General features: G+C 47.5%; 6 protein-coding genes and 3 long non-coding RNA genes across 16 annotated transcripts in view; 7 read left to right on the plus strand and 2 right to left on the minus strand.

Annotated features, from left to right (window-relative positions):
- Window positions 1–2,794, plus strand: part of LOC135368153 (zinc finger protein 239-like) — a 19,401-nt gene extending 16,607 nt beyond the window's left edge. For all 5 annotated transcript variants that reach the window (XM_064601272.1, XM_064601271.1, XM_064601273.1 and 2 more), the window contains one exon: window positions 1,678–2,794. In XM_064601272.1, the coding sequence (XP_064457342.1) occupies window positions 1,678–2,579 (902 nt within the window). In that variant the 3' untranslated portion in view covers window positions 2,580–2,794. The remainder of the gene's footprint in view (window positions 1–1,677) is intronic.
- Window positions 2,795–6,664: 3,870 nt separating this feature from the next.
- LOC135368155 (zinc finger CCCH-type with G patch domain-containing protein-like) lies at window positions 6,665–29,444 on the plus strand. Of its 2 annotated transcripts, none has more exons than XR_010414702.1 (11): window positions 6,665–7,214; window positions 7,325–7,427; window positions 10,539–10,630; window positions 12,381–12,626; window positions 14,106–14,615; window positions 17,456–17,499; window positions 23,584–23,648; window positions 23,724–23,909; window positions 24,636–24,730; window positions 26,853–27,004; window positions 27,544–27,626. XR_010414702.1 is itself a non-coding variant. In XM_064601279.1 (11 exons), exons 1-11 carry the CDS (start codon window positions 7,158–7,160, stop codon window positions 29,403–29,405), a joined length of 1,620 nt encoding a protein of 539 aa, XP_064457349.1. In that variant the 5' UTR covers window positions 6,665–7,157; the 3' UTR covers window positions 29,406–29,444. The 2 variants fall into 2 exon arrangements, 1 of the variants encoding a protein (XP_064457349.1); XM_064601279.1 differs by lacking the exon at window positions 26,853–27,004 and adding an exon at window positions 29,267–29,444.
- Window positions 29,445–56,824: 27,380 nt separating this feature from the next.
- Window positions 56,825–80,244, minus strand: LOC135369331 (uncharacterized). The gene is made up of 6 exons (XM_064602927.1): window positions 80,212–80,244; window positions 78,551–78,670; window positions 73,823–73,911; window positions 61,688–61,767; window positions 58,271–58,328; window positions 56,825–58,143 (listed from the first exon to the last, which is right to left on the minus strand). Exons 2-6 carry the CDS (start codon window positions 78,603–78,605, stop codon window positions 58,087–58,089), a joined length of 339 nt encoding a protein of 112 aa, XP_064458997.1. The 5' UTR covers window positions 78,606–78,670; window positions 80,212–80,244; the 3' UTR covers window positions 56,825–58,086.
- Window positions 80,245–103,326: 23,082 nt separating this feature from the next.
- On the plus strand, window positions 103,327–104,786 carry LOC135369404 (hemicentin-2-like). Its single transcript, XM_064602997.1, has 4 exons — window positions 103,327–103,377; window positions 104,091–104,213; window positions 104,274–104,445; window positions 104,512–104,786. Exons 1-4 carry the CDS (start codon window positions 103,327–103,329, stop codon window positions 104,784–104,786), a joined length of 621 nt encoding a protein of 206 aa, XP_064459067.1.
- Window positions 104,787–108,219: 3,433 nt separating this feature from the next.
- LOC135368160 (uncharacterized) lies at window positions 108,220–108,866 on the plus strand. The gene is made up of 4 exons (XR_010414708.1): window positions 108,220–108,278; window positions 108,425–108,497; window positions 108,564–108,708; window positions 108,798–108,866. It is a non-coding gene; the product is annotated as an uncharacterized LOC135368160 (long non-coding RNA).
- Window positions 108,867–111,715: 2,849 nt separating this feature from the next.
- LOC135369405 (hemicentin-2-like) lies at window positions 111,716–122,771 on the plus strand. The gene is made up of 3 exons (XM_064602998.1): window positions 111,716–111,866; window positions 118,893–119,162; window positions 122,467–122,771. Exons 1-3 carry the CDS (start codon window positions 111,716–111,718, stop codon window positions 122,769–122,771), a joined length of 726 nt encoding a protein of 241 aa, XP_064459068.1.
- Window positions 122,772–124,422: 1,651 nt separating this feature from the next.
- On the plus strand, window positions 124,423–236,414 carry LOC135368157 (hemicentin-1-like). Its single transcript, XM_064601280.1, has 45 exons — window positions 124,423–124,560; window positions 124,624–124,823; window positions 124,890–124,971; window positions 127,346–127,627; window positions 142,980–143,264; window positions 148,046–148,333; window positions 151,357–151,559; window positions 152,098–152,221; window positions 153,574–153,706; window positions 154,894–155,027; window positions 156,574–156,725; window positions 156,785–156,917; window positions 158,862–159,134; window positions 161,365–161,498; window positions 162,411–162,564; window positions 162,640–162,930; window positions 164,516–164,692; window positions 164,784–164,897; window positions 170,336–170,626; window positions 172,314–172,468; window positions 172,551–172,674; window positions 175,391–175,645; window positions 176,554–176,832; window positions 178,334–178,642; window positions 181,120–181,395; window positions 183,503–183,763; window positions 185,035–185,286; window positions 185,342–185,485; window positions 191,174–191,299; window positions 191,980–192,127; window positions 192,229–192,356; window positions 193,380–193,573; window positions 194,704–194,920; window positions 198,777–198,914; window positions 198,977–199,164; window positions 200,567–200,918; window positions 204,071–204,232; window positions 219,454–219,615; window positions 220,769–220,939; window positions 222,740–222,910; window positions 225,268–225,438; window positions 228,676–228,789; window positions 230,093–230,212; window positions 231,485–231,614; window positions 235,513–236,414. Exons 1-45 carry the CDS (start codon window positions 124,455–124,457, stop codon window positions 235,877–235,879), a joined length of 8,670 nt encoding a protein of 2,889 aa, XP_064457350.1. The 5' UTR covers window positions 124,423–124,454; the 3' UTR covers window positions 235,880–236,414.
- LOC135368159 (uncharacterized) lies at window positions 141,597–142,360 on the plus strand. Its single transcript, XR_010414707.1, has 2 exons — window positions 141,597–141,708; window positions 142,180–142,360. It is a non-coding gene; the product is annotated as an uncharacterized LOC135368159 (long non-coding RNA).
- LOC135368158 (uncharacterized) lies at window positions 158,736–178,547 on the minus strand. Of its 3 annotated transcripts, XR_010414704.1 has the most exons (4): window positions 178,264–178,538; window positions 171,873–171,963; window positions 162,616–162,888; window positions 158,736–159,288 (listed from the first exon to the last, which is right to left on the minus strand). It is a non-coding gene; the product is annotated as an uncharacterized LOC135368158 (long non-coding RNA). The 3 variants fall into 3 exon arrangements; XR_010414705.1 differs by lacking the exons at window positions 158,736–159,288; window positions 162,616–162,888 and adding an exon at window positions 164,964–167,140 and having other exon boundaries at window positions 178,264–178,534; XR_010414703.1 differs by lacking the exons at window positions 158,736–159,288; window positions 162,616–162,888 and having other exon boundaries at window positions 171,770–171,963; window positions 178,264–178,547.
- Window positions 236,415–240,090: the final 3,676 nt, after the last annotated feature.

Below are 240,090 nucleotides of genomic sequence, written 5' to 3' on the forward strand. Positions count from 1 at the left end.
GCTGTGTTGTTCGTAAGTGACAGTAGTCTGAAAATAACCAGTGGTCCTCCCCTCTTTGGCTGAAAAAAAAGCAAAACAATAAATGAATAAAAAGGCAGGGGACACTGATTGCCTGCTCCGTATGCTCGAGTCGGAAGTCACAGAAAAACAGGTGCGTACAACGCACTTCACGCACGCTTTGAACTCCCTTCCACAAAAGTCTTTCGAACAAACGGTGTCGATCCATCGATTTTCAATCAAACGGCTTTCGACCAAGTAGCGTTCGATCAAACAGCGTTCGACCAAACGGCGTTCGACCAAATTTGCGGGCACCCTTTAATATGTAATGAAAAGTTCATATATAGAGATACTCTGGTACAATGACATTCTGATGTAATGATTGAATTTTGTGTTCCCGTCGTGTTCCCCTGCATGTTCCTCGGCATGCTGGAGTAAAATCAGGATGTTCAGCTTGCAGGAAAGAGCTGGATTCCATGCATGCTGAGACGTACAAAAAATAGTGCAGTTTCGAAAATCTGGTCTACCTCACAAAATCTGGCAGGCTGGGTAATGCACAGTAGGATGCTACGTTACTGAACATGACAAGCAGAATATGGGAAAAAAGCCGTATTAAACAGCCTTTTCAGCTTTGCAATATTAACTCAAACATATAGAACACACCATAAATGATGTTTCTAAGTACCATGTCTACTTGCGTAATTAATAGAACTTTTTGTCCCAAAACATTGCATGACATCAGGGATTTTGGAACTGAACTACGGTTTTGTCCCAAGATATTTGTGATATCCCTGCTCCGGAATCAATGTGCATGTTCTTCCATCGCTTGAATCGCGATCTTTGTGAGGTCATCTTCTGAAGGAAGAAACGACAACTTTATTTTAATGGAGATTGGGGAGTTTCGTTGCCAAGTGTGATACTGTACCCCATTGCTGGGGGTAATGTGGTGAAATGAAATAATGAGTCACCTCACGGTTTTTGTCACACCAGATACTACAGTATAAAAAAAACGTTTAGAAGTGCTTCTAGGAGCTTACGGCAGTGTTATGTCCTTAGCGTCCTTCGGAAGAAAATGCAGTTATACAGAATGGAAATTCAGTTACCCACGATGCCAGAAGATGTCGTGCCCCATGCGCTTGTGAGTTGTCTAGTGGAGACACTTCACACTGGTGGTCAAATGTGTGTACTTTCTTTATTCCAACATATTTTGTACACTAGGGCCCAGGTCTTGACCTTGTACATCACAAGTGTTATTATTATATTCTAAGTTGGCACACTCCCAACGTGATGTGACGTGGCATGTGAAAGCCGTCGTATAGGCTGAAATTTCAACTAAACATTGTGATTTGCCAACATGCAGGAGCTTCTCACAGATCAGCTGGGAAGTGATGCATTCAATGTTTCCCCTGCAGTACTATCGGCAAGTTGAACAGCTGGGTCCAGGTCTTGAGCATGACCGACCCATTCCACATGACACTAACCAACGCAAAGTCCCCAAGCCAGATGTATTGTGAACAAAATGGTCAAGGACTGCACAGTTTCAAACTTTCGAAAATTAATGTGCTTCCTGTATGGCATCACGTTTTTGTGCAACAGAGTGTGTTAATTACGCAAGCAAATGTGGCAGCTCCGTTGATCTGAGTGTAGTGCTAACGTACAGATTTGGTATCTTTTCCGCAGAGTTCAGGCCGAGCACGCACCAGCTGCTTCACAAGCAGGCACGCACGGGCGAGAAGACATACAAGTGTGATGTCTGCACTGCTGACTTCAGTCACATCAGGAACCTGCAACGCCACAAGAAGATACACACGGGCGAGAAGCCACACAAGTGCGACCTCTGTCCTGCAGAGTTCATCCGCAGCACGAACCTGCGGGTTCATAAGCGGACACACATGGGAGAGAAGCCTTACAAATGCGACCTCTGCACGGCAGCATTTGGCCGAATCTCGAACCTGCGACGTCACAAGTGGACACACGTGGCTGAGAAGCCGCACAAGTGCGACGTCTGCCTTGCGGAGTTCAGCCGCAGCACTGACCTGCAGCACCACCAGCTGACACACACGGGGGAGAAGCCATACAAGTGTGACGTCTGTCCTGCAGAGTTCTGTCACAGCAGAAACCTGCAGCACCACAAGAAGATACACACGGGCGAGAAACCGCACAAGTGCGACCTCTGTCCTGCAGAGTTCGTCCGCAGCACAAACCTGCAGGCTCATAAGCGAACCCACACGGGCGAGAGGCCGTACAAGTGCGACATCTGCCCCGCGGAGTTCAGCCAGAGGACGAACCTGCGGTGTCACAGGATGAGACACACGGGCGAGAAGCCGTACGAGTGCGATCTCTGTCCCGCAGAGTTCAGCAGCAGCGCCGACCTGCGGCGTCACAAGCAGACGCACACGGGCGAGAAGCCGTACAAGTGCGACCGCTGTCCCGCCAGGTTCGGCCAGAAGACGAAGCTGCGGTACCACAGGTGGACACACACCGGCGAGAAGCCGTACAAGTGCAGTACCTGTCCCGCAGAGTTCAGCCACAGCACGAACCTGCGGCGTCACGAGCAGACGCACTCGAGTAAGAAGCCGTAGGTTGCAACCTGTCTGTCCTGCATGGTTCAGCCGTATCACAAGCCTGCAGCAGCCATAAGCAGACATGCACAGAAAAAAAATTAAAGAATACAAGTGCGTGCTCTGCAGTGCCGTTCTCGTCCACCATGCTTGTGGACGTTCCACCGTGTTGTCCAACGTCAAACTCGGCATCACATCACGTCATGGCTGTTTGTTGAATAACAAAATCAGTATCATGTCAGGACCCATCATTCAACATTATACATCACATCCTGTGCGCACCATCACATCATTGTGAATGGCGTGATGGTGAATGATGCCCGTGATGGCCGGCACGAGTGAATTTGTTGACCTGTGCTCGGTATTGGGAAGGCAAAGACAAACACAAAAAGGATGCTACTACACGGTCACTGAACTGCCCGCCAACATCTCCTTTAATAAGGAATGTGTGCTGGTATTGTTCCCTCCTCCCCTTTTTTCCTGTAATGACCAATGCTTACCATGTAGTTTTATTCGTAGCACCTCACTAACCAAGAAAAAAGTAAACAACTAAATTAAATGAAGCGACAAAAGAAAATATAATGAAAAAGAGATGTTTCCATTTGGTTAAGGGTTTCGACAAGCAGAAGGTACGTATCCTTCAGAAGGAGAAAACAAAAAAGATCAAAAGTGGGATGAAACAAGTGCCTGTCGTTCGTGGAAATGTTGACTTTGGTTGCGAGTTTGATGCCTGTGTCCGGGTCTTGTTTTTGTGTTGTCTGTTTTTCGTCTTTTTCCCAGTCTCAGGTTTTCGTCACGGATCTTAGCCACCAGCTCGCTTGCTTTTTAACCATTTTAGTTGTTTTTGTGTTTGGCCTTGTCTATCTACCCAGCATCCAGCGTTTTACAGAATTTAGGCCGAGGTGTACGTGAGTGTATACCATTGTGAAACTTGTCAGCTATGCCTGACCAAAGTGTCTGGACCATGTGGGTTTGAATAGAAACATCCACACTAATTGGTGGTATGATTATAGAGTCTGTAGCGCCGTACCGGTCAACATCGTATGCCTGCGTAATTGTTTATATGGGATAAGGTATAAGATGGATATGGGATAATTAAGTATATCCTCATTCAGAAACATAGAGGGGTATTCAAACCCACACTACTAAGTTCCCAGTAGAGCATACCAAGTGGCATGTGGAGTGGAGCGACGTAAGGAGGAAGACGGGGAAGTCTGCCCGTCAAAACCGACGGCAAGTTTCACCTGCCGAGAAAGGGGTGGGAGAGGGGGAGGAAGGAAAGTGAAAAAAAGAAAGAGAAGAGAAAGGGAAAAATGAGGAGGGAGGGAGGGCTAGGGATCAAGGTTGGGGTTTGGGAGCTGGTCCTAGAAAATCTGGGGGCCAGGGGCGGCTCTGGGGATCCTGGCATGTCCTGCAGGGTTAGGCTGTAGAAGTCTGGAGGGTGACGACGGCAGCTACAGGTGAGTGTCCAGACCAGTAGACCCGAGGAACTGCAGCACCTCTCTCTCTGTATAACTCTGCGCTGGTGTCGGGGTCCCGTGGGGTAGATCGGGTTAACCAGGCTGTGGTCGGTGATGCCAGCGCTGGTCAGGTTCTGGAAAAGAAGTTCTCTAAGAGAAGAGAGAAGCAGTCTCTCTGCAGCGGGTAATTAGGTGTCCGACTGTCTCCTGGACCAGTGATTTCCCCAGAAATTCATTGCTGGGGGAGGGGTGCTGAGCTTTCAAAGGGGGGGGGGGGGTATGCTTGGTGAAGGTTTTCTTAGACACTGAAAGAATCGTGGGAAATCCCTGTAGGGAAATCCCTGTACCAAGACTCGGCAAGTTCGGCAGCGTGGGTCGCCGACCTGGTCGAGCGTGAAACTGTACTCTTGAGTGCGGGCACACGATGTTCGTAGCCTCAGCAGCAGTCATGCCTTGTCCCTGGATAGGCCGGCTGTGATGCAGGGCTGGGGTACCGTCCACCGTGGGATTGTCAGATTGGAAACTACACATGTGGAGGGCGATGATCATCTTAGCCTGGCTGGTGGTGGGTTGGGCCTGGTGGATCAGGGCCTTGGTGGTGGCCTGCTTGCTCAGCGTGTCCTCCATCTCGTTGCCGGGGATGCCTTTTGAAGGATGGGATCCACTGCAGCACGATGCGGCGGCCGGACGCCACGAGGAGCTGCAGCTTCGGGTGTGCTCTGTAAGAGAGAGTGCAGCATTAGTAACTGCCAGTGATTTTTTTTAAATTCCACGTTAGCGCCACGATGCAAGTGTGGCTATGAGTGGCGTACAGACGTGGACAGATGGAGAGAGGACAGCAGGAACGAATGGTGAGAAGACTACCAACGGCTACTTCGATCGGTCACTGCGAATTAACTAGAGCTCGGAATGGTACAATTCCCTCCACAGATTTTCATCAGGCCAGATGAACTCTGGCGTCGAAACTTCTCCGAGATATCGCCAATATGTTTCACATGACTCATTGTCATCACGTTGTCTTAGAAAACGCACTAAAACCACGTAAATAGTGCACAGGCGATGCCCGATATCTGCCACGGCAACCGAAGAGAAAAAACGACCTCGCAACGACGCTTCAAGTTCCAACTTCCAACTAACGCGCTCTCTCTGCTCCCTCTCGCGGCCCGCCGTTAGAATTTGAATTGAAAGCCTCCCGCCGCACCGGAGCGCCCTCATAATTATTGCATCTGCTTTGGGTCAGCCCGTGCAATTACCTCTTTGTTTTTAGTTCTTCTAATTATTTGGCGGAGTGTGTCATCTTTGGATTGTGTCTTTTGGCAGTTTGCTGGTACATTTTATGACATTTGCCATTAGATGAGATTATGAGCACGAATTGAAGTTACAGCATATATTTTATCGAAGACGTAAACGGATAAAAAAACCAGAAATATAGATCATACGCGTGCTAAAATACATCAAAATAATGGCTAAAAAAGCAAAAAAAAAAAAAAAAAAAAAACAGAAGGGTATATGGCAAGAGTGGACTCTTCTTCCCCTAACGGACCTCAAAGGGGGAAGCTGCCCAGCTTGGAATCTAAAGTGGTTCAATTGACCATTGTGGGAACAAAATGGTACCTGTGAGGCTCCCACTGTAAGTTCTGGAACCATTTGAGGCCAGAGTGGTACCACTGATTTCACCAATGTGGAACCAGCCACCCCACTTGCGAATCCAGCTGGGAGCTGGGACCACCAAGATTCAACTGGAACCATTCCGGAACCATCCACATTCAAATGGAACCTGTCCAGATTCAAATGGAACCATTCTGGAACCAGTCCAGATTTTTGCCTGGGGATATAAATAAGGCAAACTATGAGCGGGAGACCATGGAAGACGACCAAAGGCTACTTTGATCTGTCACTGTGAAGTAACTACAACTCACAATGTTGCGACTAAATGCATTTAATTGCAATAAATGCAGTTTAATGCAATCAATCTACCCTATTCAGGAAATATGTGAAAGATTGGGCAACGCATGAGCAGATTGCGAGTTTCACTTTCAAGTGTCAAAAGTGTGTCTGCGGCATCTTATTCCTTTGGGCAAGTTTTGCTGCATTTTGTTCATTGTTTTCTCTTTATTATTATTTCTTTTTTTTTTTTTTTTGCGTCAAAGCGTGTGTTTTTCGTTCTGAAGCGTGTAGCCGCAAGGAACTACATACGTATACGAAGCAAGGAAATTTCCTTTCTATGTTCCAGCCTCAGAATATAAGTTCTCTCAAGGAAACGCTGCCCAAATTTTCGTCTTTGTCCTTTTGAAAGATGACAGCAAGGTAAGGTCTATGTTGTTGTCTTGTTCGTCCTTTTACTCCAGGTTCAGGTTCAGGCTCGCTTCATCCCTTTTGTAGCAGGGCAGGTATCCTAATATATAGGGCACCACAAGCGAGAGACTAGACAAAAAAATGTCTAGAAGGGGGGGGTTGAACGACGGGGTCGTTCGGGAGATGTCGCTGGTTTTCGGGTTTCCTTTGTTCGTTGGTTGATTCTGATGTGCTTGACTTGGCTGCCGGCGAAGGCATGGGCTTCAGGTCTTCATGCTTTCGCTTTCGTCATGGTTTCGGTTCCAAGTTTTATTCCGATAGTGGCGCTGAAGTAGCGCGGAAGGGGTGAGATATAGACTCCTCGATTACCACTTGATTTGTAACATTGAAGGTTAATTTCGTAGAATAAGTTTTAAAATGTGATTTTTTTCAGTAAGTTTGCCTTGTAATATACGAGAATCTTGCCATGAACTTCTACGGATGGCGTTTTTTTTTTACGTTTCTTGACCTTTTTTGTCTAGAAGCCGCGGCATTGTAACTAAACTACACCCCTACCCCGCCTTCCTACCTCATTTCTAAAATATTTGGGAGTCTGCTCTGACTCTGCTCTACTCTACAACTCTACACTCTCGATAGTCCGAAAAGCTACCGCGATACTATCGGGAGTTGGACAACTGATAGTCGAGAACCACCAAGAACTATCGAACTTCGAAGTATGTCTTGATTGGTGTCGGACTTATGCTCTTCTCAAAATCATGACAACTGTTCGTGGTGCTGGCAGCTGTACACTGTTTGAACTGATGCTTTATTCCCGTTGTGACCTGAACACATCTGATTAGTGAAAATGGCGTCGGAAGAAAGGGCTGCACTTGAAGAATCGCTGGTGCAGTATGAGCAGCAAGTAAGCGATTGTTGTGTTGTTGGCAAACATGCTGAGTGTACGATGTCGGGAAGTGGAGAATGTCGCTAATCTGATGATACAGGAAATACAGATTCTACCATTTGTTCCAGCTGCTGGCGGTTCAGCTGGCACTTCAGGGTGCAGGAGAGGATCAAGCTGGCGATTTGGTGGAGCTCCAACGCAATCTTGAAGAAGTTATAGCCCTGACGAAAGGTCTGATGTTAGCATTTGTGTCTTTCGTACGTGCTACTGCTGATGCCCGAGCATGATGGTAATGTGCAAAAAGAAGCTGTTCAGGGTGTTATCCTATAAAAGTCTACCTGAACCTGCATGCCATGCTCGCCTGTTACTGAATGCAGGTGTAACATACACAGGTGTTGTCTACATATAAAGTTCACGAGGACATTCCGTCACGGCAAGTTTCGAAGTGATAGAGCGTCTAAGCGCAAAGGTGACACGAAACGTGCGATTTCTGCAGTCAAAACAACCAAGGTGGCCAGTAGCGTAACCAGAGAAGTATTTTGGGAGGGGCTCTATGGAAAAATTGCACGGGGAGGAATATTTCCCTCACGTTTCCCTCTCCCAAATGCACTAGCAAAGGTCAGTTTTGTTTCTCGACTGCTAGTTACAACATCCGTAATTTAGTTTTTCATATTGCTGATTTCGCTAGCAAAACGTGGCATTACACAGAAGCAAAATGAAAACCACAACAAACTTATGAGCAACCACATTTCTATCTGCGATAAGTTGCCATCCGGGGAGCAGTGTCTCAGCCGTCCTCACACCAGGTGTATCCCATTTTAAACCCTTAAAAAATAACCTTTCAAAACTAAACGCGTAAGCAGCCACTGTTAAGAATAAATCTTCCAGAATATACGCTTAAAAATCGACGCACAAAAATAATTGCTCAACCATCCCCGTTTAAGTAAAAACGCTAAGGAATTCCAGGTTAAGAGTATGTCGTTAAAAATAAATGGTTTCGGAATCCCCCAAAATCCACCACACTGTTGCTACAGTCACGTGGTATGGCCGCGAGTGAAGCAGACAGTCCGCTTCGAAAAATAGTCAGAATAGTCCACTTTGAATTTAATTTGACTCCTACAATGAGGATACTTCGTATGCAAAACAAGCGTGCTTCACTTGAACGTCAGTGTGAAGCGAAATCAGGACATGCGCACGAACGAACGAGCGCTCAGCACTGCCACACTTTCCGTCGATGCCTTATCAAGCGAAATAGCACGAGACATGCATATAATGCGTAGCCTTTCTACGCTAGAAAGGAAAACATAGCAATAATGCACACACAGAAAAAATTATGCAGCCATGACAGACCACTAGGTAGTGGGTGAGTGCTAACAAAGGCAAAAACCCCCAATATAAGCTACGTCTTACTGCTATCCTCTGCGTAGGGATACATATCTGTCACTCCGCTGTCGTTTTGGACTACAGGATGTATTTTAAAACAGTTTATTTTTAAAGATATATTTTGCAACAATATATTTTTCATGGTGGATTCTTGAGCGGTTGTTTTTTGGGCGGGGATTTTTGCAAGCTTGATTTCTTATCAGGGAATTTGACGCGGTTTATTGTAAAACAATGTATTTTGAAAGAGTTTTTCTTAAAGGATTTATTCTTAAAGATTTATTAGTGTTACCCCCCCCCCCCCCCCCCCCCCCCTTTCACACCACCACCATCTTGATTGCTTTGACTACAGGACTACAGGAATCTCATTTATCGCTTTATAGCTTTGAGCTGCGGCGCTCAGTCGCTTCAAAATTAATCAGAATTGAATCTTAAATGTAGACAACAGGATGTTCCACCTGCATTGAGTAATTTGAGACTTCGAGACTTTTATGGGGTAGCACCCTGTACGTGAAATGTTGTGACAGCAGTTCTTCTTTGGTTCAATAGAACAGTAGTTAATTCAGTCAGAGCTGTTATGATGTAACTGTAATAATGACGCCCTCCTCACCCCCAGTCTTTGCAGCATACATATTTTTTGCATTTTGCAACGTTTTCGTACTTTCAGATCCTCAGGTGTACAATTATTTGAATATGCTATATGCCTTGTACAGTATATAGCCTGCCCGTAACAAGGAAGCAACTAAAAAGTGGAAAGGTTTCGATTAGGGATGTACCAGCCGAGCCCTAGGCAGGCAGGCTTGATTGGTCAGTGGATGTTTTTTTTTTGTATGTTTGTTTACATTGCTTTTGGCTGAAAGAGTTCAGGCAGCAACACTTACCTTACAAGTTTAGAAGTAGCACAGTTTTGCTTCCGACTGTTTCTTAGTTTTGCGGAACCAATTCAGACTCGAGAATTGATGTATTTCCCGCAGTCGATGAACAACATGTTAAATAAATTACGTTTAAGAAGAATTATATGGGTACGTTTTCTCCTGAAAGTGAGATATTAGTACTGAATTTGTTTTTCATTAAGCAAATATATCATAGTATTCTGCTTCAAAGTACTTTTCAGTACAAGTATTTTTTCCCCTGGCTTTTTCAACTGTTCTTTTTTTTTTTTTTTTTTTTTGTTTAAGAAAGGATTAAAATATTCGAGATTCGTAACATTCATGGATTCACAGAACCTTCCTTGGATTCCGATTCAGAAAATTCTGGATTCGTTTGATCTCTAGTTTTGACGTGTTTTACATTTTGCACAACTGAACCTGGCTGATTCCTCATAAACGTACTCCCTAGATAAACGTAAAAAAACACAGTTCTTTACATGTATGTGAATCTGCATTGAAAGTTTCACAGTGAAAGAGGGTATCTGAAGCAGAGTAAGGTAACCGCCTTAGGCCCAGTGCTTGCATAGGCCCCGCGCACAGAGCCCTTAACCAGGGATTACTTTTTTTTTTTAAAGAAAATTTTAAATGAAAAATTGAAAAATGAAAAATTTAAATGAAACAGGCCCCGCATACCCCTAGCACCGGCCCTGGCTTTATGTGAGTTACCCAAAGCATTCCGAGGGAAATTTCTAGTCAGTTTTAAAAGGAACTGCTCTCAGTGGCTTACGTAGGTGACATATCCTTGAGGAAACACCACAAAGCATGCTGTTGAAACGAGCCACAGTGCAGCTGTCAGTATCGGAACCATTAGGATTCCTGTGTCTGGAGTTGCACTCTGAATTTTCGAAAAAGAACAACCATGTCTCTCAGTTTTCCGACAAGCTCGCATCTCTCTACGTAGTTTTATTGTAGAACTATTTTGTGCGTAGTCCCGTATAATAGTTTTTTCTGCTTGGTCAAACATCTTATTCCGGATATTAACCTTTAGGTGGCCTTTTGTCCACAATTTGAAGCCCTTTCTTTTTCTTTGCAGCGAGTTTACACACATCATCACCGTCATCATCTACCTCGGCTACCGAGAGCCCTACGACAAATGACATCGACACTGAATTTGCCAAGTTTCAGGTAGGATGTGGGACGTAGAACGAGTCGAAGTGATTTGGAGAACTCAACTGTGAACTGTTCACTTTCGCACGTTTGCCGAGACATTATTTTACAACGTGAACGAGACGTGCATGTAAGTGCATGACTCCCACCGACCCTTGAAACCGTTCAGTACCCTAGAATTTGAAACTGCTGTGCTCAAGGTCTGGGAAACTCTGGATTTTTTTTTTTTAGTCCTTGAAAACCCTCGATTTTGCATAGTCTTCTTACTCTCGTGGCACTGCTCGTACAAATGCTGCTTGTCCAGAGCCAAAACTGCAGTTTCGAAACCACTGGAGTTAGTAGCACTCGTTGCATTAGGAACCAGCAGCGGAAGGCAGGAGTGCAAGAAGTGTACGACTCCCTGCATTGTATTCATCCGCCTTCCTTTCTAGCCTATGATCTTTAAAGTAGCACAGAAGTCATTTTTAACACCCTGTTTTCTTCCTGTAAAATTGTCAGTAGTATCAGTAAGTCAGTAAAATAGGTCAGTAAGAGGTAAGCAGGTCAGTAAGATGCACCATGAGAAGTGATTCACACCACAGAGTCATAATTATCGCAGAAACTGAATTTAAAGTACGCCGCAAAAAAGCGACCGTGCGCAACGGTGGTGAAGAGCGGTACCAGCCTGCGATCTGCCTGCGAGCTCGCGCTTACGCTACAGGGGCCACGCTCGCGGGTTGGTCCGGAGGAATGCCGTCTGCTACTCCGCTGTCGTCTGCTACTCGGCTGTTGGGGGTTCTGAAAAAGCCTTGCTCCTGGCTCAGTCATTATTTGGCCGCTCCTTCTATCCCCAATTCTCTGGGGGAACTGGCAAAACTGGTTTACGGAGGCAAAAGGACAGGGCGCTGACCTCCCACTGACCAGCGAATCAAAACGAGTTCCCCCTGTAACGTCGTCTGTGACATGGCATCATACCTTCTCCTCGTTGTTACACCCCGGAGTGGCGAGTTAAGGGAGAACGTGCGGAGCCATGTTTATGTGACTTTTTTTTTTTTCTGGGAAACAAATTGCACATATGAAGACCTTTCGCGCTATTCGGTAAAATGACACACACACCTTCATGAGACGTCTTAATCTGAAATTTTTTTGGATGGCCCTCTGTACTCCTTTAATGTTCAGGAATCATCAGTCACGTTTGTGAACGAGTCACTATTGCGTGATCCCTTTTTATATTCTCATACGTAGTGCCTTTATCTTATAACTATTTTTGCACAACATTGAAGGCCTTGCGCCTTGTTTTCCATTCCAGGCGAAATGACGGCTGAGCTCTGTAAGTTTCTTGAATTCCCTGAATTTTCGTTTCAGAATTCAGCTGAAACAACGCGATGCCCCTGCGGAAAATTGCACCTCACGCAATATCGTAGCATTTGAGATAAGCAAGAAAATTGAGCACACGTCCAGTCTTGATTTTGTCGTAACGTGAAAGGGAGACTCCCAACTTTGGCACGTGTCACGGGGGAGGGAGACCAAGATCGAGGTGGTCGATGGACGCTGACGAGATACGTTACAATACAACGAGGAAGTTTCGTCTGAAATTCGTAGTTTGGTTGTTTGCAGGAGCAGAAACCGGAAGCCGCTGATAGTGACAGCCCTGAAACTTAATTACGTACGATTGAATGCAAATTTAATTGATGTAATTTGCGCGGTGACCGCGCATCATAAGGAAGCATGTCACGGCATTTTCTAACTCTTGACTTTAGAGGGTGCATACCGCTTCTCTTTCGTGCAGGATGAAATCTCGCAACTTACAACAACAGAAGGCACAGCGCACGTAAATGAAGCCTCAGGAGAGGAAGGTGATCCAGCAGCAGATGATAGCCATTCGAGAGAACTATCGCAGCTGATAGAACAACTTGAAGGGTCCCAAGTACGTGTGCCCTTCTCCAGAGATTGGGCTCACACGGACTACCACAATGCGGTCGTTCTATCAGTAGACTCTGATAGCATCCGAGGCATCGACAACATAAGTGTCACAGTAAGTATTTGTTTCAGGCCCTCTAATACCATTCTCATGCCCAAATGCTTTTCAGGAGATAGCTATATAAGGCCAACCACGGTCAGAAGTGTATAATATGTCTAGGGCCTCCGGTTTTTGGGCTGCGGCAAATCCAAAATTCTGCGGCGCCGACTTGTAAATTCCGCGATTTTCTGCGGCAAGGAGTTAATGACTGCTTGAAACGGGAAACACTTTATTTTCTCGGATAATGTGAGAACAAAAACGTGTTATATAAACTTACAGATTGATAGAACTGTTGTGGCTCAGCATTACATGTTATCTTGTGTTCTTCTCTGACAGTGTATGGCATCTGTCGCCTACAATTGTTTTGTACCTGCTGAAAGATCTTTCAACATCTGCAGAGTTTAGAATTCAACCTGCAGAATTCAACCTGTCAATTACCAGTCAAAGTGTCACACGTATGTTGGAGCAGTTGGGAGCGTGCAAAGCACGCACTCTTATCAGACGTTCTTTTACGTGAGCGCTCACTACTTCTCCTCTACTCCAGTTGATTCCGCAAAATTTTATGCCAAACGAAGAATTCCACGAAACTTCGCGGAATCGTGGAAAACCCAGGGCCTTAAATAGTATATTTGTCCGTGGCAGAGACATCAGGTGCTGTGCAGAGTGTGTGCAAGAGGAGAAGGTGTGGAAAGAGCAGGGAAATGGCAGAAAGAAGGAAGGGGGGCAGACTTCAATGTCACCCGCTTACATGTCAAAACATGTCAAACGAGCAACATGGATGACAGGCCTAGTTGGTACGAAGTCATAGCCGAGCTTTCCGAATGACTGAGGGACGCTAACAGAATGAGGACACGGCGCAGACACGGACGAGCACGAACTTCCAGCTGAATATTTACTAGAAATTGGAAAAAATTTGGAAACCACAAGTGCCTAGTCACCACGTTCACGAAGGAAAGCCAGTTCTTCCTCCGATAACGCTATTGACGGGGTGCTCAGACATGAGGGGCCCAATCTACTGATTTCTTCAGCCTCGATAATTTGTCTGGTGCGTGCGTCACAATGCCTCCGTACTGTACAGCTATCAGGCAGCGTAGGTTGGCATCTGCACCTGCTATACGTCGATGAGCCAGTCCCCCTTTCTTGTTGTTAACATTGCTTCGTTACTATATATACGTACCTATATACATCTTACCACATGTGAGAGGAATTCTACCTGTGTGAGAAAACATAAATGATGTTTTCTTTGCGCTCTGCATATTTGTTCCTGCAGTTCTTTTTGCACCTCATGGTTTTGCACCTCATTTGTGCCTCATGGTTATTCATTGTGTTGCACATACACAGCACCTTAAGTTTCTTTTTTCATCTTAATTATTGGAAATTGTATTAATGAAGGTATACCACACGTGTTTCAGAGATGGGTTTGCGGATGCGACCGTCCCTTTAAATATGTTTTGGCACAGCACCCAATGATCAACCGAACTCTTTTCGTTGCAGGTGATGTTCACTCACCCGCAGTCCGCAGCCATGAAGCCCTGTTCTTTTTTTCTCGAAGGTCATTGCAAGTTTAGCGCCGAACAGTGCCGCTTCTCTCACGGCTATCCCGTGCACTTATCCGACCTCCGCGAGTACTTCGAACCGGACTTTGCGACCCTCCGCCAGGGCTCCCTGTGTCTCGTGAAAAACGCGTCCGATGGCCTGTGGCAGCAGGCGGCCGTAGTCGAGTGGGATAGCGGCAGTGAAGCCTGCGAAGCGGCAAACCTCGTGGTTCGAATGAGTCATTCCGGAAAGACTGCTCGCGTGAAGTTGCAAGACGCGATCCCTCTGCCCGACCAAGGCGGGGCGTCGGATTCGGAAACAGACGACGACTGTGACGATGGGGACGTGACAAATAGTTGTGGTGTGGTGGCGAACGACGACGAAGACGACAATGATGTTCCTCTGGTGATATGGGTGCCTGCTGAGAATGCGGGGCAGCCACTTGGATCGTGGGAAAAGCACACGAGGGTGAGTGCTTCCGGATCCCTTTGTTTATGGCCCATTCGTGCCTCCATACAGTGTAACTAGGGCCTGACTTTTTCGGGTTTTATTTTTGGCCAAATTCGGGGGGTAAATATCGGGTGATATTTTTCATTCGAAAATTCGGGTGTATTCGGGTTAAATCCCGTTATGGCATATTCTGTCGTCAGGAATTCGGGTGCATTCGGGTGATTTTTTTTTTGTTTAATAAAAATTTGTCTTAACATGGAACTAATGTTTAGCAATGTTATCAAACTTTATTTTAATGCACACTTATGAGTGTGCCACGCGACCCGGATGTTTTCGGGTAGATTCGGGTTAAACCCGAATTTTGCAGATTTTGTTCGGGGGGTAAATATCGGGCGGATACGGGTTTAACCCTAAAAAGTCAGGCCCTAAGTGTAACTAACAGGCAAAGATGGGAAAAGTCTATAACTCGAGAGAAGGTGCCTCAAGGATTCTACACGCAAAATTTCGACCCCGTTTACGAACGCTGTACATTTCTGTCAATTTTTGAAGATGTGCCGAGCCTCCGCAAGTTTTGATGATGCGAGGAGTGGGTGATGTAATCGTATGTCCGCAAATTGCAATGATGTCATGTTCTGGAGAGAGTACCCGTCTCCTGGCAACGACGCCAGCGTCTGGGGAGGCTCACGTGGTGGGGAAGTCACCTGACGCTGATCGAAAGAGGGGAAAACGGGGGACATGTCTCTTCCCTCCTTTGGTTTTTTCTTGAAGGTCGGAGTGGTTGAAGGGTATGTCACGTAGGGCTCCGCTAATGGACTGCAATAAGTGAGCCCTCCAGAAAATGCGAAGAGCAACAACGTTGCCAGAGGAGAGCTGGGTGCTCTGTCGGAGCCTAACATGACGTCACAGTTCTAAAAGATAAAAATTAATTTTCTTTAGCTTTGGCGTCACATAGAGCCAAAATATTTTGCAGGAATATAAAGTGAGACAAGGAGATTTCAGTAACGTAACTTTGGTAGGATGCTGAAGACACAAGATTTAGTCCGTAGTGGCGCTTGACGCATCATGTCCGAAGATTAGTGCTTCGTTGCACATTGTTCACCTCCGAAACATGAACTGTGTAAAAATGTGTCACCTAGTTCGAGAGAGATCACACCATCATGCCCAGTCCACTACCTAATACCATATTTATTCGCGCAGTTGACACACAATTGTTGTTGCCACTTTTTTGTTCCCTGCATATTTCATGCACCCCGACTTTAGCAGCACTGCCATCATGTGTTGGACAGTGACAACCACCATAGCATGGTGTTGGTGTTCCTCGAGTGATTAAAGGGATCATGAAAGGATATTTGACAAGCCCACGATCATTTTTAATTTGTTCCCCTGTACTAAAGCATTCACTCTGTGAAATATGAAGTTGAAAATGGTTCAAATAGCGAAAATATTCTACATTGACCATAGGCGTGAACAGCAGCTTCTACGGCCCGCCTCCGAGGCGAACTGGCCATGACATCATACACAGAACATGTTGCCGATTCGCGGACTGGCTTTTGCGAACAAACCGCAAAATTTTCAAACAAGCTTGCATACTTCGTCATGAAATATGTTTTTATTTGACTCGAAGACAAGATTGTAACTAAACGTTGACACAGAATCCTAAGAGAAATGTAATATAGCCGTTGACTGTCATCATGGTTACCGGAGCACGTTTTCCTCTTTGAACTTCTTCTTCGTCAGAAGAACATACCTTTGTCGGTGACATTTTACGAGCTGCTGCATACTGAACGATCCATAAACTCTGTGTGTGTCGCGTAATCTCTTCCTCAATCCATTGCTGATAATTCTCCTTTCGCCACATTTCGAGTGATTTCGACGGCAAATATACGACACCGTTGTTGTCCAAATCGAAACCATGCACCCACGTGGTCCAGTGGGTTGTGTCCTCCTCGTCATTTACAGTTGGCCGAGAGGATGGGATGCCGATGACGTAAACCCACTTCGAAGGCATATATCCAGCGGTCACGCCCCCGCTATTTTTGTCCGATAACTGCGCCCCCGTTGTACTGAATACGGTTAAAAGTCGATGTGTGTAAGATAGTGAGGGATCATGAGTACGGTTTCCTGCAGAGTACCCGGAATTCTCAAAAATCATTTCATGGTTCCTTTAATGCATCCCCTCCATGGCTCCGTTGTGCTAAAAAGCTGATTAGTTGTACAAACAGATGCAGTAAGTTCTTGTACACTGTGATATAGAGTCATATCTCAGTTAAGCAGACACTTCTTTAGTCGTCCTTTATCTTTCGGATAACGAATTCCCAGATAAGAAAATCGAGCGAACTTCCAGGGAAACCTTGAAGTTTAAGAGGCCTCTTTATGGCTCCCGAAGAAAGGAAACAAGGAAGAGATCGCCCCCGATATCCGCAAATGGGGCTGCTTGAACGTAGTAGCCATCTTTGACACGTGTGACACAAGCTTTCTCACTGTCGTGGCAGCAGCTACATCTGGAGATGCTTTCCGGCACCCTGAACGCTCTCACTTCGCATTTCCCGATACGTGAATCAGAATGACATAGGTTCTGGATCACTGGTGTCCGTACTTGCTGTCCGGATACGGATAACAAATCCTGGATAACCAAGACAAAAACTGACGGTAGCGGGGTCATTCGCTGTAATGTTGTCCAGATAATAAGTTCTACGGACGTCTGAATTTCAATAAGCGTAGCGTGACTGTGTTATATTATATTGTTCTCACAGATCATGGACAATAGACACAACGGACAATATTTATAGACAGTAGACACAATTTATGGTCTCGCATATTATATGACGTTGTTCTTACTTTTGCCTTTGCCTTTTCAGGGTATTGCGTCGAAACTCATGGAGAAAATGGGCTATGTCTGGGGGTATGTTCATAATTTGGTTCAGATTTTGGTTATTCTGTACTCAACTTCTTCACAAGCTCTGTCCTGCCTTGACGTAGGTGCAACCATGCACTGCCACAGGGGTGTTCGCTCTCAAGTGCCTTGCCCAGCACGCGGGGACGATCCAAGCCGGTTCTTGCATGTGTTGGTGTCAAACTTGTGAGCTCTCAGTGGGGGTAGCAGGGAGATTGGAGCCGGAATAAATGGTGGGGCAGTGCGTCCTGTCCGTGCATTGTAGTGCTCATCAGCTGCTTGGATTGGCGCGTTGAACCAAGATGCTCAGTACAGCTGAACCTCGCTAATTCGATCTCGCTTAATTCGAAATTCTGGTTAATTGGAAGGGTTGCTGTGGTCCCGTCTTTGCGCGTTGCAATCTGACCACATAGTTTGAAAAAAACTGGCCTGTTATCCCTCTTAGGTTTTTCTCGCCCCAGCTCCATGGGGCGAAAAAGCAGCGGACGGCGTCGGGAGGTCATGCTGTGATGTCACTGTTGCCAGGGTATAAGGTGAAAGCTTAGTGAAAACAGTTGCCCCAAAAAGTGCATTTAATGTCACAAATTTTGCAACTAAATCCAACAACTGTCTGAAAAGATGCGCCCAGTAACGTACCGAAAGACGTATTCACTACTGCGAAAGGAAAACCTGTTTCTTTGTATCTTGGCGGAGAACGCCTCACGTTCTAGCGATGCAGATGGGGAAACAGCGAGCAGACGACAGCCTCCGGTTGCAAGAAGAGGACGATGACGATGGTTCACGAGAGCAGACGATCACGTGCAGACGATCTGGCGTATATTCGTAGCGGAAAAGCACTTTGATTGGTTCATCTGCAGTTGACGCTTCCGGAATCGCGGACGCTGGGCGAAAATATCTGGCATGGGCAGATCGACGGCGGACGCTCACATTTTTTACGCTCCCGCGCACGGCGTCTGACGCTGAGCAAAGTTCGAAGCTTTTTCGCTCCATTCGCTCCATGGAGGTTGCCCTTTATGCGAACGTGTTTTGGCTTCCTTTATTTCGTGCTTTTGTTGAGATCCACTTCGAAGTTCACTCCTTGTCCGCAGTGATGGCCAGTAGTTAACTACATGTAGTTAAACTACTAGTTAAACTACCTGATTGTAGTTAAAAAGTAGTTATCAACTACTTGCAGAAATGCAGTGGCAACTACTAGTTAAACTACTATTTTAAGTAGTTAACTACAGTAGTTAGGTTACTGAAGGTGCCAACTACTACCGATTTTGCCGCAAGCTTTACGGCACGATTGTGCTTCCCACTTTTGTCTTGAGCTACTTGTTTGATGAGAACGGAGGTGCAGGGCAATTGTGTCGTGCATGTGTACTAATTCTTCACTTTTAATTAGAGGTGTGCGAATATTGAAATTTTCGAATACGAATATCTACAAAATTGTCCTCCGAATATCACGTCATAGGTTAACGGCTTCTAAGAGTTAATTAAGTTAATTAAGCCCCGAAAACAAGCATCGTCACAGTTGTGTTCTGCTGATCCTTAGAAAAATGTCCCAAGTGCTAATGAGGAATATGTATTAATATATTGGCTTAGCATAGGGCATACATGCTTATATGCGCATGTACAGTAAAATTGTATTGTGTGCGCCAACACCATGGCCTTAGCGGCCATTCTTGGGCACTAATAAAAATTATTATTATTATTATTAAAATTATTTTTTACAATGAAACAGTGTGCTGTTCTCATGAGGCAAGCTGAAAACCTCAAGAAAAAATGTTCATTTCAAAAATCTTTCATGAACTGTGAGCACCTGTCTTGGCATTGTAAAGTGCTGGTGAAACAGACAGAATGGAAGTAAAGAGCAATGACATGTTCAGAGTGTGGGATGATTTAGTGATGAGCACCTCAGAAGGAAAATGATGGCGGCAAGTGGTCTCTTCTTGCATTGACAATGCCTTCCGCATTTGTCGTGAAGGCGAAAACTGCACGGTTTCACTGCCCTCACGCCTGACGTCACGCGGGAGACCATCGTTACTGATGGTAATGCATAGTTTGGAACGGCCTCATGCATTATAGCGCAGTAAAACTGCGATCCTCGACGATGTTGTATGGCTGTATCACGCGTGATTGTTTCCGCGACGTTCGTGTTCAGCGCTCCTTTAATTTCACGGCGGAAACCTGCGCGCGGGCCTCAAACTTTGTCGCGCCGACGGCGACACGCTTGAGTCGCGAGCAAAATCGCTCCATGAAGGTCGGGCTTAAGGCTATATATGCGTTTTGCTATCATCTGTAACAACAGTTAGCGCAGTTTCAAATGACTGCAGCGTTACTGTCGTCCTAGCTGGCGCTTTCATACGGTCGTAGAGCGCCGGAGTTGGAGATACTATATATATGTCGAAATATCAACACGTCCCACTCCTCGATTATCGCCGTCATCGCACGCGACCATGATTCTGTCATATATCGCTGGCAACCACAAATCGAAACCGAAGAAGACGCATTCGAAACGCAGGCTTTGGCTGTGCATGCAATTGGACGCTGAACAGCGGTGTCCAGCTCAACGTCAACAAAATTTCGATATTTAACCGTAATGTTCAGCGTTCACTAGCAATCCACTAAAGCCGCGACAGTGCTGACGATGTATGAAACGTACCGCGGTCTCGGGTTTCGCTGGGGCGGACTCTAAAATGGCGACTGCACACAACTGCATACTAGTTTCGGTTTCGGTTACCGAACGTACAGCGACGCATTCACAAACGAGCGTACCTCGGAAGCTCCGCGCGTAGCTTTGCAGCTGTTCTACTATGCATGCTCGTCGCCGCAACGTATAAATTCCAGTGTGCAGCCCGAAACAGCTTCGGAATAAGCTGCTGTGATATGCGAAAAAAAAAATCGAATATTCGAACTTTTACGAATATTCGAAACCTTCGAATATCAAATTTTCGAATACGATACGAATCGAATATCGTAAATATTCGATTCGTATTCGAATATTCGCACACCTCTACTTTTAATGCTCGTCTAGTGAAGCCTCATATGCTGTGAAATAATTCTGCAACTTAGTTTATCGCGTAGGCACAGAAAGAATCCCGCCGCAAGGTTTGTATTTGACGATCGTCGCAATGGGTTGAGCCATAAGTTTATTATTGCTTGTCATTCACATTTAGGTGTCCAAGAACACTACAAGGGATTGGTGTTGGTGGACAACGTTAAGTAGTTATAGATGTAGTTAAACTACATTGCAGTAGTTAAAAAAGTAGTTTTAACTACTCCCCTGAAAAGTAGTTGAACTACTAGTTAAACTACTCAATCACAAAGTAGTTAGTAGTTATAGTTAAACTACTGTAGAAGTAGTTAGTGGCCATCACTGCTTGTCCGTGGGCTGTGGAGGCAGCCCGTGAGTGAAGTACAAGATGCTGACGATGAAAGAAAAAGTGGCGGTCATCGCAGCTGCGAGATCTGCAATGTGCCGTAAGCTCCGAGAAGGGCCCTGCGTCTTTCGAAGAGTACGCCAGGATGGAAGACGCAGGACAGACCAGAGCCGCAAGTCTCACGGGGGACATAGTTCTGAACACGGCTCGCGCAAACAAACAGAGTGACGACGGCACCAGCGATAAATCTGCACGTGCGCCATCGTTTTCGGGAGTTTGCTAACCCAACGGCGCACGTGCGTATCGATACGATGGACTACGCGGCCCATCTTGAATGAGCGGTGACGAGCGATGTCATTTTCGGTAAGCGGCAGACGAGGATGAGTGAGTTCTTCGTCAAATAAATATATTTTCCTTGCGCAGTATCTTCTCATTGCACCTTTATACAGCGTTTATGTTTTTGTAGCTTTCCTTCGAGCTGGTTGCGCAGCTTCTGTTAAGCAGATGTGGACGTTCTGGACGTTTCATTCAACTTTTATCTGGCGTAAAAGTTTTGAGGGCATATTTGAATCACACTTCCTGCCCCAGTGTCAGGTTTTGTGGTCAGTCTTAGCAGTAAATACGGAAGCGGAGTAAGTATGATGGATTACATTATCTGGTGCAGGATGCATTTGGCACATTTGAAAAGACAAGCTCTGCCTTATCTGCGGGAAGTTAATCGTAGCCAACAATGTAGGAGAGTCAAGCGTGTGAATAAAATCACATATCCGATATCCCACAAAAAAAGGGTGGAAAGAAAGCGTGCGTGATGTCATAAAATCTACATCACTAAATATATACGTACTGAGCATCTTTGTTCAACGTGTCAATATCTGCAGCTCACGAGCACGTACTGCAACACAGACAGGCGACACACTCTGCCCCAATCGCACTGCCGAGCGTGATACATTCAGCAGCTTCCCCACTGTGAGGTTGCTAACCCAACATGAAGGTGTGCAAGAACAGGCTTGAATCGGCTTGAATCGGCTTGAATCCTTCTCGCACGGCAGTCGAGGTGCTTGGGAGCGAGCACCTCCTTCACATACGATCGTCACACTGACATCGTAGTGGGGCAGAGTCTGTGGGGCAGGGGCACTTCAGTACAGAATAGCCCAAATTTTACGTCTAATGTTCTAGTGCAGTGTTTCTCAACTATGGTTCTGCGAGCCTTGTCCCGAGGTTCCGCTAATAGGACACTGTTCAGCGCCCACGAGTGCAACTTGTCTGCCTACCGAGGCTTGCTGCGAGACGGCCTTGTTGTCAGACTGTGTTCAATGTTTGATCGTTGGCATTGGACTTGACATTGAGATTGCGGGGCCAGGTTGAGGTCGTTGCAAAGAGTAGAGCAAGCAGCTGTCGTCTTCATCACTTGCTTCAACGTGCAACAGAACCGACTGACTCCTCCGCACCACACTTTTGCTCTTCGCTTGTGCATCGAAAGCATTAGAAGCACTTGGAATGTCTGAGCTACTTGGGGAGCTACTCACCTGCGTATACCAGCTTGAGATTTAGAATATCACTGGTGACCCACAATGCTTTATGGAATTTTTGTGAAACAGTTGAACGAATCTGGCAAACTTTGAGCGTCCTCTCGCGATGAAACAGTTAAATAAATTATAATTAAACAAATAAATAATCAGCTATGCGGAACAAAAATTTACTGCTTGCGCGATATCTACTTCGCCTCACCTACTTCTACACAGTTGCCCCAGTGTACGAGGGTTCCTTACGGTAGCTGGCATGACTGTGGGTTCTCTCGAGTAACATCAGTTGAGAATGCGACCTACTAGATTATAATGACAATATCATAGGCCCTATATATCATATGACCCTATATGACAATATCATATGACCCTATCCCAGTGCCGCATTTGGAAGCTAGCGGTGGCATACTGATCAGCCTAGTTATTGCTTCCTCAATTTCTGCAGTACTTTGTACTTCAGCTTACCTTAGTATTTTTGTACAAGCGGTGAATGCCTCACGGGAGATGCTTCTTTCTAAAGTCGATTATCATCATAATTCTACGCGTTTCCGTAAGAGCTGTTGCTGTCGTCTGCTACAGTGGTTGCACGTCCGCTTCTACGCGTTCAAAATTCAAATTTCCATTGTCCAATCATGATGCAGGTCTCGCAGGCCGACGAGTAGCGCCACTAGTGGATCGTGCAGACAGGCTCCTCATGGGGATTATGACATGGTCTGGTATTATGAGCTGTCGTCTGCTACGGTGGTTGTACGTCCGCTTCTGCGCGTACAGAATTCAAATTTCCATTGTCCAATCACGTGCAGAGCTCGCAGGTCGATGAGTAGCGCCCCTAGTGGATCGTGCGGACGGGCTCCTCATGGGGATTATGACATGGTCTGGCATTATGAGCTGTTGCTGTCGTCTGCTACGGTGGTTGTACGTCCGCTTCTGCGCGTACAGAATTCAAATTTCCGTTGTCCAATCACGATGCAGATCTCGCAGGTCGATCAGTAGCGCCCCTAGTGGATCGTGCGGACGGGCTCCTCATAGGGATTATGACACGGTCTGGCATTATGACAATGCTGATTGTGACATGGTCGTTATAATCTAGTAGATCGTGGTTGAGAACCGCTGTTCTAGGGTATGCCTATTTTCTCCGCATAGCTGTAGGACATTTGGCCACTGTTTGCCACTGTTTTCAAGTACTGCAGCCGCGGCTTCTTTTCCAGGCAGGGTCTAGGAATCCGAGGCAACGGTCGCACCGAACCTGTCGAGGCGGTGGTTCTTCCACAAGGTTTGAATAATGTGACAATGTAATGGCTGTACAGCACCCAGTCTTATGGTTGAAACAATGGACTTTTGCCTGCAGGCAAATCACTGGACAAATGCATGGAACTGAGAGAGAAGAACATGACGCAAGACTCCGTAAAAATACAGAGAAAAATGCTGCGACAAAAGGAAAAAGCTGAGGCCAAACTAGAAGCAGGTTACCAAAAGGCCGTTGCAGAAAAATCAGTCTTCGACTTTCTCAATGACCAGATCTTCACCAAGAAACGTAAATCATTTAGTTTACATGCCGTTAATAGGCACCTCAGATAACACTAGAGGAAATAAATAAAATAAATGCAGTAACCTCTGCCACACGGGCATGAAAAATGACATTAAGTGTTAAATGAGTTAGGTTTTGATGTCATTCACGCGGCGCCCCACTGACAGTTTTAGTAGTGTCTGCCCTAATGCCATTTTTTGCTTTCTGAGTTTGCCACTACTCATTCGCTCGTGAAATGCCTGTTGTTAGTGCAAAGTAACAGTTTCAAACATCAAACATCATTTAATGAAGCAGTTCCCAAGTTAGAAATTTTCATTCACAACAGCAGAAGAACCTGAGGTGCCGCAGTATTGCTTGTTTTGGATCCGGCACTGGTTGGCAAGCACTTCAGTGTACCAGATTGATTAGAACTGCTCCACATGAAGACTCACTCAATATTATGTATAGTATTATGTGCATTGTTGACGTATTGAACTTGGTTTCATTTTTTAAAGTAGCATGATTTATATTTGACTTAGTCAGTGGGCGTTGACACCATGGTGTTCAATGTGGTTTAGAAAATGACATGTAGCGCTAGCTTTGTCGTTCGAGACTTGAATTCCATTAGACGATAACGTAATTTTTTGGGCCCGTGTGTCTCGGGTTATAAATACAGTGCTGTCTCACTCTCTATCTATACAACAACTTTCTTTTTAAGGTAATATAGTGCCTTATTGATGTTGCAATTAACAGATGGCAAGGTCCACGACAAACCAGACTCCAAATGTAAAAGTCGTCCCGGAGGTCAAGATCTAAAGGACAAGTCTGACAAAGGCCTTAGTGTGGAGGTATGAAGTACAGATCTCATATGTTAAAACAGTTTGTCTCTACACAGGGGGGTGGGTAAAGTTTAGAAGGGCCACGTGACAAAGTGCCTGCCCTCACATAAGTCAGTACAATAACGGGGTCAGTTGCTGACTAGTAATTTTTACTGAAAAAATTCAAACTTCAGAATTTTTCGGACAAAAACTGTTGGCACCGTTAACTCCCTCGTAGACCCAATGCATTTCCGCGTCCAATACTTTGGACAGTTCCATGGAAGATGTGCTTGATTATTCATACTCATCTTTCTTCAAACCTGCATGGCTTTTGGGATTTACTGCCCCCTGAGCACCAGAAACACACTTCAAGAATGTACTTTTGACACCCGGTACTTCGTACTGCTTTTACAACACAAAGGGCGTTTTCGGTTTCCAACGTAATGCATATGTAGAAGTGAAGTGCGCACATGTGGAAAGGCCGAGCTTGCTTGCATGCGACTAAAAATGAATGCTCCGCTTCAGATGTATTGCAAGAACTTCAACTTGCGCTTTCAATATGCGCGTGTTCAACTATCAGTTTCTTTGAGTATCGGAAATATTGGAATGTCAACCTTAACTTGATGCAAGGATGTCGGCCGTTTGGTTTACACATGGTTTGCAAAAATCAGCATTGCCCCAAGTGATAGACGCACCATATAGCGAGCGGTGACGTTTGGTGCGGTGGCAGGGTCGAGCTTCCCCGCACGACAGTCTTACCGCAGCCCACCACGGCATGTGCCCACATGTATCAGCTTTGTATAACCTTGCTACTTTGTTTAAATGCTGTAACGAGAAAACTGTTTCCTAGCTATGAATGTAAATCTTTGTAAACAATGAGACATGGCAGAGGCAGACCACAGTACTCAACAACACGGATACGTAAGCCCGAGAAGATCAGGTTCGGTTCCTGGTGTCGGCACCTCTTTTCCCCGAGTTATTTGATTTCGTAAACCTTTGGTTGTGTTTTCAGGAGCATTATCTTCTGAGAAATTCAAACGAGAGAAAGAAAAAAAAAATCCTGTCATGGTCCCTTCAAGGGAGCATTGCATGCACATCTTTGTCCCTGAGAAAATAATAATAATAATAATAATAATATCCAGTCACCGAGGAACATTGATGTTTCGCCGAGACGCACTGTTAACGCAGACCCAAGGGAGTGTCACTTCCCTGCGCCAGGCTGACGAGTCCCAAGTAGGACGAAACAGCTGTCCTTGGCTGGGAGCATGGAGGTAAGAAACTAAGGAGAGGGCTATAAGATCGGAGGGCCGTGGGACCCCTCTAGCGGTCGCTCCTGGCAATACCACGCCCATCTAGTTGCCCGGTCACGTGATCCCCACATGTTTTGGCGTTATGGCGGTCTGCTTGGAGGATTGGAAGTTTAGCAAACCTCATCTTCAGCAAACGTCTTACCTTCAAGGAGTCCATTCGCACAATACTTTGAAGGTTATGGGTTGTTTCAACATTTGCCGCGTGATAAATCACAACAAAAGTTGAGCAAAACAGAAGAGAAGCCAGGCAATGTCACGATGACATACGTACGTCTTCTAGCGATTTGTGATCCATTGCTTCCACACTGAGATGATCTATCTTGTGTTTCAACGGGTGTGATAACTTCTAAGATGTTATGAAAGCGGAAACAAGTTATTCGGCCGCAGCTCGTCTCTGTATTCAGGTAAGATACGCTGCGGACATGGAGGACGCCATGTTTTATGACGTCTTGCCGTGACGTTTATGGGTCACGTGTGTGGGCAACTAACCACAATGCCATGCGCGGGTCACAGCACGCTCGCTTGCATTGGGAGAGGCGCTTAGGGCATCTCCTTAGTTTCTTACCTCCATGGCTGGGAGTGCATGATCAAATTGTAAACGCGAGAAAGAGCACGGGAAAAACGTGGGCAGCGGCCTTGGGAACAGTTTTCGCGTTCTTCATATAGAAAATTTCCCGTAAACAAGTGCAAACATGGACGGAACACACGATGAAACACAGGTTGTTCCAGTGGCTATGAGCAGTGCTGCAGTGGTCGGTCTGGGGACTCATTTTGCCCTCTTCTTTGCCGTGTACTTAAATCCCCGCATAGGGGCATACTGTATTTAGCATCCCTTTTGGAAGGTATCATGCCGTGCCCAAGCAACTTATTCCCTGCCACCAAGCTGCCGACATCCTCGGCCGGGCTCGATCCCGCAAGCTCGGAGTCGGTAGGCATACACGCTACCAGTTGATCCACTGAGGCCAGTCAGCGAGTCAGTGATGGCGTGAATGAGGCGAGTAAAGTGCTTCAACAGGCCTTATATCTTGTGCTCGTGACTGTTTTCAACCTAAATGCGTCTGTGCAGCTTACTCTGTTCAGTTACTATGTTCAGTCATCTTGGGCATCTCAGCCTGCCCTTCATGAAAGAGAAAGTGAAACATCTCCGCGAGAAATCTTGTTGCCTTCTTGTTTGTCTGTTTTCTTTGGCCATGGTGGGTTGCGCTGGCAAACAGTGTGCCGAATGGTAGCATGCGTAAGATGTCTTTGATCTGAAAACTGTGTGCAACGCCAGGATCTGCTGAGAGAATGAGTGAAGTCAGTGTCACATTGTGACACAGCGAGAGCCAAAGGGTGCACTGTGGGCGTAGCCCATACAGTGGGGTGCACTGTGGAAGTTTTCAGCAGCAGATGAGAGCTCAGGACTGGTTACCCTGCTATGTGACGCTGAGCGGGCTATGTCACAGAAATAGATCGAATTGTAATTGTTGGCAACTGAAACTCTTTGTCAGTGTGCAGTGGTAACCGTGCATCCTGCTTTTCTATCCTGTGCAGTCATTGCAAGTGACGGAAGGAATTCGAAAGGCAGAGAGAGAGATTTCTCGTCTGAACCAGTCCCTGCTGAGGAACAAGGACAAGTAAGTTTAATTCATTCATAGTTGTACTGTGTATGAGCAGACTCACTCATTTTTCAAGTTGGTAGCGATCGGGGGTCGACCAGGGCTGGTGTCTGTGTTATTGGGGCTCATGGACAACTGGCTCAGGACAGAAACAAACATTGTACTGGTTCTCTGTTAGCTGATCTGTAATAGGCTATTGATGCATCGAGCACTGCATGGACTTACCTGAAAGCCCAGGCCAGGCTGTGGGCCGGGTAATGTGTTATTTTGGTGGGATGGGTGTGGCTTAGGTCGCTAGATCGACAGGGTCAGATTGGACATGTGCTACAGCATTGTTACGAGGGGTGTTCAAGTCAAACCGGGACTTTCTGTCTCCCGAGTGAACAGATGGCTCGCGCTACTTCTTTTTCGTCATTTTCACACGCGACAGGCCTCCGCGTTCACCACGTGGTGGTCCAAAGTTTGTGCAAAGTAGAAGACACGTGCTGGACAAGATGGCCGACAACGAGGTGAGCGCGCACATCGAACAGCGAATTGTCATGAAGTTTCTCGTGAATGAAGGCGTAAAGTCATCTGAAATTCACAGAAGACTTCAGGCTCAGTATGGCCACGATACACTTAGCCGCAGCAAAGCGTTTGAATGGTGCAAACAGTTCCGAGACGGCCGTACATCAGTGCAGGACGATCCCGGCCGGGGCGGCTCAGAGCCCAGAGTTCCTGAGAACATCCAACCTGTGGAGCGCCTGATCCTCAAGGGCCGACGAATAATATGTTTCAAACTGGTTCGAAAGACGGACCTTTCTGTGGGAACGTTGAACACTATCATTCATGAACCCCTCCAGTTTTGGAAAGTTGGGTCCCAAGGCAGACGAGCTCCTGCATAGGAGTCGCCGATTGTGACATTCTCGGCATAATCTAGGTACTGTAGTAGGTTGAAATAAGGATTAGTGTGTTTACTGACATCACCTATGAGGAGGCATAATTGAGAGCATGCACAGAAAGAATCCAAAATGGTGTCAAATTGTGCCATTGCTTGTATTGCTGTTACTGGGCGACTGTGGATGGCATGATGTTCATGAGAAACATTTGTGTACCAGAAAGCAAAAACACATTTAACGTAACATTTTCGTCATTCTGGTTGCTTCCTCCAAATGCAATAACTGCGGAGTTGGATAGTGTCCATTCTGTCCTAGCTCACCGCTACCCCAGGCATCTAGTCATCCATATTGTCACGAAGCGAAATGGGCCGGCGAGTCGTCAAATAAACATGAAACGGTTTATTAGACTACTTCGTAGCAAAACACAAGAGTGATAGCTCTCTGAGCACAACTGAGTCCAAAGAATGAATGAATCCTCCAGCCTGGAGCGCACAAGCATTTAAGCGTCGCGCCGAAAAGTCTAGAAACAGCACGTGCAGCAGGCGATGTGTCTGGAAGCTTCTTTCTTCTTCTTCAACATGCACCGGGATGAGATGTACCGTTTCGTGCCTGCCCTGGAAGTTTCTCGAAGATGATTCGTGGCAATATGCAACTCATGCCCCTAGTTGCCCACGAAATTTCGGTCGTGAACAGAGAGATGATGTCTGCAGACGGAATGTAATGGTACATATATTGGAGTACATCAGCACATCTGGCATGTTTTCTTTTTCTTCTTTTCAGAGACAGAGTCATGCACAGCAGAGTGAAGCAGAAGATAGAAGAGCAGCACAAGCTAATAAATCAACTCAAGTCGAGGGAACGTCACATTCATGCAGAGCAACAACACCGAAAGGGAAACGATAAATTAAGAATATTTTAGGTACAAACTTTCGAGGTTCTATTAAATGCCTGCGCTTCACACACAGCTATTGCTGACTTTTTTAAATCCCTCACCTGGATACCACGGGTTCAGATCTCATTTCATGCTGGCGGCCCGGTTGTGCCGACGCACAAGATGCAAGAGGCTGGCTTTTGAGAATACGGGATGAGGGTTGTGCGCATGGCATGCAGTATCAGTTGGTACATACAAAATGAGAATCTGGGCAGGCATTCAGTTATTCAAACTGCACTGGTTTATAGCAATAGCATAAGCAAGCAGAGCTGTACTATGTGTAGGATACCGAGTTTTCACAGTTTTCATTTTGGAAAATTCGGAGGATGTTTATCCGAGTTTTCAACCATTCAGAAATTCTGAGTTTCTCAGAGAAATAGAACGTCTGAAGAATAAACGGAGCCGATTTCGGAGCATTTCGAAGTAGTAATCATCGCATAGACAATGCCAGGAAAGAAGTGCAAGAGTGACCGTGACCACACGATATAGCGCACAAATGTTTTACTACCGAGAGCTATTGAAGTACAAGCAAGCGTATTCGAACAAATCGTGAATGCGCCCAGGTTCAAAATGAGTAGTAGTAGCTGTGACGAACACAGAACTGTTCTGTGCCAAACTAGCCTAGTACCCGTGGTCAAGTAGAGTCACTAGGGTCGAGGTACATACAACAGATGGGACAAGTGTGTGTACTAGTATCCTCCTTTTGTGCCATTTATGCATCCAGCGACCCTGAAGGAGGCTACCACTTCTGACCCTTTTTTTGGGGGGGTTGTCGATCAGTTTGAAGCCGAAACGTAGGTGTGGAAGAAGGGGGGGAAAAGGAAAGAGGAAAAAAAAAGGAAACTGAGAAAACCCACAAGGCCGCCACGTGGGCATTGGAAAAATTGGAGTTTATCGGATAAATCTGATTTTTTGCGGAGTAACACATCGGAGGGAGTTTCTTGGAGTTTGTCGAATAAATCTGAAAAGTCGGAAGTCTAGCTATGCGATATATTGTTTCCATTTACAATTAACAATAATACAAAATGTCTTCGTACTGTTCGAGAAATCCCTATTGGCATATGGTTCTTTTTGATTGGCTAGCAAATCTGTCATAACCTTATGCCATAAAAAGAAGGGTACAAACATGATGAAAGTTAACAAAAAAAAAAAGAAAACTGCAAATGCGTGGCATGCCATCACGGAAACATCACTATCGAGGTTTGGCCTGGATACAAGTGGGAAAAGAGTGCACAGAGTTCAACAGCATGACACATGACAGTGTAACAGATTCCAATGCGCAATAACAGTTGGAGAAAGAATTCTTCAGACAATTAGAACTATTCAATAAATTGAGTGTGCCTGTTACTACAAGACCCCATGCTGGGACGTGGTAAGGTAGTCCAAAGGGTTGATATGTGTGTGCTCCTTTTAATAGACTAACATGATGTGCACGCATGTGTACACTTTGTGTGAAGAAAAAGAAGAGTATGTCTTGCAGAGAAATACATCTGTTTTGTTTACACATCATCTTCTAGATCCGAATTGCATTCCCTATACAGATTATCCAGACTAAAGCTGGACTTCCTTTTCGTCTGTCTATCCGCCGCGAAGATGCGGTCGAGCCCCTGCCTTGATCTTGTCCTGACACATTTCTTGACGTGCTTGCAACCATTCCAGATGGTGGATTGAAAGGCTTCCTCCAGGATGCCAAAAGGTTCAGGGGAAGACATGATGCGCACGCATATGTACACTTTGTGTGAAGAAAAAGAAGAGACTATGTCTTGCAGAGAAATACATCTGTTTTGTTTACACATCATCTTCTAGATCCGAATTGCATTCCCTATACAGATAATCCAGACCAAAACTGGATTTCTTTTTCGTTGGTTATCCGCCGCTAAGATGCGGTCAATCCCCTGCTTTCATCTTGTCCTGACACATTTCTTGATGTTCTTGCAACCCTTCCAGACGGTGGATTGAAAGGCTTCCTCCAGGATGCCGAAAAGGTTCAGGGGAAGACGTGACGCGCACGCATGTGTACACTTTGTGTGAAGAAAAAGAAGAGACTATGTCTTGCAGAGAAATACATCTGTTTTGTTTACACATCATCCTCTAGATCCGAATTGCATTCCCTATACAGATAATCCAGACTAAAGCTGGATTTCTTTTTCGTTGGTCTATCCGCCACTAAGATGCGGTCGAGCCCCTGCCTTCATCTTGTCCTGACACATTTCTTGACGTGCTTGCAACCGTTCCAGACGGTGGATTGAAAGGCTTCCTCCAGGCTGTCTAAAAGGTTCAGGGGAAGACGTGACGCGCACGCATGTGCACACTTTGTGTGAAGAAAAAGAAGAGACTATGTCTTGCAGAGAAATACATCTGTTTTGTTTACACATCATCCTCTAGATCTGAATTGCATTCCCTATACAGATAATCCAGACTAAAGCTGGATTTCTTTTTCGTTGGTCTATCCGCCACTAAGATGCGGTCGAGCCCCTGCCTTCATCTTGTCCTGACACATTTCTTGACGTGCTTGCAACCGTTCCAGACGGTGGATTGAAAGGCTTCCTCCAGGCTGCCTAAAAGGTTCAGGGGAAGACGTGACGCGCACGCATGTGCACACTTTGTGTGAAGAAAAAGAAGAGACTATGTCTTGCAGAGAAATACATCTGTTTTGTTTACACATCATCCTCTAGATCCGAATTGCATTCCCTATACAGATAATCCAGACTAAAGCTGGATTTCTTTTTCGTTGGTCTATCCGCCGCTAAGATGCGGTCGAGCCCCTGCCTTCATCTTGTCCTGACACATTTCTTGACGTGCTTGCAACCGTTCCAGACGGTGGATTGAAAGGCTTCCTCCAGGATGCCTAAAAGGTTCAGGGGAAGACGTGACGCGCACGCATGTGCACACTTTGTGTGAAGAAAAAGAAGAGACTATGTCTTGCAGAGAAATACATCTGTTTTGTTTACACATCATCCTCTAGATCCGAATTGCATTCCCTATACAGATAATCCAGACTAAAGCTGGATTTCTTTTTCGTTGGTCTATCCGCCGCTAAGATGCGGTCGAGCCCCTGCCTTCATCTTGTCCTGACACATTTCTTGACGTGCTTGCAACCGTTCCAGACGGTGGATTGAAAGGCTTCCTCCAGGATGCCGAAAAGGTTCAGGGGAAGACATGACGCGCACGCATGTGTACACTTTGTGTGAAGAAAAAGAGAGACTATGTCTTGCAGAGAAATGCATCTATTTTGTTCACAGACCGTCCTCTATAGATATGAACTGCGTTCTCAATACAGATTATCCAGACTAAAGCTGGACTTCTTTTTCGTTGGTTATCCGCCGCTAAGATGCGGTCGAGCCCCTGCCTTCATCTTGTCCTGACACATTTCTTGACGTGCTTGCAACCGTTCCAGACGGTGGATTGAAAGGCTTCCTCCAGGATGCCGAAAAGGTTCAGGGGAAGACGTGACGCGCACGCATGTGTACTCTTTGTGTGAAGAAAAAGAAGAGACTATGTCTTGCAGAGAAGTGCATCTATTTTGTTTACACATCATCTTCTAGATCCGAATTGCATTCCCTATACAGATAATCCAGACTAAAGCTGGATTTCTTTTTCGTTGGTTATCCGCCGCTAAGATGCGGTCGAGCCCCTGCCTTCATCTTGTCCTGACACATTTCTTGACGTGCTTGCAACCGTTCCAGACGGTGGATTGAAAGGCTTCCTCCAGGATGCCGAAAAGGTTCAGGGGAAGACGTGACGCGCACGCATGTGTACTCTTTGTGTGAAGAAAAAGAAGAGGCCGAGTCTTGCAGAGAAATGCATCTGTTTTGTTTACACATCATCCTCTAGATCCAAATAGCGTTCCCTATACAGATTATCCAGACTAAAGCTGGACTTCTTTTTCGTCTGTCTATCCGCCGCTAAGATGCGGTCGAGCCTCTGCCTTCATCTTGTCCTGACACATTTCTTGACGTGCTTGCAACCATTCCAGACAGGCGATTGAAAGGCTTCCTCCAGGATGCCGAAAAGGTTCAGGGGAAGACATGACGCGCACGCATATGTACGCTTTGTGTGAAGAAAAAGAATAGACTAAGTCTTGCAGAGAAATGCATCTGTTTTGTTTACACATCATCCTCAAGATCGAGACTGCGTTCCCTATACAGATTATCCAGACTAAAGCTGGACTTCTTTTTCGTCTGTCTATCTGCCGCTAAGATGCGGTCGAGCCTCTGCCTTCATCTTGTCCTGACGCATTTCTTGACGTGCTTGCAACCATTCCAGACGGTGGATTGAAAGGCTTCCTCCAGGATGCCGAAAAGGTTCAGGGGAAGACATGACACGCACGTATTTGTACACTTTGTGTGAAGAAAAAGAAGAGGCCGAGTCTTGCAGAGAAATGCATCTGTTTTGTTTACACATCATCCTCTTGATCCAAATAGCGTTCCCTATACAGATTATCCAGACTAAAGCTGGACTTCCTTTTCGTCTGTCTCGCCGCTAAGATGCGGTCGAGCCTCCCCCTTCATCTTGTCCTGACACATTTCTTGACGTGCTTGCAACCATTCCAGACGGTGGATTGAAAGGCTTCCTCCAGGATGCCGAAAAGGTTCAGGGGAAGACATGACACGCACGCATGTGTACACTTTGTGTGAAGAAAAAGAAGAGGCCGAGTCTTGCAGAGAAATGCATCTGTTTTGTTTACACATCATCCTCTTGATCCAAATAGCGTTCCCTATACAGATTATCCAGACTAAAGCTGGACTTCCTTTTCGTCTGTCTCGCCGCTAAGATGCGGTCGAGCCTCCCCCTTCATCTTGTCCTGACACATTTCTTGACGTGCTTGCAACCATTCCAGACGGTGGATTGAAAGGCTTCCTCCAGGATGCCGAAAAGGTTCAGGGGAAGACATGACACGCACGCATGTGTACACTTTGTGTGAAGAAAAAGAAGAGGCCGAGTCTTGCAGAGAAATGCATCTGTTTTGTTTACACATCATCCTCTTGATCCAAATAGCGTTCCCTATACAGATTATCCAGACTAAAGCTGGACTTCCTTTTCGTCTGTCTCGCCGCTAAGATGCGGTCGAGCCTCCCCCTTCATCTTGTCCTGACACATTTCTTGACGTGCTTGCAACCATTCCAGACGGTGGATTGAAAGGCTTCCTCCAGGATGCCGAAAAGGTTCAGGGGAAGACATGACACGCACGCATGTGTACACTTTGTGTGAAGAAAAAGAAGAGGCCGAGTCTTGCAGAGAAATGCATCTGTTTTGTTTACACATCATCCTCTTGATCCAAATAGCGTTCCCTATACAGATTATCCAGACTAAAGCTGGACTTCCTTTTCGTCTGTCTCGCCGCTAAGATGCGGTCGAGCCTCCCCCTTCATCTTGTCCTGACACATTTCTTGACGTGCTTGCAACCATTCCAGACGGTGGATTGAAAGGCTTCCTCCAGGATGCCGAAAAGGTTCAGGGGAAGACATGACACGCACGCATGTGTACACTTTGTGTGAAGAAAAAGAAGAGGCCGAGTCTTGCAGAGAAATGCATCTGTTTTGTTTACACATCATCCTCTTGATCCAAATAGCGTTCCCTATACAGATTATCCAGACTAAAGCTGGACTTCCTTTTCGTCTGTCTCGCCGCTAAGATGCGGTCGAGCCTCCCCCTTCATCTTGTCCTGACACATTTCTTGACGTGCTTGCAACCATTCCAGACGGTGGATTGAAAGGCTTCCTCCAGGATGCCGAAAAGGTTCAGGGGAAGACATGACACGCACGCATGTGTACACTTTGTGTGAAGAAAAAGAAGAGGCCGAGTCTTGCAGAGAAATGCATCTGTTTTGTTTACACATCATCCTCTTGATCCAAATAGCGTTCCCTATACAGATTATCCAGACTAAAGCTGGACTTCCTTTTCGTCTGTCTCGCCGCTAAGATGCGGTCGAGCCTCCCCCTTCATCTTGTCCTGACACATTTCTTGACGTGCTTGCAACCATTCCAGACGGTGGATTGAAAGGCTTCCTCCAGGATGCCGAAAAGGTTCAGGGGAAGACATGACACGCACGTATTTGTACACTTTGTGTGAAGAAAAAGAAGAGGCCGAGTCTTGCAGAGAAATGCATCTGTTTTGTTTACACATCATCCTCTTGATCCAAATAGCGTTCCCTATACAGATTATCCAGACTAAAGCTGGACTTCCTTTTCGTCTGTCTCGCCGCTAAGATGCGGTCGAGCCTCCCCCTTCATCTTGTCCTGACACATTTCTTGACGTGCTTGCAACCATTCCAGACGGTGGATTGAAAGGCTTCCTCCAGGATGCCGAAAAGGTTCAGGGGAAGACATGACACGCACGCATGTGTACACTTTGTGTGAAGAAAAAGAAGAGGCCGAGTCTTGCAGAGAAATGCATCTGTTTTGTTTACACATCATCCTCTTGATCCAAATAGCGTTCCCTATACAGATTATCCAGACTAAAGCTGGACTTCCTTTTCGTCTGTCTCGCCGCTAAGATGCGGTCGAGCCTCCCCCTTCATCTTGTCCTGACACATTTCTTGACGTGCTTGCAACCATTCCAGACGGTGGATTGAAAGGCTTCCTCCAGGATGCCGAAAAGGTTCAGGGGAAGACATGACACGCACGCATGTGTACACTTTGTGTGAAGAAAAAGAAGAGGCCGAGTCTTGCAGAGAAATGCATCTGTTTTGTTTACACATCATCCTCTTGATCCAAATAGCGTTCCCTATACAGATTATCCAGACTAAAGCTGGACTTCCTTTTCGTCTGTCTCGCCGCTAAGATGCGGTCGAGCCTCCCCCTTCATCTTGTCCTGACACATTTCTTGACGTGCTTGCAACCATTCCAGACGGTGGATTGAAAGGCTTCCTCCAGGATGCCGAAAAGGTTCAGGGGAAGACATGACACGCACGCATGTGTACACTTTGTGTGAAGAAAAAGAAGAGGCCGAGTCTTGCAGAGAAATGCATCTGTTTTGTTTACACATCATCCTCTTGATCCAAATAGCGTTCCCTATACAGATTATCCAGACTAAAGCTGGACTTCCTTTTCGTCTGTCTCGCCGCTAAGATGCGGTCGAGCCTCCCCCTTCATCTTGTCCTGACACATTTCTTGACGTGCTTGCAACCATTCCAGACGGTGGATTGAAAGGCTTCCTCCAGGATGCCGAAAAGGTTCAGGGGAAGACATGACACGCACGCATGTGTACACTTTGTGTGAAGAAAAAGAAGAGGCCGAGTCTTGCAGAGAAATGCATCTGTTTTGTTTACACATCATCCTCTTGATCCAAATAGCGTTCCCTATACAGATTATCCAGACTAAAGCTGGACTTCCTTTTCGTCTGTCTCGCCGCTAAGATGCGGTCGAGCCTCCCCCTTCATCTTGTCCTGACACATTTCTTGACGTGCTTGCAACCATTCCAGACGGTGGATTGAAAGGCTTCCTCCAGGATGCCGAAAAGGTTCAGGGGAAGACATGACACGCACGCATGTGTACACTTTGTGTGAAGAAAAAGAAGAGGCCGAGTCTTGCAGAGAAATGCATCTGTTTTGTTTACACATCATCCTCTTGATCCAAATAGCGTTCCCTATACAGATTATCCAGACTAAAGCTGGACTTCCTTTTCGTCTGTCTCGCCGCTAAGATGCGGTCGAGCCTCCCCCTTCATCTTGTCCTGACACATTTCTTGACGTGCTTGCAACCATTCCAGACGGTGGATTGAAAGGCTTCCTCCAGGATGCCGAAAAGGTTCAGGGGAAGACATGACACGCACGCATGTGTACACTTTGTGTGAAGAAAAAGAAGAGGCCGAGTCTTGCAGAGAAATGCATCTGTTTTGTTTACACATCATCCTCTTGATCCAAATAGCGTTCCCTATACAGATTATCCAGACTAAAGCTGGACTTCCTTTTCGTCTGTCTCGCCGCTAAGATGCGGTCGAGCCTCCCCCTTCATCTTGTCCTGACACATTTCTTGACGTGCTTGCAACCATTCCAGACGGTGGATTGAAAGGCTTCCTCCAGGATGCCGAAAAGGTTCAGGGGAAGACATGACACGCACGCATGTGTACACTTTGTGTGAAGAAAAAGAAGAGGCCGAGTCTTGCAGAGAAATGCATCTGTTTTGTTTACACATCATCCTCTTGATCCAAATAGCGTTCCCTATACAGATTATCCAGACTAAAGCTGGACTTCCTTTTCGTCTGTCTCGCCGCTAAGATGCGGTCGAGCCTCCCCCTTCATCTTGTCCTGACACATTTCTTGACGTGCTTGCAACCATTCCAGACGGTGGATTGAAAGGCTTCCTCCAGGATGCCGAAAAGGTTCAGGGGAAGACATGACACACACGTATTTGTACACTTTGTGTGAAGAAAAAGAAGAGGCCGAGTCTTGCAGAGAAATGCATCTGTTTTGTTTACACATCATCCTCTTGATCCAAATAGCGTTCCCTATACAGATTATCCAGACTAAAGCTGGACTTCCTTTTCGTCTGTCTCGCCGCTAAGATGCGGTCGAGCCTCCCCCTTCATCTTGTCCTGACACATTTCTTGACGTGCTTGCAACCATTCCAGACGGTGGATTGAAAGGCTTCCTCCAGGATGCCGAAAAGGTTCAGGGGAAGACATGACACGCACGCATGTGTACACTTTGTGTGAAGAAAAAGAAGAGGCCGAGTCTTGCAGAGAAATGCATCTGTTTTGTTTACACATCATCCTCTTGATCCAAATAGCGTTCCCTATACAGATTATCCAGACTAAAGCTGGACTTCCTTTTCGTCTGTCTCGCCGCTAAGATGCGGTCGAGCCTCCCCCTTCATCTTGTCCTGACACATTTCTTGACGTGCTTGCAACCATTCCAGACGGTGGATTGAAAGGCTTCCTCCAGGATGCCGAAAAGGTTCAGGGGAAGACATGACACGCACGCATGTGTACACTTTGTGTGAAGAAAAAGAAGAGGCCGAGTCTTGCAGAGAAATGCATCTGTTTTGTTTACACATCATCCTCTTGATCCAAATAGCGTTCCCTATACAGATTATCCAGACTAAAGCTGGACTTCCTTTTCGTCTGTCTCGCCGCTAAGATGCGGTCGAGCCTCCCCCTTCATCTTGTCCTGACACATTTCTTGACGTGCTTGCAACCATTCCAGACGGTGGATTGAAAGGCTTCCTCCAGGATGCCGAAAAGGTTCAGGGGAAGACATGACACGCACGCATGTGTACACTTTGTGTGAAGAAAAAGAAGAGGCCGAGTCTTGCAGAGAAATGCATCTGTTTTGTTTACACATCATCCTCTTGATCCAAATAGCGTTCCCTATACAGATTATCCAGACTAAAGCTGGACTTCCTTTTCGTCTGTCTCGCCGCTAAGATGCGGTCGAGCCTCCCCCTTCATCTTGTCCTGACACATTTCTTGACGTGCTTGCAACCATTCCAGACGGTGGATTGAAAGGCTTCCTCCAGGATGCCGAAAAGGTTCAGGGGAAGACATGACACGCACGCATGTGTACACTTTGTGTGAAGAAAAAGAAGAGGCCGAGTCTTGCAGAGAAATGCATCTGTTTTGTTTACACATCATCCTCTTGATCCAAATAGCGTTCCCTATACAGATTATCCAGACTAAAGCTGGACTTCTTTTTCGTCTGTCTATCCGCCGGTAAGATGCGGTCGAGCCTCTGCCTTCATCTTGTCCTGACACATTTCTTGACGTGCTTGCAACCATTCCAGACAGTCGATTGAAAGGCTTCCTCCAGGATGCCGAAAAGGTTCAGGGGAAGACATGACGCTCACGCATATGTACGCTTTGTGTGAAGAAAAAGAATAGACTAAGTCTTGCAGAGAAATGCATCTGTTTTGTTTACACATCATCCTCTTGATCCAAATAGCGTTCCCTATACAGATTATCCAGACTAAAGCTGGACTTCTTTTTCGTCTGTCTATCCGCCGCTAAGATGCGGTTGAGCCTCTCCTTTCATCTTGTCCTGACACATTTCTTGACGTGCTTGCAACCATTCCAGACGGTGGATTGAAAGGCTTCCTCCAGGATGCCGAAAAGGTTCAGGGGAAGACATGACACGCACGCATGTGTACGCTTTGTGTGAAGAAAAAGAAGAGGCCGAGTCTTGCAGAGAAATGCATCTGTTTTGTTTACACATCATCCTGTAGATCCAGACGGTGGATTGGAAAAGGAAAGGCCGTAGACAGGCTTCCACCAGGATGCCGCGAATAAATTTGCAAAGTTCTTCGGTTTTGTCTCTTCCCACTTACGAGAAATGTAGGAGAATAAGCCACACATGACGTTTTTCATCTATTGGTCAGAATGATGACTTGAGCGCAGTGCGCACCCACTTAATTAAGTGCTTTCAAATAAAAACGTGTGAAGAAACAAGAGTAAAACCGAAACTAAGAAGCGGCGCGGCGCGGCGCACATACGTGAGACGGATACCCGGCGACGGTGGATGCTCGTGGCAGTTCTCTGCTGTGGTGTGGAGCAGTCGTGCGGTCTGGCACTCTGTGGCCGCAGTGGATACCTGTGGGAAACGTTAAGTGTCGCAGCGACGATTATGATTGTGAGTGGCTAGGCAGTGTGTGTTTGCCACTGGTTTTCGTAGTGATGTGCGGTTACGCCTTTTCCCCGATGACAAGCGGTGTTTGTATGCTGTTTATGTAGTCTTTGCTTCGTGCATGTTTATTGCGATTAGGCATGAGCGCCCCCGGTATTTCTACTTGTTCTGGTTTACATGCTTTGCATTGCGATTAGGCCTAAGCGCTCTTCTTCAGCCTTTTCCCTGATGAGCACTGTTTTGTATGCGCTGTCGCATGGTTAGAGTTGTTTAGCAGTGTCTTGTTGCAATTTTTACCCGCCGCTTGTAGTTTGCTGTTTTTTCTGTGTTCCATACAAACCGCCATGAGCTCGAACAATGTGATTACGCCTAAGTGTCCATATGCCTAGCTCTGTGTTCGTCTTAAGGCTTTTCTCTGATGAGCAGTGTTTTGTATTTGCTATCGCATGTTTGGACTTTTTTAGCAGTGTCTTTCTTATAGCATTTTTTACCTGTCGCTAGTATTCTGTCGTTCTTTCTGTCTTCCACGCAATCCGACATGAGGGGATGGTGGCGCCACCTGGTGTGATACCTTGCAACTAGGTTGTCCCCTGTCGTCGATGTCTGCAACCAGCAGTTGCCGGCAACGAGAAAATAGCCGTCGTTGATTAGCCGCCCGTTCCAGAGCGATTGTTTTTCTAGCTGGCATTGCTGAATTTAAAATAAATTGTTTCTCTCCACTCTATTTCTATATGCTTTTTTCTTTTTTACTACCAGGACTATTCAGAAACATGAAGAGCACCCTGGACACTTGTTAGATGCTCCCATGACTCACTGGATGATCCTAATTACTTTAGGGAGTCTAATTAGCTCTAATTGCTAATTTAATGGTGTCCAGATGCTTCGTGTGTTTCTATATACTCGTGGTCAGTACCTACTACTGACGTGATGATCTGCTAACTGCAAACTGATATGTTAACTGCAAGTGCAAACTGTGCCTGTACTTGCGTGAACCAGAATTCCGGGAGTTTGACCTGGATGGCAGAGATGTCAGCAGGTGCTTGTTGAATTAGCCATATTGTTTTAGAGTTGACAGAAAGAGAAGGGGAAACCAGGTCACCAATATGTCGTTGCGTCACAAGTAAAGGCATGTAGAACACGGAAGCAGTTGCATGTGTGTAAAAACAATCTATTCACTTCTTTCTCCTGTGGACGTCCGAAACCGATCCCAAGGTCCAAATCCGGAAATCCATATCCGTCGGATATCACTGGGAGCTTCATACATGGACGTCCCAGGATCTGTATCTATAGGATGTCCGGTCGCGGCTGTTTCAAGAATTGCCCGAGTTAGATCCCTGTCGGGATGTTACACGGATCATTTATTGCGGGAGAGAGATAAACGGGGGGCGATGTAGCGCTGCAAAGTTTGACTTTCGATGTACCAGCTGAATGTCTCTAACCAAAACAAGTAAGAAACACAGACGTTGCCTTGATAGCAAGTTAATACAATGAGCAATTTCTCACTACGTTGTTGTATGCGTGCGTAATCGAATTAAGCTTAGACAACTCACCCATCATTTTGACTCACAGGCGAGAAGGTATCTGGAATATGGGGATGCTCGCGAGACAAGTAGTATATAGTATCTGTTTTCTCTTTGGAAGGAAATGGCACTGCCTTTCGAAGTGAGCTTCTGGGTCTGGGTGGTCCCAGAGTGGTCCGTCGTGGCTTTTATATATCGTTTATATATCGTTTATCGTTTTATATATCGTCATGGCATGTATGAGAAACAGAAGAGCAACAGAAATTAAAAGGTGCAGAGGTGGGGATTAAAACAAAATGGCAGGCAGAAAAATGGTGATTTCTATGAAAACTGAGGTTAAATGTATTCTCGTCTACGGATGTTTGTATATCCACACAACGTGTGCATGTACATAAGTAAGCCCGTGCAATGTCCAGACATCTCCGTGTAACATCCTGTGAAGACAAACGACGGATATATGTGGGAAGTCTGAATCGTGGCCACTCGGAGATGTGGGGGACGTCCGTCGGAAAAATATCTGCATCCCAGGGAGATCCGAATTTCCGTGAAAGGTTATCCACAGGAACACCCTGGGGGGAGGCCTGCTGACCTGTATTTACAGCTTTTCAGCCGCAGGGCGCTGCAAGGGAAAGAAGGAAGCGAGGGGAAGGGAAGAGAAAACGGGAGCGCAGTGTTTTTTGAGAAGGAGAAAGGAGAGAGTAAAGATAAAGAAAAACTTTGTGCATCGGCACTGCGATCGCACTTGGCGAGTCGCAACAGCGGAAAAGCCACGCGGCCTCAACTTTGGTTTCCTCCCACCACCGGTCGGCACAGCGGGCTTGGATATGCCTTAACAACATTACAAATTTGCACATCGCCCAGTAGCGCGGCACTAAGCCTCCAACAGCCCAACTCGGAACGAAGGCCTGTAAACCCTGTGAGTGAAAGACGTGTACCTTCATGATCAGACAAATCTCCTGACGGAAGAACATCACAAGTACCGATGCAATCAGCAAGACAAGGGGAACCACAGACGACTATGTGACGTCATGTGTTTTCAGTAGTGCATTTGACATCCCCAGCAACCACCAGGTTTGAAAAACTCAAGTATTCAACCTCAGTGCGTCAATGAGAGTCACTCACTCTCAAGTACCCTGAAGAAATCTGCACTCCCTCGCGACGCACAGGGGCATACTAACTATTTGCACGTGTACTCGATAGATCTAAGTCACAGTAACTACGCCGGCATCACAATCTCTGTCAAACCATTTTACCACGCCGTGGCAAGATAGAGATAACAGAACACTGTAGCTCTCAACCTATGAGGTGAACCACGACTAGAGAAAGCACGTACGTTATGATTTGCCTCCAAACCCCGAACAGCTTTTGTTCGAAGAAAGCGAGTCTCCTGTAGGAAGAAAATATCATAGAATGCACAGAAGCCATTGTAACACAGCAAACTGCTTTGTACTATGGGAGAAACCCCTACAGTTGAACGTCCCAGTGTAAATAGCCATCGCTAGTATGAGCAATAACAAATCCATCGCATATCTACTCTTGCTGAATCCTCTCAGGGGTAACCACAGCAGCTGGTGCCTCTGATTCAATATCAACGTAAGAGCGAGCTTCATCCTCATTCTTGCTTGACAGGGACACATCACTCGGGAACGAGAGATCCATTACCTTCTCTTAGCAGCTGCATTGCTGCTTTCGACAACATCACAACTGGCTGTCATGGCGATCGTGACCATCTTCACGGGAGTTACTCGGCAACAGCACGGAAGCCAGAACACGCATCTCAGACACTACCTCGGGAGTGAGCTAATCTACACCTCTATGAGCACCCTGAACAGGCTCCGCCTCCCCAGCTGAAGCTACATCAGGCGAAACCTGACCAATAGGCACAGCTTTGTCACAGGCGGACCCGCCCGTGACTGGTAGTTCACCCTCAGGTTTCCTTGCGCGAGAAGAACCCTAATCAGTGGTCACCGAGCCATTCGGAATGGCTACCACACATGATGCCCAGGTCATCACGGAGCAGGAAGTGTGCGGATAGTCCCCACCGCAAACGTGCGTGTTACTTCATTATGCCAGTGAAGAAGCATACGATATTTTTAATATGCTCTCCAATACCGAGTCAGACGATGACACTGCTGTTGCTTGCCTGAAGCAACACTTGCCCCAAAGAAGAATGTTATGTACGAATGCCAAGTGTTCCGCCTTGCATGGCAAAACCCAGGAGAAACACTGGACCAGTTCCACGTCAGACTCTGAAAGCTCAGTACAACGTGTGAATTCACAGACGTAGACAAGGAGCTCCTCTCTCAGGTTATAGAGGGCACCACATCATAGAGACTACGTCGCACAGCACTACGAGAGACTGACGTCACGCTCGATAAACTTTTAATGATGGCCACAACCTTGAGAATGCTGAAGTCCAAGCCTCCAGCACAGAGAATCCAGCACAGACTCACTCAGTGCAGAAGATAGAAACAAAGAAAGGAACGCACAGGACTCGTCCGAAGAATAAAGGACGAGGCCAAAGAAAAACTGAAAGGTGTACAGCATGTGGAGGGAGCTGGCCCCACCTGAATGGCAAAATGACATGCCCATTATGGGGGGTGACATGCCTCAAGTGTCACAAGAGAAACCACTTCGCTAAGTGGTGCTGAAGCACAACAGAGGGCACAGCAGCGATACGGTCTCTCACTACGTCGTCGAAACCTGAGTCCTCTCTCCGACAAGCAAGTTCGGAGGAGCCTGTGTTCCACGTACAGGGTGTCACAAACTCCGAGTAATCACAGTAATAGTGAACAAAACGCCCGTGGACATTTTCTTGAACACTGGGTCACTGGGTAACGTCGTAGGACAGCAGACCTGGAGATAGCACTTCCAAGAAACGCTGGAAGAAACAAGCACACGATTGGTTCTGTATGGACATGTGGCAGACAGTGGATGACGACGACAACGCGCCTCGGCTGCCGCGCGCTACTGCGCCTGGCAGCAAGTTCTACCGGCACCGTCTTAGCGTGAGGTCATGTCCATCTGCCGGCTGGGACATTCCATCATCGCTGGTCGGGACGCGTGTAGAGGGATTCCACCTCCTGTACATTTGGTGACCCGAACAACCAACACCATGTTTGGCGTAATTTGACAATTCACCATCTTAAATTTTTCGGCAAACCAGCAGCGAACCACCTTCTAGCAGGCAAGTCGCACCGGGACCATTGTTCCACCGGGGACTCGCAGGGAGACCACAGTAAGCTGAGTTTCCGGCCTCCACCTGCTTCACGATGGTCCTCCCCAGCACTTCTCTGGCGACAAACAGAATCCACGCTTACGTACCGGTCGCGGTACTGTCACCCACTCAGCAACGCACTCGCACAGCAACAATCAGCTCTCAGCAACGATCACTCAACGCACTTACTCAGCAACAAACAACGCAGCAACGATCACTCAATGCCACACGACAATCACTCAACGCCACACAACGCACTCAGCGCCGCCCAACACAATCAGCAACCACTCAAGCATCCAAGGAGTCAAGCACTCAGCATCCACATCTCATCACTGGAACCCGCCCGGATTGCTGCTGTATCAACAACCACAATCAGAAGCCGTGTGTCCAGTGGTCCACCATCCATGAGTCGTCCTCATTCTCCTCGTGGTATCGACGCGGACCTCAACCGCATGCACCTCTCCGTGTCTGAGGGGGAGTGATGTGGCGGCCCGTGGACGACGACGACGACGCACCTCTGCTGCCGCACGCTACTGCGCCTGGCAGCCAGTTCAACCAGCACCGTCCTAGCGTGAGTTCATGTCCATCTGCCCGCTGGGACATTCCATTATCGCCGGTCAGGACACACATAGCTGGACGCCACCTCCTCTACAGACTGAAGCAAGAAATCTCTGTCATGGGAACATTGACAGCGACATTGAAGACTCAAGGAAAGTCTGTACGAGCACCAATATTCGTAGTAAAAGGGCCACAAGCATCATTGCTGAGTTACCAAACAGCCTCGGAGCTCAACCTCATCAACATCGTACAGTCGCTGGGCCAGGAAACATCGGTAGATGCTAGAAGAGAGTTTCTGAAGTTGTTAGAAGGACTTGGAAAACTAAAGAATTTTCAAGTTAAGTTGGCAATATCAAGTGACGTCAAGCCGGTCGCACAACAACATCGCAGAATTCCTTTCAGAATGAGGAAAGCATTGGAGGCTGAGCTGACACGCTTAAAAGACATGGACATCATTGAGCGCGTCACAGGGCCTACCCCTTGGGTCTCTCCGTTTGTTGTGGTTCCCAAACCACACACAGAAGGAGCGCTAAGAATGTGTATTGATATGCGAGAAGCTAACAGGGCTATCGCTCGAGAGAGGCACGTGATCAGGGCCGGTGCTAGGGGTGTGCGGGGCCTGAGGCAAAGGCACATCGCGGGGCCTGTTTCACACGATTAAGTGCATACTTGGTATTTTAAAAAAAAGTAATCCCTGGTTGAGGGCTTCGTGCGTGGGGCCTATGCAAGCCGGGGGCCTAAGGCGGTCGCCTTACTCGCCCCCCTTATCGTCATCCATGCACGTGATGCCCACGGTTGAAGACATCATCAATACACTGAATGGCGCAGCATTCTCGAAGTGGACCTGAACGAAGGATATCATCAGCTAGAACTAGAGGAGTCGTCACGGAGAATAAAGACTTTCTCTACCCACTGCGGTCTAAGAAGATACAAGAGGCTCTTGTTTGGAGTCAATGCAGCAGCTGAGATATTTCAGGACAGCGTCAGCCAAGTTATACCGGATGAAAACGGAATCATCCACATCAGTGATGATATTCTGGTATCCGATCGATCTGTAGAAGAGCATGATCGAAGATTGCGTTTGGTCCTAAAGAACCTTGAAGAAGCAGGACTCGCACTAAACTTGAAAAAATGTGTGTTGGGCTCTCAGAGTGTGAAATTCTTCGGCCATGTCTTTTCTGCCCAGGGAGTCACCATTGACCCGGGAAAAGTGAGAGCAGTCGCAGAGATGACTTCTCTAAGAAATGCAGCTGAAGTAAAGGGCTTGCTGGGGATGGTGAACTGTTGCAGTCAGTTTATCCCCCGGTTAGCAGAAATTGTTGAGCCCCTGAGGGGACTTACACACACGAGTTCTCATGAGTTGAAGAGCAAGAAAATGCCCTCGAAAGGCTCCGACAAGAGATGTCTCACGCTCCGACACTGGCGTACTTCGATGACAGAAAGAATATGTACGTCATCACAGACGCTGGACCAGAGGGCTGGCATTCTGGTCCAGGAAACCAAGGACAAAAGGGATCACAGCATCTGGGCGTACCACAGCAGACCGCTGACGCCAACAGAAAAGAGGTATCCACAAATTGGCAAAGAAATGCTAGAAAGAAATGTCGATGGTCGAACGTTTTCGTGTCTACTGGGCGGGACGAAGATTCACAGTCAAAACCGACCATCTACCTCTGGTGTCAATACTCAAGAATCCAAGCGCCAAGCTATCAGCAGGGCTGGAACGCCTTAGCCTCAGGCTACAACAGTATGTCTTTGACATAGAACATATCCCAGGTAAAACGAACCCGGCAGATACTTGTCGAGACATTCACCTTCAACGAAAGAGGGAGCCCCTCGAAGGAAGCTGTTGCCGCCGCAGAGTATGACCGTAGTAATAGTATGTACCGAAGGCTCTGACGCTGCAAGACGTTGAAAAGGCATACAAAGATGATGAACAAATGGACTTTCTGATGCTGATTGCAGCTGTCCGAACACGTGACAAGAAGGCTTGCAGACATCTGTGGAAGCACAGAAAGTTAAAGCCTTTCAACCAGATAAAAGAAGAACTAACAGTAGCAGAGAGCAACTTGGTCTTGCGAGGACCACGCTTGGTAGTTCCCGAAAAGGCGCAGATGGAGGTTGCACAGTTAGCCCGTCGGGGACACCAGGGCATGGTGAAGACCAAGAAGCTAATTAGAGAGAAGGTGTGGTTTCCTGGGATCAATAAGATTGTAGAAGCTGTGGTCAGAAGCTGTTACTCTGTACTTACATCACTATGCCTTTCGTAGTCTACAGACGGGATGGGCTGGCTGGCTGTATTTCCTTCCATTGAAGGACTTGTTCTTTGCCTAAGAATATGTTTCATGCAAGAATTTGTGTTTTATGAGGTATTCAATGCTGAGCACCCTGTAAATCTGAACAGTTAGCGTTAACAACAACCATGCAAAAATACTATTTAATAATCATATTCTGTAAGATTATTCTCCACATCGTATTTATTTCTGATAACTGTTTATTGTTTAACACGTTTATTGTTCAACCAGGTTTCCAATACTATACAATATCTTGGAATGCTGACAGGAGGAACAGGAACCAACCCAAGCGCGAATATCAGCGTTCATCTTGGGCCATATGAAGCAGGATCCAATAAGGTGCTGTGTGCCTCGTGCTCCTGGATGCGGGAGTCCGTGGTGAAGGTAAAAAACCGCTCGACGGTAAGGCTGAGGGACATAGGGCCTGGGAGGAACTGTGGTTGTGTGACAGCAAATGCGGAGGTCTGAGCCGGAAAACGGGAGGGTCTTCAAGATGAAGGGAGGTGGGCGATCGGCGTAAGGCTTCAAGGTCGGGATCGCTGAGCTGAGCACGCGCTAGAGCTTCAGAAGAGAGGGGTTCGACTGCAGCAATGCGACTAAGGGCGTCGGCAGGGCAGTTCGCCGATGCGGAGACATGCTCAACGCGAGTAGTGAACTCTGCTAGGAAAGCTAAATGCCGAATCTCTCGAGGGGAGTACTTGCTGCTGGCCGAGCGAAATGCGTATGTTAAGGGCTTGTGATCGGTGAGTATGGTGAATTCTCTGCCGTCCAAAAAGTAGCGGAAATGCTTCACGGAGAGGTACGCAGCGGTGTAGATGAGCGAACCATGGTGTTGAGCGGCCGGGCGTTGCGATGAGTTACCCGCGGTAGATTGACGTCGACGCTTAGCGATTCTTCGGAAGAACGGTGCACCGGACCTTCAGTGATGGCTTCGAATGCGGTCTTGCGGAAATTTGGGATGGTACTAGGCCGAATTGCGCCGAACATGATGTTCGTTGTTCGGGTCACCAAATGTAGAGGAGGTGGTCTTCCTCTACATGAGTCCTGACCGGCGATGATGGAATGTCCCAGTGGGCAGATGGTTGTAGCCTCACGCTAGGACTGTGCCGGTTGAACTGGCTGGCAGGCGCAGTGGCACGCGCCAGCGGAGCCCACGGGCCGACACATCACTGCGCCTGCCAGCCAGTTCTAACGGCACGGTCCTAACGTGAGGCCACGACCATCTGCCCGCTGGGACATTCCATCACTGCCAGTCAGGACTCATGTAGAGGGACACCACCTCCTCTACACTTTCAATTCCTCAGAATGAAAAGGTATGGTCAATTCCCACTCCTGGATTGCCTTGGCAACCTCGCTCCATTCTTTAATTCCACCTATAAAAGAATTAGGACCCGTAACCGTACTAGCTAGCCCAGCAGTGCTATTGAGGAGATTGACATTACCCAGCACGGAAAAAGCACAAAGACAAGGTTATTTCGCCCTCCTCCTTTCCTCCTCCTCCTCTTCATTGGCATAATCATTACAGGAGTTTTCCACTAATGTGACTGGTGCAAGTGATGTGGGGTTGCGGGCCTCACACCAGTGAAGCCAAAATCTCCATTTTGCCTTCGAGTAAGAAGATTGACGCGTTGGCGTGGTGAGAACCCCGAATGAAAAGATCGGTCACCTCCTTCAAGGAATTTGCGTCGGTTATGTGATCGTCAACGACGATGAGTGTAGCACGGGACGTGCCGCACTCTCGTGGTAGCTCCTTGGTAAATTTTATAGATTTCCCAAATTCGTCCTGCATGCTCAGCGAAGCATATTTCGGAATGCAGAATATTTGGATCGGTGGCTTGTCCACCAAGTCGTTCAAGTTCCTCAGCATGTTTGCAACAAACGTCGATTTACCACACATGGAGGGACCACTTAAAAATACAACGAAAAAGATGGCAGAAACGAAAAAATTCGGGGGAACACATGGAACGTGTGTACACTTGACGCAAAGAAAAAGAAGAGGCTGAGCCTCGTAGAGAAATGCATCTCTTTTATTTACACGTCGTCCTCTAGATCAGAGCTGTGTTCCCAATATAGATTATCCAGGCTAAAGTTGGACTTCTTTTTCGTCAGTCTGTCCGCTGCTAAGATGCGGTCGAGCATGTTCATCTTGTCCTGGCACATTTCTTGACGTGCTTGCAACCATTCCAGGCAGTGGACTTGAAAGGCTTCCTTCACGATACCGCGAATAAATTTGTGAAGTTCTTTGTTTTTTGTCTTTTCCTGGTGATGATAAGAAACGCAGGAAAATAAGCCATACATGACGTTTTCCACGTATTGGTCAGCGCGAGCGCAGTGCGCGCTACCTTTATAGAGCGTTTTCAAATAAACATTCGCAAAGAAATGAGAGCGAAACTGAAACGGAGAAGCAACCCATTGCAGCTAGGAGCGCACTCAGAGAAAGAAGAGAGCGAAACCGAAACGGGGAATGCCCAAAGGGGGGTGACCGCTCATATGCCAACCGCGGTGCTGCAGAGGGCGCTAGGAGCGCGCATGTGTAGCGCCCATAGAGCGGCGCTTGCATCACTCGCCTGCTGGCTCTCGTGGTGAGGACGTGCGGTTGGTCACTCCCCCGTCGCCGCGCCCAGTCAGTTGAGGCTTGGCTGTCGACAGGAGTGAACGCTTCATCGCCGTGGGGGAAGGTTAGTGATTTGCCGTAGCGGTTTTTCCCAGTGTTTGTGCATTTTTTACTGTGCTCGTGTTAAGCCTTTTCTCTGTGCTGTCGCCTGTTTAGCATTTGCCGTAGCAGTTAGGCCTTTTCTCAGCAGGACCGGACCACTGACTTCTACGCCGTTGAGTTTTGCAGCGTTGTGTGACTTAAGCCTTTTCTTCATGTTGTCGCATGTTTAGCGGTGTGTGCCTAGCATTTTCTGGTTGTCATCTTGGGTTAGCCGTTGTGCGGTTAGGCCTAATAGATCTCCTTAAGCTTTTTCTCCATGCTGTCGCATGTTTAGCATTTGCCGTAGGGGTTAGGCCTTTTCCCCGCTGTTTTGTGTGCGCTCTCGCATGTTTCGACTTGTTTAGCAGAGTTCCAAGTTTTACCCGCCACTAGCATTTTGTTGTTCTCTGTCTCTCTTGTATAAAGCCATGACGGTGGTGCCATCTGGTGTGATGGCTTGCAACTAGGTGGCCACCTGTCATCAATCTCTGGAACTACCGGTCGTCAACAAGCAACATGGTGGTCATGGTCACTCGGGCGTTCCGGAGCGGTTTCTTCGACACTGCATCATTGATTTTGTAATAAATTGTTTCCCTCCACTCTATTTCTATCTATTTTTCTTTTTTGTGACAACAATTTGCCCGCAACACACAGTGTGGTCTGGACACGAGTTAGATGTTCCCCAATTAGTGTGGTGACCCCCTGGAGGGTGCTGATTACTATGGGGGTCCTAATTAGCTCTAATTGCTAATTTAATTGTGTCCAGACCAGCTTGTGTTGTGGGCAACTCGTGGTCAGTGCTTACTACTGACAGCCCCATCCTCACTGCCAGGAACCTGCAGGAAGGTCCCGACCCAGATCGTCCCCCGAAAGGCCCCCGCATCTTCCCGACAACGTTCAGCGGCAACGTTGACCGTTGTCGACGACGGACGACCGGTGAGATGGGTCCCACAGTCGATGGGGTCATGCAAGTCCGACCTTAGTGGGATGCCATTCCCTCTCGGATCCCTTCCCGTTCCGTTCAGGGGACTAACGATGACCGACAGAAACCCAGTAAACCCACCCTTGCCACTCTTGGTGGAAGAACAAAGGACTCTCTGCCCCATTCGTGCCGTACCAGAACTCCACCGGAGCACCCACCAGAGAGGCACCCTCCACCATTCCTGGGTCGAAGCAACACATTCTCCGAGCTTAGATGTGTCTTCTGCATTGGACACGCTGAGGCGGCTGCGCCCAGACCTCCAGCAGGAGGACACCCCTCCACCCTCACATTAGCACAAACCAGGGACGCCTCCGGATGACGTCGTAACAGAGATGGACGATGAGGACTTGTGACAACATTGTGGTGCAGGCAGTAGGGTGGGGCTGCTGACACAGTCTTGGCAGAGCGCGTGCCAAACACCTAGGGCGCTTGGGGTCATACTTGACGCTTTAAAAGCGGGCACGCGAGAAACGCAGACCTTATCCCTTTTCTGCTGAGGAGCAGATGCGATGCTCCACTGGTTCTGGTAATAAACCTGTTATTGTTCTACTTCAGTTGTTCTCATTCAGCAGATTGCTGTGTTGCGTTTCACCTCGTTTCTGAGCGGACGGGCCGACGCCCCTAAAGTGGGAACTCTGGTTTCCACAGAACGTGGGCAAGGATGGGGACAACTTGCTGGAAGGGTACAAGTTGCTCAGACACGCCGTCTTCCGCGATGTACGTTCAATGTGGTGTACCGTGTGTCGAGATTTCAGCGGATGTTAAAGAACCATCAGGTGGGCAAAATTAATCTATAGACCTGGCCACTGTGGCGTCGATCACGATCACCGTTTTCTCGCGACGTAACCACCCAAATTATCATTATCATTTTATTTTTCGAGCAAGTTCCACTTTCCGCCTGCACCGGTACAGGTTCAGAACATTTTTACGGAACACGCGTGCGGCGTATTTTTTCTCTGGTGCGACACCCTAGCGGCTGCTGGAAGCGGGTGAGTTCACTGTTTCGGAGGGGTGGAAGTGTGCGCTGTTAGCGACACACAGCGGTAGCTTGCAATTCCCAGCCACATTAAAGCGACACCGGCACTACAAGTGTGTGTCACTAATAGCGCACCCTTACACCCCTCCGAAACAGTGAACTCACCTGCTTCCGGCAGCCACCAGGGTGTCGCACCGAAGAAAAGTACGTCGGTCGCGTGTTCCCTCAACGCTTATCGCAACCTGTATGACAGATACAAGTCTCATCGGAAGTAATGATTCAAGGCACCTCGCAGTTGGCACATGCTGGAGAAGGACACTTCCTAAACTGCTTTCGGTTGTTCGAGCACGTTGCTGGCACATTTTTATCGTTCGAGACGAGGAGAAGACTCTGCCGACACTATCATTGCGCGATAGATGAGCCAACTATCATCAGCGCAGACGTGTGATCGAAAGTGGGCCGAGACAGCGCGCTCATTTTCTTGTTATTTTGGTTGCGTCACTGATCCTCCTCCATTTCGGAGCCAACCAAATCTTCCTCACCTCCTGGCATAGAAATCATGGGGAGAGAGGCTAGAAGAAAAGCTGGGAGAGAGAGTTAAGGGGGAGAGCACGGGAGTTGTACGGAGGAGAGACCCTCTCCCAATGTCCAAGTCCGGGGGTCGCCATGATCGATATTCTGGATTCGGCCGGATTCTACCACAGCCTTTCCACGTTTGAAGACCAGGTGCGTTCGGCGCAATGGTATCCAATCCAATGAGAGTATCTTCCGCTTCCGCTTGGCTCTGTGTGCCATGCCGTGTGCGAAGAAGTGTGTGTGTTTTGTCTGCAATCACCTGTGCGCTTGGATTCCTTAGGGAACGAGTATCGTACGGTTTAAACCTTGTGCTGCGACATGAAACAACGACGCACGGACCTCGTACGAAACACCGTTCGTAACGCGCTAGGCCTACCGTATCGATCATGGCGGCTCCCATGTTGAGATGCCCCCCTTCGCCGGCATGGTTTCTAGTTATTATGAGAGTTCTATGCCTCGTGGTGAGAAAATCTGACTTGGGGCTTGAAGCCGAAAAGCCGAGCTCAAATTTGACTATGTAGCCCGCGTTAAATTTCTTCTCGTCTTTTCTCACCACACTAATTTATTACCGAGAGAAAAAAAGAAATTTCAGATACCGGGGACGGAGCACTGCACGGCTTGGGCTTACCCGAAAACCGCTGGGGTAGGCCGGGTACACCTTTCTTTTTGTGGGCGTGGGCTGGGCTCGGGTTTGACCGTTATGGGCCCGGGCTGGGCCTATATCGAGCTTGAGGCTGTGTTACCCCTCTGTTAGTTAGCCACGGTCACATTTTACACCCTGATACACTGGGCCAGGTCCGGTAGCCTATAAATTTATTGGGCCGGGCTTGGCCCGAAAAACTTAGAATCCTTCGAGCTTGGGCCGGGCCCGGGCTAGATATGCAGTCGTCGAGTCGGGCCTGGGGCGGGTAAATCAAAGGAAGGCCAGGCTCGGGCCGGGCCTGGGCCTAAAAATGCGGCCAATGCAGTGCTCTAATGGTGCCATGCTCGCCGCCTGGCGTCGCAGTAGGCCTGAACGGCTTTTGTTTACCTTTCTGGAGCGGGCGCATGGCTTTTCCGGCCAGTCGCAACACCTTTAACACGTCACCATCACCTCAAGCGCAGTGGCCTCGCGTCCTTCGAATCTTGCTTCGATCCTTCGGAGGTACTCGAGCACATCCTTCTCCATTGCCCTCACTACAAACTCTCCAGATCCTTCTTTTTTTTCCTTACTTTTCCTTTTCTGTCTTTCTTCTCCTTTTTTGCTTTATTTTGAGTTTCTTTCTTTTTTGGAACAGCAAGCCGGCATTAGCCTGGCTGACATTTTCATTTTTCTTTCTTTTCGTTCTATTAAACATATCCCCCCTTCTAAATCAGCCAGAGCCATTTATAGGGAGAGTTTGGCTATTCTCTGATCTTTTGCCGCCTCATATGGGTTGAGCATATTTTGGCGTCAGAGTCGTCGTTGCGCCGCCCAAAAAGTCTAAATCCAAGCAGAATCCGCTCGTTATTATTCGTGGTGCGCACCATCTTGGTGCTGTCCATAGTCGCACTGAATGTAATATACAGGAATAACTGGCTTATGACCCACAGCCGTCTGTGATAAGGGGGCTTTGTTGCCAAACCGAGAGGGTTCAAAGGACGATGTACGCATATCTGTCTGCCCTCCTTGCATCGTGAACAACGATCAGCATCAATATGGCGTCGGTGACCGGCTGTCGACGGGACAACAATACAGCACGGCGAGGGAGGTCGCTTAGCCGTGACGTCGCATGACGGGCTTCAAGTTAGGGTCCCCCTCGTGGCCAAAACTCGCCCTATAAACGACTCTGTAAATCAGCCAGTCTCTCGCCCTCTCACTATGTCAAAATTGATTGGACTATTGCCAAATCCAGCCCACCAACGCTCTGCCTTGAAATCACTTTTAATGTTTTTAGATACCGCATGACTGCGTTCCACACTGTGAGGCGATCCATTCTTCAATTTTACCACATTACCGCCAGCAATGGGGTAAGGTATCGCCACTTGCGATGAAACTCCTCACTCATCATGGTTCAAATAGTGTTGTTGTTGAGGTGATGACGCCCGATGCAGAGGTACGTGTTTGCGCGTGTCGTGGTGGGGACAAAATCTGACGCCGTTGAGTAAATTTATTGTCGAGAATGACATTGCATAGTGTTTCTTTTTTGCGACACGGTTTTCATATTTTGCATAGTACATGCATATGGTTCCCAGGTTATTCCCGCCGCCCTTGACTTGATGGCCCTGCTTCAATTTATTTTACTACGTCACCTCCTCCTCGTTTTTCCAGAGAGGGAGTTCCGGGATACTCTTACCATCCGCCGTCTCCTCTTGTCATGTATACGATACGACCGAATAACAGTCAAACTACGTCATTCTTTCGCGTGGGATTTTCGATTCTGTGGTCAGCGAATCGGGAGGAATGAAACGACGCTGTAGTTTCGAAATAGACAAACATAGTTTCGAAATAGACAAACAGATGCGACCGTACCTTTAAAAGGGCACCAAAGTTCGAAAAGATTCTTCATCCGGAATGAAAGATAGGCGTTACCTTGACACCAACACAAAAGGAACGGGACTCATCGATTGCATGACTTACGATAGAGAGAAACTGCAACCTACGCTTACCCTCCCCTTCTGAAGAAGGCCGCGACAGTGCGGAGCGGCCTCCCATTGGTATCCTCGAACGATTTGCCCAACCATCGCAGGAGATCGTTGGAGGTGACCAATCCGACTCCTCTGCGCATTGTCACGCTACTTGAAAAGGAGAGGGAGAGTGAAAGCGCTGTTTCTCGCTCGATCATAAATCGCGAACGGCGTAACGGGTGAATCCTGTTCCTTTTGAGTTGGCTGTCAGGGTAACGCTATCTTTCATTCCACAAGGAAAGATATCTGCACGTTCGTGCCCCTTTAAAGTGTCACTGCGAACCAAATCTGACGCCTTCAGAACCCTGGCTGATTTATGCTGTAACAATCTCACGGTGCTACAACACCAAATATCCCCTGGATGTACGAGTAACGCCCTAACGCCTGTCATCGGATTCCTACGTCCGATGGATATCCCTCAGATATCCAACGCGGTTGAAGACACAATATCCGCATAACGGCCATTATGGATGTCCCTGGGAATGCAAAAATACAGCAGGATGTAGTTCGCGCACCACCATCGATCGGCAGCAAGCAAGATTTCTCAAACAGTTACGACAAATTTGGTTACTCATCTGTGCTAGCGCCATTGAGTAAGAGCTGTCATTATTGTCCCATAATGGGTTCGCACAAAAGTATCTGTAGATTTGAGAATTCCTGCGAAAATATTAGATGTATTGAACACCACCTGTCATGTAAGTTCAGTCACACAGGGCAACAGAATAAATCGGAACCTAAACTGTCTTAGACTCGTGTTAGAATCATGGTGACTATTAATTATACTTATTTTGCCAACAAGCCATGCTAAATATAATTGTAAAATTATTACAGGGATATTTTTGATTCAATTCCCCTACACTCTTTCCAAATGTATTTCCACGTTGTACGTAATGGCCTTGTGTGCACTTGAGGTACTCATATAAATAAACAACTAAATAAATAAATAAATGGCTTTCACATAAACGCCCAGAACAACTAGAATAGCAATGTCCATACAACATCCCTCTATCGTCCGTTCATTTTCTCTGTAAATACCCGTCGGACACTTGCAGACTCCTAGTTTCTCTCAATTGGACCACTACCCCAACAACACAAGGCAGTCCTAGATATCTGATGTGTGTCCGAAATTGGATATTTTTATATCCTGTGGATAATGCGTTTCGGACATACATCATGCTGCCTGCCTGGCTGCCTGCCCTGCTGACTGCCTTGTGTTAGGGTGTATTCTCTCAAAATATTGTTACAAGGTTCCGATCCCTTCACCATCGTCAGTTCTATCCCGAAGAAGTCGAAGTGTCCACGCCCTTCCCCTCGGACCTCCTCCTCGTAACACTACCCCCCCCCCCCCCGCCCTCCTTCCTCTCGAGATTGACCAGGATGTTCCGACGAGAGTTGATGTGTGTCTGTGGAAGCCAAGTGTCCGCGATACGGGGCTAGGCGGTCAACGTGAACGACAATAGGCCGGGAACGTCCAGAACGCCTTACGCGGTACACAACGTCGTTCAGACGCTTGGTTATGACGTAGGGTCCATACCAGGGCAGCTGAGGCTTTGGCGAAAGTTCGCGTTTTCGGACTGGGTTGTAGAGCCACATCGACTGGCCTTCCGAGAAACCTGTATCTGACGCTCTCAGGTCGTAACGAGTTTCCATGCGTGTGAATGCCTGTTGTAGTTGCGCTCTCGCGAAGTTATGCACCGTTTCCAAGCGGGAGCGCAGGCTCTGGAGGTAGGTGGGAACGTCAATTTCAGCATCCGGCTTTGAACCAAGTGCTAAGTCATTGGGGAGGCGCAAGTTCCTCCCGGTGAGCATCATGGCTGGAGTTTTCCGTGTGGCTTCATGCGGCGCTGTTCGGTAGGATAAAAGGAAAAGAGGGATGAGTCCGTGCCAGTTTCGTTGATTATAGGAAACGAAAAGGCTCATATGTTGCGGGATTGTGCGGTTGAATTTTTCGACCATTCCGTCCGACTGTGGATGTAGCGGTGTCGTGCGTGTCTTGGCTATATGCCGAGATGTTTGCACATTTCCTGGAACAATATTAATTGCTTCCCTGTGGGACGTCCAAGTGTCACAAAATTATGATGTTTAGTTACCAGAAGAATGACGTCATAATGTGCGCCCCTATCAGGCAACATTTTTCGTCAAATGGGGATTTCCGTCCCGTCACCGCTGCTGTTGGCAGTCTTTTATCGTTGAGCTCGATCATGCCGCATATTTGGCGCACCCACCAGATAGCATCACACTTGCTCTGTTTACAAGTGTGACGTTATCCGGTGAGTGCTCTAATATACGGCATGATCGAACTCACTGATACGCCATGTCGACCTTCACGTGAGTTCGTAGCAGGGCCCGACATCACGGCTTATCAGATGGGCGCGATCGTGAGTTTCGAAGGCCCGAAACGCCGAGCTTATGGAGCGGAGACAACAAAGGTACACAGGCTGTCGCTAGGTGTCACGGCCACAGCTCGTGATGATGTCACCTGCTCTTCGAGAATCCGAAACTATGAGTTTCGTTGAAGCTCCGGAAATTTGTCGCAGCATGTAATGTCCAGTTGTGGCGTTTATAATTTTGCGTCCCGAGTCTTTGAAGTTTCTTATATGAAATTAAATAAATGTCTTTTTAGTCTGTAATGGCGCCGCTTGGACAGTCATGTTGCCAGCAGAGTGCATGTGGAGCCTGCATCGTCCAACGGAAGATCGGGACCCTGAAAAACACCATCAGTGTTGCATCAGATTTGATATCTGAAATAAAAACACATTATTGGCTGCATGCAGTACAGAGTGCATACAACGTCTAGTGGGAATCTTACGTATAATGGAAACACGCATCACCTTATTTATTTTCTCGTCTAATTCCCTGAAGAATTCAATTTGGCTTGCTGACCTTTCTCTGAAATGAAACATTGCACAGTCGTTGTTGAAGGCGTATTTTGTGTTGAGCTGTGCAATCTTTTAGGACTGCAATTTGAATATAAATCAAATGCATGACCGCCATTAAGTTTTTAACCCTAAATTATAGCCCCTATAGCCTAAATTGTAGCCCTAAATAGCCAGGGAATGATCAAAGAAATGAAACTTTGTTGTTGAATATAAACGATAAGTACCAACGGCGCCTGTGTTATGTAGGATGCACCTCCAAAGGGAGTCTGGCCATTAGGAGGAGCCTAAAAAAGAGGCTCGACCTGTCAATCAAATTGAGCTTTTTTCATTGGCTGCTGTTTTCTATGCGGGCCGCCATGACACCAAAATTTTCCCGAAAATGGCGGCGTAGCTTGTAACGGCGAAGCGAGGATTTCATGACCAATTTTTTTCACAAATTACGTCAATTTTATTCCGCAAGTGTACATTCTGTTGCAATTATCTTGCAACTCACCTTTAAATTATACGCTCCAGTGTCAATGTTTACATGAAAGTAACATATTTCGTCGTCCTTGTTAGGCCTAGTAACGACAGCAACCACAGGCAAATAGCAAGAAAAACGCCACGATTTGCCGAAAATTTGAATTTTATGACATACTTTTATTCATGTACACACCTTTGCCCAAGCTTGATTCAATCATGTTATGTTTCATAGTTAAATTACGTATAATACCGGCAGTCTGTTCCAATTAGTGGTTCTACCAGCCATTCAGTTCTGCTAGCATATATGCTTCTGCTAAACGGTGTTCTGCTACTTCTGCCCTTCTGCTATTCTGTTTCTTCCCGACATGCCCCTCTCCATCCAGATGGCGCCGTTAAAAGTGGACACAAAATCCATTATAGCTGGTCGTCAGGGAATATCCTTTCAATCCAATCCAGTTTCCCGAAAATGTCTGCACCCAGTGAATAGAGGTAATGTATAGCTTGGATAGCCTGGGATTAATAGCGAACTGTATGCTGCCTCATGATTGGCCAGAGAGCTCAAAAAGTGGGTGGAGCTCCAAGTATAGGCAGGTCCCATTAATGGCTAGACTCCTTTTTGTCATACACGGCTCTAGGACGCACTGTATCTGACCCCCATACAAGTCAAACAAGCTGTTTTCACTTATATCCGTGGACACCAAACGTGGTGCCATTTCCACGGCCGTTCAGAAGTGCCTGGCAAGTGGCAACTCATTCGTATTTGAAATTACATAAATAATAAGTACCAAAGCTCTAAACTATAAAAGCAGCACTTCGCCGCAGAGCACGCTCTTAACTCCCCCCCCCCCCCCCCCACCCCAAATGACATCGTTGTGACTCCTGATTTGTTCATAAATGGGAGGCGTACGCAGTTACGTTAATTGCCACCAGGAGCCGTAGACTACGCGTTTTCCACCAAATCATGACTGAGTGGCCTTCACCGTGCTATGTGGCGAAGTTCTGTTTCGTGTATGTGCTACTACGTAGGAAGTGTTCTAACGCAACCTGCCTCGTGTCAAATAGTGAAGTCATGAACACAGACAGCGTAACAGTCCTCAGAAGCAACTTCCACTGCATTGATTATGAAGGCCCTGAACGAGACTACACTCTTAAAAATGAACTTCACCGCATAGCACGCTCCTAGCGAACCATCATCTCGAATGATATCGTTATCTGCACTGATTTGTTGAAAACGAGAGGCGTACGCCTTTTTGTGACACTTATGCTGTTCATAATTGTCACAGAAAAGGCGTACGCCCCCCGTTTTCAACAAATCAGGGCAGATAACGATATCATTCGAGATGGTGGTTCGCTAGGAACGTGCTATGCGGTGAAGTTCATTTTTAAGAGTGTATTGCTAACATGATTTTCACGCGTGTCCCATCTAAACCCCAACGTGAGATTTTACATGCGGGGATTTCCGCATCGGTAATTTTCGTATTTTCTTCGTCGTCTGCATCTTCCCAGCTGAGCTGATCAAGGCCGTAGGGTCTAGAACGCAATTTTTTAAGGCACAAACAGGTAGCGCTCTTCGTCACATAAATCCTTTTGAGCAAGCCTACCTTCAGAATCGTATCGTTTTATCTTCCGATTGGAAGGAAAGTTGATATATAAAAAGGTGCGCGCCCCCCTTCTCAGCCTTATCGGCAGACAGAGCGATATCATCGGTATCACCGGCATCGATAGATGCCGGCATTGGGCTGTGCCAATTTGGGATGTGGACCCTGTGGAGTATTCTGGGCGGGCACACCAGATATATTTTCCCGAAAAACGTCACCACCCTGTAGATTCTTAGATACAGAATTTCGGTATACCCCCTACGTTATACAGTCAAACTCCTTTATAGCGAACACCTTTATAACGAAAATACCACTACAGCAAATTTTTTTGCGGCCCCGCTGGAGCCCTAGAGGTCCAATAATGGACATCCTTTTTAACGAAAATACCTTTACTGCAATTTTTTTTTGCTGTCCCCTGTGTTTCGTTGTAAAGGAGTTTGACTGTACCTGTATTCGTGCGCGTCGTCTTCTGCATTCTCAAACTAACTGCTTTAATTTCATCGGCTATTATTGGTAGAAACGTGCTTAATTACGGTACAGGTATAATAATAATAAAAAGAAAAAAAGGAAACACGTTAATATCGCGAGTTTCGTTTATGGTGTTCGCTCGAAACACAAAACTTCACTGCACAGCACGTTCCTAGCCAACCATCATCCCGAATGACAAAGTTCTTTCCCTTGATTTGCTGAAAAAAAAAAGGGGGGGGGGGTGGTTACGTCATTTTTTGTGGTATCATACAGTTCATAATTGCCACAAAAATGGCGTACGCCCCCCCCCCCCGCCCGCCCGTTTTCAGCAAATCAGTACAAAGAACCATGTCACCGGGATGATCGCTGGCTAGGGGCGTGCTATGTGGTGAACTCCATTTCTAAGAGTGTTACCCATCACCTAGCACCCAGTAGCGTCACTAGGGTAGGCACCCCTCCCAACAATGAATCTCCTTTCGATACCAGTTTTTTCCCCCTAAACCAGGAGATTTAATGATTCGATGTTAGGGGTTCATTTCAGCATACAACCATCCCGTCTTGGTGATGTGATAATCCCGCCGCGAATATTCGTGAAGTTTGACAGCTTGTCCGAGGATCTTCCGCTATAAGCACAAAATATCTCCACTCCAGGTAACACGTCAGCTGGGTTTATGAGATAATGGTGTGCCCCCAAGTCGAGCATTCGTGCGATATTCCCTTTTCATTCTTTACTGTCTTACTTACACGTATACTGCTGCTTCTTTCACTCGAGACAACGCCACCGTAGTGCTGAATTATTATGCTGAATTACTGAACTGAGTCGTTACATAACGTTCCATACCTTTGAAGTCGAATGGGCACGGTTGGGAAAAGCTTGCTGAGCCTTTCGATGGCTTGACTTCTGGCACTTCTTGCCGTCACCTGCAATATATTGCATATGTTCACGTAATATTAGGCGACACTGTTTCCCCGAACTATACGCCGAAATATATGTGCGAGATACGGCAATGGATCTATCCCTGTTCACGAACAAATGACGTCAGATGGTACACCAGCGCTGCCAACTTGGTAAACTGGAACTACCGTAGCAAACAATCAAAAAGTCACAAGAGAGCCATTTAAATGTGGCTTCTCATATTGTGAGAGTTTTTTTTTTTGCAATTCTTTACATATTATTGGTTGTATGACCTTGCTCTGCTCCATTCTACCGGTAGCAACTTTTCGGTAGCCCTTTCTAAAGATGGCTACCAGCCTCTTCCATCTTCTGGAGCCTGAAGGGCACGAGTTTCCCTGGGAGTGGACGTGGTGTCTATATACAAAGCAAGCGTGAACTAAGTCTTGTTAACAAACCAAATTCCGCACAGGATTACGCCATTGACTTTCAGACGATGGAACTCTTGGGATGAAGCCTTCTTTTCTTTCCGCGGTGAAGTAGGAACGCGAATGAAGACACGAAAGCGAAGAAAAACGTGACATCATTTGTGTGTACCACCAATACAAAGAAGCCATCCGTGAACATGAGAGAACTGGTGTTCTGATGCTGGAACAACATAGAAGGGACAAATACATACAAAGCCTCAAATTGCCTAAGAAATTAAGGATGAAACATGAAAGTCACTGAAAAGGTTAGCCAGATATAGGATTCGAACCCAGATCCTCTGGATTACCGCGGTAATCCAGAAGATGCGGGTTCGAGTCATACAGCTGGCTAACCTTTTCAGTGACTTTCATCTTTCACCATCCGTGACCTTCGTGAAGGAATATGACCTTGTGAAACGGCGGTGTTCTCCGTCCGCCCTGTTTCGGTTTCACTATGTCTACCAACGTCATGATGACGTCACGGGGACGTTTCTCCGGTAGAGGTCTATACCGTGTTGTCGAGTCCCCTCGAGTGTGGAGGTGTCGATTTGTCTTGGGAGTAGTCTCGTTTTCCAATGTGAGTTACGCCTAGACGTACAAAAATTTCGTTCAGAAGAGCTCCTGGAGCAGCTAGAAAGACTTACAGCGTGCTTACCGCCATATTCAATACATGGAATGCGCAACGCCCCTGTTTAGAAGCCACGCTCATGTCCTGTGTGTGACGGCGCATGCATTCTTCAGTATCTTCATAGTGAATAGGCAGGATGTTTCACCTAAAGTGATAAAAAAATTCTAACTGGCGACGTACGCGCCGGAGTATTGTGGGACTTTAAGCAATTACGTTCTGGAAACTTTTGTCGCCATTAAGAAGGCTTTGGACAATTTTCCATTGATTTTTTCGAGTGAACTTTGAAAATTGCCAAGCGAACCTCACTTTTTTACAGAAAAACGAGGTCCTCCACGGATAACTACAGACGCAAAAAACTATACAGAGTATCGCAACACACATAATTGAAAAAGAAAAAGAGTAAAAATTCGGCTTTAGCCCTGCCTGCTTGATTGTCGCAAAGAAGAGCGCACGGAAGGCGCGTGGAGAGGAGGAAGTGTTCCCGCCTCTTGCTTTTATCTTTCTTCCTCCAGCTTTGACCTTGATGCTGGTGACAACTGTCTTATCACAAAGAAAACTTTTCTGTTGCGATACTGCGCATAGTTTTTGTTGGGTCTGTCGTTGTCCGTGGAGGAATTTTTGTAAAAAAAAGTGAGGTTAGCTTGGTAATTTTCCCAGTTCAATTGGAAGAAAAAATTTTCCTTCATTAAAAATTGGCGAAAGCCTTCCTCAATAGTGGCAAAGTTTCAAGAAGGTAATTGTCGAAAGTCCGACAACCCAGTTATAATTTTATCACAATAATATAATTTATAATTAATAAGCTATATTTTTTAAGTTATAAGTTTTAAGTTATAACGTTTAAGTTGTAAGCTATAATTTTAAGTTATAGTTTTTAGTTAGCTTTTTTAAGTTATAACTTTTCGTCACTTTAGGTGAAAGATCAAAGAAAATATCTTCCCGGAACAGACCGCAAGCGGTGCAGCCCCGACGACCATGTTATCGGCCGCGCGTTCATAGACACTGCCCACCCAGCACTTTTAAAAATGAACTTCACCGCACGGGACGCTCCTAGCCAACTATCATCTCGAATGATATCGTTATCTGCCCTGATTTGTTGAAAACGGGAGGCGTACGCCTTTTTTGTGACACTAATGCATAATTGCCACAAAAAAAGGCGTACGCCTCCCGTTTTCAACAAATCAGGGCAGATAACGATATCATTCGAGATGATAGTTGGCTAGGAGCGTGCCATGCGGTGAAGCTCATTTTTAAGAGTGAGGGGCAGACCGCGTTATCAAGGGGCCCTTCTACAAATATGAAGGACCGGCTCCTTTTCGCCTCCCTCCACCGCGAAAGATCAATGCGCGGATTGACCAGGGCATATGTATTTGGACGGAGCATGTGTATAAACACCCTGTATTTGGACGGAGTGTGTACTGTCATCAAGCAAGATAACTACCTATGGAGGTAGCCGGACGGAGTACGAAAGGATTTCATATATGAATTGTATTGCCAACTGTAGGACGGGACAAGAATAGACCTTTCATATATGAATTGGCATCATCGGGAAAGGATTTCATTGATAGACTAGTGCGGTAGACTAGTAGTTCACTGCGGACGCTCCTGGTACAAAGGCGGCAGACAGTTATATTATAGGAAGCTAGAATGACTGGTGTGCTTATCGGCCTATCCAATGCATGGGAGCGCTTGGTCGCGGCCGTGGCACCCGGCCACGTGCGATTGTTTACGTGGATGCGCTGAAGCTCGCTGCGCGCCTTGCGGAAGGATTTTTGTGGGGATCCGAGGTACTCTTCTGTTTCGTACCACAAAGACCTTTCCGTGAAATGCAGAGGTTCGCACCGCGCCGGCCGAGAAACGGGGATGGTTTATTAAGGGCATGACGAACTCAGTGCAAGGTCGTTGCTTGCTGACCCAAGCAGCACAATGTACTGAAAGTCGAGTGCAATAGGGGTGGACGGTATGTGTCTTATCAATGTTCCTTAGTTTCAAGAGTCTGTTCAAGGTCTTCCACCTACCCGTCCACCCCTATTGCCCTCGACTTTCAGTACATTGTGCTGCTTGCTGAGGTTCTCTCTCACTATCTTGCAATTGATAATTTGTTGCTTTCAACAGTGATCGTAAGCGATGCAACAGTGGTCGGTCTGTGTGTATCCTAAAAGCGATAAAACCTCAGTGCAGGGGACACGAAAGACGAGCACGCACACGAAGCGCTGACTGACAAACACCTTTACCGCTAACAACACCGCTTTTAGAATGTACCACCAAACAGCCCGGTTTTTACCGCTTTTTAACGTACTGTGTATATCGCCGCATTCTCGCTCTGCCTTGAGGGATTTTTGCGATTCGGGGAACCCATCCAGTGGCATTGGCAATGCGTTGGACGTTCCCTCGCTGCATGTGCACAATCTATAAGCAACTTGTACAACTTGTACCCCGCCGAAAAGCTGATAGCGTCCTCAGCCGGAATCGAATCCACAACCTGGCGCCAAACATTTGAGGGTTTTAGTGAGGGAGCCTCCATAAATCACTTATTGTAAAGTACGCGTAGATTTGGTTAGACGAAGTACAATGGCTATCCCTTGGAATGTAACCGTGCTTGTTTTCTCGCATTCGGAATCGGGTATCGCATAAAGACCGCGTCCATGCACAAGTATGCCAGGATTGTATATCGAAGGTAAGGGAAGGGCCACTACAGGACCTCACAGCATGACCGAGACAGCACGGTTTCAATAGAGAAATCAGCAACAAATCGTTGGATTTGCTCATTATACACAGTTTTCAGAAACCATTTCTCTCAGTGATTCACAGGTTAGAACACAGGGTCGGACTCGTGCGCAGTGCAAGGATTATGACGCGTATTCTTTCGCGCTGTATTAGGCCCATAAGTGGCCGGGATAAGTGTAAAGGATAAGGGTAAACAGTTTTCGACAGTTTAATCGGGGGCTAGGTAAACCCTCGTCACTTCGGACGCTGACCGGCTGACAAACGTATAGGACCGCGCATTGCTTTCCACACGATAGCCTCATCAAATACCGCGATCATATGTACTACACCGCAATGTATTTGATGCGATATAAATTACGTCAAAGCAATACGACATTGGCGAGTTTTAGTATACCGTTGATAAAGTTATCGTCTCTATCGGAACCAATCGCACTCGTGCGTGACTCAGAATCTTATCCACTGATTGGTTCCGGTTGATACGGTGAGACGCTAGCCACGTTATCAACGATCTGTTAAACTCTCTTATCTCCGCTCGTTATCCCTTAACGATAAGCCATCCGACGTTTCGTTGCGTTTCTATTCATCCTGTTCTGAGCCCCTTATCTGGTGTTACGTACAAGTGGAAAGAACTTCGACGATAATGTGCCTGCTGTTCACACCTCACAGTCACATCATAACCACTGCTTGTTGCTCGCTATTTTCAAGAAATGAGACTCCATGTAAGTACCGAAGGAATTGTGTTTCGGGAACCCACTGATTAGTGAGTTTTAGCGGATAGTACCTTATCGCATTTACGTACGCAAGAGATAGCGTTGGTGGTTCTGTGCGCGCGCAAAACGTAAAGGGAGCTTCGCGCATTGCGCAGAACCACCACGTACGTACCCTTACCCCTTACGTACCCACCCCTTACGTACCCACCCCTTACGTACCCACCCCTTACGTACACAAAGGCGGCAAGGTACGATCCACTAAAACTATTTATATTGTTTTAGCCCGTGCAGCCTGTATGTGTGCATCTCGGGCTTTTTTTTTATGGTACACACCATCAGATCAGGCAATAACATTTCTTTATATATAACTATCTTGCCGAATGTCAGTATTCAATTGCAAGCAACGGAAGAGCGTCGCTAAAGTTGGAAGTAAGAACGACAAGATAAGATCTGCAATAAAATAAACGTTACAGCGTCCTCGTTCCCCCAAATATTCACCAGCTGGACGCGTGAAAGTGCGGATAGTCAGACAACAATACTGGTGTTCGAATTTCAGAAGAAAAATACAGCTTCGTTTGCAGCGGACACACAAAACTTTGCGAAGGGACGCTCTATGGGAATCCCCATACATTTCTCAACTCCCGTAGCGCCGCGGAAATTTGGTTGATCTCCGTGCAACTGCTTTTAAATGGAAGAGGATGCTTAGATCTAGTGCCTGATCGAAGCAGATTTTGCGTTTTAGACTCAGAAATTTTTATATCGTCGTCGAAAGGTTTGGGGAAAGCTATATTTCGAGATTCCGCTCGCTTACAAAATAGAGCCGCCCAAAATCGAAAATCTGGCTCGATCACGCACTAGCAAAACATATCAAGAACCAATACCAACAAAAAGATTTCATCTATGTTAAGCCGTTGACTCGGCGCACGAGTTTTTGTCGGGTATGGTCATCCGTGGAGTACGTCGCTTCAGAATGGCCAGCGCAGTGCTGCCATCTCTCATCGAGTGTGTCGTCACAAGCAACAGCAATTTGACCCTGGAAATGATATACCGCTGCACGTGGCCGGAAGACGACGAAACCGACGTTGACCATGACGCGGGAGCACGAGCACGGGCAGCGTAGCCCAGCCCCAAATTTTGTTTATTGTTTGTTCAACGATGCTCATTTTCTCGGGGGAACAGTAGATGAAACTTATTTGTCTTGGAATTCCCAGTCGCGGCCACAGAAATGTGGAAGGATCATGCTTGTAAAAAAAATAGTGGCGCTGGATAGGTTATACAGTGAAATCTTTTCTTTTACACTGGATGCCGGAAACCTGGCAGCGCTTTTAGCACTCATCCAGTAGGATGTCAACGGGAAGGGGGGTCTGTTGTTTCATGGGACAACTTTACAATAGTTATTTGAACCGCACTGGGTATCCCCTCGTCCCATGACGTGGTTAGGAGCGCGGATCAAGTGCGGTCCCCTAGACTCTAAGCATTTGGAATTTCGGGCGGCGGATGGAGCTGGTTGGGGCAGATTTCAGACACGTCCATATCGTTTAGTGTATGACGCTCGCCATGTATCATGATACCTGATAACGATGTCTTTCTGGAAGTGATAAAGATTAGTGATACTGACATTGCCGGGGTAACCCTGAATGCTGTATCAAAATAGGACCGTATACACTGTCTGCGTAGCATAAAAGGTCCTGGATACGTCCGAGCGATCTGCCTGCCTGTCTGGCGGCACAAGCTGCTCGTGCGGTGGTTCTAGACCCACTTCATAGGCAACTGTGCTGACATTTATCTTAACGTGTATGAGGAATGAAGAAAGAACAGCCTCGGATAGCACAGCTTCTGCCGAGATTCGAACCCCGGTCACCTCCCAGTCTTAACATGCCATGCCAGCATAAAAGGCCACCTCACATTCCAACACATAGTGACCCCCAGCACCAGGAGGGCCGCCGCAAATTTAGCAGAGTTCGCGGAGCGGCCCGGACTTGCTGGTTCTGCTGAAGCTATCTTCGAAAATTTGGACGGCTTTATTAGGAGGACATCTGCTCCTGAGCATAAAAAGGACGGTCTCGTATTGCCGGGGCGATTCCGAAACTTAGCCAAAACTAGTTTCACAAGCACTGTACACATACAACCGTCAAAGTTTCATTCGGAATAAACGAGTCGTTTTCGAGGAATTTGTCGAAACGTGCCGTAAGAGCAGACGACGAGAAGCTGCGCTTCTCTCATGCGTACGTCACGTATGACGTCAGCCTGCGGGTGCCTCGTCGTTGTCATGGTAATTGTAACTTGCAGAAGCACCTTGGGTTGAGTGTACAACGAGGAGTGTAATGGAAGCGCGCGTAATATATTTTTGGTCGGAGCTGTAACGCGACCGCGCGCAGATTTGAAATTGTGGATGGGGTTGTTCTGCGACTTTTAACTTGTATTTGAGGATTAACATAGTTGTTCTGAACCACCATGCTTGCCACTACTTAGAATGCGCGTTTTTCACCTGAGAACTGAAAGAAAATGTACAGGAGTTGCCGCGGTGCCGAGTAACTTGTGAAAGTCGTCTGCTGACGCCGATACACTAGCGCGCGCAAAAGCAGACGATTTCTGTATCCTATCACGGACTTACCCGCAGGGCGACGTGGCCGTTCTTATTGTTGCCAACACAGATCGCGGCATGCTCTGCAATCTTTATCAATTTAATTCGGCTATTTAATAACTGTGGCGTGTTTTGTCGGGTAAATTAGCAGTATTCCATTTTCAACAAAGGGCAATCGAATGGTACACTTTACGAAAGGGGCAGGGGGTACGAGACCGTACATTTAAAGTTATAAGAGTTCTCCCCCCCTCTCTCTTTTATAGGAAGAGTCTCCTCTGCTGGAACTACATTTGTTTGCCCCTTTGGTACGGGTACCAAAGGGGAAAACAAAAACAGGGTATATACACTATGTCACTGCTCTCCCCCTTTCCCGGCTTTTCGCGATGCAACTAGCTTTCTATTGAAGAATATGAAGACCAATACAGACAAATAACGCTGAAATTCTATTTCACAGTTGATATATAATCAGAAACGAATCAGCTGGACCAGAAAGCGTACCATGCTTTCTAGTCCAGCTGATTAACTGATATATTGACTGTGAGATAGAAACCTTTTTGCATCGCGAAAAGCCGGGCTTGGGGGAGAGCAGTGACACAGCGTATAAACCTTGTTCTGAAATCGTAATTAAAAACCAATGCTTCTACGATGAAGGTATAAAAGAGACAGAGTGTTCCACCAGTTTTTTTACCGCAGCAACATAGGGCGCTGACCGGGATCCACCAAAAAGATTCCAGCACTTCGCTTTTCGTTTTCAGCAGATGACCACGAGAGTACAATACAGTAAAACATAAGGTAAATGTGTTTATTACTTGTCTTGTGATTTCACTTGCTTTCCTGAAAGTTTTTTCGCCTGAAATGGTCATCTCACACCTTTCTCTTACAATCGTGTACAGTGAGCGTAAGCTCGCTTTCATGTAGCAAAATTACTGCCCATGAGCCGGTTAAACCGGGACCGAAAACAGTAACGGTTCTAATCCCTGTAAATGTTCCGACAGCTGACCGATTTTTTTCTTTTTTTTTTGTGTGTGTGGTATGATATACCTGAACCAAAACCATACCTGATATACCGCTATACCTGAACCGGTTCAAGCTGCTAATTTCGGTTCAGCGGAGCTAAACCCGAACCGGACCGAAAAAAATACCGGTACCGATCCCTGATTGAAACACTGCCTTACCACAATAGATAGTTTTAGCAGACCGTTGATAACGTGGCTTGCGTCGAACCGTATCCACCGGAACCAATCAGTGGATAAGATTCTGAGTCACGCACCACTGCGATTGGTTCCGATAGGCACGATAACCTTATCAACGGTATACTAAAACTCACTATTATTCCAAGGCGCGAACTCGTCGGTCCGTCGTAATCATATCTCCGAAGCGTGACATATCAGCAGGCCCACATTTTTTTCTCTCTCCCCCCCGTATCTGCCATTGATTGCTTCAATTTCGGCCATCGCGGGAATCCCCTGGCGCTCCCAGGTGCTCTTTGCACCAGAGGTCACGTGGCCGTGAGGGCACAAGAAGCGGCATCGAGCCGAGCCCTTGGTAGCCACCTGTCGGCAGGCCCGTCGTCATGACCCGGTTTCAGTTGCCATTCAGCCAGACTTGAGCGTAACGCGTTACTAGTAATTGCGTTACTTGTAACCAATTACCTTTTGAGTAATTTTTCGAGTAATCAGTTACTTTACTGTCATAGTAATTTTTCGAGTAATCAGTTACTTTACTGTCAAAGTAATTTTTCGAGTAATCAGTTACTTTACTGTCAAAGTAATTTTTCGAGTAATCAGTTACTTTACTGTCAAAGTAATTTTTCGAGTAATCAATTACTTTTCTGAGTAATCGATTACTAAGTAATTGGTTACTTTTCTTTTCCGGCAGAGATTATCTTATCTTTCAGATGTTCTGCCCCGAGTCAAGCCCCTGGTGCCATCAGCCTTTGTTGGGCTGTTCTACTATAGCAAGCGGAGGTCATTGTAATAACGCTCTGGAATTTCAGAGTCTCTCTCCCTAATCTCTTCCTACACCAGTGTGATGGTACTTGAAGCCTTGTAGGTTTAGTGAGTCATGGGGAAGTTCCACGCAATGCTCTTCCACAATCGGGTCAACGTCTCCTTGTCCTACGTGTTTTTGATTGTCTTGTTATTTCAGCTGATCCACTGTTGAACTTTTTTTTTTTTTCTGAGGCACACAAAGACGTTTATAATTTGCGTGAATGCAGAGTAACGACCGAAGTAACGCGTTACTTTTCTATCGTTACTCAATTACACTTGAAGTTGAGTAATTGGTAATGGTAATCAATTACTTTTTCCACAGAAGTAACGGTAATCAATTACATTTTTCGAGTAACGGGCACAAGTCTGCGTTCAGCACACCATATGTTACATTACGCTACTGATCCACCATATCAACACAAGGGATTACAAGCGATTCCTCTTTTCCTCTTGCTTTGTTGTCTTACCTGCGCCTTTTGTTGTTCGCCTTTGTTGTCTCCCTTCAGATCCGCGTATTGATCTTTCGCGGTGGAGGGAGGCGAAGAGGAGCCGGTCCTTCATATTTGGAGAAGGGCCCCTTGATAACGCGGTCCGCCCCCGGGTGGGCCGTGTCTCTGACTGGTACGACCGATAAAAAAGTCGACGGGGCAGTACCGCTTGTGGTGCTGTTCCGGGAAAGAATTTTTCTTTCGCCCTTTAGATTGCTTAATCACCTTGAGGATAGCGTCCGTGTGTTATGTGTTATTTGTGCGTGTTATTGGATCGACAGTTTCATTCAACAGAACCTCAGGAACACATCGAATGTCCCTACCGGTCCATTGTCCACGACGTGTCAAGCTCAGCAAAAGCGAAACGTGAAGGATTATTCTTCGTTCTCCCACTCAGTAAACGCCCAGGATGCATTGCGTGCGCAAGGATCATTGGGATTTTCCGAAATCGTCTATTCGCCATAAGTTCGTCAATTTTTTTCTCGCCGCTTCTTGACTGATCTCCGACCTATAGAGCGGACGACGTTACGTGTACCTCCACGTTGGCGTCTGATTGGGCGCTACAATTTTACAAATGACGTAACAATGGGAACTGTCCGCACAACTCCCTTAGAGGTCTGCCGAGGAAGCGCATTCCCCCAGGGCGTCAGTCGTGACGTTTCCCACCTCTGTAAGGCCGAGAATGGCGAGCCCATTCACCAGCTCCACACACACAATGGATAGAGGTATCTGGATGGCGGTACGTCTAGTTGCCCGTATCAAAAAAGAAAAAAAGAAGTGCGTTTTTGTATTAAATGGATCATGAAAGGATATTTGACAAGCCCACGATCATTCTTTATTTGTTCCCCTGTACTAAAGCATTGACTCTGTGAAATACGAAGTTGAAAATGGTTCAAATAGCGAATATATTATACATTTACCACGGGCGTGAACGGCAGCTGCTACGGCCCGCCTCCGAGGCAAACTGGCCGTGACGTCATACACAGAACATGTTGCCGATTCGTGGACGGGCTTTTGCGACCAAACTGCAAAATTTTCAAACAAGCTTGCATATTTCGTCATGAAATATATTTTAATTTGACTTGGGGACAAGATTGTAACTAACGGTTGACACGGAGAATCCTACGAGAAATGTAATATAGCCGTCGACTGTCAGCATAGTTACCGGGGCACGTTTTCCTCTTTGAACTTCTTCGTCAGAACATACCTTCGTCAGTGACATTTTACGAGCTGCTGCGTACCGAATGATCCATAAACGCTGTGTGTGTCACATAACCTCTTCCTTCATTGCTGACAATTTGCCTTTCGCCATATTTCGAGTGATTTCGACGGCAGATATACGACGTCGTTGTTGTCCGAACCGAAACCATGCACCCACGTGGTCCGGTAGGGTGTGTCCTCCTCGTCGTTCACAATTGGCTGAGAGGATCGGATGTCGCTGACGTAAGCCCACTAAGCGAAGACATATATCCGGCGGTCACGCCCCGCTATTTTTGTATGATAACTGCGCCCCCGTTGTACTCGATGTGCGTACACTCTTAAAAATGAACTTCACCGCATAGCACGCTCCTAGCCAACCATCATGTCGAATGATATCGTTATCAGCCCTGATTTGTTGAAAACGGGGGTCGTACGCCTTTTTTGTGACACTTATGCTGTTCATAATTGTCACAAAAAAGGCGTACGCCCCCCGTTTTCAACAAATCAGGGCTGATAACGATATCATTCGAGATGATGGTTGGCTAGGAGCGTGCTATGCGGTGAAGTTCATTTTTAAGAGTGTACGATAGTGAGGGATCATGAGAACGGTTTCCTGCAGAGTACCCGAAATTCTCAAAAATCATTTCATGGTACTTTTAATGCTGCACTCGTTACGAAGGAGAAGAATTGAAGAAGAGCTTATAAGAATTATGAAGCGTAGAAGAACCAGGGGGCTTAATTACTTCATCGTCGTTACGGTCGTTACAAGCTAAATAGTGGCGGGAAATTCAAAAAGGTGGGCACGTGACACATTGCGCGTGACGTGTACAACGGCCTTCACGTATCGCGCGAATAGCGCCGAGCACGTGTTTTATCACGTGCCCGCCTTTTCAAATTTCCCGCCCGCCTTTTTGAATTTCCCGCCACTCGTTAGCTTGTAACGACCGTAGCGACGACGAAGCGATTAAGCCCTTAGATTGGACACTCGTAACTCACCTACATTAAGAGTTGTTGTCCATGAGTGATTTCCAGCGTCACGGCATATGTGATGTAAAACACCGAGATTGAAACTCTCGGAATTTCGTTCTCGTATACGTGCGATTTTGTTTTTGACATTTTTTTTTTCCCGTTTCTTCCGTCCGACAGTCTCCGCATATACCCCTGGATGCACAATGCAGTATATAGTGTTTTCTCACGTTCCTATATTTTCGCAACGGCTGATAGCTGGAACCAAAATGGCTGAACGCGTCTCGCGTAAATAAAGCGCGCAACAACATCTCCGTATAGCTTACCGAATTTGATATAGTTCTGATTGCTGCAGATTCCACGAGACATTGTGAGTTATCCCCGGATACCGTGGCGTTGCTATCTTCGCCAGCCTCTGGAAGAAATGAAACAGGTCCGTGAAATGAAACTTCAGCTACAATTTCGGGATAAAAAAAAGAAAAGAAAAGAGAAAAAGGAAAACGAAAAGCGAAAAAGAAGAAGAAAAAGAAAAAAGTAGAAAGAAAGAAAAACACAGTTACGGATAATTCCTCTATGAAGAAGGCATCAGTTTATCTCTAATTCCTCTATGGTCGTTCTCGTGCAGCGTACCTGTTTTTCTTTTTAGTTCTTGTGTTGGCGCTGCGAATCAACTGTTGCTATGAACGGCGCGCAGATATGCACAGATGGAGAGAGGACGGCAGGAAAATGTGGTGGACAGGGGCTTAGTACGCGTGCTGGGCCGACTTCAGGGGGAACTGTGCAGACATTCGTCTGGAAGGACGTCGGAAAACACAGGGAAACCCTGGCCTACTTTGTAACCCCGCTTGTACATTAATTCTGTTGTAATATCGAGGAGTGAGGTCAATGCTAAACATATTCCCACTTGTCAAATCCAAGATAGCCAGTTCAAGCTGTACCAAAACCACTCAATATTCTATTTCACGTACGCACTATGTTTTCAGTGCTGTATTGCTCCTCGAGGTCACCACGACGTTCCCGTAACCGCGGTTCCCTCGCGAGACGCAGCGTGTCTCAGTGGTGTCCGTCATTGGCTAGGAGAGCGAAATCTGCACCGCCGCATTCGGCTTTGCTATACGTTGGAACGTGGTCACGTGACCCGGTTCCAAGGATAAGGAGAGACTCACGCGGATTATGCTCTTTGAATGGCATTGTTTCGTGTTAAAGGTACTGTAAAGCAGTAGAACAAGCGTGATATGCCGGTGATGTGACTAGAGACCAGTGATTTCCCCAGAAATTCACTACTGGGGGGGGGGGGGGGGTGCCGAGCTTTCAAGGAGGGGAGTCATGTTTGGTGAAGGTTCAACTTTTAGGGAATTTTTCTTAGACACGGAAAGAATCGTGGCACAACAGTGACATATCTGCACAGCTTTCCCGGTTTATTTCTACATGTTATTACTTTAGCACACAGTACATTAGAATAGAGATTCATTGTGAACGGCATTTCAACATTAAGATGCATAATCACACGACCGACAAAGATAAGAGACTACCATCTTGTCAACGAACACCTAGCAGTCAACGGTGAAAACCTTAGAATACCTCGCTTGGTTGAGTTGGGCTCTTGATGATGCACATTAAGTTTGCGTGCCCGCACGCATTTTTGCTCGTACATACGCGCAATATATGCATTGCACAGTCACTTTCAAATGATTTTGGACAAATGCACGGTACGATCATCTGCATGACTGTGGTCCTACAGCCCAAGTTTGGCAGCACAGGATGTAATTCGCTGCGCCGGACTCACTACCAGAAGGTGTTGGTGGCCGAGCTGGGTGGGGTCACCTGAGAAATTTCAGGGGGGTGTTGCAAAAATGCAGGGAGGGTGTACACCCCCACTCCCCTGAGGGGGGTGTAGGGAAATCCCTGCTAGAGACTTTGTTGCTTCTAACTTAAGCCAGTTCTGACTTACGCCAGTTTTTTTAAAGACACACAAGGACAGGCATTCAGATTTTCTCTCACGTCGCTGTCAGTCGCCACAAACAATCTATCAACCACATTGATAATGGTTATCACATCAGATTGAAAGCGACCGGAGGAGTAAAGGCTGGTTCACACTGCCACGTTCGCGCTTACGGGCTACGGGTTGCGCTTATACGTAGTAACCATCTCGTTGCCGGCTACCCCCCGTTCCTGCATCGTTCACATTACTACGTTTCTGAGCTCCGTTCCTCCAATGAGGAGTGGCCTCCTAGAGCGTCATCCTTCCGAAGAAAAGTGAAATAGAGCCACAGAGTAGCATGGCGTCCAGCACCCCGGTGCCGGCTGCTTTGGAAGACAATCAGACATTCCTTGACGATGTTCTTAACTGTTAATGTTCTTAACTTAACGCCATCGTCAACAGTGCAACTCGCTACGTCGGACAGATTCATTGAGTGAAGATATCACAGTCTGACAGACCCACTGCTATGCTATTTGTCATCCATGAGTTTTCTTTTTGTGTGGCATCCCTGTAGTCGCTTCTTTTGCTATTGTATAGCCAGGGAAACTTCTCAACTTGGAGAATAAGATCTTCTAAGACATCCAATGTTTGCGCCATCTTTGCAAGGAGACGCGCGAGACAAAACGCATGCGCGGCATCCGAACTTTGCTGCCATCCTATTGGCCGGTGCGCTTACGGTTACGGAGCTTGCGGGAGAAAAGTTGAAGTTGCCTCAACTCCTTGCGGAAACGATCTTGCGGGCGCCGTCTCTTCGTCGTCATGGCAACCCCCACTGTAAGCGCCCGTAACCCGTAGCCGCAAGCGTAAACGTAACAGTGTGAACCAGCCTTAAGGCGTACGCCCTTTTATGACAATTTGGACATTTAATAATTGCCACAAAAAGGCGTGCGGCCGCCTCTCTCAGTCAGAAACGATAACCGCATCATTCGAGGAAAGCTAGCTATGCGTTGGCGCAGAATATGACATCGTCTCCAGAACGTGACGTCATTGCAATCTGTGGGCTTACGGTTACGTCACTCGTTTGTTGTGTCATCGAAACTTGATGAGGCTCAGCAGATCTTCAAACATTGAATACACAGCGTTCGTAAACAGGATTGAAATTAGGCGTACAGAGTCCTTAAGGCACCTTCTTCTCACGGTCTAAATAAAATAAACGCTGTTCTCTGAGTCCGGAGTGGCATAAGGGATTAATTGTTAAGTAATTACTCACCCATAGTCGTGATCAACTTAAGAAGGAAAACAAAAGTAGTTAGCCAGCTCTCGAAATATTACTGCGCCGCAGATGGGATGACTGGACGCAGTGAGGTCACGCTCTCTCCCTGCGCCAAATAATGTAATCCATCATACTCACCCTGCTTCCGTGTCTGCTGTGAAGAATCGCGTGGTGGCGCTGCAGTATCTGTGCTGGAGCGCTATTTGCGTCTCCTTATCCCCAACGGCGGATGTAGTTGACGGACTAGATTTATTTTTCCTTCTTAAGTTGAGCACGACTATAGTAGTTCCATATTCTATTCAGGAAAATGTCCACTTATAAGACAATCCGCACGCAGAAACGGTATCTATATGCTACTCCCATCACTTTTTTGAAATCGGAAATCTGCAACTACACTCTTAGAAATGAACTTCACCACATAGCACGCTCTTATCCAACCATCATCCCGAATGACAACGTTCTCGCCCCTGATTTGTTGAAAACGGGAGGAGGAGCCTATTTTGTGCCCATTATGCACGGCACAAAATAGGCTCCTCCTCCCGTTTTCAGCAAATCAGGGGCGAGAACGTTGTCATTCGGGATGATGGTTGGATAAGAGCGTGCTATGTGGTGAAGTTCATTTTTAAGAGTGTACCAGTAATAGAGAGAAAAACACTGTGCGGGTAAAGTATGACGGTTCATAAAAACGCTCCAGCACTGGAATTGGATCCCATACCAGGCCTCCACAGCTCCCCGCATTTGCGGCAGTAGAAAAATAAAATCACGTCACAGTCACGTGGTATTACATCGTCAGGCATCATGACGGATGCCCATTGGCCAAAGGAGGATGCGCGCTCCGGGATTGGTTGATAAAGTTTCGAAATATCTGACAGCTCACTTTTCGCGGGCAGTCTGGGCAGTCGGCCAGCTCCAAGCAAGGTCGCTGCGTCTCCGCGGCTCGCCGATGTCGGTTGACCACAACGACCAAAGGAGGAAGTGTACGCGCGGGTTTGTTCGTGAGCTATAGTGACTCTGGCCATGTACTGTCTGATCTCCGATAAAGTGTCAACCTACGGACATTCTTGCCGGGTCGGAACTGGAATGTTTGGTGAGCTGACGCCTGAGGAACACTTTCGAGCGCTGTCGCATTTTCAAATACAGTGACTAAGAAGAGAGTGTTCGTAACGACAAAAGTATTTCCCGTGACTGTGTGACCTACGGTGCATCGCCAGAATGAGAAGAAGATGCTCATCTGTGAAACGCACGCACTCGTGGACTTCGCTCGCTTCCAGAAGTAGACTGTATGTGTGCTTTGCAAGTTCGAACTTGGTTTGTTGCTGTCTATTCAAGGAACGAAACGTCCTGTACGCACGGTGAATATATGAGTCAAACATTTGAGTTTATACGTTGCATCAATAAATATATATTTCGCCTATCAAAAATGTCTTGGTTATTTTGGAATAACGGGCGCCAGGTATGAAAACCAGTAGAAGTCAATGGCAGCCAGGGCCGGCCGAAAGCCGAGCCAAACTGAGAGGTTGCTGATTGGTTGGCTGCTAGGCATCACGACGCATTTTCATTGGTCGTATGTCCAGTGTTGCCTGAATTATCTCAAACTATGGGCTCTATGGGGAGCTGTGGGTGCCTGCCCATACCCCGCGTTGTCTCGTCAGAGACGAGACTGGCTGCACTGAGCATTTCTTTTTTAAAGATACACACGGACAGGCATTCAGATTTTCTCTTACATCGTTGTCAGTCGCCACAAAGAAATGCTCTTATTATACGTCAATGTGTTAAGCTGATATTACTGTAACCGCAGGAGAAGAACACAAAGCGCATATGTTAATATTCCGATCCGGTGGAGTAGAAGAGATGCCTTACCCTCACCAGTTGGTTGCCCTTCTGTTCTGACGAATTTTGTAGGACTACAGCCCATGGCGTCATGGCTGCGATGCCTTCCTTTATCCTGATTAGGCTCACCCAGGATCAGCAATGACAAACCTGAAGGCCCTAAATGAGGGTGGGAGAGAGAGAGGGGGGTAACCAGTGTAGAACATAAAACAGGGTCTTGTGGTACAAGGAATACCACACTGAAGATATCGCAGAACACTTTACTGGTATAGTAAGACCGGGTCAGGTATACAGTGAGTTTCACCTAAGGGGATAAAAAAAAATTCTAGCTGGCGACGTACTCGCAGATTGTGGTATTTTCGGCGAATTACTTTCTAGAAACTTTTGGCACCATTTACGAAGCCCTTGGGCAATTTCTAATCGGGGAAATTTATTTTTTCGATTGAACTTTGAAAATTGCCAAGCGAACCTTACTTCTCTTTTTGTTTTTTACAGACATATGAAGTCCTTCACGGATAACCACAGACCCGACAAAAACTATGCACAGTACCGTGACCGAAATAGCAAAAAAGAAAAAAAAAGTCGTGAAAATTATGCTTTAGCCCCGCCTTCTTGATTTTCGCAAAGAAGAGCGCGCCACATGTCCGTCTACACTCTTAAAAATGAACTTCACCGCATAGCACGCTCCTAGCCAACTATCATCTCGAATGATCTCGTTATCAGATTTGTTGAAAACGAGAGGCGTACGCCTTTTTTTGTGACAGTTATGAACAGCATAAGTGTCACAAAAAGGCGTACGCCTAAAAACCGAACATCACCTCATAGCACGCTTTGCGCCAACCACTGCCACGAATGATAGGGTTATCGCTTTTGATTCGAGGAGAGAGAGAGGCGTACGCCTTTTTGTGTCAATTATCAGGTATCCAAATTGCCACAAAAAGGCGTACTCCCCCCTCTCTCTTCGAATCAGAAGCGATAACCCTATCATTCGTGCCAATGGTTGGCGCAGAGCGTGCTATGCGGTGAAGTTCAGTTTTTAGAGTGTAGGAAGCAAGTGAGCTGGTGAAGATGATGCCTAATGTAAAAGCCCGAGACAGCACTCTTAGAAATGAACTTCACCGCATAGCACGCTCCTAGCCAACCATAGTCTCGAATGATATTGTTAGCATCACTGATTTGTTGAAAAGGGCAGGCATACGCCTTTTTTTGTGATACTTATGCTGTTCATAACTGTCACAAAAAAGGCGTACGCCTCCCGTTTTCAGCAAATCAGGGCAGATAACGATATCATTCGAGATGATGGTTGGCTAGGAGCGTGCTATGCGGTGAAGTTCATTTCTAAGAGTGTATAGAGAACACGAAGGGACAGACACAACACGAAGTCTAAAAAAATGTAATGTGGCAAATTGTGGTGTGTGTACTCAAAAAGGTAATGCGGCACGGCGAAGTACTGACAGGCGATTTTAGCTAACCGTGTCCCCAACAGTACAACACTGCACGGTCTAACAGACTGTATAGCGCGCCTTGTTGGCGACATTTATCCACGTGCATATAAACATCCCGCCTATCCAGCGGAAAGCTAACTTCCCCCACCCCTCCCCACCATGTATACACGCACGTAAAACCAGAGAAGCAACGATAAGTCTGAGCTGAGTGACAGCGGTCCAAACTCAGCGCGGAAAGGCACTCACCCAGTTCTTTGCAGCTCTTTCGGGAAACACCGATCAGAACACATCGGAGTCAAGCACGCCAATTGACTTTTTTTTTCTTTCCTCTTCACTCTACCGATGTCAAGTGTTCTACAGGCGGTGATGTCACGGCTGTAATGCGCCGTGATTGGCGCGATTGATCACAGTTGTTTCCAGCCGGCGTTTCCATGACATCAGATATACAGCGGACGAAGCAAGAGGCCCTCGAGGAACACGCATTCATTCATCAGACGATGTTAACGCAACACGACTCGAGCGAACAACACTGTGTCGCGGGCGTAGCGAGGGGGGGAGGAAAAACGGTAAATACGAATGAAAAGGGACTATCAAGCGGAGTGCTACAGCGCAGGATTGCTCCCAAGGGAGCTGCCCGTAACGTGACACGAAGTCAGTTCTAGACGAGCCCCAGTTTTGAGTCGTGCGTGCGATCTCACTTGCCCTCCGCTACACTATCATACGTGCGTCCTTGATATTTTGCGCACAACTGTGGCATACATGCGCGCTTCAGCAGGTGGTGACCGGCTTCGTATATGTATTTATTTCTTTATTTCGATACATCCCCAAGGGTGCGTAAGGACATTACGTGGGGGTGCGGAATGGGGGTCATGGTAACCTCTGTAAAGCGCGGTTCGGATGACGAAGTGCTCTCGCGTTTGGTAGTACACTCTTAAAAATGAACTTCACCGCATAGCACGCTCCTAGCCAACCATAATCTCGAATGATATCGTTATCTGCCCTGATTTGCTGAAAGCGGGAGGCGTACGCCTTTTTTGTGACAATTATGAACAGCATAAGTGTCACAAAAAAGGCGTACGCCTCCCGTTTTCAACAAATCAGGGCAGATAACGATATCATGCGAGATTATGGTTGGCTAGGAGCGTGCTATGCGGTGAAGTTCATTTTTAAGAGTGTACACTCTTAAAAATGAACTTTCCCACATAGCACGCTCCTAGCCAACCACCATCCCGAATGACAACGTTCTCGCCCCTGATTTGTTGAAACCGGGAGGAAGAGCCTATTTTGTGCCGTGCATAATGGCCACAAAATAGGCTCCGCCTCCCGTTTTCAACAAATCTAGGGCGAGAACGTTGTCATTCGGGGTGATGGTTGGCTAGGAGCGTGCTATGTGGTGAAGCTCATTTTTAAGAGTGTAGTCACGCCCGCTCGAACGTCTTGGCAATCGTTTGATGTGACCAGAGAAGCAGTTTGAACTGCACTTTTGAAACAGAACTTCACCGCATAGCACGCTCCTAGCCAACCCTCATCTCGAATGATATCGTTATCTGCCCTGATTTGTGTAAAACGGGAGGTGTACGCCTTTTTTTTTTGTGACACTTATGCTGTTCGTAATTGTCACAAAAAAAGGCGTACGCCTTCCGGTTTCAACAAATCAGGGACGATAACGATATCATTTGAGATTATGGTTTGCTCGGAGCGTGCTATGAGGTGAAGTATTGTTTTAAGAGTGTGGGGGTGCAGAGAATGGGCTCTCGACGACTGAAACATAGGTCTGTTCGTTTGGTCGTGGCTTGATCTGTGAAAAATACTTCTCAGATATATGTGGATTGCAGTTACGACGACATGATAATAAAAGTTGTTAAATTATAAGTACAATAAAGAAACACAATCACAGCTATTTGGAAAGTAATTTACAGCAAACTACATTCATTTCGACGTATAATTCCAACGCGTAACTTTCTTCGTGTTCTTTTTCTTGTGATGCTACATCTCATTTTGTGTCACACCCAAGCTCACATGACTTTTAATAGCTTCCTGATTACACGACTTGTCGCGGCATTCCATTTCTGGGAAGCGTGGCAGAACTTGCGACGAGATCCCTGACAAGCCCTACACTCTTAGAAATGAACTTCACCACATAGCACGCTCCTAGCCAACCATCACCCCGAATGACAATATTCTCGCCCCTGATTTGTTGAAAACGGGAGGAGGAGCCTATTTTCTTCCATTATGCACGGCACAAAATAGGCCCCCCCTCCCGTTTTCAACAAATCAGGGGCGAGAACGTTGTCATTCGGGGTGATGATTGGCTAGATGCGTGCTATGTGGTGAAGTTCATTTTTAAGAGTGTATGTGATCAGATCGCTATATGTTATCCAAAGAAATTCTTGCAGTAACTAATGACTGAGAATGTAGACGATTAATTACAATAATTTAGATTTACTTACGCGTGATTTAATTGGTTATACGCCAGAGGCCCGTGAGGGCGCTCTAAAAGTTGTAACTTGCTGTGCGATGGAAGTGTCTGGTTTCTTATATATTTTTACTCTACTTGTCCCCACACTTTCACAGAACACTGCCGGAAACTTGGAAGGTTCCTTTGCAAAGAACTTTGCACAGTAACTGTGAAGTTATTGCCCCCACGCACATTCCCCACTGTGGATTTCTGACGAAGCTTTGGAGTGATCTGTTTTCGCGGTGACTCAAGGCCACTCTCGTTCGGGAGCAGTGGGAAGGAAAGGGCGCTGTTAAGTTGTTGACATTCCCGCTGCTCGTTAATCCACGAACATCTGGGGGCTTAATCGCTTTCATAGCTCGCGAGCTAACGATTGGCGGGGCTCGCGTTAACATGGACACGTGACGCGCTTTTTTCGTTAACGGGACAAAGGCGTAATCTCCGGCTCGCGTAACGACCAACGGTGTCGTCTGCCTACCGAATATGTTCACGTGCTGTCAAGCTTCATCTTCTACGTGGCTCATGATCTAACGAAGCGTGAGGGATTCGTGAACTTGGGCACGTGGTCCCTACACCCCCCAGGGGGGTGTACACCCTCCCTGCATTTTTGCAACCCCCCCCCCCCCCCTGAAATTTCTCAGGTGACCCCACCCAGCTCGGCCAACAACACGTTCTGGTAGTGGGTCCGGCGTCACGAGTTACATCCTGTACTGTCAAACTTCGGTTGTAGGACCACAGTCATGCAGATGATCGTAGCATGGATTTGTCCAAAATCATTTGGAAGTGACTGTTCAATGCATATATTGCGCGCATATACGAGCAAAAATGCTAAAAATGGCACGCAAATTCAATGTGGATAATCAAGAACCATTTGCGCCCAACTCAATCAATCGAGGTATTCTGCTTCTTTCGTCTAAGGTTTTCACCGTTGGTTGCTAGGTATTCATTGAGCTTCGTGAGACAAGGTGCTAGTCTTTTTTCTTTGTCGGTCGTGTGATTAGGCACCTTAATGTTGAAATGCCGTTCATAATGAATTTGTATTCTAATGTACTCTGTTGTAACGTAATAACATGTACGAATAAAACGGGAAAGCTGTGCAGATATGTCACCATTGTGCCACGATCCTTTCCGTGTCTAGGAAAAATTCCGTAAGTGGAACCTTCACCAAGCATAAGCCCCCCCCCCCCCCCACCTCTTGAAAGCTCGACACCTCCCCAGCAGTGAATTTCTGGGGAAATCACTGTATATGACGCGCTCTTTTCGTTAACGTTACAGGGGCGTAATCTCTCGGTCCAATAACGATCGAACGTGATCGTTTGCTTTACGACTGGGTCTACCCACTCGCTAGAATGTTAAACATCTTCGTTTGGAGATTCGCGGAAACGGAATTTCTGCGGAAACGAACACGTATTGCTCCACGGCTGTGTAGAAAATGATATCCTTTTTGTTTCGTCGTATTTACACCAGTGGTTATATGAGGGCTGTGAGATATTCTCGACAAGCTGCAGATCAAGACGAGAAAAAAGACGAAGAAGTGACAACGACAAGCCATAGACAAGCCATGCGAGCTATCCAAGTAAAATGAAACAAACCCATGGTCGAAAACATTGCAGCCTCGTTGACGCTTGAAACAAAGGGTCAGAAAAAAAAAAACAAAAAAACTCCTGTGCTTGTGTGGGAAGCGTCTGTAACCTGACCTCGAACCGATGTGTCGCGGAAGGGAAAACTTGGTCGGACAAGCACTCAGGACTTGCCACACAAGAGGAGCACTTGGCTCCTCGGTTTAAAACTTGTATACCGGGTGTCCCCCCGAAATCCCCCGGCTGGATATTTCGTGAACAGGTGGTGCCATCAAAGAAATTTCTTTTTGTTGAAAATCGTTGCGACATCGGCCATGAACTGAGTAGTGTGCGGCTCATTTGCATACGCTCACTAATTAAATAAACATGCTAACTTTTAACTTTTACTTACGCTTACGGAAAACCTCTGTTTTACGCATCGGGACCTTCAGCGAAAAATATTCCAAGACAAAAAAGGTATCGACATTTAGTGATTTTTCCGAGTAATTAATTGGTTCCGGTTTACATATGTCTTGCGCGAAGCTGTGCACCATTGCGCTCGTTCGATCAGCTATCCGGTTCTCAATGTCGTGTTCATCCGCCTGCACTCTTAGAAATGAACTTCACCGCATAGCACTCTCATAGCCAACTATCATCTCGAATGATATCGTTATCTGCCCTGATTTGTTGAAAACGGGAGGTGTACGCCTTTCTTTGTGACACTTATGCTGTTCATAATTGTCACAAAAAAGGCGTACGCCTCCCGTTTTCAACAAATCAGGGCAGGTAACGATATCATTCGAGATGATAGTTGGCTAGGAGCGTGCTCTGCGGTGAAGTTCATTTTTAAGAGTGTGGTTCGTGCATGGGGCGACGGAAGATTACGCTCTTAAAAATGAACTTCACCGCATAGCACGCTCCTAGCCAACCATCATCCCGAATGACAGCGTTCTCGCCCCCGATTTGTTGAAAACGAGGGGCGGAGCCTATTTTGTGCCGTACATAATGGCACAAAATAGGCTCCGCCTCTGGTTTTCAGCAAATCGGGGTCGAGAACGCTGTCATTCGGGATAATGGTTGGCTAGGAGCGTGCTATGCGGTGAAGTTCATTTTTAAGAGTGCCGTGAATTAACCGAAGAAGAATGCGCCGCGAGCGCTGTGAACTAGTGGGGTATACGCCACTACACTCTTAAAAATGAACTTCACCACACAGCACGCTCCTACACTCTTAAAAATGAACTTCGCCACATAGCACGCTCTTAGCCAACCATAATCTCGAATGATATCGTTATCTGATTTGTTCAGAACGGGAGGCGTACGCCTTTTTTGTGACACTTATGCTGTTCATAATTGTCACAAAAATGCGTACGCCTCCCGTTTTCAACAAATCAGGGCAGATAACGATATCATTCGAGATTATGGTTGGCTAGGAGTGTGCTATGCGGAGAAGTTCATTTCTAAGAGTGTAGCCAACCATCATCCCGAATGACAGCGTTCTCGCCCCCGATTTGTTGAAAACGAGGGGCGGAGCCTATTTTGTGCCCTACATAGTGCGCCCCCCGCAATGTGTGCGTGGGGCGCTAGCCGCGGCGCTCACAAGGACGGCTGCGCTTCAACACGTTAAAAAAGACGCTGAAAGCATACTTGATAAAAGAGAGAGAGGACGCTGACAAGCTGGTGCATACTTGAAGAAGGAGGAACCAGAGACACGGAGGAGATTGGGACGGACACAACCGTCCCAATCTCCTCCGTGTCTCTGGTTCCTGCTTCTTCAATTAAAGCATACTTACTACACGTTCTCGTTTGACTGCTAGGTGAAAATTTGCGAAATCCACGATCTGGAGAACAGTGTGTCCTCGTTCGGGGATTGAGAGTCACTTGAGCTCTTATGCGGACTTCTTTTATGTCCCAACCATTTTGTTGTGAACTGGTTACCGCTATTACCATTACTGACACAAACCCGTATTGCTGCAACAGTAATATAAAGTGCAGATTGTTTGACTGTGTATGCGGCTGCTCTCAAGAATGGTTAGCCAACCACATGCATTCCATCCGTTATTTTATTACATCTCCTCCGTTTTGTGTCGTAGGTTTTCTCATGCAACCGGTCCAATACTGTTTCAGAAAATTTGATACAATTTGATACTTCTAAATTTTTGCAGTAAGTTGCTGTTGTTTCCAGCAAACGGTTTACGACTGTGTCGAGCTATAGACCGTTTACAGCAGCCAGTTGCTTCAGCCGCTAATAGATGGCGCCACACTAGCCCCGCCATTGCTTGCCTTCTGCGAGTGCCTGTGTGCCTTTGCCTATGTGAGTGCTTCCGAGCTTTTTCCACAGCTAGCCGCTGTGCTAGAGTTCTGTGCAAAATGTTGCAAAGCAGAGGGAAGACTTGTTCCGTGACTGAGTGTAGAAACTGTGACAGAGATCTGACCGTGTGGGACGAAGTAATCTGTCAAATTCACGAGCCGTTGCTACACAAAGACTGCCCGTCTCCGAGGCCTTTTGCAACCCAACGCATCCCACAAGGAGAGGAAAACAAGCTGATCCGACAACATTGGATATCGAATCTTCAGAGAAAGGATTTCAAACCGGAAAAGTCAGCGAGGTTGAGTAATGCAGCCCTCAGAGTGGCGCTGCATTTCTGTGTGAGCCCCAAACTCTCCTGTAGGCGTTGGCTGCTGCTTGTGAGAACAAACTTCCTCCATGGTAGCAGGGGTCACGTTCCTTGCAGTAGAACGGTTCCATGTACATGCCTCGTCAGCGCACGAAGCACTCGTGAGCCCCTCGTTTGTCGCTTCTACAACTTTGATGAGCAGTGCATAGATATGACTGTACCTGCTGCTCGAAACAGGTGCATGTCGCCGCCAAAGTGGGCCCGAAGCGAATCTCTGTACTATACGTCCTGCCCACTGTTTGTGTCGACTTGATGTCAGCCTTTAAAATGCATACACCATCGTTGCACTGGCACAGTATACTATACACCGACATGGCCACTGTCAAACACGTTCGTTCCTTCTGCAAACCCTCTGTTGTTCAGCGCACGCTTTCCGTCTCCCTCTATCTCGTTGATCATGTATGCAGCTGTATACATCTGAAATCAACAATAAACGTATGCTACTTCATAACGAAAACATAACAGCCCTTATATACATGCGTATCTTCCTCGGGGAATTGTACAGCAACTCTTGAGATAAAAAGGAAGAAATCACGTCCTTGCGATATTGCGTTGTGAACGTATCCATAACGTAACGTATGCGCAAAAAAGAAAAGAAAAGAAAAAGGCGAGGGAATGTGTAGTGACTAAAGCATAGTGGGGCCGGTCATGTGGGGCACACGGGGGCAGAAATATAAAAAAGTGCACTCACCTGACCGTTGAAGCTTCGGCAAAGCCTGGTCAGGCGCCCACAGCTCCCCATAGAGCCCATAGTTTGAGATAATTCAGGCAACACTGGACATACGACCAATAAAAATGCGTCGTGATGCCTAGCAGCCAACCAATCAGCAACCTCTCAGTTTGGCTCGGCTTTCGGCCGGCCCTGGCTGCCATTGACTTCTACTGGTTTTCATACATGGCGCCCGTTATTCCAAAATAACTAAGACATATTTGATAGGCGAAATGCATATTTATTGATGCAACGTATAAACTCAAATGCTTGACTCATATATTCACCGTGCGTACAGGACGTTTCGTTCCTTGAAGAGACAGCAACCAAACAAAGTTCGAACTTGCAAAGCACACATACAGTCTACTTCTGGAGGCGAGCGAAGTCCACGAGTGCGTGTGTTTCACAGATGAGCATCTTCTTCTCATTCTGGCGATGCACCGTAGGTCACACAGTCACGGGAAATACTTTTGTCGTTACGAACACTCTCTTCTTAGTCACTGTATTTGAAAATGCGACAGCGTTCGAAAGTGTTCCTCAGGCGTCAGCTCACCAAGCATTCCAGTTCCGACCCGGCAGGAATGTCCGCAGGTTGACACTTTATCGGAGATCAGTACATGGCCAGAGTCACTATAGCTCACGAACAAACCCGCGCGTACACTTCCTCTTTGGTCGTTGTGGTCAACCGACATCGGCGAGCCGCGGAGACGCAGCGACCTTGCTTGGAGCTGCCCGCCTGGCCGACTGCCCAGATTGCCCGCGAAAAGTGAGCTGTCAGATATTTCGAAACTTTATCAACCAATCCCGGAGCGCGCATCCTCCTTTGGCCAATAGGCATCCGTCATGATGCCCGACGATGTAATACCACGTTACTGTGACGTGATTTTATTTTTCTACTGCCGCAAATACGGGGAGCTGTGGAGGCCTGGCCTGGTGTCATCGGAATTCATTGCAAAAAGTTTAAAATCGGGAAAAGCGTCTCTGGGTTGCACCATCGTACCGTGCGCGCCTGGCAGCCGAAAGAGAAGGCAAGCAATGGCGCGCAAGGTCACGTTCGCTAAGATGGCAGCGTCCAGATAACTCTGCTGTAAACGGCCTATAGAACTGCAAATAGTTTGTTTGCACGTTTGCACAAAAATACTTGAGTTGGAGGTAGTTCCATCTGCCAAGGATCTATAGACAAGCTGCCGGATCTTACGACACAATCCAGTTCCGCGTCAGCTGCCTTCAGCATCTCGGTCTACACTGTTGTACTGCATCGTGTCCTCATGCGCTGTATTCCCGAAGAACTCACAGTCTAGTTCCGACAACGTCAAATTCAACAAGGCGAAACTTCCCAGCCTGCGGGCACCAGTAAGCTCAAGCGAGCGCAAGCAGGTGAACTCTCCCAGACTGTGAGAACAAATCGGCTTCAGCGAGCGCAAGCTGGCGAACTCCCCCTGACTGCGAGCACCAGTAAGCTCCACCGAGCGCAAGCATACTCAGACATCTTAGCGTTTGTGCGAAGTCACATTGAGAGCAGAGAGGATTGCCGGATCGCTCCCCGTCGCCTCCCTAATCGTGAGCCGGAGACCCGTCACTTCGACATCGAGATCTCGCGAAATCTTCCTTCGGCTTCTCGTTACTGGTGCAAGCAACATCAGTCCCGGGACTTCGTTGCCCCTTGCGTCAATGCTCCACCCACGCCATTGCCGACAGTCGGGCTGTTATTTCCCCACAGGATAAAGGAAGGCGACTTATGGAGCATCGATGCTGTTTACATTGCAGGAAGTACAATCACTTCGTCCATGATTGCAGATCCTCCCAGTTGCTTACCTGCTCCCGTTGCGGTGGCCTCCACTTGTCCCTCCCATGCGACATTCAGCGCAGCCGCTCGGCCGCTATGCAGCGCAGGATAGCCGTGCCACGGGGTCCGCGCGCGGAGCGCGTCCGGACCACACTACCACAAGATCACACTACCAAGATCAAGATCACACTACCACTTCATTGAATGTCTCCGTCACCACGGTCGCCGGCAGAAGAACAGCGACGCCCCACGTCCTTCTACAGACTGCCCGAGTATGGGCCCATGGACGCAGGACCTCTCGTATCGTTCGCATAATGTCCGACAGCGGAAGTCACAGCAGCTACATCCGCCGCGACGTGCCAAGAGCCCTCGGGTGTGCGGCACTCGGGTCCGAGGACATTTCCGTTTATTCCTTCGGGCGTAACACACTTCCGTCAAGGCTTCTATGTGATCACGTCACCTTGCGCTTAAGGAGTCAATACGGTGGCGCTATGATTTCGCTCGAAGCTTTTGCGGTGCGCGGCCTTCACTAGAACATGCCCGCCCTACTAGAGGGGTGGCTCACGACTTGAGGCAGCTTGGGCTGGACGCGGCTGATGCGCTACCTGACGGAGTTAAAAAAACATTGCAGAGGCCGCCATCCTCATCGGTTCATTCTTCTACTGGTGTCTCATATCCGGCGGCACTCGGCGATTGGACGCGGGACTACCCGCGGTGGGAATGTCTTTCGGCTGGACCCTCCACGACCCACATCCCCACTACTTGCCTACTGATCCATCGAATTCGCCAAATACCTCAACACTGCGCTGGCATACGTAACTGCCGAAAATCCTGAGAGAGGTCCAACCCACATGTGGAGATTGGAAACCATGGAAACGATCTGGCAATGGAACAGTTTTCATGGATGGAACAGTCGCTCGAACAGTTCGAGCGAGTGGTCACGAGGGTCGGGACACGTTAACAGGTCACTCTCCTTGTCAATGACGGCTGCCTCGGCACGCTCGCTGACAACCGAACAATCGCAAGAACTCGCCTACTTTCTCAGCTTCGTCGATTTCGTGACCATCCCGAAGTCCTGACTCAGTATCGAGAGTCTATTTCGAAATATTTCAGAGAGGGACACGCAGACCGAGTACCTGACTCGGACTCTGACCACTGAAGTCGGACCTTCACTATTCGACTCCCTGACAGGCGCCAGCTCATTCGCCCGGCACAGCGCCTGTTTCCGTTGGAAGTACATTACTTCAGCACCGCTGGGGCGGCAGTATGTTAAGGAAAGGAAAAGGAGGAAGAGGCTCGGACAAAGTTGGCTGCGCGCGTGATTTCAGTTCGATTTCTTCTTCTTCTTCATCTTTTTTTTTTTTTTTTTTTTTCTATCTTCGGGTTCCTGGATAATTAACCTTTCGTCGGCAAGCTCTTCGGCTCAGTATCGCTTTCTCCTCCTTTTCGTAACAATAAACATTACCGAAAGACTGAAGCATGGCGATAAATCAGCAAAGATAGTCGATATGGCACTGTCTAAGAAGGAGGACAGGCGCAATTGCGAACTCAATGTCAGAGCAACCTCTCTGTGCATCTCCTTCCAAGGCGTTGACCCCTGAGGTCTTCCGAATTGAAGGGCTCAGCCGCACTACATTCCAACGTGGAAATTTCAGGTGACTCACTATGTCCGTAGCTTCACCTGCTGTACATTCACCGCGGTATGAAGAGATCAAAGTTGTCGCAAGGCATGTCACCAAAATGCATGTGCGGAATGCCATTTTACGATGACCTCCACTTATTGCAGTGAAAAGCACAGCGTATTACAAAGGCTGCGACGGAGAATGTGGTGTCGTTTCGTCTATAGCTTAGTCAAAAAGTAATCGATTACCCGAAATTCTAATCAGATTACTTGAAAAATTACTTGCTCGGAAAACTAATCGATTACTCGCGAAATTACTCAAAAAGTAATTGATTACTACAATTACTTGTAAAGCCTTATGTACGAGGTTTCCTCCAACTCAACAATAAATATGAGATACCTTCCCCCCTTCCTGTTTTTTTTTCTTCTTGATGCTACAAGGACAGTGCACGAACGTAACACAAAATTGACACTGAAATTTAATTCGACAGTTGATATACTCATACCCGTGCAAAAAAAAAAGAAAAGAAAAAGCATTCTGGCGTGTAATGTCAATCGGGTCCCATTTCTTACCATAGTTCGGAATGACATTAATATATGCGCGTCTCCCACTAGCCGCGTAAGAGATGCGGTACTCGAAGAGCGCAACCGTGTTCAAAGAGATTGAAAGTACCCATAATAATCTACAAATTGAGAAAATTTGCTTTATTTCGTAATCGATGCTCTGTACTATGTCGGAAACTGTTGTAATCTCTCCTGTCAGGTGGCCGTCTACGCCAAAAGCAAATATGCAAAAAAGCAATAATTAAAAATGCGGGCAATTTGCAAAATAATGCTCGTTTTCGTGTAATTTATCAAATAATAGCGCGGTGCGCTGTAAAGAGTGGCTTTATGGATGGTCCAAGTTGCTCTTGCGCTCAGACAATGGGAGCGAGAGTAAGGCATTTCGTGTGCAAATGAGTTGTGGCTATCTCATTGCGCGGAAACTGTCATTCAGTCGAATGCCATTAAATGTCTCCGTATAGCACGACAAGAACGACACGCTTAACACATTACGCTCTTAATGTCATCTTTCGCGGCCGTGTTGCAGGGGAATCAGAGTGAACCAGCTAAACGAGAAACCGTCACGAAAAGAAGAAGAAGGAAAAAAGAAACGCATACCACCAGGAATGACCCCTCCTATTTACTATAGTGGGTGTATTTGTTACGCCTCCGGGTAAGCGAGTCTTTTTTTAGTTTTTTTATTTTTTAGTGAGGCGCAGTTACAATCCTGCGTGCAAGGCATCATCTAAGAACATCATTTGCCGTCCCCTTTTTTTCAAGTTCCCATCCGTTTCGCGACCCCCTGATGAATCTGTCACGGCGGTCATGAGGGATCGCGACCCACCAGTCGGGAAACATTGCGCCACGACAGACAGTTTGTCTCCGTAAAGGGGAGAGGGTAAACTTTGGAAAAACCACGTGACAAGTGTCTGTCCACTCACAAGGCAGCAATAAGGGGTATGTGTAGATTGGCCCGTAGATTCACAGAAGAAAACACTGGCGGGGTCTCAACATTGAAATGTTACCCTCTAGTTGGAGGATGCACCAATATGAGGTCACGCCACGGACAATAAGGGAGGGAGGAAAGCTGCGGAGCTGCGCTGCCCTGTTTGTACAGCGTGTCTTTTATTTTTATTTTATTTAATGATTATTAATCATAACGCAAGAAAATTGAACTTGAAATGAACTCCACCGCATAGCACGCTTCTAACCAACCCTTATTAGGTCACCGGAAATTTCGTGCGGAAATGACGTCATTGTCCTCGCTTCCGTGTCAAGCGTTTCACAGGTTCCGATAGGCAAGGTGCTTTGTGATGGCTGCGTGTTTAAAATTAGTTTCCCTCTCGCTTCAGAAGCAGTATGGGTGGCTGTTGTTCTGTTGTGAAAGGCTACGTATTCCCTTCTGAACTACAATGGCAGGTATATTGCTTTTTGCAGCCGTCAAACTCAGTGTTACATTACGTGCGTGATTTCCGTCTGTAAATTAGTTGATGTACATACACAGAAAAACACAGTCTATATTAGTCAGGTTCTGACAGTCACGCTTTACGGTTTTCTAAAGACGTTTCTAGAGCCAGACACATCCACACTCTTAAAAATGAACTTCACCTCATAGCACACTCCTAGCCAACCACTATCTCGAATGATATCGTTATCTGCCCTGATTTGTTGAAAACGGGAGGCGTACGCCTTTTCTGTGACACTTATGCCGTTCATAATTGTCACAGAAAAGGCGTACGCCTCCCGTTTTCAACGAATCAGGACAGATAACGATATCATTCGAGATAATGGTTGGCTAGGAGCGTGCTGTGCGGTGAAGTTCATTTTTAAGAGTGCACCTTCAGCATCGATAGCATTGCTCGTCTGCTACACTCTTAAAAATGAACTTCACCGCATAGCACGCTCCTAGCCAACCATTATCTCGAATGATATCGTTCTCTGGCCTGATTTGCTCAAAACGGGAGGCGTACGCCTTTTTTTGTGACACTTATGCTGTTCATAATTGTCACAAAAAAGGCGTACGCCTCCGGTTTTCAGCAAATCAGGGAAGATAGCGATATCATCCGAGATGATGGTTGGCTAGGAGCGTGCTATGCGGTGAAGTTCATTTTTAAGAGCGTAGTATAGACACGGAAGTCGACCCTTTTCCCATGATTCTTTGAAAGTACCTATCATCTATTATGAACAGTATACGTGTTACAGAAAGGCATACGCCTCCCTTTTTCAACAAATCAGGGCAGATAACGATATCATTCGAGATGATTGTTGACTAGGAGCGTGCTATGCGGTGAAGTTTATTTTTAAGAGTGCGCGGCAGGGGGTAGTTAACCAAACAATATAACGACACATAATTAATAAAAACGAGCTTTTCACCCTCGTACGACAGCAGGAGAGAGCGAGACAGTTTAGTCTAATTTTAGTCACCGAAGCACAATGTCGACTGCTTGATCACGCGCAGTCGCTATTGAATAACGGAGCGTGCGAGAAAGAAGCTGTACTCCCAGGCCGTCCTGATCGATACGACAGTGTGCATCATGCAAAACAGCACTAGCGTGCTTCGCTGGCACAAAAGGACGTCGATCCGTGAACAAATAAGGTTTTTTGCCGAGAAACGACATAGCACGCGAAACTGGTTCGATAGTTGTCGTCAATTTATATAGCCGTTGCAGAAATGTTCCTGTTGCGTGCCCAAGACCCCGGCTTTGCCACGGTAACCATATGCGGAATAACTATTTGCTACCGGCCATCGTACAAATTGTTCCGGCTGATTTGTGGAAGGAGACGACAAAGAAATGCTGCACGCGTTTGCTGAAAGGTGGATGACCTGAGGGGGGGGGGGGATATGTTTATTGAGAAAAAAAAAAAACAAGGAAAGGTTAGTCAGGCAAAGGCCGACTTGCTATTCCTTTCGTAAAGAGGAACGGAAAAGGAAAGGGGACGAAAAGATAGGAAGAAAACGAAAAAAGGAAAGAAGGCGGCAAGAAAGAAAACGAAAAAAAACGAAAGAAAGAAAGCGAAAAAAAAAGGAAGAAAACGAAATAGAGGAAAGAAAACGAAAAAATAGAGAGAAAATGAAAAAAAAGAAAGAAAAGAAAAAAAAGAAAGAAACGAAAAGAAAAAAAAGAAAGGAAGGAAGGAAAAGAAAGAAAGGAAGGAAGGAAAAGGAAGGAAAAGGAAGACCTGAGGGGAACCAAACTGGGGGGGGGGGATATATTTATTAGACGAAAAGAACAAAAAAACCCTGAAAAAACAGGGGAAAGGTCAGCTAAACCGGACGTCGGCTTGCTATTCCGGAAATAAATAAATAAAGAAATTTAAGAAATAAGAAATAAATAAAACGAAAAGAAAAGGAATTAGGAAATAAAGGATAAACTAACAAAGGATGAAAGAAGGATGAGGTAGATTAAAGACAAAGATGAGAGAGAGAAAAAAAAGATGACTAGCAAGCCAAACTCCTTTGTATATTTGTTTTCAGTGTGTTGTGCTAGATAGAGGCTGTTTGTTTTTATATATTCGTTACAGATTTTTTAAAAATAAAAAGTCTATTAGTGCAACCTGAATTTCGCTTTCACAGGTGTGCTATACGTCCCATGCGGACATCCTGTATGCACTAGGACAGCGCATGCAACGATCAGACGATAATTAGAAAAATCATTAATTAATTGATTTTGATTAGATGTTTTCTGGGAAACGCGAGATATCAGAATTGGAGCCAGCCATTATTCATATCCATCGTCTCTATTAAACACCCTGATGTCCTGATTTGTTCAAAACAGGGGGGAGGCGCCCATCTGGGACAGATTATCTTGTCCCAGATAGGCGCCTCCCCCCTGTTTTCAACAAATCAATATACAGATTGATATCATTCGGAATGATAGTTGGCTATAAGCGTGCTATGTGGTGAAGTCCTGTTTTGACAGTGTGGTCTGTTCACACGGTGCTTATAGAATAGCGTTCCCACGACGTAAATCTGGTAAAGCTGCTGACTTTCGTCCGTCGCTTGCAGCGCCGTTACGACCAGAAATGAGGACTTTAAGACATGGGAAATCAAAAAGTACGGAGGAATTGACGAATTATTTTTCTGAGCATGTTTTTATGGTTCTAATCCAAATATATGCTATCGCAAGAAAACTCCGTCTTTCGCTAACCTCTCCATATTTTTCTTTCATATCCAATCCAATCCAATCGGTTTTTCTTATGAATTGCTTGGACTTCCTGGTGAATTACTTTGCACCTTCATGTTCAAAATGCTCACGCGGTTTCTCGTCGACCGCGAGAGCAACGAAGAGCCACATAGTCAGCGTTGCGTGGTCGCGCAAAACGCAAAAGCCGAGTTTGCGTTATGGGAATGCGCAGATGACGATAACGCTATTTCTCCCAACCCTCTTGCGCCTGCGATTCCAGCAGACCCTAATATTCTGAGTCACGCACGATTGCAGTTGGTTCCGATAGGCACGATAACATAAACTTTCGGACGGCTTGCTGAAACTATACCTGTAGCCTTTTGCAATTCGACATGTATTCAGGTAACACTCAAGGGCCTCCTTTTACCGAAAAGTAATCTGAATTAGCATCCACCTAAGTCTTTTGTTGGGTCGCTCCTGTTCCATCTTATTTTTTATTCCATGAAACCAATGCCCAGCTTTTTGAGCGTTCATTTTATTGATTTTGTTAATTTGTGTTTTCTCATACAGGTCGTGGCCACAGCTCTCAGTGGTCTCCAGTGCTAATCTTGATAGTCAGAAGTCCTGCCGACTGTTTCGCAGGTTACTGTTATTGTCGTATGTCCATGTGAGTGTGATTGATTGATTCATTGGGATATCAAAAATATGGAGATGCGAGACACGACAAAGTCCGGCCAGGCTCATGAATGGAAAATAAAGTAGAAAACAACAACAACAACTACAACAACCTTACGATGAACAAGAGGCGAAGAAGAAGAAGAAGAAAAAAACACACACACAAAAACAAAACAAGACAAGCAAGGCCAACCTGAAAGAGTTCCACGGTTGTATAGACCAAGTACACCAATAACCCTCATCACACTGCACAATGTACGATGCACGCTGTGCAGGTGCGCGTAAATACATAGGTTTTGTTCAGACACACGTCTTTTTCCTGTGCTGCAGTGCATGGCTTATATAAAAAAAAAATATTGCATTAAAAATATTAATAAATTGTAATAATTAAATATTAAAATTAAACTAAATTAATCAAACATTTATTTATATTATCAAATTAAAATAATAATTAAATATAAAAATCATATATATGTTATTTTTACATTACTGCTTTTTCTTGTCCGTATATTTGAGCACTAATCGCGCGCAGGCTTTGTACTTTGTCCACGCGTTGCACGTGGGCGCGCTTTTATTATTACTTTGTGCAGTAAAAAAAAAAAGTTTTGGCGCAGGAGAAAAGAAATCGTTCCGAGACTGGGCGCCCTGGTTCGCACAGTAAGTGCCGGTGGCATTGACACCCACGGAAGCGCCCCATCCCGACGAAATTGGAGGCACTCCAGTTGGGGGACCGCTCCTATCAGGCACGCTGCTCTTATTGCATCTTATCGTTTTTCAATTTGAACTTCTCAGATTTCGCAAGGTTTTTTTTTTTCTTGTGCTAACTCTAAAGTGGTAGTGTATTACAAGGACCATCCGCGTGTTTTTGGCAAGCACAGAATGTGCCGTGTCAGCAGTTTAAGCTGTAGCCGTCCTTGAAGCTCGCATGACGATGCGTTGTCGGGTTGTCGCAGTTTTGATGGCTGTTGTGTTCCTGCGTGAATGTTATGAAGTGTTCAGTGAAATCGTAGAGCCCGAGGAACACGTGCCGGAAGGTGCAGCGTCCCTGGCGTTCGTGTTGGACGTTACGGGCTCGATGCACGACGACCTGATGCAAGTCATGGAGGGAACGGACAGGATTCTGGACGCAACGGTAGCCAGGAAAGGAATCCGGTTCTACAGCTACGTTCTGGTGCCCTTTCGCGATCCAGGTTTGAGCAGTACCTTTTAGAGTGGTTTGTGTAAACCTCGTTACTTTATGTGTTTATATAGGAAACAGTAGGTGGTCTCTAATGAGAAGGACGTCGATATATTCCACGTTGCGAAATTCCTGGTGTTCAAATTTTGGGCCTCAAAACGAATAAAATGCTCGAATCCTTCGCAAGTTGATGTGTCGTTGTCCAAAATCCGATATAACTGACTAACCTCCCAGCTTCACAGGTCTTCAATGTCCGTCAAAGTCATTTCAGCGAATGAAAGCCGCACATTAGCGCTGTTAGGTGGTGGTGGTGGTGATGGCGTGGTTAGATGGTGGGGTTAGACTTCACCGCATACCACGCACCTTGCCAACCGTCACCTCGAATGATATCGTTTTCTGCAGGGGGGCTTAATCGCCGTTCAGGCTAACGAAACGAGCAACTTTATCGATGCTCTGCTGTGGTCATAATCTGTGCTCCTCGTGAAGCTTCTTCTTTGTGGTTATTGTGCGCGTTGCGAGTCACATTATGAGAGCGATCTAATCTCCCGGATTCGGTACCACGTATTTTGTTCTTCCGTCTCTTTCTTTTGTGTATACAGTAGAGTAGCGCAGAATACAACACGGGCACAGAAGAGAACACACTAGAACTTCTTTCAGCACCTTTCAATGACGTACATAAAACACATTAGGCCACACGGGACCCACAGAAACACGGCTGTCACATTTCGTTCCACCGGAGGAACCCTATACCTCCTTTCTGGATTGGTGGATCGACTGTGCCGTCACGCACTCACCTCCCAGGTGGGAGGTACCCGGGTTCGAATCCCGGTGCCGGCTGTGCTGTCTGGCATCTTTCCTGCGTGTTCCTCAGACATTTTCAGACATATATGTCGGCACAGTTCCCTTAGAAGTCGGCCAAGGACGCACATTGCCCCCAGGGCGTCAGTCGTGACGTTGCCCGCCTCCGTAAGGCCGACAACGGCGAGACCTTTCACCACCACCACCTCCCAACTTTTTGTCTCCATCTGTCTCCACTATCCGTGTATTCACACGAGCGACATCCTCACGGAATATTCTAGTGGAAGAAAAAGCAAAAGCACTGCTTACAGAGACGAAGTTCCGCCCCTTGTTATGTGAGCATTCACACGGTGCGGAATATTGGGAGTGGCGTACTGTACATTTAGCAGACGACACTTAGCAGACGACACAGTCATCGTGTTTTTCTGTCGTCTGCTACGGAATATCTTGTGGCTGTGTAGCAGGATATTCGCCATGGTTAGCAGTGTACGTGAAGACACGACGTTGAGCACTCGCGCTCACGCGACAGCAGAAAGCTATGACGCTTTTCGCATCTTCCGCTTCTGGGGGAATGTCGCTCGTGTGAATACACGGTATCTCCCGTGTCAATCGGCAGGAACACTTTGACAAGCAGATGGTGTCTTAAAAATAAGGTACACACCCACACGGCCTGCAGTGGAGTGCTAACCATCCTTCCCTTTTGTTTTCAATATTAGGCCGGTTTCACGTCGGTTCAGGCAGGGAGGTCCCATCGACCTCCTGGATTTTTATTATTTTTTATATTTAGAAGTTAATCGTACATGACGATCAACAGCGGTAAAATGAATAATTTCTACCGAATAGTTTTCGTGCCAAAAAAAAAAAAAAGAAAGTAAAAGAAATCGAGAAAATTCAGCCCTAAATTCGTGTTTTTGCCGTGTTTGCACGCGTATATCTCCTGAGTTTTAAAATATATTGTAGTGAATTTTTTTTGCTTTAGTCATGGATGAGATGGATCATGGACGAGAACGATGTGATTGGGGATGATGGTTGGCTAGGAGCGTGCTATGCGGTGAAGATCTGTTTCAAGATTGTAAGAAGAGGTAATGGGACTGGCCTTGGGTATGCCATTGACTCCTGGCACGAGTGGGATGTCGTACACTCTTAAAAATGAACTTCACCGCATAGCACGCTCCTAGCCAACCATAATCTCGAATGATATCGTTATTTGACCTGATTTGTTGAAAACGGGAGGCGTACGCCTTTTTGTGACACTTATGCCGTTCATAATTGCTGGGCACGCGCAGTGCATTCGCGACGGCCGTCACGACTTACCCGATGGCCTGCCTACACTCTTAAAAATGAACTTCACCTCATAGCACGCGCCTAGCCAACCATCAGCTCGAATGATAGCGTTATCTTCTATGACTTACTGAAAACGGGAGGCGTACGCCTTTTTTGTGACAATTATGAACAGCATAAGTGTCACAAAATAGGCTCCGCCCCACGTTTTCAACAAATCAGGAACGAGAACGTTGTCATTCGGAATGTTGGTTGGCCAGGAGCGTGCTATGTGGTGAAACTCATTTTTAAGAGTGTAGTTGCTTGCGTTTTCAACAAAGGACGCGCGAGTCGCCGCGGGGTTGGCGCGTCTGGGAGGGCCGCAAATTTGCATTGGCGCAATATTCTTTCAACTTCTCTTGCTGAAAAAAAAAGAAAAAAAAAAGTGGTTCAATGTACAGCAGAGGTATTACGTATCTGAAGCGTCCAAGTTGCACGCTTTCGGAAAAGCTCACCGTTTCTCCAGGTTTGCCATTCAGTTTACAGACCCTTAAACTCACCATCATGATAACGTCCGTGTTTCTTGCTGCCATTGCTTTCAGGCATTCATTAAGGCCATCGAATGTGAAACTTGCGCAGTGCTACGACATCTCGTCTTTCTCGTAATAAATGATCCGTAAAACATCCTGTCCGTGCCGATTCGGACAATTCTTGAGACAGCCCCGACGGGACTACATGCCTCCATAGGTCGTTCTCTTGCTTGATGACAATACGGGACGTCCATCTATGACCTATTTCGACCTATTTCGCACGTTCCATGAGAAGGTGTACTGCAGTGTTATTCGGCGCACTTATCCAAATGTTAGCAAATACCATGCCAGTAACCAGAAATATCCCAGGTACATCCCACAAAGGTTGCACACGTCGCATATGTTCGCGACTTCTATCCGACGTTACCTGTACGTCCACAATGTGACTTCGAAAAGTGTCTTACTTTCTATATCCCTGGGACATCCGGTGGATGTAAAAAGAAAGGAGCAAGTTCGCGTTATTTTTCGGAGACATATAGGACACGTGACCCTTAGTGGCATGACGGAGACAAACGGGGAAAAATGTTTGGGTTTACTACTTTATTTAACAAGTAATCACATTATAAACGGTAGGTTGAGTTAAAAACACGATATTTGCCAGGATGTGGGGTCAGGAACATTCGCAGGTATACACTGACGTCGTTTGCAGACTTACAAGTTAACTGCAAAGACGTTGTCACGGTTGCAAACGCAATGCGCCACGCTACACTTGATGAGCTTACTTCCACAGTTTGTATTTCAGTATATGCTCGCTATGGCATCTCTTGAAATCCGCTACGCGGTGGAGGGCCCAAAAAGGGAGCCTGCGTCTCATATGGTGAAAGGCGGAAGCACATTTGTTAACGCGCGGTCTGCATTGGTCTTGGATTATGGCCGAAAGGTCGCTGGGTACCCCTCCCCAAGTGGGGTGTGCTGCCAGAAGTAGATTGCCTTTTTGTTTAATTAGTGTGTGTAACATCCATTTGCTAATAGCAATCAGTCACTACCAAACACAAAAATAATATCAATTTTAAAATATCCCCGGAACATCCAAACATCCAAAATCGTCTATGCGAGGTTCTGGGATGTAAAAACAGTAGGAACCTGGCGGTCGCATGGATGTGCTTTCTACGTAAACGGGCTCTCTGTGAAGCTCCCACTGATATCCTAACATCCAATTTGTGATATCGCCAGGATGTACCTGGGATGTATATTGTTTGCTGGGCACTGATTGAGAAGACAATATTATGTAGCAGCCTACCTGATACCTGACACCTGAAAAGCTGAATAGAGTCCCGAACATATCCCAAGTCAGACGTGTATGTGATATTCCAGATGAAGTCCCGTAGAGATACGCATAGGACATTCACACAGTGTTTAAAAAGGAACATTTCGTGATTCCGGACGTGAGCTTCGGATTACGAGGATATCCTCAGGACGATATGCGTTGTCTGCGGTGGCACTTTGCGCGGAACAAGGTGTGTGTCCGCGCTCGAGGGGTGTTCTTTTTTTGTGAACACCATAAAGTGCCTTCATGCGAGCGAAGTTCAATAAACCTCTACCAGAGAAACGTCATCATGACGTTGGTAGACAGACTGAAACCGAAACAAATCGGAAGGGGAGAGCTGGGTTCCACGAATGGACACTTGTTCGCTGCCTCCTATTTAGAGAAAAGTAGGACCGAAGGTCACGTCCATTTCAGGGACCATCGTAACCCCCTCGAGACCGCGGCTTTCCATGGCTTTCGGGCGCGACCCTGTTCGCCTCTAGCTTCGAGCGTAGTTCAATTCTACCACATTGGTGGCGCTGTCGAACACTATGACGTCATTTGTTTACGAACAGGGAGAGGTCTATTCTACGGATCATGTGATATCACGTGGACGCTATGATACAAGATAATTGTTTCGGACCCTCCTTCGTTTTAGTTGTCGGACCCACGACTCTAACGAGAGATCCGGAAGAATTTCGACGTGAGCTGCACCAGCTGGCGGTCCATGGAGGAGGAGATTGCCCAGAAATGTCCATATCAGCTGTGATGGAGGCTGTCAAGTTAAGCCTTCCTTCTTCCTACATCTACGTGTTCACGGATGCCAGCGCCAAGGACCACCACCTTCTCGATGAATTGCTGGACGTGATACAGAAGAGAAAGAGCAAGGTACATATTGTGCATAGTAGATCGTTTACGTCACTCCATATTCAGCGCGTCAGCTGCTGCTGCTGAAAATACGCGCTTAGAAATGAACTTCACCGCATAGCCAGCTCCTAGCCAACTATAATCTCGAATGATATCGTTATCTGCCCTGATTTGTTGAGAACGTGAGGCGTACGCCTTTTTTGTGCCAATTATGAACAGCATCAGTGTCACAAAAAGGGGCTACACTTCCCGTTTTCAAGAAATCAGGCCAGATAACGATATCAGCGTGCTCTGGGGTCAAGATCAATTTTAAGAGTGTACGAAAAATAGGACGCTCCACAGCCGATAAGCATTGCGAATGATATCGTTGTTTCTGCTCATTTGTTGAAAGTGGAACCGTGTGTCCTTTTGTGACACTTTGTATTTCCGTTAACAATATACTCACGCGGGCGACATCCCCCGGGAATATTCTAGAGGAGGAAAAAAAAAAAAAAAACTGCTCACGAGGGTGGAAGTTCTGTTTTTCGTTGAGCATTCAGGGCACCGGAATGTCAGGACTGACGTATATTGCTCACGTAGCAGACGACGTCTTCGGACCTCTCGTCTGCTACGGAATATCTTGCGTCTGAGCCACGGGATATTCCTGATGTTAAGGAGAGCATGAAAAGATGTGACATTGAGCGCGCTCACTCAAGGACAGCAGAAAGTTGCGACGTTTTGCGTGCCTTCTGCTAGAGCACTCTTTGGAATGTCGCTGACCTGAATACGCGTTAATTGTCAGAGAAAGCCTCGCGGTTACCTCCCTTCATATAAGTTAGGATCAAGGGTATCATTCTCTTCAATATCTGGCCCTGAGCGTGCTATGCAGTGAAGCCTCCCCGCTTGCTGTGTGAGCGGTTGTTGCCCCAACCTGTCCTGTTTGTGTATTTACACGAGTGACGTGCTCACGGAAGATTCTAGTGGGAGAAAAAGCAAAACCAGTGCTCGCGGAGCTGAAGTTCCGCAACGTGTTATGTTGAGCATTCACACAGCGCGGGAATAGCTGGGGTGGCGTAATGCGGACTTAACAGACGACGCTTAGTAGATAACATGACAGCAGATAACGTCCGAGTCTTCCCCCGTCGTCTGCTACGGAATACCTTCTGGCTGTGCCGCAGGATATTCCAGGAATTTAGCAGTGCACGTGAAGGTGCGACTCCCAGCGCTCGCGCTAGCGCGATACAGCAGAAAGCTAAGACGTTGTTCGCATCTTCCGCTGGATATATTCTGAAGAATGTCATTCGTACGAATACACGAACGTCGGAAGTCAGATAATAGGTTTGAAGTGAGCAAAGGAAAACATTTGTGGAGACCGAGACTTAGGGTACAAAAAGGGAAGTTACAAATAGACTAGAACGGACGCGACCGTACCTTTAAAGGGGCCCAGAAGTTCAAAGACTGCTCTTGACCGAATGAAAAACATCGTTACCTTGACATCTATACAAAAGGAACGGGAGTCATTCGTTGCTTCGTCCGTGATTTAGGAGCGAAAGATCCTGCAATGTAGGCTTTCCATCTCTCTCTCTCTCTCTCTCTCTCGCCTTTTCGAGACTGACGATCCGGATCACTCACTCATTGGGCTCTGCAAACGATTTGTCCAATCATCGCGGAAGATTGTTTGAGGAGACCAATCCGGAGGCCTCTCCGCATTGTCGTCCGTAGGGAATGGAGGGAAGGCGTACATTGCAGTTTCTTTCGCTCATAAATCACGAAGGACACAACGGGTGAAGCTCGTTCCCGTTTTTCTTTCTTTTGGTTGTCGACGCCGAGGTAACAGAAACTATTATTGCGCAAGGAGAAATCTTTGAACTCTAGTGCCCCTTTAGCCTTCCTTTTGCACTAGCTTAAATAGTTTAAGTTTTCCTTGATACTCGGTCTTGTCCACTTCTCGTACTTTTGTAGCCTATATCACATCGCTGTCGTCTGAACTGTCATCTTGCAACGTACATACACAGGCATGTATACATTTTGTATACATTTTCTTATTCGTTGTTTCAGGTTGTGTTCGTCATGACAGGCGATTGCGGTGACCCTACAGCCCCAGGCTACGTGGCATATAAAAAGATTGCTACGACCAGTTCCGGTCAGGTCTTCCATCTGAATAAGACAGACGTCGATGAGGTAGCAATCTACCAACACGGCTCTGTTCTATCTTTTAGGCCTCATTGCTGTCCTTCGCAGGTTCTAGACTTCGTCAGGGAGTCAATGCAGCCAAGCAAAGTGAACTTGGTGTCGCACGAGGCCTCTGAAGAAAGAAAAGTTGACCTCAAGCTCAACGTAGACAGCAGTCTGGACGAATTCACTGTATCTGTAGCAGGGGACAAACCGACGCTTTCGATAGTAGACCCGCATGGTAACACTGATCGCCATATACCGGCATATCTGACTGATTAAAAAAAATGTTGTTCTCTTCCCTTAGGGTATAGACTAGAGAGAGGTACAGATTTCAAGGTCATCCTTCACCTTGATAACGTGCTCGTAGCTAAGGTTAAAAGCCCCAAGCCGGGAGAGTGGACGCTTGACGTGGGTAGTGACGGAGAGTACACGGTGCGGTCTACTGGACTAAGCGAGGTCAACTTTGAGCACGGATTCTCCAACGGACCAGTAAAGTCACTGGCCGAGACGCATCATAGACCTCTAAAAGGTGACGCAAACACTCTTAAAAATGAACTTCACCGCATAGCACGCTCCTAGCCAACCATAATCTCGAATGATATTGTTATCTTCCCGGATTTGTTGAAAACTGGAGGCGCACGCCTTTTTTGTGACACTTATGCGGTTCATAATTGTCACAAAAAAGGCGTACGCCTACCGTTTTCAACAAATCCGGGCAGGTAACGATATCATTCGAGATGATGGTTGGCTAGGAGCGTGCTATGCGGTGAAGTTAATTTCTAAGAGTGAAGGACTACATTGAAGTAACCAATTTTTTTTGCAATAACGATTTTTGCGTTGCCAATTTGGAATGTAGCGGGATCGCTACTCCGCCATAGAAAAAAGTAGCGAATACGATAGCGGCGCTACGAGTAACGCCTCTATGTACAACACTTCTCACCTGTCATTGGCCGTTACGTGAAGAGGGCTCGAATAACATAAATATATGTTACGCACCCTCAACCAATGGTCGAGCTCTTGATCTTTCAATCTTCGTGATAAAGTAAATAAATCATGAAGAGTGCAGGGTCGAGTGCTCGAATGTTGATTCATATGATCTTCTCAGCACTTCATCGGTTCTGGATCTCTATCGGTTGGGGGCACATCTGTGTTCTTGACACTTTCTTCACGTGACGAACAATGACAGGGAGACACGAAGTAATCTACCTCGATTAGTCATTACGTGGAGAAGGCGTGAGGGTCAGAAACGAATGTCACGCGCCCTCAGAATAGAATAGAATAGAATAGAATAGAATAGAATAGAATAGAATAGAATAGAATAGAATAGAATAGAATAGAATAGAATAGAATAGAATAGAATAGAATAGAATAGAATAGAATAGAATAGAATAGAATAGAATAGAATAGAATAGAATAGAATAGAATAGAATAGAATAGAATAGAATAGAATAGAATAGAATAGAATAGAATAGAATAGAATAGAATAGAATAGAATAGAATAGAATAGAATAGAATAGAATAGAATAGAATAGAATAGAATAGAAATAGAAATAGAAATAGAAATAGAAAGTTAGAAGATGGAAACGTAGGTCGGCATTGGTGCGACCAGCTGGTGTTACAGGGAGACACAAAGTTATCGACCTCTATTACTTTGTGTCTCGCTTGTCATTGGTCGTCATATGTGAAAAAAGATGTGAATTACGTGAAGACGAAGTGTGGATATTAACACCTGCCGCTGTGTTCCCTGCTGTCAACAAAATGGGGGCGGGGACGATGTCATTCGGGACGACGGTGGTTGGATAGGAGCGTGCTATGCGGTGAAGCTCATCTTCTGTGAGGCCAATAACGGCGAGCCGATCCTACCATTCCCCCCGCCCCCTGCCCTTCATGTTTAAGTGTGTGTATCTGCTCCTCAACAGGACAATTTGTACGTCGGGTCACTTCTGTTCATGTGTTCACTTTGAAAAGGAGGGGAGATATTACCCACAGACGAAGGGAAAGAAAAATATTATTCACTACAATTTTTCCAAGTGACACCTCAAATTGAACGCAATATGCTCTCACGTTGAGTAGAGTCTCTAAATGGAGTATACCCCTTCACTCTTGTCACCCTTACTGAAATTGGTAACTATAATTGTTCCTGTAATTATTCCTCGAACATCATGGCAACTTCATCCATAGCTGTCTTGCTGACATCTCTGTTAGTGGCCCCCCAAGAGTGCAGTTTTTCGGATAAAACTTAAGCACTTTAAATTTCCGACTCTCGTATAGCTCACAGAGTTTTATTTCGAAAACAGAGAATACCAGTTATATCGAAGTATATATGTTATCTATAGTTATATCGTTGCTGTGTGTTTTGTTGCTGTTTTCGCCGCCCCTAATGTTGACCTACCGACTCCGCTGACTGTCCACCATCCATTTCAGCGTCGTTCATTGTCCCATCATCATGTCACGTCTCATTCCGACCAGGGGCTGATTAAAGGGTGGGGGGCGACCGCCCCACCCCATGAAACCAAGGCCGTCCTCGCCACGTCAAAATGCAAGGTTTTCACGACCCATGTCGTCCGGACTTTGTACACGTTTGGATCAGCGGAAAAATAGAGGTTCAATTGATTTTCTGCAACAGTGAAATTTGTCATCTTCAGTAGTCATTTTCTTTAAATTTATTTGAAGTAACTTCAATTCCTTGAATTCAGCTTCGAAATTTGGCAGGTCAACCCCACATCTTCTCGACAGAAATGAAAAATCGATGTGAAACTTCGTCAAACTGGCCATGGACATCGCTCGTAATGAAGTCCAAATGACATGATGCGTGAAACATACTGTAGTGAGACTATTTGGCAATATGCTCTGATTTATGCGTATGGTCTGACGAGAGCCTAACAAGAGAGCCTAACCGTTTGTCGTTTTTCTGTCCCCTACACTCTTAAAAATGAACTTCACCACATAGCACTCTCCTAGCCAGCCATCATCCCGAATGACAACGTTCTCGCCCCTGGTTTGTTGAAAACGGGAGGAGGAGCCTATTTTGTGCCGTGCATATGGCACAAAATAGGCTCCTCCTCCCGTTTTCAGCAAATCAGGGGCGAGAACGTTGTCATCCGGGATGATGGTTGGCCAGGAGCGTGCTATGTGATGAAGTTCATTTCTAAGAGTGTAGTCTCTGGTTTTTAAGTTATGGATCTATACCACCAGCTCGCTAGCTACCTCTCTATCCTCTCGTTATCGACTCCATTTGTGTTTGTCCACAAGAAACCGCTCCGTTGTACAGCTGCACGGTTTTTTTTTCGGGGTTCTCGGCATTGCATCGTGTCTTCCAGTCGGTCCTTTACATATTGCGGTGTGTAAGATCTACATCCAGATAGGGCAAACAATTTATACAGTTACGAACTGCGAATGATACCGTTATCTGGCCTGATTTGTTGAAAACGGGAGGCGAACGGGAAGGCACGACACACGCGGAAGTTACCACGTACCATGCAGTATACCTGCGCTGCTGTTGACGATGACGATGATGATGATGGAGAAAAGAATCCCAGGCAGCACAATGCACTAAAAGTCGAGTGCAATAGGGGTGGACGGGTAGGTGGAAGGCCTTGAACGCACTCATGAAGCTAAAGAACATTGATAAGACACATACCGTCCACCCCCATTGCACTCGACTTTCAGTACATTGTGCTGTTTGGGATGGAGGCAGAACATTGATTGTCGCCGCCTCCATACGGAAGTGTTAAATCCGCCCCTGATGCCGCCCACCGCGCTTCGGGGTAGCGGGCCGCACCTGATGTACGCGAACTTCCCCATTCATCATCATCAATTTATCTACTGTCGCGGAATGTCATTCATGGATGAACTTGACAAATCTGCTTGCATGTTATAGGAACACCAACGTACGTAGTTGTGAGCGCAAAAGACTACGGAAAGCCTAAGCAGTCGGTGTTCACCAATTTGGAATTACTGGACGTCCACGGGAACAAACTCAAAGCGATTCCATTGTATCCAGTTTCAAAGGGCATGAACCTTTACAACGCCAACTCTTTTGTGCCTCCTGACGACTTCTTCTACCTCAAGGTGTGAACGCTTTCATTCGCATTGTTTAAGGAAGTAGAGGAGCGAACGCATTGTCAAACCTGAACATCCCCATATCGCTCTTTTATCGATCAATCAATCAATCAACCTAAGCACACTTCAGTCTCATTGTGCTTTGCATTGTGTAGGTTGTCGGGGCAGACAATGAAGGATTTCCAGTTGAGCGAATAACTCCAACAGCTATCAAGCCTCAGTTGTTAGGTAAGTCGTTAAGGCGTATCTTCGATGCTGATTTCAGCTGATAACAAAATGCCTTTGTTTCTATAGATTTACCTGAGGTGACGACAGAGGCTCTCGTTGCTGCGAATACCGGAAATGACGTAATACTGGGGTGCCGCGTTCGCTCCCTTCTTCCTTTTACGGCGTACTGGCTCAAAGACGGCATGCCAGCGTCGGAACTACAAACATATATGTGAGTCTGCTATTCATTCACGGTTAATATTGCGTATATTTGGATTCAGTACATTTACTCTTTCATTGCTCCCTCTCGCACCTCCTGAGGCATTCGACGGAAGTTGTTCTTCGCTTGGCCAGGGTCTCCACAAAAGATCAAGGACTGTATGCTTGCAACGCTTCGAACGAAGCCGGCAGTAGAAGCTCCTTCACGTATTTAGAGATCGCTGGTAAGAAGAAGACACGCCATTGGGCCCGCAAAATACTGGAAGACAACTGGCATCCAGTCCCGCGTCGTAACTATAAGCTTCGTGTAACCGTAACTCGCTCCATTTTGCTGTGACTAGTTACATTAATTAGGATTTTTTTCCGCAGAAATAACTCCATCTCTTTTGGTTAAAGCAAATATAACTAAAGCTACTCTGGTATGACTCTACGCGTCAGTTCCCTGACGTCGTGCTTTGAGTACAGTTTCCGAACCAGGAATTGCACGAATTTTGTCGTCTTATACGCAGCCAGGATGACTTATAGCCTAACTAAGAAATCAAACAACGAGTTCGTGTTTTATGTAGCCTGCCTGAACTAATTTCCGTGGTTTACCCAGACTATCTCCCACTGTGCTGTTATGACCAAGTGGAGATCCTCTGCTTACTATACATGAACAGGCTAGGCTACACACAGAAAAATAACCGTTCTTCGAGAGTTCTTCGTAGTGCAAGAACCTTTTTCTGAACATTTCATATATTCGAGAACAACAGAACAGCTAAGGATATCCAGCTGTCCTCCTTTTGAAGAACCTTTTAAAGGTGAAAAATACGGACAAGCTGAAGAACTTTAAAAAGTTCTTTCTCGAACGGTTATTTTTATGTGTGTAGTACAGTACAACTGCAAAAACGAAGTTTCCGAGAGGAACATTTATTCGGATATTTTCCCTTAGAAGGTAACTGCAAAGTATCTAAGTTACATTAACGTGGTTACTGTGGCTGTCGCTAGTTACATTTTAAAAAGAGTGACTGCAACTATAACTCAATTACTATTTTTACAGCCTAATACCACCGTAAGTCGGACACACAAACGGTCTTTAATGTTGCGGTGTTAAGAGAAGGTCGTAGATGAAATACGACCTTAGACCATAGGAAAGTGCGAGACGCAGTGATGGAGATGCCTCGAAGCGTTCTGGTACAGCAAAAGTCGAGTTTCCGCGCAACAGTCGCAGGGCCCCGAGCGTGTGTGGTTACCAATTTGTGATGTGGAACGAGCGCTTTCCATCAGTTTGTGTCTTGGGCACCCTTGGGTGACTCAATAGACGATTTCAGAAATTGCATGGATGGCCCGCCAGAGAGCGCCGTGTTGCGAATGCCCCACTGCACCTTGGGATTTAGTTTTCATGAGTCAGACAGAAGAAGAAGAGATCAAACTGTTTCGGTTTTCCCTCCTTCCTTCCAGCAACAGGCAGGTATGGCCCGCCATAAGGCAGGCAAGCACGAATGCAAACCATTTCCCACGACGCATTGCGCGATGCGCGTGACTTGGGCGACGGAGGGCCCCCGTGCGGAGCACAAGGGCAATATCTGAAATCGCCTATTTAGAGGCGCGAGGCGAGATTGGACTGCTACGAGCCTAACCTGCTTCCGAGGAGACGGTGCATAGCGGACGTGATCTGCGTGTCCACATACGCAATGTGTTTCGTAGTCTACAAGCCCCGCGATCTCCAAAGGTAGCAAGTTCCAGTGACCGTCAACAACAGGTCTAAACGATATCTTTAGAGACAAGTCGAGCTTGCCTTAGGAATCGAAAAGCGGTCTTAGCGTGGAGATCAAATCGTGCCTCTCGGCTTGGGTGGCGATGAACATAGACGCAAAATTGAAGCTCGTTGGTGTGCACTTGACGTTCGCAACACGTCCCTGAGCTTGGGGAAAGCACGAAAGACAATACAAAACGTTTGGCTAGGGCTAGGCTAGGCCTAGCTCGCATCGGCTATGGTCGATTAGCAGGCTAGGAAGCCGCTGCGACAGCGCCCTCTCACGTTTAAATTTGATCAAACGCTGGTTCACTTCGTTTACTTGGGGCTTCGTTTTCTTGTGCCGCGCGCGACTTATGTGGATGCGAAGTAGACACCTGCTCAGCGCTTTGGCGCATCTTTTGCGCAAATGCAGCAAAAACACCGTCAACGGCGCAGGATGACGCAGCACTTCCATCACTGGCCAGGTGGTATCCGTGAAGGAGTTTTGGCGATTACTACTACAAACGAGATTTGCTTTGAAGCGCTTTTGATGTTTTGTTGAACGGCGAAGTTTTGTAAGTAGAGAGTGTAAGAATGTAGTGGTTCGAGGGTAGTAGTACGGGCTCTGCTGAGCATACGAGATAAAATGAGAAGCAAACTTCAAAAGCAATCAGAAAAACATGAGGCTTTGAAACAAAAAAAAGTTGACGGAACATTACATCCCGTAAAAACGTTTTATTTCGAATTAAATGCATATTACATAAATTTAATGCATAATGCAAACGTATTAAATGCATAAATCTGCGCCACACTGTTCATTGCGTTTGGTAACGTGGCTTTGACGGTCTCGAGGGAAAGCCGTAAACTATCTTGAGGAAAATCCTTTGCCCTCACATCTCACTTTCATCGCAAGGTCCATCTGGCTGACCGTCGACGCAGTAACGTGCGAACGGACAATATGAAGTGGAAGAGAGAGGGGGATCGGAATATAGTGTTGAAAAGAAACCAGAACGATAAACCAGGATGATGTTTTGTAGACTGGTAAGGCAGGCGCTGAACGGATTGGACATTATGTGGTATTCGGGTGTAAGAATAGCACGGTTGCGCTCTCGAGATCTGCACGATACACGATGTTTAAGGCAATCTTTATCTTTTATCAGACCACCCCGAAGACCCCCCCGTAGCAGTAGAGGTATCGGCTTACCCCGGCAGCACCGCAGTTCTTCCGTGTACCATCGGTCAAGTAGGTACAAGGACACGCCACGTGGTCTGGTACAGAACATTCCAGAACAGGACACAGAGGATGCAGTTGAGGGGATCCCGCATGAAGAGCAACGCGAACGCATCGCTCGTCATTCGCGACCTGCAGGAAGCAGACTCTGGGACGTACGAGTGCGTAGTTATAGATGGAGCACGCAGGGGCACTTCGCAGGTCTCGCACCTAAAGGTTTATCGTAAGTACGGTTTCGTGATTCTCTTTTCTTTGCATATGAGTCTCCGTACGAAGGGGCTGTAAAATGCTGGCATATATGCGAAAGGAAAAATAAAATAAAAAAGAATCGTTAGCGATTTAACGGTAAATGCGAGAGAAATGCGTTAGCATTAACCGCCTTTTCCGGTCCATATTTTGCTTCCGGGTGTCCACTTCCGGTGTAAACCTAACTTCCGGTTGCCCACTTCCAGTCTGAACCCGATTTCCGGTTGTCCACCTCCAGTCAAAGCTTGATTTCTGGTTTGGTACTTTCAATTACTATATGTACGTCCATTTAATTAACCTCAATTACTTTCAGTCATCCTGTAATTACCCTTTAATTACTTGAGGTAATCTTGAATTCCCTCGTCTTAATTTTACTAGCCTCAATTACTGTCAGTTCCCCTTTAATTGACGTTAATTACACGTAATTACATTTAATTACGCCAGGTATAACCTGCGGTTACCTCAGGTATTCTTTAATTTCATTTAATCTTTCTCTTAGTTACATATATCTTACCTTCATTACCTTTAAACTCAGCTTTCTTATTTTAATTGCCTCGAACGTCTCCCTAGTATTTTTCTTCATCAATATCAACATTACATAAGAGCGGGACGCACTTTTTTCTGTACCAGCTCGCGTGGAGTAGCGGTTTGGATGATCGCCTTTCACGTCGAGACTGGGAGGAGACACGGGTTCGAATCCTGTCACCAGGTGTGCTCTCTGAGGTTTTCCCTGGGTTTTCCGTCGGTCTTTCCTGACGAATATCGGCACACTTAGCCCTGAAGTCGGCCCAGGACGCATACTAATCCCCTGTCACCCTCCCTCCTGCTGTCCTCTGTCCACGCCTGTACACCGCGTACAGCAACAGTTGCTTCGCGGCGCTAACACGGAAAAACATTTTCTCTGCTAATTAGCACGAATGTGAAGTGTCACACAAAGTAGTACGCCGTCCAGTTCAACAAGTCAGGAGAGAAGATGTCATTCGGAATGGCCAGGAGCATGTCAAGTTCTGTTTTAGAAGTGCGCAGATCGACGAGCTGGGTGCCGTGTAAAAAGGAAAATAAAATGCGGGGGGTACAGCAACAAAAATGACAGACAAAAATGTATTTCAATATGTCTAGTGGTGTCACATGTCGGGAGCCCCATGACTGTACAGGCCGCTTTGTTGCAAGACACAACGAAGTAAATTCACCAAAACTGACCCACAGCGACTCCCTAGGCAAAGAAATGCTATGTGTGAGTAGTCATTTTAAAATGGAATTGAATACGAATAAATTAAGCGACTCGTTGAATAACCGTAATTAGATACATATACAACATATATTGGAATACAAACATGTACGATATATGTATGCCTAAGTATAGCGCTTACTCTTTTTTTCCCTACATGTGCCGGGGGAGGGGGGGTATATGTTTATTCACACAAAAAGGAGATGCCGGCCTTAATGTGCAGCTTCGGGACTATTCAAATATATTCGGTTTAGTAGAAGCATCAATTCGATTTGGAACTCGAACATTGAATTCCATATTTGAATCGGAAATGGAATAGGATATACGATTACTCGCTTTGGTGCTCAAAAATCCAAACGTTCATACAGTCCTCGTAAAAAATCAACGTCCGAAGTGAACCAGTCCACGCGTACCAAAAGTGAATTTTCCTCAGGGGACATTTTTTCCGGGGATATTTGTTCCAGGGAACATTTTTTCCGGGAACAATTTTTCCGGGGACATTTCTTCCGGGGACATTTCTTCCTGGACCCGCCGGTTTCTGATTGTCGCTAAAATGTAGTTCCTAAAGATCTTCTTTCATGGGGTAGACGCTCCAGGTAGAGACCATCGCATGCGAAATTCATAATTTTTATTTAATTGGCGAGAGTATGCAAATGAACGTTACACGGCATATCTTGTAGGCGGTGCATCACTAATAGCAACCCAAAAGAAATTATTTCGCCGGCATGAACCGTTTTCGAGTCATCCAGCCGGGAGATTTTAGTGAGGAGCACGGTGTAAGTCAAAAGCAGCAAGACGATACACAAGTCGAGCAGAGTGCGAAGCAAGGAAGAAACCACAGACACATTTGTCCCACAAAGCTGTGTTCCCTTCAAGGACCCCTCTTTTCTTAGGAGATTAGCCGTACATTCTTGTCGATCCGAACAAATGCAACAAGGTCACGCGTGTTGTTGGAACTACATGCCCCAGCGGTGTATTGCGCACTTCGTGAACAACGGTACTGGTTACGGCACCCATCGCCTCTAGCGCCATCTGGTGGCTGTCTAGACCCCGGCGCCATCTCGTGCCGAGAGTCGGCGAAACGGAGCGGCTGGTATCCCCTCTTAATTACTCTTACCTCTTCCTGTTAGTTACCTTGGACTACTTCAATTTCAAATCGTTTGCCTCAATTTACATTTACCCTCTTATATCCCCTTTGCATGTCCACTTATACCGCTCTCTCGGTGAGGCTTCACCATCCCACACACACGGACACACACACGTACATACAATTTTTTCCATTTTGACACTCCTAATGCTAACGCGTTAAAAAATCACGTATTGCATGTGCTGACGTATTGCGGCTGTCACCACCGTAGACGAGCGCGTCCATAGCGACAGTGCAGCAGTAGGAAATAATGTCTCTGTGCAAGGAGTCGGTGATCAGCACAGTCTTAGCAAGATTAGTACAGGCCCCGGTGTAAAGCAACGACTATATAGGTACCGTATTTCTTAGCACTATTACCGGCATGGAGCTTCCCTCCACAACGGGACAAAAGCCGCGGTGCATGATGGATAACGGTTGCCGCGTGGTCATGGATGTGAGCGGCGGCAACCGCATCTCGCCCATGGATGTGCCACATGCGTACGCAACCCGCGGCGTTCGTCGTGCGGCTCCATTCATATTTTATGGGCAGCCTCCAGCGTACTCGGAAAGAGCAAAACTGCGAAACGGATGTCAGAAAAGAGAACGATATCATTCTGAATGACGGTTAGCAGCACCTAACTCGTCGGGTGATGAACCCTTCATCCCTTCTGTCTACAGTGAACTATCGTAAGTAAGACTCCCGTTAATCTGACATGCTCGCTTTATGGCCATTTTTTATTGGGAACCGTTTTGCGGTCACGTAAATCCACTTCGTTAGTACGACAATTTGCTTATCGAGCAATGACCGATATCACGAGTAACGTGAAACACATGTATTATCCTCTCGTTATTATGACTGCGGCTCGTTATTATGACTACCCTCAGACTAGCCATAAGGAGAGGCTGCCATGTGCCTCAGGTCTAGGGCGACATGTGTTTAAGGAGTACACTCTAAATCTTTTCACACCTTTAAAGGTGTAACAACGTGCATGGCGCACGCCTTTTTAGGTGTAATTTTGGTAACATCATAATGGAGCACAGTTTCGCACAAATTTTCTTTACTCGAGTGTTGTCTGTCCTCCCAAAATTCAGTCTTGCAACATCTCAACATTGTTCAATGGTATTGTAGACACTTGCGCGTGCTCGATTATCGATAGCGATGCATATATGCATTAGCTCGTACCTACGATATCCAAGACATAATGAAAGCAAGATTTGCACTGACACTTGATCTTTAGTAATGCTTTCCAAATTTTGTAAAATATCATCCTGGAGATGCAATGTTACGCAACCAGGTTGAATGTTCATAGCGCACACCTTTAAAGGTGTGAAAAAGTTTACAGTGTATGACTCCCGATATCGTTGACCTCGGGATTACACATAGCGCTTGTAGAGCCGTCAAAGCAGGGACTGAAGCTGGAACGGAATCGAAAACCGCTTGGAACCCAATTTTTTTTAAAATAACGTTTCGGCGCGCAACAGATAACATGTTCATTTTTAGCCGCTTGCATTTTCTAGCTCATTTTGCGACATCCACGCAGCCTGCAGATAACCGCAGGTATTAAAACGGCGAATCCCGTAACCGTAACCGCTCTCAGAGTTCTGACACTGAAACCGTAATGCAACCGATATTCGTTTCCGTTTCAGTCCCTGCGTCAAAGCGCTGAAGGCAGCGACCACAGGCAGGTCACACAGTGTTGCTCGAGAGTGACATACTGGATCAGTCCGTAGGTCGCCCGATAACATTGAGGATGGGCTTCTTCATCGTAAGTTGTTTGAGCCCCCACATGCCATTCCGAAAGAGCCAAGCGAAGCATGTTATTCTTTGAGCAATATAGAAGGATATTTGTAACAGTTGCACAATTGATGGGGCTATTGCCCATTTAGAAAACTCGATTACTGATAATTGCGTCAACAACAACAACAACAATAAATGAAGAGGTGATGATGACATGGGATGTTTCCCCGTGGTAGCCACAGGACACTACCCCACTTCACAGTGGTTAATATGAGAGGAGGAATTATGGTGAGATTAAAGCGACGACAGGTCGGAGTTCTGTTTAGAGCTCTTCGAGGAGTCCAGTGGCCTGCAGGAAAGCAAAAAGGGAGCGAAGAGCCCGGCACTGATGCGCAGGAGAGCTCCATGGGCCAAGTACTTTGGACAGGCTGAATGGTCTATGGTCGAGGAGTTCAAGTTGGCGTCGAAGTACCCGGCGTTCACACGTGTACCGCTCACAGTCCTCGATGATATGGGGGATCGTAGCTGGGGTGCTGCAAACTAGGCACAGCGCCGTGTTACTGTAACCCAGCTTAACACGGAACACAGGGGTGAAGGCGACGTTGAGTCGTAGACGCCGCAGGAGTGTCGTAAAGCTGCGAGGGAAGCCACCTGGCATCCTAAATGATAAAGACGGGTCCACTGCATGGAGGAGCGACCATTGAGTGATGTCATGCAGCCATTGCTGGCGGGCCAAGGGTGACACCAACGCAGACAAGTAGGAGCGCCTATCCCCGTTGGAGAGGATAATGGGCACGGCTCTGGAGATACGGTGGGCCGCAGCAGCCGCCAAATCTGCCTCTTCGTTGCCCTGAATGCCGGTGTGGCCGGGTATCCACTGTAGGGTCACCCGGTGTCCCTGTTCGCCGAGAACCTTGAGTGCCGTCAGGATACCAACAACCACCGGGGCCAACGAGCCGCAGATGCCCATAGTTCCTACACATTGCAGGGCTGATTTTGAGTCAGTGTATATCACCCAGGAACGGGGAGGGTATTGACCACTGGAAGTGGACTTTTCGAAACATACAGCCAAGAACCGCATTGGGAGCTTCGCCGGAGCGTGTATCACGTTCGTGGCACTGAAAGACCCTGTAATATAGAGGCACTGGAGTACGAGGGATAGAATATACGTGGAGTCACTAAATAAGCTTCGCTTCAGAGTATCGACACTGCGTTCCAAGAGCGAGCGTGCACCATCCTGTTTCCGCGCCACTGTAGCCACGCGCACTTAACTTTAGGGCACGATGCCATATATCGTGCGCGGGTGAAGTGTTCCTTTCTCTTGGAAGCAGCTCATCAAGGTTGACAGTCTCGAGCTCACCTTGACATCCTCGGGACGTTCTCGTGGACACCACATGGATTATCGCACAACAATCATACACGCTTCTCTATCGCACAGGGAGCATTCTGTTATCCGTCTTTGACCCTCAACTCGGGATTGTACTAGAGTCACTTAATAAGCTTCGCTTCAGAGTATCGACACTGAGGTCCAAGGGAAAGTAGGAGCGCCATCTTGTTTCCACACCACAGCGGTATCTTCCCCATTTTAGGATCAAAGGCGGCTAACATAATGCTCCCTGTGGGATAGAGAAGCGTGTATGATTGTTGCGCGATAATCCATGTATTGTCAACCACACTCTAAATCTTTTCACACCTTTAAAGGTGTGATAACGTGCATGGCGCACGCCTTTTTAGGTGTAATTTTGGTAACATCATAATGGAGCACGGTTTCGCACAAATTTTCTTTACTCGAGTGTTGTCTGTCCTCCAAAAATTCAGTCTTGCAACAAATCAACATAGTTCAGCAGTATTGTAGACACTTGCGCGTGCTCGATTATCGATAGCGATGCATATATGCGTTAGCTCGCACCTACGATATCCAAGACATAATGAAAGCAAGATTTGCACTGATACTTGATCTTTAGTAATGCTTTTCAAATTTTGTAAAACATCACCCTGGAGATGCAATGTTACGCAACCAGGTTGAATGTGCATAGCACACACTTTTAAAGGTGTGAAAAAGTTTACAGTGCAGAGCGTCCCGAAGATGTCACGGTGAGCTCAAGGCCGTCAACTGCTGCTTGCAAACGAAATGAACATATCACCCGCGCACGACAGATGGCATCGTGCGCTAACGTGCGCATTGCGCGTGGGTTAGCTTGGCGCGAAAACAAGATGGCGCATGCTCGCTCTTGGAACTCAGTGTCGATACTCTGAAGCGTAGCTTATTTAGTGACTCTAGATTGTACCGGTGTCGGGCGGAAACAAGATCTGCTCTCCCTTGGACCTCAGTGTCGATACTCTGAAGCGAAGCTTATTTAGTGACTCTTAGTACACGGAGCGCGTTGGGTAGAGGCGCTACTGAATGCGCCCATAGTTTCAGAGCTGTTATTTTCATGATAAGAGTGCGAGGATGTGGAGAGCGTGTTGGTTGAGACTGAACGTGGTCGAGAACGCTTCCGTCTGTGTCGTCCTTGTCTCTGTGCGTCTCAATCATGTTGTTTTCATGGTTGTAAGATTAACGAGCCCACATTGCGTGACGATCAGGTAGAGTGATTGATAGATGTAGAAATAAAAAAGATGTATAAGCGTGTTGCTCAGTTGACTGGGTTGCTGAAAGCTCCAAGGTTTACGTTATTCTACTAATTTACTAACTAACTAACTGGTCAGTTGACGCGAACTCTCACCCATGTTTCTCTTCAAGTTGGTTGACACGCGAAACGGTTTGTACAATTCACGCAGTTAGAATGTATGGGGATGGATATAGGATTGCACCGAGAACTGTGTAAACTTATGATCGTTATGTCATCCCTCTTTGTAGAGGCTCTTGCGCCAAAAAACCCCAAATCAATCAATCAATCAATCTTTGTAGAGGCTCCGCGAGTGACTACTTCGGCAACGCGTGTCGCAGTCCTACGCGGTGCGAGTGCCACACTTCGTTGTGACGTCACCGGTATCCCAACTCCGGTTGTGGAATGGAGAAAACGCGGCGAGGACACGTTGCCGCCAAGCAGTGTTGCTGATGGCCAGTTGGGCACCCTGTTGTTTCCTCGAGTCGAAGAAAACCACGGAGGAGAATACATGTGCGTGGCTTCCAATGTTGCCGGCACGGATCAAGGATTCATTCACCTGGAAGTAAGAGGTTAGTGTTGAATGAATCAATCCTTTATCAGTTACATACTGGCGAAACGCCGCACGCAGCAACTTGACACATTGATCTGGGTGCTGTGATGAGCTATGTCAGCGGACGAGGAAAGGCGACAACATAAGCCTCTATGTGACTACTAGGCACTTGGGATTAATTAATTAAACTCCAAGGGAATACGAAGCGAATATTTGTGTCACCGGACCAGAGATACACAGCCGCCACGTGTACAGCACGGCCAGTACAGCACATATAAATATGTGTACAGCGTGTATATACGCCATGTATCAATATGGATCAGATGACGAAATCAGGGATCGGAACCGGTATTTTTTTCGGTCCGGTTCGGGTTCGGGTTCAGACATAATGGTTCGGTTCGGGTTTAGCTCCGCTGAACCGAAATTATTAGCTTGAACCGGTTCAGGTATATCGGTTCGGTTCGGGTTCGGCTCAGGGAGAACCCCACCCCCACCCCCGCACATACACAAACAAAAAAAAAATCTGTGAGCGGTCGGGGCATTTACAGGGATTGGAACAGTTACTTTTTTTCGGCATCGGTTTAACCGGTCCACGGGCAGTAATTTTGCTACATGCAAGCAAGCTTACGCTCACCCGTACACGATTGTAAGAGAAAGGTGTGAGATAACCGTTCAGGTGAGCAAAAAAAAGGTCGGTCAGTAGTAAAATTAATTCACCTCTGAACCGATTCCCGAACCGGTAACCGTATCAATTTTTTTTCGGTTCAGTTCCGGTTCGGCTCAGGACAAGCAAAAAAATCGTTCGGGTTCGGTTCGGTTTCGTCAGAAAATAACGTTTTTTTCCGGTTTTCGGTTCGGGTTCAGTTTCGGTTCCGATCCCTGGACGAAATGCGCTTACGGTGCCTTTATGCGCTCTCTTCTGACGTTTTCAGCCTTATGTGTGCAGGTTCGGAACAATTCGAATGTGTTAGGTTTGAAGGAAACGTCAATTCCGATTCGAAATTCGAATGTGTGCGACCGTACTCGTCTCCGAAACAGCACATGCCTAACCAGTACACGTGTGACCGAACGCCTTCATCGTCATTGTGTATTAGTTGTTATGGTTGCATATAGAGTGATATACACAACAATTACATTACATACACAACATAATATACTACAATGGTGGCCTCCAGAAAGTGTGATTTAATTGTTGCGGATAGGGTATGTAATGTTAAAATATGCTGAGAGGTTGGTCGCAGTCCAAAACCCTCAGAAAGTTCAAAACCCGATCACATAATACAACGATATTCAACGTGGATTTTATATTTTACCAATCATCGTTGTTGACCGCAGTGTCCACTTGCACATGGAAAATACTACTCAAGTTGAAAGATTCGTAGAGTTCATGTCTGACCAGGGACATAAGGCTGAGGGCATGTTCAGAACTTTAATGAGTTTCCTAACGAGTTAATGCAGATGGGAGAAACATCAAGGAGTGTCGCGAGCAGTCTTACGACAATGCTGAGTCCACGCGGAAGAAAGATCTACTCAGGTTCGTTGTTTAGCGCACTCTCTGAATCTGGTGGCAAAATCAGATGCCGCATGATGCCCCGCTGTAGTTGCCTTTACCAATTTCCTCGAGCTGGTATACGAGTCGTCTACAGCGTCTACGCATAAATAAAAGGTGCTAAACGACCTCACCACAACGGTTTCCGACAACTTCACAGGAAAGCAGCCCGTTCCAGTAGCAGAATGGATGCCGTAGGAGCCTTAGGGAGGAACAACTATTGTCTCCTTTAAAAAGCTGGAAGTCATTGCTAACGATTCAGATGAAATGGCTTATGTGCACTTTAAAAGCGGCCGTCTCATTGACACAATCAGTAGAGTTTCGTCTGATACAATGTCTGACGTTTGGGACTATGTTTAAGAGTGCAGAAAACCAGCCAAAAATTACGATGTGAAAAGATAGACCTGAATAACGCTGTGTCTTTATTGACATCGCTCAAAGGTTTTATTGCCGCAAAGCGCGAAGTACTCGAGCATTACCGCGCGGTTAAGGAAGATATGCGTGAAACGAAGGAATTTATTCAAGTAAGAAAGCGGCCATCGACAATACAATGACCTCCCTGTCTGCCCTCAAGTCCGTCTCTATGCTACTCGCAGACACAGTTTCTTCGCGGCGTTAACACAGAATCAAGCACATAAAAACGGTCTTACATGACTTCTTCCATCTCCTTTTCTCTCTCTCTTCAGAACTGTTGCTCGGGTGTAGCACATACCGTACATGGGGACATCGCGCTCTGGCAACACCACATAGAGAAAAAAAGCCTGCTTCCTCGTCGCCGTGACGTAACAACTATGCGTCAACCAATGAGATTCGGGCTTTCAATGGCGGCGGCCAATCGCGAATGTGCTTTCAGTGGTCGTAGCCTTGGAAGTGAGCCACCGTCAGTCACATGGGCATCCACTGTCGTCTGCGAGTAATGAACGTCCCGGCGTACTAAATGAAAAACAAAATAATATTTCGACACGGTCCCATAGTTTTCTCAAGACTGATTTTCTGGAAAGGTATTTCATGTTTAGTCTATGTCATGTTGTCGTTTAGTCTAGTCATGTTTAGTCTATACTCTATAGGTGCAAATTTGCGAAGCTAGCTCCAATCATTTGCGAGTTCTTGAACGGGCCGAATGCAGAATCGCTGTAGCAGACGATTTCTGATTATATATGTTCCATGTAGCGAAGAAGGGAGAGGAGGCATTAAGCGGGCCTTCTGTATTTAGGTACCATTGGCTCTGCCAACATACCAACGCCTCGTTCGTGAAGACATAGACACACATTCACTCTGTATCTCTGTTACATTTTGTTTCTGTTCGCTGTAATTTGTCTTTTTCTTTCATTTTGTGCTTTGCATGTCCAGTTGGGCACTTGGGTACTTGATAGGAACCCACTAGAAAAAAGTACCTCAAGTGCAGTATAAAGTAAACAATTGGAGATGTACTTAAAGTGAAGTAGAGACGCTCGGAAATGTACCCAGAGCAGTATCTGGGTACTTGGTTCTTCAAGTACTCCACATTACTGCCCGCAGTAATACAAAGCGTTCCGTTATCTGCTCAGCTCACTTCTCCTTTTACTCACTCATGCTCACTCATCTTCGATCCGGCCTTCCGTTTTCTTTCACAGTTCATTCGCTGCATCGAAATGAGTGAGCTTTGCCGTCATGTATGCACATCACACGAAAAATTTCATTTCTTTTTCCTTCGCTACTTCTCAGAATCCAGACATAAGTATTACATGCCCAGCACCGCGCACCTAAAATAAATCCGACCCGTCTTTCTCCACAGTGCCTCCATCAATTGTGAACGAAACCCAGGTGGACACGGTAAAGGTCGTCAAAGGGAGTACCATCGCTTTGACGTGCCCTTCCACAGGAATGCCCAACCCGAAAGTCACCTGGCTTAAGGACGGCAGCGTACTCTCCGGTACCGAACTACGTTATATCGAAGTCTACCCCGAGGGCCTCCATATCACCTACGTCAACACGGAGGCGGCTGGAAGATACACTTGCGTCGCGACCAATGTCGCGGGAACGGCGCAGAAGGAGTTCCTCCTGGATGTGCTTGGTAAAGTAGATGCATCACGTCCTTAAGTTGGATGTAGACACCGTAAGCGTCATGGAACAGACAGATTACACTTGTGGAACCACCAGCTCCATATATTTCTTCGCATATCCATCAATCCATCGATGGATTGCGTGCAGAGATTCATAAGTACCAGTTGCCTAGACCCTAAGGTTATTGACTGTCAGAACGGCTGTACAGCTCGCATGGGAATTAACTTGAACGCCATTCCGGCCTGTGGACTCTGATGGTGCTTAGTAGAAATAACGGCGCGGGGGTGGGGTGAAGGTGGTCATCTGTTTACAGTTAGAGGGGTGACCCTCATGACGAAGGCGTTGTTTTCTGCTAGGCGCTGCCAGGGTGGCTCTCCTTCCGCTTTGCAGGATGGAGGGGTGTTCAAGTTAACTTTGACGAGAGCCGTACTATCGTGTCGCAAGGCGTAATCAATCAGACCGTGAAAGAACGTGCGGGAAGCGGAGGAAGCTGCCAATGTCAAGGAAATTTTATCTCTCGAGACGGTGTCTAAGATCCGTCGCAATTTCGCGTTAAAGATACCATAAAGGCAGCAGAGGTGCAACCTCAGAAGATTTATCTATTTGATAAACGTCAGCCCTCAGTATTCTTACGTCACAATTTTTGCCCCCAGGGGCGCTCAGAGTTCTTGAGAAAATTGTAAATTGAGAAAATTGTAAATTACGGACAACACTGTGTTGATGTGGACACCAGCTGCGCATTGCTTGTCAAGGCTGCGAAGCTACATGGCATGCGGGCAACGCTGGGTCTGAAACGAAAGAAGTTGACTACGTGTCGGCTACGTAGCTATCAGGAGCAGCAGCCGAGTCGGCAACATAGATCACTGTTGCCTCACGAATTCGGGATTATTCCCACCAGACGTCGAGCCGAGACATTTTGCCTCAAATCTGGTGGCAAATTAAAAATATTAAGCGCTCTACGTCACAGTTGTAACTCGTCGCGCTAGCTTTATAAGCAACAAGCTCTAAACTATGCCGTCAGCATAAGTTGATTGCCTACTGATTCATGGTACTTTTAAGTTTCGTTGCAATCGCAGTTATATGAATGTAACCGACAGCATGGGTATTCCTTGAAGCTAATTGTTGTAAAACCCGAGGATGCTACGGCATGACTCAATTGTTCTTTGTAGAACATGGTCTTCTCTTCCGTTATTTGCGTAATTTCCCTCGCATGCATGGTTTGTCAAATACTGAAACGTGTTACGCCAACACCTCCTAGACAACAAAAGGCCTACGTCCTACGTCACGTATGGAGGCCTGCTTGACCTCTTCAAGATGCTTCGAGTTTTCTTTTGTTCATGCTTTCATTGACGTCATCAACAGTGTAGCAGCAGGCTTCCTGGTGTGTGACGTAGAGCGCAGGCCTTCTGCTATTTAGGAGATGTAAGTTATGCACATGACACTAAAAGAAGCTTCACAGGTCATTGAGACTCCTGCACACATCTGACGGTATACTATGTCAACTTAGTAAAGCGCCGGAATGCAGTTCCTCCCGAAATCACCAACCCATCAACGGGCGGACGAGATGAGACTCCGGAGCACGAAGTTTTGGAAGGGACGTCCACGTCACTGATTTGTCTCGCATCCGGTCATCCAACACCAGACGTCGCGTGGTTCAAAGATGGTTCTCCAATATTGCCTCATGGGCTCCCAGACGTCGAAGCCCTGCAAAACGGCGAGATGTTGCAACTGCATAGGGTCACTTCTGAGAGTACTGGGCAGTACGTGTGCAAGGCGAACAACGAAGCCGGGACAGCATTCCGGAGTGTCAAGCTCCACGTAATCAGTAAGCCCTCCATGTCCTCAAACTTTGTCTCGATTCTTATAGCATTTGGTACGTTATTTCTAGCCCCTCCACGAATTAAGACTCCCTCTCTCAAGCATCAAACGGTGATAGAGAACAATACGCTGCACCTACACTGCAATGTAACTAGTCATCCCGCTCCACAAGTTTCATGGCTGAAAGATCATTCTCCCGTGGATCTGCTGAGCAATGACAACCTTGTCTATTCAGACGTCGATCACACTCTCACAGTTATCAATGCTCAGGTGAGATGAAGGTATTTAGTCTTGGACTGCGTCTAGAATTGAATACGGCATTCACTCGTTGAGCAGCAATCACATTCTGGAAAGTACACATGCATAGCGACGAACAAGGCCGGATCGGATGAAGCAACGGTGTTCGTACAAGTTCAAGGTGAGGTCCTGCTCTACTATTTAACTCGTTGGGGCGTGTGTAGCACGTGCACAACCCTCTTTCAATTCTCTGAAGAAATTCATCCTGAATGACCCCTCAGTGCTACGTGCACACAACAAATGTGCAGTTCTTGGCAGCTTTGAAGAAACAGAGGCGCCCACAGGTGGCATAGATATGGACCCTCATTTCTCTCATGATATGTAACAAGCATGACGGGCGAAACGGACTTTGTGACAGTCATCAAACCAGTCCTCTTTATGACTGTCAGGGCATACAGTGACAGTCATGTCTGGACATACAGTGTGTCTGTAGACACATACAGTGTGTCTATACATTACATACTGCAGAGGGTCCAGTCCACTGGGCAGAAAGTCATGAAGCCAGTTCGCTTCATGACTGTCAGGACATACAGTAGCAAGCAACCATGCCTGGCCATACTGGGCATGTCTCGGCATGTCAGGACGTACAGACATGACAGTCATGCCTGGACATACCAATCAGAACGTCTACGTGTGGGGTCCTCAGTCTCGCTGTGACTGTTCGGTACTGACAACTAGAGTTCTTTCGGTTCCGTCGGAACACGCCTTACGGCTGTGTTTACTGAATAGGATCTGGGCGTATTCGGCTTCTCGAGGAACTGCCCATGGCGTCCTAAAGGGTGTGATCCAGACGCTCTTACGGATGCATGTCGTTCAGTTCCCGAACAGTCTTGTCGTGCAGTTCAATGTCACGTGCGTGATTTTCGTGTATTGTGATTTCGTGATTCGAGTATTGTGAATTGGCAATGATGATCTCAATCGACAGTTGAACAAATGTTTCGAACTTTGAATCCTAAGTTACAATACATTACGGGAAGGTCATCCCATTTCCACGCATAAAATAAATAACGTACCGATCCCTTCACACGTACAGGTTGAAAAAAAAAAGTTTACGGAGCACGCTAGCGACGTACTTTTTCTTCGGTGCGACACCCTAGCGGCTGCCGGAAGCGGGCGAATTCACTGTTTCGGAGGAGTGGAAGGGTACGCTCTTAGCGACACAGAGTGATAGTTCCAGTGTCGCTTGGGTGTGCGTGTGCCTGGGAAGTGGAAGCTGCCGCCCTGCGTCGCTAACAGCGCAGTCTTCCACCCCTCCGAAACAGTGAACTCACATGATTTTTCCGGAAGACGCTAGGGTGTCGGACTGAAGAAAATGCACGCCGCTCATGTGTTTCGTAAACTTTTGTCCCGACCTGTACTAGTATGTCGTTCCTCATCGTCTTGCGAAAGTGTTGGTGGGGCTCAAAATTTCAGATAATCACGGATAGACATGTAAGCACGGACTAGGAAATTTATCTGCCATGTTTCATCGTGTCACTAGTCCATTCTTGGGCTTAGAGTCTGTATCTGTTTGGCTGATAGGAGTAGAAACGGCTGAGTGTCAGGCCTCCCGCACACAAATACTGTTGCTGACGTCACGCCATTCGATGTCTCGCGATGTCGCCATGCGTGTCGGGATGCAATCAGAGTTGCACAACTTCAATACCGATGACACGCTTTTTAGTGACGTTTTGTGCTAAAATGTGCTTTGCAAGATGATAGACACATTTGCTTCGCGTACGGTACGCCTGCTGCACTTCGGGCGTAATATTTTGCTACACTGAGTTCTGTGGCATAGTAGGCATATCTCTACACTCTTAAAAAAGGGTGTACTTTAACTCCTTTTCCTTGCCACATATCTTGCACACATCACTCCCTTTTGGAGAGTATAATTACTCTCAAAAAGGAGTCGGACTCCTCACTCCCTTCAGACCCTCTAACTTCCTAGTGAAGAGTAATATTACTCTCCAGTTGGGAGTTTTTTTTTTTTAATTCCGTGTTAGCGCCGCGAAGCAACTGTGGCTATGAGCGGCGTACAGATGTGGACAGATGGAGAGAGGATAGCAGGAAGGAGTGGGGGACAGGGGTGTTAGTATGCGTCCTGGGCCGACTTCAAGGGGAACTGTGCCGACATTCGTCTAGAGAGTCTTCGGAAAACCCAGGGAAAACCTCAGACAGCACAGCCGGTGACAGGATTCGAACCCGTGCCACCTCCCAGTCTCGACGTGGAAAGCGATCACTCTAACCACTATGCCACGGGAGCTGGTCCAGTTGGGAGTTAAAGGTTCTGAAGGGATTGAGGAGACTCCTTTTTTGAGAGTCATTGTACTCTCCAAAACGGAGTGATATATGTGGCAAGGAAAATGAGTTAATGTACACACCTTTTTTTTAAAAAAGTGTACGTCAATCATCAGCGCAATTTGAACAGCAGAAAATCGATGTCACTGTCACGTTACCAGTCTTCCAAGAATGGACCCGCCTGAGAGTCTACACATGACTGCTCGTTTAATGCGCAGTTCCTCCCCGCATTGAGACTCCGTCCGAGCAGCAGCAGCGTTCAGTGATGGTTCACCATACAGCCACCTTGGAATGTCCGGTATCCGGTTCTCCCTCTCCCAGCATATCGTGGTTCCACGACGGAACTCCACTCTCTCCTTCAGATCCCAACATCTACCTCGGTCAGGGCGGCCAGATATTGAACCTGCATGCTGTTCAGGAATTTGCAGCGGGTGTCTACACTTGCGAAGCGCTCAGTCCTGCTGGATATGCGTCAACGGATTATGTCCTGGAGGTGCTCGGTAAGGAACATCGTCATATCCTCTACCTATACACTCATGACACAGAACTCCACCACGCATTACGCTCCTGGACAGCCACTGCGTAGAATAATACCGTTATCCGCCCTCCCACTCTGAACAAACCAGGAAAGAATAAGACATCGTTCTGAATGATGACTGGCCATAGAAGCGCGATGTGTGGTGAAGTTCTGTTTTAAAGGAACATGCATGGAGGGCACATCGGACATATATGTTTCCTCACCGCATAGTATGAACTACAGCTCCGCACGGGCCGACTTTTCCGGGCCCGACCCGGTCCGGGCACATCGAAAAATGGCGCAATCCGTTCCGGGCCCGGGCGCATCTGTTTTTCTGCGGCCCGACCCAGTGAGTAGAGCTCGGCCCGGCCCGATGACTCAGCGGATAGAGCCCGACATAGCATTTTCAGCCGCGACTTAGGCGTTTCTAGTGCTTATGAAAGATTTTGATAAGTAAATTTATAAGAAGAGAAAACAAGGCAACAAACGTACAAGAACCATGAGAACCATGAGTAGGTACAAGAACCGGTGGTTTAACACCGCAACAACACGAGACCAAAGTAAATCCAGAACGCACGCGTGCAAACGCGTTATCGTCACACTACAAGTTTTTGTGAAGATAGAGGATGTTGTCGACAGACCTCTTCTTCCAGTGCCTGCCCCAGCTGGGGCAAAGATGTGAGGAACCCAGATCAACGTGAATGAGCTTTGAGAAGGTTCTAAAGGACCGAATCGTACGCGTAATGCAGTGTCCTTTGGTTACTTTTGCGAATATATGCACAGGAATGATGCAAGCACGGGATTTTATGAACTAATAGACCATTGTGTGGAATTTGCTGCGTGACCCGGCCGAGCCAGATTCTCGGAAACATGTTTGTGCCCAGCCCGGGCCGCGGTGCGGGCGTATTTTGTGTTCCCGCTCTCGGGCGGGCCTGGAGCACACAGCCAGTAAGCAGCCCGGCCCGGGCCCGTGCAGTGGTCAGCAAGGGTCTCAAACTCAATCGAGTCGAAGCCCGCATTGATCTCAGACTCCATCGTGGAGGGCTGTCCAGATAAGAAATTGCCGTAATTGCCGTACAATACCTTGAAGAGGGTCCGATAAAAATATATGCAAAGAGCAGGAGCGGTGAGTTATCATGGAGCTGGATGGAGTGCGCAGTTCAGTACTTTAAAACTCCACCTTCACAAGAAGACAAATTAAGCCATGTCTTTTGAAATGGGGAGCTGAAAATATCAAAATATGCAAGAAAAATACGTACTTCTTCCAAACGATATATTGTTTGCCTTTGCTTACAGTTCTAACTTGGGAAAAAAACAGAAATATCAGAGGGAAGCAGCAAAAATTGAACAGCGACTGATACAATGGCCCTCGTACATAAGTGTTCCGTCTCTGCTTGTCCCTGCTTCTTTCTAATTTCCCGCGCGTGATACCTGGAGAGGCTGTTGGTCCTATGAGCTTATAAATTTAGTGTGAGAATTAAGCTCTCATATTAGTTGTTGTAGTAGCCAGGTTGTGGTGATCATTGGATGTTGTGATCCACAATAAGTACTTATAGGCAGAGCCGTTGCGAAATGCGAAGCCCCGGAGAAAACCCGGAAATTTTGAGAAAAAAAAATACGAGTTTTTTTCTTTTTTTTCCTCGTCCCCGGAAAAATTGCCCAAAATTTCCAGGCGACAAAATTCAAAAATGTAAAATTTCGTGCCTTCGATGCGTTCCAATCCGTTAACAGTGCCTTAGGTGCCTCTAATACGCCAACCACCACCAACCTAGAGCTTCGTCTGGCCGCTCCAAGCGATCGCCATCGCGTTCACATAATGTCGGAGTGGACGAGTTGATCCAATTCATGATCCAATTACATATCGCTGAGTAGACAGCAGTCTCATGGGATGCTCTGCTCTTCATTTATGCTTAGAGGGTGAACACTACTAAAGATTCTAGCTTATTGTATGCTGTGGCGTGGCCGGCGATGCTTCGACTGAGCAGTAACCGCGTTTGTTTCCATTTTTTCCAAAATTTCGGGAAAAGAAATCGAAACAAAGAAACGGTGTTTTTCGAGCTATTCAAAATTTCCGGAAATTTTGCATCTCTAGTTGCGAAGCGAGTTTGCGCCCGGCCAGGGCAAACCTGAAGCGCCCACCCCCTCCTCTCTTGTTGCCGCCAGAAGGTCTGTAAACAAAGAAAAGAAAACGCTTATTTGCACTGCCGAGATTGTAAATTGAAATTCTCCTCATTCACGCTTTATACTGTCCAACTAACTTGCCAGGGCATACCGTTCGGCTCGGGGCAGCTGCCCTTGTCGCGCCCCCGTCACTACGGCCCTGCTTATATATGCGTATGTGCTGCCTAACACGGACAGGGGTCGTGGAAGGCGATGCAAGCAAATGTGATTTCATACCGGACTCTGCATTATTGGGGGCGGATCCTTTTGTTTTGTGATCAAAGACACACCGACACACCGCGGAATCGCTTACCACACGCGGGCCACATGCAACGCCCGTGTGTTTGACGCCCTTGGTACACAGGAACGTGTGCAGAGGAACTCAAATCTCCACGCTGCGAGGTTGCGTGCGTCACGCACGTAACCTGTTCCTAAACGTCAACTTAACGAAGCACTTTTGTTGGCTGTCGAAAAAGTGTCTGTCTGCTGCAACGAGAGAGCAGCCTGACCTAGTCGATATAGTAACAGTGAAGTAACCCCTGGCGGCGCCAAATTAAACTGCAAGGAATGTAAAGCATCAGATGGCGTGGCAGACTGACACGTCGACAGGCTCGTGTTTATAGCGCGCGTAAATCGTGCTTCCTGTTCGAATTCGAACCCCAGGGCTCAATTTAAAACACTTTCCGAAATATTCTTCACGAACCCTTCGATGCTCCTTTAAGGGAGTAAGCATCGTGTTTTAGGCACTCACTAACTCGTGCTAATGCACAATCTAATGATCCGTGATATTGTGGAACACTACGGAACATTCAAAGACACGGCACGCGTTGAATTGAGTATCACCAAGGGGACGTTAGGGGCTACCAATGTAGGACCCCTACCAATGTAGGGGGGACCAATGGTGGACTCAAGAATACACGCTCACCGCCTGACGCGCAACCAGCAAGCCATCACTCTGGATAATATCGTTCTCGCTCAGCCAAATTTCGTACAGTCGTTCTTGTGATACACGCAGAGTCCTCAGTAAGGCATACGACTACGGACAGACGTGGCAAGATCATGCTTTATAAATTTTCAGTATGGACATGAATTTGTCACGCAAAAATTTATTGAAAACCTTGTAACGTAGTTCTCTTTAGTAAATTTTCGTCTCTGTTTAAAGACTGGAGGTACTGGTACAGGACCCGAATTATTGCAATTATTTACCATATCATGTAGATAAATATATGAAATAAACCTCAATGAAGCAAACTAAAATTAACTGCAGAACTAAAACTAAAATGAACTACCAAACTGGAACATATAAGTAGTATAGAGTAAATAGAAGAAACATAGTTCTTATACGTTTATGGTGACCTGGAAGTTGCAAGCGTGAGTAACATTCCTGGAAACCATGTTCATATTAGCTGTTCACAGAAATCACGTACCTATATGCGTATTTTGAATAAACGTTGTCTCTTGTATGCATGTATCCCTGGAGTCCTCAAAATAGACTTCAGAACGTAGAGGGACTAAGTTATGTCACGGTCTCAATGGTCTTTTTTCTTAAAAAAAAAGGAAAGAAAAGAAAGAAGGAAAACAAAAAGCTGGAGGGGTGGGGCGGTACCGAAAACCGATACTGAAACGTAACGGAAACGAAAACAACAATGGTGGTAACCGAAACTGAAACAGAAACAAACAAGGGCTAGTAAACGGAGGTGGTAACGGAAACGAAAAATATTCCGTTACCTTTCCCTGCATGTAACGCATCAGTTTCTCAAAGATCATTGGATCCGATATTCCCTGACAGGTTGACACGTTTACGCGTGGTGGCGTCACGTGTACGATCACTGGCCGTTGGTTTTAATGATTTTTTAATGATTATTGAAGAGTTCCTGTTGATGCACGGCTACAGACTGACTAGGTTTTCCATCGCCCTTCTCTGGCTTTCTTCCTCTTCGTTCATGAGGGCGATACACGGCGTCACTGATCTACTGATTAACCCCTGCACCTCCTACACCCCTCCCCAACAAGATGTTTGACGGCACCCGCTAACGTCTTTCCTGTGCAGCCCTACAAAGGTGTTCCTTGTTGTTTCACCTTCAGACACATATCGGCAATGATACATAAACTCTAAAGCGTAGCTGTGATAATGAACCCCGTCGTGCTTACATCTGCGTCACGCCTATTTCAGCCGCGCACCGCAGGCAAACAGTAGTAAGTACTGACCACGTTTATCCGGAAACGCACATCTGGCCTGGACGCCATTAATTAGCAATTAGAGCTAATTGGGACCCCCCACATTAATCAGCACCCTCCAGGGAGCCATCACACTAATTGGGGAATGTCTATCTTGCGTCCAGACCAAGATGTGCGTTTCCGGATAATCGTGGTCATAAAAAATAAAAAAAATAGGCAGAAAATAAAATAAAAAGATAGAAATAGAGTGGAGAGAAACAATTTATTCGAAAATCAACGATGCCGCGGCGAAGAAGCCGCTCCGCAACACCCGAGTGACCAGCGTCCGCCATGTTGGTAGTTTGCACCCAGCAGTTGCAGAGATCGACGACAGGTGGCCACTTAGTTGCAAGGCATCACACCAGATGGCGCCACCATCATAGCTCTAGACGAGAAAGACAGAACAAGATACTAGCGGCGGGTAAAAATGACAGCACTGCTAAGCAAGTCTAGGCATGCGAGAGAAAAGGTCTAACCGCTACTGCTAAAACAGAAAACAGTACACATCGGGGAAAAAGGCTTACGGGAACGATCGCTTAGGCCCAACACTACGCAGCTAACACAAGGCGGGAACCACACATCGCTAAACATGCGAGAAAAGGCTTAACACGAGCGCGGTCACCGCTAAACACGGCAAACATACGAGGAAAGAGGCTTACGGGGGCGATCGCTTAGCCCTAACCACAACACTATGCAGCTAACACAAGGCGGGAACCACACATCGCTAAACATGCGTCAACAGGCTTGGACACCGCAAAACAAGTCTAAACATGCGAGAAAAGGCTTAACACGAGCGCGGTCACCGCTAAACACGGCAAACATACGAGAAAAGGAGCGCGTCAAATCACTCACTCACCTTTTCCCCCGCGGCAACTTCCAGGCAGAAACTGAGCGAGCGCGGAGAACATACGTCTGCTCTCTACGAGATCCAGCCAGCAACTGAGCGAGCGCGCGGAGCGCACGTCCGTCTTCCGCGACGGTCCGAGAGAAACTGAGAGAGGCGACGCGCGCGCGCCCTCTGCTCCACCCGTCCGCGCATGCGCGCGCGCGCGCTGCTAGCTCCCTCTGCGCCGGCCGCGGGTGTTTTCGGTTTCGCCTCTCTGCTGCGCGCGCGCGCGCTCCTAGCGGCGACGGGTGGCTTTTCAGTTTCGCTTTCATTCTCCGTTCTTTGCGCGCGCGCGTTTATCTCTATAAAGGCAGCGCGCACCGCGCTCGCGTCATCATTCTGACCGATACGTGGAAAACGCCATGTGTGGTTTATTCTCCTGCGTTTCTCGTCGTCGCAAGGAAAAGACAAAAAACGAAGAACTTCGCGAATTTATACGCGGCATCGTGGAGGAAGCCTTTCAAGTCCACCGTCTGGAATGGTTGCAAGCACGTCAAGAAATGTGTCAGGACAAGATGAAGACGCTCGACCGCATCTTAGCGGCGGACAGACTGACGAAAAAGAAGTCCAACTTTAGCCTGGACAATCTGTATTGGGAACGCAGTTCCGATGTAGAGGACGACGACGACGAGGATGTGTAAATAAAAAGCGATGCATTTCTCTTCGAGTCTCAGTCTCTTCTTTCTCTTCGTGCAACGTGTACGCACGCAACATGTCTTCCCCCGAACCTTTTCGTTTCCGTCATCCCTTTCGCTGTATCTTAAGCGGCCCCTCCATGTGCGGCAAATCTACGTTCGTTGCTAACGTGTTGAGGAACCTGAACGACGTGGTGGACAAGCCCCCGTCACAAATATTCTACGTGCAGAAATATGCTTCGCCGAGCATGCAGGACGAATTCGGGGACTCCGTAAAATTTACCAAGGAGCTACCGCGAGAGTGGGACACGTCGCGCGCTACGCTGATCGTCGTCGACGATCACATGACCGACGCCGGTTCCTTGAAGGAGGTGACCGATCTTTTCATTCGGGGTTCTCACCACGCCAACGCGTCGATCTTCTTACTCGTTCAAAACATCTTTTTCGACAGTAGCCATTTTAGAACAATATCCTACAACGCCAGTTACGTCGTCCTGTGGCGCACCGTGCGCAGCGTGCACCAGATGGAACATTTCGGCCAACAGCTATTTGGCAGAAAAAGATTGGAGTATTTTCTGGACGCATATAAACAAGCAATGTCGTCGCCCCACGCATATTTACTCGTGGATCTTCACAACTATACGCACGAGGATCACAGGTTGCGTAGCAATATCTTCCCGGGAGAACGTCAATATATCTACGCTCCGAAATGAATCTCCGCCCTCACCTCACTTTACTCAAAGTACTCTCCACTCTATCCCCTCCACGCAGCCGCGACGTCTTGAGACGTTCGTCCTCGTCCGACATGAAACACCTCTCCGAAATTTGCCTCAATGTATTGAACGGAAAGGTGGCTCTAGCTCCAGATACGTTCGCGCGTTTGAAGAAGCACAAACGCTTTTTACGACGGCTCGCCTACAAAAAGATTCACAAGAATCCGCAACGTTTGAAGCGCTATCTGTCTCAGCAGCGAGGACAGGGCGTTCTTTCGTCGGTGGTTCCTCTCCTGCTTTCCGCCGTGTTGAACCTTTTCGCCAATGGCCAAGAGAATTGAAGTGACCACCTCCATCGGAAACATTCTTTCCTCGAAGGAGAGTGACGACGTCAAAGTGAAACTCATACTGCAAGCACTGTATCGTATACTCAAGCAGTACGGATTTGACCCCTACGACAATAAAAACAAGGCGTCCGACGCTACAAATGACTTTGACTATTCGCTCCTCTCTCCAGAGGTGGACGAAGAGGAAGCGGAAAGGGTCGTCTCGGAATTAAAGAAGGTTCTTTCCTGGGATCGCGAGGGTTGTGTCTCCGTGTCGGGCAAGCCCATCAGACACTCCTCCGTTTACGAACTCGTCAATTATTTGTTGCAACGTAAGACGGGAAAGAAACCTTCCTGGTTCCCCAAAGTCTCGAAACTATTGCGTCTGATTTCTCTACCCAAATCTCGCGAGCCTCAACAGCAGCAGCAGCAGGCCTCCATTGCGTGGACGACTTATGGAGGGATATGAGAAACCAGAGGGTGGTTTGGGGGGTGTGGAACGCTATAGAAAAGCGCATCACTTGAGCAAAAAGAAGGCTCTTGCCATTCTCAGAAAGCTGGATGCCTACACGCTTCACCATCCGGTCAGAAGAAAGTTTAATAGGAGACGCATCATCGCACTCAAGATCAACGACGTGTGGCAAATGGACCTCGCCGATTTTTCAAAATACAAGAGATTCAACGGAGGCTACCGCTACATTCTCGTGGCAATCGATTCCCTCTCCCGCTTTCTGCGCACCCTCCCGCTAAAGACGAAGCGACCCACCGAAATGAAAAGGGCCATGATAAGACTTTTTCGGGGAGGTAACGTACCTACACGCATCTTTTGCGACAGAGGCGGGGAATTCTACAACAAGACCGTCAAGGAGTATCTCTCACGAAAGAAGGTACAGATGTATTCTACCTTCTCTCCAGTAATCAAAGCGTCGCAGGCAGAGCGCGTCATACGGACTTTACGCGACAGAATATTCCGTTATTTTAGAGTAACGGGAAAATACCACTTCGTTTCCGCACTTCCCAAGATCGTGCGCGACTACAACACCACCAAACACAGGACTTTGGGCATCAGCCCGTCCGAAGTCACGCCCGAAAACGAATTGGAGCTGTTCAATAAGATAAATGGGAAGCCCGTCGTACCCTCCGTGAAAAAGAAGCTCAAACTGGGGGATAAAGTGAGGGTCCTACTTCACAGAAAAGGTTTTCATAAGAGCTCGGAAGGGAGTTGGTCGCCTCAGATTTTCACCGTCTCCCGCCTGAGAGACACCTCTCCTCCCGTCGTACACCTGGAAGATTACCGGGGTAAGGAAGTGGACGGATCTTTCTACCCGGAGGAGGTACTCGTTGTAACCCGAGACGCCAATCAGCCTTGGCCAGTAACGAAAGTGCTGAGGAAGAAGCAGGTGAACGGTCAGAGCTTCTCCTTGGTTCGCTGGTTCGGTTACGACAAAGAACACGACAGTTGGGTTCCGAGCAGCGACGTGGTCAAGATTGGGAAATGATGTCGGACATCTACGTCCACCTGCTCTCGAACGCCAGCATGGATAAGTTTCCCTCGAATAAACTCAACGCCTTCACGGTAGCTTTCGATAGTCCGCTTCAGCTCTCGAATCGGTATAAAGTCGGTCTGATGGATCTCAGCATAAGTAACGATTTTTTAAATATCGGCTACGAAAGGCAAGATGCGAAAATCGAGGTTTCTTTCGAGGATACGGTGGAAGCCGGCAGAACTTTTCGTGTCACCTCGGATCTCGAGAGGGATTTGGGAAAAGCCCTTTCGGAATTCGACGTTTCTTTCGCGTACAATAAATCGCGATACGACTTCGTCTTACCCGTGGACGTGAAAGCCGTGGAATTGGACCCTCGGCTCGCACAGGCGCTCGACGCCTCGCTAGCGTCCCGCGAAGCAGGTCGTGCGGTGAAACCTCCCAAATTGAGCGAACGCGAAGCCACCTCCATCTTATTGGAGCACGCCGTACCCGTCGCTTTCGGCGACGTCACTCTGAATTCGGAAACCACGTCCCTACGGAACACACTCAACAAGTATTTCCAGACGCACAAGCTGGACGCCTCGCTAGAATTCGCGGATAACGTGTACTCTCTGAAAACACCGAAAGGGTTGCACGTACCGGAGCCCTTTGTCAAGCTGCTACATCTCACAGCCGTCGAGGGACACGAAGAAACGCTACGCGTCTCTCTCCCCGTAGCGCGTCAATTTTCTTTCACGATCAAGACGAAAATTCCTCGATCTTTGCAAGTACATGTGCCTCCCGGCTATTATGCGACGCCGCAAGCACTTCTAAATGCGATTAATCAGCGCGTAGGCGAACGCGCGCGCTTCAGCTTCGACGGAACCGAACAGAAATGTAAAATTCGACTTTCCGAGGGCACCTCCACCCTAAGACTTTCCGAGTACCTGGCCGTGCTTTTGGGCTTCGAATCGCGTACCGTGTTCACGGGGGATGAGGATGCCACGAGCTCCGTCGAGGTACTCCTGGAACCCCCGTTTCACAACATAATCGTGTACACGGATATCGTGGAACCCACGTACGTGGGGAGCGGGAAAAAACCGATATTAAAAATACTACCCTTTTATTACGAGAAAGACAAGCACGTCGTCACCTACACGTTAGATAACATCCAGTATTTTAACCTGTCTCAATTCGAAATTCCCTCAGTGACGATCGTTCTCGCGGACGAAACGGGAAGACGTTTGCCGTTGCGGTCCAAAGGCAGAACCAATCTAACGTTGCATTTCAAATATGTACCGTAATTCACCCAAAATAATCCCCGTGTACACGGGACCCCTTTTCCAACGAGGGGGCGGTGTGTTGAGCAACATATCCAAGTTTATCGTTCCCATCTGGCAGCAAATAAAACCGATCGCCAAGAGAACGTTGAAGCGCTTGGCGCGGAATTTGGCCGATGGCGAAGGAATATCGCGCGCAGTAAAAAAGACGGCCATAGCAACGGGGAGAGACGTGCTGGATTCCATGGAGGGCTCTGGAAACAACAATGGGAAGAAACGCCGCAAACGACAACAAAAGGCGCCGACACACGACGCACCTGCAGATATCTTTGGTACGCCGTGAAGGTCACACATCCGCTGCGCGCGCTCCGTCATGACGTCAACGAAAGGAAAAATACAGACGCCGATCTGTCTAACGAGTGATGTGATGATATTCGAACCCCCTTCCATTCAATACGGCGTGGAAGATACTTCGTACCAACTTTTTTATCCGGTCAACGGAGTAAATAATTCCGTGATCGAGTTTTGTATTCAAAATTTGCAAAGGGCACACTTGGATCTCTACGGCAGTTTCGTGTCTTTGACCGTGCGCATTGTTCGCGACGACGGGGAAGAAATGGACGAGAAAGATGTCGTTTTCCCAATAAACCACCTGTTGAGCGGCATGTTTAAGACGGTCACCGTTTATGCGAACAACAAGCTCGTCAGTTCCAACGAGTTGTACGCCTACAGGAGTATTTTGGACGTCGTGCTTCATTCCACGCCCGCGGCTCAAGAAACAGTGCACGCGGCTGGACTCTATGTCGAGGACGACGAACATTTAAAGGACGATTACGACGTCTCGTCTCGCGGTCCGAAACAACGTTACGAAGCGACGAAGGGTGGAAAATACTTTAACCTGGTCGGTCAGATCAATACCGACCTGTTTCAACAGCCGCGCCTGATGGTACCTGCCGTCGAAATTCGCGTCGTTTTCCTATTAAACAACGACGAATTTAAACTCGTATCGGTCCCCAGAGACAAGAAAACGTACAATTACGAGGTGGACATTAAAGAAATGACGTTACACTTGAAAAAGGTGACGCTGGCACCTTCCCTATTTTTGGAATACGAGCGGCGGCTTCAGACCACGCCGGCCATCTACGTGTTACGCGGATTGGAAACCAAGGTGCGGAGCTTGAGTGCCGGGAGCTTGGACGCTCACTTTGAAAACGTTTACCCCGAAAGGGTACCTTCCAAATTATGCGTCGCCCTGCTCGCCACGTCCGACTTTCTCGGCGACATCCAATCGAACCCCTACAAATTCCGTCATTACGACCTGTCTCATTCGATGCTCTCCGTGGACGGCCAGCAAGTGCGAGCCGAGTACGACTTTCAGAACGACCTCGTCAAAATTCCCTACTTTAACTTCTTGCAAGAACTGGGAGAGAAACATTTCAAGTATAGCTACGAGCGATTTAAAACGAACGGGTTCCTTCTCTACTTTAACTTGGACGTGGACAAGTGTTCTTCTCCTTCGCATTTGAACGAGTGGCGAAAAGGAAACGTTCGCCTGCAATTACGCTTCGCTAAAGCCCTTCCACACGCGGTCACCGTCCTCTTGATTTCCGAGTGTCCCAAGCTCATGTACGTCGACAAGGACCGTACGGTCACCTTCCCATAAAAAAAAGATGTACGAGAGCGACATCTTGGAACTCGTGTCCCTGAACCCACTCGCTTCCTCCATGCTGAGAGGCATTTGCGCTTCAAACGAAGCCTTCGTTTTACGCAAGCCCGGTTATTTAATCATCAATACGGAAGAGCGAAGAAGACGCGGGCAGCACTGGGTGCTCTACCTGAAAAACTACGACGGGTCTGCCGTGTTTTTCGACAGCTACGGACTTCCCCCCATCGAAGCAAACCTTCGAAAGACTTTACCTGTAGTGGACGAGTATAACGACAAGTGTATTCAATCGCCTTTTTCGCCTTACTGCGGGCTTTTTTGTATCTACGTAGCCACGCGCATGTCGAAACGCTACAGCTTGAAAAGTTGTGTATCCATGTTTTCCTGTAACCTCGAAGAGAATGACGAAACAATAAAACGTCTCCTCGTGAGCGAACTCGTTTCGTAAAAAATAGACTATTTATTTATTCACGACATACACAAGACCCTTGCGAGACGATCTTCCAACGTGCTGACCCGACGCTCGTCGTCGCCGGTCTGCACCGTGACGTCGAGGGATGTGTGGAGAAGCCAGTAGCGACGGACGATAGGTCGGTTGAAACCCGCGTTGATGAGACACGGGTCGACTGCCTCTCCTCGTCTATACTTTTCCAACAGCTCGAGCTTGTAATCTACGAAACGCTTCATTTTCTTTGCAATCTTCCCACTGACGGTGAACAGACGTAAGGGTATCGTCTTGAGAATCGAGCGAAAGTCTCCCTCGCAGCTATCGCCGTGAATATAATCGCGTAATCGCAGCAAGTCCCGATACATTCGTGTTTGCACAAAGGTGGCAAACCTCTGCTCGGGCGTCATCATGACTGAGACGGAATGAGAGTAGACAACCTTTTTTTTATTTCTCGTTACACATGAATTAGGCTCCAGCTTTGGTTTCGTAGCCGGGAAGGCAGCCCAAATACGGACGAAGGCTCGAGTCTAACCAATGGCTGGGGTTTCTCGACCAGAGTCCACCGCAGCGACAGGTAGTCAGTTGATCGCCGATTCGCAAAAAGAAGGTCTTTGGAGGAGGCTTGAAGGTTAGGACCAGGGGTAGATCTCCCGTCAGTAGCCATTCGTAATCTGCAACGAAAGGAGTGTGAGAAACGCATGTTTTTTTTAAACTCAACCACACACGTACAATCTTCTTCAGTCACAGAGTGACACTGATGGTCCATCTTCTCCATCTTCCTTCAATAGTCGAAGTCCTTCGCAACGTACGTCGAACGGTACCGTCCGACAGCCGAGAAACGGGCGAATCAATCGGTCCGTCCAATGCTTTTGCTCTGAAAAAAAAAAAAAAAAAAAATGTGAACGATTATAGAACGTATTAAAAAAAATAACGAGGAAGCGTACCTTTGGACCACAATCCACCGCAATTGGTGCAGAAGAAGCGGGCCCTGCCAATCTCCCGAAATATGTGAGGCGGGAAAAAACCGACTTCACGCGCAGCAAAAGTGTTGTACACTGGAAACGAAACTCTTCAAACATTTCGACGATGATGATGACGTCATGGGTATTACTTACGAGGATCTACCAAGCTGATCATGATGGAATGACGATCGAACGTTCGCTTCGACATTTATAGTAAAGCTTTGCCTCTCACTCTCTATGACGTCATTGAACGTGTTTAAACATGTTAAGACGTGTTTGAACATGGGCGGCGAAGTCGCCCCTGGACACACTCGTTCCTCTCTCACCCTCTCTATGACGTCATTGAACGTGTCTGAACATGTTTGGACGTGTTTAGACACAGGCGACGAAGTCGTCCCTGGACACACTACTTCCTCTCTCTCTCTATGACGTCATTGAACGTGTTTGAACATGTTTGAACGTGTTTGAACATGTTGTGACGTGTGTAGACACGAACCCCGCAATACGAAAAACGTCACGCAGTACGAATTAGATTGGTGGTTAGTGTGTCGCGCCCAGCGTAGAAGGATCCTGGGTTCGAATCCCACTCTGGGTCTTCTTGTCGTCATGTACAAGTCGTCCCAGAGTGGGATTCGAACCCAGGATCCTTCTACGCTGGGCGCGACACACTAACCACCAGTTCCCAATACAGATTGTCCAGGCTAAAGTTGGACTTCTTTTTCGTCAGTCTGTCCGCCGCTAAGATGCGGTCGAGCGTCTTCATCTTGTCCTGACACATTTCTTGACGTGCTTGCAACCATTCCAGACGGTGGACTTGAAAGGCTTCCTCCACGATGCCGCGTATAAATTCGCGAAGTTCTTCGTTTTTTGTCTTTTCCTTGCGACGACGAGAAACGCAGGAGAATAAACCACACATGGCGTTTTCCACGTATCGGTCAGAATGATGACGCGAGCGCGGTGCGCGCTGCCTTTATAGAGATAAACGCGCGCGCGCAAAGAACGGAGAATGAAAGCGAAACTGAAAAGCCACCCGTCGCCGCTAGGAGCGCGCGCGCGCGCAGCAGAGAGGCGAAACCGAAAACACCCGCGGCCGGCGCAGAGGGAGCTAGCAGCGCGCGCGCGCGCATGCGCGGACGGGTGGAGCAGAGGGCGCGCGCGCGTCGCCTCTCTCAGTTTCTCTCGGACCGTCGCGGAAGACGGACGTGCGCTCCGCGCGCTCGCTCAGTTGCTGGCTGGATCTCGTAGAGAGCAGACGTATGTTCTCCGCGCTCGCTCAGTTTCTGCCTGGAAGTTGCCGCGGGGGAAAAGGTGAGTGAGTGATTTGACGCGCTCCTTTTCTCGTATGTTTGCCGTGTTTAGCGGTGACCGCGCTCGTGTTAAGCCTTTTCTCGCATGTTTAGACTTGTTTTGCGGTGTCCAAGCCTGTTGACGCATGTTTAGCGATGTGTGGTTCCCGCCTTGTGTTAGCTGCATAGTGTTGTGGTTAGGGCTAAGCGATCGCCCCCGTAAGCCTCTTTCCTCGTATGTTTGCCGTGTTTAGCGGTGACCGCGCTCGTGCTAAGCCTTTTCTCGCATGTTTAGCGATGTGTGGTTCCCGCCTTGTGTTAGCTGCGTAGTGTTGGGCCTAAGCGATCGTTCCCGTAAGCCTTTTTCCCCGATGTGTACTGTTTTCTGTTTTAGCAGTAGCGGTTAGACCTTTTCTCTCGCATGCCTAGACTTGCTTAGCAGTGCTGTCATTTTTACCCGCCGCTAGTATCTTGTTCTGTCTTTCTCGTCTAGAGCTATGATGGTGGCGCCATCTGGTGTGATGCCTTGCAACTAAGTGGCCACCTGTCGTCGATCTCTGCAACTGCTGGGTGCAAACTACCAACATGGCGGACGCTGGTCACTCGGGTGTTGCGGAGCGGCTTCTTCGCCGCGGCATCGTTGATTTTCGAATAAATTGTTTCTCTCCACTCTATTTCTATCTTTTTATTTTATTTTCTGCCTATTTTTTTTATTTTTTATGACCACGATTATCCGGAAACGCACATCTTGGTCTGGACGCAAGATAGACATTCCCCAATTAGTGTGATGGCTCCCTGGAGGGTGCTGATTAATGTGGGGGGTCCCAATTAGCTCTAATTGCTAATTAATGGCGTCCAGGCCAGATGTGCGTTTCCGGATAAACGTGGTCAGTACTTACTACTGCAAACAAGAATCTCGATCACAAACTTGAAAACTGTAAAGGGCAAGCTGAATATTGTCCTAGAAATGCGTACGATCGAACGGAAAACAATTTGCAAATGTTGCCATTTTCTAATCGAACACTGGTACAAAGATTTCAGTGTTGTATGTGTTCAGTACCGTCAGCAAAGTGTTGGCTCGCTAACGCGTACCAGAGCACGTCTGCCTTACTGAAATACTACATTCTAAGACAAATGGTGTGATTATAGTCCTTTGAGGGACACATTGCCACAACAGTCAATCTCTTCTGAGGCTAAATGCGCGGGAGGCACGTGACGTATAACCACGAGTACTGTGTTTGGGCGTGTATTTTTTGTTTCATGTACGATGTATTACCCTGTCTTCTTTGATAGTTCCTCCTGTTATCCACCGGGACAACCTAACCAAGAACGTCGTAGTCACCGAAGGATCGTCGGTTACTTTTCATTGCCCTGTACACGGCAGCCCCGAGCCTACGGTGACGTGGCTAAAGGAGTCCGCAATTATTTCGACCTCCTTGGAGCCTCGAGTGATGCTGATTGACCGAAACCGCTACCTAAGGTTACAGCAGGTTGTCTTCGAGGATCGCGGCCAATACATATGTGTGGCAGGAAACGACGTTGGAACTGATGAACAAACTTTCGTCCTGGACATCAGAGGTATGGACATGCTCCCAGTACATACAGGGTGTGTGCATTTTGAGACGTGTTGCTTGTATAGAGGGATGTGACAGTCCGAGGACAAGGAAGGATGATGTGCGTTACTCCCACGCACAATCGCACTGGCTCGTCAGTTCTATTGGCAACATCCTGGAGTGAAGCCACAGGATGAGAATCCTCCAAGTACACCCGGCCCTCCAGGACATTCTGTGTCCGTCATCGGCGGTCATGACTCATGCAAAGGAATACTGTGTCACTTACATTGGTGACACGGACTACGAACACCTAAGCTCGATGAGCAATGCTGTCATCTGCAACCACAATCTCACAAATAGTAGAAGGTCGATCCTAAAGTCGTTTTAAGCTTCATGTGCAAGGTGAAGACAAAACGGGGGGAGACGACGCACGCACTGACTGCCGAGGGAAGATTTTTGAAGAGGGGAGGAAGTCACTGAAAAGCTTAGCCAGCAGAAACCAAACTGGGGAGCCGTGGGGTGGACGTGGGAGGCACTGGGGAGGCGTGTTAGCCTGGCTCAATAGACCACTACTCGAGAAACGTCATCATGACGTTGGTAGACAGACTGAAACCGAAACAAATCGAAATGGGAGGGCCGGGTTCCACGAATGGGTACTTGTTCTTTGCCTCTATTGAAAGAAAAGTAGGACCGAAGGGCGCGTCCCTTTCGGTGACCATCGTAATTGATCGTAATCCCCTGAAGACCGCGACTTTCCGGCGCGACCTTGTTCGAGCGTAGTTCAACTCTACCAAATTGGTGGCGCTGTCGGACACTATGACGTCATTTGCTTACAAACAGTGAGAGATCTATCGGCAGAGCGCTGGACATGTAATCCAGAAGATGTGGGTTCGAGTCCTACAGCTGGCTAACCTTTCGAGTGACTTCCTACCTTGTCCATTCATTGTTCTTAGGCACCTGAGGCTTTGTGTGTTCGTCTTTTCTTCTGTGTTCCACACTCAGAACATCAATTTCTATCGTGAATATTTTTATTCACTTTTATTAGAAGATCGAGGTATTCACCGGGGTGTGGTGTTCGTATTTGAGGGCACCAAATATTGGGGAGATGGTATTCCCCTACGTGAGTCGTGATCAGCGATTATCCCCTACGGAGGAGGGTCGGAAGTGGCCTGGAGAGCCTCAGTCCGTTGCTTCTCTCCAGGACATGGCCGATAGAACCAACGAACCATCGCGGTACTTCGTGGCAAACGAAGCACGTCGTCGTCGTCCAGGGGTCACCGCATTGCCTACTTACCGGGCACGACGAAGTACTTATGGGAGCTGAAGCCTATAGAGCAAACGGTCACGGAAACTAAATCAGCGTAACAACACAAATATAGTGTCGCAGACTTGACCTTCAATGTAGTCGTATAGGCTATGCCGATGTCAGGTTACCGTCAGGATAGGATATATATAGGATATGTCAGGATGCCGCCGGGGTGTGGTGTGCTGCTGGTATCGTTAGGCAATGAGCATTCATATCGGATTTCCGGTAGCGCCCCCAGCGGTACCACCACGCAACTCCATGGATGCGGCAATGCATCGGTTAGCATGTTGTAATGCCCAGAAGCTCAAGCTTGCCCGCTCTAGTCTGCATATGCACAATTCATTTCTTTCCTCGAAGTGTAATTTCCACGATTTTCCAGCTTCGTCATGTACCACAGGAAGTTAGTCTTTTCTTTTCTTTTGTCATATTACAATTGAGGAGTGTAAGGTAAACACTACAAACCTATGACAACGAATTCGCGACAACAGATACAATATTGTTGCCATGCACTGAAATGATCGCTGATAATGCATTGACGGCATGCCACTGAAAATTGTTGACTATTTTTTGCCTGGAACGGCAATTGATTCCATATTCAACTCCAAAATACTGAATAATACGAGTACCATAAACATTGGGAGGTTGAAGCTACGTTAGGTACGTGTACGGGTTGATCTGCTGGGAGGATGTAGCAATGAGACATGCGATAGGTCCGTTATTCCTGTCAATGCTGTACATAACATGCGCCCATTTTTGTGATATCAGTTGTTCAACTGTTAAGATGTTTAACTGCGTAAATAGATCCTGGGTGAAGAAGAATGTTTTGCGAACATTATGATTCTGACAGACCACTTTTGTACTCGTTCAAGGGCAGTCAGATAAGGGAGATATATTTATTAGACCAAGGGGGAAAAACGGGAAGAAAGGTCAGCCAAACGGGACGTCGGCTCGGTATTCGACAAAGAAAAAATGAATGAAAGAATAAAAAAAAAAGAATTAGGAAATAAAGGATAAACTAACAAACGGCGAAAGAAGGATGAGATATGGCTTATACAAGGTGTCCGGTGAGAAAGTGCCATTAAATTTCTAAAAAAGTATATATATATATATATCTACGTGAGATAAAAACGGGAAACCTTGTGCACGAAACTTGTGAAGGTTTTTGCCAGTCTCTGTGAGTATACCTCATTAATTACTCTAATTAGCTTAATTAAACTCAAGAATTTGCCAAAGAAAGGTAAGGTTTTTTTGCGTTAATTAGAAAGCCCATGGCCACAACACACCATTTCAGTCACAAATACAGGATCTTTTACAACGTTTCCACAAAAATTTGACACAAAAAAAAAGAAAGAAAAAGGAAAAAAGAACTTGCTCATCAAGGCGCGCTCGTTCAAGTTGCCCCGCAAAAAGTGTGGGGAGCAGGAAAGGACAACACAGAAAACTGCACAGAATATCGGATGTCGGTGATTTTGGTTCTTTCTTTGTTTGTTCTTCTCTTTTTCCTAGCTCATCATTTTTTTTTTTCACCCACAAACACGTTTAGGAGTAGTTAGTTGTGACTGGGTCAGGACTAACCTCTCTATATTTTTCTTTCTTTTTCCAATTCAATTCAATCGGTGATTATCGGTAACTGATGAACAGATAAGCTTGCGAAGACAAAGTGCGTGAATGTGACGGTCCCCGCCCTCCGTTTTTTTTCCTTTTGTTTTTCTCATGCTGTTTCGATGCGCAGTGGGAGTGTCGCTGGGCCTTGCCGATAGGGGCACTGTTGAAATCCGGAAACGGTCTTGAAGAGATGGCAAGTTTTCGGATGTCAAATAATTGGGGAATGGTAGAAGAAACTTTAAATTACGATTGGGAATAGCGCGTTGTGACCACGGGCTTCCTAATTAACGCAAAAAGAGGAAACATTTTCTTCGCAAAATTTTCGATTCAGTTAAAATAATTAGGCTAATTAATGAGGTACACTCATGCAAACCGCTTCATTGGGTGGCAAAAAGCCTTCTGGAGTGCCATTCAACGAGTCTCAAATTTTTACCATGCGCAGTTTGTTCTAAGAAATTTAATTACACTTTCTCGCCGCTTCCAGACAGTATGTGATGTGAGTTTGAATGCAACTGAAATACAATAATCTCACCACCTGAGTGGGAAATGTGTTCCTACATTTAATCAGCACGTGACAGCCGTAGGCAGGTTTCTTTTGTACTGATCGGGATCTTTAATATGACCAAGTAAACCTGTGCAGTACAAGTTAGATACAATTCAATACAGTTTCAATATAATGCAGCGCAAACTAAATGCACAAAATGCTTCCACTAGACAAGTCACAGTCTACTTTTTTTTTTGATTGCGTGTTAGCGCCGCGAAGCAACTGTGGCTATGAGCGGCGTATAGATGTGGACAGATGGAGAGAGGACAGCAGGAAGGAGTGGGGGACAGGGGGATTAGTATGCGTCCTGGGCCGACTTCAGGGGGAACTGTGCCGACATTCGTCTGGAAAGTCTTCGGAAAACCCAGAGAAAACCTCAGACAGCACAGACAGCGGTAGTATTCGAACCCACCACCTCCCAGTCTTCAGCACGACCTTGGTTACCACCAACGAGCGGACGCCTTAGCCCACTCGGCCATGCCGCTGGTCACAGTCTACTAGCCAAACAAGCTAAAACACGCGTAATATCCTCACTTGAATACTGATGTTACTTGAGGTCTCCGCGTCACGTGTGCAAGCGTGTCCCAAGGTTTATTTACCCAAGGAGCGCAATGTACTGAAAGTCTAGTGGAATAGGGGTGGACGGGTACACTCTAAGAAAAAAAGGAGTAAAACGGGGAGTAATTGCAGCTTCTACTCCCCTAGTCTGCAATTACTCCCCATTTTAGTCCCCAAACCCAACATTTAGTCCCGGCATTTACTCCCCAGGACTGCAAATTGTCACTAAACTTCGCGAATGGACGCCTGAATGCAACAGTCTACGTAAATGTGTGCACTGGGTCAATTTGATCGACATAAGGCTGTACACCTCAGACAACGTAGCAATTTTCCAGCCACACAGAGTAAGAAACAGCTAGCGCATCTTTTTTCGCAAATTGTGCCCTAGTATGGCGCAAGATTTTATATAACTCGATATATCATGGTTGACGGTGTGCTTCAAAGTGTGTTCATGCATGCGCACCCATTATGTACCTGGGACTCTTACAACAGCGCGTGAAATGCGGTCTTCACTCTGTGACATTCATTTACTCCCGTGCATTTACTCCCGAAAGGGACTATTTTTTGTGGCAATGCAATTACTCCCCAAAAGGAGTAAAAATACTCCTTTTCTTCTTAGAGTGTAGGTGGAAGGCCTTGAACACAATTGTGAAACTAAATAACATTGATAAGACACATACCGTCCACCCCCATCGCACTCGACTTTCTGTATACATTGTGCTGCTTGGGTAGACATACCTTGCATGACGCTGATTCCAAATGACTTTAGCGCTTTCTCCCTCTTTCTCTGCAGTGCCACCAAAGTTGGACAGATCGGAGCACTGGTCCGACCTGGTTGATGTCATTGAAAACCATCCAGCCGTGCTCCAGTGCCCAGCCTTTGGTGCCCCACCGCCCTCCATCCGCTGGCTGAAGGAGGGACACCTTTTGAACGAGAGAGCCAATCCTTTTCTGAAAATCTCGGCAGACGGAAGACGCCTGAGGTTCCTACGCATTCTTCACAAAGATGGCGGGAACTACTCGTGCATCGCGGTTAACGAAGCGGGGAGGCTGGAGCAGCGATTCGCCGTGCAAGTGCAAGGTACGTGCTGGGCAGATAAAGACCGCCCGTCGCGAAGGTTTCGCGAAGCCGCTGGATGGATGGGTAATGTGAAACATCGACAGCCATTCGTAGACTGCTAGCTTGTTATCGTCTACCGCTTCAGTGTGGCAGATGCTATGTTGGTCAATCACGTAGATGCTTTAACATTAGGCTTATGGAACATGCCTCTTCACTTTTAAGAACCCCATCCGGTCACTTGAGCGTCCATTGCCGTGATTCTAAGTGTATGCCGTTCTTCAATCAGACCGAGGTGCTGGCAGTTCATAAAGATCAGTTGGTGCGGGAGATAATGGAGGCATTTCTTATTGCCACGTGTAAAGACAGATGTGCCAGCTCCCCTTCTGTCACGTTAGCAGATGTGGAAATAGATTTTCCACGCATGGATAAGATGTTGAGTGCTATCTCCCAGCAGGCAGCATAAACCTTGTCCTCTCTGTATATTTTTAGTTGATAGTCTGCAGTCGTCCTGTCTACTTCTACTCTGTCCTTGTCATCTTGCTGCTATTCGTCATCATGTACTGCATGGTTGCCGGCAGTCCGGCTTTATGCTCTGTGCTCTCTGGCTGCGTTCTCTGTTTTTTTTTTTTTTTCGGATGCTTTATGGCAAACGCATGCAAAGTTCTTCGTGAAATCGACAAAGGACATAAGATTCTCGTCCCCTCACCGGCAGGCACATCGCTTTGTAGTCCCGCGCCACTATACCGCCAGAAAGGCAGATTTTATCACAATACAGTGAACCCTCGATATTATGACCATGGTCGTTCCCGAAAATTTTGGTCATAATGCGGAATTGTCATATTAACGGGGGCATTTGCAGAGGTTTCTCTAAATTGTTCCCCAAGAGTATGGTCGTAAAGCGCGTATGTCAGATTATCGGAGGTCATATTAACGAGGGTTCACTGTACACGTTGTTCACCCGTATTCCAGAGTTGATCCGTCCAGAGAGTTCCGTAGTCCAGAGTTGACCCAGCGCACGCTTTCCGCATGCCTCGGCTCACCTCTCTATCAAGATGCCACATTAATTCGTCGAATGCGCCTCGATGCGGCTTTTTCATTTTGAGAGAAGTTGACTCTCCCCAATGCAGTCATTGCGGATTGCTGTAGAAGATCTAGAGCATATTCTTCTCTATTGCCCATACTACCAACCTTCCCGAACCGTACTCTCCGGGTCCCTGCTACTCTCTCGCCCCCCCCCCCTCTCACACAAAATTGCTTGGTCCCTGGCCACATCCAGCCCACCAACGCTCTGCCCTCAAAGCTCTCTTCACCTTCCTGGATACCATAGGACTTCCATCCTTATTGTGAAGGGGCTCATTATTTCATTCCCCGCATCACATCCAGTAATCAGGTAGAGCATCGCCCCCGGCGATGAAACTCCCCATCCATCATCTCCTTATAAAGTTGTTGTTGTTGTTCACCCGTATTCACCACGTCAAATGTATGTCGAGCGTCCAGCTGACCTCACGCGACAGAGAGCACCCTGCCTCTGTGATGGGTGGGGTGGAACGATTGGAAAAGTGGATCATCATCAGTAGTGATGTACGCGGGTAAGTAAATCAGTGCCCGGCGCAGCTCTCGCGAATGTGCCACCCACTGCGTCTCATGCGGGTATGCCCGCATTGCTCACGCTTCAACAGTACAGCGTTATATCCACGGTAGCAGTTCGATTACCCCGATTACCCGCAACCTGCATCATGCAGAGCCCAAATAACAGGAGAGCGAAACAAATAAGCAAAGAGAACGCAACTCACTCAACTCAACTTATCAACTAACTTCCGCGAACGCTTGTTGCTTCTCTCAATGTTTGGCACCGAATTTTCAGCTATTTTAATGAAAACCACATGTGCTCCGGTGAAATGTCAAATCACTATGTGATACGTGAAACGAGAAACGTTTTATTGCTTTTTTGTTTTCGGTGATACCTCTGGAAAATGAAAGCGAGCGTTATTAGAACGTTACCGATAGGCAAGTGGGCTACCGTACCCTATCATCAGATAAGATTCTTAGTTACGCTCCTTGCCATTGGTTCCGATAGGCACGGTAAGCTTCAATGGTGTTGTAACAATCGCTATTAACTCCCATTCAAAAAAAAAAAAAAATAAATAAATAAAAAAATCCAGCTCCCGTGGCTCAGTGGTTAGCGTGCTGGCCATGTTACGCCGAGATTCGAATCTTACCGGGTTCGAATCCCGGTGCCGGCTGTGCTGGCTGGGGCTTTTCCTAGGGCGTTTCCTCAGACGCTTTGAGATATATGTCGGCACAGTTCCCTTAGAAGTCGGCCCTTTCACCATCCACTATTCACCTCTATTATAATCGCTATATCGAGTAAGTTAGGGTTAGTTTAGATCATTTGCATGATGGGGGTTTAGGCGCGCCATCCGCGGTCATGTCGCATGAGGCTCTCTCTGAGAGCGAGACTTCGTAGGCGGTCAAGTAACACAAGGCGAGTGCTGAAGACTGAGAGGTGGTAGGGTTCGAATCTGCCTGAGGTTTTCCCTGCGTTTGCTGAAGAGACTCCAGAAGAATGTCGGCACAGTTCCCCCTGAAGTCGGCCCAGGACGCAACCCCTGTTCTCCCACCCTAGCTTCCTGCTGTCCTCTCTCCATCTGGCCGCGTCTGTACGGCGCTCATAGCCACAATTGCTTCGTTAGCGGCGTTAACACGGAATGAAAAAATAAATAAATAATAATAGCAGCACTTTTTGAGAAACGCTGCGCCCATCGCTGGTGATAATGCGGTAAAATGGAATAATGAATTGCCTCACAGTAAGCCTCGAAATCGTACGGTCAGTGGGGGTACAAAAAGCGTCTGAGAGGCAGGTATTAAACAAAAGCAGAAAAAAAAAAAGAAAAAAGAAGAAAAAAACGAGAAAGACGTCGTGAACGAGTCGCGTAGTCATGTGAACGTGATGACCACTGTGTGCTCATATCTTGCAGCCTTTGAAACCGGTTGAAACCTTTAGATGATCAGCGATCACTTGTGAAATGCGTGCATCGTGACAGTTCCTCCACAGATTCAAAAGAGGGTGCCCAGAGTGGAAGAAACGGCGGCATATTCCCAAAGGGCGGACGAAGTCTCAGGGAATGTTCACGTCTTGAAGAACAGCAGCGTTGTCCTTGAGTGTCAAGTGACGGGAACGCCTCATCCTACGGTTATTTGGTTGAAAGATGGCCTCCCACTGGATGACAGGAGCACACGGCACGTGGTGAGATAACGTGGTTTTTCTTATGTATACTACATCTTGTTTTCACGAAAATCATTCCATGCGTGCCGTTCGTTCGCTCGTTACTTTGACCGGAGGTCCTCCTACGAAGGCTTCGTGGCGAAGTCTTTTGCAATTTTCGTCCTTTGCAATTTTCGTTTAACCAAACTGTCCCAAAGGGGCGTACGATCCCTCTCTTTTCGAATCAGAAATGGTAGCCATACAGTGAACCCTCGTTATTATGACCATGGTCGTTCCCGAAAATTTTGGTCATAGTGCGGAATTGTCATATTAACGGAGGGGATTTGCAGGGGTTACACTGCATTGTTCCCCAGGAGTATGGTCATAAAGCGTGTATGTCAGATTAAAGGGGGTCATATTAACGAAGGTTCACTGTATATCATTCATGCAAGTGGTTGGTTGGCGCACACCGTACTATGCTGTGAAGTACTGTTGCTAGAGGGCACGACGTACAATGCGAGTGTCTTCTCAAAAGACCAGACTATCAACTGATGACCAATAATAGCGTTCTTTACCTCAGACATTGCTCAAGGAGGAGGTACTGCAGATAAGCGAGGCCCAAGTGTCGGATCACGGAAAATATACGTGCCTGGCATCAAACAAGGTCGGTACAGCGGAGGGAGACTTTCATGTGGACGTACTCGGTAAGTTGCTGTGCAATGGAGTATACTTGCGTGTAGTGGAGTTTCTTGTTACTGCGAAGAGAGCATTGCCACACTCTAAAAACAGAGCAGGGGGGGGGGGAGGTACTGGCATTACCGGCTCGTCGTTGTTGGGCGCACAGCAGTGGGCGTCGTCGTGACTATAGCAAAAAAAAAAAGAGAAGGAAGAAAAGAAAAGACGGATGGAGGATGAAGGGTGGAGATACGTTGAGGGTGCGTGAATTCGTCGGGGATTGCAAAGTATTCTAGGGGTCGTTGGACAAGACCCGCCTCCTGCAGAAAGAGAACGTTCGGCGTAAGAACCACAGGGGCAGAGCATGTCCGCCAGCGCGCCCGAGCAGGAGTGAGGGAGATGAGCTTCGCGCGCAGAACGCACGGCAGTCTCGCAGTATGTGCTCGATTGTTTCACTACATCCCAGGCTCTTAGCCAACCACTATTCTGAATGGCATCCTTCTGCCGCCTGATTGGCTAAAAACGGAAGGCGTGCGCACTTTTTGAACACTTTTGCAGTTCCAACAATGACGTGCGATCCGCGCCTTGTTCAGAACGGGAGTGACGAAGGTCTCATTCTGTGCAATGGTAGGCCTTCACCGTGCTATGTGGTGAAGTTCTGTTTTTAGAGTGTAAGAAGGCAATACGGGTCAGTTCATTACCATTCATTCTTGAATATTGCAGTCTTGAAACAGAACTTCACCGCATAGCACGATGAAGGCCCTACTGCAGAAAATGATGCTGTTATCACACCCGATTTTTGTAAAGCGCCGTGCGTAGGCTTTTTTGTGACAATTGACATAACTGAGTAAGTGTTACAATAACGCAGACGCCTCCAGTCTTTAATCAGTCAGGGCCTAAGAGCGTGCGACGCGGTCAAGTCCTGTTTTAAGATGAAAGATTATGAAAGATGGAAGTCACTGAAAAGGTTAGCCAACCGTAGGACTCGAACCCACATCTTCTGGATAACCGGTCCAGGGCTCTACCAACTGAGCTAAACTAAACCCCCTCCCCCCCAGCGACTCCCAAAGATGCGTCATCTGAAGGGACAAACAAACCACTCTCTCACTCATCCTCCATTCACTCTTACATTTGTTCTCACTCATACACACATTCATACGACGGGATCGACGCGAGCGGCATCTGTAAAACACGAGACAATTAATGTTCTGAGGCTAGGAGCACATAGAAAGGACAAATACATACAAAGCCTCAGGTTCCAGCCTCAGAACATCAATTGTCTCATGTTCAAGAGGAGGACGCAACGAACCGCCAACATCTCTGACTTCTTTTTTCGACTTACGTCTGTCTCTCTACCTCTCCACCAACCTGACCTGTGCAGTGCCTCCAACAATTTCTGGCTCGCTGCGAGAGACCATCGAGGTGATCGAGAATCGGCCTCTGGTTCTCGATTGTGACGTAGATTCTAGACCAAACGCTCTCGTCTACTGGACAAGAAACGGCGAACCTTACGAGTAAGCATCGTACTTTTACACCGTTTTCGAGCCATCCTCACACCCAGCGCTTCGGCAGCCACCGTTTACCGCCCAAGCCAGAAAGAAGAAAAGCGACACTAGAGTCACCAAATAGGGAGCAGAGTAGCGACACTGGGCCACGCCGGCGAGCGAGACCGCCATCTTTGGTCCGGCGCACCTGCGTCGCCTAGCAACGGGGCGCCAATCTCCTCCCTTCTCCGCTGGAGAGCAGCACGCAGTCGAACCAGCTCGCAACCGAAGAAGTCTGTTTTGGAAACACGGGGGTGGCATCCAATGTATTGCTCCGTAGACGAAAGCGTGCTGGGCGAACGCAATGCATCCTGGACAGGTCCTGCTCGCACGTCACAGCAAACGTCGAGGCACACGTGACCTTAAAGATGGCGGCGCCCGTTATCGGCGGCCAAACCGTCTGTACACAATGCGGTTGTTGCTTCTGCGCGACGTTTTGGATGTCTTTCGATCACGGTAATTATTTCTATCCGATAATCTCGCAGTAAAACGCGCAGTTTTACACATAGGGCCTCGTACTGTTGACGACTTCCAAAGATGTAATGACGACCGCGCGTTAGGACTCACTGAGCCGATGCGATGTATTTAAACTAAGGAGAAATGGGCCACCATGTTGCGGAAGAAGCACAACATATAGTTTACGCAGGCAAAATACGTTCATCTCCTGGCGTTATGACGACGAAAATGTCTCGGTAAGTGGCAAAACGACATGAAAACAAAGTCACATGACCTGAAAATGACGTTTTCTATGACGTGGGACCAGGACAAGATGGCAGCTTTGCCAAAAACACCCGCTTTAGGGTAGCTACAACAATGGCGGGTTTGTGTCACCCCTGTGTTTGGAAACCTGTTTTGAGACTGAACATGGACGGCACGTTCTTGGAAGGAGAAACCACGTGACACGATCGAGCCAATCGCGGACACCGAACGGCGGCTCTGGCGAGGAAAAAAGGATTGCGATACTCGGTACACTTATTTAGTGACTCTAAGCGACACCAGGGCGGAAGCACACGACACGTGCGCTCTCCTTCTATCTGCCTTGGGCGGTAAACAGTTTTCAAGTGCTCCTCCGGCTAGCCTGTGCTGCGCGTCCACGGGAAAACGATGTAGTATAGGAATAAACATCATGTCACATTTATGGGTTGTCTCCGTCACAGGGTGGACAACATACTGCATGTAGCCAGGTATCTGGTCATCCACCGTGTCCACGCATCAGACCGAGGTGCCTACTCCTGTATCGCTGAAAACGAAGCGGGTTTGGCAGAAAAAACGTTCGACGTCGAAGTTCATGGTGAGTTTTGTTTCCTTTATGTACTCGTGTGACCGAAAAAGGAGAACAACAGTGGAAGATGAGTGCAACCCACACGTTATCAATCGTTACAGGAGTAAAAAAAAAAAAAAAAAAAAGAGAGAAAGACAGTTTCTAACGTGGCATTGAATAGTGATACGAACAGCACACCGTCCGGGTGGTAATTATTGGGATAAAGATAAGGATACAAATAATAAAGGTACACTCAAGCCATTATTTCACGAGAAGGGCGTACTCGACACCGATATGTGCAGAGCCTCAATCACTTGTTTTACGGCAACCGGTCACGTAATTCGAAAGCGTCTCCAGTCAATTAGGGACCAACGAAAGATATGAAAAATATATTGATTTATGTCAAGATACTAGATTTTGTTGACTCTCCCACCTGCTGCCACTGTGGTGCTCTAGAGCAGTGTTTCCCAAACTTTTGGCGGTGACGGACCCCCGGAAGCGATGAGAACCAATTCACGGACCCCCCCCCCCCCCCCCACACACACACACCGTCACAACCAATGCATAACTAGCAACCTCGTCAGCTGCTGCGTGCTTTCGATACAGCTCCAGAAACAATTCCGGACTGGTTTCTTCTTCTTGTTTGTATGTGTATGACGCGGACAAACGTGCATTGCAGGACATTTCTATCAGAAATTAGAAGCTAGCCGTTGAAGCATGTTCGTAGCAATTTTGGAAGTTCTCGACCAGCTCCGGTGGCGCAGCGGTAACGCGTGCGCTTGGAGACTGGGAGGTCCGCGGTTCGAATCCGCGGGCCGGCTGTGCCGTCTGGGGTTTTTCCTGGGTTTCCATCAGATGTGTAATAGGCGTATGCCGGCACAGTTCCCCTGAAGTCGGCCCATGGACGCAGCTATCCTCCCCCCGAGCGGATTCCGCTCGGTCTTCCACTTCACTCTTTCCTCTCCTCCTCTCCACCACCTTTCCCTTCCCGAGAAACATGCCGCCTAATCAGGCAGGCAGACCTCTCGGTTCCTCCCAACGACACTCCTCCTCCTCCTCCTCCTCCGGAAGTTCTCGGTCTTTGGAAATCGGGCAGCATGTACGTGCGCGTGTTTGTGGGTACGAAAATCCTAACTGAAATGTGAGAGACGGTCGCGGACCCCCACGGACACTCTCGCGGACCCCCAGGGGTCCGCGGACCACACTTTGGGAAACACTGCTCTAGAGGATCTGGAGCACATTCTTCTTCGTTGCCCTCACTACCAACCTTCCCGGATCTCACTGTCCGAGTCCCTTCCCCAGCTGGACTCTCGCCCCCTTCTCCCTATCGAAATTGCTTGGTCCCTGGCCCAATCCAGCCCAGCAACGATCAGCGCTCAAAGCCCTTTTGACATTTCTGGACACCGCCGGATTCCGATCGTTATTGTGAAGGGGCTCTGTATTTTATACCCCACGTCCCCACCAGCAATGGGGTAGAGTATCGCCTCTTGCGATGAACCTCCCCACTCTCCTTCTGAAAACAAGGTTGCTGTTGTTGTTGTACTAGATTTCGTGAATATGAACTATTTCTTTTCAGAACCTCCACGGGTCCACCTGAGCCAGAACAAAGGGCTCGTCCTGGAGTCAGATCCTGCGCAGCTTAACTGCCGGGTAACGGGTAATCCAGTCCCTATGATCACTTGGCTTTACGATGGAAATGTTCTCGACTTGAACTCGACATCCATAAGGGTAAGTTGCTGCATAGCCTCCAAGACATCAGACGTTTCATCACCTACTTACGGACGCAGAATATGACTTTTGCCGATAACGGTCAAGCCCTACAGATTCCCAGCGCGATGCTACGTCATTCCGGAAAGTACTCTTGCATCGGAAGTAACTTGGCTGGAACAGCAACTGCATCAATAGCTTTCACAGTAGCTGGTAAAGAACTGCTTTTAACATTATTATTAAAAACTGTTGTTTCGGCTCGTGTGTACGTACTGGGAGGAGATCCAGTACAAAACATTCGCACGGCCAGGCGACGAAGGGGACATGGAATAGCACTTTATGAAAGGTATGAAGGATGCGTGAGGTTATTAGCCCAAGCCGATAGAACTTTTCAACAAATCAGCAAGTTCTCTGCGAAGGGAGATCTAGAGACTACATTATCCGGCATTATGGAAGCTGTTGCATCAGCTTCGGTTTCGCTATCAGACGAAGGATTGAATCTTCTAACAATGCTAGCCATACTATAGTTCCTTCCTACTAGCTCTATAGTTCATGTACCTCTGGTCTCTTGTGCGTGTCAATGTTTTGCACTCAATTCCCTCTTAACATCTTCTGGACTTCCTCAAGGAAACGCAAATCGTGCAGAAATATTAGGACAGGTCCACTGAAGAAGAAACTCCGCATGTTGACAATCAGCAGATAGATCCAAAGTGCAAAGGACGATCCTCCTGCAATCTATAAATGTAATCATCAACAAGCTACCTAATCCAGCTAACCCCCTCCCCCAGCCGACATACAAGCGAAGAAGAGGAACATACTCCTCAACTAAAAGAAATGGAGCAGCAGACCCCAAACTCGGGCGTCACCAAGCTCCAAAACGCAGCTACTTCTACTTTACTCTACTCTACTCTACCCTCTTAACATTGAAAGGTTGTTCGTTTTCGGGTTTCAAGATTTTTACAATTCTGCTTGTAAAAATCGGTTGGTGTTTCTACAAAAAAAATGTGGGGAAATCGGATGTTTCTTTCCGAATTTCATATACCATTGAGGATTTGCTGGTGGAACCCGAGTTGGTCTCACTGAAGCTACCATTCTGGTAACGACCCAGAAACCACGCAGGATTTTTATTCTCCTCTGATTACAACACGCTAACTCTATCAGTGTACGAAAGCTCGCATGTGACGTATCTGCATGTCATTGTCGTGCTTTATGGCCTCCTGGGCACTCGCACTAGTGGGAACAGGTCACTAGACAAGGAGCACTTGGAAATGTTGATCTATATGACCTGGAGAATTGCAACGTGCGTCCAAACTCTATGAAGACTCGTCTTCGCAGGACCACTAGGGCGGGATTATAGAAGGGAGGACACAGTGTCCTCCTGTACCTACTCTGATAGCATGATTCACCCGTTTGAGGTCCTACTGCGGAACACAAAGCTTGAAGTCCTCGTGTGTTCCTAGTTGAAAACGGGATGTACTTGAATTTCAGAATGTGTGTTCCAGGTGCAAATATCGCGAGAAATCGGGTTTGACCCAAAATCGAAGAACCCTACGTAGTACCGTATTTTCCAGTGCATAACGCGCGCGCGTTATACAGTAAAAAAAAAAGTTGTCTAAAGAGGTCCTGCGCGTTATCTAACGGTGCAGGTTCTACACGTAAATATTTTCCTGCAGAGTTCCTTTTCAGGTCAGTGACGTACAAATTCTAGCCTCTTCCAGTGTGGGCTGTGACTTTCTCCCATATCACTTAGGGTCAGTTGACAAAACCGGCGAAAGGGCACTGAACTTTATAAAAGGTTAATGATGCTGCTTAAGGATGCTATTCAGCAGTCAATAATCTTGAATTCATTTCAGAAGAATGGCGTGATGGAGAAGGGACGCGAAAAGGAAAGCAGAGAGGAGATTGAAGTATACTATGACAGCGACGCTGTTACATCGGAGTTTAACGGATTTGTCTAAATATGTTTCAAATATATAGCATATGCAAATATGATACACCACTTTGGTTTATTGCGTACACTGGTAGCAGCACAGAAGCTTGTAGCACCATTGCGGTGCGCGTTATATACATCGAACATTTTTCAAATTTGGCCCGCTTTTAGGGGTGCGCGTTATACACCGGAAAATACGGTAATGTCGCAATCTCTCCATCTTCTAGTCCCTCCAAGCATCCAGAAAGAGACGTCAGCGGTCCAGGTGCTTCTCCATCATCCAGCAACATTGAGCTGCCACGTGAGAGGTCATCCTCCCCCTTCGGTCGAATGGACCAGAGAGGGGGAACTCTTGCAACACAATTCCCTGGTGCGGATGTTAGACAGAGGACAGGTTCTCCAGATCGGCGGCATCACGGAGGAGCTGGAAGGCGCGTATACATGCAGAGCTGCCAACATTGCTGGAGCAGACGAGCACACCCTCTTTGTCAGCGTGCTGGGTAGGCTGCTCGCAGTTACAAAATTACAATCCGATCACGGGAAGGTCTGGTGGACGGGTTGTTCTTGACACATCCTATATTTCGTTAATGGGATAGTTCGCTCGTGATGGATATCAGATCGAATATATTTCGGTTGCGAAGGGTTGTCCAGTTCCTGCGTTAGCCAAGTTTTTCGCGTCACCTTGTGTAAAATTGTAAGGTATAATTTAGCGTCAGCATCGCAAAATTCAAATTCAAAATATGTTATTTCAGCGCTTACATCAGCTAGAGAACACTTTGAATGTGCGTTCTTAAAAATGAGGGGGGGGGGGGGTCGAGGTAGCTTGCCGTTGTTGGCCGCACTAAAGTGGGCATCGTCACGACTATAGCCAAAAAAAATGAAAAGAAGGTGGGAGAAAGGAGAGTTGAGGACTTCAAAGTGATGTAGAAGCAGGATGACCGGTACTGATGGGACGGAAGCACACTGGGTGAGAGGTGTACTGGAGTGGTCTCTCCGCTAGGCCCGTTGCTTGGAGAAAGCGCACGAGGCCGCGAGTTTTTGAAAGTCGTTCCGCACAAGAACCTTCGGGGAAGAGGACGTCCGTCAGTATACCAGGCCTGGCGTGGGGAAGATGGGTTTCCCGCATGGCATGGTATGCACGGCATTCTGTCAGGATATGCGCAATTGTCTCCGGATGATTACAGTTTGACAGCACAGGGTGTAATTCGCTGCGCCGGACTCACTACGAGCACGTGTTGGTGGCCGAGCTGGGTGGGGTCACCTAAGAAATTTCAGGGGGGGTGTTGCAAAAATGCAGGGAGGGTATACACCCCCCCTGAGGGGGTGTAGGAAAATCCCTGCTCGAAAGTCTGCCAGAAAACCCAGGGAAACACCGAGACAGCATAGGCGATGCAGGGATTCGAACCAGCATTGCCTCCCAGTCGCGGCGTGGAAAGCGATCACTCCAACCACTATCCCACGGGAGCTTTTTTTTCTCTCTCTCTCTCTCTTTGGACAAAACTATCCCACTGGAGTTCGTGGCCCATTTTAATGTACGGCTCTGGTTTTCAACAAATGGCGAAAGCGATGCCATTCGGATGATGGTTGACTTTACACCGTTTTCCCGTGAACGCCGCCATATTGAAAGCGCAGCGCCGTCTAGCCGGAGGAGCACGTTGAAAACGGTTTACTGCCCATGCCAGAGAGACGGAAAGCACACGTGTTGTTTGCTTCCTCCCTGGCATCGCTTTCCTCCTTGCTGGAGTGTGTTGGGTGCGAAAGCGCTGTAAACGCTGTTACACACTGTGCGCCATGCACATTAAACCTGGTTGCCTAACATTGTACCTCCAGGACGATATTTTACAAAATTCAGAAAGCATTACAAAAGATCAGGTGTCAGTGCAAATCTTGCTTACATTATGTCTTCGATATCGGAGATACGTGCTAATGCATATATGTCGTCAAGAAAAACAGTATCGAAAGAATGAAGCCAGAGAAGTCAGAGTAACTTTTAATCAGAGTAACTTTTAATCAGAGTAACTTTTTTTTAGTCACGAAGTCAGAGTAACTATTTAATACGTGAGCTTTCGGGCAGAGTCTGCCCGAAAGCTCACGTATTAAATAGTTACTCTGACTTCGTGCTTCATTCTTTCGATACTATTTTTCTTGACGACGTTTCATCAAGCTGGACTTCCTTATTTTACCTTCTTGATCTAACGCATATATGCATCGCTACAGATAATCGAGCACGTGCAAGTGTGTACAATACTGTTCAACAATGTTGAGTCTTTGAAAGACTGAATTTTTGGAGGACAGACAACATGCGAGCAAAAAAAATTAGTGCTAAACGGTACTCGATTATGATGTTACCAAAATTACACCAAAAAGGGCGTGCGCCATGCACATTATTACACCTTTAAAGGTGTGAAAACGGTTACAGTGTGGGTGTCAGGCTGGCTGGAAAATGGTGTATAGGAGCGTGCCATGCGCGAAAGCTCATTTTTAAGAGTGTAGGCCAGGTAGCAGCAGCGGCTTCACGCCTTCGTGTCGGCGGTCATTTTTCTCTCTCCCCCGACTCCGAAGCAACGGCCTTACGTGAGAGTTATCTGGAGCCATGTAACCCCCTGCCACATAAATTTCTTTCAAGTAGCGCAGGAAACAAACTATCGCTTTATAACAAGATGGGTGGTGGATTTCGACTCGTGTTAGTTATTGTTTTGATTTTTGTTTTGTTTTTCAACATCTACAAAGTCCCTCCGAAGTTAGAAGCCTTGAAGGACGTGGAAAAGCTGAGACCTCAAGTTGTTTCCGGAAAAGACATTCAAATGGAGTGTTTCATTTACGGGCGGCCGACGCCGCACGTAACTTGGATGAAGGACGGAGCGGTAAGTACCGCTGGCGTTTGCTGTCCTGCCTCTGACCATCCCCACAATATATGCATCTCTGAACCTTATAACGCCCCCCCCCCCCCCCCAAGCCAACCATCATCTCCAACTACATTTCTTCTCATTTGTTGAATATAGGAATTTTGAACACTCATTATCTCGCGTTATTGGGCCTTTCATCATTGCCTGTACGTATGCGGGTGATGCCTTATGACCTTAAAGGTACCACGAAACATTGTGTCTGCATTCGACAGAATGTTTCGTTCCTTTTTGCGCACATTACGCTGAGGCAGGACATCTCCGTTTAAGTACTATACCATTGCGTCTCAAGGCACCTCATGGCGCCTCAAAAACTGAGCTTCACCGCATGGCACGCTCCTAGCCAACCATGATCTCGAATGACAATTAACGTTCTCTCGCTCGATTTCATGAAAATGGGGGGCGTACGCCATTGTGGTGGCAATTATGAACCGCTTAATGCCACACAAATGGCGTACGCCATCCGTTTTTCGCGAAATCATGGGAAAGAACGGTGTCACTCGGGATGATGGTTGGCTAGGAGCGTGCTATGTGGTGATGCTCAGTGTTTAGAGTGTAATGCCGTTCCTCTGCTGCCTTCTATGACGTTCAGTCCCATCTACTTCTGCCGAAAATACACCATCCTCACTTCCCTTGACAAGTAATTTCACAGTCTTTTTAAAGTTGAGAAGCGTAAAGATAGCAGAGAGCACTGATGCCTGCGAGTTTACTACGATCATACGTAGGCATGACGCTGAAAGAAGACAAGATGACACGGCTGGTGTATTTGTCGTGTCGACCTATTTTCCTTCAGCGTCTGCGTACGAAGATAATAAATCATCAAAAAGAGAGAAAAGTGCAAACGAAATTAATTTCTTCATCCCACACACATAGGAAGTAATAGAGGAACCTGGACACGTCGACCTCCTCGAGGACCATCAAACTCTGTATATCACACAGGCACGCAGTAACCAATCGGGTCGTTACACCTGTATCGCTTCAAACAGCGCCGGTGTGGTGTCCCGCGATTACTTTCTCCAGGTCTTAAGTAAGTATCACTGACCTATAGGCTTCCACCTTACAAGAACTACTACTTCACCTGTGACGCCGGCCATCAATTCAGGTTGCCCGGTGATCTCGGGCTCAGGAGGACCTGCTGAGCTCGTAACTGTACCAGTCGGCGGATGTAAGAAGCTGTCTTGTACTGCGACAGGGCTGCCAACTCCTCTGCTCTCTTGGTACAAAGAAAATCAGCGCGTCGCCGCCTCAAGCCCTTTAGTGCGCGTCGGCAATAGTAGCTGCTCGTCTGAACTCGAACTCAACCAAGCACAAGTGTCAGACTCCGGGATTTATGTCTGTCGGGCAACGAACACTGTAGGGATGGATGAGAGGCATTTTGATGTCACCGTTCTGGGTAAGTCACATGACGCATACACTGATATCCACGGGAGGCCATACGCCCACCTCCTCAGGTTCAGGTTCACGCTCCACTAGTTCCTTTGAGTCAGGCAGGGTCGGCGAGAGAAATTACAGGCCCCGTCCCATCCTCACGTTTCGAATGATTAACCGGCATTTTGGAACGTTTGGGCCCCTGAAAACCCGGGACATGGGGACAAGACACGACGACATGATTAAAGGATTGCTGTGTTTCGGGATCGTGTCGCCGTGTCTACTCCTCCGTGTGTCGGGTTTTACCGTTATGACCATGGACGCGGCCACTTTCCAAGATGACGTTTGAAATGGTGTGTGAACGGTCCAAAACGAATAGACCTTGTATCGCCAACTGTAGGATGGGACAAGCGTTAGCTTGCCCACGTCACGGTTCAAAAATAGACCACAAAACAGCAACCGCCTGAGATCCCTCAGAAGCCTTCATTGGAATCGCAAGGGCTCATGGGAACCTTTTAAAAAAGCAGGCGCCACTTGTGGCACGCAAAGGCTCATGGGAACTTCGAGCGCCTTCAAGCATTACGATACGGCATGAGACAGAGGTGCGGGAAGAACAATATTGCCGGTGCGCGCAGTAGCAGCGTGGGTAACCCATAACAGAAGCAGACGACGGAGCAGTATCCCTCAAAGTTCCCATGCTGCTTTGCGACGCGTGCTTGGGGGCGCGCGCATCTTTTTAAAATCCTCTATTGCACGAGTTGAGCAAACGCCAACTAGCTAACGGAAGTCCGCTCTTGATTCTTGACCACGTGCAGATGCAGCCATGTATATAGTTGGGATGTCGGCTGCGGTAGCCAAACACACGCTCTGTGTGACTCATGGCGGCTTGCCTCCATGGCTACGGCAGCCGAAGCACGGTCGTGACCGGTGGACGTTTTCTGAGTACGCAACGTCGCTTAAACGGAAACTCCGCAGCGAAAGCGTGTTGAGGTAACGGTGCGATATCAATCCGTACTGTATGATATTTAAGGGAATACAATTTCTTATCCCCAACTGGCACAGATAATTAGAGAGGGAATATTTTCCTTTGAGTGATTAGGCGCTCCTCCACGGGAAAAGCAGTCCAGCAACACTGGGCTTCACTTCACCGGTACTCCTCGTGTACGGCTTTCTGTAGGTTTTGTTTTTACCGCTGGCCAATATTTTAGAACGACATCGAGGAAGCAGATGACTGGCCATCCATGTGGCATGAAGAAGGGGCCCACACGAGACTACCGGTGACGTCACGCAGGGCACAGGAGGTAGGAGAGGGAACATTCAGAAGTTTCGGTTTCGTTTTGATCTTTCCAGCGCTTTTGGCAACTAACATGTCCCCGACTGCCAAACAAACTTCATTTCTGATTTCGGAAGAATGTATCGAACTTATTGACGCAGCCATTAAATTAGCTTCGAATTGTCCCGGAGTCTCCCTTTAAGCGACCAGACTTTGTTTACTCTAGCTGTTGTCGTTTAAGGGCGAATGATTGCTCGTGGAGCTAGATAGCACAGGGCGCACCTATGGCGACACATGAGATGATGAAGCCACTGAACTTTGTGTTATCTTGCTGCAGTACCGCCGTCTATCCACAGATCAGGACACTACAGGGACGTCGATGTCGTGCGAGGCGAAAATGTTACGCTGGAATGTCTCGTTCGAGGGATTCCTCGCCCATCTGTTCAGTGGCTCAAGGAGGGACAATTAATTTACGGCGTGCAGTACGGCAATCCTCGCTACGTCTTTATTTCAGGTTCGTTTCAGCAATGACGAACAAACATCCACAGTGCCACTGCAGTGCCTTCGTAACGGTACACTGACATGATCTCACCATTATCTTGCAGAAGGGCAAACGCTAGTGATCCACTCTACAACTGCTGCAGATTCTGGTTCATTCACGTGCGAGGCTTCAAACGTGATTGGCTCGGACAGTTTGGATTATCGAGTCTTCGTCATCGGTGATAAAGCTGATTGTGCATTCCAACACTTTTAAAAGATGCATTGAGTGCACGTCCCACTACGTAAATTTTTCTCTATTTTATTTCTATTTTACTTTTGTAATCATTTCGGAAATTTCCGTAGAAGAAGTTACGAGGGCATCATAGATGTCGTTTCCGCAGTTGAGTAAACCGCGCACACGGACATCCTCTCGAAGAGAGTATGCAAATTCACGAAAGTCTAATTACCTGAAGTGTATTAATTAACTGTTTAATTAGGGTATTTCTTGCAGAACCGAGACAGCAGAATGGGAACAATCCTCATTCTCTATCGTCTTCTAGCTTTGAAAAATTTCGAAACGAACGCGTTCCGTGAATGACCACCCAACGGATTTTGCTATGGAAACAAGCTGAAACCAGAAACACCACGTCTCGGTAACGCATTCACCTTCCCCTACGGAGGCTCATCAAACATGAACCTGGGTCATCTGTCCATCCATGAAGGAAAGAAGAAAAGGAGGCGCCCCCCTTCGACGGAAGAGAGAAGGTTGGGGCAAGTGACGTGGCAGTTACCTAAGGATAGGAGACGAGCTATAGCTTCTTCGGAGCAACGCAGGGCGTCACGTTACCTGAACACTCCAATGAGGTCGTCTTGCTCACGCCACTTTGGGGACTCGTCGGCGAGCTACCACCACACCTCTCCAAGTATTCCAAAACCATGTTTTTCAGTCCCCATGGAGACGTACGTAGCAGAAACCGGAAACAGCAAATGAAAACGAGTGGTCATGTCACTGGAGTGGGTCCCCAATCTCGGCTTCACCTCTCGGCGCAATAGAGCTCCTCCTCTCTTTCCTTCCTCCATGTGTGATCGCTCCAGAACCCGTGACCCTCTGATGCGATATTAGTGCGCTGCACCATGGGTTCGCGACCGGCGCGGTTTCGGGATAACTTAAAAGCGGAACGGGGCGATATGTCTAGTGCTGACAAAAAATAAGCAAGAGGTTAGCCATGATATAGGCTTGCTACTCCCGAAAGCAAACCGAAAAGGAAGATGATGCCGCAGAGGCACAGAAAATTAATAAGAAGTACAGGAAAAGACAGCTCCTTCACTAATCGTTGTGCAGCTAGTAACGCTTCAAACACAGAACTTCACCGCATAGCACACTCTGCGCTAACCACTGCTACGAACGATAGGGTTGTCGCCTCTGATTCGAAGAGACAGGGGAGGCGTACGCCTTTTTGTGTCAATTATCATGTATCCAAATTGACACAAAAAGGCGTACGCTCCGCTCTCTGTTTCGAATCAGAAGCTATAACCCTATCATTTTGTGCAAAGGATGGTGCAGAGCGTGCAATGCGGTGAAGTTCTCTTTTTAGAGTGTAGGAGGTGTGAGAGTGCCCAAGAGTTTCGCTTCCCGAAGGATGCGTGTCAGCGCAGACGTGACTTCCGTGTGCTCAGTAGGGCCAAGTAGCACCGCCAGGGAAAGCTCTCGGTAGCCTAGATGAGCGAGACGGCACCGGAGACTGGACCAATGGCGGATCCAGAGGGCGGGGGCGATCGCCCCCCCCAAAAAACGTCAGTTTATACATTGGATTTCCCTCTCTCCCCTCCACCACTACGCGCTTCAACAATGAAACCGTCCCCCAAACCCAGGGCCTGGATCCGCCCCTGGACTGGACCGGTGACCTTCGTACCGCTGACAGGCCAGGAGTATGTGTTGCACGTCAGCTTCTACATGACACGTGGAGCAAAGGGGTGATGGAAGTTGGCTCATTATAAACAGGAGGAGTGCAGTTCGTGCCACATTCAGTCGCATGCCGATGAAGCAACGACTCCTCGATGCGGCCAGGTACAGCATGTGTCATTAGCGGGTCAATGGATTTAAGGAAGGCATTTGTGGGTATGGCTTCTTGCTGAAAGAGCTGCGCGCAGTTGGCAATAAAACGGCTGATTTTCAGCTGGCACATACGGAGCGTAAGGGGAAGCACAGTTGGGTGCTCAGTGTGTCGAGCGAGAGCGTCATAACGAGCATTCCCAGAAAGTTCGACATGACTCCGAATCTACTGGAATACCACGCCGTGTCCCAGCAATACAAATTCGGAGTGCAGGGCGACGGTTGTGGTGTAGATGTCGGCGACGACTGCAGCAGAGTAGAAGGTCAGCGCCTCGAGAGTCACTTTACTGTCGGTCAGGATCGTCCAGGCCCTGGGCGCCAACGATGAGACGTGCCTCAAAGCGGCCAGTATTGCGAATGCCTCGGCCTCTGCAGAAGACATAAGAGGGAGTTTCAATCCGTGCCCAATTCCATCCTCTGGGATGCAGAATGCAGCAGACGACCCAACTAGTAGTACTGAAGCATCAGTGAACGGTGAAGTGGAACGGCTTTAAACGAGTATTCTGCTATATCGCTTTTCCCCGAATTCCACTAATGAAAGAGTTAGTTATTAGTTATCTATAGTACATCCATAACCTTTCGAGACGATGTCCATCTGTTCGTATACACTGTATTCTCGTGGACGCCGCCATATTGAAAGCGCAGCGCAGTGTACTCGGGGAGCACGTTGAAAACTGTTTACAGCACACGGGGCGTGTGCTTCTACCTCTTCTTCGTCCAATGGGATGATGGCCGTGAGCCTCTAAGGGAGATTGGTGCTTCCTCTATGGTGCCTCTTCTTCCTCTCTGGGTCGGGCTCGGCTCAAAAACGGTGCATAACTCAACCGCACAAATGACATATATGATCCTGTCATAGCTCTCTCTCTCTCTTTCGTGTTTTTTTTTTGAGAATCCGTAAATGAGTTAAAAAAGCCTCGTATAAATGCCGTCAGTGGACGCTTCTAGGAATTCGAAAGAACCCGCAAAACTTTCTTGTGAATCCATGCGTGGATTTATTGTGAGTTCCTTGTTTCGTATTTTCCAGAGAGTCGGCGATGCCACCGCGTGCTCGCTCCTTCTCGGTCTCCGCCCTCCGCCACACGTTCAAATACTGCCAGCAGACGCGGAAATCGACTTTTGAGGAGCAACATTGCCCTATACGTGACAGACTGAGCATGGAGTCCACACTTCTTATGGAAAGACCCGAAAACGAATATGTCGGGATAGCCAGAAATTGCTATGCCGCTGCGAAATATGTCGCAGCTACCTAGCGCGTGATTCACTGCATCAGAGCAGGTTTGATGTTTAACGCAGCAGTCAGTTCACAGACGTCAACCAATCACGGCGCAGCAAGTCACTTCTGGTTCCCGTCTTGTATATCCGAATTCCTTTTTAACAATGACCGCTCTTACGAAAAAGCTGCAGAAGGACATCTCCAAGTACAATTCAGCTTTCGCTCGTAATGGTCGATTTTAGCAAACGCAAATAAATTACAAAGGGACGCATACAAAAACAACCATTTCAGGACGGAACAGGAAAGAGGAGAGTGTGTGTTGTCACCAAGCAGGAGAGCCACCTATGGAGGTAGTCCCCTTTGGACAGACAATAACTTTACGTTACAGTCCTACAAGCTAGATAACAACACTCTCTAGGAGAGTTTGCTTTTCGTACTGACCATACCAAGCGAACAATCCAAACACGGGAGAGCCGCTGCAGAGTGCAGTCCGGTGCCAGCGAGCTGACTAGAACATGATTTGCCACTCACCCTGAACGTGGCGGAAAAGACGAGTAGACGTAAGCCAGCGGCGAGAGCACTCCACAAGACCATACAGTGCTTGCTCACGGACAATGTGGCTACGAAGCCCTGCCCTGACAGCCTGAAATATACACTCTTAAAAATGAACTTCGCCTCATAGCACGCTCCGAGCAAACCATAATCTCGAATGATATCGTTATCTTGCCTGATTTGTTGAAAACGGGAGGCGTACACCTTTTTTGTGACAATTATGAACAGCATAAGTGTCACAAAAAAGGCGTACGCCTCCCGTTCTCAACAAATCAAGGCACATAACGATATCATTCGAGATGATGGTTGGCTAGGAGCGTGCTATGCGGTGAAGTTCATTTTTAGGAGTGTAGCCTGAAGGAGGAGAGAATGTTGCCAACACTTCGTAAAGCACATACGCCAAACCCACTGTGCACGCAGCAGCGGGATTTGCGTCCCATGCGGTTTGACAGGCGTATTTTTTCACGGTGCGTGGCCACGCAGAGTTTTACGCAGCGTGGTATTCGCAGAAACACGCACCATGCGGGCCGGCTTTTAGAAGTGGGAGTGGTTAGCGCGCAGCGTGCTACACTCGAAACACAGAACGCATAGCACTCTGAACGCCAACCATTGCACTGGAATGACACCTTTATCACTTTTGATTTGTGGAAGGTATTTTCCCCTTTTCGGGGTACTTAACATAACTGCATAAGTATCATGAAAAAGAATACGCCTCCCGTTTCCAGCAAATCAACAGTAATTAAAGGTGTCATTCAGTACAATGGTTGGCCTTTAGAGGGCTACACACTCTTAAAAATGAACTTCACCACATAGCACGCTCCTAGCCAACCATCATCTCAAATGATATCGTTATCTGCCCTGATTTGTTGAAAACGGGGGGCGTACGCCTTTTCTGTGACACTTATGCTGTTGTCACAAAAAGGCGTACGCCCCCCGTTTTCAACAAATCAGGGCAGATAACGATATCATTTGAGATGATGGTTGGCTAGGAGCGTGCTATGCGGTGAAGTTCATTTTTAAGAGTGCACTCAAAAACTGGACTTCACCGCATAGCACGCTCTGCACCAACCATTTTCCACGAGTGATAGGGTTATCGTTTCCGATTCGAAGAGAGAGGGGGGCGTACACCTCTTTGTATCAATTTGGATATATGATAATTGACACAAAAAGGCGTACGCCTCCCTCCCTCCTCGAATAAAAAGGGATAACCCTATCATTCGCGGCAATGATTGGCGCACAGCGGGCTGTGCAGTGATGTTCTGTTTTTAGACTGTACCCTACAATACCGATGCTCACTAAGTCCATTACCTAATTGCCAGTATTCAGTATTCATCCGTCGGGCAGCATTATTTCCGGAAGGTGGATTTCTGTCTTGTCGCGACAGCTATACTGGCAGAGAAAAACTTCGCGAAAAGACGCGAAATTGTCACTGACGGCATCTATATCTTTCCGTAGTGAGTCTCTGAAGAAGGTTGATATAGACACGAAATAGCATCATCTTAGTCCGTGGAGGCACAAGTAACAGCAAAATATAAAACACTGAAGCTTTCTTTTAATGGATACAACCTTTCATGCAGTGGGCTGGTGAGGTAGCTGAGGTCAGGTCAGGTACCTGACGAAATGCAGTCCACTGCGTGAAAGCTTGTATCCATTAAAGGAAAGCTTCAGTGTTTTATATTTTTGTTGTTACTTTTGCCAAGTGGATTTTGACCCAAGCCTCTACATTTTCCATCCGTAGAGGCACCTTAAAAAAAAGAAAAGAAAAACTACTAAAGGACGCTCTTTCTGTGCTTTTGCAGAACCGCCCTACTTCAATGCAACCAAGGAAAACGTAATCCGAGTTATTCGAGGAGAAAATTTCGTCATCGAATGTCCACTCACGAGCCAGGAACGTTACACCGTGAGCGTCACGTGGCAGCACAACGGATACAACCTGAATGGCCACGGACTTCCAGGGAACAGCATCCTTTCTGTGGACAAGAGGAGCTTGAAAACTGCTCACGCGGAGAACGAAAACTCTGGAAGCTACACCTGTATCGCTGCTAACGTTGCCGGGAAGAACGCGTTCACAACAATCGTGGACGTTATGAGTAAGACGGTTCTTTCGTGCTTGATAACCGATATCGATTTCAATACTCCAGGTAACACGTATAAATATAACAGACAGGCGAAATAATGCAAACAGTAATTGTAGCTGCTCCGGAGCACGTAGAGATATCTTTGATTTGGATACCTTCTACACATAGAAATCATAAGGAGAGTCTAGTAGAAAAAAACCTGGGAGAGAGAGAGAGAGTGATGGAGGAGAGCAAAGGAGTTGCATGAGGGCAAGACCCTCTCCCAATCTCCAAGTCAGGGAGGCGCCATGATCGATATTTTGGATTCGGCCGGATTTGCCACGGCCTTTCCACGTGTGAGGACCAGGTGCGTTCGCCGCAATGGTATCCTATCCAATGCAAGTCGCTTCCGCTTCCGCTGGGCTCCATGTGCCATGCCGTGTGCTAAGTGTGTTTGCTTTGTCTGCCATCACGCTTGGATTCCGTAGGGAATGAGCATTGTACGGTTTAAACCTTGTGCTTCGACGTGAAAGAACGGCACACGGAACTCGTAGGAGACACCGTGCGTAAGACGCTATTAGGCCTACCGTATCGATCATGGCGACTCCCATGTCGAGATGCCCCCCTTCGCTGGCTTGGTTTCTAGTTATGAGAGTTATATGCCTTCTACAGAATTACTTCCATTCTTTCCGCAGTGATGTATACACCCTTTCACTCCTTACAAACAGAAGTCTACAACCTGAAGTTGTCTAGGGTTCCCCGCGTCAGCGGCTACATGTGGCGCACCGCCGTGTCACTCATTTCTGTTAAACCCTTCCACTGTTTACAAATAGTGAAAGGGGTTAACTCAAATGAGTGACAGGGCGTGGCGCCACATGCTGCCGCTGACGCTGGGAACCCTATATAGACTACTTCCGGTAGTGCCTTCTGTTTATAAGCATTGAGAGGGCGAATAGAGAGTGAGTGAGGTCTACGTCATTTCCTGACGTAGCAGAAACCCATTGCAAGTGGGTCGAGTCAACGCCATCTAGATACAGAAGTCCTGCTTACTGCTTCCTCTCAGGACGAGGGCCGCCGATATTTCGAAATATCTGTCCGCAATATTTGAAACTCTGTTCGAAATATCGTCGGCTCTCGTCCCGAGGCAACTCCCTTCGTATTTCCCTACCGGTTCGCTGGATTTCTACCCAACTTTATTTTTAGGAAGATGTATGGGGAGTTGCACAGCAAGGGGGCGATATTCCACCGAACCATGTCATCTGGTCTTGGTGTTACATACTTTCTCCTGTAGAATGTCCGCCTGACCGAATAATGGGCCTGCGAAGCTGGCACTTGTGCTGCTCCCGTAGTTTTTTTTTTTTTGTGAAAACCTGTAACGAATAAACAAAACGCCCTTCATTTCGCATAAGCGCTTCTGATGGAGCTATTGATGAACTTTTGGGGGGGCTTAAGCAGTCTAAATACAGTTTCACTGCTACTTGAGCGTTGCACAGCGATATGTGTGCCCTCGACAAACTTGCATAAATACTGGCAAGCTGGGAGACCGTATCCACGATTGGAGAAGGGGGTGGTGGTGGTATTGCCATTGCTGAAAGAACTTGCCGTTGTCAGCCTCACCAGAGGTGGACAACGTCATGACTCACGCTCTCGGGGAATGAACCAGTCTAGAGGAGTGTCAATAAAATATATTTCCTTCTCTCTTTTTCTTTTTTGTCGATAGTTCCCCCGTCGATAGCCGTTCCGCGAAATACGACTCTTCAAGTATTACAGCGTGAATCTCTCGCCCTGGACTGTAATTATGAAGGCTCTGGTGAAGTGGTCGTCTCGTGGTCCAAGAACGGGGAACCCATCGAAAATGGCGACGACCGTGTGAAGGTGTGTATTCCTAATTTAAATGACGTAAAAGTTACTTTGATGGAGAGGGACCGACTAACAACATACGCATCGTAAATTGCAGGTCCTACCAGATACGCACCAGCTCAGAATAGTTAACGCAACATTCGCCGATTCTGGTACTTATATCTGCGAAGCTGTTAATGAGGTCGGCATGGCTTACGTCAACTACACGGTTCGTGTGCTAGGTAAGGCGTATTGGTTCGTACTCGGTAACGCCATTTTTTTTTTCCACAAAACGGTGTGGTTCATTCTAACCATGGAGGTAAGAAACTAAGGAGATGCCCTAAGCGCCTCTCCCAATGCAAGCGAGCGTGCTGTGACCCGCGCATGGCATTGTGGTTAGTTGCCCACACACGTGACCCATAAACGTCACGGCAAGACGTCATAAAACATGGCGTCCTCCATGTCCGCGGCGTATCTTACCTGAATACAGAGACGAGCTGCGGCCGAATAACTTGTTTCCGCTTTCATAACATCTTAGAAGTTATCACACCCGTTGAAACACAAGATAGATCATCTCAGTGTGGAAGCAATGGATCACAAATCGCTAGAAGACGTACGTACGTCATCGTGACATTGCCTGCCTTCTCTTCTGTTTTGCTCAACTTTTGTTGTGATTTATCACGCGGCAAATGTTGAAACAACCCATAACCTTCAAAGTATTGTGCGAATGGACTCCTTGAACGTAAGACGTTTGCTGAAGATGAGGTTTGCTAAACTTCCAATCCTCCGAGCAGACCGCCATAACGCCGAAACATGTGGGGATCACGTGACCGGGCAACTAGATGGGCGTGGTATTGCCAGGAGCGACCGCTAGAGGGGTCCCACGGCCCTCCGATCTTATAGCCCTCTCCTTAGTTTCTTACCTCCATGATTCTAACGAAAGAGCTTCACACTCCTAGGGCACAACTCCAGCACGTTACACGCTCTTAGTCAATCAACCTCCATCCCTCTAAGTAGATTAGTAAGTAGTAGCTGTAAGATTCATCGTCTGCGACTCAACGTCCCGTTTGCAGCAGCATTCCTTCATAAGATATGTGTTGTTGGATCGCCGAACTGTTCAACTTGTGGAACTGTGGAGAACACGGAGCGCATGCTGGTCACGTGCCGACGCTTCGACTCTAGTCGGCGAATACTGAAGAACGCACTCGCTAAACTTGTCAACCGACTATTTAGTCTTGAGAAGGTACTGGGGAGCTGGCCAAGGCAGCGCCAACAACCTGCGCTGCGTGCACCGACGAACTACCTCAAGGACATACGTGCTGGAAGAATTTTTTAAATCGTTTAGTGTGTTCACATATCAAGAGTCCTGGAACAGCTGGTCGCGCAAGGGCGACCTACGTTTCCATTTTTTTCCTTTCTATTTCTATTCCTAGTTACAAATGGGAGTCTGCGCCTTTTGCTGCCACTAACGCAGTTGTGTTAATTGTCACACAAAGGGCGTAGGCCTCGCGCTTTCCAGGAGTGACAATGGCATCATTTGGTACAATTGGTGGCATCCACCGTTACCGTGTGGTGAAGTTATGGTTTAAGAATGCTCGCTTCGACACTCTAAAAACAGAACTTCACGACATAGCACGAACGGCAACCATTGCACAAGATGCTGTGGTTATCACTTCTGATTCTAGGAGAGAGATGTGTACAGTGTGGTAGGGGGATAGTCGGTTACATACTAGGGAAGCATGATACACAGCGCACATAAGACACCAAGGACGAAGTTTTCTTTACTTCGCCCTTGTTGGAGTTGAACGGACTAAAAATAATACGGAGAGGTCTTGTCTTATGTGCGCTGTGTATCGTGTTTCCCCAACGAGAGGTGGTCGTATGTATATGTGATAACTGCAACAAAAGATGCTACTCATGCGGGGGGCAGCCAATCAGGCAGCGCACGAAAGATCACGTGCTTACGGCTCCCAATGGGAATGAACGCAACTCTGAGCTCTGTGACGTCTGCTTTCGCCAGGGAGTGAGTTCGATGGCCTGTATCTCGCCAAGTACAATACGTAGAGGAATAATTATTCTTTCTTCGGTCTTCTGACGTGTAGGCAACGCGCCCATAATGTAATCAACCACATCAATCGAAACCAATTTAACAGTCGCGTTCGTGTTAAAGGGTCCCCTGAAACGATAGATGTTTCCTTCCAATGCGGTTCACAATTACTATTACATTCTGGCATATGAGCCGCTAAATTACAGTCGGAACACCGTTTGTGCTGCCGCAATCTTTCATTAATTCACTGAAATGCTTGGCTAATGTACACGCATGTACACTTTAGTGGCATGGAATACGCAACATTTTTCGCGCAGGCAACAAAGGAAAGAGTTCAGGCAATCCCCCCCCCCACACACACAATCCACTTTGCATCTTGAAAACGGAATGAGATGTTCTCACCTAAAAGCCTTACTATAAACGGTCGAACCTCATGCTGTCCAGAATTCGCGTTTAAATTGTGCTAAATTTTATGATAACGAGTTACTAAAGCTCTTTCCAAATCAAATTGGCTTATCAGCTTATCATAGGGACTTCTTATGCGACACTCGAAACGGAAACGAACTGGGTATCAACTGTTGTGAACAACCTGCATTAAGCAGCCTATCCATGTATTTGGCCCACTAAATAGTCAGATTCCGTGGCGATCCAGCCTGGTGGATTCGTGGTAACCCGTTTCTCACGGCTGAGCGCATACAAGCTTTCCGTTTAGAGCCTTTTCCTGGGAATAGTGGTCAGGTCTGAGTTTTCATGGGGTATCTAACTTTGGTTCTGTTTGTGAATAAATCATTGCTGGTTTGGTGTTGCCCTTCTTGAGAGTGTTGCGCAGCCTCAGACTTTTATTTCTTCATGGAGTAACAAGGTTGTACAGCTACACGAAATTTTTTTTGCTCTCTCTCTCTCTCTTTCAGTTCCCCCGTTTTTCAATACATCAGTGACACAAACGGAACTTAAGCGAGTCACTGGAGCTAATATTTCTATGGACTGTCCCGTCCTGGGAGATCCCGAACCACTTGTGTCCTGGTATAGACATGGCCACAAAATGGCCTCAACCAATCGGTCGGTGGTCCTGCATACACTTGGCGTTCACGACGCGGGAACGTACAAGTGCACGGCTGTCAGTGCAGCAGGATTTGCTGAGTTGAATATCTCACTCACAGTGCAGGGTAAGTAGCAGTAGGACATTGTTAAAGTGTCACTACGGACTAAATCTCCTGTCTTCAGAATCCTACGCTCTCAAAAATGAACTTCACCTCATTGCACGCTCCTAGCCAACCACCATCTCGAATGATATCGTTATCTGACTTGATTTGTCGAAAACGGGAGGCGTACGCCTTTTCTGTGACAATTATGAACAGCATAAGTGTCACAAAAAAGGCGTACGCCTCCCGTTTCCATCAAATCAGGGCAGATAACGATATCGTTCGAGATTATGGTTGGCTAAGAGCGTGCTATGCGGTGAAGTTCATTTTTAAGAGTGTACCAAAGTTACATTACTGAAATCTTCTCGTCTCACTTAACATTCCTGCCTGATTCTAAGGCCACCTAGTCCGCCAGAACGGGCGTGCTCTATATATATCGGGCTCTGCGATCTCTACAACGTTACGAGTATTTCCCAAAGCCAGCTATCTAAAACGAACGCCATTTTTAGGAACGTAATTCTTCATAGATCGAAGTTCGCTAAACTGCAGCGGGGCCTTAAAAACGAACGCACGGATTTTGCCGGCTTCTCCTTCTCTCTTCATATGTGTGAGCGTTAGCGCATGAGCGTGTCGTCCACAAACGGCCGAAATAACTGACGATTACAACAACAACGACGACAAAAGGTTTTGATTACATATCAAACGTTTTAGAGAAAGCCACACAATATGTTTAGAAAAGGCGATTTGTTAGGATTCATTTTATTCTATGGAAAATGCAAAGGCACGCCTTGGTTTCTGCCTTTGTAAGTGTTGGTTGGTCGCCATCGGGACGCTATAAACGAAGAACACAAGAGCACCGCCCTGATGCTATCATAGCACTAGCATTTTGGTTACCCTATTGTGTGCTGATTGTGAATCTCTATGCGTTACAGTGCCACCAAGCCTACGTAGTGAGGGCTACAGAGAGGCCGTCACTGCCACAGTCGGCAGCGCCGTGCGTCTCTCGTGTGAAAGCCAAGGAATCCCTGCGCCGATTGTCACGTGGAAGGACTGGAACGAACGGTTGGTGGAGACGAGTGAGAGATCTGAGACCGTCGGTCATTCCCTGAACTTTCCTCGTGGCGTACGACTGGAGGACGCCGGGGTGTACACCTGTGCGGCGCAGAACGAAGCCGGACTGATGGAACGAAGAGTCAATCTTACGGTTGTCGGTACGTGCTTACGAACAATTAGAGAAAGGGAAACCGAAGGTATAGTGTCCACCACCGAAGAAGATAGGCAGCGCTAGAACCAATGGCCGGTATGGCCTGTTCATGTCATGGGCAAGACTTCTTAGTTGAATACGACCTTTGCATCAAAAGCAAAGTGACAACTGTCCTGCTGACACCACTGTTTCTCTTTTCTGAATTGATGCGCTCAGGTGAAACTACATCAGGGCGAGGAATTAGGCAAGTTTGTGAACACCCATCGTAACGAACTATCGCTAAAGAACGAAGGGTAGAAATCCATATGAGGGGAGTTGCCTCAGGACGAGAGCCAACGTTATTGCGAACAGAGACTGTCCTCCTTCTGAGCGCCCAGGAGAAAGACAGTCTCTGTTCGAAATATCGGCGGCTCTCGTCCTGAAGCAACTCCCTTCATATCGCTAAAGAACAGGGACACTGGACTGCGGCTTTTCTCTTGTCTTCTTTGCCTCCGTCCCTCAGCACGAGTTCACAATGTTGGATGTCGCATGAGATTGCTGCCTCACGAGGCATTTCCTTCCTGCTGAGAAGGCACGAGTTCGCTCTCACATGATTGAAAAAAAACAAAAAAAACAACAACAACAACAACAACAAAAAGATCTGGCTTCTCTAAGGGCTGAATTTGTTCTACGTGCTATGGAGCCCAATTTAATCTAATCTTGCATTCATACATCAAAGAGAGTCTGCCCTTGTTATACTAACTCCGCTCCCCACGAAAAAGAGCGCATACGAGAGAGCATAGACAGCCTCTGCCTGACTTAACAGGGACCCGTAGGCCAGAGCCTGGTTTGCGACTGGGTTGTTTCATGCGTGCACTGTCTCGCGGCGGTCATTCGGAGTGATGGACGGTTATCTCGGCCATTCTCGGGTGCGTATTCCTTAAGTTTGACTTATGAACTGTTTATGTACGCAAGACAGAAGGTTGATACGCTTTCTTCCTTTCCCGTAAAGGTCAGCTAACTACGCCGATATCCTAAACAGTTAAAACGGTTGTGATATTCTGAAAGCCCACATCGAACACTCCACAAAATGCACGTTCACTCTCCCACTTCAGTAGAGTACCACGTAAATATATATATATATATATATATATATATACGGCCATGTTTTATTATGTATATGCACCCTAGCGGGTACTGTGACATGTACGCGCCTTCGTACTTGTTGGTGGATTAGAGCTCTGTTGATTATTATTTTTTTTCATTCAGCATCGACTGCCACATCGCATTATATCGGAGCCCATCACTGAATATCGCGTCATTCTCCATGGTGTGATGATTACTGACTGATACCGTGATAGCATCATGAGCGAATTTACCGAAAAATGCTATATATGGTCCACATGACCCGGAATATATCGCCGTTTGTTTAATTGAAAAGGAAAATGTATGTCCCTACCTTATCAGATTACGTCGAGAGTTCTCGTGGACACCCGCAATGTGCAAATATGTAATACCTCTTTTCCCAGCTCCCCCGTCCATCGAGAACCACACAAAATCTACTCTCGAGGTGACCATCGTCGAAGGTCAGGCCGCCCTCCTGCAATGCTCCGCATCCGGGACACCATCACCCAACGTAACCTGGCTAAAAGACGGCACCCCTCTGGAGTCTACTAAGCATGCCCAGCAGAACGCTTCTACGAGGATACGCATCATTTCAAGGAATGGCAGCGCCCTCTGTATAGATGCTGTTGACCTGAGCCACTCTGGTCGTTATGTGTGTTTGGCCAATAACGAAGCGGGAACAGCAACTCTGACCTACAATCTACAAGTGGTAGGCAAGTAATACTTTAGCTTTTGAATGCAGAATGCGTTGTAAAAATAGCATCGAAATGCTAAAGGGAGAGGTAGAAAAATCAGGGAGAAAGAGAGAGAGAGAAATACATGATACGATGATATGGGTATGACTCCCGCTCATTGAGCAGAACGCTACCCCATTGCTATTGGGACGCCTGCATATGGCTACGAACCTTCAATTCCGACTGGTATCCAATCCAATCCAAGTTGTTTTGCCAACTGTAGGATTCAATCCAAGTCGTGTCAAGTGTCTGCTCGGCTGAGTTTGCTGACTTTCTATTCCGAGTGGTATTGTACCGTGTTAGCCTTCTACTTTGACAGTTAGGACAGCCGTGTCAGGCCTGTAGACGTTACCGTTCGTGAAAAGTTTGGAATAGCATAACTATCACTGCGGGTCGGTTATTGGTACGTGCGTAGTCCCTATCTTCTATCTCAGTTTCCATGCTTCGGGACAGGTCAACTCCGCCCCTGAATCGAAAGACGTTTGTGATTGGCTTTACGTGGGCTCATGACGCCTCCGAGTCTCCACCTAGTGTGCTCGCGTGCTTCAAACTGTTGCTTGCACGCTAACAACGGTGCGAAAACACATCTCGGAGACGACTTACTGAGAGCACGTTTGTATCCTTTTGAACGCAGACGGGTAAGATATTTGCTTTGACTAAATGTGTGAATCGGCTTTTCTGCCTGCTTCCGTGCCTGCACTGCCATGGTGTCCGTGGTCCGTGCCATGGTGTCCGCGCCTGCACTGCCATGGTGTACTTGGGTGGTCATTTCATCGCAACACATGCCGACATGGCGCGCTCCCGAAGGGATACCCCTATGCTAGCCTGTGACTGCCCACGCGCAGCCATGCTTTGCCGTAGACAGTGTTAATTGACAAGTGTATCTCCCTAAATACAGCGGAGCTGCTGTGTTTGCGAGCAACCCTGTGAGATCACGTGTCATAAAAGAACGACGAAACGGGCAGAGGGAAGAGGGGACGACGATGGCCAGCGGATGATGTGATGTGATATGATAGCAGAACAAGAAGAAGAAGAAGAATACAAAAAGGGGGGATTTAAGTCACGAGAACGTCAGACTTGGCTACCCCAGACCACTTAGCCGAAGTTACTTGAAATAAAATTAAAAGGAAAGGGAGAAAACCCAGTAGCTGGGGGGGGGGGAGACAAGTATCCCGAACTAGTGGGAACACTTGTCACAAACGAGGGACCATATTTTTTCTTCGTGTTAGCGCCGCACGAAACTGTGGCTACGAACGGCGTATACACGTGACAGACGTAGAGAGGGCAGTGTCAGGAAGGAGTGGGGGACAGGGGTGTTAGTATGCGTCCTGGGTCGGCCTCATTGGGAACTGTGCCGGCATTCGTCTAGACAGTCTTCGGGAAAGCCAGGGGTAAACCCCAGACAGCACAGCCGGTGGTAGGATTCGAACCCACCATCTCTCAGCCTGCAGCACGACCTCGGTTACCACCAACGAGGTTGTATTTACGAGCAGATGCAATCTTGCTGCGCTGTCATAATGGAGTAAGGCGTTAGTCGAGCGGCTACTTGGAGTTTGCCAGGTACACACCTCGACTACACACCTCGACCACATTAAAACTCTGGTGCGTCTCACAGTCGCCGTCTTTCTGTGAGCCATAACTGATGAGTGCTCAAACGCGCTCTCTTGGAACAATTCGGCTAGTGCCGGTGAACGATTTGTGGCAAGTCTGTAGTACAACGATAAACAAACTTCCGTTTCTAGCAGTCCGAACTGAAATTCTTTGGTGCGTCACCCATTTTCGGCTTGCAGACGATATGCAGCAGGCAATGTTGTCTGCCGTGAAATTCTTTGTTGATGGGTGTGCGGAGGGACGGGAGAGAGTGTGGGGCAGCCGGGGAGATGGCTCCTCGGGGCCCGGGCCATCTCAGGGGTCCGCAGGACCCAAGGTACCAATAAGACCCAATCATATAAGGAAGAAATACTTGAATGTGGTATCGAGACGCGAGGAGGGGTCTCGGACATGACCCATTCCTGGGGCCCCTAATTTCTCTGGTCGGCCGTAGCTGTGCGCACCAAGCGCCCGTGGCAGTCTGCGTCTACACTTACGGTGTAGAGTATGCAAGAACGCGCCTTACAGAATTCGAACGTCCGCCCCCCCCCCTCCGCCCCCGTAAAGGCATTAAAGTATAGAAATTCGAAAGGAAGACGAAGCCACAGGCATTTCTCATGATCACTGTTTAAGTTTAGGTTGCGCATTGAAAAGAGCCGCGATTGTTTACAAGGGTATGTGCGTACGAAGCGTCATGAACACAGCATGGCGCGCAAGACAAGACGAAGAGCCATGTTTCCAGCAGTACAAATTACATACCATATGTACTCGTATAACAGGCGCACTTTTTACTCAAGGACCTAGCGCCATAGAGGCTGCGGTTAATAAATGGGGTAAGTTAGTTCTTACTTTTCTTTATCTCGCAGTCATTCCGTTTTTCCCGAGCGGCGATCCGGCTGTGAGTGAACACAAGGTGCTCTTGACTCATCCCTTTGCTCTCACTTGCGACGCTATGGGTGTCCCCTACCCGTCGTTCGCCTGGTATCAGGATGGCATTCCCCTGCCCTCTGACGTCTCGACTAACGTCATTAGCAACCAGCTCCACATCATGTCGGCAAGCGCAGGTGCTACGGGTCGTTACTGCTGCGAAGCAAGCAACGTTGCAGGATCTACGCAGCAGTGCTTCAATGTCACAGTACTAGGTGAGTAACCATGTGAGCTGCACAGTAAGGAAGTGCGCGAGCTCAGGCTTGTTCCAAAGATCAGTCTAGCAGGCGGGCCAGTCCACGTACCGTATTCTTTTGGCGAGACGAGGTCTGCCCCACATTGCGGGCCAGGGCCAGACCCGTACATTCACTGGCCTAGAATGGGTCCTGGCCTGTGCTATGTTTATGTTAATCTTACATCGTCTTCGACTTCAGCCATGGTCAACTATTATAGCGCGCTACTCTGTCGCTGATGAGTCGGCTGGGCAGCTTACAAATTTATCTGACTGCGGCGAGGTGTGGAGCTGTCGGACTGGGCCCCAGAGGATATTTCAATGGGTAGTCGGACCCGGGCATGAGGATACCGTCCGTGCAGTGATCTAACCTACACACTTTAAAAGCAGGTCTTTGCCATAACGTAGTTGTAGCTGAGACAATGAGACACAGAAGAAAGAATGCTACACAACACAGTTGAATTCGATACAAAAAAGGGCTTGGAACACACACACCGATCTCCAGACAGAGATGCTACTATTACCTGTGACCGGAGATCGGTTCGACTCTCACTGCTCGTGCGTTTTCATCGGTTTCTATCCTCATCACGTGCGAACACTCTGATATCGTTGTCTTCTAAACTTTGCGCGCGGCAGCTATAGAGCGGAGGGAGTGTGCTTCTTCTTACTAACCGGAGTCACTGGTCTTACGGAGCGTGACGCTATTGATAAACTGTCACTCTCCAGATTGCAGGTTGGAGCACGTAAGTGCGTATCGTGGTCACGGCTCTGAAAGGCCGTTTACTAAACGCACCTGGGTACACCGAGCGTGTTGGGTGGCCACTACTGTGGCCACGGTGGCCACTACGTGTTGTTGGCCACTACTTGACGTGCTCGTAGAAAACGAAAGGAGTACGCCCTTTAAATTGGCCCAAAATGCCGCAAAACTGGCGTACTCGTCTTCAGCTATGTCCAGCAGACGCAGCGATATCGACCTGGAACTCTGGTTCACCTCTGGTGTGTAATATGATGAAGATATGTTTTTGGAGTGTATTTACTGTTCTGTTTAACAGGGCTCAATTATCATAATGTATGCGCTCTGAAGATGCAAAACAGGTACATAGTGCGAAACAGGTAAACGAGAATAGATAACATCAGATATTGATAACATGAACCATCCTTCTTTCTTCTTTATATGTGCGTTTGTAAGTCCACATCATCATTTCGCAAGAATTATAAAAATTGAAATTCCCTCGTGTACAAACTTGAAAATGTACTTTCCTCCCGTGCTTGAGTTAGTTTGACTGGTCCGAAAGTGGTGATATCATTTCGCCCTATCCGGAAAATAAGCTTTTCGTTTGAAGGCCTTTCGCGCATAATTTTTCAGGTCCTTCAACTTAGCTTACAGCGACGGACGGAGCAGTAATTCCAATATTGATCCCCAGTGATACCAAATTAACTTTTCAACTAAGTAATAAGACTAGCTGGGGTTAATTTTCCGAAATCGCCATTTCAGCGCTTTGCTTCCGCGGATGGCACACTCTATAAAATAAGGGTGCCATTGGAGTGCAACCTCCAGCACATACACCCTGCAGAACACCTAGTACAGCCGAGCATGAGTGAACGGTGTTACAGAACGCCCTTGTACACCTCGCCACCCCAATGTACACCGTAGTTCTAGTGAGCGGTTACAGAACGCTTTTTTCTTTTTCGAAGTCACCTGAAGTTTTGATGGGAATTGATGTTCTGAGGCTGGAGCACCTTCCTTTTTTCACCTGAAGTTAATCAAAGCGATGTTTTATTGTAATTATACCATGCAGGAATAACTGTTCATGAAACATTTTATTATGTATGTGATAACAAATTACGGAGGGCGCATTAATCCATTGACAAAAGTGCCGCAGCGCGGGAAGTTACCGTCAGTCACAAAACGTAATTTCACAGCGAAGCATCACCTCTCACCCACACGATCAATCGTGCAGCTCGTCCCCGTAGGCCCTGCCCGAACGACATCGGTGGAAGTAGACCGTTGTGTTGTGGGGCAAAATTTGTTCTCTCAATGGGATTTGTCTGCCCTACCTTCAGTGTCTTCTCTGTTTCCTCCTCAACAGTACCACCGCAAATCTTCGAAAGCAACTTCCCGATCTCCATCTCGTCCGTATCATGTCACCCCGTGGCAATGGAATGTCCCGCAACCGGCGTCCCACAACCATCCATCGTTTGGTATAGATCGGGAAGTGAAGACGTCCTCCTGTCTGAGGAAAAGGTGCTGAAACTTCCAGATGTGCAGCCGTCGGACACGGGAAGCTACACGTGCAAAGCGACTAACGAAGTGGGAATCGCATTGCAGGAGTTTGTCTTATCGGTGCTAGGTGAGTTTGTGATAGTATGGCTTCGTCCGAATAAAAAAAGGGCGGGAGGGGGGGGGGGGGGGTGTGAAAGCACTATTCCAAGTAGCTCAATGTACTGAAAGTCCGGTGCAATGGGGGTGGACGGTATGTGTCTTATCAATGTTCTTTAGTTTCACGGATCTGTTCAAGGCCTTCCACCTACCAGTCCACCCCCCATTGAATTCGACTTGTTTCAGTACATTGCGCGCTGCTTGGGATCCTACTTTTACTTACTTACAAATTACTTCAGAAATCGTGGTGGTTGTCTACTGAATGTGAAAACTAGTGCGAGGCCAATGCCGTCTCCCGTTTGGGAGCTATTACGCGCGGAAAATCTGGCACGATCATCTCGAGGACGATACCCGGTTTGGCACTACGCTGTGCCTGCCATGAATAAGATGCCACTATTCGTAAGGTGCTAGTGTTCAGGCACCCTAATCATGCGCATTGCGTGCGTGGGAAGTTGCGGATATATTATGCAGCGAGCTCGGTTACGAAATATAGAACCTGCTGTCTTCTGCATTCAAGAATTGTTAGAACTGCTAGATAAGAAGGGCGCAAAACTGTCAGCCCTCTGTTCGTGAAGAAATCTCCAAGAGCTTCGATGGTAAAGAGCTGCAAAACCCTGCGTTGGCCCGAGGACCGAGCGGCGCTTTCGAGCTCAAAGGACTATAGTGTTTTATGAAAGCACATGATCTGTAAATGCTCTTATAAAAAGAGCGTGTGCACAGGAGACAAGTTAAGGATATTGAATATTTCCACAACTCAGTATACAGGCGGCGCATTAAACCCATGTATAGAGTTATAGTATCTCACCTTCTTTAGTGGCTTGAGGCACTCTGACATGGCAATAAGATACGTGAAGGCAAAATGCTAAATCAGTATATCTGCGTGACACAAGGAGTGTTGGCCTATGGCTGAGCCAGCTCACCTCAAGCTGTCCTACATGATAGGCATGCGCCGACGGACGTACCAGGTGGGGAATATTTGACTGGTTCTAGTGTGTGAGGAAATTAAAATATCCGGAAAATGAATGCGCACAGGTTTCTCAAGGGGCGCAGTTGTTTTACGACAACGACAACGTGCTCTAAAAGCCACATCGAGTCGCATCCGATGAATCAATCCAACGTCTTGACAACGACCAAATACACGAAATCTCGTGACTTCAACGGGGAGGACAAAGTCCAAGAAAATTATTAACGTCACATTTAGAAATATAGCATGTCGGATAGGAGACTCGTTCCCCTTTGCAGTCCCGCCGAAAATTCGGCGTTTCAGCAAAACGAGGAGAGTAGCTGCGGGGGAGAGGCTCGCCCTGGAATGCATCGCCGACGGCTATCCACCTCCCAGCTTCGCCTGGTCGTGGGACGGTCCCTTCACCCTCCGTCGGACGTTTCCCGTGCTCTCCTTTGACGAAGTTACCAAGGAACACGAGGGGGAATACACTTGCGTGGCTGCCAATGAAGCTGGCACCGATCGAAGAACAGTCACTCTGCTCGTATCTGGTAAAGTCTTTTCTCGCAAACCTGGAGACAGACGTGATATTTAATGCCTTTACAGTGCCACCGACGATACAAAGTAGCAGCGAAGATGTCGCAACGAGTCTCGGACAGCCCGCTATCTTGACCTGTAACGCCGTGGGAGACCCGCATCCAAATGTCACCTGGTACAAGGATTCTGAGGTGCTGAAGGATGATAGCGAAGGTAAAGCTTTTTCATTCAGACGAGCAGGGATCGCTCAGAGCGCGTGCGTGGTTGTAAACGTGAATGTTGCTGCTCGAGAAGCGCTGGTAATACGCTCTGCAAGTAACCGAGCATTCTGCGCACATCTCCTCTCCCGGTTACTCCACTCGGGAAGCCCTATTGGCTACGGCGGCGCCCTCCCTGTTCCCTCTCCCTGCCTCCTCTCATGCGCAGAGACGCACTTGCACAGCGTATATAAAACCAGGGATGGGCAGTATTTAAATACATTGTAATTAAAATACTATTTAAAATATAAATACATGTATTTATATTTTGTATTTAAATACAGACTTGAAAAAATGTATTTATAATTATATTTAAATACCAATTTTTGGGTATTTATTCTTGTAAATACTTTATAAATACTCTTAAATACAGAATATACTGTCTCATATCTTAAAGTTGCCCTGCATTTGACATTTCGGGAAGAAGGGCGAGTTTCTGGCGCAATTATGCCGGGTTTGCGCTAGCATGCGCATGCGACAAATTCCATGATAGGCTGATAGGCACGATCTTTGCCTATCATGGAATTTATCCCCCAGCTAGCCTGCATTTACGCCATTCTGCATGCGACAAACCATTTTAGATGGCGAGTTTTTCACTGTTGTTGCGGACAACGGTCGTGACTACCCGATTACATTGTTCTACGAAGCATCTTCGTCAAATTTAATTCAAGCATTTGTTCATCGGCACCTGTGGAGATGCTGTTCCCCTTTGCGAATCTGATTGTACGCCCGAACAGAAGATGCCTAAAAGAAGCAGTCTTCGAGAAATTTCTAATATTAAAATCGCCATGATAATCTAACAAATAAATGCTATTCTTTCTTGCTGATTTGTCCTTATGATCATAATTATTTCTATAATTCCAGATGACATCTTCCTCACAGTATTTATGGTAGTAGTTACGGTATTTAAATACAGTATTTATATTTTGTATTTAAATACTCATGTTGAAAACTATTTATGAAGAGTATTTAAATACCCCTGTCAACAAAGTATTTTGTATTTATATTTAAATACTCAAAAATGTATTTATGCCCATCCCTGTATAAAACCAACGCAGATTTGTTGTTTTGTTTCGTGGAGTGTGCATACGTTTGAGTTACATGGTTTCTTCGTTGTACCAAATAGAGATTTTAGAAAATGAATGTCACTCGAGCGACCATACACAACGAATTCTATCCTGCACAGAAACAAAATTCCATGAAGACGTAAAACAACACCATAGAGTAATAAAAATACAGGCGAAGCAGTGCATGACAGTGAAGCAGGCTAACATGATGGCGTGCTGTCTTTTGCGCTCACAAGGTACCCTGCACATTAGCGCGACTGACGCTAATCTGGTACGCGGCAGTGCCTATATCTCCCTATATCTCTCAGATACCGAACAAATATTCCTCAGTTTAAAGAAAAAGATATCCAGATAAACCAATGATGCTTGAAGCAGGCCGACACTGGAAGCCCTCAAGCCGCTGCCATGACGTAACAAGGCAACGGGCTCTCATCGTCACTGATGCGCTGCTGCATCACGGAGTGAACTTTACCTCGCTGATTCGTTTTACTTTACCTCGCTTATTCGAACTTTACCTCGCCTCTCACGGGCTCTGCACTCTAAGAAAAAAAAAAAGGAGTAGAACGGCGAGTAATTGCAGCTTCTACTCCCCTAGTCTGCAATTACTCCCCATTTTAATACCCTAGCCCGACATTTAGTCCCGACATTTACTCCCCAGGACTTCAAATTGCCACTGAACTTCGCGAATGGTCTCCTGAATGCAACGGTCTACGTAAATATGTGCCCTCGGTCAATTTGAACGGCATGAGGCTGTATAACTCAGCCAACGTAGCAATTTTCCAGCCACACAGAGTAAGAAACAGTTAGCGCATCTTTCTTCGCAAATTGTGCACTATGTATGGCGCACGATTTTATATCACTCGATATATCACGGTTGGCGGTTTGCTTCAAAGTATTTTCATGCATGCACACGAATTATGTACCTGGGACTCTTACAACAGCGCGTGAAACGCAGTCTCCACTCTGTAACATTCATTTACTCCCGAAAGGGACTATTTTTTGTGGCAATGCATTTAGTCCCCAAAAGGAGTAAAAGTACTCCTTTTTTTTCTTAGAGTGTGTGAAAGAGTTGAGCGATTTCTAGGATGCCATGGACTGATCACCGACATGTCTTTCTCTCGCCCAGTACACATCTGCTACGGTTATTGTTCAAAAGCAAGATGTTCAATTGTGCAAGTGCGTACGGTATTTCTCGCGCAACACACCGCATGCATTCGTAAACAAAACGAAACAAAAATTATGAAAATTATGCCTTTGAGCAAAAGTAGTACATCCAGCACTCATCATGGAAGTATTATTCAGGGGCTCTGGTACTGAATAATAACTTTATCCGGAGCTTAACGGCGCAATGAAGTGACATTTAGCATGGCTCGAAACCCTGCCTCGTCTGTCAAGCTTTCCACCAAGAGTCATCACGTTAAATATTTTCGCTCTGCGGTGCATTACAGCTGCGGAATGGATTGATAAAAACAGTCTGAGGAAAGCAGCCGCCGACGGCATACACGATCCTCGCGTGACGTGAAGAAGGCTTCGTGCCCGTTTTTCTTTGTTCTGTCTACGCAAACTCGCGCGTTTACATGCTTATACATGCTCGAGTTGTGCTGCTGTAGGTCACTGGTCACGTGCGGGGAACACAATGAGTCATGACGTCCTCTCGTTCTGCGATGCGCTCATTTCACGAGGGAAGCATTTTTGAAAGGCGTGAAAAACCTCGGAACAGCAGGGACGTTTATACACTCTAAAAAGAAACAGTAGAACTTTCTACCCGAGTGGGTAGAACTGCGTTAAAACCAGAATTATACCCAAAGGAGTGTAACTGCAAGCCTACAAACGTTTCTACCGGTACAATTAGTAGTACAACAGTTCAAATGTTATTATACCATAATTATGTATGCTGTTTGGGGAAACCTGGCCGTTCGCATAGCGCGAATCCATCCATCCATTGGAGTGCAGCTTCAGCCGCTAGGGTTACCAAGTAGTATAGGCGACGTGACGTTTGTCTGCGCGTGCCGCAGGATACATACAGTGGCGAAAGCACTGTTTACCTCACTACACTCCCACCGTCCTCGGCCGGGTTTGACACTGCGACCTTGCCCTCAGCAAGCCAACACGTTACTGACTGAGCTACCGAGGCCTTCCTTTTTTTTTTTCTCCCAGAGGAAAGAAACCACCGAGGCCGGTGTTGTACCTAGAGTCACTAAATAGGGGTACAGAGTATGGCATTCCTTTTCTACGCCGGAGCCGCCATTCGGTGTCCGCGATTGGGCCGCTCGTGTCACGTGGTTTTTCCTTCCAGGAACGCGCCGTTCATGTTGAGTCACCTCCATCCGAAACCGGTTTCCTCGGTTGCGAGCTGGCTCGACTGTGCGGTGTTCTCCGGCGGAGAAGGGGGAGATTGGCGTCCAGTTGCTAGGCGACGCAGCCGCGCCGGACCCAAGATGGCGGGCTCGTTCGCCGGCGTGGCTCAGTGTCGACACTCTGCTCCCTTTTTAGTGACTCTAGTTGTTCCCTCCCATGCCAACTGCGGCCTTGCTTGATAGGTAGAGAGAGGCCTGGGGAAAGAGACGCTCCCGCTTATACCCAGAGAGGAGAACGCGCGCGCCTGTTCAACGCACGCCAGTACTAATACTCTCGTTCTGTCCGCACTGGTAGAAAATTAAACCTTTTTTTCTTATGGTGTAGAGAGAGTTTGACCATTAGGAGGAGAATAACTTGAAGCGCGTCATAAGACGTCACGGAATGAACGACCTCCATGGCTGTGCCAATGCCATCTGGGTACAGAAGACCTGCTCATTGCCTCCTCTCCCTCCTTCGCTACGTGGACATTAAGAGTCACCATTCGTCTGCTACTGCGACTCACCGTTCTGTAGAATTCAAGAACTCGCAAATGACAGTATAGCTCACCTGGAACCTGCAGACCTAAATATTTAGACAAAATGTGCAAGAAGCGTTCCAGAAAATCAGTTTTGAGAAAGATTGCGACCATTTTGCACTTTATTTGCAAGTTTTCCCATTTAGTACACGGGGACGTTCGATCACAGCTCGCAGACGACGGTGGTTCGTCTTCATCACAAGCCCACTGAAGGCACATTCGTGATTGGCTGCCGCCGCTGCAAACATGGTCCTGATTTGCTGACTCTTAATTGTTACGTCACGTCGATGAATAAGCAGGCCTTTTTTATCTAGGTGGTGTTGGCTATGCTCTATCGTTGTCTCGTCGTAAGGCGGTCGCCGACGCCAAATTGATGCCTATCCTCTTATACGATACAAGGAGGGAAGACACGCCTTCGTCCTTTAACTCTTTCAGTCTGGCAACACAGCCCCCTTACCACAGGCGGCACAGGCACTAGAGGGCTGATAAGCCGATTCCGCTGACATTCGGGCGTTTGGGGCGGCGCAACGACGTCTCTGACGTCTCAACAGGCTCAATCTTCGAGATGGCTAAACGTCAGAATGACCACACTCTTCCTAAATGGCTCTGCGGAACAGAGACTTTGCGCGTGCCCTGTAGGTGTCCTGCTCTCATCATCTTGCGGATGAGCTCATTTTATTAGTTGCAGTGCGCAATAGACCTCTACCTGTTTGTAAACAAATGACGTCATAATTTTCGACAGCGCCACGAGTTTGGTAGAGTTGAACTACGTTCAATGCTAGTGGCGAACAAGGTCGTGCCCGAAAGCCACGGTCTTGAGGGGATTACGATGGTCTCTGAAAAGGACGTGACCTTCGGTCCTACTTTTCTTTCAATAGGAGGCAGCGAACAATGGACCATTTCCATATTTGCGTCGCCCCTGGCGACGGAGTTTGGAACGTCGTGTCTTTCCCCCCAATAATGGTGACACTTTTCGGACTGGCACGTTGCGTAGGAAAGTGTAAGCAAGAGAAGATTGCGAAAAGAGTGAAACCGCATTGTACTTATTACCAGACCTCAAACGCCTGCGTAACCTTGAAACCGATTATCTCCCCACAATGAACTTGACAGTCGCCCGCAGGTGGGTCCATAGCGATGTTTTCCGCTCAAAGGTGGCGAACACAGGGGCTGGGCATGCGCATACGCGTTGTCGGAAAAGGTCCATTGCCCATTCGTGGAACCCAGCTCTCCCCTTCCGATATGTTTCGGTCTCAGTCTGTCTACCAACGTCACGATGACGTTTCTCGGGTAGAGGTTTATGCAGCGAAAAACCATAAAAATATTTTTTGGGGTCACCTCTGTACCCTCTTAACACGATCTCAAAGAAAGATAAACCCCAAGCAGCAAAATGTAGTGAAAGTCGAGTGCAATAGGGGTGGACGGGTAGGCGGAAGGCCTTGAACAGACTCCTGAAACTAAAGAACATTGATAACGCACATACCGTCCACCCCTATTGCACTCGACTTTCAGTACATTGTGCTGCTTGGGACGGTACTTGCATTTGGAAAGAGCCGCTGATACTTTTTCCTTCGTAGAATTTAAGTCGTTTGATATGTTTGATGTTTGTTTGTGAATGAGATTAATAAATTCAACTAAAAGTCTGCTCGCTTCTCAAGGTCACATCTCCCTTGACTAACACGTTTTTTTTTTTCTTTTTCGATTCCAGTGTACGAAATCCTTCCGAACGGGCTGTACATCTACAAGGCGTCAACATCTGACAGCGGTAAATACGTGTGCGCAGCAGAGAACGGCGTAGGAGTTGCTCATGCCACCAGGAAACTGCGTGTTTTGGGTAAGCAGGACTGGAATTGTCGTCTACAGCTCCGAGCGCAGATTACAAAAGAAAAGAACTATAATAAATAACTTAATGTAATAATAAATGCTCACCACCGATTCCCTTAGACGTCCTGTAATCTAGTTAGTGCCAGCAAAGAGCAAGTGTCGTATGGTGAATATGTGGGAGTACACTCTAAAAACGGTGGTGGTGGTGGTGGTGGTCTAAAAACGGAGCTTCACCGCGTAGCACACTCCTAGCCAACCGCCATCCCGAATGACAACGTTCTCTCCCTTGATTTGATGAAAACGGGGGCGTACGCCATTTTTGTGGCAATTATGTTTTCCTGGATTTTCCTCAGACGCTTTCATATGTCGGCACAGTTCCCTTAGACGTCGGCCCAGGACGTGGTGCTGGGGAAAGGACTCGCCGTTGTGGGCCTCATAAGAGGTGGGCAACGTCACGACTGACGCCCCTGGCCATAAAAAGTGGCGTACGCCCCCGCTTTCAGCAAATCACGGGAAAGGACGATGTCACTCGGGAGAATTGGTTGGCTAGGATGGCGCCATGCATGTCGTGAAGCCAAACTTTTTAAAAAAATTTCTAGAGCGTAGGCTCGAAATAAATCGAACCTTGTTCTTTGCTCGTCTTTTTTGTTGCGCCAGCTATTTATTTATTTATTTGTTTGTTTGTTTCAGAGCCTCCGGCTATTTTAACACATTCACAGGATGAGAAAGCTGTAATTCAAGGGCATGAAATCTCTTTGACGTGCAAAGCGCACGGTACTCCGCCCCCGATGGTGCGATGGGTTCACAATGGAGCGCCCGTGAACGCGTCAAGTTCGAGGTCCGTCACCACCGCAACCGTACTGCCCGCCGCAGTACGTTTCGAATAGTCACGAGAACCGAAAATAACGAGTCCCGCGTTTCATTTCCCAAATATTGCAGGGTTATTTTAGTCAACGACAAAGAACTGCAAATTCCCTTTGCCCAGCCCGAGGACACAGGAGAGTACAAATGCGTGGCTGAGAACGAAGCCGGATCTGACACCAGGACGACGTTGGTGAAAGTTCACGGTAAGCATATTTACAGTGGGCACTCTGAATATTCTGCCCTGCTAATGTGGGGAGAGGGGAGAGGCAGGGACCGAGCTTACCGAAGCATTTCGAGCGTCCGTAAAGTGATGACACACGAGGACCGTGGCAACCTGGTGGGCGAGTACAAGTGTTTAGTGACTGTAGGTACAAGTTGCACAGACACGCCGTCTTCCGCGAGGGACGTTAAATGTGGTGTGCCCTGCGTCGAGATTTCGGCGAACGTTAAAGAACCCTCGAGCGGACAAAATTAATCCACAGACCCGACGTCTGTGGCGTCCTCATGATCGCAGTTGTCTCGAGACGTAAGGCACGGAATATTAAATATTGTAAGATGATATATATACCGGGTGTTTCAGTTAAATCCCCGGGCTAAATGATTCGCGAACGGGTGCACCAATCGACGAACTTTCTTTTTTATGAAGTCTGTGCAATACCACCTACAAGCTGCGCACCGTGTGAAATGAATGAAATTATGAAAATAGTTTGAGAAAAAATGTGACGGGTGAAGAGGATATCAATGTCTCTGTTCCAAGTAACTACAGAGTCGTACACAATCCGCATAAGGAATATGGGAGAGAACGCAGATTTGAAAGTTGTATAAAATAAGTGCAACTGGACGATTACAATAACGATGCACGGACCGAGCACGGTGACATCTTCGATGGGGTCTGTCTGCTATCACGAAATTCCATGGTGTATATAGAATAAATTAATAGTCGAAAAGCGGGGTGGTTTCAGGTGAGGTGGTTAGTATAGTTCTTTCCGTTCCCGATAGATGGCCCCACAAGGGGTACCGGCGTTGCTAGATGAGAGAGTCGGAATCTTTTCGAGTTTCGCGAAGCGATCTTTGAAATCCGATTACTAAAATGAGGTTACTGTTTCTACAGGATTACCATTCACATTACAGTCCATTTAACTTATTGTATTGCTTTGATATGAACGATTCTCCTAAATTTAGCTAGGATTTCTTTGAATTTGCACCTCCACTGCTATTTCTCAAAGTTCCGCCGAAAATACTGAGAGACGAGAATGAAGAGAGCGAGGTGACGTCCCAAAGAGGAGCCCAAGCGACTCTGCACTGCAGCGCCGAAGGGAATCCACCGGCACATATTTCCTGGTCACGTGAAGGGGACCAAGTTGTGAGCTCTCGGGCAGAAGTGCAGCCGTCGGGGGACCTTGTCCTGATGTCTCTTCAGGTGACCAGTTTGTTTCGATCACGATAACTTTACTTCAAGAGCGTTTGTTACGCCTCTCCGCGCATGATATAGCAAAGCCACTGCTCTGTTGAATGTCCTAAAGTTCTTGTCAACTTTGTTTTGGAGACCCGAGTGGCCCTTAATATGCATCTCTCTTTCTTGTTGGGAAATCGCAGGTTCATAAAACGAGGGAGAAATACGAGGAATGTTGGTTCGAAGACGTACGGTTCAGGAAACGAGGGAATCTGTAAACGAAGGCGCGTAATTCGAGGATTCACTGGGTGTGGTGTTTTGAATGAGGGCTCAGTTTGCAGCACGAATGACATCATGCTGTGGATTACGTCGCTCTATCTCTCTTTGACGCGTCGCCTCCGGTTGCCATGTCTACGTGCCGCCACTTACGCGTAAAAGTCGAGTTCCCCCTGTGCATAAACATCGTCTTGGCCCTGCCACGAACGACCTATGCTCAGACTTGCACGCATTTTAAGTATTTTGACACTGTACTTATTTATAATACTCCACGGTATTTAGTATCCTACTCGTTACAAGTAAAGTGCTCTAATGAGCAATATGCAACAAACTGTTTTCCGAGCATCCAACAACTTCAAACTTTTGGAGTCATGATCCATCACCGCGCGTCAGGGTCTGCTTCGCTTGTGGAACTCTTAGACGACTACTGCCCTCGACAGCGAACTGTAATCGGTCCACGTTTTCTATTTATATACATCATTTATCTCCTGTAGGTGGCTATGGCACAGAGGACAGCCTTCATGGTCATGGAACAGTCCTACAGGATTACTAAGCATTGCAGGCTGTAGCAATGTCTTGAACATAGTCCACACGCCAACAGCTTTGAAACTACAGTCAAACTCCTTTTTAACGAAACAGCGAACACCTTTTTAACGAAAATACCACTACAGCAAATTTTTTTTGTGGTCCCGCTGGAGCCTTATAGGCCCAATAATGGACATCCTTTTTAACGAAAATACCTTTACTGCGAATTTTTTTGCTGTCCCCTGAGTTTCGTTGTAAAGGAGTTTGACTGTATATAGTGCACTCTGTTGTGCATGGCAACGTCACCTGCTTTGCTCTATAGACTCTTCCAGACGATGATGGCAGTGTCTTTACAGGCGGAGGACACCGGTACTTACACATGTACGGCAAAAAATTCAGCAGGCACCGATGAGAAGCTGGTCTCGCTCGTGGTCCTGGTACCACCGAGCATCATCCGGTTACCACGTGACACTGAAGTCGGTGTCGGAGACAGACTCGAGCTTGAGTGTGAGGCGGACGGAACACCCACTCCTCATATCGCTTGGATGCGGGATGACAGCGAACTGTTGAATGGTATGTCGACTTCCACATGAACTGCATGCACAGCAAAATAATGTTTAATGTGGCATACTTGAGCATGTGGACAGCATAATGCCATTATTACATTCTGGGACAACGCAAGAGCTACAGTCATAGAGGTATATCTCAACCAGCGGAAAATGTAATCTGCGCAATAGGTACGGTTACATGAGGACTACAACTGAATCAATCGACCTATTGTCTGTATGTAATCCGTTGTATGGACTTAAAATAGAAGACGACATTGACTCGGCTTGGGTAGTACAGACGACAAATGTTGGCTGAACTCTGTCATGGGTTCATGACATTCCTGTCATTCCCAACAGTCCCGTTGTATAAACCGCTTCTGATACGTGATGCCGAGTGACTACCGGATTCAGAATAGAATGGGTGGATGATGGCCAGAGGCAGAGGAAGAAGAACAGCTGGTAGAATGTAGAATGTATGTCCAAAACAGAGTACATGGGTTCATTAAGTTGGTACTCCTAGAACGTTCCCTTTCTCCCAGGTTCATTTAAAAGCACCAAGGGAACTTCAGGAGCGCGTTCAGGGGTGCACCCTCCGCGCCCCTTGTTTCATGTCGGGGTGCAGTGGACTTCCGGTCTATGATGCATTTTCCCGTGTACTTGCCGTTTGGCCTTAGAGATGGCGCTTGACGGGATTGGTGGGCGGCTTGAATTACACAAGGTCGACGACAGAAGGAAACTCGAGCAGTACCGTGCATGTGGGACTTCAGGCTTCCGGACAGCCTCACAAACGCCGTTAAGTGGAGACACCAAGGGTACGTTCCCCTGAGAACATGGGCAAAGACGCTCGGCAGCCAGCTTAAATACGGCGGAAGCGAAAATAAGCAGCAGAGCTGTTTACCTCATATTGTGGTGTGTACCAAAACAATGCGGAATTTGACTCAGATTTCTGTATATTCGTTCAATTGCCCCCGTAATCGCGATATAAAATTCGGCCGCGGAGCATTCTGAGCCCCTAGTGAGCATCGCCACGCCACCGTAGCATACCACGGAAATGATACCAATTTTTCGTCCCGTTGGTGTTCCTGACGTTCATTTCGCCGTTGTTTTGTGATCGGAGGTTGACTTGCGCGACAAAAAAGCACGCACGACCAAAGTGAAGCGCTTCCTGACTGTGCTACATCGTAATACCGACTTCCTTTCGGCAATGCAAGTTTCGGACGGAGTGTTTCTTGGACGAACGACACACGGACAAACGGCACAGATCCAGCATGAACCATCAACTCACATTTATTACAAAGACGACCCTACCGAGGCTAACCCCCAAATCCTGCCAAAGGAGGGTGACCTCATTCTCTTTAGGTGTGAGAGACTTGCTGGTCGCATTGTTGTCTGTCGCACCTAGAGTCAGAAAATGGGGGTACAGAGTATTGCATTCCTTTTCCGCGTTTGGAGCTGCCGTTCAGAGTCCGCGATTGGGCCAATCGTGTCACGTGGTTTCTCCTTCCAAGAACGCGCTGTCCATATTGAGTCCCCTACATCCAGAACCGGTTTCCTCGGTTGCGAGCAGGCTCGGCTGTGCGCAGTTCTCCGGCAGAGAAGGGAGAGGTTGGCATCCATTGCTAGGTGACGGAGCCACGACGGGCCCAATATGGCGGTCTCGCTGGCCGGCGTGGCTCAGTGTTGCTACTCTGCTCCCTATTTAGTGACTCTCGTCGCACCCTGCGTTCGGCCAGAATATGTTTCACATCTAACATGCTCTGTTAGACTGTCTTTGTTTCCGTGGTCAAATTGGTCATGGGCGTTCGACTGGTAATCGAGAGGTGCGTAGTTCAAATCTCGCCAGTTGTCTGATTTTTTGGATGACAGTCGCAGTTTAGTTGTTTCCGTAGGACGGGAAACGCATCGCCACGAATCCGTTCAGCCCTAGTTGGAGGCAGGTGAAGCAGTACAGGTAGTGTGCGGCATATTTTGCTGACGAATGGTTCAAAACAAATCCGGAGGTGCTCTCAGCTTGTCAACGAAGTACAGGGTGGGTGCAGATAAAGTAGCCCCACATGTTTGCACGCATGGCGTTCCCTGCTTACTGCATGAACTTCCGGCGGCGCGGGATAACACATTTTTCGGATGAAAACTAACAATAAAATCGGAGGAACCAAACTCGACGTAACAGAAAAGTTATCGACGCAAACGTAGATCTCCGTGCGTCTCGATTTTCCTATCTAGAAGTCAATACGGCACTTACGGCACAGTTGCGTCTAGCTACCGCTAGGGTATCAGGCTTCGTTTTGTTTCTGCGCCACTGGCACCCCCAGTGGTAGGGCGATGCAACTGTGCTCCACTGCCATGTCCCATTGGAAATATAGGGAGCGAAGTTCACGTTGCTAACAATTTTATTGCACAAAGTTTGGTTACCATTTCTCGATTTGTACCATCGTGCGCCGCCGGAAGTTCGTATGGTATGCAGGAAACGTGCTATGTGCGAAAATGTGAGGCTACTTTATCTGCACCCACCCTGTACATCAGGCTGAAAGACGGACCAGTTCCAACGGAAGGCACAAGTCTTCACCCCACTTTGTGTTTCGGCGTACGTCTGATTCCCGCTGCAGAATAAAAAAAATCACACACAGAAGAAAAACAGGCACGTATGAACCCATCTCTCATTGGAGATATCGCCTTAAGACTTGCACGAGATCTCAGAATCGAAGATTTTGAGACGTTGTTTATCCCGTTCATCTAGCAGCCACCCATGAAATTTGAGGAACATCTGAAGTCAGCTTCTCCCGCAACATTTTGCGACGGCAGCGCGCTCCGTGGATAATCCTGTCAAGCGGGGTCATGATCGTCAAAAATATGCCCACCTGTATACTGTACTCACAAAATAATTGGACATGCGAGTCTCCAAAGAATGGAGTGCTGAAACAACTGCAGACGGAAGAAGGAAAATGACGTGCCAAAAAGCTGCAAAAGTATTGAAGGAGCAAAAATGAGTTAGCACGATAAAAGGTTTTGTGTGACGCATCTAGATTTCGAGGTTAGAATGCGAAGGCGATTGTGGTATCTTCATTCGAAGATCAGTCGACGGAGGCTTGCGGAGCTCCACGGTGCCTTAGTCTAAAGTCATGTTGTGTAGAATACTAGCGTGGCTTCAGTCGAGGTTGAGGCTGAGCAGGCACACTGTTCTTTTTTATTGCCATTATTACTACTACTACTACTACTGCCACCACCACCACCACCACCACCACTACTACTACTACTACTACTACTACTACTACCACCACCACCACCACCACTACCACCACCACCACCACCACTACAACCACCATCACTACCACTACTACTACTACTACTACTACCACCACCACCACCACCACTACAACCACCATCACTACCACTACTACTACTACTACCACCCCCACCACCACCGCCGCCGCCGCCGCCGAACGCAACGCACGCTGGATTGAAGCGACCGTGTTACATGCATGCTCGAGCCAGCCCAACTTTTCTGCACGAAAACCGCCAGCTAAATTCGCTATTAGTCATGTAAACCGTGGACAGTCGACCTTAACGCCTTAACGATTAGCCGACTGGGGACTTCAGTCTACACATCTGTCCATGTAAACGCGGCTATTGAGAGTAAGACATACGATAAGATGGTGGACGCCATGCAGACGGGGGAATCTGATTCACGCGTTTTGTTTTGTTTATCTTTTACTTTTCAACATATTTCAATTGGCGCGGTTGCGCGTGTAGATCTTATATACTTTCCTGGGGACCGTGCAGATGTGGATATTGTCGATGTTATTAGCGCCTGTCCTAGAGATTACGGATTCGTTTGAAGCAGGGCAATTGCAATGATATATCGTATGGTGCTCTTGTTTCAGACGCTGTGTTGAAGCAAGACGAAACAATGAGCATACTGTCTGTCGACCGCGTATCTCAGCAAGATGGAGGCATGTACGCATGTATTGCAGAGAACGAGGTTGGTCAGCGTAAAGCAATGGCACAAGTCAAAGTGAGAGGTGAGGTGTACTTCGCAATTTCACTGCATATATGTGACGGAGACATTGTTTGCTTCTTTAAGTGCCGCCAACGATCCTCGAGCCTCCGTCGCCTCAAAGAGTGCCCGAAAACAGCACAATAACTTTACATTGCTTAGCAGACGGTGACCCGTTTCCTCAAGTGTTCTGGCTTAAAGACGGAAAGCAGCTGCATTTTGATGAACACTTCAGCCAGCTCCACAACAATACGCTTCTTGTACAATTTAGTCAGGTGTGTGCTTTCTCGATTCTTTTAATAACGATGGTAATAATGATACCGTGACGTTACACAGAAGGTTTGTCGGCCAAGTGTGGCGACATGTTGGACGTGCCGCAGCGTATAGGACTGCGAATAATTTGGATCACCTGGGGTTCTTTTGACGTATGCCGGAAATCTCCGACACACGTTGCTGGAAGCAATGTTCTAGATGTTCAAGGTGGCTTGACCTTTCATGTCATCTACACATCACGCCACCCTCATCATCTTATACAGTCAACCCTCGATTTATGAACACCCTCGGTTCCCCGAAAAATCGTTCATAAATCGAGGGATTCATAAATCGAAAATTCCTTTAAGTGAGTACTATCGAGCAAATGCAACAGTATTTCCGAGTTGGTATTGTGTTTATAATGCAATATATTGTGTAATTTTGCTTTCGACCGTGCCCTCTGCTGTGTCAATCTTGGAAAGAGGAGATGTCAGCACATTCGCGCTCAACTGGTCTCGGATTTCCTCTGGGATTTTTAACATATGTTTATTAATCTCCGGCTGACAGCGGACACTTCTGCAAAAACCCGTTTGTTGTTCGGATTTCGAGGGGTTAAGAACTGAGGGTGCAATACCTGCAAAACGTTTTGTCTGTTCAGGCGTCATTCATAAGACCACGAATAATCCCTTTGAAGGTTTTTGTTGGCCTCGGAACGATTCGTTCATAAATTGAGGGCAAAAATGCTGGGCAACTCCTAGTTGGTTCCCAGAAATTTCATTCATTATTCGAATATCGAGGTTCATAAAACGAGGGAAAAATGCATGTAAAAAGTTTGGTTCCTCGTGCTAGTGTTCATAAAACGAGGGAATTCATAAATCGAAGGTTCATAAATCGAGGGTTGACTGTATTTGTTTTTACTTCATCTTTGTGATATATTTTGATTTAGGAATAGCAAGCCGACCTTCGGTCAGGCTGACCTTTCCGAAATAAACGTATATCCCCCCCCCCTCCCCGTGGCTAAGGAGCAAGAGAGCTAGTGAAGTTAACGCATAATATAAAACCCCGAGACCAGGGAACACGAAGGGTTCGTGTTCGTGTTGTGTCTGTCCCTTCGTGTTCCCTAGTCTCGGGGTTTTACATTCTGCATTGTTGTTTGAATGGTGTTGCCAACTGTAAGATGAGACAAGTGCAAGCTTGCCCACGTCACGTTTCAAAAATAGTACTGCACTCACTCCCTAAAACGAAGAGCAGTCCGTAGCAGGCAGGCAGGTAGTCCTCCCACTGAACTCCCGGTCCCAAACATCCCCAGAAGCCTGTATTGGGATCGCACTATGATCGCACTGCGGGATCGCACCGCAAAGTAGATAGCACAAATGAGTTATGGTGGCTAAAAGTGTTTATCAGTCTTCACCACCTATCACGCAGATTACGGACAGTGGTCAGTACAGGTGCGTGACGGCCAACAAGTACGGTGTAGCCGAAGCCGTAGCAGACGTGACTGTAACGAAAGAACCGATCTTGCTGGTGGCTCCACTGGGAGGAGTAGCTGACATCGGGTCCTTGCTCACTTTGGATTGCCTCGCTGTCGGAGAGCCGAGCCCCCAAGTTAGCTGGAAACTGGACGGCAGGGACATCGTACAGGGAGGAAGGCTGTCGGTGTTCCCCAACGGAACACTCAGGATCTTGGCTGTTCAAGAGGAAGACGAAGGTGTTTACCAGTGCTCGGCTAATAGTTCTGCTGGATCGTCGTCTGCTTCAGCTACGGTCGCTGTCAGAGGTAACAATACCAGCTTCATTCCTCATTCGATGGTCGTGATTAGGTTGTTTCATATGTCTTTTCATGTATAGCTTGGACAGTTGCTTATCCTCACATAACAAGCATACGGTAGTTGCATACCTTCACGTACAAATAAGACGGGTACTATATCTCCACGCACAGGAAGGAAATCTCATATAACATGGGTCGAAACTATAGTTCCTTCATGAATCAGTCTATCAGAAATCACCATGCAAAACATTTGCGCTGTTTCATGTGTTGTCGCTACTCACGGCGAATTCTGGTTGGGGGGGGAATATATGTTTATTCAAAGGAAAGATCTGCCAGACCAAGGTTCGCTTTCTATTTCATAAAAAAAACGAAAAATAAATAAAAAGAAAATAAAGCAGAGGAAAAAGGTGAGCCTCCATTAAAAAAAATAAAAGTATACAAGAAAACAAATAATTAAAGAGAAAGAGAAAATAAAATTAAATCAAAACAAAAACAAATAAAAAGAAAGAAAAAAGAGAAAATAAAAATCAAGCAAAACAAAACCTGGCAGAGTTGAGGCTCGTGTATCGTGTTGTCCTTTCTTCTGTGTTCCAGCCTCATAACATCAATTTCCATCGTGTACAACAGATATCGCCTGCGTCGCCCCGCCGTATGAACGTGTGCATGAGTGAGAGAACATGTAAAAGTGGAATGAGTGAGTGGGTGCAAGTGTATGTCGCTTCAAATGACGGCACCTTGGAAGAAGTTGGGGTGGGGTCTGTCAGCTTAGCATCAATTGGTAGAACCCTGGACCGGCGATCCTGAGGACATCGGTTCGAGTTCTACTGCTGGGCTGGCTAACCTTGTCAGTGACCTCCTCCTTTCACTTTGCGGCAGTTTGTCTCTCCGCTTTAGAGCGGTGCCAATGCTTGAGGAAACAACGTGACGAAGTGGCTGTCCACTCACAAGGCAGCAACGAGGGAATACATTCTGCGCAGCTCCCCCGTCTCCCTCTCCTCTGAAACTCTCTCCCTTCTCCTCGTGAAACAACCTCATTGATCCCTTTTCCAAATGAGGGGTAATATTTCAAGGTGAGACCTCACACGGTTTCTCTATGGACCTATGATGGTCGGCGACCACACACCTATTACTGCCTTGTTAGTGCACACTTCTCCACGTGGTTTCAACAACTTCCTTCTCTCTCCAGCGCGGAGGCAAACTGCCGTAGCGTATTCGATTTACATAACGCCCTTTTATTTATTTTTTACGCCCTCAGACATGATGACATCAGTCATGCATACGGATGGGAGCGCAGCGCAGGCCAGGTCGTCTGCTTGATGTTCACACCGCGACATACTAAGTGAATATTCCTCGGCAAATACGCCGATTTTCGCCTATCAGTGTCAGTTTTGACGCGACCATGTTGCGTGGAATTTACGGTCCTTTCTGTGCTAACACCTCCGACGCTAGCCATAAACAACATTCCGCAAACCGATCACAGATTCTCCTCGACGAGCAGACGCCGTCCTCTCGTCCCTGACACGCACCCGTGTCTTTCGCTAAGGCTACCAAGGTCCCTCCAGTCGCTCCCTGATTGGACTTGTCCGCGACAAATGCCGCTCACTGATTCGCCTTCTCTGAGTGACGTTTCCTCGGATTTCCAGCGAGAGAATCCCGGAATACTCTCAATATCCCTCGCTTGCTCGTGCCATGCGTTACACTAAATCGCACATGAACAACGTCACCAATCAGCGTCGTTTTTTGCGTTATAACCAGGATGAACGCGGAGTAAAAGGTCATTAGAGTTACGGAATCGACCGAGGTGGATACGATAGTCCCTTTAAAGGGGGTAAGAACTCCTATCTGCATGCATTTAGTTACGGCTTTAATAGGTGTAATATTATCTTTCTACGCTTCGTAATTCTATTTACAATTTATTGCTCAATTCTTCTCCTTCATAACTTGTGCGGCGTTAAACACAAAAGCGCACTCTCTTTCGTATTTGGGCGAGTACACGCCCACGTCCAGATACCTCTATCCATCGTTACGTCATCTGAAGTATTGTAGCACCCAATCAGACGCCAACGCGGAGGTACACATAGCATTCTACTTTACCCTCTTCAAGATGAACTTCACTACATGGCACGCTCCTACACTCTTAAAAATGAACTTCACCACATAGCATGCTCCTAGCCAACCATCACCCCGAATGACAAGGTTCTCGCTCTAGATTTGTTGAAAACGGGAGGAGGAGCCTATTTTGTGCCATTATGCACGGCACAAAATAGGCTCCTCCTCCCGTTTTCAACAAATCAGGGGCGAGAACGTTGTCATTCGGGATGATGGTTGGCTAGGAGCGTGCTATGTGGTGAAGTTCATTTCTAAGAGTGTAGCCAACCATCATCCCGAATGACAACGCTTTTGTCTCTCATTTGTTGAAAACGGGAGGCGTAGCTATTTTGTAGCCGCGCATAATAGATACATAATAAACTTCGCCTCTCGTTATCAACAAATCATGGGCGAGAACGTTGTCGGGAAGATGGTTGGCTAGGAGCATGCTACGTGCTGAAGATACGCACCTATCAAATTTACCTATACAAAACGTGTCACAGACAACACGTTGAAATTGCCGTTTGGAGCCGACACAGTCGGCGGGCTCGCTTGGTACAGTTCATAGCTCTTTTAAAGCGTCTTAGGAAAAGGCAGGGAAGATACCCACGGAGCGATGGCGGCGCCCGGCTAAGACGCATCAAACGTAAGTACGGGTTTTGTCTCCAATTGGATGGGCAGAACACAAACCGAAAAGAGGCCGGGAAAGCCATGCCTACAAAATTCATGTAGGTAACCGGCTCCGAATTTCATTGGAATAGCTTGCAAGGTGACTCGGATGGTCAGGCCTCAAGACCCTCAGTTCTTGCAAGGATCGTCACAAGAAAACGGGGATTTTTCTCAGAGTGGGGACCCAGCAATGTAGATACACGACCTAGGTCAATTAAACACTATGTGGACAAAAACTGAGGTAGGGGTCAGGTCATCCTAACCCCCCACCCCCACCCCTTCTAGATCCGCCCCTACAAGAAAACATGGTATATTGTTGTATCTGTTGTACTACCTGATGTACTTGTGTTTGAACCTGGATTGTAACCTTAAGGTGTTGTTGACATTTTTGCGCGACATTGCAGTTGATGGCAGGTGGTCACTTTGGGAACCGTGGAGCCAGTGTCCTGGACTCTGTGGCGGCAAGAGAGTCCGCAAAAGGCTCTGTAACAACCCCGAGCCTCGCAACGGCGGAAAAGTTTGTGACGGGCAAGATCGAGAATATCTTCCCTGCATGTCGTGTGAAGGTGAGTTAACAGTTTTGATACTTTGTGGGCTGTAAAGTATATTCTATGCCGTTTATAGGAGATGGCAATCTTATTGTGAGCATTCGCGCTGTCAAAAGAAGACGCCATAAGGAGGGAGAATCTCCCAAAAGTCGCAAATTAATTGTTGTGCAAGTAAATTGCAAGTAATTGTGCAAGTAAAACAAACCAGAAGAAAACAGCCTACAAGACAGCCATGCTAACAGACACGAGAAAACGCTTTGTAGCAGACGACAAGGACTGCACTTCCTCATTCTTTTTAGGAGCCGGTGGTGTCACGTCAGCGCAACTGGTTCAGAACTGTGTCCACACCTCGCGTACGCTTAAAAACTGGTTCAGCACGAGTACGGCACTTTTCTTTCAAAAAGAACGCGCCTACTAATCACGCTTAAATCTCGTTACATTTGAGCGTTTCACTTAAGGCCGTTTGAGAATTGTAAGGGAGCAAAACTGGAGCTAGTCTATATTCAAAAACAGTGGCTTGACCGAGCGGGTTAAGACGTCGATGGTAACGCTGGACGTTAACGCGCGCCGGTGGTAGCCAAGCTCGTGCTGAAGAATGGGATGCAGTGTGTTCGAAGCGTACCACCGGTTGTGCTCTACGTTTTTCCAAAACTTTCCAGAGAAATGTCAGCACAGTTCCCCCTGAAGTCGGGCCAGGACGTATGCTATCCCCTGTGTCTCTCACTTTTCCCTGCTGTCATTTCTGCATTACACTCGACTCACCTCTATCCTCATTGCAATTCGTATTTTCATATGAACCTCGAATACCCGTACAGTCATCCGACTCCAGGAAAAGAAGTGCGTGTATGGGGGTGCGGTGGGCGATTGGCCTCCTTTCTAATTTCTATGTTATATATAGTACTAGTATTATATTACTATACCTATTGCTGTATATATATATATATATAATTTGATCGTGCACTCCCAGCCAAGGACAGCTGTTTCGCTCTACTTGGAGCTCGTCAGCCTGGCGTAGGGAAGTGACACGATCTTGGGTCGGCACAACAGTGCGTCTCGGCGAGACGTCAATGTTCCACGGTGACGACGCCACTTGTGGAGGCCGCAGTGCAAGCCAGCAAGTACATATAAAAAGTAAAAAAATAGCCGAAGCTCTGTAGCTGCACGCTGAGCAGATGTTTACAATTTGATCGTGCACTCCCAGCCAAGGACAGCTGTTTCGCTCTACTTGGAGCTCGTCAGCCTGGCGTAGGGAAGTGACACGATCTTGGGTCGGCACAACAGTGCGTCTCGGCGAGACGTCAATGTTCCACGGTGACGACGCCACTTGTGGAGGCCGCAGTGCAAGCCAGCAAGTACATATAAAAAGTAAAAAAATAGCCGAAGCTCTGTAGCTGCACGCTGAGCAGATGTTTACAATTTGATCGTGCACTCCCAGCCAAGGACAGCTGTTTCGCTCTACTTGGAGCTCGTCAGCCTGGCGTAGGGAAGTGACACGATCTTGGGTCGGCACAACAGTGCGTCTCGGCGAGACGTCAATGTTCCACGGTGACGACGCCACTTGTGGAGGCCGCAGTGCAAGCCAGCAAGTACATATAAAAAGTAAAAAAATAGCCGAAGCTCTGTAGCTGCACGCTGAGCAGATGTTTACAATTTGATCGTGCACTCCCAGCCAAGGACAGCTGTTTCGCTCTACTTGGAGCTCGTCAGCCTGGCGTAGGGAAGTGACACGATCTTGGGTCGGCACAACAGTGCGTCTCGGCGAGACGTCAATGTTCCACGGTGACGACGCCACTTGTGGAGGCCGCAGTGCAAGCCAGCAAGTACATATAAAAAGTAAAAAATAGCCGAAGCTCTGTAGCTGCACGCTGAGCAGATGTTTACAATTTCATCGTGCACTCCCAGCCAAGGACAGCTGTTTCGCTCTACTTGGAGCTCGTCAGCCTGGCGTAGGGAAGTGACACGATCTTGGGTCGGCACAACAGTGCGTCTCGGCGAGACGTCAATGTTCCACGGTGACGACGCCACTTGTGGAGGCCGCAGTGCAAGCCAGCAAGTACATATAAAAAGTAAAAAATAGCCGAAGCTCTGTAGCTGCACGCTGAGCAGATGTTTACAATTTCATCGTGCACTCCCAGCCAAGGACAGCTGTTTCGCTCTACTTGGAGCTCGTCAGCCTGGCGTAGGGAAGTGACACGATCTTGGGTCGGCACAACAGTGCGTCTCGGCGAGACGTCAATGTTCCACGGTGACGACGCCACTTGTGGAGGCCGCAGTGCAAGCCAGCAAGTACATATAAAAAGTAAAAAATAGCCGAAGCTCTGTAGCTGCACGCTGAGCAGATGTTTACAATTTCATCGTGCACTCCCAGCCAAGGACAGCTGTTTCGCTCTACTTGGAGCTCGTCAGCCTGGCGTAGGGAAGTGACACGATCTTGGGTCGGCACAACAGTGCGTCTCGGCGAGACGTCAATGTTCCACGGTGACGACGCCACTTGTGGAGGCCGCAGTGCAAGCCAGCAAGTACATATAAAAAGTAAAAAAATAGCCGAAGCTCTGTAGCTGCACGCTGAGCAGATGTTTACAATTTGATCGTGCACTCCCAGCCAAGGACAGCTGTTTCGCTCTACTTGGAGCTCGTCAGCCTGGCGTAGGGAAGTGACACGATCTTGGGTCGGCACAACAGTGCGTCTCGGCGAGACGTCAATGTTCCACGGTGACGACGCCACTTGTGGAGGCCGCAGTGCAAGCCAGCAAGTACATATAAAAAGTAAAAAAATAGCCGAAGCTCTGTAGCTGCACGCTGAGCAGATGTTTACAATTTGATCGTGCACTCCCAGCCAAGGACAGCTGTTTCGCTCTACTTGGAGCTCGTCAGCCTGGCGTAGGGAAGTGACACGATCTTGGGTCGGCACAACAGTGCGTCTCGGCGAGACGTCAATGTTCCACGGTGACGACGCCACTTGTGGAGGCCGCAGTGCAAGCCAGCAAGTACATATAAAAAGTAAAAAAATAGCCGAAGCTCTGTAGCTGCACGCTGAGCAGATGTTTACAATTTGATCGTGCACTCCCAGCCAAGGACAGCTGTTTCGCTCTACTTGGAGCTCGTCAGCCTGGCGTAGGGAAGTGACACGATCTTGGGTCGGCACAACAGTGCGTCTCGGCGAGACGTCAATGTTCCACGGTGACGACGCCACTTGTGGAGGCCGCAGTGCAAGCCAGCAAGTACATATAAAAAGTAAAAAAATAGCCGAAGCTCTGTAGCTGCACGCTGAGCAGATGTTTACAATTTGATCGTGCACTCCCAGCCAAGGACAGCTGTTTCGCTCTACTTGGAGCTCGTCAGCCTGGCGTAGGGAAGTGACACGATCTTGGGTCGGCACAACAGTGCGTCTCGGCGAGACGTCAATGTTCCACGGTGACGACGCCACTTGTGGAGGCCGCAGTGCAAGCCAGCAAGTACATATAAAAAGTAAAAAAATAGCCGAAGCTCTGTAGCTGCACGCTGAGCAGATGTTTACAATTTCATCGTGCACTCCCAGCCAAGGACAGCTGTTTCGCTCTACTTGGAGCTCGTCAGCCTGGCGTAGGGAAGTGACACGATCTTGGGTCGGCACAACAGTGCGTCTCGGCGAGACGTCAATGTTCCACGGTGACGACGCCACTTGTGGAGGCCGCAGTGCAAGCCAGCAAGTACATATAAAAAGTAAAAAATAGCCGAAGCTCTGTAGCTGCACGCTGAGCAGATGTTTACAATTTCATCGTGCACTCCCAGCCAAGGACAGCTGTTTCGCTCTACTTGGAGCTCGTCAGCCTGGCGTAGGGAAGTGACACGATCTTGGGTCGGCACAACAGTGCGTCTCGGCGAGACGTCAATGTTCCACGGTGACGACGCCACTTGTGGAGGCCGCAGTGCAAGCCAGCAAGTACATATAAAAAGTAAAAAATAGCCGAAGCTCTGTAGCTGCACGCTGAGCAGATGTTTACAATTTCATCGTGCACTCCCAGCCAAGGACAGCTGTTTCGCTCTACTTGGAGCTCGTCAGCCTGGCGTAGGGAAGTGACACGATCTTGGGTCGGCACAACAGTGCGTCTCGGCGAGACGTCAATGTTCCACGGTGACGACGCCACTTGTGGAGGCCGCAGTGCAAGCCAGCAAGTACATATAAAAAGTAAAAAAATAGCCGAAGCTCTGTAGCTGCACGCTGAGCAGATGTTTACAATTTGATCGTGCACTCCCAGCCAAGGACAGCTGTTTCGCTCTACTTGGAGCTCGTCAGCCTGGCGTAGGGAAGTGACACGATCTTGGGTCGGCACAACAGTGCGTCTCGGCGAGACGTCAATGTTCCACGGTGACGACGCCACTTGTGGAGGCCGCAGTGCAAGCCAGCAAGTACATATAAAAAGTAAAAAAATAGCCGAAGCTCTGTAGCTGCACGCTGAGCAGATGTTTACAATTTGATCGTGCACTCCCAGCCAAGGACAGCTGTTTCGCTCTACTTGGAGCTCGTCAGCCTGGCGTAGGGAAGTGACACGATCTTGGGTCGGCACAACAGTGCGTCTCGGCGAGACGTCAATGTTCCACGGTGACGACGCCACTTGTGGAGGCCGCAGTGCAAGCCAGCAAGTACATATAAAAAGTAAAAAAATAGCCGAAGCTCTGTAGCTGCACGCTGAGCAGATGTTTACAATTTGATCGTGCACTCCCAGCCAAGGACAGCTGTTTCGCTCTACTTGGAGCTCGTCAGCCTGGCGTAGGGAAGTGACACGATCTTGGGTCGGCACAACAGTGCGTCTCGGCGAGACGTCAATGTTCCACGGTGACGACGCCACTTGTGGAGGCCGCAGTGCAAGCCAGCAAGTACATATAAAAAGTAAAAAAATAGCCGAAGCTCTGTAGCTGCACGCTGAGCAGATGTTTACAATTTGATCGTGCACTCCCAGCCAAGGACAGCTGTTTCGCTCTACTTGGAGCTCGTCAGCCTGGCGTAGGGAAGTGACACGATCTTGGGTCGGCACAACAGTGCGTCTCGGCGAGACGTCAATGTTCCACGGTGACGACGCCACTTGTGGAGGCCGCAGTGCAAGCCAGCAAGTACATATAAAAAGTAAAAAAATAGCCGAAGCTCTGTAGCTGCACGCTGAGCAGATGTTTACAATTTGATCGTGCACTCCCAGCCAAGGACAGCTGTTTCGCTCTACTTGGAGCTCGTCAGCCTGGCGTAGGGAAGTGACACGATCTTGGGTCGGCACAACAGTGCGTCTCGGCGAGACGTCAATGTTCCACGGTGACGACGCCACTTGTGGAGGCCGCAGTGCAAGCCAGCAAGTACATATAAAAAGTAAAAAAATAGCCGAAGCTCTGTAGCTGCACGCTGAGCAGATGTTTACAATTTGATCGTGCACTCCCAGCCAAGGACAGCTGTTTCGCTCTACTTGGAGCTCGTCAGCCTGGCGTAGGGAAGTGACACGATCTTGGGTCGGCACAACAGTGCGTCTCGGCGAGACGTCAATGTTCCACGGTGACGACGCCACTTGTGGAGGCCGCAGTGCAAGCCAGCAAGTACATATAAAAAGTAAAAAATAGCCGAAGCTCTGTAGCTGCACGCTGAGCAGATGTTTACAATTTCATCGTGCACTCCCAGCCAAGGACAGCTGTTTCGCTCTACTTGGAGCTCGTCAGCCTGGCGTAGGGAAGTGACACGATCTTGGGTCGGCACAACAGTGCGTCTCGGCGAGACGTCAATGTTCCACGGTGACGACGCCACTTGTGGAGGCCGCAGTGCAAGCCAGCAAGTACATATAAAAAGTAAAAAATAGCCGAAGCTCTGTAGCTGCACGCTGAGCAGATGTTTACAATTTCATCGTGCACTCCCAGCCAAGGACAGCTGTTTCGCTCTACTTGGAGCTCGTCAGCCTGGCGTAGGGAAGTGACACGATCTTGGGTCGGCACAACAGTGCGTCTCGGCGAGACGTCAATGTTCCACGGTGACGACGCCACTTGTGGAGGCCGCAGTGCAAGCCAGCAAGTACATATAAAAAGTAAAAAATAGCCGAAGCTCTGTAGCTGCACGCTGAGCAGATGTTTACAATTTCATCGTGCACTCCCAGCCAAGGACAGCTGTTTCGCTCTACTTGGAGCTCGTCAGCCTGGCGTAGGGAAGTGACACGATCTTGGGTCGGCACAACAGTGCGTCTCGGCGAGACGTCAATGTTCCACGGTGACGACGCCACCTGTGGAGGCCGCAGTGCAAGCCAGCAAGTACATATAAAAAGTAAAAAAATAGCCGAAGCTCTGTAGCTGCACGCTGAGCAGATGTTTACAATTTGATCGTGCACTCCCAGCCAAGGACAGCTGTTTCGCTCTACTTGGAGCTCGTCAGCCTGGCGTAGGGAAGTGACACGATCTTGGGTCGGCACAACAGTGCGTCTCGGCGAGACGTCAATGTTCCACGGTGACGACGCCACTTGTGGAGGCCGCAGTGCAAGCCAGCAAGTACATATAAAAAGTAAAAAAATAGCCGAAGCTCTGTAGCTGCACGCTGAGCAGATGTTTACAATTTCATCGTGCACTCCCAGCCAAGGACAGCTGTTTCGCTCTACTTGGAGCTCGTCAGCCTGGCGTAGGGAAGTGACACGATCTTGGGTCGGCACAACAGTGCGTCTCGGCGAGACGTCAATGTTCCACGGTGACGACGCCACCTGTGGAGGCCGCAGTGCAAGCCAGCAAGTACATATAAAAAGTAAAAAATAGCCGAAGCTCTGTAGCTGCACGCTGAGCAGATGTTTACAATTTGATCGTGCACTCCCAGCCAAGGACAGCTGTTTCGCTCTACTTGGAGCTCGTCAGCCTGGCGTAGGGAAGTGACACGATCTTGGGTCGGCACAACAGTGCGTCTCGGCGAGACGTCAATGTTCCACGGTGACGACGCCACTTGTGGAGGCCGCAGTGCAAGCCAGCAAGTACATATAAAAAGTAAAAAATAGCCGAAGCTCTGTAGCTGCACGCTGAGCAGATGTTTACAATTTCATCGTGCACTCCCAGCCAAGGACAGCTGTTTCGCTCTACTTGGAGCTCGTCAGCCTGGCGTAGGGAAGTGACACGATCTTGGGTCGGCACAACAGTGCGTCTCGGCGAGACGTCAATGTTCCACGGTGACGACGCCACTTGTGGAGGCCGCAGTGCAAGCCAGCAAGTACATATAAAAAGTAAAAAAATAGCCGAAGCTCTGTAGCTGCACGCTGAGCAGATGTTTACAATTTGACCGTGCACTCCCAGCCAAGGACAGCTGTTTCGCTCTACTTGGAGCTCGTCAGCCTGGCGTAGGGAAGTGACACGATCTTGGGTCGGCACAACAGTGCGTCTCGGCGAGACGTCAATGTTCCACGGTGACGACGCCACTTGTGGAGGCCGCAGTGCAAGCCAGCAAGTACATATAAAAAGTAAAAAATAGCCGAAGCTCTGTAGCTGCACGCTGAGCAGATGTTTACAATTTGATCGTGCACTCCCAGCCAAGGACAGCTGTTTCGCTCTACTTGGAGCTCGTCAGCCTTGCGTAGGGAAGTGACACGATCTTGGGTCGGCACAACAGTGCGTCTCGGCGAGACGTCAATGTTCCACGGTGACGACGCCACTTGTGGAGGCCGCAGTGCAAGCCAGCAAGTACATATAAAAAGTAAAAAAAATAGCCGAAGCTCTGTAGCTGCACGCTGAGCAGATGTTTACAATTTGATCGATTTTTACTTTTTATATGTACTTGCTGGCTTGCACTGCGGCCTCCACAAGTGGCGTCGTCACCGTGGAACATTGACGTCTCGCCGAGACGCACTGTTGTGCCGACCCAAGATCGTGTCACTTCCCTACGCCAGGCTGACGAGCTCCAAGTAGAGCGAAACAGCTGTCCTTGGCTGGGAGTGCACGATCAAATTGTAAACATCTGCTCAGCGTGCAGCTACAGAGCTTCGGCTATTTTTTTACTTTTTATATGTACTTGCTGGCTTGCACTGCGGCCTCCACAAGTGGCGTCGTCACCGTGGAACATTGACGTCTCGCCGAGACGCACTGTTGTGCCGACCCAAGATCGTGTCACTTCCCTACGCCAGGCTGACGAGCTCCAAGTAGAGCGAAACAGCTGTCCTTGGCTGGGAGTGCACGATCAAATTGTAAACATCTGCTCAGCGTGCAGCTACAGAGCTTCGGCTATTTTTTTACTTTTTATATGTACTTGCTGGCTTGCACTGCGGCCTCCACAAGTGGCGTCGTCACCGTGGAACATTGACGTCTCGCCGAGACGCACTGTTGTGCCGACCCAAGATCGTGTCACTTCCCTACGCCAGGCTGACGAGCTCCAAGTAGAGCGAAACAGCTGTCCTTGGCTGGGAGTGCACGATCAAATTGTAAACATCTGCTCAGCGTGCAGCTACAGAGCTTCGGCTATTTTTTTACTTTTTATATGTACTTGCTGGCTTGCACTGCGGCCTCCACAAGTGGCGTCGTCACCGTGGAACATTGACGTCTCGCCGAGACGCACTGTTGTGCCGACCCAAGATCGTGTCACTTCCCTACGCCAGGCTGACGAGCTCCAAGTAGAGCGAAACAGCTGTCCTTGGCTGGGAGTGCACGATCAAATTGTAAACATCTGCTCAGCGTGCAGCTACAGAGCTTCGGCTATTTTTTTACTTTTTATATGTACTTGCTGGCTTGCACTGCGGCCTCCACAAGTGGCGTCGTCACCGTGGAACATTGACGTCTCGCCGAGACGCACTGTTGTGCCGACCCAAGATCGTGTCACTTCCCTACGCCAGGCTGACGAGCTCCAAGTAGAGCGAAACAGCTGTCCTTGGCTGGGAGTGCACGATCAAATTGTAAACATCTGCTCAGCGTGCAGCTACAGAGCTTCGGCTATTTTTTTACTTTTTATATGTACTTGCTGGCTTGCACTGCGGCCTCCACAAGTGGCGTCGTCACCGTGGAACATTGACGTCTCGCCGAGACGCACTGTTGTGCCGACCCAAGATCGTGTCACTTCCCTACGCCAGGCTGACGAGCTCCAAGTAGAGCGAAACAGCTGTCCTTGGCTGGGAGTGCACGATCATATTGTAAACATCTGCTCAGCGTGCAGCTACAGAGCTTCGGCTATTTTTTACTTTTTATATGTACTTGCTGGCTTGCACTGCGGCCTCCACAAGTGGCGTCGTCACCGTGGAACATTGACGTCTCGCCGAGACGCACTGTTGTGCCGACCCAAGATCGTGTCACTTCCCTACGCCAGGCTGACGAGCTCCAAGTAGAGCGAAACAGCTGTCCTTGGCTGGGAGTGCACGATCAAATTGTAAACATCTGCTCAGCGTGCAGCTACAGAGCTTCGGCTATTTTTTTACTTTTTATATGTACTTGCTGGCTTGCACTGCGGCCTCCACAAGTGGCGTCGTCACCGTGGAACATTGACGTCTCGCCGAGACGCACTGTTGTGCCGACCCAAGATCGTGTCACTTCCCTACGCCAGGCTGACGAGCTCCAAGTAGAGCGAAACAGCTGTCCTTGGCTGGGAGTGCACGATCAAATTGTAAACATCTGCTCAGCGTGCAGCTACAGAGCTTCGGCTATTTTTTTACTTTTTATATGTACTTGCTGGCTTGCACTGCGGCCTCCACAAGTGGCGTCGTCACCGTGGAACATTGACGTCTCGCCGAGACGCACTGTTGTGCCGACCCAAGATCGTGTCACTTCCCTACGCCAGGCTGACGAGCTCCAAGTAGAGCGAAACAGCTGTCCTTGGCTGGGAGTGCACGATCAAATTGTAAACATCTGCTCAGCGTGCAGCTACAGAGCTTCGGCTATTTTTTTACTTTTTATATGTACTTGCTGGCTTGCACTGCGGCCTCCACAAGTGGCGTCGTCACCGTGGAACATTGACGTCTCGCCGAGACGCACTGTTGTGCCGACCCAAGATCGTGTCACTTCCCTACGCCAGGCTGACGAGCTCCAAGTAGAGCGAAACAGCTGTCCTTGGCTGGGAGTGCACGATCAAATTGTAAACATCTGCTCAGCGTGCAGCTACAGAGCTTCGGCTATTTTTTTACTTTTTATATGTACTTGCTGGCTTGCACTGCGGCCTCCACAAGTGGCGTCGTCACCGTGGAACATTGACGTCTCGCCGAGACGCACTGTTGTGCCGACCCAAGATCGTGTCACTTCCCTACGCCAGGCTGACGAGCTCCAAGTAGAGCGAAACAGCTGTCCTTGGCTGGGAGTGCACGATCAAATTGTAAACATCTGCTCAGCGTGCAGCTACAGAGCTTCGGCTATTTTTTTACTTTTTATATGTACTTGCTGGCTTGCACTGCGGCCTCCACAAGTGGCGTCGTCACCGTGGAACATTGACGTCTCGCCGAGACGCACTGTTGTGCCGACCCAAGATCGTGTCACTTCCCTACGCCAGGCTGACGAGCTCCAAGTAGAGCGAAACAGCTGTCCTTGGCTGGGAGTGCACGATCAAATTGTAAACATCTGCTCAGCGTGCAGCTACAGAGCTTCGGCTATTTTTTACTTTTTATATGTACTTGCTGGCTTGCACTGCGGCCTCCACAAGTGGCGTCGTCACCGTGGAACATTGACGTCTCGCCGAGACGCACTGTTGTGCCGACCCAAGATCGTGTCACTTCCCTACGCCAGGCTGACGAGCTCCAAGTAGAGCGAAACAGCTGTCCTTGGCTGGGAGTGCACGATCAAATTGTAAACATCTGCTCAGCGTGCAGCTACAGAGCTTCGGCTATTTTTTTACTTTTTATATGTACTTGCTGGCTTGCACTGCGGCCTCCACAAGTGGCGTCGTCACCGTGGAACATTGACGTCTCGCCGAGACGCACTGTTGTGCCGACCCAAGATCGTGTCACTTCCCTACGCCAGGCTGACGAGCTCCAAGTAGAGCGAAACAGCTGTCCTTGGCTGGGAGTGCACGATCAAATTGTAAACATCTGCTCAGCGTGCAGCTACAGAGCTTCGGCTATTTTTTTACTTTTTATATGTACTTGCTGGCTTGCACTGCGGCCTCCACAAGTGGCGTCGTCACCGTGGAACATTGACGTCTCGCCGAGACGCACTGTTGTGCCGACCCAAGATCGTGTCACTTCCCTACGCCAGGCTGACGAGCTCCAAGTAGAGCGAAACAGCTGTCCTTGGCTGGGAGTGCACGATCAAATTGTAAACATCTGCTCAGCGTGCAGCTACAGAGCTTCGGCTATTTTTTTACTTTTTATATGTACTTGCTGGCTTGCACTGCGGCCTCCACAAGTGGCGTCGTCACCGTGGAACATTGACGTCTCGCCGAGACGCACTGTTGTGCCGACCCAAGATCGTGTCACTTCCCTACGCCAGGCTGACGAGCTCCAAGTAGAGCGAAACAGCTGTCCTTGGCTGGGAGTGCACGATGAAATTGTAAACATCTGCTCAGCGTGCAGCTACAGAGCTTCGGCTATTTTTTACTTTTTATATGTACTTGCTGGCTTGCACTGCGGCCTCCACAAGTGGCGTCGTCACCGTGGAACATTGACGTCTCGCCGAGACGCACTGTTGTGCCGACCCAAGATCGTGTCACTTCCCTACGCCAGGCTGACGAGCTCCAAGTAGAGCGAAACAGCTGTCCTTGGCTGGGAGTGCACGATCAAATTGTAAACATCTGCTCAGCGTGCAGCTACAGAGCTTCGGCTATTTTTTTACTTTTTATATGTACTTGCTGGCTTGCACTGCGGCCTCCACAAGTGGCGTCGTCACCGTGGAACATTGACGTCTCGCCGAGACGCACTGTTGTGCCGACCCAAGATTGTGTCACTTCCCTACGCCAGGCTGACGAGCTCCAAGTAGAGCGAAACAGCTGTCCTTGGCTGGGAGTGCACGATCAAATTGTAAACATCTGCTCAGCGTGCAGCTACAGAGCTTCGGCTATTTTTTTACTTTTTATATGTACTTGCTGGCTTGCACTGCAGCCTCCACAAGTGGCGTCGTCACCGTGGAACATTGACGTCTCGCCGAGACGCACTGTTGTGCCGACCCAAGATCGTGTCACTTCCCTACGCCAGGCTGACGAGCTCCAAGTAGAGCGAAACAGCTGTCCTTGGCTGGGAGTGCACGATCAAATTGTAAACATCTGCTCAGCGTGCAGCTACAGAGCTTCGGCTATTTTTTTACTTTTTATATGTACTTGCTGGCTTGCACTGCGGCCTCCACAAGTGGCGTCGTCACCGTGGAACATTGACGTCTCGCCGAGACGCACTGTTGTGCCGACCCAAGATCGTGTCACTTCCCTACGCCAGGCTGACGAGCTCCAAGTAGAGCGAAACAGCTGTCCTTGGCTGGGAGTGCACGATCAAATTGTAAACATCTGCTCAGCGTGCAGCTACAGAGCTTCGGCTATTTTTTTACTTTATATATATATATATATATATATATATATATAAGGGGAAGAAAATTAGCAGAGGATCTTTGGCTGCACGTTGAACATGTGTTTATAAGTCTGGGCTTTCAGAGCTGAGTTTCTCACCCTGACGGGAGGACATCACGTTCCACGTGACCTTCCGACGCCACTCGTTCAAACGTCGCCCACCTACGCATTGCTGATGAAGGCCCAATAAGGCCGAAACAGCTGTCCAATGCTGGTGTGGCGACGTTTGGGACTTATAAATATATATATATATATAATGAGGGGGAAAAGCCATTAAAGAAACAAGTAAATGACACTAGACGTATTGGAAATTAAAAATTACAGATTAAGATGGCTTCTATGGCTGCACGCAGGAAACAGATACTCATGGAACGATGCGGCAGCACCAGAGGACACGTGTTTCAGTCGTGTTTGCGGCTCGTCAGCTCTGGGTAGCTGCGCATCGTTCCATGAGTATCTATATATAGATAGATTAGAAGCTTAGGAGGGCGGTTGACCACGAGAATGAAATAAGTAGGAAAAATCAGAAGACGACAAAGAGCTTACTGGAAAAGACAAAGGGGAGTTTATTAAAGGGACTATGAAATTTCCCGAACCCCCATACTTTTTCTCGATGGAAACTGTTCTTCCCGCAGATAAACTAATATGCCACAAATTTTTCCGGACGAAATCGCTCCACTCTGCGAGGAGCGCGCGCTGGAAATGTCTCTTCCGCGTTCCTCCTCTCCCGAGCAATATTTCCCTGCCGATGGTGTAACTGTACGGACCGCACTTCGGTAACCCGTTACGTCACCGGTGTTGCACAATGGCAAGTAATGCCGCGAGCTCGCGCTGTGGCTGCCGCCACTGCCGAAATCTGTCGATCACGCGAAAGCTGCTGTCATGGAGATTTCCACTCCCGATGAACGCATACGCGGGATCCTACGGCGCATGCTCCTGGCGGGATTCCTGGGCTCGGCAACACGTCACGATGACGTGTTGCCAGCTCTCCACAACTCCCCATAGAGCCCATAGTATAGCTAAATTCACACAACACTGGGCACACGACCAATGAGAGTGCAGCGATTGCTTCCTCAATCCTCCAATCAGAAGTCTTTCCGTCTGGCTCGCAGCCCGACCGGTTCTGGCTATTGCTGACTTCTGCTTTCCATACTGGCCTGTACCGGCTACCCCTGATCTCTAAGTCTACTAGCTTTCATGCACGTCGTAAAGTTATTCCGTGATTCCCAAACAACTGTGAAAAGTGTCGTAATGAACAAATTTATTTATACTGACACAATCGGCAGGTTGACACATATACATGCACTGAGTGTACTGAGTCCATTGCGTAGCGCTTCCTAGCACACTGGAACAAAGTTCAAACTTGCAAAATACGCATATCGACACAGCTTATTCCCAGCAACGAACAACTGTCACATACTTGCGCACAATCGCTTGATCATCATCCTTGCCTGCTACACGTCAAACATAAAATGCTGCTTCGTGAATCGTATTTTCTTGTCACCGCTATGCAGATCTGACGGCGCTCGACATGTTCATCGAGCCAGAATTCACGACAACACTTCAGTTTGAAATCCGATTGGCTCTTCGTAGACCGATGTTTGTGGCGAGAAACAGTACAACACGATCAAAGCCTTCAAAGGCACCATAATACACGGATAAAACGGCGATCGGCGAACGCACTTGCCTCCCAACGAAAGACACCACCAACGCGGCGCCCACCGTTCAGATTTCATATGAAACTGCCGACCGAAGGAGAACGCAGCACGCACGCGAGGAAGCGCGAAGTGCCGTTTTCAAATTCTGGCAACCAATCCGGACACGCTTGTGGCGTCCGACCAATAGAGAGGCACGGATTGCTTCGTGCGCAGTAACACGCATTTTGATACAGATTTTGCGAGAGCTGTGGGGGGCTGGTGTTGCTGAGCCGGCCGTGGTCGCGTCAAGTTGCCCGTTGTGTCTCCGCTCGGCAGCTCGCCACGGCGCGGCGCTAGCTGTCCTCCCTTCGCCGCTCCGTTTAAATTCGCTCCCGAGAAATCCGCTCGCGCGACGAAAGTAAAATTTCGGTTCTAGACTCAGAAAAATGTCTTCTTTCGAACGAAACGAAGAAAAAAATCGTTTCATAGTCCCTTTAACACATATAGGGATAGTGGTCGACGTTTCGGCAATCAGCGCTGCCTTCGACGGGACTGGGGTTTGGTGACAAGAACAGGCTTTATATATGGGAGAGGGTTATGTACAAGGAAAGGAGAGCAGCGCATGCGCTTTTGTCATGACTAACACAGGTTGGTGACTAAGTGAAAGGGCAATGAACGGGTCTGTGCCGCAGGACCTTGAGGAAATACCCGTGAGCCTGAAAAAGAGACGAAAGAGCGTATGTATTGTGCTGGATTAGGAATTAGGTTAATAAACTCCCCTTTGTGTTTTCCTGTAAGCTCTTTGTCGTTTTCTGATTTTTCCTACTTATATATATATATATATATATATATATATATATATATAGAACAAATAGGTTAATATATCAGACGGCACTGTCTTCGTCCTGACGAAGACAGTGCCACTGTCGAAACGTCGACCATTCTTTTTTTAATCTACGTGTTAAATTGCCCATTAAATAAATTAGTTTTTGTTAACGTTCCTGTGATCTGTAGTCCAAGTCTTATTATTTCACTTTTATATATATATATATATATATATATCGATGGATCGATATATATATAGATGGATAGATTTCCCCTTCATTATCTATATATATATATATATATATATATTGTCACACTTTTATCGTACGTACTTTGCATAGGTAGTGCCTGGACGGAATGGGAGGCGTGGACGGTATGCAGCGCCACCTGTGGTCGTGGGATACGCTACCGAAAACGCGGATGTCAAGTTCCCAAAGAATCCACCGTAAAATGTCCCGGTCCAGACAGGGAGACGGAGGAATGCATTATTGCAGAATGTCCAGGTACGTTGATTAACGCCCAACAACGATGAAGAGCTGTCAGTGCTCTACAGACTGAACTTCATAGCATCAATCAACTTGCTCAGTCCAATAATTGTACTGTATGATAGCACGTGCCGTGTGGCATACGTGCCCGTCTTGACAGATATCACGATCCTCGTTAAACGTGGAAGTTAAATATGTAACACCACTCATGGTAGGGGACCGAGACACACGGAACGAGAAGGACGTGCAACAAATTCTCAGACCCAAGCTGAGTCTGAGAATGTGAGCCCGGTACGTTAAGCCCGGTACGGTTGAGCCCGGTACATCTCGTGTCGTAACAGATGTAGAAAGAAAGCTAGATGTAGGCACATCCGAATTTAGCACCCACTCCTGATATAGCTAATTTGTAGACACAGATAATGCTTCTCGGACGGGCAGTTTCTGCAGCGTTCCACACGATACATTTCTGTCATCAAGTGCCGGGTATCTCTCTCCAGTCGTTGTTTACTGTGAGGGTTTTCTGTTGTTCTTTGCCCTAGTGTGCTCAGTGTGTTCCCTCCTTGAACGTGTTCTCATGGTACACTTGGTAGCGTTGAAGTTGTATTAGTACTGCTTGTATAGTACTTTATCGCATCGTAAGCTAACACACGATAACGAGAACGGTGTACGTTGGTCTACCCGAATGGTTATTAAATATATTCTGAACAGATTGTCTCTGCGGTGCTTTTGCCACCTGGCTGTCCTAGCTGGAAGCCAGTTGAATGTTGAGGCCAGTTGACGCCAGTTCAGTTGAAGAAAAGGAAGCTCCGGGGACATCGTTGGAGAACAAGACCGGGCACGCTCGTCACAACTGCACACACGTCTCCTCCCGGGGCATTTCAAACAATGTGGATTCCAATTTCCCGGACGCTAAATTATACAGCTCTAGTCGGCGGAGAAATGAAAGAAGTATTCGATAAAACATAGCATGCACTACCCGTGCACAGATCAGACTGGTGCTTGAAGGCGATGACCTGCACGGTAGCAATACATCACGTACATCGAATACTATCTGCATTTTTCACTGCGAAAGCGAACAGCTACACATTTCCTCATCTTGATGCCTCATTATTTATGAGACGCATTATTATGGCACGCCATATTGCATTTATCTTTCCTTCGCCAATTGCAGTGCATGGCGGCTGGAGCGAATGGAGTGACTGGAGCTCATGCAGCTCCACCTGTGGGACGGGACAAAAAGAGAGAACCCGTCAGTGCGACTCTCCTCATCCAGAGCACGGGGGAAATAAATGCCAGGGAGAAACGTCGCAGTTCACGACTTGCAATGAAAGGCCATGTGAAGGTAAATGACGTTGCGCACCGATGTGGGATGGGTTTTCAATTGCAATGCATCATTCGTGCCGAGTACGTAACAACAACAACAACAACAACAACAACATATATATTGTGATGATGAAGTGGGGAGGTTTTCCACTCTAGGAGTGGGACGCTACCCCATAGCTAGGGGTCTAATATGAGTGGTGACAATGATGAGTAATGACGATGAGAGATGACGGGAATGATCGAAGTGGCGATGGCGATGCTGAACGTGATCGTGATGGTGGGAATGTCCGAGGGCGCTGCTGGGGTCATAATGAGTCCTTTAGGCCTGTCGCCTCAAAGAAGTCAACCACATGACGTAAGGCCGCCCTGGAGTCGGCCGCAGTGTCCCAAGGGCCGAGGATGGTCGACAAGTTGAAGGGGCGGCAGCCAAGGGTGGCAAGCTGTGACTGCAGTGTACGCCTCTCGTTGATATAGGTCCGGCAGCGGAGGAGTATGTGCTCAACGTTGGCAAGTACACCACACTCGTTGCACATAGGGCTAGCCTCACAGCCTAGCTGGTATCGATAGGACGGTGTGAAGGCCACATTAAGACGTAGCCTGTGGATGAGCGACTTCAGAGGACGAGGAAGCTTTGCAGGTAGCCGGTATGACAGCGTTGGGTCTACACTTCCCAAAGAGGACCTAGTTGGAATGTCGTGTTGCCACTGTAGGGTAGACCAGGAATCGGACAAATGTCTGAGGAGGGATCTTCTGTCTCCTCTCGAGAGTATAATGGGCATACCGAGTACGTAACGCACTAATACTACACTGTTAAAATAGAACTACACCACTTAGCACACTCCTAGCCAACCGCCATTCCGAATGATATAACCTCTGCGCTGTCCGCAAACGCGTGCAAAGATGTTCCAGAGCTCGTATTTCCAACAGGCCTTTCCTTACCGGTTGTGGTTCTCGTCAAATCTAAAGGACCTAACGCGACAAAAGTTCGTCCGCAAGCTGAAATGCTGGTGATCACCACTGCTACGTAAAAGTCGGCGCATGGCGACGTGAAGTAAAGCGTATAATTGTAAAATATGGTCTAGCCTGCGTAGGTGGTTTGAAGCGTTCTAGAAGCCTGTGTTACATCTCCAGGAGAGTTGGAGTACAGAAAAGGGACAAGGACGGAACAGACAATCACCACTAGTTCAAGTGATTGTCTGCTGTGTCTTTTACCACTTTTCTACACTCCAACTTCGCTGCATATGTCTAGCCAACATGGAAAAAAGCTCGCATTAATGTGAAACGTCGTCAGAGCAGTGTACACTCGAATTAAAGCCCTGCCGGATGAGCTTGTTGCTGTCCGCATTCGATCCGCATCGCAATGGCGACCAACTTCTACATCTGCATCCGACCCGCAAAGTTGAGCATTTAATCAGCATCCGGCCCGCAAAACACGCGTCTCCCACGGAACGCAGAGATGTTCCAGTTTCTGGGCTCGATATATCTAGCAAATGTTCCAGGAAATAACCTCTATTTCCCATCGGCACGAAACAGCGCAGAAAAAAGAGAGAGGGCTCTCACCGAACTTCGTCCACGCGGGGGACTTCCTCCCTTTTGTTCTGATAGTGAAAACACCGGAGCGTTTCTGATGCGGCGACATCCGCATCCGATCGCAGATCACAACAAGCGTATATCCCTATTTCATCCGAACTCGCAAGCTTCTTACGGATGTCCGCAGATATCCGCTTCCACACGCGAATGGTGCAGGGCCTATAACTCAAACCATTTCTCATTACTCTCCGTTTTAACGGCTGTCTTTTGTTTCCATTACTCTCAACAGTGTACGGATCTTGGAGCCAGTGGTCTTCCTGGTCTCATTGCAGCGTCTCCTGTGGCGGCGGTACCAAAAGCCGCACCCGCACTTGTCATGCTCTTCCTCCTTCCATAGGCGGAAGATCCTGCATCGGAAACGCCATCCAGGTGGACTTCTGCAATCCACAGTCTTGTCCAAGTGAGTAAGTTATAGTCTCACGGGGACTGCTTGGGTGAAATTCATGTTCGGCTTCTGGGCCCGTGGCTTGGGTGATTAGCTGGCTAGAATACTTCTGGACCGTGGAATTGCGGAAGTGCCCAACTACCTTCGTCCATATTTACCCTAAAAACACTCTACTATCCCTGTCTCCCTTTAAAGGTACATAAGAAATTTGGCTGGTTGGTGCAAGTCTTAAAAACGTTAAAGGGACTATGAAACGATTTTTTTCTTCGTTTCGTTGGAAAGAAGACATTTTTCTGAGTCTAGAACCGAAATTTTACTTTCGTCGCGCGAGCGGATTTCTCGGGAGCAAATTTAAACGGAGCGGCGAAGGGAGGACAGCTAGCGCCGCGCCGTGGCGAGCTGCCGAGCGGAGACACAACGGGCAACTTGACGCGACCACGGCCGGCTCAGCAACACGGCATCGTGACGTGTTGCCGAGCCGAGGAATCCCGCCAGGAGCATGCGCCGTAGGATCCCGCGTATGCGTTCATCGGGAGTGGAAATCTCCATGACAGCAGCTTTCGCGTGATCGGCAGATTTCGGCAGTGGTTGTGCAACACCGGTGACGTAATGGGGAACCGAAGTGCGGTCCGTACTGTTACACCATCGGCAGGGAAATATGCGCGGGAGAGGAGGAACGCGGAAGAGACATTTCCAGCGCGCGCTCCTCGCAGAGTGGAGCGATTTCGTCCGGAAAAATTTGTGGCATGTTAGTTTCTCTGCGGGAAGAACAGTTTCCATCGAAAAAAAGTATGGGGGTTCGGGAAATTTCATAGTCCCTTTAAATCGTAAGAAGAAAGTGCACACAAACACAATCACATGTGAAGCTCATGCCTTGTGTGGTCGTGTCCTCTTAACGGAGCAATGAAGTAACATTTAACGTCACTCGAAATCCTTCCTTATCTGTCCACCAGAAGTCACAATGCAAAATATTCTTGCTCTGCGGTACGTTATAGCCGTACAAACGAATTGAAAAATAAAACAGCCGCAGACGGCCGGCACGATTCTCGCGTGACGTGTTGGAAGCTCCCGTGCCTTGTTTCTTTTTCCTTCTTCTTCGCAGCTCACGCGACGTTTATGCATGCTTCAGCTGTGCCAACACCACCTACATATTTTAAAAGTGAACTTCGCCGCATTCCACGCTCCCAGCCAACCGTAATCTCGAATGATATCGTTCTCTGCCGTCATTTGTTGAAAACGGGAGGCGTATGCATTTTTTGTGACAATTATGAACAGCATATAAGTGTCACAGAAAAGGCGTACGCCTCCCGTTTTCAACAAATCACGGCAGATAACGGTATCGTTCGAGATTATGGTTCGCTACACTCTAAAAACAGAACTTCACCGCATAGCACGCTGTGCGCCAACCATTGCCAAGAATGATAGGGTTATCGCTTCTGATTCGAAGAAAGACGGGGGCGTACGCCTTTTTGTGGCAATTATCATATATCTAAATTGCCACAAAAAGGCGTCCGCCCCCCTCTCTCTTCGAATCAGAAGCGATAAGCCTATCATTCTTTGCAATGGTTGGCACACAGCGTGCTATGCGGTGGAGTTCTGTTTTTAGAGTGTAGGAGCAGCTATGCGGTGTAGTTCATTTTTAAGAGTGTAGATGCAGAAAGCCTGCGCGCTCGTCGACGTGACGTAACAATTCAGAGTCAGCCAATCAGTATCGTGTTTTCAACGGCCATAGCCAATCACGAACTTGCATTCAGCGGTCGTGGTCACGGAGAAGAACTACCGTCGTCCGCGAGTTGTCATTGAATGTCCCCGCGTATACTAAATGTGAAAACTTAGAAATTAAGCGCAAAACGGTCTCGACCTTTCTCAAAACTGATTTTCTTTTTATAAAGCAAATTGCACTTTTTGTATAAATATTTAGGTCTGCAGGTTGCAGGTGCGCTGCAATCATATGCGGGTTCTTGAGTTCGCAGAGCGGCGAATTGCAGTAGCAGACGAATTCTGACTATATATGCCCACGCAGCGAAGAAGGGAGAGGAGGCAATGCGCAGGCTCTCTCTGTCTAGGTGGTGTCGGCTGTGCCGCTGTACGTCATCCGTCACGTGAGAGGAATAGCGCATACGTCACGATGGCCTCTCGTTCTGCTATGCGCCCTTTCCACGAGAAGAAGCATTTTTCGGAGGTGTGCGGAACAGAGCCCTCGCGCTTGCCCAGTAGGCCACCTGCACTGAACTTTCTTTCGCAGGAACTCATTTTATTCGTTGGAGAACACTATGCACCAAAAAATGAAAAAAAAAAGTTTCGGGTCACCTCAGTGTTCCCTTAAAGCACTGTGCGTTTAATTTTTGACTCCACGCATTATGCCCATACAGTTCATGGCGACTGGTCCAACTGGTCTCGGTGGGGACAATGCTCTGTCTCTTGCGGAGGAGGGAAGCGAAGGCGGTTCAGGACGTGCAACAATCCCGTCCCAACCCACGGGGGAAGGTCATGCATGGGTGACGACGCTGACGAAGCCGACTGTGCTTCGACACCCTGCCCAGGTAATAGCAATGTTTCAGGTAGAGCAAATGGTGGTGGTGGAGAAAGAGTTCGCCGTTGTCGGCCTCACAGAGGGGGGCAACGTCACGACTCACGCCCTGGGGAATGTGCGTCCTGGGCAGACTTCTAAGGGAACGGTGCCGACATAAGGAAAACTGGGGAAAAGCCCCAGACAGCACAGCCGGCACCGGGATTCGAACCCGGGTACCTCCAGTCTCGACGTGACATGGCCAACACGCTAACCTCTGAGCCACGGGTGCACTAAAGCAGAACTTCACCACATAACAACTTGAATGTCAGTCATCGCACAGAGTGATACTGGTATCACATCTCATTTGTATGATGCGCGTGACATACACTGTTTTGTAACAACTAGCATACATGTAACAACAACAGTTGGGCTACTTGGTTATACTGATGCATCTTAAGGCGCAACACACACGGACAAGAGGGAGACAAGAGGGAGAGGCACGTGTGTGTGTCTCCCTCTTGTCCGTGTGTGTTGAGCCTTAAGATGCACTAGCATACATGTACAAGTGGCATGGCCTTGTGGATAAGAACATCCGCTCGTAAATGGTAGGTATAAGGTTGTTTTGAAGACTTTATGATGACGGGTTTGAAGTGGTAGGTTCGAATCCTACCACTGGCTGTGCCGCGATCGAGGTTTTTCGTTGGCATTCCGGCCAACTTTCCAAACGCATGTCGGCACAATTCATCCTGAAGCTGACCCAGGACGCATACTAAACTCCTTGTCTCCCTCTTTTTCCTGCTGTACTCTCTCCACCTGCCGACGTCTGTACGTTCATAGCCACAGTTACTTCACGGCGCCTGCACGAAATCGATCGTGTATAAGTAGAGAGTTTTAGTAAATCGTACGCAAAGGCGATAGCGTACGTAACAGATAGCGTTGGTGGTTCTGCGCACTGCGCGAAGCCCTCTTTCTCTTATGGGCATGCGCAGAACCATCAATGCTATCTATTACGTACGCAAAGGTGATAGCGTACGAAGTACTAAAACTCACTAGTGTCACAAATACGTCCCTTCTCTTGATCAAGTGAGGGGATAGAACGACGTCATTGGGGGTTATGGTTGGCTAGGAGCGCATCCTGCGGTGAAGTTCTGTTTTACAAGTGTTACTAAGAGATCAAAAGAAAGTAACACTGGGGCTGGTTGGTAAAGTTTCATTGGGAAGCGATGGAAGATAAACGAACACGGAACGATGAAACAAAAACCGTCGCACTGTCAACCGTTTATTGACAACCGTGAACGGGTGAATCCCTTCTCTATAGCTCAGACAGAAACTTGTTCGCTTGCTGAGCTGAAGATCGCGGGGATGAGCACTGTCAAGGGGGCGGTTGTCACACTTCAGCTTCAGCAATGTAAATATTATACCGTTGGAACACAATCACAAATTATGATTCCTTTCTCGCAACATTACGTAGTGTTCCTGAGCCAAGACAATACAGTTTTAGTACATCGTAATCCCTTCGCCTTTGAGTGCGTAAGGGATGTCGTTGATGGTTTTGCTCGCGCCCCTAACAGAAAGAGAGCTTGGCGCAGTACGCAGAACCACCAACCATATCTGTTACGTACTGTATCGCCTTTGCGTCCGATGTACTAAAACGCCTAATGTACAGGGTGTTACCCTATAAAAGTCTACCCGCGTCGGCATGCCGTGCTCGCCAATTACTCAATGCAGGCGGTAAAATATGTTGTCTACGTATAAACCTCATAAGGACATTCATCCATGGCAAATATCGAAGTGATTGAGCACCGTTACGCAAAGTTATAGCGCAAAACGTGAGGTTCCCGTAGGCAAAACAGCCAAGATGGCGGCTCTCAGTAATCAGACGACATCCCTTTTGGGTGTCGTCTGCTGAGTACGTCGGCATTTTTCGTACCTCACGTTGCTTACTTCTGAGCAAAATACGACAGTTACACGAAAGCGAAATGAAAACTGCAGTTCCATCAGGCTGGCAGGATATGCGACACGTCGTCGTCTGGGGAGCAGCATGGCAAGTGCTCTTCTCAACGCCGCCATCTTGATTGTTTTCACTACGGGAATTTCACGTTTTGAGTTATAACTTCGTGTTGCGGCGCTTAATCACTTCAAAAGTCACCAAGATTAAATGTCCTTATGAGCTTTATATGAAGATCGCACAATGTGCCACCTGCATTGAGTAATTGGCGAGTACGGCATGGCGGCACGGGTAGACTTTTATAGGGTAACACCCTGTAGTTGCGGGCGCAGTTGACGCAACGAATGAGATACAGATCCGTTTCGTGAACCTTTTTTTTTCGTTTGTTTTGGTGATGGGGCGTCTGTTGAGGTAGTGATGCATCCCCCCATCTTGCGCTACCCGGCAAGTTATCGAGGCATCAAGAATAAACAGAGCGCAAGATGGATGGGCATTAGTACCCACCCCAACAGCACGACAAATCCAGGTGATAGATGCAGGCGCGTGGCTCGGACAGCCGGTTCAGATTAAAAAAAAACATAGCATGTGTTTCTTTCGTTTCACCCGTTCACTATGTCAATAAACGGTTGATAATGCGACTGTTTTTTTTTTTTCGTTTTCCGTGTTCGTCTATCTTCCGTCGCTTCGCTATGGGGTTTCTAAGCGAGCCAGTGATTGAATGTAAGAGTCGATTCACACGATGCAACTTTTGCTGCAGCTTCGTTCCACCAACGGTTGCGCGTAATTGAAGCTGCAGATAGTAGGCTCCTTTCACACGGTGAGCAACCCGCCGCATCGTAGTGTTGAGCGAACTAGTGCGAGAGAAAATGTCATCATCATCATGTTCATCCGATTACACGAGTGCCAGAACTGAAAACAAAAAAACAAAAACAACAACAACATACGGTTGGCAGGTTGCAATGACGTATTCGAGAACACATTCTCGTAAAACGTTTTACGTGAACCGTCGGGGCGCAGCTTCAGTGCTGCCGTCGTGTTCTTGTCTGGGCTGCGGAATTTACGCCCCGTAAGTGACGCCCCGGCAACCAGCCATCGCGATTGGATGTCTTCGGAAGGGGAGTCAATTGATAACTACTATGGCTGCACCATAAGATTACCAGAAAAGTCGCTTATGTACGAGTCCCCAAGCAACCCTATAGCAACCAAGTTGAACAACCAGTTCACACGGCCCAACATAGTTGCGCGCCATTAAAGCTGGATCATATGATTCGACCCCAACAGCTGTTGTCGAACTCTGTTTATATCTGTGTTCCTCCACAGGATCTCCGAGCTACACTGAGACGCGGGAGGAAGGGTTGGAAGAGCTTCGCCAAATGCCCGTCACCTCTCAGATTTGTCCCCCAGGTCATATCTGGAAAGACGGAGTTTGTCAAGGTATGTCAAGGTTGCCGGACTTGCGAGCGACGGCTTCCCCCTTCCGCACCGCTGTGGTACTATGATTGCACACTCTGTTTCCTTCCGCACTAACTATCACGGTATTCTCAATTGATAACGCAACTTCTACAAAGGCAAAGGAGCACATACAGTGGCGTAGACGGGGTGGTTTCGGGGGTTCAGCACCCCCCTCCCCTCCACGAAATCGTACCCGTACCCGAAATCGTTTGGGAGATGCACATGGGGGTAAAATCCTCCTCCACCATGTTAAATCCCCATTAACCTTTCTCGAAATATTTTTTCTGACTACACCACAAAGCGCAGATATTCACCGACTCCAGCTAGGGTTACATTCAATGTTGAATTATGCGAATTTGGCGAAAAGTAAAGCGAAGGTGCGATAAATAAGGGAGTACGTTACATGTGGGAACAAAAGTCTACAAACTGGCGCTTGCAGAGTGAACGATCCCTTAAAGGAGTACAGAGGGCCATCCAAAAAAATTTCAGATTAAGACATCTGATGAAATTGTGTGTGTCATTATACCGAATAGCGCGAAAGGTTTTGATGTGTGCAATTTGTTTCCCAGAAAAAAACTCACATAAACATAGCTCCGCGCCTTCACCCTTAACTCGCCACTCCAGCTATAACGAGGATGAGGAGGTATGATGGCACGTCACCGATGACGGCATAAGGAGACTCGTTCTGGTTTGCCGATCAGTGGGGGTCAGCGCATTGTTCCTTTGCCGCCGTAAACCTGTTTTGCCAGTTTTCCCGGAGAATTGGGGATACAAGGAGCGCCCGAAGCTTTACCGAGCAAGGAGAAAGGCTTTATCAGAACCCCGAACAGCCGAGTAGCAGACGACAGCGGAGTAGCAGACAACATTTTTCTAGGCCAATCAGCGAGCGAGTCCTTATAGCGTCAGCGCGAGGTTCCAGGCAGATCACAGGCTGGTACTGCTCTTCACCACCGTTGCGCACGGTCGCTTTTTGCGGCATATTTTAAATTCAGTTTCTGCGATAATTATGACTCTGTGGTGTAAATTACTTCGCATGGTGCATCTTACTGGCAAACTTAACAGTTTTATAAGAAGAAAACTGGGTGTTAAAAATGACTTCTGTGCTACTTTAAAAGCTGTTGACATTATTGACGTTTCGTTGGTACGTTGACGTTGCTAACTGTTGACGTGAAATGCTATTGACGTCTGGCATCGCGCAGCAAATGACCAATGAACCTCTGCTTCGCTGCATAACTGAAGGCGGATGATATTTTGTGTTTGACATCCTGGTACTTTCAACTCGCAGATATAAACGAATGTCTGGTAGAGGAGATCTGCCAGCATCAGTGCCTGAACACCGACGGAAGTTACAACTGCCTCTGCCCTCACGGATACCGCGTATCGGACGACGGAGTTACCTGCCAAGGTACGCGTCAAGCAAGGCGGTGAATCGATAAAGCACTGCTACGCGAAGACTGCGTCTTTTTTTAAAGGGACTGTAAAGTGAATGGTCAATCCATAGGAACTGTGTGCTTTTCTGTAACTGCACTTGGAGGATTCATATACTTAATAGCCCTTAATGCATAATGAGTATTTCTCTTGCAATCGAAGTTCATAGATTGTCGCACGAACAAAAAACTGACGGGCTCCAAGACGCGGCAACCGTGATGCTACTCGCGCGCTATCTATTTAGAACGCAAGTAGCTGCGCTACACTCTTAGAAATGAACTTCACCGCATAGTACGCTCCTAGCCAACAATAAGCTCAAATGATATCGCTATGTGCCCTGATTTGTTCAAAACGGTAGGCGTACGCCTTTTTTGTGACACTTATGCGGTTCATAATTGTCACAAAAATGGCGTACGCCTCCCGTTTTCAGCAAATCAGGACAGATAACGATATCATTCGAGATGATGGTTGGCTAGGAGCGCGCTATGCGGTGAAGTTCATACGTGAGGCCGACAACGGCAAGCCCTATCACCACCACCACCACCATCATTTCTAAGAGTGTAGCCAGCTGGTAAGTCGTGGCCAGCTGCAGTGTGCGCTTCGTCACTCCACGTTCACTACACTGCAGCGTAAACCGGACATTCGTAGAGATGGCCAGATTTCGCACGGAGCAGCGATGCCAAAGCGACTTTCACAGCTTACATTTTCTGGTGACCGGGTTCGTGGAAAATGCAGAAGAGCAGAGGAGTCGGGGAGAAAGGAAGGCCGACAGGCGGCGCGCATTGCGCAGGTATTCTTGCAGGTTACAACAGTGTTGACCGAATTACTCAGTAGTGGCTGTTGTTCTTCAAAACGGGTCTACACGTAATGAGCCGAGCCGTTTCGAGGGGAGGCGAGAGGGGCAGCCGCCGGGACATCTTCCCCGAGTGGGGAAGGGAAAAACTTGAGGTAGCGTATCATTTTTCGACCATGGCGCTGCAAAGCGGGGACTGGGCGGGAAGAGGGCGCTTCATGCCTGTCCTGCGCCCCTGCCTGTCCTGCCTTTTCATTCCAACATCACGTGATGCGTGTCCCCCAATCCGGAGCGTCCTCCAATGTTTGCCGTATAGCACACGTTTGTGGACGCTGTGGACTCGAAATTACCAGTTTTTTAAATCGCTCGGTATGAAAAATTCGGAGGATTGATACGTAATGGCTTGACTGTCGCGTCGCATGTAATGTATGAATTACCATTCATTTGTGCTTTCAGATATTGATGAATGCACTGAGCATCATATCATCGCCTGTGAAGAAGGACAAAGTTGTTTCAATATCAGAGGCGGTTATAAGTGTATCGACTTGTCTTGCCCTCCTGGTTACCTGCGCGATGCAGAAGACAGGTAACATACTTTTTCTCTAATTTGGCGATACACTACGAACTAAGTCTTGATTATAACGAAAATCTCCAACCAAGGTACAGGAAGGGGATACCCGACGTTTCAGAACCAGTTCGGTTCCTGCCTCAGAGGCGACAGTAGCGGCCGTTGGCAGCAGCGTTCTCGTCGTCGTTCAAATTTGGTGATCCAACGAATCACGACGTTCGAACCGCGACAAGAACACTGCTGCCAACGGCCACCACTGTCGCATCTGAGGAAGGAGCCGGACTGGAGGAGGAGGAGGAGGAGTGTCGTTGGGAGGAACCCGAGAGGTCTGCCTGCCTGATTAGGCGGCATGTTTCTCGGGAAGGGAAAGGTGGTGGAGAGGAGGAGAGGAAAGGGTGAAGTGGAAGACCGAGCGGAATCCGCTCGGGGGGAGGATAGCTGCGTCCATGGGCCGACTTCAGGGGAACTGTGCCGGCATACGCCTATTACACATCTGAGGGAAACCCAGGAAAAACCCCAGACGGCACAGCCGGCCGAACGGGATTCGAGGAACGCGGATTCGAACCGCGGACCTCCCAGTCTCCAAGCGCACGCGTTACCGCTGCGCCACCGGAGCTGGTAAGGAGCCGGACTGGCTCTGAAACGTCGGGCATTTCCTGTACCTTGGTTGGAGTTTTTTGGTACAACCATTCTTTTACCCAACTCGACACACTTGTGTTGAAGATGTTCAAGTTCGAACTAAGTCTTGTGTATTCAGAATGTTATCAAATCAAATCAAATGTCATTGATTGCAATCCTCGTGTATTTCTCAAAAATATCGTCCCTCAATGTGGAGCAGAAGTATCATAAAATTAATTTCCAGCTTTGAGAAGTATGACGTTGTGGGGTACGCAGTGTATCACTGTCAGTCCTCCAACGTGGGACAGAGAACGCAGACTGGGAAACGGTTTCAGGATCTATTCCATAGCTTTTTCCTGATCAGCCAGTAGCTCGGCTGGAGCATTCGCGGAGGACGATGATTGAATGCATCTCGTTTAAATGCTTTGTGTTGTTGGCGACATTTTTTTTTAATAAAAGACTTTTGGAAATGCTATAAAATACTTATTGTAAGCGTTTTATTGTTTCGTGAACTAGTTAACTTTCTTTATTGCGTTGCTCATTGTAGTGGTTACACAATTCGAGCGTATACCGGGTGTTTCACGAAGGTCCCCTGGCTGAACAATTCGTGAACAGGTGGCGCCATCCAAGAAATTTCTTTGTGGTAAAGATCATTAGGACGTCTGCCATGAACCGAGTAGTTAGCGGCTCATTTGCATACGCTCACTAATTAAATAAACATCATAACTTTTAAAGGAGTACAGAGAGACATCAAAAAAGAAAAAAAATCAGATTGCATGAGACGTCTGGTGAAAGTGAGTGTGTCACCTTACCGAGTACCGCTAAAAGTTTTGATGTGCGCAATTTGTTTCCCAGAAAAAAAAAACAAACTCACACGAACATTGCTTCGCGCGTTTACCCTTAACTTACCACTCCAGGTGTAACAAGGAGGAGAAGGTATAATGCCACGTCACGGATGACGTTACGGGGGCAGTTTCGCTGGCCAGTGGGGGTCAGCGCCCAGTCCCTTTGCCACCGTAAACCAGTTTAGCCAGTTGTCAAGAGCCAGGAGCAATGCTGTTTCACAACCCCGAATAGCAGACAGCATTTCTCGGGACCAATTAGCGAGCGTGGCCCCTATAGCGTCAGCGCGAGTTCCCAGGCAGATCACAGTAGTAGTATAATTAGAAGTCGTATAGTCAAGAGTTTTCTCTAATCCAATTCCAATCAAATTCTAAGCCAAAGTCCAGTTCTAAGCCAACACAAGCCAATTCCAAAGCCATCTGATTGGCCGCCATTAGCTCCGCCCACTTCACGTTGATTGGCTCATGCCCGTCTTACTGATCGTTGATTGGTTGACCGTAGCTCCGCTCCTTAATGCTAATTAGTTGGCTTGGCTCAGCCCACTTCACGTTGATTGGCCCATGCAAAGCCCACTAATTGCTGATTAGTTGGTCGTAGCTCCGTCCCTTTATGCTAATCACTTGGCTCCGCCCACTTAACGCTGATTGGTGCACGCCGATCGCTGAGCTCCGCTGATTGGTCCATTCTAAGGCTACTGATCACTCTCCCTGACTTTCTAACCGCTCTGATTGGCCGCCGCCACTGATTGGCCCGTTCTAAGCCAACCGATTGGCGCGCATAGCCTTCATTAGCGCCCGTGAGATGCGAGCGGCCCCGCTGCAGCTTTATTTCAGATGTTCAAACGTACCTATTTACTATTATTATGTAACTGTTCTATGGCTCCACCCACTTCATGCTGATTGGTCCTACGGAATCAGACTTCGCGTTTTGGAGCGTTTCGGAACAATATGATATAACTCGCGTTCAGCGATATCATACGAAAAGAGGCGTTGTGATAGAACAAGGCTTGTGTGATCAGGATCACGGACGCATTCTTATGGTGGCTACCACACACAAACAGCGACTCTACTACCGATAGAACCCCCTTTTCCATGATTTGATCGTTAATAACTATAAGAGTGGGATATTGTTCATCCCAATCTGCAGGTATCCTGTCCTAAACTCCACGCCGCTGAAATCCTTTTCCCATCCAGTTGCATACTTTCGTACGTAGAGTATCTTCTGCGGTGGAATGCTAAATAATTATGGGTGTCTCATTATATTCTGCGTGAGCACCGTCTTGCCACACATGGAGGAGACGGAGATGAGAATTCGAGCGGGGTGCTGGAATTGCATGCGCATTGTGCAATGACTTGAGCAGACTGTGTAGCGAGGTATGACGCATCTTTATTTTCATCCATAGCTCCTAGTGCGATTGATGATCGTCTCCAGGACTCTTATTTCTTCCTGACATAGTTCCTGAAGCTCGCCCAGTGATTGCTCCCTGTAAGCCGACAGGTACTCGTCCAAGATTTCGCGTATGATGTCCCGCAACTTGTTTGTGGTAAAACGGGAGAGCAATATGTGGCAACACATCTCGACGAAGTTCTCTCGCTCGTGTGACGCCTCGAAGAGGAACCGAATCGGCTGCAGGGAGGATTCTAGTTGCGGTCACTGTCATCATCCGGAAACTATCGAACATATCATGGCAGAATGCCGCGCATGACGTACTATGGGGGAAACTCACCTTTCCCGCTCCAGGCCTGGCATACTGACGGACGTCCTCTTGCGTGCATTTGGACCTGGAAGTCAGTAGTGGTCTTGGCAGTGGATCTAGGGTTCCTAATGAGACTAAAATTACTCCTTTCTTCTTTCCCAAGCAGTACACAGTCTTGGCCCCATATTCCCTCCATATTTGTAAAAGTGTTCCAATGCTGGAACAGTCTTGCTAGGATTCTTCCAATATGGGCTAAATGTTGGGTATATGAGACTAATATTCCAATAATTCTCCGAATATTCGCTAATTATTGGGCATGTAGACCCATTATTTGCAACATATTTGCTATCTACTGGAATTTGAACCACAAATAGCTTACCAGTACTGAATACCAGTTCATACAGTTACTGAATAAGTAGAAACTACGAGAATACCAGTTGACATCACATGCAGTCACTGCGTAATGTAGCAGCCTGTCCATGTTGACTAGAAAATATATTGCATTGATATACGGTTACCAGTGGAAAAATATTGGGATGCAGCATGCCATTCGATATTCCCACGTATGAAAGTATTGAAAATTGTAATAAGATGTAATCGTGATGACACGTAGGATTGTAACTGTGATAAGATAAATTTCTATGCGCCATTTTTGGCCGGCAAATGTTGAACCGACATTGGACCGATGGTGTTGTGCTGCACGAGTTGAGTGTATCTTATACGCCACATACTTCACGCTAACTTTTTCTCCTTCCAAAGCCCGTGCAAGCTGAACTGCCAACGATCTCAAGATAACTGCTCACACGGGAATCCGGACATTGTGGAATTCAGGACGGCTGCCCTTCCAAGTGGTGTCGAGGCGGGTGCTGACGTCATCAGAGTGGCAGCGTACGCTCACGGCGGGCAACTTTATCCAAACACAACTTTCACGATGCTCTCTGCTGACCTACCGTTCTCTGTGAGCCAAAAGAACGGCTACGGATTTGTGCGGACATTATACGAGCCACCGCCTGGAGCGCTGTACCGCGTGACGTTACAGGCTACGTCACGCGACCGCACGAATGCGACGAATTTGTTCACTACGCGCATAATTGTGTTCATTTCTATCTCCAGGTACCCTTACTAGCTTATCGTGAGAGCATTTCGATGTACACTCTTAGAAAAAAGGGTGGGACAGTTACACCTTTTAGGAGGTAACAGTTGTTGCATATGTTGTTCTACCTCTTACCTCGCTCTTAAAACAGAAGTTCACCGCAGAGCACGATGTCCGACAACCATTGCCACGAATGATATAGGGTTACCGCGAATAGGGTTACACGAGTGATAGGGTGAGCGAGGGTGAAGGGGGAGGGGGGCGTACGCCTTTTTGTAGCAATTTGGATATACATGATAATTGCTTTTACCGTCCCTTTTACACCCTTTATCAGACGCTATATATGTTGACTATATGAAGGTTACCACCTCTTCACACCCTTTTTTCTTAGAGTGTATAGTCACGTGCGAATACAGATGGGATTTGTTTTGTTGACTCTATTCGATCTGATTTGGAAATTATGTTCGCTGTGTTTCGGTAAGAGGGGCTGCGACACGTTCGGCAGGTGCGTTTCTCTGCGACACACACGCATTGTTCAGAGATAGTAGAAATAAAGGACGCCAACGTCTCCGCACGTAACGCTGTGCCTGTCTACAGGACGAGCATCTAACGGCGCACCACCACACATTCGTGCGGTATAAAAAAACAAAACAGAAAACATAAAAAAATTGGAGTAACAGAACTGTGCACAACAAAAATATAACCACCCTAGTAGCACAAAACGTTTTATAAACGTCCAGGAAAGGTCTAGCCACAACCATATTTTCATCTAGGAGACGACTTCAATCTGATCTACATAACGTTTTCTACCCCCGGATAAGTTGACGCTTTCCCGAGTCTTGAAGACGTGTTTGTGGCCGTCTTGAAGACGTTCAAAAAATGTTTAGAACACTAATTTGAATGTGAGAAAATTCATCCCTGTTGATATCCACCGGGTACAGTTTTCCGGAGAACTGCCTCTTTTTTCTATTTTTCAACCTCAGCCACAGTCACCACACGTTCCATTTTCTGTTTCTCCAAGCAGAACTGCAAGCAACACTGCCACGTGGCGTTTCAGCGAAAATCGAAGACGCGGTTCACAAAGGTGGACCGCGTTAGCAGAGGTGCTCCTACCGTAAGAACAGCAGGCTTCCTCCACGGCGTTACACGTGAGGGAACCAGAGCGTAGAGGTGGTCTAGTCCATTGCAAAGGGAAAACAGATACTATACATTGCTCGTCTTAGAAACTCCCGTGAACTCGATAGCCGTGCTCGCCTTTGCGTCAAAGCGGAGGGTGAGGTGTCTAAGTTTATTTCAGTTACGCACGGAAACAACACTGAAGTGGAAAATTTCTGGGAGTATTAACTCACCGTCAACTCAACGCCTGTGTTTCCTACTGACCTTGGTTTGAGACAGTCAGTAGGTCCACCGAAAGTAAACTTATTCAGTGTACACAAATCGTCCTCGTCTAAGATACGTCTTGAACACAGTTGGCGAAGACGTATTATAGATGGAAAGTTGGCACGTCTAGAAAACGTGAACGGAAGATATTTACAGGATGTCTACCTCTTCAACAGAGATTCCGAAGACGTATTATAAACGTTAAATCGGCGCGTCTTATAAACGTACTATAAATTACGGCTTCTAGACGTCGCGTTGACGTCCTGATCGTCTTCTATCCTAATTTGACCGAATAAAGACGTTTCTGCGACGTTTTGTGCTACTAGGGCACGCACACTTTGCACGCTGTGCATTTCGCATGGGTTAATGCGATGTTAATGTGATGAAACGTTTAATGTTTGATGCGAGAGTTAATGTGATGATGATGTTTCCGGAGAGTTATGTGCGGGTATACCGCTGAAGGTGCTAACGAAGGGGAAACCGAAATCACAGAAATGGGCATCCAATTCGGCAATGCGTTGGTCTCGCCTCAAACGATTTGCCCAATCACAAAGCAAAATCCTTTGAGGAGACCAATGGGATGCCTCTTCGCATGGTTGCGCTTCTTGAACAGGCCCATTTTTACCGAATTTCTACGTAGGATCCAAGTAATTAGAATCGTCACTTCGTCACTAAAAATGATACCTAGTAAAACGACGATAAAACCTGAGACACGGAACAGAAATGAGACAACACGATGTCTCCGAGAAACAATACGATGATATATCCAAATTGCCGTGCTCTCTTCTTTCTGTTCCGTGTCTCAGGTTTTATCGTCGTTTTACAATGTACCAGCTCGCCAGCGCCCTTGCACTTATACCTAGTAACATTTTTAATTTTTCATTTCACAGAGACAGAGCGAATGTCTGTCCACTCCGTGACACTGCAGCAGCGTACCAGTACAATGGGAAGTACCCAGTGCAACGGGAAGAAGCGCGCGTGCACCCTTGCACTTATACCTAGTAACATTTTAACTTTTATTACACTCACGAAAACGAAAACAGTCACAGCTCTTTTTAAACCAATGACACATAAGACTCTTCTTGTCTTTAACCAGCAGAGAACATGCAAACACAGCACGGAAAATAAATCATGTGTCTTGGCACTATTTGACCTTAATCGCTCTTGCGCCATTAAGCACCAAAACACCAAACACCAAACTTTTATTACACAGAAACAGAGCGAATGTCTGTCCACTCCGTTGCACTGAAGCAGCGTACCAGTACAATGGGAAGTTTCAGTACTGTGTACGCCAGCACACGGAAATGTGTTAAGCATACGGGAGGACATTGTGCATGCGTGGAAGGCAACTCATCTTTTTGCGCTTTGCGTACGTACGCTATTTCTCGAATTTAGCGTGCGTACAGAGGGCCGTGCCGTGCGAGGTTGCTCGACACCTGCAGTTGGAAACACCTCATACGCAAGGAAAGACACGACACCGGTGCTGTTGGACTTGGCTGCGCCTGGGTGCATAGCACCGCATTCGTTTTTCCCGCCGGACCTGCCGTTCGGTGTCCGCTATTGGGCCGATCATGTCACGTGGTTTCTCCATCCAAGAACGCGTCGTCCATGTTGAGTCAACACCAACTAGATAGAACTAATAATGAACTGTTTATAGGAAACGCACAATACATGTTCGACCATCGGAACGGAGCAGTACGTTCAGGTTCAGGTTCAGGTTCAGGCTCGCCTAATCCCTTTTGCATCAGGGCAGAAAGTATTTTTCACAGGCGATAGAAGTAACGTGAGGTTACGGCCGTTAGGGGACCTTCAAAAAACTAAATGGACAAAGGTATTTATCTATTCTTTATACTAATGCCCGCAGTGTCGTGAATAAGAAGGTAGAACTTAAATGTATTTTGCTAGAATACACACCTGATGTAGTTACAATCACAGAAACCTGTCTTTCGTCTGACATATCATCAACAGAAGTGTTTCCTCCTAATTATACTGCAGTACGAAGATTCCGTTCCTCGTGTGGTGGAGCTGTGGCGCTTTTATGCCGCAAAAGGACTGATTATCCGTGTATTCACGCGAGCGACATCCTCACGGAATATTCTAGTGGAGGAAAAAGCGAGAACAGTGCCCACAGAGCTGAAGTCCGTCCCGTGTTATGTTGAGCATTCACGCGGTGCGGAATATCGGAAGGTGCGTACTGCGCGTTTAGCAGACGACACCGTCAGCGCGTTTTCCTGTCGTCTGCTACGGAATATCTTGTGGCTGTGTAGCAGGATATTCCCCACGGTTAGCAGTGTACGTGAAGACACGACGTTGAGCGGTCGTGCTCACGTGACAGCAGGAAGCTATGACACTTTTCACATCTTCCGCTTCTGGGGGGAATCTCGCTCGTGTGAATACACGGTATATATTGAGGCGCTTCCCGACATCGACTGTGAAGGGCTATGGTACAATGTTCAGTTGAGTAATAATCATCATGTACAGTCTGGTCTGATTTATAGGCCTCCCGGCGCCGACAGCTCTGTTCTCGTGACATTACATGACTATTTACATGACAACATTAAGCAAAATCAGAAGGTTATACTGTGTGGCGATTTTAATATTCATGGGATTTGCTGAAGGATTTATCTATTGGAACATGTCGTGACAAGTCCAATGCTAGTCTTCTAACATACATTGCTTTTAACGTCAATTTATTGCAAACTGTCACTGGACTCGCAATGCTCATATTGCTGAACAAATCAAGTCCCTACGAAGGCAGTTATATAGGTTAATTGAAACAAACCAGTCTCAGTTTTACAGCAGTACCCAGTTAGCGGACTACTGACTACCAGGTATGCTACCAGCGACGGTAATGCTTCGTACTT

This window comes from Ornithodoros turicata, chromosome 9 (genome assembly GCF_037126465.1).
Source record: "Ornithodoros turicata isolate Travis chromosome 9, ASM3712646v1, whole genome shotgun sequence".
In the NCBI taxonomy this organism is placed as follows: Eukaryota; Metazoa; Arthropoda; class Arachnida; order Ixodida; family Argasidae; genus Ornithodoros; species Ornithodoros turicata.

Excerpts from the sequence above, each read along its gene's own strand:
- LOC135368155 (XM_064601279.1), top strand. The coding sequence starts at position 7,158 with ATGGCGTCGGAAGAAAGGGCTGCACTTGAAGAATCGCTGGTGCAGTAT. Across the intron at positions 12,627-14,105 it reads TCGACAACATAAGTGTCACA|GTGATGTTCACTCACCCGCA; the intron begins GTAAGTATTTGT and ends TTTTCGTTGCAG. Across the intron at positions 24,731-27,543 it reads ACAAAGGCCTTAGTGTGGAG|TCATTGCAAGTGACGGAAGG; the intron begins GTATGAAGTACA and ends TATCCTGTGCAG.
- LOC135369331 (XM_064602927.1), bottom strand. The coding sequence starts at position 78,605 with ATGGGCTGTAGTCCTACAAAATTCGTCAGAACAGAAGGGCAACCAACT. Across the intron at positions 61,768-73,822 it reads TCAGAACTATATCAAATTCG|GTGACGGCAAGAAGTGCCAG; the intron begins GTAAGCTATACG and ends AATATATTGCAG. Across the intron at positions 58,144-58,270 it reads TAGACGAGAAAATAAATAAG|GGTCCCGATCTTCCGTTGGA; the intron begins GTGATGCGTGTT and ends GGTGTTTTTCAG.
- LOC135369404 (XM_064602997.1), top strand. The coding sequence starts at position 103,327 with ATGTCATTCGTACGAATACACGAACGTCGGAAGTCAGATAATAGGTTT. Across the intron at positions 103,378-104,090 it reads AGTCAGATAATAGGTTTGAA|GTTGTGTTCGTCATGACAGG; the intron begins GTGAGCAAAGGA and ends TCGTTGTTTCAG. Across the intron at positions 104,446-104,511 it reads TTCGATAGTAGACCCGCATG|GGTATAGACTAGAGAGAGGT; the intron begins GTAACACTGATC and ends CTCTTCCCTTAG.
- LOC135369405 (XM_064602998.1), top strand. The coding sequence starts at position 111,716 with ATGCAGTTGAGGGGATCCCGCATGAAGAGCAACGCGAACGCATCGCTC. Across the intron at positions 111,867-118,892 it reads CTCGCACCTAAAGGTTTATC|AGGCTCCGCGAGTGACTACT; the intron begins GTAAGTACGGTT and ends CAATCTTTGTAG. Across the intron at positions 119,163-122,466 it reads CATTCACCTGGAAGTAAGAG|TGCCTCCATCAATTGTGAAC; the intron begins GTTAGTGTTGAA and ends CTTTCTCCACAG.
- LOC135368157 (XM_064601280.1), top strand. The coding sequence starts at position 124,455 with ATGTTGCAACTGCATAGGGTCACTTCTGAGAGTACTGGGCAGTACGTG. Across the intron at positions 162,931-164,515 it reads TTTTGATGTCACCGTTCTGG|TACCGCCGTCTATCCACAGA; the intron begins GTAAGTCACATG and ends ATCTTGCTGCAG. Across the intron at positions 185,486-191,173 it reads GCTGAAGGATGATAGCGAAG|TGTACGAAATCCTTCCGAAC; the intron begins GTAAAGCTTTTT and ends TTTCGATTCCAG.